This window comes from Xenopus laevis, chromosome 2L (assembly GCF_017654675.1).
Source record: "Xenopus laevis strain J_2021 chromosome 2L, Xenopus_laevis_v10.1, whole genome shotgun sequence".
NCBI classification, from domain to species: domain Eukaryota; kingdom Metazoa; phylum Chordata; class Amphibia; order Anura; family Pipidae; genus Xenopus; species Xenopus laevis.
Window position 1 is genome coordinate 43,148,616 of NC_054373.1, and position 288,358 is coordinate 43,436,973.

The following is a 288,358-nucleotide window of genomic DNA, read 5'->3' on the forward strand; positions in this document are numbered from 1 at the left end:
AGGTAAGTGTTCCTTACAGAGATAAAGCAGCATCAGGGTCCCAGAGTTGGCCCGGCCAGTCATCTCTGCCCAAACCCCACTCAGTGGCAGCGACTGTGGGGGTACAAGTGCCCACACTAGGGGTAGGCATACAGATGAGGTACTTGCCCAGAGCCCAACCCCACTGCACTCTAGACATGTTCTTCTTCTAGCTACCCGTAGTTACCGCCCTGAGAACAGGGAAGCTGATCCAAATAAATTTTTTTAACTCTTTTATTTATTTTTGTTTTTCCAACACAAATTATTTTGTATATAATTTCAACATTAATACGTAAAGTACAATTATCAGGGGAGGGGGTGTTAGTATAGGGAGTACACAATTTACCATTTTGTCTGTGTTCTACCAGTGTTGTTGCCGGTTTTATCTACTCTAATTGCACCACTCTCACATAGTTAAGTATTTTATGATGTCCATATTGCAATACGCTTTTCTATTGCATCAGTTAAAAAAGCTGTTAAAACATATTTTATGTCTGCGTAATTCCTGTAATCCATGTGTGGTAACAGACTGATCCAAAGAATTTATAGGGCTCAGTGGTGTTATAGGCAATTTCTAAAGCATAATATATGATGGGATGGCCTAAGGTGATTTTACTTAGGGCTCTTCTAACACTTACTTATAGTACTGGGTATTAGAGTCCTGTCAAGAGTCACACATAGCTCTGGGGTATTTTTATCAAAAAAAGTGAAGTTAGAGATCGCCACAGTCCGAGTAAAATTCCGCCACTCATTCATTTCTATGGGATTTTTAAAACATACCTCCAAACATTTTGAAAATAAAAAGAGGGACAAAAAAGTTGCCTCGTGTAGCACGGCTAATTACTTTGACTACATCCATTTGTGTGGCCACACCCCCTAATTTCCATTTTCATTTTACAAAATTTGGCAGGTTATGAAAGTTTGAACATATTTCTGTGTTTTTTTTTTCCAGTTATACAGTTTTGCTAATGAAAGTGAATTGCCCTTTAATCTGTGAGTCTAACTCAGGGGTGGCCAAACTTTTTGCAACGAGGGCCAGATTTGGTGAGGTGAAAATGTGTGGGGGCCGACCATTCAGCCTGACACTCTTTGAACCATTAACCATTGAACCATTAACATAATTTAACTCATTTAAACAAGGAATCGTGTAGCCATAGCAGTAATATTTGGGCACAGTGAAATTATCTGCCACTTGGCCACTTGGTCTATAAAACCCAAACTTGCCTCCAAATGAGGAATTCAAAAATAAACTCCTGCTTTGAAGCCACTGGAAGCAACATCCAAGTGGTTGGAGAGCAACATGTTACTCACGAGCTACTGGTTGGGGATCACTGCCTTAGAGTGACAGTTACACTTCTGCACTCATGCAGGCAGGAAATGGCTTCTTTCACAGGGGCATATTTGTCAACGAGTGAAAACAACACTCACCACACAGTTTACCAGAGGGAAATTTCACAGCTCTCTATTCACTTCTATAGGAAATTATGGCTGTATTTATCAAGGGACGCAAATAAAATTAACACCGTAATTGCTGCACCAGTGACCTGACAGCTATAACCCTTCCAACACTGTGGTTAACTACCGCCCAACCCTGCAGAGCAGCAACTAAATTCATTGTGATCACACAGATAATAAAGCTGGGAGTTTGAGTGGGACCTGGAAATAGACAGAACTAACAAGTGGCTTGGGATGAGTTGTTCAAATATTGTCATGGGAGAGGGAACACATTCAGTGTCGGACTGGCCCGGCAGGACACTGGGCCAGACCCCTTCTCACTAAGACCCCTCTCTACGAAAAATTTTCTTTTTCGTCGCCATCAGCGCATGCGTGTGGTAGCGGCTCCTTCATGTGTGCGCTCAGAGAGGCACGTCGGAGTAGGGGGCCCTGGACAGCAGTCCCAGTGGGCCCCAGGCCCCCCAGTCCGACCCTGAACGCATTTAACCCATATATGCTAGTTTTTATTAGAGGTTCTTGATTTATGTAACTTTTTGCACTGCAGCCTTAAAAGAAAGATGCCAAGCTGCCTCCTTGCCAGACTCCCTCTTACTGTGTCAATACAGTAGTCAGAGACTCTGACCTAGTCGGTGTGTCTATTTATCCAAAAACTAATCATAAACAATATTATACCATATGAGCATCTAGGGTTGCCACCTGTTCGGTTTTGACCCAAACAGTTCGGTTTTTGGAAGGCCTGTTTGGGTGTCAACTTTCTGTTCAGTTTTCAGCCTTATGAAACGCGAACAATAATCTGGCCAATACACGAAAGACATTTAAATACGAAGATACTCACCCCAACATGGCTAAGTTACTATCGAGTGCAGTTAATTTCTTATTGTTACAGAAAAAGCAAATCAATCTAAATCTAAATGATCATTGCTGTATTTCAGAGCTTTCTGGATAATTGGTTTCTGTATAATAGATCTCATACCTGTTAACAAAGGATTGGGCTTACTCATCGTGCAGAATAGAGGTAGGGTTGCCACCTGTGTGGTTTTGAACTGGGCATCAACACTTAAGTGATGCTATAACCTCGCCCGGTGTCATAACTCCACCAACATCATTGTGCCCACCTGGCTGGTAAAAATGATGGTTGATCCCAATGTTATTAATAGTGGAAAAAAAGATAAATATGTAGAAAGGCCGGTATTATTTTCCTATGCCCACCTCTGATATCATCTCATCATGCCTGTTGTGTTCCTACATCACAGCTTCGACCCCAATGTGATCTGCCCCGCCCCCGTTTGGGTTTGTTTAGCCATCAGCAAAAGTGGCAACTCTATGAGCAGCTCTACAACTTTGGCGTCGTATAACGAAATAATAACAGGAATACGAGGCGACTGAATTCCTTTCTCTGTTCAAAATCTATTGCCAATGTGTGTCATTACGTTTTAGGAAATTGGAGATGAAGTAAAAAAAAAAAAAACTCGCCTTTTTATTCGAATGGTTAAAAATACACCCACACAGTACGCTATTTTGTACACACCAAGGAGCCGCCAGGTGGCGCAAGAACGCGTACGCCTGTCCAATAAGGTTAGCACTTGCAGCGTATTGTACGTATCAGATACGTCCATATTTTGCTTCCAGTTCTAAAATGCATCTGCTTCCGGTGACGTAGTTCCGGGCCGGCAGAGATGGCGCTGGAGACTGTACCCAAAGACCTGAGGCATCTGAGGGCTTGTTTGTTGTGCTCTTTAGTGAAGGTGAGATTCGTCGGAGAGCTTAGCAATAACCACATGCGATAATATCATAGCGACCAACATCCTGCACTCTCTATCGCCTCTATGCTTAAACTCACGCGAGGGGATTGTAATTCACGAAGTTATCTGCAGTGTAAAATGATCCGCTGTACCCCATGTATGTTCTTCAGTAGGCTAAGGAAATCACACACACATACATTTGTACACATGAGGGCTTTCCTTAGGAGATGTCATCTTTAAAATGGCGCAGTTGTAGCCACGGAGACATGTTAGCAACAGGGTTTCTTTCAGGTCCCTCCTAGCCTAGTGTAAATGCTTAAGTACAGCACAAGAATGGTGTCTGTCAACACATTATCTGTCAACACATTATCTACATTATAGAGTGTGTACATTATTGTCACAGTGGAAGCGTCATCTGGCTTTTAGTTAACTAGCAGAATGGCCTATTCTTAGCACCTTTTCAATTCGTCTTTTTTAAAAAAAGATTTTGAATTATTTGCCTTCTCCTTATGCCTCTTCCCAGCTCTTAAATGGGGGTCACTCACCCCAGCTGCCAAAAAATAACCCACTTTCTGTGTTAAATTACAATCTCAATAATATTACCATTTATTTGCTGCTGCCTGGTTTCTAGGGAAACTGCACCCTAGCAACCAGCAATCTGCTTTAAAGGGGAACTACACAAAAACATAATTTAAGACAGAATTGTCCAAACTTTGGCCCAAGGGCCACATGTGGCCCAGGATTCATATGAATGCGGCCCATCTGGAAATGCTTGGTTCCCGAGGAAATAGTAGGAGGGGGACTCTGCCCATTGCCCAGTTAGTAATAATAATAATATACATATATATATCATATTCCAATTTTTAGCTCCATCTGGTTATCCATCTGGCATTGTAGTACTTTTCTGTGTATTTCCTTTACTTTTACAAATCAAACTTGTTTGTGTATTTCATGTGGTCCCAGACAATTTTTCTTTTTCCATTGTGGCCCTGTGAACCAAAAGTTTGTACACCCCTGACTTAAGCTTTTTGAAAAGTAAACATAATTTCAAGCAATTTTGCAATATACATCAGTTAAAAATATGCTGAATTTTCAAAATTTTTAATGGTTTGGAACAGTTCCCTAAACCTCCTCCTGCTCTCCTGCTGAGCTATCTAACTACTTTGCTGAGCTGGCTGACTACTGTTACTTTGTATCAACAGCCACCTGTCCTCAGCCTGCATCCTACAAACCCCACAATTCTCTGCATATGTGATTTCAATAGGGATGCACCGAATCCACTATTTTGGATTCGGCCGAACCCCGAATACCGAACCCGAATTTGCATATGCAAATTCGGGGTGGGAATGGGAAAACATTTTTTACTTCCTTGTTTTGTGACAAAACGTCACGCGATTTCCCTCCCTGCCCGTAATTTGCATATGCGGGTTCGGCCTGACAGAAGGATTCGGCCGAATCCTGCTGAAAAAGGCCGCATCCTGGATTCGGTGTGCATCCCTAGATTTCAATAAGGAATGGAACATCATAGTGCAATGCATTGTGGGGTATGTAGTTCCTGCATGCTGTCTGTGAGCTGTGGAGAAGTTGTTACAATTTGTAACATCAGTGTTTAGTCCCTCCTTCCCTCCCAGGATTTTAAATGATGCAAAAAAAACTGTTAAACAGCTGGATTTCAGCATAGAAAATGGCATTTATTCATATTTTTTGAAGGAAAAGATAACTGTGATGGGTATATTAGGGGTTTCAGTGTTATGTGGGCCTCTTTATAACAAATTTTGGATGGGAAGCCGGAGTTCCCCTTTAATTTCAAACTGGAGAGCTGCTGAGCAAAAAGCCTAATCATTCTAAAACCAAAAAATTGAAGACTCAGATTATCACTACATAGTAAAATTAAAGGTGAACAACCCATTTTAAGCAAAACCATGTCAATATTGCCCAGATTAGGTTCTTAGAGAGAAGCTAGGCCTTTTGTAATGCACAAGCATCTCTGTGTGCCATGTAGGTCAAATTTCAGTTTGTTATATTTCACATCTTGTGTCAACTTGTGTTTTGTTGCTTTTGCAGACGATTGACCAGTTTGAGTATGATGGCTGTGACAATTGTGATGCCTATCTGCAGATGAAGGGGAATCGGGAGATGGTTTATGATTGCACAAGTTCCTCGTTTGATGGGTACATCCATTTTTTTTTTTCTTGGTTGTTACGAAAAAGTATAAAGTAACTAAATCCCTAACAAAATTTAATCTTATTTGTTCTGAGGCTCAGGGTTGCTTTGCTGTTTCCTGTAAACAGAAGCACTCAGTCCCTATACTTGTAGGTTTGTTCAACTTCAATCACTTTTTTTCACTTTAGAGCGTTTCAGATTAGTTCACCAGAAATAAATACTTTTTTTTAATTACTTTCTATTTAATTGCAAAGGTTTTTCTAATAATAATCACCTTTTATGTCTGGCTCTGTAAACTGTTCTAAATGATACATTAGTTGATAGATTTCACATTAATTGGTATATAACTGTATCTTTGGCCCTGCTGAGCAAAATCCCCACATTTTATTAAAAATGGGTGTTAAAATTGTTACAATAGATGGTAATGTTACACTAAAAATGTAGATGCAGAAATGCATCAACTAACAAATTGCATAATAGCAAATTGCAGCAGTTCATAATGTGCACCTGGATTACTGAGCTGCGGTTGTTCACCTTCCAATCACTTTTGCCTGTTCAATTGTTTTTAGAAAGTTCCCCAGAAATATACTTTTTTCAATTACTTTCAATTATTTATTTTTTAAAAAATTTTCAAAATCTAAGTTTAAAGTTTAATATTCCTGTCTCTGGTGTTTCCACACAATATTAGAGTGCTCACCTAGTGCAAAATCCTTGTGGACCAGGTGCTCAGCAGTAATTAACCCCACCTGCCATGGGTCAGGAGAGTCCAATACAAAGTCCAATGACTGCAGCACACTGTTAGTTGTAGTTCACTTTCAACTTTGTGATTTTATTAGCTCACGTGCAGGTAGACAAAAGGGGGACTGTCTCTGGTGTTTGTCTGGCATCTCAATAATTCAGGTGCAGATTCTGACCTGTTACAATTTTGCAACATTTAGTTATTACATTTCTCAGTGGCATCTCTGGCGTATTAGCAACTATTGTATCAATTCTAACAGCTGCCCGTAATGAAACTCAGGGATTCTACTCAGCAGGGACAAAGATAAGAAATGTATCGACTAAATCTATCAATTTACAACAGTTTACAGGGTTGGCAACCCCCCTCCCCCCAGAGCTGCTTAGTAGGTGAAAAATGACACTTCAATATTAGAAAAACGGTCACATATAGAAAAATAGAAAGTCATTGGGAAAAAGTCTTTATTTCTGGATGAACTGTCGGAAACCAACTGAACTGAAAAAAGTGTTGGAAGATGAACAACCCCGTTGTTCACCTTTAAATTAACTTTTAATATGATGTAGAGCGTGATATTCTTCGACAATTTGCAAATGTTTTTCATTGTTTAGTATTTGGTTTTTTTTTTGTTATTTAGCTTTTTATTCAGCAGCTCTCCAGTTTGCAGTTATAGGATCCAAATAACCATAGCAACCATGCATTGATTTGAATGAGGGATTGGAATATGAATAGGAAAGGGCCCATGTAAAATGATGAGTAATAAAAAGTAGCCATAACAATTTTGTAGCCTCACAGAGCATTATTTTTCAGATGGGGTCAGTGACCCCATTTTGAAAGCTGAAAGAGTCAGAAGACTCTTGCATGTATGTTTGGTAAATATATAGTCATGCTATTTTATATGTACTTGAAGCGATGCATCAACACTGTTCCTAGCTAAAGGTCAACCGTCATAAAACAGAACTAACAGTCGAACATTATTGTCCCATTTGCAGGATTGTGGCCATGATGAGTCCAGATGACAGCTGGGTATCTAAATGGCAGAGAATAAGTAAGTGGGATCTGCATTTTTACAGAGTCAGTGTATAAATGTACAATGTTTGTGTTTATATATTGTACTCTCACTCACTTTCTGTATAAGAAAGAACAGTAATGGTTAGTGTATGAATATTGCATGACAAGTCTATTTTCTAGATATATGGCATGCCCAGTGCAATGCAAAAGCAAAGGTTTAACAGAATTTTGGAGAACTTACAAAAAAAAAAAAAAAAAAAGAACATGGGAACAATCAGTGGTTCCATTTTACCCAACTAAATTAATTTTCATTCCAGGCTAGAACACAACAATAAGATACTTATTCGAGGCACTGTAAATCTTCAAGCACATTTGTGCAATTGTTTCAAATTAGTAGAAAGCTGGTGCAAAACTGCATGCTGCTTACTCTTTATTTAGATGCAAATGCATATACAATCTTCATACTGCACTGCTTTCTAATGGAAATACTGAATAAGCCATTTCTGTTCCACAAGGCAGTGCTCATCAGAGCAATGTCAATCAGCCTGTGAACAACAGAATAAGTAAAGGGTTATCGCAATCCAATATTAGTCCATAAAATAGTAGTTAGAGGAGAGCACTCATGAGTGCTCTCCTCTAACTACTATTTTGTGGGCAATGTCAATCAGCCCTGCAGCATTCTGTATGGACAGTTTGTTTATAGGTTGCATAGATGCTAATAGAAATTACAAAAGTGATAGGCTAATAGCTAACCAGTCCCATTAGGCACCCCTTCTTATGCTTCTCCTGTATATTGTCATCAGGCAACCTGAGTCACATTTATTTTGTAATACAGTATTAAATTGGTGTATTTCATTAGCACTGACACATCCGAGCAGAACCCTTGGGTTTCATTACAGGCAGCTGTTGGAATTGATACAATAGTTGTTAATACTCCAGAGATGCTGCTGAGCAGTATATCCACTAAAATGGTGCAAAATTGTAACAGTTTGCGGTGTGCACCTGAATTACTGAGCTGCTAGACTGAGACAGGAACATTTAACTTTAAACTTAGATTTTAGAAAAACAGTAAAAAATAAATAATGGAAGGTAATTGAAAAAAAGTTTTTATTTCTGGGGAACAATCTGAAAAGAACTGAACTGAAAAAAGTGTTTGAAAGTTGAACAACCCCTTTAACTCCAAAAAATGAAAGTGCTTTAAAGTAATGAAAATATCATGTATTGCTGCCCTGTGTTGGTAAAATGGATTTGTTTGCTTCCGAAACACTACTATGGTTCATATAAACAAGCTACCATGTAGCAATGTAGGAAATTAAAAAAAGGCTATATAGCACAGGTTAAATAGTGGATAACAGATTATGTTCTACAGCGCTTATCTGTTATCTGCTGTGTAACCTGAGTCTTTCTCCTTTCAATGGCTGCCCCATTGCTACACAGCAGCTTATTTATATACAACAATATTTATATACAACAATAGTAGTGTTTCTGAAGCAAACACAGCAGTTTAACCAGTGCAGGGCAACACTGCATTATATTTGTATTACTTTAAAACACTTTAATTTTTTGATGTTACTATTCCTTTAAGGAGTTTGATCAGTTAAGTAGAATGTTTTTTTTCCCGTGGGGGGAAGTTAATTCAGCAGCCTTTTGCTGCTGGATGGTCCATTCAAACTCAAGACAACTGCACCAAAAGTATCTATACAGTTACTGCTTTTTGAGTGTAGGGTTGACGTCTGTACTTGTAGTATGCAGGAACAGGTGAAAAACAGCAATCCTTTTCTGACAATAGCTCCACAGACTTGTATATACTCTTATACATCTATACCTGTTATAAAGGTATATGACTACCCGAGAGATGGGCAAAATTCCAAACTCCAGAAGACTCATTTACTAACATAACTGCTGAATTGCACAAGTATGGTTGATATTGACAACGGCACGTTAGGTGTATGACCTTTTTAATGCGGTTTTAGGGTCTCCTTACACAATTTTATTTTTATTACCTTTTTTTACTTTGGGCTACTGCACTTTATTGGAGGAAAAGTACCTGATCAAGATTGAGGGTTCCACTTGCATGTCCTTTGTTAAGCTCTCAACTTCTAGTTATCACCTTAACATTTGCAATTTGTGGCTGTTCATATTCTCAGGAATCTGCATTTGCAGACTCTTTACAACGCATATCCTTAATATGCCTAGGATGCAATAATAAAGACCGCTACCAAACTGCAGTGTCCTTTTCACCCTTGTGTTACAAGTCATATGCAGAAAAATGTGAATGCACTGGAATCAACTCACTGGAGGCGTTCCACCCAGCATTAAGACCCTTGGTGCATAGTTATTTTAAAAATCTATGCATTGCTATGTGGGTCCTAGGGTAGAACTCCACAGTCGATTTTAAGTGCGTTACCATCCGTTCTGACATGCTGAGAGTAATCGTTGAATGTGCCGAATCTAGGTAAGTAATAGGAATGTCGGACACGGCTGTCGGATGTGAACGCTGCATGTTGCGTCTTCATGCGACAGTCATGTCAGATGCCCGCAGCGACAACGTCCGAAGTTCCTATTACTTACCTTGTATTCGTCGCATCCAACGTGACGCCTGCGATTCATCTAAGCGCGCCGGAACGGACGTTAACGCACTTAAAATCGCCCGTGGAGGTCTCCCTTAGGCAGGTAAAATTGTTCCTGCTTAATCTGCTGCTTTTTTATTCTACTATTAATACATTTCGATTTCCAAATCAGCAAAATTGACTTCTAATTCTAATCTTTGTTTTTGCTATCAGCAAACTTTAAACCAGGTGTGTATGCAGTGTCTGTCACAGGGCGTCTTCCGCAAGGTAAGTCTCAAGGGAACCATTTATTATCACATTTTTTGGGCCTGGGTACATTCATGTATAAACTGGGGATGCACCGAATCCACTAGTTTGGATTCAGCCGAACCCCCGAATCCTTTGCAAAAGATTCGGGTGAATACTGAATCTGAATCCTAATTTGCATATGCAAATTAGGGGTGGGAAGGGGAAAAAATTACTTCCTTGTTTTGTGAGAAAAAGTCAAGTGATTTCCCTCCTACCCCCAATTTGCATATGCAAATTAGGGTTTGGCCAGGCAGAAGGATTTGGCAGAATTCGAATCCTGCTGAAAATGGCAGAATCCTGGATCTGGATCCTAGTATAAACGCCTCTATTTACTGAATCAATTTAATAATTTGGAATCCTTTGATGGAGCACTCCTATTGTGTTTTTGTATTTGCGGTTCTATTACCACTAAAGTCAAATACTGAAAAACACATTAAGCCATATCCTGTCCATGCACCCATTTTTTTGTGGTTAAGATGATAATTTACTCAGAATATTATGAAACGGTTTCTTAAGGGCAAGCAAACTTATCTGAAGCAATAAAGATACCATTAGGGCTCATATGCCCAAGCATTTTCTTATGTGTTTTGCCACTTTAGTGTGTTAATTGGTACCATTGATTCTTGAGAGAGGAGAGACATCAATCCTACATGCAGAAAAAATGTTTTATTTTGTGTTACATTTTGGCCTCTGTCTTTGCAGATCTAGTTCCACAGGGATGAAAACCAGTTAACTCGGTGTTGTGCATTGGTTGACTTGGGATGCACATTTTATACATAAAAAAATCCTTCAATACAAAATACTCCCCCATTTCACTGCAAATGACTGTCCCAAATAATTGCTTATTTGTTTGCCATGTGTTGCCACTCTATAGGAAATTGGTGAAGTCTGCCTAAGGGTTTATTTTAAAGGGCTTATTAAACTTTGTTACACACTGCAATATAACAGTCTTATCATCCATGTTGTGCTTTTAATGATGAATTTTAGGAATGGTTAGGCCGGTCCTAATGGCATCCCTTTCTTGCAGGAATTGTACGAGAGTTAAAGAGCCGTGGCGTGGTATATAAATCCAGAGACACTGCCATCAAGACGTGACTCAGAGGTGCTCTAAAGCAGAGATTGGGTCGAAGTCTACGTCTTGTCTTCCGTTGGTTTTATCTTCCTGTTGTGTTGCTGAAGCTGTGGTTTCACTGTTTCTGGGGGAAGGGCGGTGGCACTCGGCTGCCACCCTTACATATTTGTCCTCTTTTTTTTTTTTTTCTGTCCTTTGCACAGACACCTAACCTTGTGAATTGGTGAGGGTATTAATGTATAAACAAAATAAACCTGTGCTTTTCCAAACTGATCATTAGTTATTTTCTCACACACACCATTAAAGGGGACGCTATCGCAGTTCGGCCATATATATGTTTTTATTGTAAAACCTCCTGCTCAACTCTGCCTTAACGAGCTCTTAACTCCTTGCCTACCGCAGAGACGTCACATGGCCTAGACTATTGGTGTTGTGGAAAGGAAGTGGTTAACAGTTACTGTGAGAGCTAAACTGATGGTAACGGAAAGATGGTGCTGAAAGCTTTAACCCTTTCCCTGTCTAATATGATTCTTAGGAGATTTCAGATCATGTAAAAGTAAATATCTGGGCTTAAAGCTATGATGTAGGCGATTAATTTTTCTGTATTTTAAGGTTTATCACAGTAGTCTTTTTGGTTCCTGCATGTTATTACCAACACAGTTTATGGCTGCTACTTTGATTGTCCTTGTTAGCGCATATGAATGCATACACAAGGTTTCAGAATTGTTCCTTTTTCAAAGAACTTCTGTGGTGGGGTATAACCGCAAAGCTTATTGAGCTTCATAGTATAGCTTATTAACCATAGGTAAAGGTACAGTGGAAAGAAGAGGTTAATATTGCATGCGCCGTACTTTACCATTTATGGGCACAACAAACGCTTTTTAGCTAGCTACTCTAAGGCAGCGAGTCGTAGCAAGCTTTGTCACTTCCTCTGTGGTGAATTCAAGCAGGAGGCAGAAAGAAACAGTTTGGGGGGTGGGAGTGGAAGAGTATCTTAATTAGCCTCTGAAGTCCACACTGTCTTTTTAAAATCCATTTTTTTGCTGACTGTCAGCTCTTCTGGTTTCTCAGGGATGCTCTTGGTAACCTATTTTGGTAAGAGCAGATGAGGTTCCAAAAGAAGCTCCAGGAAAAGAATGATATATATCTTCTTTTTTTTTTTTTCTTTTAATAGATACATACTATATATATATATATATATATGTGATAAAGTGCATGAAAAAAGTTAAAATGTGTTACAAACCTAAGTGCAAGTAAAGGTCACACAAGCAGATTGCTGCTTGTTGTAACAGGCTTTTTTTCTCTGAGGACGTTCTAAAGTACAATTGGCTCGAACCCATAGCAAAAAAATAAAGGTAGCCAGTCACAAGATGCTGTTCTGGTATATAACATGCAAATACTAACGAACTTGCAACAGTGGGCTGCACATCTAAATGTTTCATTTCACTTTTACTGAATCAAATTCCGATCCTTTCACATGCTAGGTCCTTAAATTAGGGTTTTAACTGAACCCGCAATTCTTGACCACCCAAAAATAAATATCGGGTTAGTATAGGATAATTAAAAAGAAATGTTGGCTTGACAAACTTTGTGTTTCATAATTTATATAGCAGGATGCAATGAGGGTGTGATCATGCATTTCATGCTGACATAAAAATAGACCTATGACACTCTCCTATAGCACTATCTTAAAGGACATTACAATTTAGTGGGGGGAAAAAAGCAGAAATAATAAATAACTCAGATTTAATGGAAACTAGGTTAGTTTTTGTGTTTGCAGAGACCATTTTTTACTGCCCTTACCTGTACAGTGTAATCAACCCTTCCTTCACTTTGTTCCATTGTGAAGTGATGGATTTTTTTTTGCTGTCAAAATTTACACATTCTGATTTTAATCCCTCTATTCGAATATAAATTAGAATGTGAGTTTTATCACACCATGTACAAGTCAATGGAAGAGGTCCCTTGAGCCATTTTAAGACGTTAATAGTACATTCAAGTTTTTTTCGGAGGGAAAATTTGAATCAGAAGACATTCAGATCATTCCTATTCTATATATTATTTGTTCAATTTTTCTTCTTAAATAACCTCCCATTCAAGTTGTGAGTATATTTGAATTTATTAGAGTAAAAAAAAAAAAAATTAACATAAATTTGACCTTTGATAAATCTGCCTATAAGAGGATGAAGAAGGGGACAAACAATGCACTCATTTATAGTAGTAAGAGTTAAGAGACACAAGAGTAAAGTCACAAATACACTTCTCTATTGTCCCCATAGGCCTCCTCTGTTAATTTTAATGCTAACCACAGCATGTTGTGAATAGGCTGCATATAAAGATAAGGTGTATCTATATAGTAGTTCCAGCACATAAGTGCCGACAGTCACACCTCCTCCCCCACTGTGTTCTTCGCTGTTCCCAATGTATAAAGCAAGAGCCTTTCGCAAACCTGCAACCCCCTGTCATTGCCTCACTAGTACTTCCCGTCGTGTTTATCTATGGTTACAAAAGCAGTACTCCAGGGATTCCGAAATCCCTAAGAAGGGGACAACTCGAGGAGCCTTCTGTTTTCTATCCCGAGAGTGATTACCTAGCTTGTAATAATGGAGGTAGCCTATCATTGGCCACTTGTAGGGAGTTCTGTCCTGAGACAGAACCAACAATTACATAGATTTTTTTCCCAAGTGAAAATACACTCAATTGGAAATGAATTATTATTAGTTCAAACAAATAGAGAAAACTTTCTCGCTATAGTATCCACAAGTTGGTACCTCTGACTATTGGGCACTAGTTTGCCTTTAGTTCCATTTTAGGTTTTCTAATGGTGACTTATCTATTATAAATACTGGACATTATCTCAATATCTCTATGCTAATTAAGGTTGCTGTTGGCAAAATTTTGTTGCCTATGCATGGGCCATGTCTTTCACTAGATCATCAGTACAGTACAGTACAGGTTCAGATTATGGACGCACAAGAATCATAATCTATCTGTTTAGCCTGTATTTTGTTGTCCATGTGCTCAACATACACCTTTTAATAAGTGCTAAACAGTTACCTTCCCTATTTAGGTACACAGCACATTCTTGGCTTCTTAACATTTTAGAATTAGATATATTCATAATAGGTTTGAATAGGTCTATAATTCAGTTCTAATTCGGCTCTCAAGATGATGGGAGGTCACATTCGGCATATATGCTTTTGCATTTGACTTAATATCAGACATCTCTCTCCCCGGTGATTGGCTGTCTCTTTTTGCAACAAAGCACTTGCAACACACAGAGGACTCACAGTCTGATATCTGGTTTAGGGGTGGGACCCTTTTAGTTCCTCTCTCTGTGGTCAGTCACGTGGTCTAGAAATAGGTTAAAAGGAGAAGCTAGACTAGCTGTTATCCTTTTTACCCATCAGTCCTCCGTGAAGATATAGGGAAAATGGCGCCAAGATGTGAAGAGAAGGCATCACCCGGGAATGGACTTGGAGAATATACAGTAAGTGTTAGCTGCAGAACAATAGCATTTTGTACATAAAGCCATAGAACTTTGCCCCACCAACTTTGTTTTTTTGATTTCTGCAAAGTTACATTTTAGCACAAAACATTTTTTTGAAGTGGAAACCTTCCACTGACTTTATTGTATGATATGCAATATTGAAATATAAATAAAGCAATGCATTTTTACTAATTACTTTTAATGCGCAGTAAGGCATTTGCTTGTTTCTTATCACAGTTGTGTAATGCTCACTCTAGGTCTGCTGCTCTCCATATACATTTGTGTTATCTCATGGGGCTACACAATTACAGCTGTACAGACGCACGTTTCAGACTCTTGCCTTTTTAAAATGAAAGGCAGCTGGACTACATGCATTGTGGGAAGTGTCTGACTGTACCCAAAATTAATGCACTTTTACTGTTTGGTTTGTCATTTCTTTGGGCAAATGAATGTCGGTAAAACTCAGTACTGAAAATAGTGTAAAAATTTGCAGTTTCTGTCTATGTAGTCAGACTGCTTTTTCTATTTCTCCCACCCTAGTATGTGATTTTAGCAAACGTGCTTAGAAAACCATTTCCTGCTAGAGACTGGTTAAATTACACTGAACTATATCAAAACTGTTTGTCATAATGCCCGTTTTGTCCTTTCCAGGCTTATTAATGCTCTCTATTATATAATTTAGCATCATAACATCAGATTATAAGATTATTTTAGAATAGACATTCACTTTAATCCCCATATAATATCCCTTTCTTTGCTCTACAGCACTCATTTTAAGATGGAAGGTTCCGCAAAGTCATGTAACTAACACATACAAAATGTACAAATGCTATATATGCCCAAAATCAGTAGCAGCATTGCATGGCTGTATGTGCAAACAGTGCAATTTTCTGTAGCAAAGTAAACGATTACTAAATTAGAATCGAAACAGCAAAATTTACTACTATTGAGCTTTGTTTATGGATGAAAATTACTCAGAACAAAACATTAAATAATTAGAAATGGTTCATTACTTTATAATCTGTAACGGTTTGTGCAAAAATTCTGACAGACCCATATGCAAATCTACATGAAAACCCCTGTTCACAAAATGTGCATCTTAAATTTTACGCTATTTATACAAAATGAAAAAAAAAAAAAAAAAAGGTTTTGTACTATACAAATTTGCAAATTTGCTGTACAAAAAAAAGAAACCGTGTACGATATGTCATTTTAAAGTTCTTTAGTTCTGTTTTTGGGACTTTCTTTGCTCGGCTGCACCTTGCATGAAAAGTAAAATGGCTGCCATTTCCTGTTGGAAAATGGTTTTGAAAGCACGGCCTGTTCACGCAAGCCATTCGATTATTCCAAAAGCAGAAGTGAAACACCGTTTGGCGGGAGGAGGAGATCATAAAGCTGATAGAAGCCACAGTCTCCTGTACGACTTGAGAGGGTGCGTGTTAACAGACTGGTAAAAAGAAGAGTGTAATGGGGCCTTTTTTTTAAACTATGAGAACTTTGAATTCAGTTGCTCAGGAAGTTGACAACCATGAACGAATGCCACCTGGATTGATGTGGTTCAGAACATTAATGGTACCTTCATCCCTTATCTATACATTGCATCGCTATGCCATTCTCTTTGTGTGTGATAACTCCCTTAATGATTTGCTGCCAATTACAATATTATTCAGTTATTTTCATTTCCATTAATATTATTGCAAAGTTTGTGTTCTAAACTGATGCTGAACTGTTAATAGAATTATAGTTTTACTATTTCATTTTTTACCATACATTTTAACTATTTACTAGATATGCGTGTTGTTGTTTTTCTGTAGAAAAGTAGCTGCAGTTTTACTTCTTCAGACCATTCCGTGGCAAAATACTTTCTCAGAAATACTCAGAAATGAATTACAGTGCAGGTATGGGATCCATTATCCAGTAACTCGTTATCCAGAAAGCTCTGAATTACGAGAAGGCCATCTCCCATAGACTCTATTTATCCAAATCTTTAAAAAAGGATTTGCTTTTTCTCTGTAATAATAAAACAGTCGCTTGCACTTGATCCAAACTAAGATATAATTAATCCTAATTGGAAGCAAAACCTGCCTATTGGGTTTTAATGTTTACATGACTTTTTAGTAGACTTCAGGTATGAAGATCCAAATTACAAAAAAGATCTGTTATCTCCAGGACCCGAGCATTCTGGATAACATTTCCCATACCTGTATTATTATAAATATGTATTTAAAAAGCGCCAACATATGCTGCAGTGCTGTACAAAATTGGTGTATACAGTGAACATGCAGAAATACAACCCACAACCGATACAAAAGGTAAAGAGGGCCCTGTCTCAAAATGAACTAAATCACACACAAGCAATCTGCTAATATATGAGTAGTATTTGGGAAATCCCAGAAGATTTGCCTCGTTGGTCTTTTTATAAATATGTGGTTGAAGGTACAGAACAATGAAAAGCATTAATAATGTTGGTCAAAAATATTTTGTCTGGTGGATTTAATGAACAAGTTGATGATTTTTGTCAGCTTATCACTGATCCAAGTATTCAACAGATTTTTTCCCAGGCATTGAACTCTGAATTGACAGCCAGCTATGTCTGGAGAATGCCTCCAGGCAGGTGATATTGAATATCTTAATCTCCCACTCATATGTACAATGACACATTATGCCCTTCCATTCCCACCTATTAAAGTAAAACAAAGCATTACATTTAAATTACAGTATATTAATTTGTTAGTGTCATTTTAAGACCAGAGCAACCTTTAGTATTCTGTGAGATGGAGGATGAGATGCTAAATCTCCTTGAAGTAGAGAATTTAAAACTCAACCCTTGAAATTTTCATGGCAGGTATGATCAATCCTATATCTTGAAGTGATATAGATAAGTGGGAAGTGATTACATGATATAGTGATAATGACATTAAAGTGGACCTCCACCTCGAAGAACTGCGTGGTACATTTGAAAAACATAAAGGCTTTTTAAGTGTGTCAGTTCTATTTAGTTTAGTGAACATGTGCACATACAGCCCCTCCAGACAGGATTGGCAGCTTATTAGCCAATGTATTATATGAGGCCTCCCAGTGACCTACCTGGCCAATATCTGCTATCCCTTGCTGAGAATCCCCAGTTTAAATTTTGGTGAGCCTGCCCTCAAATTTTCAAACCAAATTACTTCTTATAATATACACTGATGTAGGCCTAAGGGCACAACATGTGAAGGGTTCTGACCACCCTTTTGCATTTACCAAACGTTTTATTATGACATAAGATATTCTTAGACAATTTGCATTTGGCCTTCATTTTTTTTTTTTTTACAATTATTTGCCTTTCTGCACCTTCAGCCACAAATTAGATTCATTCTGATGCTGTATGATGAGTAATATGACTTTAAGTCATATGCAAAGAGTGTGTATAAATAAACTGTTCCCTTTCGTTGCGCTGGAACTGCACAGTCATAACATCTTGTTACTGGCAGTAACCTATGTGCTAGTGGCCACAACTTTATTAAATGTTCTTCATAGGCCCTGTGACTACAATCTGACCAACATATATCACCAGACAACAATTTTTAATGCATCATTACACAAAGGCATTTGATTATGCATCCATTGTAATGGATGTTGTGCCCCTCTATAATGTTCCTCCAAACTGATGATTTATTTGGAGGTGCTTGTTTCCAGACACTGCACATCTGGAAATGCAGTGCTTATTTGGCAAAATCTATAATAAGCCTATATCATAAGGTATGTCCTAGGCGGCCTTCTTTGTAGCTGAACAGACCTCAGCAGATTTTGTTCTAAAATGTGTTCACTACAAGCTTAAAACGTCCTGGAGATAAAATGGGCTGAATGAGTTTAATACATATCTGATCTTCTTTTTCAGAGGCACGCTCTTTTGTATTCACTTTGAAGAAGCCAAACAGATGATCAGTGGGAGATAAAAAGTCCTGCAGAGTAAGGGGAAGTGCGATATCTGCAGCTGTTCTTCAGTTCAGCAAGTGTTGTACTAATCTCCCTCTTCTACACCCATGTAGATTGATCCCTACCATGTAAAATAATATTTTCTTATATAAATAAGTGCAGGCATAAATCACAAAGCCTCTGGTTAGAGTATACAATTGCTGCTAATTGTATATGTATATCACAGTTCCCCTTAAATGAGCATCTGTAGGCTGCCATCAAATCCCTAGTATAGACACCCCTATAGACACATGTGCGCTATGGGTAGCAGATACCGCAGTTAATTTGCCTTTGGCCATTTAATATACCCTTAATGGGTTTCACCTTTGCGATAACTATAGTATAAGTATATAGAGAGTGATATTCTGAGACAATTTGCAATTGGTTTTCATTTTTTATTATTTAAGGTTTTTGAGTTATTTAGCTTTTTATTCAGTAGCTCTTCAATTTGCATTTTACGCAATCTGATAGTTAGGGTCCAAATTACCCTAGCAACCATGCATTGATTTGAATAAGAGACTGGAATATGAATAGGAGAGGCCTGAATATAAGGATGAGTAATAAAAATGAGCAATAACAATACATTTTGTAGCCTTACAGAGCATTTGCTTTTTAGAAGGGGTCAGCAGCACCCATTTGAAAGCTGCAAAGTGTCAGAAGAAGAAGGCAAATGACTACAGAACTATAATATATTATAAATAATGGAAACCAATTGAAAAGTTGCTTAGAATTGGCGATTCTATAACATACTGAAAGTTACCTTAAAGGTGAACCACCCCTTTAATTGTGATCTATTAGGAAATATTCAGCCTGTAAGGCAGCAAGAATTTTAGCAAATCCTCACAAAGGAGCAGAATGCATGTTTCTCTATAAAACAAAGCAGTTTCTTTTATGTATTCTGGGGAATATTTATTATATGGTATAAAAAATGTTGGGATAATACACACACATCACCAGGCTTCGCCGTGTAAAACATTTCTTAGAGTGACTTCTGCTTGAAGCAATATAAAATAATGGCTGCAAAACACACCTTGATAAATTTGACATTTATTTTACACAGCTTTTTACACTGTTTTTTTTTAGCAAATTTCGTTTTATACAGCATAATAAATATGCCTTTATATGTGATACCAGCATGTCTTAGATGAATATCATATACCTACAGGACCACCAACTGGAGAAAACTGGGATATGCAGTGCAGCCACCCATAAAGTAGAAAGCACTACTAGATAGGACTGAACGCTGTAGTGTTTCCTACTTTATGGATGAGTGTACTGGGCGCTACGAGACCTCAAAGAAGAAAGACTGCTTGGACTACAGACTCTCCTTGAGTATATAACCAGTGTGCTCATGTTTATATATCCTACCCTGAACTGCCTAGAGAACACTTGTGAAATGCATTGCTCACCATTTGCACTGTATTCTGTACTTCTGCATTTATATTAACATCAGGTCAAGTTTTATTACAAACTATATATGATATATTCATTAAAATTATGCAAATTAAGTCACCCCCCCCAGATGATTGGTTGAATATACATTTTTATAATTTGTTTCTCCCAAGGTATGTATGCCTTTATGCACTAGGTAAAGGTACTCATTTCTTATAATAAAATGATGTTTATCAATCTGCTGCAATATGGGGCATATTTATAAGAGGGTGAAAATAGATCTCACCACAGATGGCCAGACGAGACGTCTCCACTTTTATGTTGACTATTATTTTTAGGTAAATGTTTAGTAAATGGAAGGGTGCAAATAGAGTTTGCACCTTTCATAATAATAAAGCCCTCAAAAATAGCTAACTGTATAAATTCCCTCTGCAAACTGTGGTGAGCTCTATTTCCAACCCTAAACACGTGCCATGAGTTACTGCAAATTTACACCTTTGTTTGCAAGAGAAAGATATTGATTTGACAGTGCCTGTTCTCCTTTGTATTCTTCCACCTGGGGTTAGCAAGATTTAAAACTCCAAGCTACCTATGACCATTTTACAGTGATCCTAATATCAGAAAAATATGGCAGCTACCCTACGTGAATGTGGGTGCTTGGCGTGTGCTCTTTTATTTTCCAGTAGAGGTTCTTTCTTTTTATTGTTTGTGACCCCACAGGATGCCTCATTCTCACCTAGGAAAAGCCACCTGGATTCCACTATGTGACATGCAGTGCAGCCACCCATAAAGTAGAAAGCACTACTAGACAGGACTGAACGCTGTAGTGTTTCCTACTTTATGGATGAGTGTACTGGGCGCTACAGGACAACTGAAGCTCCTTGATACTGCAACTGAAGATCTTTCCTCTGGAACAAAAAGACACCATATACTCTAACAGGAGTATTTATTAAAAATGAGGACAAACATCACCTGTGACGTTGCCCATAGCAATTAGATTTGAAAACCCTCCAAGTTAGGAAACAAACACAAATATCTAATTGGTTGCTTCAGCAACATCACTGGTGATGTTTGTCTCCAATGCTAATAAATACACCCCCTAAATATCTATATGTACATATCTGCTGTGTAAAACTTCCTCCAGTGACAACCTCCTAATAAATGTTATTTATTGCATTTGCCTGAGTTTATTTCTTTAGCAACTGTGACAATTCTCTTGTGATAACTCAGCCATTCTAATAAACACTACCGCAAACATTTTACCATATGTTCAATAAAGGATCATGGAGAAAAAAATAAAACGTGGAATCATCTGAATATGTTTTTTCCAAGAAAAGGTAGCAACCATACTATTATACTGAATTAACAACAATGCAACACTCAAAAATAAGGGAAGCTTTGTTCAAAGACTACTGCTTAGTAAAGCCAAGCTTACATTCTAATCGTTTATAAAAAAAAAACAAAACTGGCCACTGTTATGGGTGACATTCAAAGGGAAATTATACCACCATATCTTATAGAACAGACCGGATTTGGGTATAAATAAAGCATTTTCATGAAAACTATATATTTTTAAGTATGTACCATAATCTTATAGTGTCCTTTCTTTACTAATGTTCACCTCTCTAGCTTGTACAAGGCACTGTGACTATGAAGATTTTCATTCATCCAGGTCATGGTATATCTAGTATAGGTCAATCTAAAAACAACTGGACTTGCTGAGTAATCAATGAAGACGTTCAACTACTCATCCGAGCAGCTTCTTCAGTTCAACTGAGTGGTGTGGGAAGTTTTCGGCATATAAACTCTTCCACTAATCCATTTACAATGGCACATTGTAACTCTTCAAAGAGGTGACATCTGAAAAAATTCTGAAACGTCTTCATTGATTACTCAGCAAGTCCAGTTGTTTTTAGATTGACCTATACTAGATATACAAGGCACTGTGCTCACACATAAGACAAGGTCCCACATACAGGCTAGTTAAAAAAATGAACAGAGCTGTGTCTTTTACGTCCCCACACCTTCCTATTACAGGTAACACCTACACTATTTCCAGTCAGGTGATCATTTAGTGACACACTGAATATCACAAAATGGAGGCTCAAGGTCAAAGATGTACAAAGGCCATATTTGCTGATATGTGCCAATTTAGTAGGCTTCTAGTAGTAATTATCTGTTCAAAACATAAAGGTTTCCTTTAATTGTACTGGGGATGCACTGAATCCACTATTTTGGATTCGGCCGAACCCCCCGAATCCTTCGTGAAAGATTTGGCTGAATACCGAACAAATCCTAATTTGCATATGCAAATTAGGGGTGGGAAGGGTAAAATATTTTTTACTTCTTGTTTGTGACAAAAAGTCACGCGATTTCCCTCCAGCCAATAATTTGCATATGCAAATTAGGATTTCGGTTCGGCCAGGCAGAAGGATATGGCCGAATCGGAATCCTGCTGAAGAAGGGCAAATCCTGGCCGAATCCCGAACTGAATCCTGGATTCGGTGCATCGTTAATTATACTTCTGCATTATCGAAGCATCTACTCATACTACAATTTAGAAATCAATAAATAAGGCAGAGGAATCCATGCATATATGTTTATGAAATCAAAGCTTTTTCATTATTATTATTATTAATAAATGACTGCTTGAGGAGTAGTCCAGCCACATCTTAAAACAGGGGACATTTAGAGCTGAATCATTAGATAAACAGGTAGAAACATTAGAATTCTACCTTAATCTGACGATGCAGCAGTAAAAACTGGCCGATTATTAGGTGCCTTCTTGATCAAAATTTTCCGACTTAAGTGATCAACAAGCCAACTAATATCCAAATCTTTTGCTGATATTGGTTGGCTTATCTTCTGCCATACACGCAGCGAATATGGTATGAAACAAAATATCTGTGCGTCTATGATCACCTTTATGGCTTCAGTTTAAACAGGGTTATCTGGTTATCTGTTCCATGTAGAACATAAAGGACCTGTATAAAGTATCAGCATTTCCTTTGGGTCCGTCTAATAGAAAATGAAAACACAGTGGCTCGGTGGTTAGCACTTCTCAATTGCAAAGTTGCTATGAGCAACTGTGATGGTGCAATTTATGTCAGTAAAACACAAACCTTCAAATGGGTAATGATAGACTAGGTGAGTTCTAGTATTTTCATGCTAGAAACTCACACGCGTTCAAAGTTGTCTAAGTGCCCAGGTCCTTTCTATTGACAAATGCTATCTCTCAAGAATGAAAAGAACCTATCAATAGGCAGGACCCAGTGCTTGGTAAGGGCATCCATTAACTTCAAATGCTAGGAGAGTGGCAGGTTAGGTGAAAAAACAGGGGAACAATTAATACTGGAGGTCATGAAAGGCTTTGGGATCTGTTTACAAAATCATGAATGCATTCTCACCTAAAATTGGAGGTAGTGCCTCATTTGTCAGTTTCCCATGCAGTTTAACATGAGTAGGTTTAATGTGGTATTGTCTCAAGTCAGATAAAGACATACTGTAAAGAGATATCTTCTCACAGAACCTTGTAATCATTTGTGGCATCACGCTAAAACTAGCAAAATAACAAAAATAATTTTATTCTATCACTATTTTTAAACTGGCAGTAACCTACCTTCTACATACAGAATAGCAATGGTATAAAATATAGCAATTACATGTACAAATACACTGTACTGTTTTAATTTTACAGGGAAAAGGGAAATAATGTTTATTTTTATTTGCTCAAAGGAGAGGTTCACGTTTAAGCTAGCTTTTAGAATGTTATAGAATGGCCTGGTTTTTTTTATAGTTTTTTTAAATATGTGCTTTTTTCTTCTGATTCTTTCCAGCTTTCAAATGGGGGTCACTGACCCCATCTAAAAACCAAAACTCTGTAAGGATACACATTTGGGGGCAGATTTATCAAGGGTTGAATTTCGAATTCGATCGAAATTTATTAAAAAGATTTTTTCAAAAATCGGGTGAATAGGATCAATCTGAAAAAACTCTAATGTCAGGAAGGCTGCAAACAATTCCAAATTGATTCCAGAACGTCTCCCATTGACTAAAACAGCAATTCGGCAGGTTTTAGGTGGTGAATAGTTGATTTGAGTTCTTAAAGGGCCAGGGTATTATAAATCTCAAAAATCAAATGAAAATTTAAAAGAAAAACTCGAATTGGATTTTAACAATTCCCTAGTCAATGTTTACAGTTTTGGCCATAAAAAATCTCACAAAAATCAAATTTGAGTTTTCAGTTTGACCCTTGATAAATATGCCCATTATTGTTAGATGTACTTTTGTTTACTCATTTTTCTATTCAGGCCCTCTCCTATTCATATTCCAGTCCCTTATTAAAATCAATGCATGGTTGCTAAGGTAATTTGTATCCTAGCAACCAGATTGCTGAAACAGCAAACCGGAGAGCTGCTGAATAAAAAGCTAAATAACTCAAAAACACAAATAATAAAAAATGAAAACCATTTGCAACTTGTCTCAGAGTATCTACATCATACTAAAAGTTAACTCAAAGGTGAACAACCCCTTTAAAATGGCCTTCCTGAAATTCAGCGCTTTCTGGATAAGGGATCCTATACCTGTACTCAGAGCGAAGTCAAACCTGCAGGGTACCCTATATATATACATAATTCCCAATTGGATATTTTTACAAATAAGTCCATTACTATATATTTTTAGTTTCTAAATGTTAGAGGGTACCAGTAAAATTTTAAAAGTGGGAGTGTTGCTACCTTTGTGATTTTGAGATACAAGGTATGTGAAGGTGAACAAATTAATTTGCGTGCACCCCTTGAGGAAAGTTTGAAGAAAGTTTGTAATGTGTGCTGGAGGACTGTTGCATTTTTCCACCATGCTTGGCACTAGGGTTGCCACCTTTGCTGATGGCTAAACTCAAACACAGATAACCTTGGGGGTAAAGCAGTGATGTAGGAACAGGCATGATGACATCAGAGGTGGGCACAATGATGTTGTGAAATTATGACACCAGGGCAAGGTTATTGCATCACTTAGGTGCAACTGGCTGGATTTGTATCCAAGGTTATACAGAAATCAGTTATCCAGAAAGCTCTGAAATACAGCAAACATTCTTATTTTTGATTGATTTGCTTTAATTTGTATCTGTAATAATAAGAAAGGTGAGTCTCTTAATATTCAAATGCTTTTCATGCACAGTATTGGCGAGATTAGTGTTCGGGTTTCATAAGGCTAAAAACCCAACAGAAAGTTCAGATCCTTATAAAAACCAAACTGTTCGGGTCAAAACCGAACAGGTGGCACCCATACTTGGCACCCACCCTCCATGCTTGGCACCTGCACTGAACGCCTGCTCTGCTCATCGTAAGGGCACGTGAGGGGAACAAGAGAAGTTTAGGACCTTTTTTAAATCAATATTTGACCCAAAAAGTACAATTTAATGGCAATGTATGGGGTGTGACCCCTTTGAGGCAGATATGTGCAGGCTGGGAATAGACACACAAGGAGGAACTTGGGAGGAGTTTTCCCTGTCACTGCACTGCTTAGCCTGTCAGTCAGTACTATGACCACTTCCTGTGGGAGAATGAAGAAACACTCCCAGCCCTCATTTCAGTCTAGACCCTTAGCAGAAAGGATGTCTCTGCTGCTCTGATGTAATGATATTTTTAAGAGGTAAAATGCTTTTAAAAGTTTCTTTTCTTCTGCATCACTACATATTGTAAGGAAGGAAAAATAATATAGCTGAGAATGAGTATGATATGAAACAAACACTAAAGGCAGGTGTTTGTTTTTTCACTTTTCTCTGGCAGCAATTAACTATGATTTATTTGGGCAAGGGTTGAAGTTGATGGCCTTTTTTCATCCTTATCTACTATGCAATTAAAAGTTAAAATAAACGTATGAAACCTGAACCAAGGTACAGGAATGGGACCTGTTAGCCAGAATGCTCAAGACCTGGGGTTTTCCGTATAACAGATCTTTCCATAATTTGGATCTTCATACCATAAGTCTACTAGAAAATCATGTAAACATTAAATAGACCCAATCGGCTGGTTTTGCTTCCCATAAGGATTAAGTTTATCTTAGTTGGGATCAAGTACAAGTTACTGTTTTATTATTACAGAGAAAATGGAAATCATTTTTAAAAAATTCAATAAAATGGTGTCTACGGGGGATGGACTTTCTGTAATTTGGAGCTTTTTGGATAATGGATCCTATACCTGTACATCACACACACACACACATATATATATATATATATATATATATATATATATATATATATATATATATATATATATATATACATTATTAAATTAAACCACTCAAAACATCATGTTGCCTGAGCATTTTGGGGCACTAGATGTCTAACAAAAGGCAAGACTGGTAAAGTTACCCACCAAAATGTTTATATCCCCTTAACGGTCTGTGGGCTCCATAGACATAAAAGGTTTTGTTTAGGGATGCAGTGCTGTACAATTAGCCACAATGCAGAGAGTTGCACCTGGTGTGTAAGAACAAATGTGCTCATGCTAATTGGGTGCAAGTTGCGCCTACCATTCTTACAGTGAAGCTGATGTGTGGCGTTAAACAGCTTTAGAGTGTGCAACTCTGCTGTACTTATTGACACAACTTAGTGTCAATGCATAGAACGTTTGCAATGATTTGTGGCTGCATCTGTAAATGATCCTTATCGACATAAAGCATCAATCCGCCCTTAAAAATGTGTTATCGCTTTATTGGACATTTTGCCCAGTATTTGAATAAAGTTGGACAGTTACTGCTTTAGGGTATGGTGACCAATACCAAACACTATTTTGTACCTGAGTTTAAACTGAGGCACAGGGATGGTCAATAAAGCAGTAACTTTTATGGGATCTTTTAATATATAATCTGATTAAATAAATTAGATTGAAACAATTGAGTTAATGGATCATACCATTTAAAAAGACAAGAGGCAGTATATCCCCTTTTCAACATGAATTCAATGAATAGGGCTTAAACTAGTGGTGTAATTACCAAGGGGTGCACCCAGGTCCATTTTTCCCTGTTCTTTTAATAATCAAAAATCTATGGTGCTTTTCCTCCTCCTTTAGTGCTTTAGCACTTGTATCTGGGGTCACAGTAAATTACCCCTTGTATTTATCAAAAAAAGCCCAAATCATCTAATTTGATTACATAAGATCCTCACCAATTTTAGACTATCCACCAGGGCCAGATTTGGTGGTTGGGCGCCCCTAGGCCGCCCGCAGCCCCCCCTGCCCCGCAATTGCATGTGCCGGAGCACTGGGGAGCTGCATGTCCCCAGTGCTCCCTAGAAAGTGGCTGGACGCCGTGCCACCCCTAATATTTTGCCACCCTAGGCCCAGGCCTTTGTGTCCTGGCCACAAATCTGGGCCTGCTAACCACTAGTGTTAAAGGGGTTGTTCAAAATAATTGTAGTGTGATATAGACTATGCTATGCAAATTACAGTTTAAATTTGTTTTTTAATTATTTAGCTTTTTGCTCAGCAGCTCTCCGATTTGGAACTTAAGCTGCTATCCGGTTGCTAGAGTTCAAATTACCCTAGCAACCAGGCAGTGGTTTGAGTAAGAAACTCGAACATGAATAGGAGAGTTTAATAATTGTCATCGCTACCTGAAAGTAGGGATGCACCGAATCCAGGATTTGGTTTGGGATTTAACCTTTTTCAGCAGGATTTGGATTCGCCTGGATCCTTCTGGCTGAACCGCATCCTAATTTGCATATGCAAATTAGGGGCGGGAGGGAAATCACGTGGGTTTTTTTGTCACAAAACAAGGAAGTAGAAATGTTTTTACAGAGGAACATGTGCATGCATGCTCAGTACAAATTCACTGATGTGTAGCTACCATTCAGTGCAGCCATTCAATCACAGGATACACAGTAGATAACGGATAGGTTCTGAAGAATCCCATTGTATTCAACAGAGCTTATCTATTATCTGATGAGTATCCTGTGCCTTTTTCTCCTTTTTTGGCTTTGAATGGCTACCCATAGACTCCATTTTCTTCAATAAATACCAATTTTTAAAAATGATTTCTTTTTTTTCTGTAATAATAAAACAGTACCTTGTACTTGGTCCAAAGATATAATTAGTCCTTATTGGAAGCAAAACCAGCCGATTGGGTTTATTTAATGTTTATAAACTTACAGAAGCATACAGTACTTCCCAACTGTCCTGTTTTTAGGGGGACTTTGACAGCTCAACCTGCAGTCCCCCATTTGTACTAAAAAGTCCAGATTTTCTCTGCACTGAACAGCCAGAAAAAGAAACAATGTTTCTAACTTAATTGGCTTTTGGCAGAGAGCCCAGAATGGCCACAGCAGCTGATAAGATACTTTTAACAATTTCAAGATAAGCAAATAAGTAAGTTTAATAATATAAGATAACATGTCCCTTGGGAAATGTTAGACTCACAGCTTAAAGGGCAATTCACCTTCATTAGCAAAACTGTAATAACTGAAAAAAAAAAAACAGAAATATGTTCAAACTTTCATAACTTGCCAATTTTTGTAAAATGAACATGGTAATTAAGGGGTGTGGCCACGCTAAGAGTGCAACTTTTTTGTCCCTCCTTTTTTCCCCAAAACTTTGGGAGGTATGCAGAAGGATCTCTTATCCCGAAAACCGCAGGTCCCAAGCATTCTAGATAACAGGTCCCATTCCTGTGCATGCCACTTGATTTGTTACTTAAATAGCACTATTGTATAGAATTCAAAATGTTTAGTCCAACAGATAATCTTGGATCTTTCATGCTTTTCAGTACAGGAGAATGAAGGAAGAAATGCAGGCCTGTATTTTCTACATTCAAGTCGGACACAGCAGGCTTTTGAAAGGGTACCCTGCTTTTTTTGACGTGCAAGCCAAATGCACATGCAAGAGTTCCTGCTAAGCTGATCTATTGTCACTGTATCTATTATTTTTTGCAAGGTAAAAGGTACATGCATGGTTAGTCCTATCAGATTCACATTCATTCTAAGTCACACACCAGCCACTCATAAACAGGGTCTGGCTGGTTGGTATCTACCACGAAGAAGCCATTTGGTGGGGTCAAATTAGCAGTTGATTTTAAACTAATTGAATATAGATTAAACACATTTGTGTAGCACTTCTAGATGAATTTATAATTGATTTGGCCACTTTACAACAGAAGTCATTACCTAATTCTCTTCAGTCTTGCTGATTAGGCCAAAGCATTTACAGTAGCTGCAATACTTTCTAGATAGCAGCAAAACTTTCTCTGATTATAACAGAGATTGATGGTATTTCTAGCAGGACTCATTGATGCTAATGATGTTAGTAGCTAAAAATCTATGTGCTGGAATAGCAGTATCAGGAATAGCAAATGCATAAAAGAGCATACTTTTAACTTGGGTTTTAAAGGAAAGTGTAGCACAGGGGAACTGCGTGTCTATTTGACTGGCCATTCATGTTATTTTGTTTGTTTGGGCTGACAACCTGAATAAGATTTTTTATTTTTTTTTGGAAATGCAGTCCTTCAGGTAAAACCCCTGTGAATTTAATCTGACCTTGTACTTGTGAAATAGGTTAGAAAAATGCTGTAGTTGTGTGTGTGTCTAGAAAAAAAGTCCTCTTGACTGGGTGAGCCGTTATTCCATATATACCCATGTTTGACCTCCCCTATCTGCTCTAACTAGAGGGGATGGGGCAGGACACATGTGAGTATATAAATGAGAGGCCTGCCCATCACTAATATACGACTATGTAGCATGGACTGCCATTCAAGTTCCAATAAGATTCTAGGCCCCATATTTGTATAGCAGATCTTAATGCTACATCTTTTCTTCTGTTGGAGAAAACGCCAATCGGCTTCACATCGTCACTGCTCACTGACATGAAACACATTTGCATGAGAGGTTGCCCTTGGGTGGATTTTGGGCTAAAATACTTGTACACAGACCACACGGTAGGTAGGAGTGGATTGGCCAATGCTTGGTGTGACATTAGCCATGGGATACAATGGTTTAATACTCAAGTGGAAACTATCTGATGTTAAATAGCACAATGCTCTTTTGTCTAAATGTGGTTAGATTGCAATATGTTGTTCAAGTGAAAGTAAAAAGGAATAATATGAAAGTGAACCATTGAAAGTTGTGATCAAAAATTGGGCAAAAATACACATTTTGTTGATTTCATTTGTTTTCTGTCGCCAGCCAACAGTCTCTTTATTCATGTTTTTCATTTGTCTTGGATCTGATGTATGTTTGTGATCTACCCACAGATTTTAGTCTGGGTTTTTTTTACAAAGCTCTCCTACATTTCCCTTCTCTTTTCTTAGGAAAACATCCACACCCACTGGCAATTTCCAAAAGGCTACCTGAAATAGTTTCTCTTCCCTACTTACCACTTGCTTATAAAGCATTCAAATTATGCTTATATGTGGCATCCAATACTAAGGGTTAGCTTTTCTTCTGATGACTCTCCCACGAAGATCTGTTTTATGTGAGTAATGCTGCATATAATGGATCACTACACTGCTACTGTTGCAGGTCCTTTACATTGACGTGGGGGGTTTGCTTTGCATATCTGACTACTATAGGCAAGGCTGTTGTAGAAAATGATTTGTCTTCTCCGTCATGGCTTTAAAATTTTTCTTGGGTTTAAAGTAGAAATTGTAAGGCGTTAGTTATAATTTATAGCCTTTCCCCGTCTTTTAGGGTAGGACTACACAGCTGGCTTTGATGCGTTTCCGTCGGATCCGACGCTGGGCAACAAAACGCACACGCCAAGTCAGATGCAACAGGAACAAGGTAAGTAATATAAAGTCGGATGGTGTCGCAGCGGTGATCCGACGCGACTGTCGGGTGCAAATGCTACAAGCTGCGTCTGCATCCGATAGTTGTGTCGCGTCGGATCACCGTTGCGAAACCATCCGACTTTATATTGCTTACCTTGTTCCTGTCACATCCAACTTGACGCTGGTGCTTTGTCGCTCATCATCGGATCCGTCGGAAACGCATCGAAGTCGGCCGTGTAGTCCTACCCATAAGAATGTATTGTCTTAATTTTCAGAACATAATTCATCTGTTTAGACAAGCCCATTATCTACTGAGTGTAAGCATAACACCCTAACTGGCTGCAGAATTTGTTAAAACCTGAAACTATCGACGTGCCTAATAAGCGAGCCAACTGGAAGGGTGTCCAAACCTATACATGGGCAAGGTTATTTAGCAACTGAATAGTAATCATGCATTAACATTTTTATTTTTCGCTGTAGAGGTTGTAAATTTGAGGGTTATTTGACCAGGCTACCTAAACAAATGCGCCAAATTGGATAATTTATTCCATACATATATTATATGTATCTTGTACATATAATATATAAATGTTTTTACATCTATAGTGAAATTTGCCCTATATATATATATATATATATATATATATATATATATATATATATATATATATACATATATATATATATACATATATATATATATACATATATATATATATATATACATATATATATATATACATATATATATATATATATACATATATATATATATACATATATATATATATATATATATATATATATATATATATATATATATATATATATATATATATATATATATATATACAACTACTATTTAGTAGTGTTTTTATTCATGTCTTTCTATATTTTGCACAGATTTTGCTATTAAAAAAGCTACCTACTAGTGACTGAATGTACCTTGGAAAGCTTCACGTCACCTTCTCCATTGTGTTCTGCTGCATTTCCTACCTTAAAGTCAATTAAAAATGTTGAAGGAGAGTGTGAATTATTCAAATTGTTCACCCAATAAATCAGATAGCTTACTACTGGAAGAGTGCCATCGAGAACTTGAGCGGTTAAAAAGAGAATTGGAAAATGAAAAATTAAAAACACAGGATGTCCATAAAAAGTGCAGTATGGAATTAAGGAGATACAAAGAAGCATCAGAAAGAGAGAAGAACAAATTGGCAAATGATCTGAAATCAAAGTGGGAACAGCAGAATGCACGTGAACTCCAACAACTAAAAGACTCAATACTGCGAGACAGGGAGCTAGAAATAAAGCAACTATTGCGTAGTAAAGAGGAGCAGCTAAAGGAAATGCATGCATTGCTTCAGAAGGAGCGAGATGTAGCAGTGAGGCAAGCCAGAGAACTCCAAAAGCAGTTAGCTGAAGAGTTGCTCAACAAAGGCTATTCAAGAAAGGCAAGCAATACAAAGAAAAAAGAGGTCAACTCTGAGAGTGTTGAATGTCGATGCAAACTTCAAGATGTCCTATCAAAACTTCGATGGGAATATGATGGAGAACAGGCTGCTAGTATACGACACCTAAAAATGGAGTTACAGCTAGAAAGGCATTTTTTCTTGAAATACATTCTTGAAAATTCCAGAATAAACATCTCTACTTTACCCCAGGTTAGAACAAAGCCCTGTGAGTCTGGTGAGAGAAAATATGGGCGCTATTCTTTAGGTAGCCATTCTGTGAAGCTTCAACATCAAGACCTTATGCCATCCAAGGTAAAGTCTCCTGATAACACATCACCTGTAGTTTTAGGTATAAAGTACTTAGAATGGGCATCCCCAGAAATTGACTCTACATGCAGTTCTTTTAAAGGAAAATGCTGGGACATTAATGCTGGTGATCTAGTAATGCCAAAGACATCTGCAAACTTCAGCGACATTAATGCTGGTGATCTAGTAATGCCAAAGACATCTGCAAACTGCAGCGACGATTTCCCATTAAATAAGCACTTTGCATCAGAAAATGAAATAATTTCGGTGGCTTTTCCATATAGTTATTCAAAACCATCTTTTGAGAACACTGATGAGCAACCTACTGATGTCTCTAGCTGTACATCAGGAATAGAAGCTAATGACTTAAGGCAGTTATTGGATGTGCTGGATCATAGTCTTCCCCATATTGCAACAAAGAAGAGTATTAATACTTTGCAAGAGAGACTGGTAAGATATATCAAATTAATGTTTGTAATTAAATCAGTTGAATTGAATCAGTTTGGAGATTTTGTAGAACTATAACACTATTGAGCTGATTTTCCAAGACAGGTACAGGTAAAGGATCAGTTTCTAGAAAGTACCAAATTAAGCGAAGGCCATCTCCCATCAACTGAGCAAGGCACTAACTTGGTCTGGAGTGGCCAGTGTTGGTTTGTGTGTATGACCAGCTTTACAGTGAAGCCTAAAATTATTTACTTTATTTGGATTACATAAAAGAATTGCATATCCTGCTTATGGGCCCTAGGCACAAGCCTTTGTGGCCTTGCCTTAAATCCAGGCATGTTAAAGAATGTCAATGTTTCAGAACAGACAGAAATTAATGTGTTTTAAAGTAATAAAGATATCATGTAATGTTGCCCTGCCCTGCACTGGTAAAACTAACATGTTTGATTCAGAATCACTATTATAGTTCAAATAAACAAGCTGCTGAGACTGAACCACCCATCCTTACTTAGGGCACTTGGCTTAAGGCCCTTTAAAGCAGTATCTGGATTGTCTCATTGGTGTTTCCTTTAGTACAGCAGTCCCCAACCTTTTTTGGCCCGGGGACAGGTGTAGAGCCAAATCTTTTTTGCAAGGATGGGGTTTGGGGGAGTCGGGAGGGGTTCGGCGTCCAATTCTGGCACGCCGATGTCCAATTCGGGCACACTGACATCCAATTCGTGATAATTGGTCGCTAGGCTCAGCAGCCCAGTTCAAGACTGTCCGCGGCCCGGTTCTGGGCCACAGCCCGGCGGTTGGGGTTCCCTGCTTTAGTAGTCGTGGGACTGCATACCAATTGCAGTACTGTAGGCAGTGAGGTCTGCATTGTTTAGATTTGCTCCATACATAATGCCTGTGGGGTAACTATAGTGAAAGCAGACCCGCTGTTGAAGGGGGGCTCAGACCACAGGGTCTGATTCCTCTACAGTCACGTGGAACCCCCCTCCCCAGCCACTATCTTACCTGGGGATGCAGGATGCTTGGTGCTGGGCAGGGCGGTGCAGACAGGCTGGCCGGTTGGGTGCAGTGGTACTTTAAGAGACGAATTTCCGGTTTTCATCTAGCACATACAGCGCAATTATGCTCTCTGTGCTAGTGTCCTGGCCCTCTCCGCCACCCTCGTGGACCCCCGGGGAGGGGGGGCGGCAGCAACAGCAAGCTGCCTCAGGTGGAGGAATGGCCAGGATCGCCCCTCTCCGGAACAATTGTGTCCAGCACGACTTCGACTTTAAAGGGGTTGTTCACCTTTGTGTTAACTTTTGGTATAATGTAGAGACAATTTGCAATTGGTTTTATTTTTTTGAGGTTTTTGAGTTTAGCTTTTTCTTCAGCAGCTCTCCAACCATGCACTGATTTTAATGAGAATATGGAATATTAATAGGGGAGGGTTGGAACAGAAAGATGAGTAATAAAAAGTAGCAATAACAATGTGTAGCCTTAGAGAGGATTTGTTTTTGGAAGGGGGTCAGTGACCCCCTTTTGAAAGCTAGAAACTAGAACTATAAAAAATAAATAATGAAGACCAATTGAAAATTTGCTTAGAATTGGCCATTCTATAACATACTAAAACTTAACCTGAAGGTGAACCACCCCTTTAACTGCAAAGTCTCTTGTTTCTTTGCCGTAATCCAGAGTGTGTTCTCATCGAGCCAACACAATTATTCTGGATGCAGAAGAAGAAGGAGGCTACTGCCTGCAAAAGGGGCTAGGATTGGCCTGTATTTCAACAGTCTGATTTCTGCTCCATGTGGCCCTATCTTAAATTTGCAGTTGTCCTTTAGATCTATAATCATAATATTCTGTTTGTGTAATTACAGACTTGGCACTTTCAGGGTTTACTGACTTTTTGTTCTGCCGGAATTGCCCACAGTTTACTGGCATTTTATTTCTGCAAACATTTTTCAGGCAATACTTCAATTCAACATTCCCTGATTTTACATTTTCCCTCATTTTACATTGTTTTTTTTTTGTGATCCCACCTATATATTATGCATTATACATTTCTGTGATTTTAAATTTTCCCGAATTATACACCTTTTGTTTTGGTCCTCTGAAAAATGTAAACACCGCACAGTAAAATCCAACAATAAACACTTAATGGTATCCATATTTGTTTGAATTGGGGATGTTTTCCACATGTGATGTGTAAAACAATAGCGGAACAATGGCATACATTTATTCTATTGCAGTTATCTAAACATACAGTATAATTTAAGTGGACAAGTAGTTTTATTGTAGTCTTATGCGACATACACATAAGTATATGGTTTATTTATTTTAATGTGGCGTACAAAGCACCCATATATTATCTGTTGGTGGCCAGATTTATTTAGTTGTTAGTTATAGTGTAGTAGTAGATACCGTTACCAGTCGACCAGAGGTAATGTCAAAAATCCCAGACATGTTTTTTAAGAAATTGGCAACATTTGAAAAAGCAGTTGTAGCATAGTGAACAGGAGGTCCTCTAACAATCTAGGGCATGTGTGTAGCAATATACGGAGTGAAAAATGCATGTGATTTAGTCCTCCCAAAGCAGAAACAAGGTTCCACAAAAAAAAAAATGCCCATAGAATCGAATGTAGTTTGCTACAAAAATGATGAAAAAACAAAACAAACTTTGTGAATTTTTTACCGGTTTCCAATTTTTTGCTTAAACTGGACCAATTCGCTCATCGATATTGACATTCTGTTAATGCTGGCCATAAGAAGGTCTCTGTGCGCACTCTTCTTTTAATTTTGTAGATATTAACTACCTCTTTCAGGCAAAGAAACAAGGCAGCTGTGACTAGGGATTGGATGCGGTGGCTGCAAGTAGCCCCAAGTGCCTAATATATTATATTGTATTGAACAGAGTGACATTTACAGGCATTAATAATGTATTTGCTCTCTGTGTCTGGTAGCCAGAAAAGGTGTGACTATTTTAACTAACCTTATGGATTTTTACATATAAACTATGTGAATTTGAATAATTGATGATATAAATGCTCTCAGTATAAATATTCTGCCAGGCTTGCAGAGAGCTTCCGGGGCTTGTATAGAGGTAGAAAGCCTTTTCCCAACTACCAATGTTTACGAATGCTTTTGAATGGAAACATGCTTGTGATGGTTAATTGTAAGACTTATCTGTGCTGCAGTACCCTAACCTTTCATCATTAGGCAGAAAACACTCCATTCCTGTACAGTTTCCATGGCAACCAGCTGCCTTTCCTTTCATTGGTTGCCTAGTGCTAGCCATACGAATCTGGTAGGTTTTACTCCTCTATTAATATTGATGACTTAAAAGCTAGCAGAGGTAGAATGCTGTTAACTTTAAACAGTGCGTCGTCTCTTCTGCTAATATTGGATAGCAAGGCCTGCAGCCACAACACCATTACGGCACCGTTTGCCACCAAAAGGAATTCCAGAGAATAAACCAGCAGTGAACATGGGGAACGAGACATGTATACGACACTGCTGTTTCTGTATTTCCTATAGAAAGGAGGAGGGAAGCTATGACTGAAATACTGTATGTCCTGCAGACGAGAAAAAGATATGACATTTTCTGCCTGAGCGAAGCATGACAGCCAAGCAATTATTTAGCTCATGAATATGCACCGTTTAACTGCTGTGTGGAAATCAGATGTCTCATCAATCAAGCCTATATGGACTTAATGCCTCTGCTTATTCCTCCTTTTCTTCCTGTTTTCTGGCAGGTTATTTGTGGAAAATTTCATTCCTATTATGCTTTACTCAAAGGCCGACGGGCTGTATATAAAGCCACATAGATCCATTTGGCAGCTTGTAAGGATTCATGATTTTTAGAGACGAGTAATGTGCAGTCTTGTTCACAGTCCTTTCTCTGCTGGTGCTATGCACAGCCATGAGCGTGATATGCCCATTTCCAATAAATTGCCTTATGACCAGGCTCCTTTCTTGATATTTTCATCTGGTGATGTCCCGCCAGCACCTGGGATGGATGACAGAATATCGTGATGCAAGGTCTCCTTTCCACTGGAACAGCTGATGGATGTACAATATATTCGACTGTGGAGGTTATAGGAGCTATGCTTCCTAGCAAAGACTCATTCATGGACTCCTCAATACATTTGTTCGATGGCCATACAAATAAAGTCCGTGCTGAAGATCAGATAGTGAACATGTCTGCTGTTTCTGTCAGCTCGGGGCTCCCGGTCACAAATTTGTCAAGGACTAAGCTTCAGGGTATTACATGTGTTTCCGTGCCAACAGATAATCAGGAAGTGCCAGTCAGCCTGCATAAAAATGGGATTAGGCCTAGCAGCGCTGAATCCTTTTTAAAGCCTCTCAACACCGTGTCTGAGAAGGAGGAATATTCCAATGCAATCAACAAGGTAGGACGTCCGATAATGTGTCCATATAAGAAACATATAGCTAGTTATGCCTCGCAGTCATGTGATAGCAGCTTCTGTTTGACATTGCTGTAACCACCATGGCGAGGTCGAAGTTCATTGCTGAATGTCTCCTATTAGGAATGGAGAGGAGCTTGTCTGTATTCTCACGAGAATCATGTTAAGCTCCACAGCAGCTTATTTTTCTTGTCTGAATACATATTGTTTCTGCCTTGCTTTGTGTTTAGCCTTTAATTGTTTAGCTCTTGGTTAATGCTGTCTGCAGTTGTTTCCGTGACAGTTTAATTACACCTTGAGTTCTGTACACAGTCTGCTACTAACAAGGTACACATATTTTCTTTAGTAATTCATTAAATGGCCATTGCCGTCTTCATATCAAAAAATGCTGTTCAGTTTATTACGGTATAACATGGGATTTAAGAAAATATGTTTGTTTTGACTTTCAATATGTAAGGAATGTTTCTGTATACATAATTGTGTCTAAATAAAACATGTAAATGTTCTTTAGTGGTTAAAGGGGTTCACCTTTAAGTTTACTTTTAGTATGTTATAAAATGTCCCATTGCCAGCAGCTTTGCAACTGGTCTTCTATTTTAGTAGTTTTTGAAATATTTGCCTTCCTCTTCTACATCTTTAAATGCTCCGTGAGCTTAGAATTTTATTATTGCTACTTTTTATTCCTTTTGTTTCTATTTAGTCCCACTCCTATTTATATTCCAGTCTCTCATTCAAACCACTGCCTGGTTGCTAAGGTAAACAAGACCCTAGCAGCCAGGCAGCTGCTAAAGTGCTGAACAAAAAGTGAAAAACCATTAAAAAATTAAACCCAATTGCAAATTGTCTCAAAATATCAATGGCTATTCAACACTAAAAGTAGATTAAAAGGTGTTTCCCTTTAAAGGAAAGTAATCTTTATGCTCTATGCACTGCAGGTCAGCATAGATATTTCCTAGATTTTAATTACCACACTTTTCTTTTGAAGAAAAATATCTAAATCATGTACTGATTGTGCAGGAATGTTTCAATGTCACTGCTATCCCCCCCCCCACCAAACTCCATAAATGACTGCAACTGGACTTAGAAATTGTTCAGTGCAATAGCACTAATTTAGATGCATCAGCCGCAATTGCAAAACTCCCCCTGATGAGTGCAACTCTGGAATTATTATTGAATAAAACATGGCAATTATACTTGTAAATGGCCCATAATAACACTACCATTGACAACATGGGTGTTGCATACAACCACCAATAACGTCACTGATTGTACCCACAGGCTTATATATGTTTTAGAGTTCCCCTCTGTGCTTTTTTTAACCAATAGAGTCTCTTCACCACTGTTTTGTTTTTTAACCATTAGGACCCCTGGGAGCGGGGCCCAGCAAATGTTGTTGAATGTGGCCCTGTGATTTGTGATGGTGGTCCTGAGGGTAGCTAATGCTTTGTCTATCCATGTCTGCATTGATCTTATTGGCATGTCTGGAGTTAATGGAGTTCTTACTGGACATTTTTTAGTGATCTTACTGGCTTGTCTGGGTTAGTGCTAATTGGCTATTTCTACAGTGATTATACTGGCACAGTTGGGGTTAAAATGTTGATTATCCATTTTATGTAGCAATTATGCTGGCACATCTAGGGTTAATATACCAGTTATCCATTTTATTTAGTGATTATACTGGCACATATTAGATTAGTATGCTCTTGATCTATTTTCTATAGTATTTATCCTGCCCATGTCTAGGTTATGTTTGGTAAAATGGGCGTGGTATTTAGGGACATGGGCCACAAAGTGTTAGTGGTCTAAAAATGTTGCCATTCTGTGTGCAGTAGATGTTATTGTCCCTCTTTTTATTTTTGGGTGGTATGGGATTTGTGCTCTTAAATCCAGCATGTGCTGGGTAAGGGATACTACAGTGTCTCTGTACCATTAGAGTTGCCACTATTTCTGGAAAAAAATGTTGGCTTTCTTATCATTTTTAGGCATGCCTCCTTTGTGAAAGATTCTGCTGAACATTGAACCAAATCCAAAACCTAATTTACATATGCAAATCATGGCAAGCAAGGGTTAAAGAGATCCGCACACTACGCTCATGGTTTTACTTCCTTGTTTGTGTGACAAGAAGTTATGTGATTTTAAGGATTCTGTTTAGCCCGGCATGTGCAGTGCATCCCTAACAATTTTGTTCGCAGGGTCGGACTGGACCATTAGGGGCCCACCTGGATCCAAACTTCCGGGGGCCCCGGGGCGCGCATGCTGCCTTACCGGCCTGCATTTTGTTTTTCTTATTGGGCCAGCCAATCAATGTCCAGCCGGCCCAGTCTGACCCTGTTTGTCCGCCTTCCCTATTAATAACATTGGCATCAGGCACCATTAGTAACCCTAAGTACAATAGCAGTTATATTTATTTGCTTGTTTTGGACTAAGCAGAACAATACAGAGCGAACACTGAAGGACAACAGCTGGGGACATGCTAACCATGGAGACTAAAATAGAAAAAAAGTAGAAAAAAAAACCTTTTTATTAATAGTTAAGAATGTTCAAAATCTCCTGTAGTATTACTCACACTGCGCTGTATGTAGTACAGGTATGGGACCTGTTATCCAGAATGCTCGGGACCTGGTGTTTTCTGGATAATGGATCTTTCTGTAATTTGGATCTTCATACCTTAAGTCTACTAGAAAATCATGCAAACATTAAATAAACTCAATAGTCTGATTCTGACTCCAATAAGGATTAATTTTATCTAGGTTTGGATCAAGTACAAGCTACTGTTTTATTATTACAGAGAAAAATAAATCATTATGTCCCATGTCTATGGGAGATGGCCTTTCCGTAATTCTGGGTTTCCAGATAATATATCCCATACATTTACCATCTTGTGGAAGGCTAAAGTACTGTATATTACTATAATTTATATTTGTTATCCAATCAATTGAAGGATAGCACTACCTCCAACCCAGAGCGATGGTGGAAGTTTCCCTGTTTTTCACATTGTGTCCAGGTTTTATGTTCAGATAACATTGGGCTGAAGGATACATTTTTAGCAAAGGATGGTTGCGATGTGGTTTCCTACTAATGCTGACACTTTCCTATTGATTCTGATTGGAACATGTCCCCATCCCTTTAAAAGTACAGTAGAAATAACCTTTGTCTTAAATTGCTCCAGTTTTAACGGACAAGGAATGTTTGAGTTATAGAGCGCTGTTAGTTTGTTAGGTATAGGAATGGGATCCGTTATTGGGAAACCTGTTATCCAGAAAGCTCAGAAAGGCATCTCCCATAGACTCCTTTTTATCCAAATAATCCAAATTTGTAAAAATTATTTAATTTTAAAGATGATTTCCTTTTTCTCTGTAATAATAAAACCGTACCTTGTACTTGATCCAAACATAATTAATACTTATTTGAAGCAAAACCAGCCTATTGGGTTTATTTAATGTTTACATGATTTTCTAGTAGACTTAAGGTAGGAAGATCCAAATTACGGAAATATCAGTTACCTGAAAAACCCCAGGTCCCGAGCATGCTGGATAACAGGTCCCATACCTGTACCCCGCAGTGACAATAATCCCTTACTACTGCTGGAAGCTTGGAATGTTTCTGGGAAGATAATGGCTGCTTGCCCTGGGGAAAAACAGCCCTGGAGCAGTGTTTTATTTATTTATTTTTTTCATTTTAAAAAGCGGGCACAACAGAGTTTTGTTTTTTTGTGTGCATATAGCCGTAGAAGAGTAGAGGAAACATTTGCTGGTCTATGGTAATCGGTGTATGTAAAAGCTTGGTTTCCCCTCAAATGACCTATTTCCTAGTCATTTAAAGGGGACGTGTAAGACAAAAAAACAAAAAAAACAAGAATGTGTCAGTGTATTATAGTCTTTTAAATATAGAAGTAATTGGCTTATAATACACAAAAGCCATGAATATCTTGTAAATTATATCCTTATAAACGGTGAGTAGTGATGTCATCAGTTATAAACGGTGAGTAGTGATGTCATTTCTGTCACATGACTCACTAAAATTTGTGTATTATAATTAATAAAGTACCCCCAGTTGTAAAATATGAGGATATTATAAGTTACCTCGGAGTTCCATGACCTGTATATAAACACTCGGCCTTCGGCCTCGTGTTTTTATATGGTCATGAAACTCCTCGGTAACTTATAATATCCTTATATTTTACAAGAGGGGGTACTTTATTCACTATATAATACACAAAAGGCATGAATATCTTGTAAATTATATCCTTATAAATGGTGAGTTCTGATGTCATTTTTGTCACATGACTCACTGAAACTTGTGTATTATAATAAATAAAGTACCCCCAGTTGCAAAATATGAGGATATTAGAAGTTACCTTTATTCACTATATAAAGGGTGACAAGTGATGTCAACAGTTATAAACGGTGAGTAGTGATGTCATTTTTGTCGCATGACTCACTTAAACTTGTGTATTATAATAAATAAAGTACCCCTTGTTGGAAAATATGAGGATATTAGAAGTCACCTCGGAGTTCCATGACCTGTATAAAAAGCACTTGTATATTTTAAAATATTATTCACTATATAAAATTATATTTAGGGCTGATGTATTGAAAATTTCCCTAAAAACCCATCTGTTCCCTACTACTGTGCTTCTGGCAGGGACCGTTTGAAACACAAACAGGGATAATAGTTGATCTATGGTGAGCTCCTATGAAGGGGCACTTTTAAAGATGATAATTTTAGCCCAGAGTGCAAGCTATTATTCATTATTGCATACAAGATATGGGGAGTTTTCTATTATGCCATGACCATGTAAGAAACAGTAGAAAATCTTAACAGATTCTGCATGTTCTCCTTACCTATTTTATCAGGCATTATCAAGACAAGCATAACCCCTCATCTGTCCTTTCTTGTGTAGCTTATCTACCCATTTTATTGACAATGGTTTTGTTCTAAATATTAAATAAAACACTTTACTCATGAGGCAAATACAAATGAAAACTAATTAATACTACATGGTTTCATTGCTGTAAAAGTGGCTTTTTATGAATTAATATTTAATGAGACAAGCTATACAGTCCCACAGGGGTTTTGCCTATTTGATATTTAAACTGGAATTGTGTCTAGCTGCAATAGCTTTCATAGGTTTGGGCACAACAGGAAAATTAAATATTTTTATTATGTGTGTGTGTGTACACATACCTGTGTTAGTACCTAGCTTTAACTAATGCAGATTTGGGAGCAACCAACACAATGTGGTAGTGCGGGGAGCAGGAGGGGGCTTTGCAGCTGGGGCAGGAGACCTGGAGGGGGGACCCCTGAGGCAGCAGCTCCGGTGGGCCCCCGGGCTCTCATCAGACACTGCAGTAGTTGTGTTCTCTTCTGTTATGTCATGACATCCACTCACCCCAGCCTTTATACATTACGTTTTTGACTAACTATATTAGAAACATTTTTTTATTTTGCACATACTATCTCTTTGCCCAGTTTTTATTTGTACACTGAACTGTTCCTAACAGTGAACTGACCTAACAGGCCCTTAGCAACAATCCGTGGTCAAATCACTTGTATGTTCCTCATAGGCCTGGACCTACTGGTGGTGACATGGAGTAGAAGAGGCCTTACCACTGAATCTGTGAAACATTTGTTTTTTAGGACAAATCCAAGGCAGTAGACTTTGACTGCAATTTTCTTTATTGGGGAGTCTATCCATTACTGTCTTGGATTTGTCCTACACAACAAATTTCTCACAGATTGATCTATTTGGGATATCAGATCAGGATAACCGTGGGACAAGCCACTAAAAACAATTGGTGAGCTACACTTATTTTCAAATATTTTGCCTTACCTCTGAAGACACCAAGGGGTCACAATATAAAAGTGCAGGAGCTAAGGTGCAGGTCTTGCATTATTAGCAGCTTGAACTGCCACTTGATAAACCCTGCCAGCATCCCCATTTGTGACCCAAATTTGCCCTAACACCAAGGGAGAATTCTGCTGGAAATTCATTTTGAAAGCCATTTAGGGGGAGATTTGGGGTAAATACTTATTTGTAGTCGTAGATATTTTTTTAAATGTAGTTGAATGGGAATGGTAACATTCTTCATATATCTGAAACTTTATTTATGGTGCTAATTGGGTGGCCTTGACAAAAACTAAAAAATATTGACTTCTGGGCATTAATGGGGGTAAAATCTGAATGCTGTTTTTTGTATCTGTCATTGGCTTTGTATTGATCAAGGGGCAATTTTATAGGCATTGCAGAGATCATGGCCACTACTCTGACCTCAGGAGGACAAAATAAATTAATACAAGAAAAAGGTGATAGAGTAAGCTACCAATCCACCATCCTCAACTTCCATACTTGTGGGATATAGATGGGTAAAAATTGTGGGATTAAAAAAAACAAAAACTGGTGGTAAGTGGATGGATCAAAGTTTCTGTGGCAAGTAGATGGATAAATGGGCCTCAGGTGGCTCCAGTGTGGATATATGACTACAGTCAGGGACAGATTTTAACCGTACAATCATTAACATAAGCAGTATTCGTGTAATAATTCATTTTTTATGCATTGCACAGATTGACAGAGACTGTTCTCAGTTAAAACAAGAAGACTTGCTCAATGAGCTGAGGGTTTTGGAACAACGCTGTAATGCTTTGAAAGAGGAAAATATAACACTGGTGAGTCTAGATTTTTATCTCCACAATCTTGACTTTTTGGCTTTCTTGTATGAATCACTTGTTGTCTTACTTAGAACAATGAAGAACCCAGAACCATAGAATCTAGAGTGAATGGCAACCGACACTGTATGACATCAGTTGACAGATAAGGGGCAAATACAAACAAGGAATGTCAGCATAAAATCAAGAACTTTGATTTGCTTTGCTTTTCCTAGAAATTAGTATCGCTCACTGAATAGCTGACACATCTTTGTTGTTTTCTTGTGTTGCTCTCTATAACAATTCTGTTTTTAGAAGGAGAGCAGGTCTCTTCAGCTACTTGTCTAAATATAGGAGGTCATTAGATAATCTAATTCTCATGTTGATTACTTTTTCAACTTTGCATACCTTGCCATCCGCTTTCACTGGCTTTCCTTATGTTTTCAGAGGAAGAACTGTTTTCCAGAGACAGAGGAGAAAGTAAAACGACTGAAAAGAAAGAACGCAGAGCTTGCAGTCATTGCCAAACGCTTAGAGGAAAGAGCAAAGAAGCTACAAGAGGCCAATCTGAAAATGGTAATTATTTCATAAAAGAAATAACATGCTACATCTGTAGGCTGGGTAAATGTTCTTATTATTTTTATTAAAGCACACACCAAGCTACTGCCCCATACAAGTAAGACCTGGGGTTTCTATGTATTTATTTATTTTTTGCTTTACTGAGGGTAACATACCATAGAAGACAAGAGATGGAAAACTGCCCTGGTAATATAAAATTTAAAATAGTACATTTTAAGCATTGCTTAGTTTTCAAGTATAATGTAGTTATGGGAGAAATAGCAGCTAACAGCACTTATATGTATTTAATTTACAGTTAAATCTTGATTTTTGCATTTCCAAGATTTCACTTTTAAGATGCAATGGACTTTTTTTCGGTTTCTGCAAATGCAGTGTGCAACTTGCATTGTTTCTCTAAAGGGAGTTATGCATAGAACCACTTCCATTAAAGGTAATGTGTCAAAATGCCCTCCTCACACTTCCGTATAGTTGCATTGGCACCACTCAGTCCTTCCTGCCTTCCATTCTAAATCACTTATTGATGCAGGGGAACCCATCTGACACTTGCGCCTAAAGAATTCAAGTGATTCTCTTAACACAATTGGACTGCACCTGCGTCAACTGCATCTAATTTTCGGTGAAGCACACGCGCTGTTGTGTCCTTTTTGGGAAATTGGATACAGTTGGGTAGGTGCAGCGCAACATGGTCCATTGTGGAAAAAAACATGGTGATTTCACTTGAAATTGGACTTTGCTTACTGAGCCTCAACATGCGACTGTGCCCTAATGTCTTTCAAGTCTGTCATGTACTATCACGGACCTACTATTTCTGATAATACTTCTCTGACCTTGCAGGTTAATACTCCTATGCACCTTAAAGGACCAAGTCTTGAAGTATGTAAAAAAGCTTTTGCACGTCAGCGAGCCAAAGACATGGCTGAGCAGGCTTGTGCTCTGTTGGCAAAGGACAAACAAATTGCATTACTGAAACAAGAATGTCTGGAGTTGCAAGCCAAGCTGACGCTGGGGAAGGTATACAAACTATACAGTTATGTAACCAGTATGTGCTAGGTTTAGATGCGTTGTTTGAGCTTACCACTGTATACGGTGGGCCCGGGTGCACACGCCCCAAACCTTCAGTAAGGGGAGTAAATACCAGGAAACTTCAAAAGAGGCTGGCACAAGCCTGGACCCATGACCCGGAGTCAGATTGTAAAAGGGTTATTTAGTTATTAGTTATTTTCCATAATTAAGCACGTTTCGTATCTACCAGGGACACTGAGGAAGGTAATCCTACATGTTTTCCATCTAAAAAAACACGTGTATGTTTGTTCTATAATTGCCCATGTTTTTCTCTTTGCACCAGTGGTATGCTTTATGATTGTGGCTCCAAATTGTACTTGGGGCTGAAATATCAGTTATTAAATTACCAATGTGAGGATAAAAGGAAAACCTTCCTAGGGTTTTGTTATAAATTGTCATGGCATGTTATATTGTAATCTGAATCATCAGCCATACCCACTTTTTTTTTGAAGGGGAACTCTGCTTTAACAAGGTCTAAGGGATAAGGCATGGTGCTTTACTTATTGCTTTTGAATCTGAACCCACCAGCAATATTGCATAAGGTGGTATGGGAGACTTGCAGAAAGGTCTTAATTTTGTTTAAATTTTTTGTTTGTCGTTCTTATTCTTTTTCTCTCTGTTTGATTTTGTATGGAAGACATGGTGCAAGCTTCATATAGTTTGCTGACCAGCAGTAAAATGTTTCTCAGAATATTATTGGCAGATGTGAAACAGCAAAACCCCTCCATAGGCATCTGAGACTTATAACATAATACAGGTGTTTATAGAAATACAGAGTAGTAGTTTCCACCTACACTGTCCTTGGTACTCAGGGCATTCACATGCACTCTCCTTGGTACTCAGGGCATTCTAATATGTGCAGTCCTTTCAAGGAGAACACTTAATCAAAACACCCTTTCCCAAAGATAGCCACTTCCCATCCAAATGAATGCACTTTTATGGCACACTCTTTTACCAGTAGAGCGGTATTACTTGGGAACAGTTTGGTCAGAGTTCCAGAGTGATACCCTCCTATTAACACAATTGTGTAATATACATTACATCATGTGAAGTGACTGTAAATGGGGATGGGCATTCTGATCAACGTGTTTCTCCCTTGAAGGGCAATGTCGATCAAAATATCCAATGTGCCAGCTCCAGTGGGTAGGATGGCTTGGCAGGTTTAATGAGGTGAGTTTACAGATTCCTCCCAAAACAACAGTGCTAGCAGATACTGCAAGACCAGCTGTTACTGGAAAGCAGAGTAGCACTTATTCTGACTTTCGTTTAACTAACTAACTACTAGTAATATAATCAAACCAAATACCATTCATACATCCATCATTATTAAATAAACGATAACTTATAAAAAGCCTGGCACGCTCATCTACATTATACCCTGCCCATGGGTTCTTAAATCAGTAGGTCTACACTGCAGTACCAAAGGTCTATTGAGTATCTAGGAGATTGTTCTTTCGATAGCAAAAGCACTTCAAATACCCATCTCTCAAGGTCACTGCAAGTAAGTTGGTAGAGACAAGGGGACTCATTTATCAACAATTTGCCCAGGGGCAGTTACCTATTGCAACCAATCAATGATGAGCTTTTTAACGCCAGCTGCAAGTAGAACAATAAAGCAGTAATGTGATTGGTTGCCATGGTTATTGCCCATGGGCAAATTTGATAAATGACCCCCAAGGAGAGAGTCTTGTGCAGTGCAAAGCAGAAAATAGGAGCCATCCACATGTAAAAAGTTAACTGGTGCAACCCTTTATTCATTTTTTCGTTTTTCTACTTTTGTATTGCACATTTGATACCTTTGCTTGGGGCTATTGCACCAGGTATAACTGTAGTTGTTTGTGGGGACATTTTCCTATAATGTATTATTTGGAGAGTACTTACTTTTTTGGTTCAATGAACTTAATTTGCATCTGCTGCTGAAAGGTAGTTGGTTTTGTCAGAGAATAAAGACATAATATGTTTCTATAACCACCTTAAATAACTTTTTTGATTTTGAAAGATTCGCTTATAAAATTAATTTATAATTTAATTACACAGGAGTGCTCAAGTTTGTTCAAGCTGAGTGACTTTGACCGCCTGCTGCGAGAGTCTCAAAAAGAAGTCTTACGGCTACAGAGGCAAATAGCAATCAAATATTTAAAGGAATCTCTTCACGTGTCAAAATCAGATTCCCAGAGTTGCAGTTCTGATGCTGTATCCATTGATTCCTATTTTCAGTCAGATCAAGTCAAAGAGAGTCCTGACAAAACAAAGGTGGCTCCATTAGGCGATGGAATCAAGGTGAGATACAGTTCCTAATATACCTTTTTTCTACTTCACATGCAAACTCACCACTACTCTTTTGCCTTTTTGAATATCCTAAGCTCTCCTTCGAGATCTAGTGTACACCTCACTCACTCACACACACACACACACCTTAGAGACCCATGGAAATTATTAAAAAAACAGTAATATGAAACAATGAAGGTTTTTTAAACTGATATATAATGTACTGTTGCTCTGCTCTGTTTATACTATGTAGTCATTGGGGTAGCCATTCAAGTTGAAATAGGCCTAAATAACACAGCAGATAACCAATAAGCTTTGTTGAATACAATAGTTTTAGTTCTTACACAAGAATCTGAACCTATTGTAGAGCACTAATAAAGGGCTTTCAATATGATTGTTGTCTTGCTGAACACAAAAAAGTGTCTCACTTGTTCTGAAAGGCAAAGGAGAGAAATAAAAAGGAGTAGGAGATTTTTTGCAGAACAGGGCCGGATTTACATAGCGGGCGCCCCTAGGCCTACTGCCGTTTGTCGCCCCTCTCCCCTCCAGGGGGACAGGAGCAATGGGGATTGGCGCATGGGAAATCTAAAAAATCAACCAAACATTACTGCTACGATTACTAGTTTCCTGTAATTTAATGTTAATGGTTCAAAGAATGTCGGGCTGAATGGTCGGCCCCCACACATTTTCACCTCACCAAATTTGGCCCTCGTTGCAAAAAGTTTGGGCACCCCTGCACTAAAACATTTTTTCTTACCATTTAAACCTTTAACCTGCCTTTAACATTTGTTAATATAATCGTGCAAACTTAAAAATTTCATAATTGAAAATATTTTTTACCCGATTTCTTCAAATAGATTGTTCTAATGTTCTGCTATTGGTTTTGTAACATGAAAATGGTTGCCATCTGTGCACAGGCATTAGCAAAGCTGGTAACTTTGTTCAAAGTTGAATTCTTTTTTTGCCCCCTTTTATTGTAAAGTGTTTTAGTTAACATGTACGCGTACTTGTAAGGTTTTGTAATATTTGTTAAACTTTCCATTTTAATAGAATCCAATATTGCACGCACTTTCACTCGCAATATTGGATTCTTATGACGTGTCTCCCAAAGCTGCCGGTTTGGGGCACTGCACCCGGGCCAGGGACTTCAAGCGGGCAGTGACCTGCATATATTGAATGCCTGTGAACATAAATTGAATAAGCGAAAGGTTCAGGGCATTAGCACCTGGGCCCACCCAGTTACAGGGTGAGCGGTGGCAACAATTAGACCGATAAAATTAACTTCACAGAATGGGGAATAGAGTTTGAGCGCAACCAATTTTTTTGTTGTATGGTTTATAAACTTTCCATTTTACCTATTTTTACCTTTTCATCCTTTCACTTGTACCAGTATATGTATTCACACAATTATTTGTGCACGCCACGATTTTTTTTAGTTGTAAAATAAAAAATAATGCATCCTACCACATAGTACTGTCCATTAGCCCAAGGTCTGCCTCCCACTTGCTTCCAGCAGTGGGTAAAAGGCATAGTCCTGAAAATGTGAAAAATTATAAGCCACGCACCAAATGTTGTATAGAAATTATGGAGACAACCAGTTGAAATCCATCTTTAACAGATGGCTTCACAGTTTAGCAAGGTTTAAGTCTTGCCTGTAATCATTGGGCCTGTGTGTGTCAATAGAGCAGCTATGCAGTAAGTATATACATCTGAAAAGTAATCCCCTCTAGATTTTTGGATTCTTTTAGGCTGGTTTCATCAATTAATCTGCCAGATTTAATAGGATTTACTACAAACCGAGTGAGGGTTGCAAACCCTTTCCACTAAGATGATTTATTAACCTCCTCTTTCTGATCATGTTTTTAATGTTGTTTTTTTCGGCTCTTCCTAACTAACTTCCTTGGGCAACTTTTTTTTTTTTTTTTTTTTTTAATGTTAATTAAACTCCTAGCAGGGCAGAAGTTTTAAAAAGAAAAAATGTGACAAAGACAAAAGCTGTTTCTGCTATCTTCCAGCCTATGGGTAAGTGCCCATTTGGCACAAAATGCATTGGGCTATACATATTCTATTAAATAAGTTTAAAATTTTACTACTACCTCGCTACTGCATTTATTTATTGCAATCTCTTCACCTACTTTGAGCTTTTCCAATTTTTGGCAACCCTTGGACTGGGGTTTTTTGTGAAGAGACTGCATGGTGACATATTTTTGGTACACTGCACATGTATACTTATTTTATAGAAGCAGATAATGCATGCCATCCTTGTTTTTGTACATGCTATCTTTTGGGACAAAGGAATCTACCTGTGCTTCACTAGATCTGCAAGTAATTTGAAAGACACAGATGTAGGGAATATCGAGTTTTGGAACCCAGGGTATGTGGCGTCCTGTGAAATCTGCTGTATGGTAACCCCACACTTGGCCTTTTTGATGCATTTATTTTGCTTATATGCTGCGAGAGGAGGAGCTGATGGGGAATCCAGTGAGGAGAGACTGCAGTAGGGTTGCCACCTTTGCCGGAGGCTAAACCCGAACAAAGGGGGTGGGCAGATAGCATCGTGGGTGGCGTGAGATATTGAGGTGGGCATGATGATATCAGAGGCGGGAACAATGATGTCAGAGGAGTTATGACGCCAGGGTGGGGATATTGCATCACTTAAATGCAACGGAGTGGATTTCTGTCTGGTATTCTCAATGTTTTAAACCAGACAGAACGTTTTGGACAGCTCTTTGAAAAACTGAGATGTCATTTATCCAGTTAGTTTAGAAAATCAATTTCTGTTTCTGAAATAATAAGAAATTCACTACACTTGATAATAACTAAGTCATGTTGAGGTGAGTGTTTTTTATTTATTGCCCAGATTATTGTTCGGGTTTCACAAGGTATGAAAACCGAACAGAAAGTTGAAGCCCAAACAAGCCATAGAAAAAAAACTGAACAGGTGGCAACCCTAGACTGCATGCCCCCCCCCGAAGATTTTTTTTTTTGTGGGGATGGCCTTTCTAATGTATTCCACTCCAAGCCTGAATTAAAGCCATGCGCTAAAGAAATAAAAATAGCTGGCACTGGTGAGGGTGTAGAATCACTCTGGGTAGAGATTTCGACTGGGCAAAAGGTATCAAAAAGAATTATCATTGGTGTATGCTATAAACCACCTCGTATAAGTGTCGAGTATGAAGCCGAGCTACTCTTGCAGATACAAGCGGCTTCACAGCTGGGTCAAGTTGTTGCTATGGGTGACTTCAATTATCCAGACATTGACTGGGGTAATGGGGTTGCTAAGACAGAAAAAGCTAGTAGGTTTGTAAATATGCTGAATGACAACTTTTTATTCCAGCTCGTTCAAGAACCTACTAGGAATAACTCTCTTTTGGACCTTGTAATAACTAACAATACTGAACTCATCTCTAACATTTGTGTGGGTGAGCATTTAGGGAATAGTGATCATAACATGGTCTCCTTTGAGATTCTGTTGCAGAAGCAATTCTATAAGGGAGTAACTAAAACACAAAATTTCAGACGTGCAAACTTTGACAGTATAAGGGCATCTCTGCAACATATTAAGTGGGAAATGCTTTTCACAGGGTTAAACACAGAACAAAAATGGGAAGTCTTTAAAATGCTGCTTAATAAATATACTTGTCAGTATATTCCACTTGTAAGCAAGGAACGTCGTTGCAAAGCAAAACCTTTTTGGTTCAATAGAAGCGTTGGTGGTGAGGTGGGTAAGAAAAGACGTGCTTTTAAGGCTTTCAAGTTAGCTGGTACAGCCGAAACATTTATAAGGTACAAGGAGGCCAATAAATCATGCAAAGAAGCTATAAGGCAAGCTAAAATTGCTATAGAAAAGGATATTGCAGCAAGCAGTAAAAAAATCCAAAATTATTTTTTAAATATGTCAATAGTAAAAAAATGAAGCAGGAAGGGGTGGGACCCTTACTATCAGAGGGGGGTCAGCTGGTTGATGAAAACAAAATAAAAGCGCAGATTCTGAACTCGTATTTTTCATCTGTGTACACAAATGAAGAACCAGTAAGTGAAGGTTTCCTTCTTAACACTCCCAATTCTAGTAATACAACTAATGATGCATGGTTCACACATGAAGAAATTCAAAAGAGACTTGAACATGTTAAGATTAACAAAGGTCCAGGTCCAGATGATATTCATCCCAGGGTAATTAGCGAGCTTAGCTCTGTGATTGCCAAACCTCTTTACTTAATTTTTCAGGATTCATTGAGATCTGGCATTGTGCCGAGAGACTGGCGAATTGCTAATGTGGTGCCTCTATTCAAAAAAGGATCCCGTTCTCAGCCTCAAAACTATAGGCCAGTTAGTCTGACGTCAGTATTAGGAAAGCTTTTCGAAGGGTTAATAAAGGATAAGATACTGGACTTCATAGCAAATCATAATACTATGAGTTTGTGCCAGCATGGTTTTATGCGTAATAGATCTTGCCAGACTAACTTAATTTCTTTTTACGAGAATGTAAGTAGAGACCTCGATTCTGGGATGGCAGTGGATGTGATTTACTTAGACTTTGCTAAAGCATTTGATACAGTGCCACACAAAAGGTTACTGGTTAAATTAAGGAATGTTGGCCTGGAACATAGTATTTGTACCTGGATAGAGAACTGGCTAAAAGATAGACTACAAAGAGTGGTGGTAAATGGAACATTTTCTAATTGGACCAGTGTTGTTAGTGGAGTACCGCAGGGCTCTGTACTAGGTCCCTTGCTTTTCAACTTGTTTATTAATGACCTGGAGGTGGGCATTGAAAGTACTGTTTCTATTTTTGCAGATGATACTAAATTGTGCAGAACTATAGGTTCCATGCAGGATGCTGCCACTTTGCAAAGTGATCTGTCTAAACTGGAAAACTGGGCAGCAAACTGGAAAATGAGGTTCAACGTTGATAAATGCAAGGTTATGCACTTTGGCAAAAATAATATAAATGCAAGTTATACACTAAATGGCAGTGTGTTGGGAGTTTCCTTAAATGAAAAGGATCTAGGGGTCTTTGTAGATAACACGTTGTCTAATTCTGGGCAGTGTCATTCTGTGACTACTAAAGCAAATAAAGTTCTGTCTTGCATAAAAAAGGGCATTAACTCAAGGGATGAAAACATAATTATGCCTCTTTATAAGTCCTTGGTGAGGCCTCATCTGGAGTATGCAGTTCAGTTTTGGACTCCAGTCCTTAAGAGGGATATAAATGAGCTGGAGAGAGTGCAGAGACGTGCAACTAAATTGGTTAGAGGGACGGAAGACTTAAATTATGAGGGTAGACTGTCAAGGTTGGGGTTGTTTTCTCTGGAAAAAAGGCGCTTGCGAGGGGACATGATTACACTTTACAAGTACATTAGAGGACATTATAGACAAATGGCAGGGGACCTTTTTACCCATAAAGTGGATCACCGTACCAGAGGCCACCCCTTTAGACTAGAAGAAAAGAACTTTCATTTGAAGCAACGTAGAGGGTTCTTCACAGTCAGGACAGTGAGGTTGTGGAATGCACTGCCGGGTGATGTTGTGATGGCTGATTCAGTTAATGCCTTTAAGAATGGCTTGGATGATTTTTTGGACAGACATAATATCCAAGGCTATTGTGATACTAAACTCTATAGTTAGTATAGGTATGGGTATATAGAATTTTAATTAAAAGTAGGGAGGGGTGTGTGTATGGATGATGGGTTTTCATTTGGAGGGGTTGAACTTGATGGACTTTGTCTTTTTTCAACCCAATTTAACTATGTAACTATGGCATAAATATAGAGGAAGCAGGTCCAAAACAGGGGGGCCTGGATGGCAGGGTTGGTTTCCTCAATAGCATTAAGACCCACTACTCTTCTTCTTTATAATTATGCACAATCGTGCAGCAGGGAAGGGGGATTGGCGAGCATAGGCAGCTATGGTTTTGGGCACCTCAGAAGATTTTTTGGCAAGGGAGCCCAGAGCACGCTCATTACACCACGGATACCACTGGCAGTATGTCTCCACCAGTAGTAGTAAATGTTTCCTATTTTAGCTTCTTCTGTTTAAAAGTCTTAGGTTGGATTATGGGATTAGTAGTCTTCAAACATGGCCAATATGCAAAACGAACATGGGAGCATGGTATTTTCAGTGACCTCAGCATGTAGCAACTGGCATTTTTAAGTGCATCTCTAAAATGTTTTTCTAAACATACTGAGGGAGAAAGTGTACAATACTATGATTGACAAATGATGTGTGACCATTAGATTTACATTTTCTCTATAGTATAGCAGGAATGTAATTGTATTTAATATTTTATGTTGGTGGTTTTGTAATATTCTGTATTGGTATTGTGTAATATGTTTATTGTACAGAATTTATACAGTGTTTTGCTTCTCCAAAGTGGTTTGTTCTAGGATATGTGCATCAGGATTGCAAAGGCAAGGTTTCTATCATATTATTATTCACCCCTCTGTCATTCCCATCCTCCTCACACACTGAACAGTATGTAGAAGAGGATTTTGTGTGTGCTGTCAGTCATGACACCTGCTAAGGACAGCCTTTAGGGATTTAGGCTCCATACTATGCATCTGAATTATTTGCAATCCCTGCAGTATGATTAAGGAAACGCAGTATTGTTTATTCTTTCAAGTTTGCGCACCAACAATAAAATAAATTCACGTCTCGTTCACGGATTATATATTTACATGTAATCATTCTTTCTTGAGTTTAATCTGACCTCCCTCATCTGTCCTCCCCTGCTTGGGTAGTGGTCTGATCCACTTAATCCTTTCGGTTGCTGTGGTAGCCGTGAGGATTGGGCTACTGTAACAGGTAGGACACAATACTATATACACTTCTTGCTAACAGCAGGCATCATGCAGAATAACACAGAAATTAGGTAGGGTCAATTTAATTACACTAGACTGAACTTGAGTGCCTGCGTGAAAAAAGGATTGAAGCACAACACAACTAATGAAGACATTTTATGGAAGATGGAGAACATTTCTTGCAGACTAGCTTTTTTTTATTACGTGGCCTGTTAATGTCTACTCTGACTCCAACAGGTAAAGTAACATATACTCTTATGTAATCTTTGATCAGATGGAAGTAGCACTGTACAATAACCTTAAAGAATCAGAAAACGTTTCTTTAAAACAAATGACCTCTAAACTGAAAGAAAAATTAACGTGTTCTGTCATTCTATTGCTGGACTAATGGAACCATGCTGAAAGCACTTTATTTGCATGGCTATATTGTTCAGATTGGTGCTGGGTAAACATTCAATCCTGGACATTATTTTGCTTTCAGATTTAGAACATGTCCTATTTATTTCAATTACTTAAATGTCCCTTTGAAAGCCACTTGTCAAGGTCAGGACAAAGTCTTTAAACATCTACTACTAATGTACAGCTTCATTATCAGGTTAGGTTATTTCTCTTCATTAGACTTGTTAATTAGATGTGCGTGCTAAATATTTGATGCAGAACATAGATCACTGTTTTTTTGTTAACCGTATCTTTCCCCTTAATTGTTAAGTGATTCTGTTTGTTAAATGTTTCATACAGTACATTTAATGATGTATTGATAAGCCTGACTTTTCTCCCTTACTTGAGAAATGCATCATAGACAGACTGGGGGAACCTAACATAAGATATGTGAATGCATGTGGGCACACTAGCTAGCATGTCAAATGTCGGATGCTTTATCTCGTGTGTTCCTGTCTCTTACACAGGGAGGGTTATGATCCATAGACCATGAAATCACTGGAGTAACTAGATGTATATACTTGCTCCACTGCAAAATCATTTTAGGCCCAATTAATCTTTGAAAAGAAGACATTTTTCATACATGTGTATTGCTTATTTCTTTGGACCACGTATTCTCCCTGGGCAACATAGGAGACACAGGCACTGTTTCTTCTATAGGTATGATTCTGCACAAGATCAATATAAAGTTCAAGAAAACTTGTTGAAAATAATGCAGGGATTTTTGAGTATTTTAATGACGTCACCTAAGGGTAAATTTACAATGCAGGAAACTTCTCCAATCAAAAGTTTTTCTGAATCTAGCCCCAGACCAGTTAAGCCAGAAGAGGCTATACTTAAATAATGCGAGGTCTACTTTTAGTGATGTTATCTCATTAGGATCTACATCCATAAAAGCATTGTTAGCACTCTGTTCCATCCAAAATCCATTCAATTTAACAAAAAAATGTTTTCTTCTGTAACCTTAACATAATAAATATCTGAATGAAAAGCATGAAATAGGAGGGTGGTGTAGACAAGCTATTTGTTGACAGTGTCTTGAGATCTACTGATCACCAGCTAAAGGTCTACTGGTAGATCCCAATCTACCTTTTGGGCACCCCTGGGCTAAGACATCAAATCTTAGTCTGGTCTTATTGGGAAACCATAATGAATCCTATACTCTCACTAAGTTGTATTGTGTAGAAAAATGGCTTAGGCAATACAGGTATAAGATCCGTTATCTGTTATGCTAAAAGTTTTGAATCTTGTAAAGGCCATCTCCCATAGATTCCATTTTAATCAAATAATTCTAATTTTTAAAAATGATTTCATTTTACTCTGTAATAATAAACAGTATCTTGTACTTGATCCCAACTAAGATATACTGTAATTAATCCTTATTGGGGCAAAACAATCCTATTGGGGTTAATTCATTAAAAAAAATGTTCAATGGTAAGGTGATCCCAAATTACATAAAGATCTCTTATCCAGAAAAACCGAGGTCCCAAGCATTCTCGATAATAGTTCCCATACCTGTTCTTAGAAAGTTGGGCTGATGAAACTGTTTAGTAGCAGATGCAATGTACTTGTATCTCTGTTTCTTTTAGGTTACTAAAAGAACGTATTTTGTTATACTCTAACAAATGCAGTGATAAACTATGGATTGTTAACCTATGGGTGGAGAGCCCAAAATTCTGGGTTACAAAGATTTTAAGAATACAGTGACATTTCCTGTTACTACAGTAATACAGAACACTGACATTTTTCTCAGCTCTTGATAGCGATCTTTCTTCATTCACATCAGTCACCCTCCAAGACTACAGTGAAGTTGTCGTTTTTGCATTCACCACATATACAATAATAAAGATACGAATATTGGAAGAACTGATTTCAGAAAATTCAGAAATCTACCGTGCCATTTTTATGTTGCTGCCCTGACAAAATTATTTATATATATATATATATATATATCTTTTTTATCTTTATGAGGCGATGCATGCTTAGATATATACGAAATACTGTTTAACATACTAAAGTGAATTGATCTGTAACACAAGGGAACTGATTTACATAATGATGAGAGGGTGTGTACTACCTATGCTTTAAAATAGGTTGTGATGTCATAGCAATCATTAATGCTTGAGAAAGAAGCGGGAGCTTCGAAACATCGCATGTTTGCTGTTACCTGTTGGTAAAGAACTTTTTTATTTCCACAAAGCTGTCTTGACTTTTTTGTTGGTTATATACAGGGCAGCCATCGGGGGGGACAGGGGGGAGAGTTGTGGGGGGGCCCCGAGGGTAAGGGGGGCCCGACCACGCCAAACTTACTTGATTAGCCGGGCCCCCCATCTTTCTGAGAGCTGCTGACTTCGGGAAGGCATGGACGTTTAAGGGGCCCTGGCCACCAATTTTTTTATAATGTGGGGGGGGCCCTGGCCACCAATTTTTTTTCCTCAAGTGGGGTCCTAGCCACCAATATTTTGTCGTATGGGGCCCTGCGATTTCTGATGGCGGTCCTGGTTATATATATACACTGTGTGTGTCTATATACACATATCTATCAGTAGGCTGGAATATGATTTATATTTGTACTCCAGCCTATAGAAGGGTCTTGCCATCACCTGCTGAGATGGAATTGTCTCTCTGCTCAGCCATGTGGGAGTGGGCTCTCAACGGAGGGGTAGCTTAAAAAGAATACTGCAGTTTCCTTTTTTTCTAGTATTATTGACAAATTCATTTTAATTAAAGGGATGTCGATTTTACTTTAAATACATAAAGTATGCTGCTATTTTTGACAATGATATTTTAACATGTAGTATGTCTGCTTCAATATTTTTTATATATATTTATGGTCATGTCTAACTAGGAGCTGGAATTAAAAAAGAAGAGAAAAGAATGCGAAATTTTAGAGCAAGAAGTGAAGAAAAAGCAAAGGAGATGTGAAGAATTGGTAAGTCAGGTCTCCACTGCATATAAAACACATCTTTCAGTGTCAGTGAGTATGGAATTATAATTCACATTTAAAGTTACTATCTCAATACAGGTATGAGATCTATTATCTGATCTAATTTTTACCTTTTTTGCTATCTGTATGGATTTTGTTAATATCACAGACACATAACACAGAAAAAGCAAAGCAGTCAAAAGTATGGAAGGACACTATTTGTAAACTTTGGATAAGGTGCTTCCAGATAATAGATCCATGTATGTTCCAGTTTGCCATTTAGCTTCTATTTCTGTGATTTTTCCTGCATCTCCCTCATTCTCTGTGCTGCTCCTCATTGACTTGAGCCAGATGGGAGAATTTCAAGCAGCACTTGATTTCCTATGACTGGCATTTGTGTCTCTTCGTAATTGGGGTATACAGCTACCTGGTAACACTACAATCATTTTCTGTTTAGCCTATCACTATGAGGCTATCTGGGACATTGCCAACTGGCACTACTTGCATTTGAAAGGGTTTTGATGGTTTATGTAGTCATCCTTGTGGGCCTAGCCTTTTTGCCCCATCTGATGTTTTACATTGTTCTGTTTGGTTTTTTTCTGTTTCATTGCCCCCTATGATATTTATTTCTTTATTTCTCTTGACTATCATTTAATGTGCCCCAGCAAGTGGATGAACAATTTTCAAGTATAGTAGCTATTTACAGTATAACGTGATGCTTAAGGGTTGAGACAAAGTTATTGTAACTAAAGCTTGTTCTAGAACAGAATACAATTGCACAGTGTGATGAAAACCATTTTTTATAAACATTTTCCAATATGGGCAGCAAGACACAATATAAGCGAAGAGGTAACTGACGACAAAGTTAGTATCAGGGGGGCAGTCAGGAGTTGTTTCAAGGGCCCGATCCCTGTGGGGGTCCCCAGAAATACATCTTCTGATCTGAGGACTTTAAACTTGTCAAAAGTGCTTTGGTAAGTAGCATGTAACCCTGCAGTGTGGGGCCATGTAGTTTTGGCACGCTGCCTCCTGTCCCTCATTTAATGGGACAGTGGGGCTAATTTTAACACTTTTTTTCATGATTTTGAGTTTATTATAGAAAACATGACATTATTATACAGAGCACAAGACAACAATATAAGAATATTGGGTGGTTCACATAGTGGGAGATGGCCAATAAAAGAGTTCTGTAACTATATTTTACAGAGGTAAGGTGATGTGAGTAGAAAGTGGGAGAACTGATAAACTTTTATTACTAGTAGATGAAGGGGAAAAAAATAATTTTTTAAGTTGTTGCTAGAGAAGGGGTGGGTATAGATGCAGTGGTGAGAATGTTTATATGTGGCTATTTCAAGCAGGCAGCATTTGCTAAATGGAGAAAAAATTCAGTAAATATTACCTTGATATGTTTGTATCAAATGTTGTTGTCTTCATTGGCTTTTCTCTTTTCTGCTTTTCTTTTTCTTGTTTTTTTTAACTCTCAGTGTCAATCCCTTTTTACATGTGTTGGAATTTAATATTTTCTTTGTTCTCCTCCCTTTTGCTATTAACTTGTCCCCTGTGTTCCACCTCTTTCTGACTTCTTCTATCCTCTTTTTTTCACACTCTTTATCTCTCCTATTATCCTCCTTTAAACCTTCCTCTCTCATACCTCACAACTCTCCTGTTTTTGGTGGTACAGTCCAAATTTTGAAAGCTCAGCCCACAGTCCTGAATTTTTATCAAAATGTTCCAAGTTTCTCTTTGATCTCCTGCACTGACTCCAGAAAAAGATACAGGTTCGGGACCTGTTATCCAAAATGCTCAGGACCTGGGGTTTTCCGGATAATGGATCTTTCAGTAATTTGTATCTTCATATCTTAAGTCTACTAGAAAATCATTTAAACATTAAATCAACTCAATAGGCTGGTTTTGCTTCCAATAAGGATTAATTATATCTTAATTTGGATCATGTTCAAGTTTCATCCTAAATATCTGCTTTCTCTCTGAACGCACATGACCAGGCAAAATTACCTGAGATGGCTGCCTATACACCAAAATTAAAACAACAACAAAAAAATACACTTGTTGGTTCAGGAATGAAATTATATATTGTAGAGTGAATTATTTGCAGTGTAAACAGTGTAATTGAGAAATAAAAATATCATAAACATCATGACAGAACCCATTTAAAATAATGTTTGACAGGAAACAAAGCTTCAGGAGGTTCAGACAGAGAATGCTCGACTAGTGGAAGAAAACTCACAACTAAGCAGCAGAGTAAAATGGGCAGGAAAGGTAAATGTATTATTTGTGTTTTCTTGTGTTCTTATTTATTTTAAAAGTCAAAAAATGTTACATAGAAGATACAGGTATGACTAATAATCAGTTCTAATGCAGAATGCACTAATTTCTGTTCTGCCAGATAATGTAAATCTGAATTAATTAGTAATCAACCAGTCCCTTAAGCTTGAGTAAATGGCCATACAGCATATGCTGTGAAACAACAGAGAAGGAGGTGGGAGCTACCGGGTAGATATTCTGAGGCACAGATCATAAGTGCTGTAGCTGGGGTAGATTTAGGATAGCACAGACAACCCAAGCCTGAGCTGTAGCATTTCAAGCCTAACTCTTTGTTGATCTTTAATTCTTATTTTAGTAACATTTTCAGTGCCACATAGGTGTCATAGTTTTCAAAAGCAGAGAAAGTTGTTGGAGATTTATTTGTGCAACCAAAGTGTGGGTATGTGTTGTGCAGGTCGAAACAGAGAATGCTGACCTAAAAGGACACTTGACTGAGGTGACTGCACAACGAGATTCTGCTCTTAAAGACAGTCATCAACAGCAAAGCAAACTGGATAACCTAGAGCAAGTGCTGAAGGTTGGTGTAATGCTTTAAGCAGTTAAATTATGGTTGGGAGTTTAAATACTGCTTCAGTATTATTGTATCTTTTCACCTTTTGAGTCCTTGGGATCTGGCACATTTTTGTGCCCTAGAAGCAACTATTGGGCATTTTATAAAGAGTGAAGACATTATTAAAGGAATTGTTCAGGGTACAAATAAAACTGGTTAAATGGATAGTATGTGAAAAATAAAAAATGTTTCTAATATAGTTACCCAAAATGTAATGTATAAAGGCTGGAGTGACTGGATGTCTTAACATAATAGCCAGAACACTACTTCCTGCTTTTCAGCTCTCTTGGTTTCCACTGATTGGTCACCAGGCAGTAACCAATCAATGTCTTGAGGGGGACACATGTGCCATAACTGTTGCTTTTGAATCTGTGCTGAATACTGAGAATCAGTGTCAAACTCACTGAACAGTTATGTCTCATGTGGCCCCCCTTCAAGTCGCTGACTGACTTAGAGTTAGAGAGCTTAGAAACATTTTTTATTTTGCACAGCCTATCTATTTACCCAGTTTTTATTTGTACACTGAACTGTTCCTTTAAAGGGTGGTTCATCTTTCGGTTAACTTTTCATTCTTCATTCTTTATTTTTTTGTAGTTTTTAAAGTATTTGCCTTCTTCTTCTGAGTCTTTCCAGCCTTCATGTGGGGGTCACATCTAAAAAACAAATGCTCTATAAGCCTACACATTTACTGTTTTTGATGCTTTTTATTACTCATCTTTCTATTCACGCCCTCCCCTATTCAGATTCCAGTCTCTTATTTAAATCAGAGCATGGTTGCTAGAGTAATTTGGAACCTAGCAACCAAATTGCAAACTGGAGAGCTGCTGAATAAAATAATAAAAATAGACTTACTCTATTGCAGCACATGCGAGATGTGGCAGAGAGAAGACAACAGCTAGAAAAAGACCATGACGATGCACTGACTGCTCTACAGAAAAGGCAAGAAGAAGTAAAACTTCTCCAGGAGGTACGGAGTTTGCTTCCTTTCAGAAAAAACTTAAACAAAAAGCAACTTCAGCTCTGTTTGAAGGACTGGTGCTTGAGAAATTCAAGCCTGAATTGGCATGCAGTATTTTTTTCTCAGGGATTTACAGTGAAATTGTGTAAAGTTTAAGTGTTTATATTCTGATCACAGGCTCAGGTTGAAGCAAAGAAAGAGCATGAAGAAGCAACCAAGCTTCTTGAGGTATGAAGTGATCCAGTCAAATATTAAATGAATGAAGTATGAATATGAAGTATGTGTGATTAATTTTGTTTTTATTTCCTTTTATTCAAAGCACACTTTGGATAGCCTGCAGGTATTGTCTGACAGCATGATGTGCTTTTTACATGTTCCTACCTTCTGTATTTTCTAAGTGCAAAGACTGATGTTTTGTAGCACATTGGTCATGTTCTCAGTGTTTTGAAATTGTAATACAGAAACAGATGCATTTCAGTGATAACCATTCTAGCCACTTTTGTAAAGCATCAAAAATGTTTACAGCACACTGACTTTTGTTATTCAGTCCAGAGCTGACATCAAACAATATTTATGGTTTAATAGAGATTATATGGCAAAGCCAGTGAAAGTTAGAGTAACAATAAAACAGGATTTTATTAAAATTATACATTTTGATGTTTTTGAAATATATATTCACACAAATACTTTTCACTTAAGTTTTCACGTGATACATAGATTTCGGCACTGAACCCCTTCAAACTATAAATATTGTCTTTTGTAAATATTCTTTATTTAACATTCTATAAATTTTCTAGGCAAAAGTAAAAACTTTAGAAGAAAAGTGTCGTAGCCAGACAGAGCAGTTTAGTCAACTCTCTCAGGAGCTAGAAAGATTCCGCCTACAAACTGGAGATATCGGTCTCCTCACCTCCACTCTGGTGACTTCGGACTTGCCTCCTCCTCAGTGCTGCTCTACACCTGGGGTGCCTCAAGTCAAGCAAGACTTTATAGGTAAATCTCTGGATAGGGCATTTGGCGGCAGATTTATTAAGGTTCTAGTTGTGTTTTCCACTAATTTGAGTTTTAGAGTTGTATTTTTCGGTCAAAACTCACATTTTCGGGTTATAAAAATAAGACTCGAATTGTCCGAGTTTTTATTGTACCCAGTCCCTGGAAATAGCTTCAATCCGAAAATACACCATCTGAAACCTGTGGCGCTAATGTAGGAGTCAGTAGCAAAGGTCCGTTGAACCATTTGAAGATGTTAACAGCCTCCATGATGGTCAAGTTTTTTCTGAGGGTTTTGCCTGAAAACTCAAATGCTTCCAAGTGATTTGCATTTTTCTCCATCAATTCGAATTTTTGGGTTGCGGGACTCAACTTGAAGAAACGGGTTTTTCACATTTGAGTTTTTTCCTTAAACAAGATACCATTTGAGTTGCAAGTTCATTCAAGGTACCCAGCTACTCTGGGTGCTATGTATAGTAAGAGCCCATACAATCTTGGGTTGGTTAGTGACCCATAAATATAGGAAATGGTGTTGTCTTTCATGGCATGGGGTGGAACAGGTAGAACTACCACTAGTGCTTCATAGTCATACACTTTGTGGCCCATTGAATGGAAATCTATGATTTCCCAGTAATAGTTGTCCAAATCATTCCTGCTCTAAGGCAATTAACAGTATTAGTCTGCCCTGGTGAAATATGCAGGCACCTGTGTTTTTCATAGTATAGCCTTTGCGTATGACCATTTGTCATTGTTTGTTATGATGGCAAATATATAGTCTGCACATGTACAAAAAAATTTACTTTTTGGTAATTAACCTTTCCCTAGGAATCCTGCAGAGAACTGGGAATATACTTAAAAGCTATTAGTGCAGTAAGAGAGTAGGGAGTGCAGCAAGGAATGGCTGTTTATGGAAAAAGTGTTAGCAACCAGTTAGAAAAAGATATTCCAGTGTAATAACAGTAAGATATATATGTGTGTGTGTGTGTGTGTGTGTGTGTGTGTATATATATATATATATATAGTGGACACAATTTGTGTCATCATAATTATTAAAACAACATTCCACAAAAATTGAATAGGGACATTAAATTCTAATCTACATATATTGTGCAATATGTAGATTAGAATTTAATGTCCCTCTTCAACACACACACTCACAGTATGAATAATTTGTACTTTATAGACATCATGTCTATAAAGTGTCTTTAAACATAATTACAGAAAAATGTGTTCCAAGCTCAGTTGTTGTTGCTTGATACTTATCCTTACCAATTTTTTTTTCCAGATGAATTTTCGTCATGGGAAATTATAAGTTTAGTAGACTTTAGCATCAGCAGCACCTTCAGTTTTGTATACGTCTCGTTGGAGGGTACTAAAATTACAGTACATGTGTTTTGTCAATGATCACATCGGTGTCTGGTTTTGGGAACTGCACATGGAATGCTTTCTTATATGTCCTGGGCACTGATTAGTATACAGCACAGTGGCAACCATATATAAGTACAGTGAGGGAAATCTAGATTTGTCGGCTACCCACAACCTACATTAATTAAAAAAAAAAAGTAAAGGAGATCTACTCCTAAAAACATAGTTTTTTTTTTTGGCACTATTAAAGCAATGCAGGAATGGGATATCTTATCCAGAAAGCTCTAAAGTATATTGGGTCCATTTTAAATTCTTTTTTTCTCTGTAATAATAAACAGTATTTTGCACTTAATCCTAACTCTGCTATCATAGACCCATATTGGTAGCAAAAGATACCTCTTGGTTTTATGTTAATATGTTTCTAGTAGACTTAGGGGCATATTTATTTTGTGTAAAATGAAATTCACCAAAAAAACGGTGTAAAAAGCTGTGTAAAATAAATGGCGAGTTTATCGAGGTGTTTTTTATTTTATTCCATGCAAACGCCAGATTTGCCTCCATAATTTTACATTGCTTCCGGCAGAAGTCACTAAGAAAAACCGTGTAAAAAATGGCGCCGGTTTTATGACATCAACCCTGGTGATGTGTGGCAAATTATCCCACTGTTTTTTAAAACCACATAATCTGAAAAACAGTTTATCTGGTAAAGCCCAGGTCCCAAGCATTCTGGATAATAGATCCCATACCTGTATTTATTCATTTCTGTTATTTGACTCGGACTCTTGAAACTGTAGCAAAAGTCAGGTCTTTCATTCAGCTGCTTCTGCTACTCTGTTCAATGAGTCAGAACCAGGAGGGCAGCTAATATACAGTTAGGCCAAGACAACTATTTTCTAATTTTGGTTCTGTACATTGGCACAATGAATTTTAAACAACTCCGATGCAGTTGAACTGCAGACTTTCAGCTTTAATTCAGTGGGTTGAACAAAAAATATTGCATAAAAATGTGAGGAACTAAAGCCTTTGTTTAATACAATCACTTCATTTCAGGGGCTCAAAAGTAATTGGACAAATTTAAACAACTGAAAATAAAATGTTTATTTCTAATACTTGGTTGAAAACCTTTGCTGGCAATGACAGCCTGAAGTCTTGAACTCATGGACATCACCAGATTCTGGGTTTCCTCCTTTTTAATGCTCTGCCAGGCCTTTACTGCAGCGTCTGCAGTTCAACTGCATCTGAGTTGTTTCATTTAAAATTCATTGTGGTAATGTAAAGAACCAAAATTAGAAAAAAGTTGTCTCTGTCCAAAGATTTATGGGCCTAATTGTAGAAGCCATACAGATACTGATTTCAATTCCTTAAATATTTTCAATGGTTTTAATATTATTTGGAAGTGCTCCTATGGGCCTTTTGATTGGCTGGCTTGCAGCATGTTTCAGGCTGCGGAGCCAGGTGTGCAGAGACTGTGAACAATGATATATTGCTTTTAGCAAGTACATTTACAAATAGTTTTTTAAACACTGAAAATTCTCACTTTATTCTGGAAAGTTGCTTAGCTTTACATTTTCACTGTGCAAAAACAGGTGCAAGAAACACTTTAATGTATATTTGAAAACTGCTGAAATTACACTAAAACCAGTTTTTTATTTGCACATTGCATCAATATAAGTGATCAGCACAATGTTCACTGTTCTGCCATTTTTTTCAAATACACAGACACCCTTCCTTCCTATATTGGTGGTTATTGAAGCAGTAGCTTCTCTTACACAGAAGAAGCCTTTTCAACTTTGCATTCAAACTGATGTCTAAAAAAAATCGATATGACTTTTTTAACGAGTCTGAGCATTTAACAGCCTTGCTTGAAAATGTTAACAGCTTTTCTAGTAAATATAGTTTGTCAGTATATTGTTTTAACATATACAACTACAGGTATGGGATTTGTTATCTGGTAACCCATAATCCAGAATTCTCGTAAGACTCACTTTTATGCAAATAATCCAAATTTTAAAAAATTACCTTTTTTCTGTAATAATAAAACAGTAGCTTGTACTTGATCTAAACTAAGATATAATTAATCCTTATTGGAGGCAAAACCAGTCTATTGTGTTTATTTAATTTGATTCAATTTAGATCTGTTATCCGTAAAACCCCCGGATCCCAAGCATTCTGGATAACAGGTCCCATATCTGTATATAGCATTTCATTTTTGGTCTGGAAATGTTGCTGCTTCAATAATTTATTATTAATATTGTTTCTGAAAAACCTATTCCACTGCTGAACTTTTCATGTGCATGCTTGTCACTTTATGGCCTCACCTGGTGATCAAAATGTGACCATGGGAACTTGAGTGAACTGCTGTCTGAGTTTCCACAAAATGTCTAACTCTAGATAACACAGAACCAGTGAATGATGGGAAAATTAAGAAGGATGAGTCTGATAAAGAAAGGCCAATACCGCAACTGCTTGACTCAAGCTGTGAAAATAGAATGTCCGAGGTCCACAATAATGCTGTTGCCAAAGAAAAACATAAGCTTGAAGCCCCACAGAGCTCATCTAAGTCTGAATCTGTTCATGAAAGTCCAACATATTGTCCCACACCAGAGGTAAGACACACATTTTCCTATTTTTCTTTTAAACAGATTACATAATAGGTCTTAATGATTATTTAGACACATTGCGGTTGGGTGATATTTCAAAGATTGTTTTCCTTGTCACCTCCTCCCCTCTTCGTCACTCACTTCCCCTCTCCGTCACTCCCTTCCCCTCTCCGTCACTCCCTTCCCCTCTGTCACTCCCTTTTAGAGATGTCGCGAACTGTTCGCCGGCGAACTTGTTCGCGCGAACATCGGGTGTTCGCGCTCGCCGGAAGTTCGCGAACGTCGCGCGACGTTCGCCATTTTGGGTTCGCCATTGTTGGCGCTTTTTTTTGCCCTCTCACCCCAGACCAGCAGGTACATGGCAGCCAATCAGGAAGCTCTCCCCTGGACCACTCCCCTTCCCTATAAAAACCGAAGCCCTGCAGCGTTTTTTCACTCTGCCTGTGTGTGCTGAAGAGATAGTGTAGGGAGAGAGCTGCTGCCTGTTAGTGATTTCAGGGACAGTTGAAAGTTTGCTGGCTAGTAATCGTTTTGATACTGCTCTGTTATTGGAGGGACAGAAGTCTGCAGGGGTTTGAGGGACATTTAAGCTTAGGTAGCTTTGCTGGCTAGTAATCTACCTTCTACTGCAGTGCTCTGTATGTAGCTGCAGTGGGCAGCTGTCCTGCTTCTGATCTCATCTGCTGACTGCTGCAATAACAGTAGTCCTTGTAAGGACTGCTTTTATTTATTTTTTTGTTGTTTTACTACTACTACTACTACTACTACTATAAGAGCCCAGTGCTATTAGTCTAGCAGTGTTGGGGAGTGGGACTGGTGTGCTAATCTGCTGCTCCTAGTAGTTCAGCAGCACCAACTTTAATTTTTTTTTTTAATATTCATTTTTTTTTATTTTACTTTTTTTTATTTTACTACCGCTGTAGTAGTGTATAAGTTGACCTTTTAGGCATTATTTGCCCTGTAGGCATTATTTGCACACTGTTTTCTTCAACCCGCCATCGAGCTGTGTGACCTTGTTCACATTCTGTCTAAATATCCATAATATTACCGTCTCCAGAAAAAACACCGGAGTCACTTTTTTCAAGCAGCCATAATATATTTTACGTAATCCGTATCCACCGCTGTAGTAGTGTATACGTTGGCCTTGTAGGCATTATTTGCACACTGTTTTCTTCAACCCGCCATCGAGCTGTGTGACCTTGTTCCCATTCTGTCTAAATATCCATAATATTACCGTCTCCAGAAAAAACACCGGAGTCACTTTTTTCAAGCAGCATTCATATATTTTACGTAATCCGTATCCACCGCTGTAGTAGTGTATACGTTGGCCTTGTAGGCATTATTTGCACACTGTTTTCTTCAACCCGCCATCGAGCTGTGTGACCTTGTTCCCATTCTGTCTAAATATCCATAATATTACCGTCTCCAGAAAAAACACCGGAGTCACTTTTTTCAAGCAGCATTCATATATTTTACGTAATCCGTATCCACCGCTGTAGTAGTGTATACGTTGGCCTTGTAGGCATTATTTGCACACTGTTTTCTTCAACCCGCCATCGAGCTGTGTGACCTTGTTCCCATTCTGTCTAAATATCCATAATATTACCGTCTCCAGAAAAAACACCGGAGTCACTTTTTCAAGCAGCATTCATATATTTTACGTAATCCGTATCCACCGCTGTAGTAGTGTATACGTTGGCCTTGTAGGCATTATTTGCACAGTGTTTTCTTCAACCCGCCATCGAGCTGTGTGAGCTTGTTCACATTTTGTCTAAATATTGATAATATTATCGTCTCTAGAAAAACCACTTGAGTTACTTTTTTTCAAGCAGCATTCATATATTTTACGTAATCCGTATCCACCGCTGTAGTAGTGTATACGTTGACCTTGTAGGCATTATTTGCACACTGTTTTCTTCAACCCGCCATCGAGCTGTGTGAGCTTGTTCACATTTTGTCTAAATATTGATAATATTATCGTCTCTAGAAAAACCACTTGAGTTACTTTTTTTCAAGCAGCATTCATATATTTTACGTAATCCGTATCCACCGCTGTAGTAGTGTATACGTTGACCTTGTAGGCATTATTTGCACACTGTTTTCTTCAACCCGCCATCGAGCTGTGTGAGCTTGTTCACATTTTGTCTAAATATTGATAATATTATCGTCTCTAGAAAAACCACTTGAGTTACTTTTTTTCAAGCAGCATTCATATATTTTACGTAATCCGTATCCACCGCTGTAGTAGTGTATACGTTGACCTTGTAGGCATTATTTGCACACTGTTTTCTTCAACCCGCCATCGAGCTGTGTGAGCTTGTTCACATTTTGTCTAAATATTGATAATATTATCGTCTCTAGAAAAACCACTTGAGTTACTTTTTTTCAAGCAGCATTCATATATTTTACGTAATCCGTATCCACCGCTGTAGTAGTGTATACGTTGACCTTGTAGGCATTATTTGCACAGTGTTTTCTTCAACCCGCCATCGAGCTGTGTGAGCTTGTTCACATTTTGTCTAAATATTGATAATATTATCGTCTCTAGAAAAACCACTTGAGTTACTTTTTTTCAAGCAGCATTCATATATTTTACGTAATCCGTATCCACCGCTGTAGTAGTGTATACGTTGACCTTGTAGGCATTATTTACACACTGTTTTCTTCAACCCGCCATCGAGCTGTGTGAGCTTGTTCACATTTTGTCTAAATATTGATAATATTATCGTCTCTAGAAAAACCACTTGAGTTACTTTTTTTCAAGCAGCATTCATATATTTTACGTAATCCGTATCCACCGCTGTAGTAGTGTATACGTTGACTTTGTAGGCATTATTTGCACAGTGTTTTCTTCAACCCGCCATCTAGCTGTGTGTATTATCGTTTCCAGAAAAACCAACTGAGTTTTTGTTGTTGTTGTTGTTTTTTTAAAAATAATGCCAGGCAAAGGCAGGCCGCCACGCAGAGGCCGTGCTAGGGGCCGTGCTGCTATGCAATCCTGTGGCCCTAGCAAATTTCCCAGTTTTAAAAAGCCAATGACCCTGAACTCCCAAAATGCTGAAGAGGTAGTTGACTGGCTTACACAGCACACCCCATCCTCTACCGTTTCTAACTTTACCACAACATCCTCCTCATCCTCCACTGCTATGGCCACCCCACGTAACACTTCCTCCACCACCGGTGCCCCTTCTTCACTGGGGTCAGAGGAGTTATTTTCCAATGAGTTTCTTGAACTGAGTAATGCGCAACCATTATTGCCAGAAGAAGATGAAGGAGATGAGGACCTTACACCAGATTTAATTCTGGCAGAGAACACGATAGAGATGGACATAATGAGTGATGAGGAGGAGGTCCCCGCTGCTGCTTCCTTCTGTGATGTGTCAGAAGAAATTGATGCATCTGAGGAGAATGATGATGAGGAGATTGATGTTTTGTGGGTGCCTAGTAGAAGAGAGCAAGAGGAGGGTAGTTCAGATGGAGAGACGGAGAGTCAGAGAGGCAGTAGGAGAATAAGACTTAGAAGAAGCAGGGAGGACAGCCCGCAGGGATCAGCAGGGCAACAACATGTATCGGCACCTGTGTTCAGCCGGCCAACGCACCCGCCATTGCCGCCAATACCGCCAACTCCGCCAACTTCTACTGTTACCGCCAGATCGCACACTTCCAAAAAGTCAGCAGTGTGGGATTTTTTTAATGTGTGTGCCTCTGACAAAAGCATTGTAATTTGCAATGAGTGCAGTCAGAAACTGAGCCTTGGTAAGCCCAACAGCCACATAGGTACAACTTCTATGCGAAGGCACATGAGCGGCAAGCACAAAGCACTTTGGGAGCAACACCTCAAAGGCAACAGGCAAACTAAAAGCCACACTCCTTCTGGTCCAGCATCTTACTGCTCTACCTCTGCTCTCCTTGACCCGTCTGAACCACCCTCCACTCCGCCTTCCACCTTGACCACCTGTTCCCATTCCCAGTCATCTGCCACCAGCCAAGTTTCTGTGAAGGCCATGTTTGAGCGTAAGAAGCCAATGTCTGACTGTCACCCCCTTGCCCGGCGTCTGACAGCTGGCTTGTCTGCACTCTTAGCCCGCCAGCTTTTACCATACCAGCTGGTGGACTCTGAGGCCTTCCGCAAATTTGTAGCAATTGGGACACCGCAGTGGAAGGTACCCAGCCGCAATTTTTTTCTAAAAAGGGAATACCACACCTGTACCAACATGTGCAGAGCCAAGTTACCGCATCTCTGTCACTTAGTGTTGGGCCAAAGGTCCATATGACTACTGACGCATGGTCCTCCAAGCATGGTCAGGGCAGGTATGTCACCTACACTGCCCACTGGGTGAACTTGGTAATGGCTGGGAAGCAGGGAATGGGTAGCTCAACAACAACAGTGGAGTTGGTGTCACCGCCACGGATTGCACGCGGTTCTGCCACCACCTCTACTCCTCCATCGCTCTCTACCTCGTCTTCTTCTTCTTCTTACTCTGCTGCTGGGTCCTCCTTCTCCTCCTCCACACCTGTGCACCCCCAGCTCCCCCTAGGCTATTCGACGTGCCAGGTACGCCGTTGTCACGCTGTCTTGGGGATGACGTGCCTGGAAAGCAAAAACCATACCGGATCTGTACTCCTGTCATCTCTGCAGTCACAGGCCGATCGGTGGCTGACCCCACACCAACTGCAGATCGGAAAAGTGGTGTGTGACAATGGAAGCAATCTGTTGGCAGCGTTGAGACTAGGCAATTTAACACATGTGCCCTGCATGGCACATGTGTTAAATTTAATAGTCCAACGTTTTGTCTCCAAGTACCCAGGATTCCAGGACGTTCTCACCCAGTCCAGAAAGGTGTCGGCCCATTTCAGACGTTCCTACACAGCCATGGCACGCCTTGCTGACATTCAGCAGCGCTACAACATGCCAGTCAGGCGTTTGATTTTCTGACAGCCAGACTCGCTGGAATTCAACGCTCCTTATGTTGGAACGTCTGCTGCAACAACAAAGGGCCGTCAACGAGTACCTTTTTGAACTGGGTGGTAGGACTGGATCTGCACAGCTGGGGATTTTTTTCCCCCGTTACTGGGTGCTTATGCGCGATGCCTGCAGGCTCATGCGACCTTTTGAAGAGGTGACAAATATGGTCAGTCGCACCGAAGGCACCATCAGCGACCTAATACCCTTCGCTTTCTTCCTGGAGCGTGCCGTGCGACGAGTGACAGATGAGGCTGTAGACCAGCGTGACGAGGAGCTGGAAGCGCACGATTTCTGGTCGGAATCACCAGAACGAACCCAGGCACCTGCTGCAACGCAGGGAGAGGTGCCAGAAGTGGAGTCAGAGGAGGAAGGTGGCTTTGTGGAGGAGGAGGAGGAGGACCAACAGGAGCAGGCTTCCCAGGGGGCTAGTGGTGACCTTTTGGGGACCCCTGGTCTTGTACGTGGCTGGGGGGAGGAGACCGTGGATGATGCAGTCCTTGATAATGAGGAAGCGGAGATGGATAGCTCTGCATCCAACCTTGTGAGAATGGGGTCTTTCATGCTGTCATGCCTGTTGAAGGACCCCCGTATCAAGAGGCTTAAGGAGAAGGACCTGTACTGGGTCGCAACGCTACTAGACCCTCGGTACAAGCATAAAGTGTCAGAAATGTTACCAACATACCACAAGTCCGAAAAGATGCGGCATTTACAAACCAGCCTGCAAAACATGTTGTACAATGCTTTTAAGGGTGATGTCACTTCAGGAACTCATCAACATTCCAGGGGCAGAGGTGCCAGTAATCCTGCCACGAGCACACCTGCAAGGACAAAGCCCTTTGGCCAGTCTGTAACGTCAGACATGCAAATGTTTTTCTGTCCAAGGCAGCGCCACAACCCTTCTGGATCCACCCTCAAAGAACGCCTCGACCGGCAGGTAGCGGACTACCTGGCATTAACTGCAGATATCGACACTCTGAGGAGCGATGAACCCCTGGACTACTGGGTGCGCAGGCTTGATCTGTGGCCAGAGCTGTCACAATTTGCCATGAACCTCTTGTCTTGCCCAGCCTCAAGTGTGCTCTCAGAAAGGACCTTCAGTGCAGCAGGAGGGATTGTAACTGAGAAGAGAACTCGCCTAGGTCACAAAAGTGTCGATTACCTGACCTTATTAAAATGAATGAGGGGTGGATCTCGGAGGGTTACTGCACGCCGGAAGACTTGTTCTGACTTCTATGCAGCTGTCCTTCTCTTCAAGCCTCATGACTCCACACACAGCTGTCCTTTAGCGTCCTCCTCCTCCCTCCGCCACCGTTACAAACTAGGGTGCAAACCCTACTGGTTTAATTTTTTCTGGCCTCTGTGCTTCAGTGGCTGCAACCAAAAAAACTGGGCAAACAATGTCTACAAGGTCAACGTATGGCAAAAAATGACTATTTTCAGCATTTATATGGCATATTTTTTCTGGCAACTGTGCTTCAGTGGCTGCGTCCAAAAAAAATGCATATTTTCTGCATTTATATGGCATAATTTTTCTGGCAACTGTGCTTCAGTGGCTGCGACCAAAAAAATGCATATTTTCTGCATTTATATGGCATAATTTTTCTGGCCTCTGTGCTTCAGTGGCTGCAACCAAAAAAATTTATATTTTCAGCATTTATATGGCATAATTTTTCTGGCCTCTGTGCTTCAGTGGCTGCAACCAAAAAAATTTATATTTTCAGCATTTATATGGCATAATTTTTCTGGCAACTGTGCTTCAGTGGCTGCGACCAAAAAAATTACTATTTTCAGCATTTATATGGCATATTTTTTCTGGCCTCTGTGCTTCAGTGGCTGCGGCCAAAAAAACTGGGCAAACAATGCCTACAAGGTCAACGACGTTGACCTTGTAGGCATTGTTTGCCCAGTTTTTTTGGCCGCAGCCACTGAAGCACAGAGGCCAGAAAAAATATGCCATATAAATGCTGAAAATAGTAATTTTTTGCCATACGTTGACTCAACGTATATGGCAAAAAATGACTATTTTCAGCATTTATATGGCATATTTTTTCTGGCAACTGTGCTTCAGTGGCTGCGACCAAAAAAATGCATATTTTCTGCATTTATATGGCATAATTTTTCTGGCCTCTGTGCTTCAGTGGCTGCAACCAAAAAAATTTATATTTTCAGCATTTATATGGCATAATTTTTCTGGCAACTGTGCTTCAGTGGCTGCGACCAAAAAAATGCATATTTTCTGCATTTATATGGCATAATTTTTCTGGCCTCTGTGCTTCAGTGGCTGCAACCAAAAAAATTTATATTTTCAGCATTTATATGGCATAATTTTTCTGGCAACTGTGCTTCAGTGGCTGCGTCCAAAAAAACTGGGCAAACAATGTCTACAAGGTCAACGTATGGCGAAAAATTACTATTTTCAGCATTTATATGGCATATTTTTTCTGGCAACTGTGCTTCAGTGGCTGCGTCCAAAAAAACTGGGCAAACAATGCCTACAAGGTCAACGTATGGCAGTTGTTTAAAGAGAACAGTAGATTACTAGCCAGCAAAGCTACCTAAGCTAAAATGTCCCTCAAATCCCTGCAGACTTCTGTCCCTCCAATACAGAGCAGTATCAAGCAGATTACTAGCCAGCAAGCTTACTATCATCTGTCCCTGAAATCACTAACAGCTCTCCCCCTACACTATCTCTTCCAAGCACACACAGGCAGATTTTTCAGATACATTTTTGCCCTTGATCCCCCTCTGGCATGCCACTGTCCAGGTCGTTGCACCCTTTAAACAACTTTAAAATCATTTTTCTGGCCAGAAATGTCTTTTCTAGATGTTAAAGTTCGCCTTCCCATTGAAGTCTATGGGGTTCGCGAACCGTTCGCGAACCGCTCGCATTTTTGCGCAAGTTCGCGAATATGTTCGCGAACTTTTTTTCCGACGTTCGCTACATCCCTACTCCCTTTCCCTCTGCTTCACTCCCCTCCCTCCTCCCCTCTCCGTCACTCCCTTCCCCTTTCCGTCACTCCCTTCCCCTCTCCTTCACTCCCTTCCCCTCTCCATCACTCCCTTCCCCTCTCCATCACTCCCTTCCCCTCTCAGTCACTCCCTTTCCCTCTCCTTCACTCCCCTCCCTCCTCCCCTCTCCGTCACTCCCTTCCTCTCTACATCACTCCCTTCCCCTTTCCGTCACTCCCTTCCCCTCTCCTTCACTCCCTTCCCCTCTCCGTTATTACCCTACCTACCCTCTGCTACTACGCATGCGCGCATTCATTCGGAGGCGTGTGTGCATGCGTTTGGGCACACAGGGGGTAGCAGGCTCACTGGCTGGGTTGCCTTGGGGGCAGTGTCGGCTTGGCCGGGCCCTGTTTAGAGTTAATGTCACCATGTAAGAAGCACAGGATTGAGCAGCCTTTCATTGGCATGGAGCACTCCAATCCATAAGAACCGATTTAGGAGAGAAGAACAATATTGCATGTGTGCATTAGTGATAAGATTCTAGAAGAAGTGTGGCCAGTGACAGTCCACACAAAGCGCCTTTGTAGCATTTAAAGTGAAGAGAAACTGTATTAAAAACTCATATTAATGTTCTATCCTAAATAGAAGAGAACAGTCACATATAGCATATGAAATGGAGGTAAGTGAGGGACGGTTTTACGGTTGTAACTGGAAAGGGAAGAGGTGACTATGTAACATGTATAATATACCATATTTATAGTTATGTTAACTGCTTATACTGAGTTAATGTAGTTCAGGAATGAATTGAATGCCTAATTTATGCAGTTTTGTCTGTGTAGTTTTGCTTCCTCCCATCTGTGAAGGCTATTTATTACAGCATTACATGCTGCAGCCTTGAAGAGTGCTATATTTTTTCAGTTTAGAATATCTCTGCTTGTTAATCCTCATACTATGCAGTTTACTTATGGGAACCTGTATTCATTAAGGTGGATACCGCAAGTGAAATGGAGGATTTGGATGCTGATAGCATTTCATTAAATCCAGAACCTGAAAGCCGTTTTCCTGCCAAGTTACACGTTTATCTTGCTCGCTACAGGTGAGCTAACCACTGGTTACATTGCTTTTATCAAATAGTTTAAAAAAAATGCACATTCCTTTTTTTCATTACTGACTGGCACTCAAAAGAGAAACAACATATACTTCTGCTATATTTAGAGCTGCAACTGGTAATCCCACCCAGGGCCGCCTTTAGAAATCACCGGGGAACTGTACGGCAACATTTTCTGGGCCCCCTGGTCCCCGCCCGCCCCAAAAATCCCACCCCAAATACCCCACCCCATATCTCGCCCACCCCACCGTAAAAAGGCCACACAGACATCAGAGCTAAAACAGTAAAGCCCCCTAAGTTATAAAAAGCCATTGGTGAAGTAAGTGAAGCATGACCGGACCCCCTAAGACACAAAACCTGCGGGCCCGGGACAACTGTCCCCCCTGATGGCGGACCTGATCCCACCCTCAGGAATCATAGAAGATATGTTCTGAATGGTTCAAGAAAGTTATTAATTTAAAATCCCTTTACCTTCTCCATGAGCAAATCAAAGGGTTGTGAGTGCTGTATAATGAATTTACAATGTCTTTCTCGTTATATTTTTAATTTCAGTAAATCTGAAAATCAGTTTAAAAAAATGGCAAACATTGCACATAAAGATGTAAGGAAAAATAATTTCTGTAAACTACCTATAATATTGGATGTCATAAACCTAGTTTTTAGTGTTTGCTTGTTTATTAAGTTTGAGGTAACTTCTTTTCTAGCTACAATCCATTTGATGGACCTAATGAAAACCCTGAAGCCGAATTGCCTCTTACAGCTGGAGAATACATTTATATCTATGGAGACATGGATGATGATGGATTTTATGAAGGTAGGCAAGCTGAAAATATTTTATATTGACTTTATCGCTGTGAAAAAGTTTCTTTGTCATGGATCTAAATATGATTTATAAAATAATTTCCAATGTGTGTACAAAATACAAGCCTCCTCTCCCACAAGCTGTAAAAACAATGTCTTTCTTTCCCTGGATGTATCTCCCTGTTGGAGTAATCGTTTTCTACGAACTCTGTGCAACCTTTGTTATTCCACAATAAAGGTGGCCATACACGGGCCAATAAAAGCTGCCGACAGACCAAGTCGGCAGCTTATTGGCCCGTGTATGAGGGCCCCCGACGGGCTTCCCCGATCGAGATCTGGCCGAAAGTCGGCCAGATCTCGATCGGATGGGACTAAAAATCCCGTCGGATCGCGGCCGCGTCTGTTCGTTGATGCGGTCCCGCGATCCGACCGCCCGTTCGCGTTCGTTAGGTTCTGATCGTTGGGCCCTAGGGCCCACGATCGGATCAGCCCGATATTGCCCACCTCAAGGCGGGCATATCGGAGGGAGATCCGCTCGTTTGGCGACATCGCCAAACAAGCGGATCTCTCCATGTATGGCCACCTTAACACCCTAACATGTGTCCTGATCTAAAGTCTTAATCTATATGAGATGAATACTCACCACTAGTGATAAAAGCTGGCCATATACAAAAACATCTGCTTGTTTTGCCAAGGTCGCCGAAGGAGTGAATTTTTTCCCCAGTTTAACCATCAACATGGGTCAAATTAGACTGATCTGATCATTTTTTGGCCCTTGTGCTAAAAATCAGATCCTAATGAGGGTTTGTGTTGACCCAAGGAAAACCGCATTAATTCATTGTCGGTTCTCTCCAGACTGAATTTTCACACTTGCCCAATGGCTGTAAGGATAGACAAGCATAACGCACCAATTAACAAGGGTTATTCCGAAGAATAAAACAAAAGGCAAAACAAATACAGTATTTAGCACAAACCCAATACATTGACGTTATGCTGAACAAGGGGAGTATACTTCCCCTTTAAGGTCTTGGAACGTCTCATATTCTTTATTAGATTATGAAGCATCTCTATTTCCCTCCTTTCAACTGTTTCTATTATAATAATATCTTGCAGTGGTCTCGACACCTGAAGCTGATTATAATATTCAAGGGGAATTCTCAAAAATGACCTATAAAGTATCAATATAACTTGCCTCTTTCTATTACTAATAGCTCTTATTCTACAGCCTAGTGTGTGATTTGCTTTCCCAGCTGCTTTACAGCTTACTTCTACATCATCTTTTATTACCCTTTCTACTATTTTCGTTTACAGTAATTTCAGTATTTAGTCTGTATTCAGGCTTTGGGATATCTGCGTCATGTTATAATATAGGTGAACCACAGGGCCTTTTCAAGCCTTTTGATGAAACACTCTCTACCTCTCTAAATAATAATTATGTTGCTGATCTTTTTGTCAGCTGTGCAAATTTTCTAAGGATACAGTATGTATATATATATATATATATATATATATATATATATATATATATATATATATATATACTGTATGTATGTAAACTTTAAAATACATTTTTATTCTAAAAATGACATTATAGAAGAAATGCAGTAACATCTACTTCACTCACGTTTTTACTCTTTTTACATAGGAGAACTGATGGATGGGAGACGTGGACTTGTTCCTTCCAATTTTGTTGAACGCGTGTCAGATGATGATCTGATAGCCTTTCAGCCTGCTGAGATAAATGAACTGTCACAGAGCTCTGGGCAGGACATTAGCTTTTTAAGTGGAAGTAGCAATGAGAGAAGTGAAGATGGAAGCAGCCTTAGCCCACTGCCATGTGAAATGCAAGGAACAAGTGAGAGAGCTCCCGATATCTTAGCCGTGCCTTACCCCCGAAAGCTGGCGATCATCAAACAGCTAGCCCGAAGTATTGTTGTTGGCTGGGAGCCTCCCTTGGTAACAGCAGGTAGCGGAAATATTCAGAGTTATAATATTTACGTGGATAATGAACTTAGACAAAATGTGAGGTGCGGAGGGCAAACGAAAGCCTTGATTGAGAAGCTGGAGCTGAAAACCCGTACTTATCGTATTTCCGTGCAAAGTGTGACAGAGGATGGTTGCTCAGACAGAATGCGTTGCACTCTTCTTGTGGGACATGGGTATTCGCTTGCACCCACTCAGCTGCGTGTTCGCAGCCTGTCAGCCACTTGTGCTGAGATCACCTGGCAGCCATGTAATAGCAACTACTCACATGCCTTGTATATGAATGATGAAGGATGCGGACTGACAAAGGCTGGGACTTACTGGTACAGCTTTAGCAGTCTTAGGCCATCAACTTTGTATAATGTGAAGGTAGAAGCGCAACCTCAGAGAATTCCCTGGGAGCTGCCGCTTGAGAGACGTGAGCAAAAGGCTACAGTCATGCAGTTGACAACTCCTTCAGCAGGTAACTAAAACTGTTCTAAATTGTGAACTGAAGAAGCTGCTCGGATGAGTAGTGAAACGTCTTCATTGATTACTCAGCAAGTCCAGTTGTTTTTAGATTTACCTATACTAGATATACCATGACCTGGATGAATGAAAATCTTCATAGTCATGTTCTAAATTGTCTTTTTATCCTGCGATTGGATGATAATATTTATCTGCTACTTTTTATCTATGATTTGTGATATTAGCTAAATTATGATTCTATATAATTCTTAAGCAAATTGTTAGCTTCCTGTTCAAAAGAGGGGGAGTCAACTTTCCTATCCCAGTTTACAATTTACATTAATTGAGAGGTTTTGGGGGGTGCAGTTTTATGCAAAATATTATTTTATCCTATGTAACCGGAACTCAAAATTTGGGGCGTGACTAAAGAGGGCATAGGAAATTGGATTGCTTCACACTTTCATAGGTGTCAGCGTGCCTAGTGATTTGGGCCCAGGAGCAGTCAGCATTAATGAGATGTGAGGCCCCTAGGCTACAGTTTATCCAATAATGATCAGCACCATAAGGCTGGTGAAGGGCAAATAATAGAAAATAATATATAGTGAACTATTTATGTTTAAATTTAATCACCACTTGTGCTAGAGACCTATGCGGGTCCATTTTGTTATTCCCGGACCCGACCAATACCAGTGACCTGCAAGCCGCAAATTTACCCCACTAATCCGCTACCTGACCCCCAATAGCCCAACTTACCCTCTGACCAGGGTACAAGCGAAACATGAAGTGACGTCACCCAGACGCTGAAACTGCACAAAAAGGGAAGAAAGCTGCTGGAACCACAGGGGAGGGTGAGAGGGATAAAGCCCGCACCTTTGCCAGTTACCCATGTCCGTTACCCACAGACTGCCTGCATTGCCAGGGAATCTGAGCTTTTTGCCCAAAGCTTGAACACATTGTGGGTATTCCGCAGTACCCAACCTGGTGCAGGATTTTAACTTGAACTACTTAAAGTGAAGTGTGTCATCAGACTTTTGGGTATAGTTGCCCTTAAAACACACAGACCATGAACATTGGTGTATAAGGATTAATGAAGTTTTATCTCCACAACAATCCCCTCACTCGCGTCCCAGCTCCCTTGCACCTTGCTTTTTCTGGCTGCCTAATCTCCTCCCAGTAGGAAAAGTGAACCCGTCCCTACTGGAAAATAATAATAATTGAAAAAGCTAATGACCCCTAATCCATAGCCTACGGTAGCCTACTCATAAATCTGTCCCTACCTAGAAGGTTGCTGCTGAAATGGGTGCCACTTCCAACATACCCTAGTGACAGGAGCTAGAAGCTTACTGCAGAGAAAGTTTTTCGGGAAAAAAAGGCATCCAGAGGAAATTAGATCCTGGAGATGCTATAACAGATATTTTTAAAAGTGTCACTAGCAATTTATTGAAATACAATGTTCAATTTTTGCAGCTCCTTTAATTTGCAATAAAGTTTGGAGAGATTTGTAAAACAGCCCTATCACATTCCCCCCCCCTGCATTTTAAAGTAGTTGTTTATAATTGGATTCATTTTATTATGATGTAGAGAGTGATATTCTGTGACAATTTACAAACAGTGTTCATTTTTATTGTTTGTTTTTATTTTTTTAGTCAGCAGCTCTTCTGTTAGCAATTTCAGCATTCTTTATGCTACGGTCCATATTACCCTAGTAACCATGCATTGATTTGAATAAGAGACTGGAATATGAATAGGAGAGGACCTGAATAGAAACATGAGTAAAAAATGTAGCAATTACAATAAATGTGTAGCCTTACAGAGTATTCATTTTTTAGATGGGGTCAGTAACCCTCATTTGAAATCTGGAAAGAGTCAGAAGAAGGCAAATAATTCAAAAACTATACAAAAAATAAAAATGAAGGCCACTTGAAAAATTGCTTAGAATTAGCCATTCTACAGTATAACATACTAAAAGTTAACATAAAGGTCAACCACCCCTTTAAGGTAATAGGCCTTTCTGTATTAGGGAAGAATTGTAAATAATGTATTACATTAGGATACAATAATGTATCCTAATCGTAAACGTCAGAGTTCAGTCATCTACTGCTTCAGGAACTGTAAGAATTGTAGTAGATTGTTGGCTATTTTTTTACAGCTTTGTTTCCCTGTCACTGTAGGTCCTCCTGATGCTCCCCTTGATGTTCAGGTTGAATTAGGTCCAACACCAGGTGTTCTTCTGATAAGTTGGTTGCCAGTGACAATTGATGCTGCAGGTTCATCAAATGGGGTGCGGGTTACTGGCTATGCAGTGTATGCTGATGGGCAGAAGGTAAAAGTGTAACTTTTGAAATGTTTACTCATTTTAAGTAATGATTGACCATGGTAACTCGGAAATCTTGAAAAGCCAGTTTTTAACCACTAAAAAATTCCCACATCTAAGTGTATAAATACTGTCAATATAAAAATTGTTTGCAGTCATTGCTTGTAGATTGTTAGAGAGCCTTCAACAAGTCTCCACTCCTATGAAATGAAACATCAAGAAAATGTGTTGTCTTACTAAAAGTCAGTCAGTTTAATATTGACATGTATATTGCTCAAAACTGTCTGAAAACGGCTTTAGGGACTCGCTATAGTGTTGATTTAGGCTTCCACCAGCTTCCAGCTTGAAAATGGTTGTGTGTTATGCACATATTACTGGATATTTAGTTTATTTATGGTGAACGGGGTATTCTTATTATGTAACAGAAGCCAATTATAATGTTATACAATGTGATATTGAGTAGAGTAATGTAGGCATTTAAGTATCCAGTTTTCTCACATGTTTGTATCTTTTTCATTCAGGTCCTGGAAGTTACCTCTCCAACTGCTGGCAGTGTGTTGGTTGGCATGTCACATCTGCAGCTGCTGCAGGTGTCGAAGGAAATATCTGTTAGAACTATGTCCCCAAGTGGAGAATCTGGAGATTCAGTGCCAGCAAAGATCCCTTCTGCCTTGCTTAATAATCCTGACTGTTCATCCTTGTTAAACCCATTTTCTAATAGCCTTATCAATGAGCCAGCAATGGAGAAGTCCTTAGATGCTTGTTTCGATAAATTTCCCTCAAAGCCTCTTACTTCGTCTTCCCCCTGTTCACTACCCAGTACACTTGACACATGCACCAAAGCCAAATTTTCAATCCATACAAGCTGCAGCAGAGAGAAATCGATGGACTCACTGCCAGTACGGATATCTCCACTTCTTCTGCAATCTCCACTCAGTGCTTCCTCTGGCTCTAGCCAAGGATCTTCCGGATCTGACTGTTTAGAGCCAATGGTTTCACAGGATGGCATACATGAAAATGCACCCCCAGCTTTAGTCCAGACTACATCCGTTCCAGTTAGTGGAAGTGTTCAGCCTTTGGAAAGTGCTCCTGATAGTGTAGAAATATCCAGAATCAATTTACAAGAAAAAGAATCAAAATTCCTTAAAGAAAGTGTGGTGAGTGTAAATTTCAAAGATTGCATGAAAATATAATAAGCATTTTGAACTAATAATGAACACGGAGTGTAGAAAAAGGGAAAATATCCCCTTTTTCACACAAGCTCCATCATTTGGGCTCATGCAGAAAAGGTGCATAAAAAATCTTTGAACTTCCAGAAATAAATGTACCTTTTTTTGTACAGGCATACATTTTTCCACATATTGAAACAAAACCATCATTCTGACTTTTAGGAATCATTTCCCAACCCCCACTTAGGCTTATAGTCATTCAACCCCTTCCTCAGCTTGTTCCATTATAAATTGATAAATTCTGGGATTGAAGTCCCTCTTCTTTCTGCAGTAAGTGGTGCACAGATTCTCTCTCTTTCAAAATGAACATCATTTGTTCATTAAATTAAGAGTCAAAAATAAATGGAAAGCCAATACCTTGTCTGCTACAAATGGGTGAATCCCAAACTTTATTCCATGGTGCTCACAACACTTCAATGTTCAAACGTTTCGGGACCGCATGGCCCTTCTTCCTATCTGGACTTTAATGAGCATTAAATTAAGAGACCAGTCAACTGTTCTGCAAAATGTTTACTACTAAAATTTTACAAGGTATAAATGCTTTTTATATTTGCTAGTGGTGCCATTTCAGAACTTGGACATTTTTACAGTGCACCTTCTTAATTAAAAACAACTGAAGAAGTGTTAAAAAATTTTCAACCCTGGAAACCAATTCATGAAAAGTTTCAGAATACAATATTAGGAAAAGCTTTCATACATGTGGAAATATATGTCCAATGCAAAAATTTCACCAGGAGAAATAGACATTTGATAAATCTGCACCTTTTACATCACACCAACCCAACAGCAAAATTGTCCTAACATTTGTATCACATGTTGCAATCTATGCCTGGGCTGTGTTGGAAATCTCTACAGCCATGGACCATACACGCTTGACTCACATTGACACAATTTTCTTGGCATGTATATATATTCACACTTTTCCAGTTCTTTAGGCCAGTTAACACTTTTTTCAGTTAAGAGATTTGTTCTTAAACTATGTATTGAAATTGTGTTGTACTTTACAGAATAATTCAAATGGGTATGTTTTATTTAGGAACTTTCAGACACCAAACATTCTGATATCAAGGCAGTAACCACCAGTCTGCAGAGCACGATTGAAGTCGGTAAAATGTGGAACAACAACAGTCTGACTGAAAGTAAAACATCTGCCAAAGAAGACTGCTCAAGCCCAGAGATGGAGTATTTGGAAGAAGAAAATAAGAGAAGTGGTAATCGAGAGATCTCCATTGAGGACTTTCTTGCAGAAGGGCAAGAGAAAACAACTACAAATAATTGTACTAATGAAGTCCTGGTTAGTACAACTGTACATATCTCAAAGCTGTCCTGCCCCTTTAAGTATTGTATAGCGTCGGATTGCAGGGGTCTTGGCCCACTGCTGCTGCCCCACCAAGGTCCCCCTTCTCCAGCTGCAAATCCCCAGGGGCCCCCTTCCCCAGCTGCAAATCCCAGGGGCCCCCTGCCCCAGCTGCAAATTCCCAGGGGCCCCCGCCCCAGCTGCAAATCCCCAGGGGCCCCCCACTCCAGCTGAAAATCCCCACGGCCCCCTGCCCCATCTGAAAATCCCCACGGGCCCCCCACCCCCACTGAAAATGTCTTTCACATAACAAACCAGTATTTCTCATAAGACTATTTTTGACCTGCATGTGCATATGATGATATCCACTTGCAAGTGCCAGAAATTGCTTCGCTGTTATTTGCTGTGGCCCTTGTCTGTCTGGCATAGACAGTCATTATCACACCTGCCTCTTGCCATTAGCATGAGTTTTCTTGGTTATTAAAATAACTGTTCTCATGCATCTCTAGGCACACCTCACTGTTGTTCTCTTATTCTGAATCCATCATGGTTAAGTAACCTTCTCTATGAAAGCAGAATACCACAACAGTGGGCAGTCTGAAAGCAAGTCCTGCAGATTATTCTAGTGTTCATATCCACATGGATCTGCTTTTAATGTTCCTAGCTTCCTGCTGCTGCTTACAGGAATTTAACACAATGCCTGCAAATTCCTTGCATTTAGCTACATAGATACTTGTCTACTCTGCATTACAGATTGCTCCATCTATAGCCCTATTTCTGCAAATCATACCTATTTCCGGAATAAATATTCCAGTTCTATTATAATTTTAAGGCCAGTATATATGCACCTGATTGTGTTCATCAGGTGTAACTGGCAGTGTTCTTGGAGACTGAAATATTTAAGTTTGCATCTTTATTTCTGATTAACATAAAAGCATAGCATGTGGAATTAGCAGACTAATGTGTCCCTCTCTTTCTCTTGTATAATTTGTTCAGGAACAGGAGCTATCACTGCCCGAACCAACGCTTTCTCATCTGGAACACAGTCGTAGTTCTACACTTTCTGACATTATGGAGGAAGAAGAAGATGATAATCCTGAGGAAGAAGACAGTCCTAAAATAAAAAAGATGGGCGTGAAGGGTCATTGTGAGACTTCATCAAAGGTATGTATATTAACTTTACTGTAAAATTCACGCTGCACAAGGTTCCCTTGTAATTTTGTCTGAAGTTTTGTTTTACATTATTCTGCTGAGATTCCACTCTGATTAAAGACTATAACTTAATTTTAATGAATAGCTGTAATAGTTTGCACTAACTTGCCTTTCAAGCTATGATTTAAGACAGTTTTCATACTAGTATATGCAATTTCTCACAAGCATAAACTAGACATGAGAATGGACACGCAAAAGTATCTCAGTAGTGTTACTTGACCATGGGTAATTAGATTATTTTAATCATATGAATACTTTATCTATCTGTGTTATTTGAGGTTTGCATATTGAACACGTTTTAACTTTACTCTCTTCTGTTACTTTGAACATTTTTTTTCCTATGAATTCTGATTCCTTTTGCATGCACATGAAGTCGGAGTGTTGTGAGACAGACAGTGATGAGGAAATTCTTGAAAGGATATTAGCTCTCCCCTTACAGAAACACTGCAGCAAGAAACTTTTTAGCATTCCTGAAGTAACTGAGGAAGAAGATGAAGAGGAGGGGGTGTATTGTAAACCACCTCTAGCAAAGACCACAGTGCATGTACATGAAACTTGCCATGATCTGGCTCCTGAGCACTGTGGGAAAGAGAGACTATTAAAAAACAAAGACTGTGCCTTGGAAGATGGTGCATTACTAAATCAGGATTGGGATCTGAAACCAAATCTATTCATATCTCAACATCAGCATGAGAATACGAAGGCCTCTGTCTATGGTAGTCCAACATGTAACACAAAGCGAAGCTACTCTCTGACTGACAGGGCTAACTCTTGCCCTGAATCAAACAGAAAAAAGCAGGGCGATGCTCGGGAACAATGTAGCCGTATGGTTGCAAATTCCAACCAGAATGTATTCAGTCCACGAAGCCACAACCAGAAAGAGCAGGGATTATATAATACTGCTAAACACAATCCCCAAGTTAAACAAAAAAATAGCAAAAGCAATCCCCGAAAATGTTCTCAAAGACCACAGTATTCGGATTATACAGAAGTCAAAATAAAAAGGGCATCCAGTTATGGTAGCCCAAAGGCGTTGGAAATTGACATTGAATATGATACGGAGGATGAGGAGGACTCGTCTGTTTTCCAGTGTTCAAACCAGAGCAGGTCTAACATATGGGAGGACAGTTCCCAAACAGAGAAAGATGGCTGGAGTGACTGTTCTAGCCAATCTGAGCCAATCCTGCATAGTAAAAAAAGAAAGGCATTAAAAAGACAGGTCAAAGTACAAGATAATGGCACAGAGAAAGCTCTTGTCCACAACATTCAGGGAGGGAGGCAAGGCAGCAGGAATGATGATCCGTGTAGCAGACTTGGAAGCAATATGATTGTACATACAGCTGGATGGGACTGTACTGGAAAGGTGAAATCTAATTCTCCAGTACATCCATGTGTTTATTTTGTGATTCAATGCCTTGTGTAGTGGCTACAGCTTTGTTTGTTCCATCTCTTCCTTGCTTGCTTTACCCATGGTTTACCCTTTGTTCCAGTCAACCAGCTAACAATCTAGGCTGACCGTAAACTAACCGCAGCTTTTTTACTGCTTCTGCATTTAGTGTTAATTTACAGCAATTAAGCCTGATGCTTTAAACATACAGTATCTCTCATGGGATAATTTACTGAAAATGGCTATTTATTTGTAATTGCATTTAATAAAATCGCAGCACCTTTATAAATCATTATATGTACATTTATCAGCTTTCCATTCCTTGAATAAGGTGATCTTACAACTTGGCAACATACTTTATGTGACTAAAATATTAGCAAATGATAGAGTTAACCTGTCTGGCCCAATGCTTTATACTGACTTTTAAGGGAATAGTAAGGTCACACTTTGTGACACTGGTGGGTTATTTTGGGCCTTTGTGTACTATAAACGCCAGGGCCTAATTTGAATCCCAGTCCAGAGCCGGTTTGATCTGAGCTGAGATGATATGATGCTCATTTTTTGAGAAATTATATTGCTCTTTCGTTATGTAAGGCATAAAAACATACAAAACATTTAATGGACTTTTGAGGCAGTGTGATGTTTCGGGCTGTCCACACAAATGTTAAATTAAAAAGGGTTTATTTAGTTTATACATACATATTTGTTAGGAATTTTTTTGCCATCTTATATATGAGAAGCTGCTGATATATAGTATCTCTAAGATAAGAGACATACTGTATGCCATTTAGCTCTGCCTTTCTTTCCTTTTACAGTGTGCTGTTGAGTCCCCATTTTCCTTTCCATGTTGCGTCCGTTTCAAAAATAAAATGTAAATGTGACTGATACCCCGTTTTGATTGTTATGTAGGATGGCTGGAACGGAAACAACACTCCATCATCACTCCTGGACTATCAAGAGGCACCATCACAAGACAGGGCAACAGAGACAAGTCAGCTGACAGGCTCTGAATCAGGTTATTCACTCCTTTATTTTAGTAACTTTTCCATACTATTTGCTGTATTTACTATACAACTGCGTTTCTTTTCCATTAACCAAGTTTTTTTCTGCAAAAACTGTATATTATATTTCATCAGAATATCATCAAGAGGGAGTTCCAAATAAAGAGCAAAACCCCTTAAAACCACAAATGCTGGATACGGCAAGGATATTTGTTGCCCTTTTTGACTATGACCCAGTTTTCATGTCACCTAATCCTGATGCATATGAAGAAGAGGTACCATTTAAAGAAGGGCAAATTTTACAGGTAAAGACATTATTTTATATGAAACTAAAACCCCCATTGACCATTGTTATCTTCTCGTCAGTCGGTTTTTTATAACCCTGACCATTGTTAACAAATACAATTTAGATATTCTCGGTCGGTTTTTACATACCATGTCTTAATACAAGTTTTTTTCTACACAAGACCCTTGGTGCTGGCATTTTTTATTCTTTTATTTTTTTATTTATTTATATATATATATATATATATATATATATATATATATATATATATATATATATATATATATATATATATATATATATATATATATATAAATATATATATAATGGGCTCAGGGGGAAAGCAAAAATGCTATATATATATTAAAAAATTTTAACGAAATTGTTACGCCATTTGCATTCAAAAACAGTATTTGTTTATCTTTTTTTGTTAATTTTTGACTCAAGTCCCACACATTCCAGATATTAAATCCTATATCCGTATAGAACAACTAGCTATGGTGAAATAAAATGATCAGTGTGCATGAAAGCTGTACACTTTGCTATACAGTTTACCTACCTGTTAATTACAGCTACTTGTTTTATGCCTTTTACTTAGCCATATCTTATAAGTAAAAGTGAATGTATTTCAAGCAAGTTGCAAAATAACCTCACAGCAACAAATGGCGAAAAGCTAGTTTGTGCATCACAGTAACGATTTAAGGGGGTACATTGTATATCATCCCAGTTTAATGGAGGCCCTTCATTTGCAATACTGTGCTACATGGAAAAAGAGATAATTGAACAATGCCATTATTTTTGGTAGTATTTAAAAACAAGCCTTGTGAAGGTAAACTACCCCTTTAATGTTTACTCATTTACCAGTGCCATTGTGCAACTGAATTATAAACATAAGTTATGTATATTTCTATTATATTTACCGAGAGGTAGGTCTCTGCTTTATAGAATTAAAATCTGAATTATGGCTACACAGTATCATACATAAGAGTACAGCAAAACAGGTAGGTACAAAAAATGCTAATAGTAAAATGCGAGGTGGACACTGGTTTGGATTGGGATAGAGCTTTATGATTTGCTTCTCACAAAATAAGCTTCGGCTCACCCACAGATGGTGTCACTTTCAGTTTGATTTCATAATGTCTGGGTTATAGAACACATTTTGACTAAATGGCACCAACATGGAAGAGAGGGAAAATTTACAGAAAATACATACAACCAACAATATAAAGCTAATACACAATCTCAAGGGAAAGCCAAACATGCTTCAGTTATGCAATAAAACCACCAGATGTCCCTGTAGTGCTTTGGGAAAAGAATATGTTACACAGTCTAAAAAATGTGAAAGAAGTTATTAATTGCTCTCTACTCACCTATAGGATAAAAATGTTTTCAAAATAAATAAATATTGTGGTTGCCAAAATATTTAATTTGCTGATGTTGGGCAGACAGGTGTAAAGTGTTTGTACTTTGTGTTGTTACCAGCCCTTTCAAATGGCAGAACAATAACAAACAACCAAAGTTAGTTGGCATTTAGTAGAGTCTTTCTAAGTAACTGTTAGTTGATATGATTTCTTATTGTACTGATTCTTCTTGCAAATGCTTTGAATGCTTCAGTACTCTGTTCATTTACTCATTTTCTTCTGTGATTGTTCAGATAATTGTCTACTGTCTTTACTTTAAGGCCAGTGATCCCACTCTGCAGGTATTTAACAGAGAGGGACTGTATGGCGTTACAGGCTATATAAAAAGTGATTAAACTTTGAAAACCTTTAGCAGTTTCACCCTGTAAACAAATTAACATCAAGTGGTATGAACTGACTGTTTCTGATAATTCAGATTTTTGGAGATAAGGATGCTGACGGATTTTACTATGGAGAATGTGCTGGTAAAACAGGATACATTCCTTGTAACATGGTTTCAGAGTTGCACATTCAAAGTGAAGACATCCAAGCGCAACTAATGAAACAGGGCTGGGTTACATCGCCCAACTTACTAAACGATTTGGGTAAGTGTTTTTGTATCACTCTCTACTTTAATGCTTTGTATAGTGGAAATCGTTTCCCTGTGCTGTTCAAAATATCTTTGAAGAAGCAGAGGTGTGAAAAAGGTACAATCATTTGAGTTGGTGTAAACACAGGAAATCGATGGGAAGCATAGGGGCAGGAATTTAGTGCAACTAGTGAGTATGGTGCTTGGGTTAGAATTCTGAAGGAAGAGAGCAATTGCTTTGCTAAATCTCTTTAAATCATCAGTGATTTGAATAGCCTGCAATGTAATCCTTTTGTAAGGAAATTCCCGTAATGGACATGGATTGCTCAGAATGCCAGATATAACATAGAATTCATTAGGCTTGCATGCAAACACTGCACTTTAGACCCACGTCATACCTGGAATTAGTTACTTGATGTGAATAATTCGTATCAGTGGAACACAGCTTTCAACAGTATAAGTTGTATACTAGTTGCACGTATTTTATGCTTTTGCTAACATGAAAGCGTGAAGCAATACAATCTTTAAATCCTAGGGGTCCAACATCAGACTTTTTTTCTTTATATGCCACTATTTTGGTGTGACACTGCAATACTTGCTGCTACTGGAATGATTTTTACTGCTTCGAATATACGTGTGTGTGTTCTGCTTACTTTCTGCTGCCTTTTCTCGTCTGTGCTGCTTTTTTTGTCTTGGATGTCTAGAAGAGATCAGAGCTTTCTCTCCTCCACATCCCTCTCCTTCTCTTGCTCCCTCTGGCTGCCTCATCATCCCTCCTCCAAAACCCCGGCGCTCCAAGAAAGGTCTGTCTTTCCTTTGTGCAACGTATTGTCCATCTATGCTTTGCGTGATGCAACAGCATTACTTCATTTGGGTGAGGGGGGGGAGGCTTCCATATTTTGTTCTGTTTTATGGTACAGTAGCTTTAATGCAGTGTTGCTTATGAATGAAAAATAAAATATTGTTAGTATGTTAAAATTAAAATGTTTTGCTAATAGCAGCAACATCAAATTGACATACAGAGTCAACATCCCCGACAGTAGCTTGTACTTCATGATAAATGACCTAGCATAAATCCTTGTTGATGTTAAAACATTCAGATTGTTAAATGTGTTCTAGGAGCATTAAGAAATGGGAATCCATTTTACAGAAATATCCCTTATCCTAATAACTAAAACAGTCAGGATAATTGATCCCATATCTGTTTCTGTATTTTATTGTAACGTATGTAGCATTCCTTGCCATTTCTGATTTAGTATATCCATATGCATATTTAGAGACCTGTTCAAAAGCCTGCCTTTTTATTTCTGCTTATAGCATTACATTTGCAAACATGTTGATTTTGTTTTCTCTCTAGTGGAAATTGCGCCTGTTCCAGATGTGACGAATGTACCAGGTTAATATTTTTTTTTTCCCTGTAAGATTCAGTATAGTGAATATTTATTTAATTTAGTATGAACTTGCATGTAAGCAGGGGTTTCTTAACTTACATTTTCAGTGGTGACCTTGCTATATAGGTTAGTTTAATTAAAGGGAGTTTTTGTGTTAAAAATGATGAGTCGTTTCCAGCTGATAAATGGGTGGAGAGGTATCAATGTCTAAAGAGTTCAAAAGTATCACCCATTTAATAGTTTATTTTCTGGCCTGGAACCTGGTCTGGCATTTGCTAGAACTCACATTTACCAGTCCGGGCCTGCCTGGAACTTTCATCATTACAGTGTAGAAAAGAGTTGTCTGGAAGCTTTATTCCTGCTATCATTCAGATGATGGCTAGTGCACGGAGCAGTAATTAACACAACTATTTGATCTTCAGTTCACACGAGGAAGGGGTCATTCCCCGAAAGCTTGTGCTACATTTCTGTTGTAATGTTTTAAAAGGCAAGAGTAAGAGTATGACGGGGTGCTTTTTTTCCCCTCTTCTGAAACACAGTTGTAATTTTGTACATATTTCCAAAAAATCTTGAAATCGGGTCATTTATAAAAATAGGTTGTCTTTTACCATTATCTTAGCCTTTTCTTTATATTCTGCACATTTTCAAGATAAAAACTTTCAATGTATTCTGGTTGCTCTGGCAGTGATCCTAGCAACCCTAAAGCAATTTGATCTGTTATATTTTATGAGTTTGTGTCAGGTCCACTCAAGATTATCCTCTAGTCTGGTGATGGTCACTGCTAGGTTGCTATTATCAGTGGCTCCTGCTCCAGATAGAAGTCTGGAGATCTGAAGACCAGTTTCAGATAATCTTGAAAGACCTGTCATACTTGCATTTAATTGTAATGTGACCTTCCTTTATAACGAGCCTGTATAGCATCTCAGAATTTTTGTTGTAATCTCACCTGCAGAAAAGAGCAGAAAAACGCACCATGATCTGAGTGTTCCCAAACAAATGGTGGCCATATTTGATTATAACCCCAGAGAAAACTCTCCAAACATGGATGTTGAGGTGAGGTCTTTGGGTTCTTAACATTATTCGTAAAATCTATATAGCATATCTTTATAAATCTTGTTTTGTGATGTCATTGGCTTTAATTGCTTAGTGATATTATGGGACCTATTTATTATGCTGTGTAAAACATTCAGTAACCCCCCCCCCCTCGCACCCAATGAATAAGGGCCATTTTACTTGCGTATTTGATGTAAAGCCCCCTCTAGGTATGTGTTTGATTTTCAGGGTGAAGGCAAAGCCATTTCCTATGCTGGGGAATAAATGAGGATCAAAGTTCTGTTGCAGTTCAGGGGACACCAACTCATGGCAGTGCTGTAGATCAACCCTGAATTGTACTTTTTTAAATCTGCCTTTGGTGGCCCTACTGCAAATATTTGTATTTTAGTGGCCAGGTAAAGACTGGAAAATTGTTTTAGCTAAATGCTGTAATTTTTTTTTCACTGTACCAGGCAGAACTGAGCTTCATTGCAGGTGATCTCATAACTGTGTTTGGACCAATGGATGACGATGGCTTTTATTATGTAAGTAAATATTATACTTTATCAAATTTAATACCAGGCTTATATTGTGTTTCTTCTTAAGGAATACAAATCCTAATTGTACCTTAAAGGAGACTTGTCAACCTAAGAAATAATTCCAAATTATTTTCTATTGTGTTTGTGAAGCAAAATTTATTTTGCTTACACTATATACAATATTTAAATATCATATCCTTCAGTCTTGGCATTCACAGTCACAGCAAGCAGCCAGGTGCAATTATGTGGCCACTGTTATGAAGACATGCTTTTCAATATCCCAAAATCTCATATATGCACCAGAATGGGTAACCTAATGCCCATGTACATGCAACGGCTAAACAATTAGATGGTGAGGAGGGAGGGGGTATGTAAGGAGTGCAGGGACATCTGGGAAGTGCTGTATGGAAAGTGACACTTTTGTTAATAAAGAAAAAACATTTTGGGTGTCATGTTTAATTTTAAAAGGACTTCTGTTATACAGATTTTTATGTCTGGGTGACAAGTCCCCTTTAAGGTAAAGCAGAACTTCTCCCATAATCCTCAGCTTGAAACTGTTTAACCTGGTAGAATGTGGTGACACTCACATCACTTGTCTAACATGTGTCCGTATTGTTTAAAGAAGGTCAACTGCATTTAATGATTATGAATTCCCTCTTGTAATGGAGGATCTTGGCTTGTGACTATAGGCTTGTCAATTTGGGTTTGTTTATATTATAAAAGAGATCCTTATATGTAAAGAAGATCCTTATATGTAAAGATCTGCCCTCTACTTCAGTACATAATCGCCACGGGTGCTGCTCAATTAGTTGCTCGTTATCTAAATTTCTTTCAATGATGAGGGCACTCACTTTTAATTTAAAAATGTAACTTATTGCATTGTGCATAGTTGACGTTTCAGTAAAATCTCAAAACCTTTCTGAAGGTAATCTTTATTCAAAAACTATATACAAAAAAATACCTATGCAAAATGTTTTAAAATTTACATTTTGTGCTTTTTGTTTTTGTCTTGAGAAAGGTTTTGAGACTCTACCGAAACGTTGACCATGCACAATGAAACAAAGTACATTTTTATTAAAAATGTTGTGCGCTCATCATCAAAAGGAATTTATTTATGGATATCTTTGCTTATAATGTACATGTGTACTGCATACATATATTTACATACATTTTGATTGTTGTCTCTACATATATAGTAACTATGACCTTTTTTTAATATTTTTCTCCTGCTAAAAGGGAGAGATAAATGGGCAAAGAGGACTTGTACCTTCCAATTTCTTGGAAAGTGCCCAGCCCCAAGTAGAAGCATCAGAAGCACATGTGGCTCCTCATGAAAGAGATGATACTGAGGTGAGATCCTTGTCCATTTTTTTCACCACTTCTCACATTTGAGAACATTTCTCAAGGTTTTTTGTTCTCTGGTATTTCAATGAGCATGAGGTTTCCATAGACTTTATTGCTCCAGAATGCTAGAGAACTCTTGAGTAAGAGGAGCACCAGAAAGATTTCCTGTACAACACAGGCTGATGAGCCAATTGGTTTGAATAGATGTGAATAGATTGTGAGAAGACACAAGAACAATTTAATAAATATCTAAAAATCTTAATCTGTATGAGAAATGTTTTCCCTTAGGATTGCACTACATGTTTATCTTCAGCTTTAAAAAGCATGTCCTTTAATGTTAAATGTTTTTTGGGAATATAGTACTGTATTTTCTAACCGTAGTTATGTAGATTTTAAGAAATCCCCCAATAATAGAAAAAAAGGTTAGTTAATATTTTGAGAATGTCTTGGTGAATATTTGGATTGGGAGAATGGTATTAGCTCTGTGCCACATGTGAATCCCTGTGTAATTTCCATAGTATTGTATATAATGCATTGCAGTCTACTTCATACAGCTCAGCAATCGGCTGAAACTTAATTGAATTGTATTAATGATATCTATTTACTGAATGTAATGTGGTATTCCCTTCATTAGTTGTAGTTACCCACATACCTCCTTTACAGAATAGTTGATGCACCATATTATTTTTGACATAATATATATTATCTGTTTGTCTGTGCCTGTGTTTCTTTTGCTCTGTGGATCAGCAGAGGTTGAGAAGAAGAATCAAGTGATTTATTTATAAAGAGAAAGGGAGAGCCAGCCATGTACAGTAAGTGAGATCGAATCCCCCGAGCACCAATTAGCCTAGGAATAGAATAGAACCACTCCTTCCCTTTCACAAGCTCAAATATAACTCTTTGCTTAATTGTTACACCTATTGTATGTGTGTGTTTTAAGACTAAAGTGTAGGGAAGTTTTATTTAAAGGAAACTATATCCTGTTTAAAATGTCTTAATTTGAAATAACCACAGCATCCACTACCTCAGCAGCAGAGGTGTGGCTGCTCTTTGTCACCATGGAAGATGGCGCCCCCTAGCTTTTGGAATGAATGAATTTTGTTACAATAGTGCCACCTGCTAGTCATTTTCCGAGCAGTCTGACCACAAAGTAGTCAAGGATGTTCTTAAGGAGAAAGAAAGAGGCTGCTCTGATGTTCTTCTGGTTAGAAAAAGAATTCAAAACCTTTTTCAAATCTTTCCTAACCAGAAAAAAACATAATTTCTTTCTCATGACAACTACCTTCACTACTTGGTGGTCAGAAATGATCAGCAGGGGGCGCTGATGTAACAAATTTCATTCATGTTAACAGTATGAGTCCTTTAACATCTTGGAATTAAAAAAATAATAATAAAAATAAATGTGCTTAGAATAGCACCCTCATCAATTTTACATTCACTTATTTTTAAGGTTTACTTATCCTTTAATGTGGTTGATATTGTGCATAATACATTGGCTTGAAAAAGTGAATTTTGGGGGATAGGGCGAATTGCTTGTTTCTCCTTATAGTAATTCAGTTTATTTTACTAAGGAGCAATTGCCTTGTATTCCTTCATGCAGATTTGTAAATTATACTGGGATGTCCCATTTTGATGTCAGGGCTTCTACAGAATTATTCCATTCCTTGTCAGTCTTGTACTACTATTGCACTTATATATTGCTAATGTGGCAGCTCTACATTTTGGTCTCTGGTAAGTATAAGGGTACAACTACACGGACGATTCCTGTGCGTTTGTGCTGGATCCGACACGCTGCACCAAAACTCAGGCATCAAGTCGGATGCGACGGAAAACAAGGTAAGCAACAGGAACGTCGGATGGTGTTGCAGTGTTCGTCCGACGCGACTGTCGGATGAACTCTGCAACACCATCCGACATTTGTATTTCTTACCTTGTTTTCCATCACATCCAACTTAATGCCTGCGTTTTGGCGCGTCGGATCGAGCACAAACGCTCAGGAATCATCCATGTAGTTGTACCCTAAAGGCCCAAGCAAAAAGATCACTGTATCCTGATTACTGCTCAGCCTCTTTACAAATTTAAGCTGGGTTATGAGACATTTCATTATGAATAGTGTCTTTAAAGATTTGCATGTTTCGCTCTGAAAGTTCAAGTTAAATCTCTGTTTGTCATAATACAAGTACAGGTAAAGGATCCGTTATCCGGAAACCCGCTATCCAGAAAGTTTCGAATTACGGAATGGCCGTCTCCCATAGACTCCATTTTATCCAAATAATCAATTTTTAAAAAGGATTTCCTTTTTCTCTGTAATAACAAATCAGTAGCTTGTACTTGATCTAAACTAAGATATAATTAATCCTTATTGGAGGCAAAACCAGCCTACAGTGTATTTGATGTTTACATGATTTTCTATTAGATTTAAGGTATGAAGAACCAAATTACAGAAAGATCCATTATCCGGAAAGCCCCAGGTCCCGAGCATTCTGGATAATAGGTCCAATACCTGTAGTAGCAAGGGGACTATAGAATGCATGAACTACACATTTTGTGTCCTAGAAAACAAATAACTGCACAGCTCCCTTAATTCAGCACCTGCCCACCATGCAAGTCACAATTGGTTTTATATAGACTAGAGAATACTATATCATTTAACTCATGCAATTGAATGTACATTGATCAAGTGTACCTGAAAGTTAGCCAGGACACTGCTATAAAGGCTGTGGTAAAAAAAAATAATCAAGCACTGTGTGTTTTTTTTTTCTCAGTTTTTCTAGTAGTTGTACCTCTACCTCTGGCTAGTATTGCTTTTTATTAGCGATGCACCAAATCCAGGATTCGGTTCGGGATTTGGCCAGGATTCGGCCTTTTTAATCAGGATTCGGATTGGTTGAATCCTTCTGCCCAGGCGAACCGAATCCTAACTTCCATATGCAAATCAGGGATGGGAGTGAAATCACGTGACTTTGTCAAAAAACAAGTAAAAAAGTTTCCCCCTTCCCATCCATAATTTACATTTGCAAATTATGAGTCGGTTCGGTATTCGGCCAAATCTTTTGCAAAGGATTCAGGGGTTCGGATGAATTCAAAATAGTGGATTCGGTGCATCCCTACTTTTTATCTTAATTGCATATGGCAATTTAGAATAATTAATTTAATTACCCTCTGCACAAGCACTAAGCAATTTTTATAAATTCATAGGTGGGGTTTTGCCTGATTTAAATTTTTGAAGTTAATTTTTATCGCTATGAAATACTCATGGAACAAGATAAATGAATGAATTTAGTATTAATTTATTTAGTGCATACTAATTGATAGTATTGATCATTTTTTTAATTAACTTTATTTCATACAGACAATCAATTCATTGGTTATCTCTTGAAAAACAATGTTAGCACGGGGTATCTTTATTCTTTATAGTCATTATTATTTATTTTTCATAGTTTTTTTAATTATTTGCCTTTTTCTTCTGACTCTTTCCAGCTGAACCCATCACTGAACCAAACAAAAGCTTTGTAAGGCTACACACGTATGGTTATCGCTACTTTTTATGACTCGTCTTTCTGTTTGGGCCTCTTCTATTTATATTCCAGTTAAAATCAGTGCATGGTTATTGGGTAATTTGGACCCGATTGCTAAAATTGCAAACTGGAGAGCTGCTGAATGAAAAGCTAAATAACTCAAAAACCACAAATCATAAAAAATTAAAACCAATTACAAATTGTCTCAGAATTTCACTCTCTCCATCATACTAAAAGTTAACTCAAATGTGAACAACCCCTTTAATACTAGATGCACCACAATAACCTTGCATATGGGGAATGATTACTGGTAGGAGTACAAATGTGTTTTCCGTAATCATTGCAGCTATAATTTTCTTTTTATGTTTTGTTTTTGTCTCAGTTAAGGGTCGAAGCTCCCGTTGATCCTTCAGCTTCTCCTAGTGAAGATGCTGTTTCTGGTGGACAGGCAGCTAATTACAAGCAAATACCTGAGAGACAACACTCATATCAAGGCATTACATCCAACAAAAAGAAGAAAAGTTTATTCTCCAAAGGACGAAAACTCTTTAAAAAGCTAGGATCTTCTGGCAAGAGCTTGTAGATACCCCATCGACATCCATCCAGCAATAACCCCACTTCTGCAGGAGGTCGTTAAAAGCTTCTTTTTTTTTTTCCATTGCAGTCCCTCTGCTGACATCGATAGGTATTGTCACTTGTAAATAGTATTATTTATTGTTTAACAGTTAAAGGTTTCTTGGTGTCTGTGACAGCAAGAGTTAATAAGGAATGTAAAGTATATGGTGGTGTGTGGATATAGAGTGACGACTGAAGTATTAAAAATTATTCCAAGCAATCTGTGGGTTCTGGCAAATGCCAGAGGGGCTACTGCAAGTTCCAATAGACAGTCACTATTTTATGGGCTGGTGGGGGGGGTGTGTGTGTATTTGAAATGCCAGGGCCTATTTTGAATTTCAGTCCAGGCCTGATTCCAAGCACTAAAGAATTATAGGATATACCACAGGGATTTTCAAGCCTGCTTCATGGCTGGGCACTTGTGCACTAGGTATATGACTGCCTTTTACAACAACAACACGGAATGTTTGCACTATATCTTCCCCCTCACTGGACTCCCAGCTTGAGTGTTAAGCATTAAAAAAAGAGGGGAGAAAAAAAAGGCCAAAGTAGCAACCTTGGCAAAAGTATGATAATAGCGCTTATCCCTTCTTAGGAATAATAACAGCAGCTTTTTTTTATGTTGGGTGCATGTTGGTAAAATGTTCATTTGCCTTATTTTTATCTTCTTAAATATTTTAATTGTTTACAATGTTGTAACTGCTGTGGGGAAAAAGTAACCAGGCGTTTGGGGTTGGAGCAATGGAGATCGGCAGAAGGGAAGTCGGGATTGTACTCCTATGTTCGCTGATGCTGACCGTCCCACATCAGAGCCATTATAATGTATACATGTGACCAGCATTTTGTACCACGTGGCCAGCATTCGATGCTTTCTGTGCTCATACTATTTATTTTGCATGTTTCATTAAAAAAAAAACTGAACTTGTTAGAAAGTGTTTGGAAACGCAAAGTGACGCCCGTTGGTGTTGCAACATGCCCATTGTTTACAATTCAAATACATTTTATTATAATAAAGTATATTTTCACAGTTCTGATAGTGTCTGACTTTTCAGTACAGTGAACTTTGACTTTGTGTTATCAGACCTTATGTGTCTATGTCTACTCTACAGAGAAACCTGCTTTTCCTCTTTCCTTCTGCGTTCCTTTATTCGATCACATTCACGTGCTGCCGGGTTTTATGTATTAGAGGGGAACTTCATCCGAAAGGGAACATCAAAAAATTTAATTGTATTAAAGTATTAAAAATATAATGCAGTGTTTCCCTGCACTAGTAAAACTGGTGTATGTGCTTCAGAAACACTACTATTGTTTATATACTGTAAATAAGATGCTGTGTAGCAATGGGGGCAGCCATTCAAAGAACAACAGGTTACACAGCAGACAAGCTCTGTAGAACATAATGGTGTTATCTGTTATCCACTATTTAACCCGTGCCATTTTTTCAATTGCCGCCATTGCTACACAGCAGCTTATTTATATGAACTATAGTAGTGTTTCTGAAGCAAACTGATCAGCTTTACCAGTGCAGGGCAACACTACATGATATTTTCATCACTAAAACTTAAATCTTTTGGGTTTACTGTTCCTTTAAACATTTTCAGCGGTATTAACATTAGGACGCAGTATTTTTCAGGCTGTTTATAGTCTTTGCACTGCATGTTCTGACTTTTGAAACAATGTAGCAGAAGCCAGCTGAATAGAAGACCTCAAGGAGAATGGACTTCTGCTTCATCGTCGCCACCTGAGAACAGAAAGGGATAAAGGATCCACGCTTTTCATTACAGTTACGTTCATACAATTACAAAAGTGAAATTTGGTTTCAGGGTTCAAGTGAAATTTTGGTGTCAGATTCGAACACATTCAAAATCAAAGGGAAGAGGTTTTTTTTACGATTTTGTCTTTTGATAAATCTTGAAAATTCATATTCCAAAGATGTTTATTAGAAAATATTGAACATGCATTTTAGCCACAGATTTTTGAATCTCAGAAATATTTTTTCCTGAATCCTCTGTAAGGAACGCCATATTAGTGCAAGCGCAGTTGGCGCAGTCTTCCAGTTTGTAGCAACCGTGCATGCACCAAAAGTGCAGTGAATTGCCGAAGGCTCCGCTGAGCCTAGTCTGCATCGATATGTGAGCAATGTATTCTGGACACTTTCAGGGGTAATGAACTATATGGGGGACGCAGGGTGGGGGGAATATCTAGTGTAGTAGGTAGGGGCTTTTCTTATTGAGTGGGGTTTAGTTCTCCTTTAAGCCCTGCACCTCCAGTATACTGCAATTGGCTCTTTATCATAGTAACCCAACTAAGATAAAGTAGGAACTGTACTTATATCACAACAGCAGCATATAAAGCACATTCTAAATTGAGTGTGTTCTCACCAGCCAAGTATAAGAGTAAGTGAGGGACCAGTAATGTATAAAGCTGGAGCTGTAATTGCTGTGCCCTGCTGTACTATAAGGTTAGGACTACACAGACGTTTGCGTCGCGATCCGACGCACTGCGACAAAACGCCTGTGACAAATCGCCTGCAATGGAAATAAGGTAAGTGAATGCATTGTCGGCTGAAGTTGCAGCGTGCAGGCGTTTTGTCGCAGCGGGATGGATCGCACCGAAAACATCCGTATAGCCCTAACCTAAGACTTAGAGCAATGCCAAAGCAATAATCGGGGCTTTAGGTTACCTAAACTAATTCTTACTATTAATTTAAAGGCTTTGTTTTTTAGATGGGGTCAGTGACCCGCATTTGAAAGCTGGAAAGAAAAGAAGGCAAGTAATTCAAAAACTATAATAAAAAAAAAAAATAATGAAGTCCACTGGAAAAGTTGCTTCGAATCGGCCATTCTATAACATTAACTTAAAGGTGAACCACCCATTTAAATCCAGAGGCCACTGCACATATTCAGTGAACTAATGTAAATAAAGTTGGGTTATAATCAGTTCAAACATAAGCACATTATACTGACTCTACATTACATTCAAGCCCTTTGATTGGTGCAGACCTGTCAAGTTCCTATTACAATTCTAACATTATGTAAAAACATGACGGCAAAGATAAGTCTGAACATGACATTGCTGCAATGGCCCCAGACACCAATCAATTCAGCCCCTATAGCATTTTGTATCCTGCCCCCCTTCTAGATAACATCAAAACAAATATGTCAGAACAAAAACCCCTAGATATGTCTGTAATTCTGGTAAATAATCATTGCCCCAGAACGACCCTAAAAACTGATATTTGGGCAAAGAAATTAGTAGTATAAGTACCAGGGGAGCAGCAGGTGGGACTGCACGTGGGCCCTCCAGTTAGGCCCAGAGGTAAGAGAGTGTGCGTGGAACGGGAGGTCCATTGTTGAAGAAAAGAAACAAACTGGCACACAAGAAGTATGTGCTCCGCCCCTTTGGTGGGAGGTTGCCGTATCCTCCAAACACTGGGCCCCAAGCTTATTGGCATTATCTGAAGGGTGTGTGTACGTTTATCTGTTACGGGTCCATTCTTGAACCAGGGCCCATGGTCTCCTAGTTACACTATTGAAAATCACTCAGTGGCTGTTACCGACTGCTTTATAATATTAACAACAAACATTATTGACAGGATTTTACATATTCTGTAGCGCAGTATATAACAACTGATAAACAAATGGATTCATTAAGTAATGCCAACCCTGCTCACATGGTTTACAGCCTACACAGGTGGGATAAGTGAGACTGGCTGGTGAGCACATAGTACATTTGTGGTAGTGATTTGCAGGTCATGGTTTTCCTGACCAGCACCCGACCCTAACCAGCCGTGCCCGCCCGCACCCGCGCTTCCGGGGTCCTTTTATAGACCCATGCCAACCTGCCCCGCCGATAACAGCACAATGATGTCACAAAAGGAGCGGGGCGAGCAGACGCGTTTATTACATTATTTTGGTTATTGTACAGACTAAAGGTGGCCATACACTATAAGATCCGCTCGTTTGGCAAGGTCGGCTAACGGCTCGGCGATATCAGGTGAAACGAACGTTCGGCCCATACTATGAATGGGCTCCGACGGGTCACAGGACCTTATCAACTAGCAGATGTGGTCCTGGATCGTACAAAAATCAAACTTGAACGACCAATATCTGGCTGATTTTTGGCCTAATATCGATCGGGAGGACCCGTCGGGAGCCCCCACACATGGGCAGATAAGCTGCTGAATCAGTCTAAAGGACCAATATTAGCATCTTTAATCTGCCCGTGTATGGCCACCTTAAAATGGGCCGATTAATGACATGTGGGAACTAGGCTACCTCATCCATCAGCTACTGGGCCCCAGATTGCATCACTTCAGTCCCTGATTCACTGACCCGTTAGTTTTGCAATGTTTCTTTTCAGCTAGTAGGGTATATTACATCAGTAGGCAGTTAGCCCACACACAGGACTCTGCAAGGGGGGGGGTTGCATGCAGCCACAATTTTAAATGCCACACCCACTTTAAATGCCACACCTATCTTTTAAATTCACAGCCACCCTAAATGAATACTTTATTCAAGTACAAAATCATATCAGTGAATAATTCCAGATGGTAGCTAGTTGTAGTTCAACACATAATCACTTTATAATACATTTTACAGTTACAACAGGGGGTGCTGATATCCCTATCATATTACACAGTGAGGCTACTTATTAATGGAATCCCTAGCATTACTGTGATATAAACTGCTACTTGAATAGCACATTATACAGGGACAGTAATTACATCTGAAGAACCTTAAACAGTGAGCACAATGGGTAATGTTATATTATCCTCAACACATAATACTAGGGATGCACCGAATCCAGGATTCGGTTCAGGATTCGGCCTTTTTCAGCAGGATCTGGATTCGGCCGAATCCTTCTGCCCGGCCGAACCGAATCCGAATTCTAATTTGCATATGCAAATTAGGGTCGGGGAGGGAAATCGCGGGACTTTTTGTCACAAAACAAGGAAGTAAAAACATTTTCCCCTTCCAACCCCTAATTTGCATATGCAAATTAGGATTCGGTTCGGTATTCGCGAAGGATTCGGGGGTTCGGCCGAATCCAAAATAGTGGATTCAGTGCATCCCTACATAATACAACTGCAAGATCAGTTGTATTCAAGGATCGTTGAAGCATCTTCAGATCAAAGCGAGAACAAGTAGATAACAGTGGTCATATTCACCTCAAAGAGAGATTCTTGCACCCTCAACCATATATTAAAGGGGAACTAGGGTGAAGATCAAAATTTAAAATAAGCTTCAGCATATTGAAATAAACTTTGTAAATAAGATCAATTAAAAATTCTGCATTGTTTTTGAAATAATCAAGTTTATCTTCACTATTCCTCTCTCAGCATCTTTCTCTTCATTCTGTCTTTATGCAGCAGTTGGGTGTCGGATAATCATTGACAGATCTAATATATCTTATAGGGGGCTCCCTTTCCTAGCAGATGTATTAGAGCTCACTCAAATGACTGATTCCAGTACAAACTAAATCCAACATAATAACTGCCTTTTGCACAAATTCTGCATGTAGAGAGACATGAGTAAGGAGCCACCTATAAAACATATGGGATTGAATATCTGACACCCAACTCATGAAGACAGAATGAAGAGAAAGTGAAGATAAACTCGATTACTTCATAAATGGTACAGAACTTTTAATTGATTGTATTTAGAAAGTTTCTCATTTCACCATGATGAAGCTCATATTACATTTTCATTTTCGCAATAGTTCCTCGTTAAATTGAGTATAGCCGTTTGTACACAAATAGAATAAGACACTGCTAGTCAGGAGTAGGGTTGCAAATGGCACTAGTTGGGGCAAGCTGATCTTCTCCAGTCACAGGATAGACATAATAATGGAGCTGGAATTCTTGATAGGATCTATGAGCTACCTTCTTTGTTTTCTGAAGTGAGGCAACTTCGGGCGACTTTGGAAAACGAAACACTCCAAGTGCCATCCCCCTGGCAATTTACATTCTAGCCAGGCAGGAAGGCAGTTCGGGGAGATAAGTCGCCCGAAGAAGAGGTGATTTGTCACTGGGCGACTAAATTTCCCCGAATCTCCTAATGTGTCTCTGCTCTTAATTTTCCAGTTGATTTATATGGAACCGACACTCAGGAACATTTAACAAACCAGCCTAACAAAGCAGTTGTGTAACTTTGGAGGCCTGGACCCCACAAAAAAAAAATTCTGAACAACAATAGGTCACCTGCCTGCATCACAGGTCAGTTTTAACCTTTATTATTAATGCATCTTTATTGATCTTTAATTGATATTTTCATTTGCATTGCAAGTACGTTTAAGTAGGCTGCAGGAAATAGTGTTACAAGCCTGCATTTAGTAACCTCTTGCAGAATTTAGTCAAACTGAGCTGAAATGCGGTTCATTGGCTAAATCCATTAAGCAACTGCCTGGTTTGTTTTTTGAAGAAGTAACGCTTGTTTTTACATTGCCTTGAACACAAGCTAAACTAAACCTGAACCATATGGTAGTAACAGAAGTGCCTTTACTAATACTTTTATATTCTTTCACTATATTTTTTAACTTTAATAATGCTAAAATTAAATATAATATAAACTAGGGGGAACATGGATTGTAAATAAGTGAGACCTCAGTCTGGTTCCTGCACTTCTGAATCAGCTGAAACAGAGGGGTGCAATGTGCCTAAAAACACCTGCCGCATGTATTATTAGCAATGCTTTATACAAAGAAAGGAAATAAACATAAAAACAGCTTTAAAAAACAAACTGATTTCTGGTTGCTTCAGTTAGTGACCTTACTGTTGTCCTTGAAAGTTCTTTAAGGCCTGGCCTAGAGCAGCTGATCTTTAGAGGGAAAAGGGGAACAGCCAGTAACTGTGTATGTATATTATATTTAATATTATATACTGTACAATAAAGCTATATATATATATATATATATATACACACATACATACTCACAAACACACACACACAATGGTAGGGTTTCTTTTTGCCTACCTATAAAACAATAATGTTGGGGAAACAAAGAACTGTACAGGTATTGGACCTGTTATCCATAATGCTTGGGAGTTGGGGTTTTCTGGATAACGGATCTTTCTGTATTTTAGATCTTCATACCTTAAGTCTACTAGAAAATCACGTAAACATTAAATAAACCCAATAGGCTGGTTTTGCTTCCAATAAGGATTAATTATCTTATCAAGTACAAGGTACTGTTTTATTATTATTGAGAAAAAGGAAATCATTTTTACAAATCTGGATTATTTGGATAAAATCAAGTCTATGGGAGATGGGTTTTCTGTAATTCAGAGCTTTCTGGATAATGGGTTTCCGGATAACAGACCCCATACCTGTGCTTGATGTAAAGGTGTGTTTTTCCAACCCAGACTGACTATGTAACACTAAGAGGCACATTTACTATGGGTCGAATATCGAGGGTTAATTAACCCTCGATATTCGAGCATCGAAGTTAAATCCTTCTACTTCGAATATCGAAGTCGAAGGATTTACCGTAATTCGTTCGATCGAAGGAAAAATCATTTGATCGAACGATTAAATCCTTCGAATTAAACGATTCGAAGGATTTTAATCCATCGATCGAACGATTTTCCTTCGATCAGAAATTGGTAGGATAGCCTATGGGGACCTTCCCCATAGGCTAACATTGGTGCTCGGTAGGTTTTAGGTGGCGAAGTAGGTGGTTGAAGTTTTTTTTAAAGAGACAGTACATCGACTATCGAATGGTCGAATAGTTGAACGATTTTTAGTTCGAATCGTTCGATTCGAAGTCATAGTCGAAGGTCGAAGTAGCCAATTCGATGGTTGAAGTAGCCAAAAAAATACTTTGAAATTCAAAGTATTTTTCATTCTAATCCTTCACTCGAGCTAAGTAAATGTGCCCCTTAGCTTTACAAAGAATTGTTTAATACCCACATAAAACCTTCAGAAAGAATCTCTCTTCCCTACCAAGTCCTTTATGTTGCCTCCCTACTACCTGAAAGTCACAGGTTCTATTGTCTCTGCCACTTAATAGAAAGAAAATAAACCCCAACTATGGGCTCAGCCACCTGTCCATTTCTCTCTCTGTTCTGCCATTTCATTTACCCCAATCTGCTTCCCTCTGGCCTTCTCATATATTCAGTTCTCTCCCATTTCTTCTTCTCATCCAATCTCTTTCACTTCTTCCCCCTTTTTTGAACACGGGACATGGTGTAATAGACATGGACAGAACATGGGCAGACCTTGTCCAATTCCACATCAGAGGTTCTGAAACTGTTGGGCTGGCTCCTTTGGGTTTCCCAGGCAGTGTGGATGGCTGGATGGGAACAGCTTGAACTATAGAACAGTGACTTTAACAAGAATCCATCCATCTAAATATCTAGACATATGATATAAAATGCTTAGGGGCCCTAAGCAAATGCTGGGACAAAATATGTGTTGGGTAGTTCCCAGAAATCTGAGCTCAAAATATCTGCATCCTCTTAGCTGTAGGATACATTTGTTTTTACATTTTAGAACCTGGAAATAGTCAGAAGAAGAAGGCAAATAATTTAAAAATCTATAAAAAACTAAACAATTAAGACCAATTGAAAAGTTGCTTAAAATAAAAGTTATCTTAAAGGGGAACAACCCTTTTAAGTGCAATCTTCTGCTATAACGATCAAGAGTAACAAATAAACACATAATGTCATATATTCTAAACCAATTCTTTTGCGTTGTGCAGCCAACTCCAAAATGTCATTTGGGCCCACTGAAAAAACGTTTAAGGGGTTGTTCACCTTCCAACACTTTCTTTAGTTCAGTTGGTTTCAAGTAGTTCACCAGAAATACTTTTTTCAATTGCCTTCTATTTTACTTCTAACAGAAGCAGAGCAAAGGTGCAGTGGTCCATGTACTTCTCTGTGGATATGAACAAATAGTCTGAAATCCATTGCCATATACATATAAGCAACTGAAGATGTTCAGTAAACTGCAAACTCATATGACTGAATTCATTACCATCATTTAGGGGCCGATTCATCAAGAGTCGAATATCGAGGGTTAATTAACCCTCGATATTCGACTGGGAACTAAAATCGTTCGACTTCGAATATCGAAGTCGAACGATTTTGCGCAAATCCTGCGATCGATCGATCGAAGGATTTTTCGTTCGATCGAACGATTAAATCCTTCGAATCGAACAATTCGAAGGATTTTAATCCAACGATCGAAGGATAATCCTTTGATCAAAAAATCACAGGCAAGCCTATGGGGACCTTCCCCATAGGCTAACATTGACTTCGGTAGGTTTTATCTACCGAAGTAGGTGGTCGAAGTATTTTTTAAAGAGACAGTACTTCGATTATCGAATGGTCGAATAGTCGAACGATTTTTACTTCGAATCGTTCGAATTCGATCGAATTCGATCGAATTTAACCAATTCGATGGTCGAAGTACCCAAAAAATACTTCGAAATTCGAAGTTTTTTTAATTCGAATCCTTCACTCGAGCTTCATGAATCGGCCCCTACTGTTGCAGAACACAATGGAGTATATCCTTCATAGATGGCCTCTAAATGGTCATGTTATCTTCAATTCACAAAGACCACACACACTAATGGAAATGTATTGATAGCCAGACCTTAGATTTGAGTCATAAATTAAAATTTTCTAAATGCCATATAATAATTTTGCTCTGAAAAATGCAAAAAGGGGGTACTTGGCATTTATGGTACATACTGCCTCTTGAAATTGGGAAATTGGAAGAATGAAAGCTGTCCATTCTTGGAATTCTTGGTCAAAAGTCTAGTGGAAGCACATTGGTGGAACTATCATCCTAAGCAGCCTCTAGATAGCCAGCAATCACTGGGGGAAGCATAAATACCTAATTGTTCACAGGACCAGTTTTAATTTCTTGAACTCATGCAATAAGAATTAAGAGCATGTAGCGCAGAATGCTAATCAACAATGGAATGTCTAAAGCAGAATAAGGGGGTTATTTACTAATCCCCCAAAAATTCATGATTTTTTTTTTTATAAAATCTGACTTTTAGGGGCAGATTTATCAAGGGTCGCATTTCGAAGTGTAAAATACTTCAAATTCGAATATCGAAGTATTTTTCACCGAATTTGGCCATCGAACGATCAAAGTAAAATCGTTCGATCGAACAATTAAATCGTTGGGATTGAACGATTCGAACTATTTTAGCGTACGATTTTAGCGTACGATCAAACGATTTTACTTCGATGTGTAAAGACTTAGAAAATGGTTGTAGAAGGTCCCCATAGGCTAACATAGCACTTCGGCATGTTTAATTTGGAGAACTTTTGAAGTCGAAGAGACAGTACTTCGATTATCGAATATTAGAATATTCGAACTACTTTACTTCAAATCGAATTCGAAGTAAATTCAAAGTCGTAGTATCCTAGTCGATGGTCGAAGTATCCAAAAAATTACTTTGAATTTCGAATTTTTTTACTTCAAAAATTCCCTCGAATTCACTTCGACCCTTGATAAATCTGCCCCTTAAAGTGTAAGCATTTAGTATGTCATTGCTGCACTTCTCTGTATCGATTGTTAGAGCATACAGTACATAGGACATGACATTTAGTACAAATTAAGGCACAATGCAGATTATTCTTGCATTATTAACCTTTACTAAATATGTAAGGATTAGAAACATTTTAGTCGATGATTTATCTCAAAGAAATAAAACGAAACGTAGATGGTCAATTTATATTACATCTCGAGATGAAAACAAAAGGTAATTTATCTGTAAACACTTTATTAGAAGAAGAAGCATTTCACTACAGTGAGACATTGAGTGCCAGCGTTCCTTCCCCTTTCATTAACACAGTTATGTTGCAAGTGTGGTGTTTTCTTTCCTAAAACTCTTGATCTTATCCCCTGCCTCCTTTTTCATTTGTCTCTTCCTCTTCTGGGGTTAAGCTGTGAAATTGTTCCTTAACCGCCATTCCTAATAGGGTTGTTTCCCATCCTGAAGTCTCCTTTCTCTGCAGTTAGAGGCGTATTGTACCTTTGTTTTTAGCAATTTCTCATTGTCATGTATTTGCAAGATAATGTACTGTTGCACAATTACGATTCAGCGTTTTGCAAACTGTACTGTGGTTTTCAGTTGCTGATCTTCCATTAAACTTGTATTCAAGTTATTATACAATTAGTAATGTAAAAGTCAAAACCTAGCATTTCTGGTCTGAATATGCCAATAACTCCCACAGAAAATGGAGAGCAATGCAGCAAGACTAAAACATTTTAAAATAAATTTGAATTCCCATGAGCTGTACCAAAACACTATTATTTGAAAATGCCTGATGCTTTAATATAATTTAATATAAGTGAGAACTATTTTAAATGGAACAAATTCTTATCTGTATAGGCTTACTCGTCTGGTGCCAACTTTTTTAATTGGGTAGTTAAAACAAAGAAATTTATTCGGTTCATGTTAATCTTTATAATGAAATAGTTATACTTTACTTTAACTTTTTAACTTTTCGATGTAACCCCTTTTGGTGGGTGCGTCACAAGAATTCCAAAAAAAAACAAACTATAATAAAGCGCAGATATTACATAACGTGGGGGGCTATTTATCAACTAAGAATGTTGTGAGATTTATTAATAAATCCAAATAAAAAAGTATGAACAGACAATAAAGCTGAACGAAATACAAATACCTTGAAAACCTCTAAAAAGTCAAGTTTTCCTCACAATTCCTAGCCAAAAACCCCCAAAAACCGTTAAAATTCTAAATCGATTTAAAGCAGTTTAATAGGATCAGCACAACTCGACAACTTTTACCCGGCGAAGTTTTGTATTAGAATTCAAACTTTTAGAGTTTTTTTAAAAAAATTAGAAAACAGCAAGTTTTTAGAGATTCGTGGAAAAATAATCAAAATTCAGTTGTTAGTAAATGACCCCATGCCATGGTGTAGTATTCTTACATTTGCTGAAATATCATTGAGTTGGGTAGGATGACATTAGTCTAAGATGAAGATAGGCCTTGACTAAAAGGTGAATTATATAGTGAATAAAGTACCCCCTCTTGTAAAATATAAGGATATTATAAGTTACTGAGGAGTTTCATGTCCATATACAGGTCATAGAACTCCAAGGTAACTTCTAATATCCTCATATTTTGCAACTCGGGGGACTTTATTTATTATAATACACAAGTTTCAGTGAGTCATGTGACAGAAATGACATCAGAACTCACCGTTTATAACTGATGACATCAGAACTCACCGTTTATAAGGAAATAATTTACAATATATTCATGGCTTTTGTGTATTATAAAAATATAAAATATGTGGACTGTATAAGTACCATTGCCATCAATGGAGGATACCAAACGTTTTCGGTAAGCTGGAACTTGGATATTTTATCCAGCACCCATTTGCAAACAGCACAGTAGTCTGGCATTGTTCCCTCTTAAATTTGCCTAAAACAGCATGTCCTTTCTTCCCATATATGAGAGTGGGTTTATGTATGAAACATACAACACATTAACATGCTGCCTTCAAGTACATTGGCTCAGCAATAATCTAGATAAGGTGGAAATCAAATTACTGTGCAAAACGTATACACAAACATTATGCATTTTCAAGAAAACCTTGGAAAATCATTTGTGCAGATATTTTATTGTAATTTTGGAACATACTGGGATCTTCGACCCATGGCTCTCCAGCAATTTGTGAAGTACATCTCCTAACATCAGCAATAGCCACCAGAGGAGGCTGAGAATTGGAATCTAGTTTGACTATAGCTTTGGATCCAAACAAAGAAACGTAAGATGTAGTATCCTGATCCAAGGAAAAAATAAAAATGTATAAACTGAAAGGCCCTTCACTTAAAACTAAGATATTGAGCAATGTAACTAAACACTGTCTCATTAAGTCTATGCATTCAATTATTGTTATTCTTGTCTCTCTGTGTTTCCGATTCTGGTGGATCACATATTGTGGCAGTAGTGTAACTAGCCACGACTGGGCTTGGGTACAGGATGTGCCCCAGGGTCCCCTCATCCAGAATTATGCACCAGTGCATAATCTGAAATCTTTTCCCTGCCCTGCTGCCTACAATAAGCTTTATAGTGGCCCGGCCAGCCACAGACAGGGGGCGCAGGCTCAGGTGCATCCCCTGCACCCCTGGTAGTTACGCCACTGCACTGTGGTACTGACCCAATTCCTCCTCACTGGAGTATGAGGCTGCTCAGATACCATGCCTTAACTATCTGGCACCTGTAGAAATCTAAAGCTCAAGCTGGGTACTCCTCACTTACTGGAAACCCTGCCTATATGTGGTTCTATCTATACTATGCCTTGAAACACTCAGCCTCCACCATGAGAACTCAGCCTGGATTTACCTAGCAGGAGCCCCTAGGCCCCTTTCACCAACTCGTCGTAACGGACCCTCCCCTTTTCACTCTTGTGCAAATTTCCTTTCATTGACAAGGGAGCCGTGGAATTGGCATGCCAGAGATTTTAAAAAACAAATCAAATCTCCTGCATGCCCCCAGAGCTTCGGACAATTTAAATGCAGTAGAGCAGCCTGTGCCTCTAGAATCTTGCCACCCTAGTCCTGGGCCTTTGTGGCCTTTCCTATTAAAAATCCAGGCCTGGGAGAACTGAGATCCATAAAGTGAAATACTCCATCTACAGGGTATAAGAAGGGACATAAAGAGGAAAATAAATGTTGTTATTTAACAGCTGTTTGGATAACCTCCTCATTACCTAAGGAACTATACCAGTATTTTCCAATTAGGTAAATATTCATCCAACACTTTATAAAGTACCTGCCACTATAAATAATTTATAGATTATAGCTTTTCATCCTGAAATCAAATGTAAATCTATGCATGTTTCTATGTTTTCTGCAGTGTGTTGGTACTCAAACTAGTAAGACTACAAACGCCTTTTGTAAAAGTGTTCATGCTAATTTTTTTTTTTACAGAAAAATAGCTGCCTTTGTGAATCTATAGCTCTCTGGGTTAAAGTCATATTCTATATCCTTATCACTGGCAGTGAAAGGTATTATTTTTATTATATCATTATAATTATTTATAAATGGAGAATATTCACTAGTCCCATCTGCCATCACATTCTTAACTGACTGCCTACCTCTGTGTCCCTAATGCCAACAGAGATTCCTATCTAACTAGCCCTTACTGGTGACTTCCCCCAGCTGAAAAACAAACTGCACAATCATTATAACTTCCCAAGTGAAATTGGCCCCATCTGCACAATATCTTCTATAACATAATGTTATCGTTCTATCAGGATGTTAAAAAAAAAGCACATTGTTCCTCTTTTCACACCTTCAATTCCACATCCCCATAGCCCAGTCTAGACATCGGTTTTGAGACAATCACCATATCATAAAGGGATTTGTGCAAAAATATTTGATAATTGTAAGTTTTATTACACTCCATTCGTCGGGCTGTGTTCTTAATGCAGGCCTGATTCGTCATATTCATCCTGTCTTTTGTTTTCAATGGAACTTTAGAAAATACAGAGAGTAGAACCCCAATTATACAAAGTCGATTTCTGAATCAACTTTAAGAACTGTTTTTTTCCCCCAGTCACACACAGGCTAACTGCTTTATGGTATAGAAAGTGTAAAGTCTGGGTTCTACTGTATTATAAAATCCCTTCAAACAGAAAATAAATATTTTTTTTACATTTTGTTTGCATGCTATATAGATGAACATCACTATCAAGTAGTTACTGTATATATGGCTCCAGTTATAAGCTCTTTATATGATTCAGCACATGGAACAATTTCTGGTGTGTTGGTGTCTATAACTTTTTGGCTATAACCCAATAAAGGACAGCAAAGCCCTGGACAATATTTGTTCTAATTTATGTAGGGCACTTATTAATTCCTTCCTGGGGATAAGTTCAATTAAATTATCAGATTTAAAATAGTTTTATGTAGTGTATTTAGAGATTCTGGAGCGTGTAACCTTCTTGCACATAAGAAGTAGTCCGGAAAGCAACCAATCTATAAAGAAGAAAATGCCGTGTAGGGCAAAAAGGGATGTTTTACAATCTGATCATCCCATGCTCTTAATGGTTGGACCTTATACATATGGATGGCCAAACAGCATCTGGGAAATAAAATCAATGGGAGCTGTGTATTGTTCTTACAACTAGAAGCATCAGAAAATGAATATTCCAGTCTTCAGTCAAATGGGTCTTCTTCTTTGACCTTCTTTTTTTTCAGCTTCCCGGTATTGTATGCAGGGGCGTAACTATAGAGGAAGCAGACCCTGCGGCTGCAGGGGGGCCCAGGAGGTATAGGGGCCCCATGAGGCCCTAATTCATATACAATTTCAATAAATATTGGAGAAACAAGTCAACCTCTAAACATTTTGGGGGCCTGAAAAATAATTTGCTGTGGGGCCCAGTAATATCTAGTTACGCCACTGATTGTATGTCCTGATGACAAGAGATGTAGCGAAAAGCAAATGCCAGAAAGTGAAGATGATGTGAAGCAAGAAGCCTCAAGAATGTGACTCCAGGTGATTTCCATTGCTAGTTAGCGATAGGAACGCCAGGGGTGTATCTACAAAGGAAAAAGATCCTATGAGTGGCCCAGGAGTGTAGAGGGCCCAGTGCTTCTCCAATTAATATAAAATTTTAATACATCTTGCTAGAACAAGTGAAAATATTTTTGAGGCCCTAAAATAAATTTTGGGACCAAGTAACATCTGGGGGCAAATTTACCTAGGGTCGAATATCGAGGGTTAATTAACCCTCAATATTCGACTGCTGAATTGAAATCCTTCGACTTCGAATTTCGAAGTCGAAGGATTTAGCGCAATTCGTTCGATCGAACGATTCGAAGGATTTTAATCCATCGATCGAAGGATTATCCTTCGATCAGAAAATTGTTAGGAAGCCTATGGGGACCTTCCCCATAGGTTAACATTGGCCTTGGTAGGTTTTAGGTGGCGAACTAGGGGGTCAAAGTTTTTTTTAAAGAGACAGTACTTCGACTATCGAATGGTCGCCTAGTCGAACGATTATTAGTTTGAATCGTTCGATTCGAAGTCGAAGGTCGAAGTAGCCCATTCGATGGTCGAAGTAGCCAAAAAAAACATTCGAAATTCAAACTATTTTTCCTCTATTCCTTCACTTGAACTAAGTAAATGGGCCCCCTAGTTTTGCCACTGAGGAAAGCTGTCCCTGACCAAGTGACCTAAAAACCCCTGAAGAAGTCCAGGTAGCAAGTATTGGGTTAGCTCTGTATCAGTGCTTCTATCTGAAGGACACTCCCTCTTTCAGGCATTTTAGTAAACAACTATAGAGACCACTGGAAAAGTGATCTCTAGGATGCCCAGATAATCTACACACACATATGTGACAATTTGACAGTCTGCCGTTGAGTGTGTATTAGGCAATACCTCTAACTGAAAATGCAAAAAACAAGGTATTTCTTCATTCAGCACATTACAAGGAATTCTCAAAAAACATCAAGAATCACTGGACAAAAACTTAATGTATAATTGTATAAAACTGGCATCAATTTTACTTAACTAAACTGCATCTGCAAAGAAACCTAGTTTTAAGCAGAAGGAGGAGGAGGGTGACATTTATTTGGGAGAGGCTACAAGTAAAAGGATTTCCAGTGGAGAATTTATCATTCCGAAAATATAGCAGCTGATCTGTTTCCTTTATTATTCTCCCCTTAAGATTTTTGCATAGTGCAAACACGGGACCTGTTATCCAGAATGCTCAAGACCTGGGGTTTTCTGTATCTTTCCGTAATTTGAATCTTCGTACCTTAAGGGTCTGGCCACACAAGCAGATTCGGGGAGATTAGTCGCCCCAGCGACAAATCTCCTCTTCTTCGGGGCAACAATCTCCCTAAACTGCCTTCCCCCTGCCCTACGCTGGGCTCACGAGGAAACTTCGGACGACTTGAAAAATGAAGTGCCGCGTGTGAATTGCCGCAGGCGATTTTCATTTCAGCCGCCGGAGGGCAGGGGGAAGGCAGTTCAGGGAGATTGTCGTCCCAAAGATGAGGAGATTTGTCGCTGGGGGTGACTAATCTCCCCAAATCTGCTCATGTGGCCTGACCCTTAGTTTACTAGAAATTCATGTAAACATGAAATAAACCCAATAGGCTGGTTTTGCTTCCAATAATGATTAATTATATCTTGGTTTGGATCAAGTAAAAGGTACTGTTTTATTATTACAAATAAAAAGTAAATATATTTTTTAAAAAATTTTGGATTATTTGGATTAAATGGAGTCTATGGGAGACGGCCTTTCTGTAATGCAGAGCTTTCGGGATAATGGGTTTCCGGATCCCGTACCTGTATAATTAACAATGGATGTTGTTTACCTACAAATCCAGAATATCACTGAATACACTATGCAGCTACACTACAGAAACAATTGGCACCATCTTTGATTATTCCATAAAGTAAGTAAATACAATTGTTATCATCAGTACAATATACAGAACCCATACAGATCAAAGGAAATCCATAAAAAGGAGTTCACTGAATGAATATCGGACATATTCTAGGTCAAGAACATGGACAGGAAATTTGAAGCCGAATGGAAAAAAATATAAAATTTGAAAATTTTATTTAAAAAAATATATATAACCTTTATGATAGCTTTATTGGTTCCTTCCAGAAATACATCTTGACAATAAACTATTCTTCCTTTTTTCACTGGAACCTTGCTTAATGCCTCGTATAGGTAGGAGAGGAGTCTCAGTGGCAGGTCCCTCCCAGTGGGTGTCTCTCTAATCACATCCCTCTTCAGGTTTTTCTATATAAAGTGGCCTTGTACTGAGCCTTTTAGAGGTGGCAAGGTGAGACCCTTCAATACTCAATATCATTTCGTTCATTGCATTGAATATAGTTGCTAGTGTAATATCTTGCAGCCGTGCCACTATTTTTTGAGACATCTTGTGACCTAGATACTTTATACATTATATTTATTCTTTATTGTAGGAACTCCAAAAGGATGACTTCTCTGTACATCAGTTTTGGGTTCCTACTGATTCTTGGACTGGTGCCTGTCAGTTTATCTTCCTTCTATGGTAAGTCATTTTACTTTCTGCAATAATCCCTTAATGTACTGTATCTCAGAAAGCTCTTTCTAAAGGGGAAGTCTAGGAATATTATCTGCAAAGTACTGAAGATTGCACAATGAAAGATAAAATAAACCCAATGCTGGTGTTAACTTTAGCTTTCCATTCAGTTCAGAGGTTTTGCTGTACAGAAATCCTTATTTATACATATTTCTTGGTTTAGCCCAAGCTGCATATTAATTGCTCTGCATTTTACGGTAACTTAATAAAAGGCACAATAATCTTTATCAACCAGTGAAATGTTTGCTTTCAAAAAGTAACCTACTGATTAATCATTATGGGTTATTAAACCAGCAGCAAACGTTGTGCTTTTTATTACTTTATCCTGAAGCAGTGGTTTCCAAACAGTTTGGATGCCTAAGGCAATGGAATGGGGGGCTCATAAAAGTGAGATTTTAATTCAAGTTTTAGTGTAATGCCATGGATAGCCTTTAACTATTCTGTATATGTTGTCTTTGCTTGTTACGAGCAGGGAAGAGGTGGTGTTGGTGCAACCAAATGTTAAACGGGAAAAGGGGAAGCTTAAACCCCAAAAGTCTGAGAGCCCTTTTTCTAATTCTTGATTTATACCAACTTCTAACAAACATCTCTCAGACATAGGGATTCCCTAATTGTATACCACAAGGAGATATACTGTAGAGTAGCTTCTGTTTTGGCTGGCTGGAAAAGGCACAACAAAAATGCTAATAATTCAAAAACAAACGAAGAGCAATGGGACATTTGCTTAGAATAAATGCGTTTATAATAGGCTAAAAGTTTATTCAAATGTAAACTTTACTTTTAAAGCAGAAGGAAAGTCTTTTTGTGCTTGGGGGTACCAAAAGTTAGGCACCCCCAAGTGATTCTATTTACTTACCTGAAACCCTGGGCCAGTGCTCCTATCAGCAGAAAACTGCACTGGCCCAGGGTTACACCAATGAGCACCACGGAGTGATCAGCTTCCAGCTTCACGTGGCTGCACGTGCACAGTAGCGCGAAAACCCAAACATTAACATTGATGTTCACTAAATAGCATTTTTTGACATTTTAGATGGAGTTGAAGAGCTGGACAATGATATTATTCTCAACTCAGTTCAGGAGGCAAAAAAGCTGGTGGATGCGGCGTATAAACGTACCCGGGATGTGTAAGTTTATTTCTAATGATTTTACAATAGAAATTAAGAGTGTTTTCCTATAGCGATAATGTTAATTAACTCAACCATGATTCTTGATTAAAGAAATGACTTACCTTCTGGAAAGTAAAGCAGACCAAGTCATAAGAATGTGTCAGTTTGTGGCCCCAAACAACTTCCCTTCTGCCTCCAGTGCACTATTGCTCCATAGGAAATCTCTAACGACGGACATAAGCTTAAAGGGAATGTTGTGCCAACCAAGTATGACAATGCTTTTAAGCTTATCTGCATATAGCTGCAAATATATGTATACATTGATTGTATGCAGTATAGGGAAGTAAATGGAGGGGAAAAACTACAATAGTTGAAAAGAATCCCTAGAAATATCGGAAATATCCTCAAGGTAGACACAGTGTTGTTTCTAGTGAAGTCTGAATAAAAATAGTTGGTTCTACATATCTCAAATTTGCTAAAAGTAATGAGGACATTTAAGGGCAGATTTACTAAGCTCAAGTGAATAGTTTGAATCAAAAAATATTCGATTTTCGAATAAATTTTTTGGGTACTTCGACCATCGAATTGGTCAAATTCGATTGAATTAGATCGAATCGAATGATTCGAACGATTCGAAGTAAAAATCGTTCGACCATTCGATAATCAAAGTACTGTCGCTTTAAGAAAAACTTTGACTTCATACTTCGCCAAATTAAAGGGATCCTGTCATCGGAAAACATGTTTTTTTCAAAACGCATCAGTTAATAGTGCTGCACCAGCAGAATTCTGCACTGAAATCCATTTCTCAAAAGAGCAAACAGATTTTTTTTATATTCAATTTTGAAATCTGACATGGGGCTAGACATTTTGTCAATTTCCCAGCTGCCCCCAGTCATGTGACTTGTGCTCTGCTCTTTTGAGAAATGGATTTCAGTGCAGAATTCTGCTGGAGCTGCACTATTAACTGATTCATTTTGAAAAAAAAATTTTTCCAACGACAGTATCCCTTTAATGCTACCGAAGTCCAATGTTAGCCTATGGGGACCTTCCCCAGCACTTTTCTAAGTTTTTTTTGGTTGAATAAAAATCCTTTGATCGATCGCTTAAAATCGTTCAAATCGTTTCGAACTATTTTATTCAATCTAAGCTTTTGCTCTAAAAGCCTTCGAATTCGATATTCGAATACGAAGGATTTTACTTCGAGGGTTGAATTTGAGGGTTTTTTAACCCTCAAAATTCGACCCTTGATAAATCTGCCCCTAAGTGTTTTCACCTCTAAGGCCGACGCTCATCTATACTGGTAATATTTCCATACCTTGCTTTATGGGGTACCCAGATACTGATGCAAGAATTTGAGATATGGAGCTCAGCTAGCCAGCAACTAATGGGTATTTTTTACCTATTAAAAGATGGGGGAGGTTTGATAGGTGAAAGATACCTGGGGCAGCAGCTTGGGTATATTTCATATTTATAATAGTTTGCAGAAGTGTTGAGTTTAAATCAGTGAAAGTATTATTGGATACCACAATAAATATATAGGGGTTTATTTACCAAACTCAGAATGCAAAAAAGCATGAAAAATTTGTGATTTTTTTTTTTTTTTATAAAATCACAAATTTTTCGGAATTTAAAACCCGAGGATGGAAAAGTCTGAATCAGAAAATCCGGCATCTCAGACCTGTCGAGGTTGCATAGAAGTCAACGGGAGAAGTCCCAATGATTTTTTGATGTGCGCTGGGTTTCGTCCAAAACTCAGAGTTTTCGGGTGAAAAATCTGAAAAAACACGAAAATCTGATCAAAAATCCAAAAATATCATAAAAATCAGATTTTTTTCCCACAAAGCAAATTTTGGGAAAATGTAATAATAAATAAGCGAAAAAAACCAGAGCGGATTTGATCGGAGTTTGTAGCAGAAAATATTGAGATAAATTCGGACTTTGATAATGTATATATTTCAGCCTCAAGGCACGCCTAAAACAAAAAGACGTGCGCCCCTCTGATGTCATGGCGTTCTTCAAGCAACCCGTAGCGACCAGCAGGACACACATCCGAGCTGCTGACTATATGGGCACCACCCTAGAACTCCTCTCAGAGAAGGTGCAGAGTGTATACAGTAGACCATTCAACATAACAGGTACATACAAGAGATGACTATAAATATATGTAATATAAATGGCATCACATAAAGACAAGGGCTGTTTATGGAAAGGCTGTTTCGATATGTATTCAGTACTAGCAACATGTACTTTATGCTAGACAAATATAGATACAGGTACAGGACCTGTTATCCAGAATGCTGGGGGCCTTGGGTTTTCTGGATAACAGATCTTTCCATAATTTGGATCTTCATACCTTGTCTAATAGAAAATCATGTAAACATTATGGAGTACATTTATCAAAGAGTGAAGCTCCGCCACTAGAGTGAAATTCCGCAGCTCTCAATTCATTTCTATGGAATTTTGAAAGGCGTATTTATCAATGGGTGAAAGTGAAAGTTCACACTTTGATAAGTACACCTATAAAAATCCCATAGAAATGAATGGAGAGTGGCGGAATTTCACTCTAGTGGCAGAACTTCACTATTAACTTCACTCTTTGATAAATATACCCCTAAATAAACCCAATAGGCTGGCTTTGCTTCCAATAAGGATTAAGGGGCCGATTCATCAAGAGTCGAATATCGAGGGTTAATTAACCCTCGATATTCGACTGGGAACTAAAATCGTTCGACTTCGAATATCGAAGTCGAACGATTTTGCGCAAATCCTGCGATCGATCGATCGAAGGATTTTTCGTTCGATCGAACGATTAAATCCTTCGAATCGAACGATTCGAAGGATTTTAATCCAACGATCGAAGGAAAATCCTTCGATCAAAAAATCACAGGCAAGCCTATGGGGACCTTCCCCATAGGCTAACATTGACTTCGGTAGGTTTTATCTACCGAAGTAGGTGGTCGAAGTATTTTTTAAAGAGACAGTACTTAGATTATCGAATGGTCGAATGGTCGAATGGTCGAATAGTCGAACGATTTTTACTTCGAATCGTTCGAATTCGATCGAATTTAACCAATTCGATGGTCGAAGTACCCAAAAAATACTTAGAAATTCGAAGTTTATAACATTCGAATTCTTCACTCGAATTTTGTAAATCTGCACCTAATTGTATCTTAGTTTGTACCACGTACAATTTAATTGGGATAATGTCTCAAAAAGTCTATAACAATTGCTCTGTAGGAGATAATGGTCCCAAACATTTCTACTTTGGAGGGAATAGGCACTTTTCCTTATTCTGTTTAAGTAATATGCATAATATTCATGTTTCAAAACATCCTGTAAGATATCTTGTGTAACTGCACTATTGAAGCAGGATCAGTTGTTGGTTGTAATTGGGTCATGGCATAGGGTCATAGACTCTAGTAATTGGAGTAATTGGATGTTTTCAACAGATGTACTGACTGCCAACCAGCTAGACACCATATATAAGGTTTCTGGATGTGCATTCTTACATATACAGAGGCCTTGTCCCAACACCCCATATCGCTCCTTCACAGGGGAGTGTAATAACAGGTATGTAGTGGCTCTGTTTAACCCCAGCACTGTTATATTATTATGCTATTCTGCACTCTTGTGTGTTCTGTCATTGGCAAAACTGGTGTCGGGCTGGGGTACCTGGGGCCCACCAGAGGTTCTTGCCTCAAGGGGCCCCTCCCATGTTCCATGTTACCCCCACACACCGCAAGCTGCTACCACTTTCCATAACATACCCCAGCCAATACTCTATGTAGACAGATAAGCACAGATGTACAGAATGGGTTTAGAGGAACTTGACTGGTCTGCACAGAGCCCTGATCTCAACCCAACTGAACACCTGTGGGATGAATTGGAACCCCTAAGCTGGCCAGGTCTGATTGTCCAACATAGAAAGTCTTTCCGAGTAGAGAGAGAGAGATCCATATTCACATTAATGCCATTTGTCTTGGACGAGATGTTGGACAAGCAGGTTTCTGGATTTTTTTGGCCATATAGTGTAGTTTTGTGAGTTGATCCTTTTGTTCTCTCACCTCTCCTGCCTATTACTAGATGGGATTATTAGTGTCCAGGAAACCTAGAACTGCTGCCATGTCCAGGGAGGCAGTAATTTCAGGGTTCCGTTGCATCAATGTGTAAATATTCACAGTTCATCAGAACAGACTGGACAGACGGACTGGCACTCCCTGTAATTACTTACAAGTTCAAGGAGTGTATATGGACACACACACATTTCATGAATTACATTAATGCATATTCAGTTTTTTTGCCTTTTGGTAAGTGGAAAATAACTGAGCCATTGCATTGAAACCTGGTTATATTTGCAGGAGGTTCCCCAACTTTGGAGTCTCCAACAGACCCTACACACGCCTGCTTCCAGCCCAATATGAGGACAGCAGATCCCTTCCCAAAGGATGGACAGAGAATAGAAGAATCAATGGATTTATGTTGCCTCTAGTAATCGAATTCAGTTCTTTTTTTTTAAATATATATTATTTTTTGGCACAAAAATGCAAAACTATTTCAGTTCTTAATCAGACAATACCACAATGTAACCAGTTCTCTTTCTACAAAGCACAATTGTATTTCTACACCACCATGCTACACACATTTGGGGATTGCTAGGAAAAGAAAGAGATAAAGAAGAGAAGGGACAGAAAGATGCAAATAAAACAGAAAGAATGTAACAACAAATAGGGAAAGACAGAGAACAGGGGTGTTGTATTTAAAGGTGCAAAGTTAGCCACAGGTCTAGTAACCCATAGCAACCAATCAGCAAGTAGCATTTATGGGTCTGCTAGCTGAAGGAAAGCATTTCATTGGTTGCTGTGGGTAACCACTCCTGAGCGAAACTTTAAAAAACAGAAAATAAAGAAAGAGACCAAGAGAAGGGAAAAAGTAAAAAGCACATTGAAAAGTGACTTGTAAATGTAAGCGCTTAAAAAGTAGAAGAGATAAGTTTCAATAAAAGTGTAAATGTGACTGTGCTGTGTTTTATTCAGGCTCGGGCTGTATCCAATCAGATTTTGCGATTTCCTGAAAGGGAACAGACTCTGGACAACCAGCGGTCCCTCATGTTTATGCAGTGGGGTCAGTGGATTGATCATGATCTTGACTTGGCTCCGGAGACACCTGCGAGATCAAGCTTCTTGAAGGGGATAGACTGTGATCACAGTTGTGCCCGGGAGCTGCCCTGCTTTCCTTTACGGGTAAATGTCTTTCATTTTAACATTTCCTTTACTAGATCTCTCAGACCGGCCTTTGCAGCAGTTACCTATGACCTGGGTGTCCAAATTCTTTGTGATCCTCCAGCAGATCAGACTGTCAGCTTACAGAAGGCTCTGTTTGGCAGTACACACCAGGAATTCAAAAATAAGCCCCTGCTTTGCGGCCAATGAGAGCAACATCCAAGGGGTTGGTGAGCAGCATGTTGCACATAAGCAACTGGTTGGGGATCACTGCCAGAGAGGTTATTCCAGTGCAGCCCTCCTCTTCTGTTCTCAGGACTATGCACATTTGCAGTGCACCCAGAGAGTGTCACTATGTATAAGCACCCTACGTGGTTTGCTTCCCAGGGGTGGCAATGGAGGTGAAACAGAGGGTTAATGGCATTAGGCAGTTTGAATATAACTAAACCATATAAAAAAACAAAATACCTCAATTTTGTAAAATATGGTCCTCTTGGGGACTTTTTTCGAACCAAAGTTATAAACAGCCCAACATCAGGTACTTACAGTAGATGGAGTCTATCTTTTTATCTTGCCCTTCCCCTCTTTCTTCTCCCACCCACTCCATCTTTTCTCTCACCCCCATTTTCATTAGACTTATTGTGTACAATGTAAAGCATATTAGTTGTCTTCCGAAGAGGAATCTGAAGCAAGTCCAATTATATTACTTCATCCAATGGACAAGTCCACATGCTGTTCTGCATTGTTATCACCTCCACTTTTGTTGACACTTGTCACATTATCTGCACAATTTATCAATGTCCTGTTTGTTTTTTTCCCTTCCAAAAATAAAAAATATAAGTTACAAAAAAAGGGGGTGGCATAAAAGGCTAGGATAGGGCTAACCATGGGAAAGCACTTCTACAATAACCCAGAAGCATTTGAGTACTATGTTTTTATTAATTATTTCATTAAGAATAACTTTGGTTTTGTAGCTTGCTTTGTACTAATGATTGTTGTTTCACAGATTCCACCAAATGATCCAAGGATCCAGAACCGAAGTGACTGTATCCCACTCTTCCGCTCATCTCCAGCTTGTATGCAAGGACCTGTACTTGAACAAATCAACGTTCTCACCTCTTATGTTGATGCCAGCCAGGTGTATGGAAGCACCAATGACTTAGCCAGAATGCTTCGTAACAACACTGCCACACAACTGGGCCTAATGGCTGTTAATACCAGGTTTACTGATGGCGGCCTTCCCTACCTGCCCTTTGGTACAATGAAAGAAGACTTCTGTCTCTTGACAAATATGTCATCAGGTTTACCCTGCTTTTTGGCTGGTGAGTGTACAGTTGTCAATAAATTCAGTTGCTTTTATGAGTTCTTTACATGACTCTAACATTTTTCTCATATACTACCAGTATCCCAGGTATTCTCACATCCTGAAAACACTAACTACTGTATTAATCTGAGGACTGAACTTGGGTATTCAACCCACTTCATTTATTATTTGTATTTGTTTTGGAATAAGAGTATGTTGCTTTGCCTTCTGTTTTGCAGGGGACGCCCGTGTCAGTGAGCAGCCTGGCCTGACTGCATTTCATACCATTTTTGTGAGAGAACACAATCGCATAGCCAGAGAGTTACGCAGGCTGAACCCCACCTGGACAGGGGAAGTCTTATTCCAAGAAGCGAGGAAAATCATTGGAGCAATAGAGCAGGTGAGACATTTCCTATTAATGCATAGACTATGGGGCTGATTTACTAACAATTGAATTTCAATTTTTTTTCCCATTAATCTCTAAGAATTCGTGATTTTCCTATTTTTTTTAAAGCTCTAAAAATTAGACATTTTTTAAATGTAAAAAAATATGAAATCCACTAATACAAAACTTTGCCAGATTAAAGTTGTCGAGGACTTATAGAAGTCAGCGGGAGCTGCACTGATCCTATAGGCTTGATAAAGGGCCCGGAGGGGTCCGAAACGTTGCCTTGTTTGTGAAATGCTAATGGGATAAATAAATCACCTATTTTCACGCAGCAACTATTTTTGGTGTGCTTCTGGATTTTGCTGCACTGATGCTATAGAACTGTTTAAAATCAATTCGGACTTTTGGAGGTTTTTTAAATTTTTTTGTATCCGACTGTCGGATGTGAACGCCGCATGCTGCGTCAGCAGCCCGACAGTCGGATACATGTAGTTTGTACCTGCGATTTCTCAATCAGTCCCATTATATTCTGCACATCCGACATGTCGCATGCGTGTCATCCCCTTGGTCCTCATTGTGCCGCGGAGTTCAGCCCTTCGGCAAGTGAAGGACAGAGAAGAAAGCCAAATAATAAAGATAATACAGACTCACAAATGCAATAGACTAAGGGGCTAATTTAGCAAATATTCAAATGGCTTTCCTATATCAAAATTTCTTTAAATTTGTTTTTCCAAATGGATTTGATGAATATGGACCTTGTCTGAATCCACTTTCCCAAATTCACTGGGCTGGATCATAAATCGCTCATTTACATAGACAGTAGGTTGGTGCATAGTACTTGCGCCTTTAGATTAATCTAAATTGGGCCCACTTACTCCAGGAGTGTTTCCAGGGCATTTTCAAGCCCCATTTGGTGGACCTTTTTTTTTCAGGTCCCCCTTAGCTCACAACAAGGATACAGACATGGGACATTGTGAATGTAATTTGTTCTTATTGATGGTATACTTTCCCTTCCATGGCAACTTTTTAATAAACAATCGAACAGGAATCACTGGCACTCATTTGCACTCAAGCTGACAAAGGGGTTTACCCCGAAACGTTGCATTTTTTCTGCTGAATAAACATGTAAGGGCTTGGCCCTGCTTGCACCTACCTTTGAGTGCCAGTGATTCCTGTTCGATTGTACATTTCGGAGGGTGCCGACCCCTCCATCACCGAGCACCAGGCATCAAGTTGTAGGCCAGGGTGTGCGAGTGGAACATTTGTTTGTAACTTTTTAATAAACCCCATATTTGCTTATTGCTTTGATAGAAAATCAATTACAAGGATTACTTACCTCTGCTACTTGGTTCTACAATGACTCGAGTGCTTCCACGCTACACTTCTTACAATGACTCAGTGAACCCAGGAGCTGCCAATGTTTTTAGCCTGATCTTCCGCATGGGCCACACAATGATCCAGCCCTTTATCTACAGGCTGGTAGATGGTTACAGGACCTCAGCATCGCTGCCCCCGATCCCTATACATCTTACCTTCTTCAATACATGGAGAGTCATTCTTGAAGGTAACGACACCTGAGCAGGATCCTCTAAATGCTATATCTTGATAGGGATGTTTGGGGGATTCCATTGGATCCTGAAATGTATGTGTGAGCATCCTTTCATATGAATATCACTTAAAGGGGATGTAACTTCATATATATATATGTAAAAAATATATATATACATGGGGGTTATTTATTAAAGTCCGAATTTATCTCAATATTTTCTGCTAGAAACTCAGATCTAATCCGCTCGGATTTTTTATGCTTATTTATTATTACATTTTCCGGAAAATTTGCTTTGTGGGAAAAAATCAAATTTTCAATTTTTTTTTTATTTTTCATCCGATTTTCACTATTTTCACAATTTTTCAGATTTTTCGGGGTATTGCACGAAACCCGGTGCACATCAAAAAATCGTTGGGACTTCTCCCATTGACTTATATGCAATCTCGACAGGTCTGATATGTCGGACTTTTCCATCCTCTGGCTTTAATAAATTCTGAAAAATTCGTGATTTGTATAAAATAAATCACAAATTTTTCGCTTTCTGAGTTTAGTAAATAACCCCCATAATGGAGCAGAAGCAGCTAAACAGACCTGGAGAAGACCTGTCTTCTGCTACATTGGGCCAAATTGACCCAATCAGTCAGAACTAGGAGAAAGCGGCAAAAGTTAAAAAGCACAAACAAATACTGTTTCCAGTAACATGAATGTACAGCTAAAAAGTTGTTTTTTCACGTAGTCAGCTTTGATTTTGCTGCATCATTGTGAGTCAGTTATACATACTGGGTAAGCAGGAGCTGCCATATTGTTTGCCTCAGCTGAGATATGTAATGTATAGAACTATAAAACATGTGCCATATTATCATCCTGGGTTGGTGGTGTTTGTGCAATTTATAAAGAGAGAAATTGCTGCGCCCAAGGACATGGATAAATGCCAATTATTTCAAGATTTAATGTTCTGTGCATTCAGCTAGCAATATATTCATGTTCATGGGCTGGATGAATGTACAATTTATATATTATCTTATATATCATTTATCAGAGATACCACAAGACATTGGGGCAAATTCACTAAGATTTGTAGTTGCGCCAGGCGTAACTTCGCTGCACTTCGCCGCACTTCGCCGCACTTCGCCACACTTCACCAGGCGTAGTTTTGCTAGCGCTCCGCAAATCCACTAAAATCCGAAGTTGCGCTCAGGGGGTAGCGTAAGGTTGAGAAGTTGCACTAGCATTGATTTGCTAAGCGAAGCGAAGTTACGCTAGCGATGGTTAATTTGCATACGGCGCCAAATTCAAATTTCAATGGAGGAATATGTAGCAGTACAACAAATGCCTGGGAAACCTTCAAAACATCAAATAAAATTTTTATTTTGCCCTACACATGTGCCCACTGTATAGTTAAGTTGCCATGAGTCAGGAAATGTAGGGGGGAAGGACGGGAGCCCCAAATTCGCCAGACGTAAGGGCGCGAAGTAACACTAGCCAAGTTACGCCAGCGTTCGTTAGTGAATTTGCGAAGTAACGAAAATGCCCAACGCTAGCGAATTGACACTAGCGTTAGGCGATTCGGCGCTTAGTGAATTTGCCCCGTTGTGTTATAATTGATATTACATGAGTTATAGTTTTCATTGGGCAGGTTTTGGATTAGAACCTTAGTGCCCTTTTTTTATTATTAAGTACCTGAGTGACCACCAAATTAGCACACTAAAATGGAAAAGTCAGGCTTCCCCAGCTCTCTGCTTTGCTGCATTGTAGCAAATTACATCTCTCATGGCTGTGCAACCACCCTGTGCTTGTGACACTTATCTAATTACACTTTATGATATCACATAGGATATATGGCAGCAAGGTGGCCTTACAAGCATATTTCTACCCAAGGAGTTATGCCCAGGTAAAGGAATATAATGTAGCACACTGTATATATAACTGACTTACAAATTAAATAGAGGTATAGGATCTTTTATCCAGAATGCTTGGGACCTCGGGTTCTCCAGATAAGGGATCTTTCTAATCCCACGTGATTTTTCAAATCACACAGCCGATTTTTTAAAATAACAGAAAACTGCACAGAACTAATTATGTATGTATAATGAGCTAATTATGGTATTAGTTCAGTAACTATAAGTCAGGATAAGTCATTAGGGATCATTTGTAAACAGTGGGCAGATTTGTACCTGGGCAGTAATCCATGGCAACCAATCAGATAATCGCTTTCAGTGTTTAACCTGCACTGATTGGTTGCTATGGGTTAGTGCCCAGGTGCAAATTTGCCCACGGTTTATCAATGAGCCCCAATTATGTTTGAGTTATCTTAGATATTATGATTAATATAAAGGCAGGGAACAGCCTAAAAGGCACAGGGTAAAGGTGATCAAAGGATCTGTAAAGCAGAAGAGAAAAACAATTTCTAATAATAATAATAATATCAGACATCTATGGGAACATGTTTTGACATCTTTGGGATGTTTCTATCCCATGTACTTGATGTGGCTTTACAGGTGGTGTCGACCCTCTGCTTCGTGGGCTTATGGGCAATCAGGCCAAGCTGAACAGGCAAAACCAGATTTTGGTGGACGAGTTAAGGGAACATCTTTTTGAGCTGTTCAAGCGTCTCGGCCTCGATCTTGGCGCAATCAACATGCAGCGCGGCCGTGATCATGGACTGCCAGGTAAAGAGTGGGACACACCTATTGCCAGAGGTGTAACAACAGTGGAAGCAGACCCTGCCGCTGCATTGGGGACCCAGGAGGTAGAGGGGCCCCATGAGGCCCTAATTCCTATATAGTTTCAATAAATATTGGTAAAACAAGCCAACCTCTAAACATTTTGGTTGCCTGAAAACGAATTTGCTGTGGGGCCCCGTTATATCTAGTTACACCACTGCCTATTGCACAAATATTAGCAAAATACAAGCAAATGTGATGTCTGTCCATCCTGATTATAAGCTATGCAGCTTACTGGTTATTTACACCATGTTACATTCTAAAGCTGTTCATACACCTACTATTAAAATCGTTTTATATAATATTTGGTAGGTGTATGTTGACCAATATTTATGTACTATGGGAAGGCAATAGGAAGGCAGCCATGCTGTGAATTGCCCTGCAGGCCGGTCAGTTGAATAGCTAGTTGGAAGCTACCAGTGCTAGGCAGGCAAAAAAGAGACCTGGGAATAGGAGAGAAACGTTGTAGAGACAGAAGGGAAAATATCTCTGTGTTCCCATGACGATTGCTTCTTTTCACTTTGTCTGATATACCAATTTAGGATACAACGCCTTTAGAAGATTTTGTGGGCTGTCTCAGCCACGCAACGAGACTGAGCTAGCCACTGTGCTGAGAAACAGACAACTGGCCCAGAGACTAACATCTCTTTATGGGACACCTCAAAATATTGACATCTGGTTGGGGGCTGTTGCTGAGCCACTGGTTACCAATGGCAGAGTGGGGGAACTGCTGGCTTGTTTGATTGGAGACCAGTTCCGTAGGAGCCGTGATGGAGACAGGTAACTTTTTATACCTTATAAGTGAAGTGCTGCTAAATTCTTACAGTACTGTACTTTAATGTGTATTGTGTCCATATTATCTGTATAATTTATTGTGTTATCCTTTCCTTACATAGCACTGGCATGCAGCTGTTTGCAGAGATTAGTTATCATTCACAGAAATGTATCCCCGGCTCAGAGGAGCTTACAATCTATTGCGATCAGAGCAGTAATAAACACTCCTCCACTGTGCGAGGCACCCATCTTGACATCCAATAGGGGTTATTTAAAGGGACCTTCCACAGCAGTATTATTCTACCCAAATCATTGCAAGATGGTTCTAGATATCCTTTGGTATATTATTAAGCGTTAAAGGGGTTGTTCCCCTTTAAATTAACTTTTAGTAAGATGTTGAGACTGATACTCTGATTCCTGGTTTTCATATTTGTGGTTTTTGAGTTATTTAGCTTTTTATTCAGCATCTCTCCAGTTTGCAATTTCAGCATATAATAATTTCAAAATGACTCTAGCAACCATACACTGATTTGAGTAAGAAACTAAAATAATTATAAAAAGGTCTGAATAGCAATGTGAATAATAGTAGCAATAACAATAAATTTGTATTCTTGCACAGCATTTGCTTTTTAGACGGGGTCAGTGACTCCCCATTCGAAAGCTAGAAAGAATCAGAAGAAGGCAAATAATTAAAAAAAAACTATAAAAAATAAAAGACCAATTGAAAAGTTGCTTAGAATTAGCCATTTCATAATATACTAAAAGTTAACATAAGGGAAATAACCCATTTACAGCATCATGGGAGCTGTAGTCCAGCCAGGAGGATCCTCCAATGAGAAATATGTTGTATCTTTAACTCTTGGTTTAATATGATTGTTGCTGAAAGAATTGGGGAAAATTTTGAACATGGAATTTTGCATTTCATACATGCTTCTGCTATTTATTTGCTCCTACAGGATTGACATAGAACTGTAACTAGTGATGGGCGAATTTGCGCCGTTTCGCCGAAAAATTCACAAATTTCGCACGAAATTCGCAAAACGGTGAAAAATTCACGAAACGGCGCCGGCGCCCGTTTTTGACGCCGGCGCCCATTTTTTGAAAAAAACATTTTTTGACGCCGGTGAGTTTTAGCCGCAAATTTTAGTGGGCGTTTTGCGAATTTATTTGCTGGCGGCGAATCGCGCAAATTCGCCGCGAATTTGTGCCTGGCGAATAAATTCACCCATCACTAACTGTAACAATTCAATTAACGGATTAATACAAATATGATCGCACATTATATATATATAGTTTTATGTACAAGCCTTATATTAATTGCATTTCTAATTTCTCTATATAGATTCTATTATGAAAGACCCTCTATATTCACACCGGCTCAGCTGAGTTCAATAGAAAGGGTCACCCTTGCACGAATGGTCTGTGACAACACAAGGATCACAGAGGTCCCCCGAGATGTATTTAAGGCTAACCAGTATCCAGCCAATTTTGTGAGATGCGCATCGATCCCAGCTCTGGATCTGACCCCATGGAGGAGGAGGAAGAGCGGAGCAGGTATTGTGATATTGAATATAGTGAATGTACTTCTACTTTGGGTATGACATGCTGAAATATTAGTTCTAATAACTCACACATCACCTATAATTTCCACTTGCAAGAGGACACATTCTTCCCACCAGAACATTTTCCCACTCCAGATGAAGAACATTTAAATGCCTCTGGACTTTGGGGTGCCTTTTTTTTCTCAAAATATTAGTTTAATTGCAGCAGCTTTGCAAAATGTCCCACCTGCTACGAGCCACAAGCTATTCTACAATACAAGTACAACAATCAATAAAGACAACCAATCCCAGCCACCTGCCCACACTCACCTTCCTGCATGTTTGGGAGCACAAATTTCTACAGTCTGGACCCCTCAGTCTCCTGGGCTCTTTTCGAGACCACGGGGTCTGGTTCCTCTATAGTTACTCCACTGAGTTGTGTATTTGCACACTGCACTTGCATCTGTAAGTGACCCCAGTTTCTAGAGTGCACCTCAACTTGAATCTCTATATTGGCATAGCGCCTGTGATTTCAGTAAAAATTCTCACTTCAATGATACAGAGCAGGAGGCAGCATATTTATTTATCTGTACAGAACTTGTTTCTAATGGTATCTTTTTTTTATTTTATTGACAGAATTGGAAGACCCACCCATGTAGGCAGCCTGGGACTATTTACAGCTGGGTGCAATTCTCATTATGTCTCCTCCTCAGTGTACTTTCTGCACATTCAGCTGTACATTTATGCAAGCAAGAATAGTTCTGCAATAGTAATAAACTGTATTATGGTTGTTATTCCAGATTATAATCTTTGTGTTTGCATTTATTAAATTACCCCAAAAGTAAAAACTCTCTGTGTTTCTGTGTGTGTGTCCCATAGCTAAGTAATTAGTAAAATCTTAGGCTGCTCCTAAGACAAAGAGGGGACAGGGTTGGAAAACCAGCGGCTCTGTTGTACCAACCCCAAGATGTAATAGACACAATGCTCTGTTATTAATATTTTCCATGTGGCTTTCACAAGCGAGCAGTTTAAGAGCTGGCAACCTTAGGTAACATGGGTACAGTTGGTCTCGGACAAGTGTTGGGTGAACATGATACTTTTTCAGGAGGGGGTTTCTAGCCTGGAAATACCCTGAAACCCCACAGAGCTCAGTGTTTGGGTAGTGACTTTTCACGCCAACTGGTAGTGCAGAAAACCAATATCAGATTTCACTGGAAAATATTTTTGCAACTTGTGTAATAACAGGTATGGGACCTGTTATCCAGAATGCTTGAGACCTGGGGTTTTCCGGATAAGGGATCTTTCCTTAATTTGGGCAGGCAGGAAAAATTCTGCTAAAAACCCCCAAAAACATTTAAACGTTAAATAAACCTAACAAGATTGTTTTGCCTCCAATTGGGAACAATGATATATTGGTCAGGATCAAGTACACTCGACTGTTTTATTATAGTAATAAAAGGAAATAATTTACCTTAAAGATAACAGGTTTCTGGATAATGGATTCTATACCAGCATGTAATATTTACGCAACTGACAAGCTTTTTGTTGACAAAGGCACATTTATACAGTGCATTAAAGGGCATGTAAAGTCTAAAATAGAATAAGGCTAAAAATATAAACATGTACTTACTGCACCACAAGCCTAATCAAACAAATAATTTATGCTTTCAAAGTTGGCTACAGGGGGTCACCATCTTGTAACTTTGTTAAACATCTTTGCAAGACTAAGACTGTGCACATGCTCAGTGTGGTCTGGGCTGCTTAGGGATCGTCATAAACAAAGCTGCTTGAGTTCTGCATGGCTGGGAAGTAAGGCGGGGGGCTCCCCCTGCTGTTCATAAGTATGATTGTTTCCCTGCTCAGCAGTTAGGGACCATCTGACAATTCCTATCCACAGCAGTAAATTAAGGGAGAATTTCACTGCATACAGTCAGGTTTCTAATAAAAACGGTACACATTTTTTAATTAAAGTGTATTGGAGATAGGTTTCTTGTTCATTAAATAAAGTAAAAATTGGATTTTATTTTTTTGCCTTTGCATGCCCTTTAAGTTCATATTTAAGATGATGTCCCATTTATGCCATGGTCCCATTCTTATTAGGAACTACTTTATAACTGGAAGTCAGTCTTTTATGGTTACTGAAATCTATGGGATCATTAACAAAGCAGAACACAGCGGGCACAGTGTAAAGAATATGATGCAATCACCCATTTGTGATTTATACAGTGTGTTCTGCTGTATAGGAATTGCTGCAGGTCTCTGAGCTCCCGTCAGGCGGGGGAAGCAAGTGGTGTTGCCACCTGTAAAAAAGCTGCTCTGTGCCAATGTTATTAAAAGGGAAGAAAGAAAAAAATATATAGGAAACAGTATTTTCCCCAGAAATGTGGCAACTTTAGAGGCAAGCAGGAGTCCTCTTAACCGTTCTCTAACTTGCTCGTCATTCTGATGCACAAGTCAAGGAGTGGCAGGAGGAGCAAACCACAATGGGACCCTTTACTTAACACCCATCTTAGGAAAGAGCAGGGCTGGCCTGTGCCAAATTTTTCCGGTGTAGAGTGCAGAATTGCTCAGAGTGCAAGTGCTTGTTAAGGGAGCACAACGGTGTATATCCTGCACCCTGGGACTCACTACATGATCACTTTAGTGGCAGGAGAAATAACTGCTGTATTTTTAATTCATACAGTATATGTGTTATGTATAGAATGGCACACACAGGGAGGAACAGCACTTTAATAAAAAGTACGGGTGTTGAGTATTCTGGGCAAAAGCCTCCTAATCTCATTACTTTTGTGAAACTTTGCAACTTTTTCTGTCTGTTCAGTGCAGCTTGTACTGAGATCAAAGAGCAATGCGGGACCCATCAGTAAGATCTGAGATAGTGGGCTGAGAAATTGTGACAATTACCTAAGGGAAAGGTAAATGACCCGTAATGTTTCTAATGTTATCTTGCCTTACTATACTTGCTATCCCATAGCCGCAGTCCCTTCCCAGATACTATTATCCCCACTGTTACTATAGGCACCATCTCTCCCTACTAATACTACTTTTCTGAGATCAATTATGCCCTCGAAGCTGCAAAAAGCCAGGATCTGAAAATACTCCAGCGAAAACCGGTCAAGGTCTTGTAGAAGATTTTCAGGTTTTTTTCGGTGGTTTGCGCTTGAAAACTTGATCAATTCGAGGTAGTCAAGGTGTTTTTGGGCAATAACTTGATCAATTCAAGTATCCCCCCCCCCCGATTATTAATTCGAGTTTTTTGCATTCAAGTTTTTTCATAAATACGCAAACAATCAAGTTGTGGGGTAGAAAAAAAACTTCCCAAACTCGACCATAACCGCCTAAAAGTACACTAGTTATGTTTACAAGCGGTATGTTGTTTTTCTGTGGTTACTATCCCCTCCAAAATGAAAAGAGATTTGTACAGAGAAGGATAAAGCGTTGAGGAAGAAAGGAAAAGAAGGTTGTTCACAAGAAAGACAGGGAAGGACGTAGCAAAGAATTTACAATTAATGAACATTTAAGAAAAACAAGCTTTTATTTATTTTACCCTTTATCTGAAATTAGCAATGTTCAGCACTTTCAGTTTCATTCTAGAATTTCTAAAATGCCCTAAGGATGCAAAAACAAGGGATAATCCCACACTTAAAAAAAACCAAAACCACAAGTTGTATTCATTAAACATTAAAGCCTTGTTTGACAAATCGGCAAATGTCTGTGTTCTGTGCAGATCAATAAATGCCCATAAGTACCTTCATTCACATGCATGATAATTCCAACATAAACATTTTTCATAACCGGTGGAACTGAGGCGAGAGTCTATGGGTTTAAGTAGAAAGGTTAGAGGCTCAGAGTAATACACAGTGTACTACTATAAAGGTCTGGGACTACATGCAGCCCCCAATTTTCTTTCTGGACCAATAGAGTCTTCATGACATATGTGCTTCCAAAGGATCCAGTCTGGATGTGTAAATGATGCTGAACATCTCTAGCTAATAAATGCTCTTATGATTATTAAAGTCAATAATACAGAACTGGTTCACTACAGTCACAAAATACAAATATGCAGATATTTCAGGCTTTCATTTGCTCAGTCATATAGTTATACATGTATTTAATTACAATTATATTGGAAAATCCAATAAATCAGCCAGAATAAATATCTTAAGAATATAAATGCTTTTTGTCACCACATTTCATATTTTGCATAGATATGTTGCCCTTAACCACCCCGACTCCACCCCGTTCTTTTTCTGTATATTATATATTATTATAAAAAAAAAAACACAGAGGCACCTGCCCTGGACTCTAACACCCCAGCTACAGTTCAATAAAGCCATAGCCATGATAAAGCCTTTTCTTCACAAACAGGTTCATGGCTGGATTCATGGGAAAGAGACAGGTGCAAGTGTCTGGGATTGACACCAAGTAAAAGAGACACAATTATGGATATAATCAAAGTCTAACACTACAAAAACCAGATCAAGAAAAATCACCCACACACTCTAAAGGTCAGATCAGGATCCAGGAGGCTTCTCACTATGCTGTGGACATATGAGATATGTATCCTGAAACCCCCGTATTCAGAAAGTCTTGAGTCAAATGCTTTTGATTTCTTCCATTTTCTCATTTGAAGATATTTAAGATGCATAATATCCTATTGGGTTTAACATTTGTTTTATTAAATGTTTTTTAGTATGGAGATTTCAAGTTGTTGAAGGAAGTCTTATTCAGAAAATCCTAGCCCACAAGAATTGTGGATAATATATCACATACCTGTCTCCTAGGATTTCTGCTCATATTTATATTGTTTACGGATATTATTCATTCTACACTCACAAAATCACAAATGCCCTTTAAACTTTTAAAGGAGAATTCAACCCAAACGTAAAAAAAAACCCTACCCTACATAGACCCCCTCTCCCTCCCCCCCACAGACTAGCTGCTACCCCGGGCAAATGCCCCTAATGCGAAGAGGCGCATGCGCAGTTATTGCAATTTTCTGTTTCGCGACAACTGCACGTGCACCAAAACTCACAAAAATTACCGAAGTGCACGTCTCAATCCGAAGCGGCTGAAAATGGCGCCCGTAAACTCCGCTGGACAGAATCTGCACTGAGGGGTAAGTAAAGAGTTAGGGGCATTTGATCAGGATAGCAGCTAGACTGGGGGGGAGGGGGTCTATGTAGGTTAGGGGGGTAGGGTTTTTTTTAACTTTTGGGTTTAGTTCTCATTTAATTACACAGTTCAAAAATACCTTATAATAAATACTTTTTCATCATGATGTTGTAAGGGCCCGAAGGCACAGTTGGAGTGCGGACCTAGGAGGAGACAGTTAGTTAGACCTGGGTTCGAGGTAACAGGAGGGTTAGGCAAGAGAATGGTCAAAGTCCAGGCAATAGTCCAATTCAGGCAGAGAACGGTCAATACGTTTAAACAGGCAGAAGTTGGTACACAAGAATCAATAAGACAAGCTATAATCACACCCAGGAATACACAAAGTGAAACTTATACTTGTACAATGTTTGCAGTGTCCAAGCTCCTTTAAATAGGTACTGGCGCCAAAAGTTTGGACGCGATGACGTCATGACGCTGGTGTTCTGACGCCGACGACCAATCGGCGGTCAAGAAGACGCTGACGTCACAGCGCTGTGACCATCAGGATCCACATGGAGAGGCAGGACGCTGCCATCTTAGACGCCATCAGAAGCATGGTGAGTAACTGTTTCCATTACAGAAGTGGGCAATGGTATTACTTGTTCTACTTATTCTTATTGCTGGAGTCGCTGACAGTCAGGGTTGGGACTGGGCTGGTGGGATATTTGCGTCATCACTATTGTACCGAGAAAGTACACTATGTAAATAGATCCCCTTTCTGCCTAATATATATATATATATATCTGTGTGTGTTGAGAGTTCTAGTTCAGCAGGCTCAATCCCTTCCTACAACCCTCAAGGTCTCCAAAAGGAACATAAAGTAACAATTCTTCTGTTACTGAAGGGAGATCATTCAATTCCCTACCACCCACTTCTACTCGTTACATGATCTGATCATATACATTAAAATGAAGGGAAAATTCACAACTGAAGCAATCATTAAAACAAACATTCGGAACAATTAAATATGTCATACAGTTTCTGTTAGGCTGTGTTCATTGATCATTGTCTCTCAGTCCTTGAATATATCCAGTACTGTGGTTTAGTCCATACTCTCATTACCTATTTAAAATGTAAACTGTATAAGATCCTGTTACATACGTATATGTACAGGTACCTAAGTATTCTCTACTTTATTACACTGCCAAGTGTGAGGTATGAAGATGTACAGTATAGACGGATGATTGGCGCTGCTCATTCCTGGAGGCTGTGACGCATCTCTGAAGTGGTTATTCAACAGGAATGTTTTTTCAAAAACTCTTTGAGTTTGGTGGGATAGTCTGTCATTATGCCGGTAGCACCCAAATCAATCGCTCGTTTGTATTCCCCTTCATTGTTTAATACCCATATGTACACCTGCACAGAAAACAACACTGGTACTCACACATATATATATATTTTAATGTAATGACAGATTTCTATAATAACTACTCACAGAATTGTCTAAAAACATTCTCAGTACCCACTGAATGGTTCTGCAATAATTGAAATTGTTTGGTCTAAGTTTTCGAAACTCTAGTCTAGAAATATGGAGCTAATATTTTTTGATCTAGTTCTTCTGACCCCTCAAAATAAATACAAAATAAATAAAATACAAAATCCTCCCCAGTGTAGAGAAATTATTCTAACCCGGGCTAAACATTAGTTATGGTCATCATGGGTCATTGACCCTTAGTAAATGTGCCCCTAAGGGTTCCCTGGTCTCTCTATTCATTTTCAGTGAAATAATCATACTTTACCTGAATCCCTCTTGCTGTCAGGTGATCAAAAAGTGCCTTTCTCATTATTAATCTGAAAAAGAAAACATATATAGCTTTTATAATACACAAAAGCCATTAATATCTGACAAATGATATCATTATAAATGGTGACTAGTGATGTCATCAATTATAAACAGTGAGTAAATGATATATATATATATATATATATATATATTATATATATATATATATATATATATATCCTTATATTTTACAATGGAGGGTACTTTATTCACTATATTATCTTGTTCTTTGGGATACACACTAACCTAAATGGGAAACTCCTGCATTTACTTAACCCGTAACACTTAAAGAGGTAATCCCTTAGCACAATGTTACACCAAATGGTCCCCAGAAGCATGTTTACTTGGCTTAGTGGAGAATATAGTTCAGGACAAATACCGACGCACCCTCCTGAGACTCCTTTATTACTATGCCAGGAAACTATTATCCTAACTTAGAAGCTGCCTACTCACCCTAAAGAGATGGAAATCTATAATAAACCAAGCACTCCCATACTTCAAACTAACATATATTAGTAGAGGTTGCCCAGAGAAACTTGAGAAAGTTTGGGGCGCATGGGCTGATATACCTGATACGGACACACCCCAGGAATCTATTTAGGATACCCACCTACATATCTGGGAACAGAAGCTAAAGCAAGCCCGCATAGCCTAAAGTCCCCCCCCCCAGTTTGAATGTTTGAGTTATAAACAAAAAAGGTCTGCACTTCAACTGTGGGTATTAACTGTGGGTATATTGTTGCTAAATTATCCTTTATTTCTGTATGCTCAAGTTGCAAACAATAAATAAAAAACTTTTTTAAAAAATGGGAAAGTCCTGCATAAAGGCTGAACCTTGATTATAGAGCCACGCCACAGTTCCAATAGATTAATGACGAATGCAGTGATATTCTGAAACACGTTGTAGTTGGCTTTTAATTTTTTTCAATTCTGTGTGATTTAAATTATTTATCTTATTGTTAAGCAACTATCCAGATTGGAATTTCAGAAGCTGTTGGGTTGCTAGGGCCCAGTTTACCTTAGTAACCAATCAGTGGTTTGAAGGAGAGAGGAGCAAGGCTCACTAGCTCTGCCTGTAGTTTTCCATCTGGTTTGCATTGTAGATGGGACACCAAATATTCTTCTTTTGTAGCTTGTCTTTGTCACTGGCAGACAGTAAATATGCCACAGGGCAGTGCAATGAGAACTTCTCTGTCCAGAGGAACTGGGGCAAAGATCTCATTGGTGGAATCTCCATTTGGTTTTCATTGTAGATGTTTTTTTATTATAATAATGTGACATACAATCATCTGCATAGTGGATAACCTGCACACTACAAGGAAAAGTTAGGCAGCACTGTGCCGGGGTATCAGGAAAAGCTACTTACGCATCTGCAAGCCACACCACAAACTTGTGACCCCGGCTCATTTTGGAGGGATCTTTAAGCCTGAAGAGAAAGCAGAATTTTAACACATTAATGAAAAAAATAATATGCTGGGTTTTCTGTAAACAATTAATTTCAATAAACTTCACCTTAAAAATCTTTGTGGCTGGCCAGCCTGCTAATGAATAACACAAAATATCCTCACTCGGCAATTCATATGGCTTAAAAAGTTAAAAACGTCAATGTATAAAAAGTACAAAAAAAGGGGGAATTTCCTTGGATGTAGTGTTAGTTCATATGTAGAAAAGAATGTTCAAGCTGGAATCAATCACTGAAATAATGATTTCACAAAGCATGTGAGTTCCGCAACAGCCTTTAGCCACTTTGATTAATGAATTGAAAATACGGTAGATAATTGTGCTATACCACTGTAATAATTAGGAATTGCTTACATTCTATCTTTTCCTGTCTGATAATATCTGTCAATTCAGGAATGGGCCACAACTCTTCACCTCTAACAGTAAAATAACGGGGCTCATGGGCTCCTGACCTCTATGAAACCCCCTGATTTGTTCTCACCCCTGAAAGTAATCCCAAAGGAAGCTTCCTGCCATTGTGTCAGCTGATGTGATCATGTGACAGATCTGGTCTGGTCATTCTAATGCCAGGAAATGTGCCATATTTGTATAACACTTGTGTTAAATAAGGATCATAAATTAAAGCTGCCACATATACAAATACACAGTAGTTTGAAAAGAAAACATTTACATTGTATCCTGCTTGGGTTGTACAATAACATCCTCCTTTATGAGATGTGCCATTATTAGCTGAAAAACATCATGGCCACACAAACTCAAGTACAATGCTCTCTTAAACACCTTGGAATCGGCAATAACAGCAGCCACTGAATGCTCATGGACAACCTGGAGATAAATAAACACCTTATTCAGTGTAAAAAATTAAAAAAAATTGCTAGATTTTATTTTTATTTTACAGAGCTGCTTTGCAATCTGGTAGAATCAGAAAATATACACATCAGCGGGTCCCAGGGATATTGTGAAAGTTGGCCACAGCCCACTTAAAAATCAGTTGAACCCCAACAAGGTGTATATATGCCCTTATAATCTTAGTGATACAAGGCCATAATGGATCAGCATAAGAAGGTTGCTGCTGTTCTGCAAACTTCCAAGCCATATTTTCCTGTGTGTCTTACTTACTTCATGATGATGGAAGGCATTGGAATCTCCAGAAATTGTTCTCGAAGAGGAACGAAGGGCAGGAGTCCAGTGTAAAATAAACCAACCAGGAGCAGGACTCGTTGAAAGCAGAAGAGCAGAGGGATGTCACAGTTCTAGAAATAAAACAACATTTTAGACAGTTCTAGAAACACAGTTCCAGAAATAAAACTAAGGGACTTAGTGCTTTGGGTATATTGCTCTTATTGATCCACTAAAAATCTTGCTCTGAGCAATTCAAAGGTTGAACCTGGCTAAAGGTCCATGGCACAAGTTCATTTGGCAGCCTTTTACCAGTACCAGAATCTAAGGTCCAGAATTGAAGAATTCAGTGCATGTGTTCCAGGTTGGCGACAGGCACCAGAGAGCGGAGAAAATTATATCAGGTTTTATGAACTTGATATCTTGTCTACACGCTGATCTGAATTAGTAACCAAAATGTTGGTTTTCCACAATAAGGGGCACATTTACTAAGCTCGAGTGAAGGATTCGAAGTAAAAAAACTTCGACGTTTTTTTTGGGTACTTCGACCATCGAATAGGCTACTTCGACCTTCGAATCGAACTAAAAATCGTTTGACTATTCGACCATTCGATAGTCGAAGTACTGTCTCTTTAAAAAAAACTTTGACTACCTACTTCGGCACTTTAAACCTACCGAGCACCAATGTTAACCTATGGGGACCTTCCCCATAAGCTTTCTAAGCTTTTTTTGAGCGAAGGAAAATCGTTAGATCGATGGATTAAAATCCTTCGAATCGTTCGATCGAAGTATTTGCGGTAAATCCTTCGACTTCGATATTCGAAGGATTTTACCTCGATGGTCGAATATCGAGGGTTATTCGACCCTTAGTAAATGGGTCTCCCCAAGTCCTGCGAGTGCCAAGTCATTGCTGTGGATGTACTTGCCGGACTACCACCCGGACTCAGGCAGTTGGTGGATTTTTTTGTGTGTGCCCTCCATTACTATGAGGTTTTATGAACAGGTATTGGCAAACTGGGCATTACTGGGGAGTGCGGCTGGTTTGGCACAAGAGGGAGGGACCTTTGCAAGGGATATATGATCTATACAAGTGTATAGAGCTTCCCAGTATCTCACACACAGGAAATATATATATTTATATATACCTATATACTCACCTCCCTGTGGCATTTCTGCACAATGTCATAGTCTGCATTGCCCCACACAGTCAGATGTTCTCTTTTATTTTCCCTCACCAGCTCAGAGACCTAGGGAGAGGCAACAACACATTAGTAACATTTCCTCCCACTGATTTCTCTGAAAGGTTTCCTTACATAAAAGCACAACATGGGGTCTGCTCTGCCCTTTATCCTTGTTTCTTAGCTAACAGAGAACGGAGAGAATGTATTTCATGTCTAACACAAGTACCCACAGTCTGTATTCCCTCCCTCACACTCAGCAGTGTTAAGACGCCTGAAGAAACATGAAAGTAAAGATTACAATAACAAAAAAAAAAAAAAAAGTATATAAAAAGCAGAAAATATTTGCAAAGAAAGGATATTTGTTCCAAAAGGCTGCTCAGCTCAGCAGGGGGACTGTAACCCTACGGGAACAGTAATATTTGCAAAACTGCACCATATATAAAACTCAATTATCCACACAAAAAACTAACAGACTTAAAGGGATTGTTCACCTTTTAGTTAACGTTTAGTATGATATAGAGAGTGATATTCTGAGACAATTTGCATTTGGTTTTAATTTTTTATTATTTTGTGCTTTATTTCGTTTTTTATTTAGCAGCTCTCCGTTTTGCAATTTCTGGTTGCTAGGGTTCAAATGACCCTAGCAACCATGCGCTGATTTGAATAAGAGACTGGAATATGAATAGGAGAGGTCTGAATAGAAAGATGAGCTATAAAAAGAGGCAATAAGAATACATTTGTAGCCTTAGGGAGCTGGAAAGAGTCAGAAGACCAATTGAAAAGTAGCTTTGAAATGGCCATTCTATAGCATACTAACTTAAAGGTGAACCACCCCTTTAACATACAGCATAGAGAGCAGAACCTGTGGCCATTCTACTAGAGGGACTCAGCCAAGCCCCCCTCCATGCGCAGCTGGTCCTGTGAACTTCTTTATTTACCATATAGGCACACGATGGCTGCCTCCTAAATCTACCCCCTCCAGGACTGGTCCCTCCGCTGCCTATATAGTAAATATTTGGCTAATTATATACATATAATGAATTCAGACATATACAGGTATAGGATCCGTTATCCGGAAACCCATTAACCAGAAAGTTCTGAATTACGGAAAGGCCGTCTCCCATAGACTCCATTATAATCAAATAATACAATTTTTTAAACATTATTTCCTTTTTCTCTGTAATAATAAAACAGTACTTTGTACTTGATCCCAGCTAAGATATAATTAATCCTTATTAGAAGCAAAACCAGCCTATTGGGTTTATTTAATGTTTACATGATTTTATAGTAGACTTAAGATATGAAGATCTAAATTATGGAAAGACCTGTTATCCGGAAAGCCCCAGGTCCCGAGCATTCTGGATAATAGATCCCATACCTGTATACTGAAATTTTCATTTGAAACCACTGAAAGCAAGATACACATGTAAAAATAATACTGCTATAAAAGTTTAGCTCTCAACTGTTCAGAAGTCAGCTGGTCTGAAACATTTTATTTGTGCTTCACTGGTGGTTACTGGATAGCATATTTTACCTTGAGAAAGTCATTGGGAACCCTTGTGCTCATCATAAACCAGACTTATAATGTAACTTGCTGTATCAATAAACGACTGTCTATACCATTACATATAATAACTACAGTGTATTAACTAAAATAATAGCCTCACAAGAGCAATGTAAGTGTTCTCCCCACTTTTAGAAGCTTGTGTCTAGAATTTACAATTTCTATTGAACCTAATATGAAAATGTTCCCTGTGCAAAAGTGTTAGCAGTGGTTTCTTTGGACACTAATCCAGTAAATCCTTAACCCAAGGATAAACTAAAGACACTGAAATAACTTCATGATCTCTAAGCATCTTACCAGTGATAACATAGAATGCTGCATTTGTTTTATTTGCAGTAAGAGAGAATAGCTAGATAAACATGGCTACACTGATCAAAGCACATGTCACAAAACAATAGCTGGAACACACATTCTACCACGGAAACTTAAAATTGAGATAGGTGCCTCTCCCTTTGACTTATACAGGACCTTGACAGGTCTGAGATGGAGGATTTTCGGATTCTGGCCTTTTTTTTACAGCATAATAAATAAATAAATATAATTTGTTGCCGTATAATAAATCTCTAAAATATTCAAGTTTTCTAGTGGATAAAAACCCTAAAATTTTCAAGATTTTAACATTCGGATTTTTTTTTTATATAATCTTTTTTATTGCTTTTTCAAAACAAAATACAAAGAAAAAAGAAAGGTTGGTGGAGAAACAAGTCACAGTAATTGACATTCAGTGTTGTACATATGCATATCCGTACACATGACCAGGTACACAACTGTGCATTACACCACATACAGCAAACATTCGGATTTTAATAAATTTGCAAAGCTTGTTGCCATCTAGACACTTTGGAGGTTATTTATTGGCTAACTGGGAAATTTGATTGCAAACTCCCCAGGGCAGAACAATCTTTATAAATTTCTGTGAAAGATGTCAACACTATGCTAATTAGGTCTTCACCAAGCTTGTTGCCATCTAGACACTTTGGAGGTTAAGACCTTATTAGCATAGTATTGACATCTTTCACAGAAATTTATAAAGATTGTTCATCACTCATATCAGTCTCTGCCCTGGAGGAGCTTGCAATCAAATTTCCCAGTTACTCAACGCCAGTGCCGGGCCAAGCCGGCCAGGCGCCCTAGGCAACCTCCCCTCCCCCTCCACAATGGTCTCAACGTGAGTGTCTCAACGCAAGTGCCCCGAACATAACCTGCGTGCACAAGTGTAGTAGCATAGGGGAAGTCAGGAAAGGGAGGGAAGAGTGTTGGAGGGGATGGTGGGGAGAATTGTGAGGAGAGTGTCAGGAGAGAGTGTATGCTGGGAGGAGAGAACCACAAAGGGGAGGGAGGAGAGGAGGACAGAGGGCAGCAAACAGGGACTAGAGGTAGGCAGAAGATGGTTTTACAGGTACGTGCCTGGCGCCCCCTGTTGCGTCCTAGGCAGGTGCTTCTGCTGTACACAAATGCCAGGGTCATCATGCACCAGTTACAACTGGTGGAGAGACAGGTTATTGTAGATGGGGAATACTGGTATTGGCACTGGCCAGTTAAGTAATCCAGGAACAAATGAAAAGCCAATACCTTATATGCTGCAAACAGGGTGATCCCTTATTTTTTGCATGGTGCTTCAGACAACCTTACAAACGATTTGATCATTGTCTGAATTATTTATTGCACCATGCAATAAATAAGGTATCACCCCGTTTGCATTACTCAAGGTATCTGCTTTCATTTGTTCCTGAATGTGGAGAGAACATAAAAGCTACTTGCAGAGTAGGGCAGTATCAAGGGGTTGGATTGGGGACCCGTGGGCCGACCGGAGAACCTTAGCTCAAGGGCCCATATGGCCATTAACCAGTCAGCCACATATACCGTTGGCACGCAAACCTTCCCATACACACCCATGCCAACATCTGTCACAGCATGTGACTTCTGTTGTGGGGCCCTTAAAGGAATTCTCCTGATAAGCTGGTAGGCCAGTCCAACCTTGTCAGTATCAAACTCTACATTCCAGTAGTGCAAAAAGCAATGCTAAACACCGAGCCACCATGTTTCCCAGAGGATTATAAAGGACATTCATGTGGAACAGATATTCAAACAGATTCCTCAGAAACAGACACGGCACATGCAGCTGGTTGTAGTGGTACTGCCTAAACTCTAAGAACCTGACAGAACCAATAATTTGCAATAAGCATTCAGCCCACCCAGAGGACAACTACACGGTACCTTTTTAACAAGAATGTTGTTATTAACTTTGATGTCTATGTTGATTGGTATGTTTGGAAATTCTTCAAATACATCTTTCAGCAGAGGTATGCATTTGTCCTCTCCACCATTACAGCAGCAATCTAGAAGAAAAAAAAAAGATTTCAGGTAGTTAATATTAGGCTCATATATTCAACCTCTTCAAGTACAATGTAAACCATGAAAAATGGTTTAAGATCTAAAAAACAGGGGTTGGTTTATCATAGATGCTGTAAGGTCACATTTGCCTCCTTGGAATCACCTTGTGCATCTTAAGCACAGCAACACCAGGTGGTGGGTGAATTCAAATGGGTGAATTACAATTGTTATTATTTTATGTGTTTCTTCTGATCTATTACCCTCTCAAACATGGTTTGGTCAAGTATGGTCAAATGACCACACAGCCTAAAGGTGGCCATAGACAGCCAGATTCACTAGTCTGGCAAGGTTGCATGGATCTGGGACCAATCCTGGGAGGATTGGACTGAGCCCAATCAGGCTGATCTGATCATTGGCCAGAGAGGTTTGTCATTCCATCTTTTCTGATCATTACATTTCATTCGGTTGAGTGGTAGTGTGGTGGTCTGCATATGTGTATGGGCTTGAGTACACTTACCACTTACACAGCAACCTTACACAACAAATGTTTAACCCTACAAAACCTCTTTTGCATCACTTACAGTAGCAGTCACCATATTTTTGCTGTCATGTGTAATGAAGTGCATTTTAGCTTAAAAACAATTATTCTTTAAAAGTCTGCAAGTGACTCAAAAAAGGCAGGATATGTATATCTGTTTTAAACCAGAAAATTACATTTGAGGCAACTTTTTTGCAGTAAGCAAAAAGTTGAAAGACTGTTAGGCCCAAATGACTGAAATAGGCAAAGGTTTAAACATACATAAAAATACCAGAAAACTACCTCTATCTGAAACCAACATGGTTGAGGTTACTACAAATATCGATTTTTTTTATTTAAATAAAAAACGTTGTAATAATGATTTTTTACATATTTTGTTCACATTGAGTATTACAACTCAGTGGTTACTACAATCTTGCTACCTGCCCCCAGCTCAATTACAGCATTAAAACACTTTTTAAATACATTGCAGCCCAAGTACAGGTCTGCTTAGTGTATTACCTTTCTCAAAGGTCACGTCTAGTTGGCAAAGATAGGGAGGCAGGTCCTGCAAAGACAAACATACACTTTATTGCTGTTTTAACAGGACTTCATTTTTTCGCATATGAGTGATAACTCTGCAGTGAGCACCAACCATTGGTTTATTGGTGTGCTACCACCATTAATGTGGATGTGGTCTTGTGGTTACATGGCTGTGGTTTAAAGTGGGTGTGGTTTAAAGTGGATGTGGTTTAAAAACAGTGAGTGGTCAACACTGGCTTCTATTATCAGCCCTCCATCACGTAGGCCAGAAAAAATTTGGCTCTTGCTCTGTACCACTGCTGTAGCATATTTAAAAGTAAGTTTCACTATTTCACATCTAATAAAACAAACTGAACAATAGTAGAAGACATTATAAATTAACACCTATGAAAAAGATGTAGCAAATAAAGCAGACAAGCCCATTTAACATAAAAGAGTGTTGCTGTCTGTCAATTTATGGATTTATGGACTTAATCAGCCTCTTCCTGTCATTTATATCTGATCAATAAGCAGCTTGGATGTGATCTACTTGATACTTAGAGTTCATGACACTAAGGCCAGATGATGTATTACAAAGGCAGAGAATCCACTGCCCTGCTGCACCACTAGCCTTTTGAATTTCGGGTTGATTTTGGCGCGATATGTCTAGTTTCGGAACCGAAATCTGTTGCATCTGCCTGCACCCAAGCGTAAACAATGCTTCTGGGTGTAAGAATACTAGGGAGCAAATTTACTTACCTCCGAAATTGCGCCAGCGACGGCTTCACTGACATCGCAACACTTCGCCAGGACAACGCTAATTCACGAAAACCCGAAGTTGTGCCCAGGGTTCTGAACGCTTGCAAAGTTGCGCTAGCGATAATACGATAAGCAGTTCGAAGTTATGCTAGCAATGCCTAATTAGCATACGGCGTGAAGTTCAAGAACAATGGACGTATATGTTGCAGTAACTACATTACACTACACAAGCCCAGGGAACCTTAATAAAATAAAATAAAGTTGTTATATTGCCCTACACATGTGCCCACTGTATAGTTTAGGTGCCATGTATTAAGAAATGTAGGAGGGAAGGAGGGAACCCAAAAAAAAAATTACGATCTTTTTCAGCCTATCACCCTGTAAAAAGTAAAAGACGCCAGCGTTTTTTGAAAAAATTTTCACTTTTTTTTTTTGAGAAACTCCTATCTACTCTATTGCACTTCGCCGAGTCTGAGGTGTCAAAGGCAAGTCTGTCGCAAGAGGTAACGTTCAGTAAAATCCACATCTTGGTGAATTTGCGTAGTTACGTCCATTCGCCAGAGTGAAAATTCAGCAGGCGTTAGAGTGTGAAGTAGCTCCTTCGCTAGCGAATTAAACCAGCGCCTGTGAGTAAATCGGCGAAGTTCCAAAATGACGTCACACTAGCGAATTTTTGCCAGTGTTAGTCACTTTGCCCTTTAGTAAATTTGCCCCTAGGAGCGAAAGTGCAGCGGAAAATCGTCTTCATCCAGGGTTGCCATCTTTTTGCCCCGTGGAATCCGAGCAGGCAGTGTGGCCGTGAATCAGGGGCGGGGCTATGATGCTACGATTGCTCAGTCACTGCATCAATTATAGGAAATCCTGCCTGTTGACCGGGCAGACGGTTTTAACTCGGGTAGCCCTAAAAAAAACCAGGCTGTCTGGGTCAAAACCGGGCAGGTGGCAACCCTATCTCCATCGTCTGGCCCTAGCCTTAAACTCTAGTCAGTATGGCTATTAGTCATCTGCAGAGACATCTGATCTATCCTTCTACCCAACTATTCTAACAGCTACTCTCTTGCTGTATCCTTCCAGCACTACAGAATCACTGAGTAGTAACCCCATAACGTCACATGTGTCTAAAACACCATGCACAGATGGCCATAAAGACCAGTTAGTAGCTGCTACTAGTAGCTCTGTGTGTCTTCACCCTGGCAATTTGGGGTTTTATATTCTGGAGGCACTGGAAACCAACAGGTGGAATTTTTGCACTGATGGACTAAGACTTTAGTTTCATTTAGATCTTCTGCACTGGCAGTCAAAGGTTTCAGTATACAATCTTTGGAGGGTTAAAACACACAAATCAATATTAGCCTAAGGCAATGTATACATGGAGTGATTTTTTAAAGCCTGGCACAGTTCTGTGTGCTCCCAATACCACACATGCTTTTATGTGTTGCAATAGGTCTGTATCCTATGGACATAGAGATCAATGAAAACTGGAGCACGACCACGGTTTATTGTTTTCAACTTTAATCTCTGTTCCTGAGGGTACATACACATTGGGAAACATGTTATCTTTTAGCTCACGTGTTGTTGTGCAGAGAACATATAGAACTGCACCCTATGTTAAAATTGCTTCCAAAAACAGCTGTGGAACAGTGTGAGTAGATGCCCCGAGTATCAGTATTTATCACTAAATTCTTCTTTACAAACTGAAATGCATAAGTACAATACAATGGACCAGCATACACAACAGTATATTCAGAGAGTGCAAGGATGTTTTGCAGATCACTGTTAAATGATGCTCTCCTGATTCCGGCGAGTGAGTTCTCTTATATTTCTGTTATGGAAAATATTTGTGCTAATTTAGTTGAGTGAGGCCCAATGGCACTGTTCTGAGAGCTATATATGTCATTATACTTATATACTCTTAGACCTTTCCATTTTTAAGCACATTTTTATAAACAGACGCATATTTCTAGTTTATTTATAGACTGACATGTATGCCTAATATGACAGCAATAGATCAAACAAAAAGTCTATATATGGTTCTTAAACAGCCTGTTAGTAGACTGCTATGGCACCTCATACTGGTCGTTTTCAGCTGCTGGAACGGACCTCGAAGCAAAAGTAGCAAAATGGGTAGAAAAAAAACCAAACTGGCAAATATCCTCAAAATTAAATGATTTAAATATCCTACTATTTTACAACAGGTATGAAGCATTGTATATAGTTCAATGAATCCTCTGTTTTCCAAGACCCTTGTAATTTACAATAGGGGGTACACAGTTCACTATACAAATGGTACTTTTCTGGAATCAGAATGTGTTGTTTAGAACTTAAAGAGAAAGCAGTAATAACAGGTGCTGCTATACGCACACTGTGCCAGTAGCATGGATCGCTGCTCTGTATAGGCAAAATATGAATGTGCCTCTCCCCAACTTTCTGCTCCTCTGACTCTTAGTGCATGGTATAAACAGAGGCAGCTCTTCCTTTATATTTGTGTCTGTCAATAACAGTAGCCCTTCCACTTTAGCTATGCCAGGTTGTGGCCCATTAATCTCTCTGTGCATTCATAGAACTGCCTTTGTTATAGAAGCAGCAATAACAAAATAAAATGTTTTAATTTGGGGATGTAGAGCTTGTTTTATTTTGGGAGAAATCAAAAATAAATGTGAATGATATGAAAAGATATTAAATGGATGGGCAACATGAAGATGGAAACCTGTAGAAAGGGAGTCCTGAGTTGGGTAAGAAAACTGTGCATGGAGTAAGTAACGGTACTAGCCAGTCAGATTTCCAGGTTACAGGGGTATTAGAGTGAGCAATGAAACACGTACATAAGCAGCAGAGGAAGCAGTTTGTGCTACGATTTATGTTTGAGAGCAAAGATGCTGGAAGTTGTGAATGGCAAAGAATCAGGTCCGGACTGAGAATTAAAATAGGCCCTGGCATTTCAGGTACACAGAGGCCCAATCAGCCCACATAGAGGCCCAAACAGCCCCCACCAGACCACTAAATACTGACTTTCTATGGCACCTTATAGCAACCCCTCTGGCATTTGCCAGAACCCACAGATTGCCAGTCTGGGCCTGCAAAGGAGGTGCTTGTTTGAATTAGGTGAGAATTATCTGATGTATGAAGTTGGAAAGAAAACATGTGTAGGTTATTAATAATGAGTGTTTCCCTATTAAACTGTAAACAGATTTTATTAAAAATCACCTCTGAGTTCTGTGACATTTAAGCGCTTGGCCTGTGCCTTGTGGGGTTTTTTTTTTTTTGACCTTGTTCTTTTATATAGTAGTATGGAACATAGTTTCTAATATCCTTATAAATTACAGCAGGGGGTATGTTATATTCTATATAAATGGTACAGTATCCTTAGTCAGTGGCAAATATACGCTGCAATCCTATAATAATGTGCAATAGCTCAATAAAGTGGTGGGGCGAACAACGTTATGAACACAACCTGAACAGAAACACAGCAGCCAATCTACCCTTTGCTTGGCTACAAATCCCATAAATGCTAGTTTCCTACTCTACCAGTATCACAATAATGGTTTTTGGAAGCAGTATTCATCCTCATTTGCTGTTCTGATTTTGTTCACTAGCACTTGTACTTGTACTTTGCAGGTTAATGCATCAGTAGCTAATAGAGCCTATTTGAAATTGCACTTATTACTGATCCATTAAAGCCACTTATTAACTGGTTCTACATGGCCTGGGGAAAATCAACATTAAAAATATATAAAATTAATGGCATCAGAGTGTTTGTAACCATTATTTTCAAGGTTGGATTGTACTTTAAAGTTTTCTGCTAACAAGGCATCAGCCCTGTGTATCAGGTAATTTACACTTTCCTTCTCCTTTAACAGCTTCCTAATTAAGTTAAGTTTTCCATTTATTATAGCACAACACAGGTCACTTTTATATAGCCCACCTTTCAAAGACTGATTTAATTACATCCTGTAAGGCTCACAATAAAAGATCTAAAAATTGATATGGAAACTAGAAATGTGTCTGGGGTTCTCTTTACTAGCCCATAAGTACCACAACCTTGACTGTGAAGATCTACAGCTTCATATTTGCACCTTTATTTGACCATCTTTCAGTCATATCAGTACAAAGGTGTGGTGGTGCCTCTTGAAGCAATGTTCCTGTGCCTGATGCTGTATAATTACTACAGGATTATTTTTATTCATTATTTAAATGATCGCAAAACAGATTTGACTTGATCCCTGAGGATCCACTTTTCATCTATTTCTATAAGGACACATTCGCTTCCCCATAAGATCCACAGGATAAATTGGCAACATTGATAGAAAACAAGGGTTGCTCATTGATATTGCCATGAGGAATAAGAAAGTATAAAGTATAACTCACGCAGTAGTTCAGATCTGGTATGTTGACATTGACACCAGTTGACCTCTTCAGGTTCCCATCATGTGACACCACAACCTGTTCATCTTTTGTAAGGTGGCAGTCGAGCTCCAGCATATCTGTCCCCAGGCAGACTGCACTGCAAGGTATAATGAAGAAATGGTGGCTACAGTTCTCCATACAATTTTACATACAATTCTACATACAATTTTACATCAGAGCATCACTTTGGCTTATGCAATCCATTCTGACCTTAATTGTAGAGGTAGTGGTTTAGTTTCTCTTAAGATCTCTTTACCCAGCCTGAGTAGATCTGAATGAACTCAATAATCACTTGGAATACACAAAAGTTCTTTATTCATTGTGCAGGGACAAATATTGTAGGTCAAAAGGAATTTCTGTTCCCAACCTCTGTAGCAGCTCCCCAAACAATCAGAGCAGGAACAAGACAATGGGAGCAATGGACATCACACATAAGAAAGGGGAATAGGAGAGTTTACAGACAAAAGAAAGTAAACACCTTGGTGTAAAAAACAATAATGTATGTAAAAACAAAAAATTAAACATGCATTTTAAAGATATTAAACAACTGCAGGGGCAGTACACACACAGTCATGAGAGTCCTCTGAATGGCAACCCAATGGCATCCACATAAACATTTAATTTGGAGGCATTTAAGTCAAAAATAAACTTAAGGACTAATTTACTAATGCAAGTACAATGTGTATAGTGCAAAAATAAAAACCGTTAACCTGAAAGCAATAATTTAGCATAGTTAAGGTGCCTGAGCTCTTTCACACAGGCATTTATTTATGCATTTACAAATGCATGCCGAGCATTAAAAAACGCACATATCGCATTTGTATTTGTTTTTTTAAAACACCTAAGTGTGTTTTGTAATTTACAAATGCAACCCTCTATTCTCATGACTTCTGGGCATGTGTCAATAACAAGAAAATGCAGCGTGTGGCATCTAAAAATCGTTCGATTCGAAGGATTTTAATCCATCGATCGAACAATTTTTCTTCGACCAAAAAATTGCCAGGAAGCTTATGGGGACCTTCCCTATAGGCTAACATTGCACCTCGGTAGGTTTTAGGTGGCGAAGTAGGGGGTCGAAGTTTTTCTTAAAGAGACAGTATTTCGACTATTCAATTCGATGGTCGAAGTAGCCAAAAAACACATTCGAAATTCGAAGTTTTTTTTATTCTATTCCTTCACTCGAGCTAAGTAAATGGGCCCCCTAAATAAACCGAATAGGATTGTTCTGCCTCCTATAAGGATTAATTATATCTTAGTTTGGATGAAATCCAAGGTACTGTTTTATTATTACAGAGAAAAAAGGAAGTAATTTAAAAAAAAAAAAAATTATTTGATTAAAATGGGGTGTATGGGATATGGCCTTCCTGTAATTCAGAACTTTTCAGATAACCGGTTTGCAGATAACAGATCCCATCCCTGTACAGGCAGAATAAATGGAATCAATAAACTAATCCATTTAAATTAGCTCAAACCGGGTCTTAAATGTACTTTAAAAGAATAAAAATCAGTGTGTTAGAGCACTAACAAATCAGGGGGCTCATTGGCTAACGGACTGCAAGTTATATTCATCGTTTGCTGCACTGTGGGTGTGAATTGTGTCATTTATTTTCCGTGATCATTATCAAGCTGGAAATACAAGTTGAGTGTGTAAGTGCAGCAGTAAAGGGACCCTGAAATTAACATCTTCTCAATGCAGGTATTAATCTCAGGGCTCCCTTACATCTATGTGCCTAGTACTTTGTGTCTTATGCAGCAACTGCGCAAAACTTTCTATATATTTCTGTCAGGTCCTGAATCACTTACTCACTTTTCTTTGGAAAACCTTTTTCTAAGGTAACTAGGAGCAGTGGGAGTCACTTTGTCGATAGGACCTACTAAATTGAAAGTGGACTAAAAGCTGTACAGATATGGGACCTGTTATCCAGAATGCTTGGGGCCTGGGGTTTTCCAGATAATGGATCTATCTGTAATTTGGATCTTCATACATTAAGTCTACGAGAAAATCATGTAAACATTAAATAAACCCAATAAGCTGGTTTTGCTTCCAATAAGGCGTAATTATATCTAAGTTGGGATCAAGTACAAGGGACTGTTTTATTATTACAGAGAAAAAGGAAATCATTTTTAAAACATTGGATTATTTCAATAAAATGGAGTCTATGGGAGACAGCCTTTCCATAATGCTGAGCTTTCTGGATAATGTGATTCCGGATAACAGATCCCATACCTGTATAGGGAAGGAGGGAGCAATGCATGGAGTGTTATGTCATGAAACAACACCCCTATATTGAATTAGTCCTAGGACAGCTAACTTAGCAATCCTGAGAGCAAGTTTTAGTGGTACAAAACTGCTGTCTTTTATAAAGCAAAAAGGGACATTTTTAAAAAGCTAAAAGGAGGGTGTAAAGGCACTTGGACAAAGACTGATAAAATTTGAATAAGATAGATATAATAATTATGGAAAATAATTATTACTGTGAGAAACAACATTACAGCAACACCATTATTTAAGACTTTGCATTACAGACAATGAGACAATAGAAATGCTTTGAAATAATATAGTCACATGGTTTTATAAGGGACCAGCTATGCCCAACCAGAGAGAAACTATGATTTATGGAGGATCAGTTGTAACTAGAGCACAAAAAAGTAATAAACATTGTGCAAAATACATAGTAGTACTTACCTACCATCAATCACAGTAGGAGGTCTCTAAAACACTAAATAGTAACTAAAACACTAAATTTCAGACGTGCAAACTTTGACAGTATAAGGGCATCTCTGCAACATATTAAGTGGGAAATGCTTTTCACAGGGTTAAACACAGAACAAAAATGGGAAGTCTTTAAAATGCTGCTTAATAAATATACTTGTCAGTACCTTTCAGTACCTTTTTGGTTCAATAGAAGCGTTAGTGTTGAGGTGGGTAAGAAAAGATGTGCTTTTAAGCCTTTCAAGTTAGCTGGTACAGCCGAAACATTTATAAGGTACAAGGAGGCCAATAAATCATGCAAAGAAGCTATAAGACAAGCTAAAATTGCTATAGAAAAGGATATTGCAGCAAGCAGTAAAAAAAAATTATTTTTTAAATATGTTAATAGTAAAAAAAATGAAGCAGGAAGGGGTGGGACCCTTACTATCAGAGGGGGGTCAGCTGGTTGATGAAAACAAAATAAAAGCGCAGATTCTGAACTCATATTTTTCATCTGTATACACAAATAAGGAACCAGTAAGTGAAGGTTTCCTTCTTAATAGTCCCAATTCTAGTAATACAACTAATGATGCATGGTTCACACATGAAGAAATTCAAAAGAGACTAGAACATGTTAAGATTAACAAAGGTCCGTGGCCAGATGGTATTCATCCCAGGGTAATTAGCGAGCTTAGCTCTGTGATTGCCAAGCCTCTTAATTTTTCAGGATTCATTGAGATCTGGCATAGTGCCGAGAGACTGGCGAATTGCTAATGTGGTGCCTCTATTCAAAAAAGGATCCCGTTCTCAGCCTCAAAACTATAGGCCAGTTAGTCTGACGTCAATGGTAGGAAAGCTATTCGAAGGGTTAATAAAGGATAAGATACTGGACTTCATAGCAAATCATAATACTATGAGTTTGTGCCAGCATGGTTTTATGCGTAATAGATCTTGCCAGACTAACTTAATTTATTTTTATGAGAAGGTAAGTAGAGACCTTGATTCTGGGATGGCAGTGGATGTGATTTACTTAGACTTTGCTAAAGCATTTGATACAGTGCCACACAAAAGGTTACTGGTTAAATTACGGAATGTTGGCCTGGAACATAGTATTTGTACCTGTATAGAGAACTGGCTAAAAGATAGACTACAAAGAGTGGTGGTAAATGGAACATTTTCTAATTGGACCAGTGTTGTTAGTGGAGTACCGCAGGGCTCTCTACTAGGTCCCTTGCTTTTCAACTTGTTTATTAATGACCTGGAGGTGGGCATTGAAAGTACTGTTTCTATTTTTGCAGATGATACTAAATTGTGCAGAACTATAGGTTCCATGCAGGATGCTGCCACTTTGCAGAGTGATTTGTCTAAACTGGAAAACTGGGCAGCAAACTGGAAAATGAGGTTCAATGTTGATCTAGGGGTCTTTGTAGATAACACGTTGTCTAATTCTGGGCAGTGTCATTCTGTGGCTACTAAAGCAAATAAAGTTCTGTCTTGCATAAAAAAGGGCATTAACTCAAGGGATGAAAACATAATTATGCCTCTTTATAGGTCCCTGGTAAGGCCTCATGTGGAGTATGCAGTTCAGTTTTGGACTCCAGTCCTTAAGAGGGATATAAATGAGCTGGAGAGAGTGAAGAGACGTGCAACTAAATTGGTTAGAGGGATGGAAGACTTAAATTATGAGGGTAGACTGTCAAGGTTGGGGTTGTTTTCTCTGGAAAAAAGGCGCGCTTGCGAGGGGACATGATTACACTTTACAAGTACATTAGAGGACATTATAGACAAATAGCAGGGAACCTTTTTACCCATAAAGTAGATCACCGTACCAGAGACCACCCCTTTAGACTAGAAGAAAAGAACTTTCATTTGAAGCAACGTAGGGGGTTCTTCACAGTCAGGACAGTGAGGTTGTGGAATGCACTGCCGGGTGATGTTGTGATGGCTGATTCAGTTAATGCCTTTAAGAATGGCTTGGATGATTTTTTGGACAGACATAATATCAAAGGCTATTGTGAAACTAAGCTCTATAGTTAGTATGGGTATGGGTATATAGAATTTAATTAAAAGTAGGGAGGGGTGTGTGTATGGATGCTGGGTTTTCATTTGGAGGGGTTGAACTTGATGGAATTTGTCTTTTTTCAACCCAATTTAACTATGTAACTATGTCTCACATAAGCAGTGTGGAACACAATTTTGCTATTGACAACACACTGGTGCTACCACACAACATTATTGGAAATAAAATAATTTATGGAAATCTTTTATGGACATTCACGTAGCACTGCATTCATAAATGTGCCCTGTCATGGATGGAATTCTGAACTTTAGCAGAGTTGTACCATGTTGCTACCTGTATAAACCTCTAACTGTGCATTGTGTACAAATTAATTTTCTGATGATGTTGGGCTAACGGCAGCTTATATCATGTTAAATGGTTTTACTCTTTCTTAAAAGGAAATTAAAAAAGGCTGAATCCTTTGAATACTTTATGGAATTTGTCCATGTGATGTTGAGGCTAAAATACAAGAATCACAATGAATTAAAGAATTAAGAAATAGGCGACTTCAAGGAAGCTGGAAACATTCTTGTTACAGGCAAAGAATGTGATTAGAGCTCAGAAATCCACAAAGCCGATTATACCGGGTCCTGGAGCCTTAATACAAAATACTGTATTAAGAAAAAGGCAGCAGGAATAACCCACAGAAGCATAAGGTGCTAGTGAGAACTTTAGACTGTCTTTTTTTTTTTTTAGTTTTAGTTCTCCTTAAACTGAAGAGGATCTTGGGGGGTGGGGTTAGATAGTTGTCACTATGCTAAAAGACAATGGTGTTCCTGGGCAGTAGTAACCTGTAGTAATCAAGAATGAAACACTTCTTCCTGTTACAGTTAGAGCTGCAGTATTTCTGGTCAGGTGATCTCTGAGGCAGCACACAGACCATCACAAAATGGTGGTTCAAGGCAAGAGATGTAAAAGGGCAATATTTACTTAAATATATAGACCAGTTTGGTAAGATTCTTTAATATGCCAATTAATATGATGTAAACTATCTGTTGCTTAAGTGTTCATTTTGGGGATACAGTTTTCCTTTAATAAAAAGCATTGTACTCACTGTCGGAAAGCTGCCATTGTATTCTCCAAATTTTCTCCTGCACCTGAAGATGAAAAAAAAATCAGTAATTAGTACTTATTCAGATAAAGGACAGCACAACCATCATTTTTTGTACGTTATAGAATGGAGTATTTTAAGCAACTTTTCAATGTATTTGTTATAGTTTCCTAATTATTTGCCTTCTTCTGACTCTTTCCAGCTTTCAAAGGGGGGGGGGGGGCATTGAGCCCATCTAAAAACAAATACTCTGCAAGGCTACATAGTTATTGCTAATGCTACTTTTTATAACTCATCTTTTATCCAGGCCTCTCCTGTTCATATTCTAGTCTCTTATTCAAATCAATGCCTGGTTGATAGGGTAATTTAAACCCTAGCAACCATAATGCCAGCACTGCAAACTGGAGAGCTGCCGAATATAAAGCTAAATAATTCAAAACACACATAAAAAATTAAAACCAAATTGCAAATTGTCTCGGAATATCACTTTCTACATCATACCTAGGGTGGTAGCACATGGGGAGATTAGTCGCCAAGCGGAGATTCACATTCTTGCCGGCAGGAAGGCATTTCGGGGAGATTAGTTGCCCGCAGTAGCAAAGGTTTGTTGATTCACGACTAATGTCCCCATGCGTCAACACAAAAAAAGTTAATTTAAAAAGGTAAAGAAACCCCTTTAAAATCCATTACAATATCCATTTCCGATTAAGTAACATTACATATATAGGTCAATAGGAGTCATTTAGGTGCAAGCAATAGATATTCGAAAGGGAGCAAAATCCCACCCATTACAGCTTTATTCTCTTAGGCAGTGATCCCCAACCAGTGGCTCAGGAGCAACATATTGCTCACCAACCCCTTGGATGTTGCTGCCAGTGGCAGGTGATAATTTTTGAATTTCTAGCTTGAAGGCAAGTTTTGGTTGCATAAACAACTGTTTTACTGCCAATTTTTTTTGCAGCTAGTTGCATCAATGTTCACATCTATCAACAGCGCTGACTCTTGTCCAGTAGGGGGTGCTCCTGCTTGATCATAATGTTCTTACTCACTACAGCTTTGCCACGGTATAATAATGAAGACCAAAAACTGTAATAGGATGTATAATAATGTCACAGGAAGGCAGCAAAGGAAAAGAAAATTCAGCGAAAGGCAGTGTAATGAGAAAGAGTGCTGCTGCAACTGCAGGGAATACTGTACATACCTACAGGGTGGAACAACTGTGCCAGCCTAGCAACCCCCTCCTGAGTGCAGAAAACTGCCTTTGACTAGACTGATCTGATTAAAAGGGAACGATCATGAAAACTAACATTTTATATAAGCTCCCTGTTTTTAAACCACACCCATGTTACCACAAGACCATGTCTACATTAATGTGGTAGAACACCAAAAAATCTAAATGGTTGGTGTTCAATGCAGGGATATCACTTATCACTTATATGTGAAAAAAGTTAAGTCATATTAAGACATACCCTTAAATCCATATACCTACCTCCTCCTTCCCTGTGGATAACACAGCAACCACCCCAGCACATGATTAAACACCTTAGGGGCCCCTAACAATAATTTTCAAATGCTAACAAACCCCCAGAACAAATACCAGGCTTATGTTCCACAAGCAGAGCAAAGCACACACAGGCATATAATGTCACACACAGACAGAGTAGGACAGGCAGAGTATGGCACACACAGAGAACATAGGGAAGGCAGAGTATGGCACACACATGGAGCATAGGGCAGACAGAGTATGGTACACAAAGGGAGCATAGGGCAGGCAAAATATGGCACACACAGGGAGCATAGGACAGGCAGAGTATGGCACACATAGGGAAGGCAGGGTATGGCACACACAGGGAGCATAGGACAGGCAGAGTATAGCACGGGGAGCATAGGGCAGGCAGAGTATGGCACACACAGAGAGCATAGGGCAGACAGATTATGGTACACAAAGGGAGCATAGGGCAGGCAGAATAGAGCAGGAGACAGGGTAACCTATCAGAACCACTCTAAGATGTATTACATACAATGCCACAGTGTTGGTGGCCCTCCAAAATCAGCCTAATGGGTTTATTTAATGTTTACTTGATTTTCTAGTAGCCTTAAGGTATGAAGATTCAAATTTATGGAAAGATCCATTATCCAGAAAACCCCAGGTCCCGGTCATTCTGGATAACAGGTCCCATGCCTGTATTTAGAAAGTTTCTTATTTCAGTATGATGAAGCGTATATAAAATTTTAATTTTCGTGATAGCTCCTCCTTTGTTTAGTAATGTGGGAAATGGCAAGGAGAGTGTCGGCATCGCTTCAGTTCTTACTAATATGAATCAGACAAATTCCAAGACAAACTGTACCATCTTACAATGTATTTCATCATACCAAACGTGTTTACATATAATATTTTTGGAATAAATCACCCCTGAATTTGCAAGGTTTCATTCTCTGTCCTGAAATGTATGTGACCGGTGCCAGTTCTTTGCAAATTCTGTTCCAAATGAAACATGAAATTCAAATTCTTTTTTATTAAAGCATTCATAGCTTTAAGGGTTTAAATGCAAAAGGGTAAATATCCCACATGAAATAAACAGGGGTTTGGATGAAACAGTTTAGAATATAAACAAAGTAAATATTCACGTTAACTTCCTTTTTAATGGCATGACTTGCAAGTGCGTGACTGCAGGTGTTTTGGCCAGAGACTTATTCACAGTGACTAATGCATTTTACGGTTTGTATGACTTTAAGAAATGCTGCTCAGTTTTGCAATTCTACAGCAAATAAGAAAGCTAAAGGTAATTGTGTGAGCAAACTATGGATTCAGTAGTGCTGTGCCCACACTCTTCTCTAAGCTCCTTAAAGGGCAAGTCAACCTCAAAATAAAAATATTTCTAATAAACATTTATATATTTATACATTTATTAGGGCTGGGACACACTGAGCGATTTGGGGAGATTTAGTCGCCTGGCGACTAATCGCCGCGACTTTCCACGACCAATCTTCCCCGAATGCCTCCCCTCGCTCTGCGTCTGGCTAAAATGAAAAATCACCTGCGCTAATCACACGCGGCGATTCGTTTTCCGAAGTCGGCCGAAGTTTCCTCGTGAGGCAACTTCGGAAAACGAATCGCCGCGTGTGATTAGCGCAGGCGATTTTTCATTTTAGCCAGGCGCAGAGCGAGGGGAGGCATTCGGGGAGAAAAGTCGCGGCGATTAGTCGCCAGGCGACTAAATCTCCCCAAATCGCCCAGTGTGTCCCAGCCCTTAAACATTTTCAGTGCTTTTAAAGTCATTTGTAAAGATTGCCATTGAAAGCAGCATTTGCTAAAATTCTGCTTGCTGCTTTTTAAACACACAGAGCCAATTGTAGTGCACAAACAGGATTTTATGTGAAACACAATTTAGGGCTCTTACAATTTAGCCTTTTATTGCATTCCCATGAAGTGGATCTTTCATGGGGAAAACAGAAAGAAATGCAGGCCTGTATTTGTTATTATCAATGCAGAATATGCTGAATAGCTAAACCCCTAGGAAAGCAGATTTACATATTCAGATAGTCTATTGCTGTGTGCGCCAAGTGTCTGGGTATTTGTGTGTGGGTGATAACGGAGATATGGCACAGGAAAGGTTCCTAATTATACATCTGTTTGGCTCCCTCATGTTACCTGAAACCACGTGGTCTTCTCTGAATATACCGTACATTTGTTTAATAACAGAACTGGTATGGGATGTGGAGTCGGTACATAAACCCTCCGACCAGTGCCCCCATGGCTACACAGCAGCTTGTTTATATAAACTATAGTAGCAGGGTAGAACTGGGGCGTGAGAAGCCCACCGGGACTTCTAAACCGGGTCCCCCACATCTCCTGGGGGGCTGCCACCACCCACCTGCTTACCAACTGCCAGCTCCTCCCCATCACCGGCTCCTCCACATCGCCGGCTGTGTGCGCAAACGGAGGAAGGTAGGACGGCAGAGGGCAGGTGAAGGAGCGGGGAAGCAGATCGGCAGGGATCAGTGGGGGTCGGAGGAGCCCCGCGAAGGCCAGGGCCCACTGGATTTTCTTTCGGTGTGCCTGACGGCTCAGTTGGACCGTTTATAGTAGTGTTTCTGAAGCGAACACTCCAGTTATACTAATGCACGCTAACAAGGTATGAAGATTCAAATTTATGGAAAGATCCATTATCCAGAAAACCCCAGGTCCCGGTCATCTTACAATGCATTTCATCATACCAAAAGTGTTTACATATAATATTTTTGGAATAAATCACCCCTGAATTTGCAAGGTTTCATTCTCTGTCCTGAAATGTATGTGACCGGTGCCAGTTCTTTGCAAATTCTGTTCCAAATAAGAGCAATTATTAGGCCTCCAGCTCCCAGCAGCCTCCATAAGAAGGGGAGGATTATTGGAATCCTACACCAACCTAATCTTGAAAGGCTGTCTGTCCCTGTGCCCTTATTTACACAAGGTCAACCTTTGAAATGTGAGTAAAAAGCAAAAAACAGTTCCTTTCAAAAGTGGTGCAATAGGGAATGTGAGTCATCTGAGAAACCGCAGAGTCATAGGAATGTTGTTAATGTGAAGTCTGCACACATCAGCGATACTGCTGCTAGACACAACCCCACACAAATGCTTTGCTAATAGAGTTGCATCATTGCCAAAAATTCCCTGCAGTAAATCATGGAAAGAACTGATAGGAAAGAAGCTGTACCACCCTGCATCAGCACATTGTTACCCTGTGTTAACCTGGCTAATTGGCAACTCCCCTATTCCTCAGTAAATAAAATACATTAATCATTAGCAGCACATTGGCCATAACTGCAGAAAAAAAGTCCTTGAAAGGGTTATAAAGGCGGTTGTGCCAACTCCTTAGACAAATCACTTAAATCTCCCTGCAATACGCACACTTGTACTGTGCCTTAAAATCTCTGTACATCATTGCACACATTTAGCTGCAGTAAATTAAACCAAAAAAAAGTGATTTGATATACCTGAAACTACACAAAAATGGCTGTCACTACAGGTATGGGACCTGTTATCCAAAATACTCAGGACCTGTGATTTTCTGGATAATGGATCTTTCCGTAATTTGGATTTTCATATCTTAAGTCTTAACTAGAAAATCATGGGAACATTAAAGGGGACCGGTCACCCAAAATATTATTCCAACCCCTATTTTATCATGTTAGTTAAGCAAAACAAACACTATACAAATTATTTGAATCTTGATTCCTTCAGTGTGGGAACTCAAAATTATAGCAAGGAGGCAGCTGCCATTTTGTGGACACTGTTATTAATACAAACCTTGCATTATCTCAAAATCTTATTTGTGCACCAGAATGGGGGACCTGATGTCCATCCCCATGCCCTGGCTACACAATTAAATGGTGAAGAGAGTGGAGGAAATTGGGGTAGAGCAGTGACATCTAGGGAGTGCTGAATGGAAAGTAAAAATAATTGATATTTGATTGACAGCCGAGATTTTTAAATTGTTTTCAACAAATATGAACTCTTTACTAAAAAAAAAAAAAAAAAAAAATTTGGATTTCATGTTTCATTTGAAAAGGACTTTTATTATACAGCTTTTTATTTCTGGAGCAACAGGTCCCCTTTATATAAACCCAATAGACTGGTTTTGCTTCCAAAAAAGATTAATTATATCTTAATTTCAATCAAGTACAAGGTACTGTTTTATTATTACAGAGAAAAAGGAAATAATTTTTTTTTAAAAAATGTGGATTATTTTGATTAAAATGGAGTCTATGGGAGACAGCCTTTCTGTAACCTGCAGTTCTCTGGATAACATGTTTCTGGATAATGGATCCTATACCTGTACTAAGTTTTACTAATGTCTGAAGCTTTCACCCAGTCCATGAATAGTGTACCATTTAGAATTTTGCCTGGCAGGTAGTCTCATTTGTGGTGATTTAATAGAAGTGGCTACAGCAGCCAGTCAGTGGGAAGCATTTACTGGTTACCTCTTACAGCTAACATCTGATTGGTAACTATGGGTTACTATAATTAGTGCCAACTAGCAACCACTTAAAGTGGACTGGTCACCCAGACATAAAAAGCTGTATTAACCCTTTGCCTGCCAAGCACGTACGGCGTACGTGCTGGCAGGCAAATGCTCAGGCTGCCAAGAACGTACATTGTACGTTCTTTGGCAGCTGAGCGCTCTCTCTGCTTCGGCGGCTTTTGCCGCCTCCGCAGAGAGTGGGGAGAGAAGACAGCCCCCTAGGCAACGAGGCTGGGGGGCTGTCAAGTCGGATCTGCGACTCGATTGTCGCAGATCCGACTTCAAAGTAGCAGACGCATCGCATGGAGCGTCTGCTACTACACTCACCTTCTTCCTGCCTGCAGAGCCGCCCACGCACTTCCTGCTGCGCAGCAACTCTGCAGACACGCTGCCAGGACTCCTCCAAAGAAGACAGCGATTCTCCTGCTCCAAAAACGGTAAGTGCACGTTTTTTTTCACACTTACCTGCACCTACACATACTTACAGTACATTTATGCATTTTAGTAAAGATTGGAATTTTTTTAAATTTTTTTTTTTAATTTTAGCACACTTGGTCCCTTTTGTACAGTTATTTACACTTATTTACACTTATTTACATGTATTTGCACACTCAGATAACTTTTATTAGTGCACAAATATGTATACACAAACAGGTGTTTTTTTTTTTTTTTACGAATTCATTATACTGTTATCTTTTGTTTTTTTTGCCTAAAAACGTGTTATTTTGGCAGCGTGACTATTGGATAATCGATTTCGGCCACTAATTACGCTGTCAGAACAATTATTTTGTTATTTCATTGATTTACGCTATTTTTGTGGTTTTATTGCAATTTTAGCCCTGCATTATTGTTATTGTTATTGTTTGGTGCTTTGGTATAGAAAGATAGATTTTACTTAGTTTGATCCGCCAAAATATGTGCTTTCCAAAAATATATGGGTTTCTGGGGGTCTTTTTACAGTTTGGGGGTCTTACGGCACATAACGTACAGTTAGGGTTCTCTTTTCTGCAGCTTAGTTGGCTAGCGTGAAAATTCATAGGCACGTTTTTCATTTGGGGTCCATACACAACACATACTTTGGTAAATCTATACATATTGGGCATCAAACTATTTATTAGACCTCTGACGTCCATATTTAGAGAGATTTTTCTTTGTACGTAAAACATTGTGTCCGATAAATGCGGCAAACTGCAACATTTTTAGGCGATTTTCAGAAATGTTGTAAAAACCTATATGTTTAGAAAAGCTTTGCAGTTTGGTAGTTTCGTGTAGAAAGACGTCGTTATCTTTGTTGGAATCGGCAGAATGTGTACTTTCCAAAAATGTATGGTTTTGGGGGGTCATTGCTGTTAGGAGGGTCTTGAGGCAAATAATATGAAGTCAAGGGTCTATGTTCACAGAAGGCGAATCGGCAGCGGAGAAAACTCATATTCACTATTTTTATTTGGGGTCCGCACATGCCAGCTGCCTTGGTATATATATGCATATTGGGCATCAAACTGTTCAGTAGACCCTTGGCATCAATATTTATGGTGTTTTACAATTGTATGTAAGAAATTGGGTGAGATAAATGCGGCCAATTGCAATATTTTTAGGCGATTTTCAGAAATGTAAAAACAGTTGCTTTTATCGCCAAATTTAGGAAAGGCTTGCGACTTGGTACTTTGGAGTACAAAGACATGCATACCCAATTTGGATTCGCAGGAATGTGTACTTTCCAAAAATATATGGTTTTATGGGGTGAACGCACTTTTTTCTACCTTTGCCCCCCCCAAAACAATGTAAATGTGTTGATTTTGCAGTACCTGAAATGACAGACCATATGGGGGTCTTTGTTTTGGGGCCCCTATACGCCACGTGCTTGGGTACACCTATACATATTGGGCATCAAACTGTTCAGAGGACCCCAGGCTTTCATATTTGGGGTGATTTGTCTTGATACCTAAAAGTATGTGGGTAATACAATGCTGCAGGGTCGAAATTTTGAAGTCATTTTTGGAAATGTCCCCAAAATCACCAAATTTAGGAATGGTTTGCGGCTTGGTACTTTGGAGTACAAAGACATGCATACCCAATTTAGATCCGTGGGAATGTGTACTTTCCGAAAATATATGGTTTTCTGGGGTGAACTTACTTTTTTCTACATTTGCCCCCCTCAAAACAATGTAAATGTGTTGATTTTGCAGTACCTGAAATGACAGACCATATGGGGGTCTTCGTTTTGGGGCCCCTATACGCCACGTGCTTGGGTACACCTATACATATTGGGCATCAAACTGTTCAGAGGACCCCAGGCTTTCATATTTGGGGTGATTTGTCTTGATACCTAAAAGTATGTGGGTAATACGATGCTGCAGGGTCGAAATTTTGAAGTCATTTTTGGAAATGTCCCCAAAATCACCAAATTTAGGAATGGTTTGCGGCTTGGTACTTTGGAGTACAAAGACATGCATACCCAATTTAGATCCGTGGGAATGTGTACTTTCCGAAAATATATGGTTTTCTGGGGTGAACTTACTTTTTTCTACATTTGCCCCCCTCAAAACAATGTAAATGTGTTGATTTTGCAGTACCTGAAATGACAGACCATATGGGGGTCTTCGTTTTGGGGCCCCTATACGCCACGTGCTTGGGTACACCTATACATATTGGGCATCAAACTGTTCAGAGGACCCCAGGCTTTCATATTTGGGGTGATTTGTCTTGATACCTAAAAGAATGTGGGTAATACGATGCTGCAGGGTCGAAATTTTGAAGTCATTTTTGGAAATGTCCCCAAAATCACCAAATTTAGGAATGGTTTGCGGCTTGGTACTTTGTAGTAGAAAGACATGCATACCCAATTTAGATTCGTGGGAATGTGTACTTTCCGAAAATATATGGTTTTCTGGGGTGAACTTACTTATTTCTACCTTTGCCCCCCCCAAAACGATGTAAATGTGTTGATTTTGCAGTACCTGAAATGACAGAACATACAAGGGGGGGTCTTCATTTTAGGGCCCCTATATGCCACGTGCTTGGGTACACCTATACATATTGGGCATCAAACTGTTCAGAGGACCCTAGGCTTTCATATTTGGGATGATTTCTCTTGATACCTAAAAGTATGTGGGTAATACGATGCTGCAGAGTAGATATTTTGAGGTGATTTTTGGAGATGTCACCTAAATCACCAAATTTAGGAATGATTTGCGGCTTGGTACTTTGGCGTAGAAAGACATGCATACCCAATTTGGATTCGTTGGAATGTGTACTTTCCGAAAATATATGGTTTTCTGGGGTGAACTTACTGTTTTCTACTTTTGCCCCCCCCAAATCGATGTAAATGTGTTGATTTTGCAGTACCTGAAATGACAGACTATATGGGGGTCTTCATTTTAGGGCCCCTATATGCCACATGCTTGGGTACACCTATACATATTGGGCATCAAACTGTTCAGAGGACCCTAGGCTTTCATATTTGGGGTGATTTGTCTTGATACCTAAAAGTATGTGTGTAATACGATGCTGCAGGGTAGATATTTTGAGGTGATTTTTGGAAATGTCACCTAAATCACCAAATTTAGGAATGATTTGCGGCTTGGTACTTTGGCGTAGAAAGACATGCATACCCAATTTGGATTCGTTGGAATGTGTACTTTCCGAAAATATATGGTTTTCTGGGGTGAACTTACTGTTTTCTACTTTTGCCCCCCCCAAATCGATGTAAATGTGTTGATTTTGCAGTACCTGAAATGACAGACTATATGGGGGTCTTCCTTTTGGGGCCCCTGTATGCCACCTGCTTGGGTACACCTATACATATTGGGCATCAAACTGTTCAGAGGACCCTAGGCTTTCATATTTGGGGTGATTTGTCTTGATACCTAAAAGTATGTGGGTAATACGATGCTGCAGGGTAGATATTTTGAGGTGATTTTTGGAAATGTCACCTAAAGCACCAAATTTAGGAATGGTTTGCGGCTTGGTACTTTGGCGTAGAAAGACATGCATACCCAATTTGGATTCGTTGGAATGTGTACTTTCCGAAAATATATGGTTTTCTGGGGTGAACTTACTGTTTTCTACTTTTGCCCCCCCCAAATCGATGTAAATGTGTTGATTTTGCAGTACCTGAAATGACAGACTATATGGGGGTCTTCATTTTAGGGCCCCTATATGCCACATGCTTGGGTACACCTATACATATTGGGCATCAAACTGTTCAGAGGACCCTAGGCTTTCATATTTGGGGTGATTTGTCTTGATACCTAAAAGTATGTGTGTAATACGATGCTGCAGGGTAGATATTTTGAGGTGATTTTTGGAAATGTCACCTAAATCACCAAATTTAGGAATGATTTGCGGCTTGGTACTTTGGCGTAGAAAGACATGCATACCCAATTTGGATTCATTGGAATGTGTACTTTCCGAGAATATATGGTTTTCTGGGGTGAACTTACTGTTTTCTACTTTTGCCCCCCCCAAATCGATGTAAATGTGTTGATTTTGCAGTACCTGAAATGACAGACTATATGGGGGTCTTCCTTTTGGGGCCCCTGTATGCCACGTGCTTGGGTACACCTATACATATCGGGCATCAAACTGTTCAGAGGACCCTAGGCTTTCATATTTGGGGTGATTTGTCTTGATACCTAAAAGTATGTGGGTAATACGATGCTGCAGGGTAGATATTTTGAGGTGATTTTTGGAAATGTCACCTAAAGCACCAAATTTAGGAATGGTTTGCGGCTTGGTACTTTGGCGTAGAAAGACATGCATACCCAATTTGGATTCGTTGGAATGTGTACTTTCCGAAAATATATGGTTTTCTGGGGTGAACTTACTGTTTTCTACTTTTGCCCCCCCCCCTAACGATGTAAATGTGTTGATTTTGCAGCACCTGAAATGACAGACTATATGGGGGTCTTCCTTTTGGGGCCCCTGTATGCCACGTGCTTGGGTACACCTATACATATTGGGCATCAAACTGTTCAGAGGACCCTAGGCTTTCATATTTGGGGTGATTTCTCTTGATACCTAAAAGTATGTGGGTAATACGATGCTGCAGAGTAGATATTTTGAGGTGATTTTTGGAAATGTCACCTAAATCACCAAATTTAGGAATGATTTGCGGCTTGGTACTTTGGCGTAGAAAGACATGCATACCCAATTTGAATTCGTGGGAATGTGTACTTTCCGAAAATATATGGTTTTCTGGGGTGAACTTACTGTTTTCTACTTTTGCCCCCCCAAAACAATGTAAATGTGTTGATTTTGCAGTACCTGAAATGTCAGACTATATGGGGGTCTTCCTTTTAGGGCCCCTATATGCCACATGCTTGGGTACACCTATACATATTGGGCATCAAACTGTTCAGAGGACCCTAGGCTTTCATATTTGGGGTGATTTGTCTTAATACCTAAAAGTATGTGGGTAATACGATGCTGCAGAGTAGATATTTTGAGGTGATTTTTGGAAATGTCACCTAAATCACCAAATTTAGGAATGATTTGCGGCTTGGTACTTTGGAGTACAAAGACATGCATACCCAATTTAGATTCAGGGGAATGTGTACTTTCCGAAAATATATGGTTTTCTGGGGTGAACGTACTGTTTTCTACCTTTGCCGCCCCCCAAAACGATGTAAATGTGTTGATTTTGCAGTATCTGAAATTACAGAACAAACGGGGGGTGTTCCTTTTGGGGCCTCCTATGCCACGTGCTTGGGTACATCTATTCATATTGGGCATCAAACTGTTCAGTGGACCCAGGATTTTATATTTGGGGTGTTTTACATTGATACCTAATGATGTGTGGGAGATATGTTGCTGTAGAGTGGAAGCTTTGAGGTCATTTTTCAAAAAATTCACCAATTTCTATAAAACACTATAACTTTAGGAAACAATTGCAACTTGGTGGTTTGGAGTACAAAGATATTTCTACCCATTTTTGATTCACCAGAATCTGTTCTTTCTAGTAATGGGTAGTTTTCTTGGGTAAACCTACTGTTAGTGGAATGTTTGGCCTTGAAATCAAAAGTATGCCGTTTGGGGAGTGTTGCTTTGGAAATTTGGTTGTGTACTGCTTGTAGATTTTGAGCTATACAAGTGAGAAATCTCCATAAAACTATATATATTTGGTATTGTCGCGTTCAGGAGACATAGACCTTTCTAAATCAGCTGTGTTCTCGTACGTAAAATGAATGATGTTTCTGATATATGTGATTGTTCTTCGTGCAACATGATTTTTTTCATTTTAGTTGACACTTAGAATCCAATATTTTTTTAGAGAAGTAGAATTACACCAAAATTCTTGCATATTGTGAAAGTTCAGGTTGTCCTGAAAAAAACAATATATTGTTTTCCTGGGTTAACTAAAAGACCACCCCAGGAAAGGCCCTTAAAGTGAAAGAGTGCAAAATATCTAAAAACTGCTTGGCAGTAGATGTTCGCATCTAGGACAAAACGGCTGGCAGGGAAAGGGTTAAAAAAGTCCTTTTCAAATGAAACATGAAATTCAAATTCTTTTTTATTAAAGCATTCATAGCTTTAAGGGTTTAAATGAAAAAAGGTAAATATCCTACATGAAATAAACAGGGGTTTGGATAAAACAGTTTAGAATAGTTTAGAATATAAACAAAGTAAATATTCACGTTAACTTCCTTTTTAATGGCATGACTTGCAAGTGCATGACTGCAGGTGTTTTGGCCAGAGACTTATTCACAGTGACTAATGCATTTTACGGTTTGTATGACTAAGAAATGCTGCTCAGTTTTGCAATTCTACGGCAAATAAGAAAGCTAAAGGTAATTGTGTGAGCAAACTATGGATTCAGTAGTGCTGTGCCCACACTCTTCTCTAAGCTCCTTAAAGGGCAAGTCAACCTCAAAATAAAAATATTTCTAATAAAAGAACACATTAATTCTAAGCCACTTTCCAATATACATTTATTAAAAATTTTCTATGCTTTTAAAGTCATTTGTAAAAATGATTGCCATTGAAAGCAGCATTTGCTAAAATTCTGCTTGCTGCTTTTTAAACACACAGAGCCAATTGTAGTGCACAAACAGGATTTTATGTGAAACACAATTTAGGGCTCTTACAATTTAGCCTTTTATTGCATTTCCATGAAGTGGATCTTTCATGGGGAAAGCAGAAAGAAATGCAGGCCTGTATTTGTTATTATCAATGCAGAATATGCTGAATAGCTAAACCCCTAGGAAAGCAGATTTACATATTCAGATAGTCTATTGCTGTGTGTGCGCCAAGTGTCTGGGTATTTGTGTGTGGGTGATAACGGAGATATGGCACAGGAAAGGTTCCTAATTATACATCGGTTTGGCTCCCTCGTGTTACCTGAAACCACGTGGTCTTCTCTAAATGTCCTATGAATGAGTCATTAATAAAGACGAGAACTTTTTTTTTTTATCTTGTTTTAAAGGAAATGTTTTTCCAAGCAATTTTCCAATATACCGTACATTTGTTTAATAACAGAACTGGTATGGGGCCTGTTATTCAGAAAGCTCAGGACCTGGGGTTTTCCACTGGGATGTGGAGTCGGTACATAAAGCCTCCGACCAGTGCCCCCATGGCTACACAGCAGCTTGTTTATATAAACTATAGTAGCAGGGTAGAACTGGGGCGTGAGAAGCCCACCGGGGCTTCTAAACCGGGTCCCCCACATCTCCTGTGGGGCTGCCACCACCCACCCGCTTACCTACTGCCAGCTCCTCCCCATCACCGGGTCCTCCACATCGCCGGCTGTGTGCGCAAACGGAGGAAGGTAGGGCGGCAGAGGGCAGGTGAAGGAGCGGGGAAGCAGATAGGCAGGGATCAGTCTGGGTCGGAGGAGCCCCGCGAAGGCCAGGGCCCACTGGATTTTCTTTCGGTGTGCCTGACGGCTCAGTTGGACCGTTTATAGTAGTGTTTCTGAAGCGAACACTCCAGTTATACTAATGCACGCTAACAGTATATAATTGCTTCTGCCATATCCTCCTTCATAGAAGCTCTTAAAGGAGAAGGAAAGGCGCTATTTACTTGGGGGTGCCAAAAGTTAGGCACCCCTAAGTGATTGTATTTACTTATCTGACACCCTATTGCTCCTATCAGCAGAAAACCAGCCCTGAGTTATTCCAGTGAGCACCATGAGTGATCGGCTTTGTGGTGTTTATACAAATGGCCTGTAGGTGTCACTGTGCACATGTGCTTTGCATGCACAGTACTTTCTACACAGCTTGGGGTGTAAGAGTAAAGCTACTGTTAATGTGTAATGGCTGCATGAACCTGCTAATAAAGCACTGTTATACTCTACTCATCCTTGGCTACCAAAACACAACAGGCTTCCTTCTTCTTTTTCTTTTCTTGCGCGGGTGCACATGCGCATTCGTGCAAAAAGCCGAACTTTAACTAAGAAGTCGCCCAATTTGTTCTACTGCGCATGTGTCTTCCCAAGTATATTTGGAGAAAGAAGATCGCTCCGTGGTTCTCGCTGAAAGAACCCACCCGGACCAGTGCGGTTTTCTACTGATAGGAGGTGTGAGGTAAGTATATATAATCACTTGGGGTGCATAACATTTGGCACTCCCAATTAAATATGCCTTTCCTTTAAATCTGATTTGATATTTTATTATTTTTTGATTATTTTTAGTGCTTGTATTTAAAGGTATTAGGAGTCAGGAGTAAGTCGGAGTGACTCCAGATACCCAAAATTGCTCCCGACTCCATCTCCACAGCTCTGTTTTTTCCGGATAACACATCTTTCTGTAATTTGGATCTTCATAACTTAAGTCTACTAGTAAATCCTGCAAACATTAAATAAACTCAATAGTCTGATTCTGACTCCAGTAAGGATTAATTATATCTAGGTTTGGATCAAGTACAAGCTACGGTTTTATTATTACAGAGAAAAAGGGAATCGTGTTTAAAAATTTGGATTATTTGGATAAATTGGAGTCTATGGGAGACAGTCATTTCTTATTTGGAGCTTTCTGGATAACAGGTTTCTGGATAACAGATCCCATACCTGTGTATAGTGTTCATTAAACTTTTATTTGCTTTTATTAAATTGTATATTTGTGTTTAATGCCAAAGTCATCAGGGTGCTACAGATGTATTGTATTGTACAATTGCACACGTAGGTGAACCTTCTCACTGCTGGACTGTTCAGTTTGTACTTTAACATCATATTATATGTTGTGCACATGGACTGACTTACTCTCCATTCATACTTAAGGGCCCATTTACCAACAATCAAATTTAGTTTTTTTCCCACAAATTTCTAAAAACTCCTATTTAAAAATAAATAAATAAATAAAAAAAGCTCAAAAAGTTCGAGTATTAAATGTAAAAACCTGCGCTGATCCTATTGGACCTTTTTACATCAATTTGGACTTTTAGAAGTTTTTGGATTTTTTCCCACTAAAAATTGTCAGAAAAACTTGCATTTTTAGAAGTTTTGGAGGTATTTGTATTTTTTAGCGCATTATTTTCTGTTTGTACATTTTTTTTCAGTTCTTTTAATAAATATCATGATATTCATAGTTTTAGAGAATGTGAGTTTAGTTGTGGCTTTCAAAAACCTCTAAAACCACGAAAATTTTACCTTTTATAAATAGGCCCGAACTGTTTTACCACTAAAATACACGCCTAGGTCCTGGTATGTGTGCTCCTAAAGCACAAATATCTAATACTGCATTAAACACAAGTGTTGTCTGGTCCTAAAACCTAGAAGCCGGGTGCCTACTTAAAAGATGCCGTATTGAGGTTTTGCATGATATCTTGTGAAAGCACTTATTTATGTTACACCACACACAAATTGTGTACTGCTCATAACTGAGTTCCTCTATTTTAATACAGTCAGTCAGCTGAGTGGAGAAGTCTATATACATCTGATCTGTCAAAGATATAAATACAAGTATCTGAGCAGTATCACTTTCGGCATAAAAAACAAACAGTACAGAGGAAACACATCCTTTGTAATGAGCTGCTCGATCGTGTCGCAAGCCAGAAATATGTTGCTCCACTTCTTACAGCTCAAAGCCATCACCAGTTCTGCACATGCTTGCCCGCTTGGATGTTGTCCTTTTAACAGTCAGCTGACACCTGCTTCAAAACAGGATTTAACATTTCATAGAGATACTTCGGGCCAAATCTGCTTTTGACAATGAAAGAAACAGCAAACCTAAGCAGCTTTCCAAAATACATTCACTGAAGGGGTTTAATGGTAGGGATCCCCAAACTTTTTACTTGTTATTACTCGTCTTTCTATTCAGGCCTCGCCTAATCATATTCCAGTCTCTTGTTCAATTCAGTGCATGGTCGCTAGGGTAATCTTTCCCTAGCAACCAGATTGCTGAAACTGCAAACTGGAGAGCTGCTCAATAAAAAGCTAAATAACTTAAAAAACACGAATAATAAAAAATGAAAACCGATTGCAAATTGTGTCAAAGTGCCACTCCCTACATCATACTAAAAGTTAATCAAAAGGTAGACAACGCCTTTAATAGGTCTGGAGGGTCTAAATTCTGCTACATTGTTTCCAGAGTCAGAATCAGGGAACAGAAAGGGATTCATAAATACTGCTTTCAAGTACACTTAAAGTTAAAAATAAGAACAATACCCACTTACATATTTATGTAGAAGGGCCCCCTTACCCTTCCTGCACTCCACCAAGCACTCCCCCATCTACTGTCCCCTTTCCCAGTTGCAGAAGTGATGGAGAGGGTGCCCTTTGCGAGTGGTAAAAAAAACAAACAGATGCGCAGGTGCAATTTTGGCCATGCATTGAATTTAGTTGCGTTTAGTATTATTGGGGCCCAATTGTGATTGGTAAAACCGTATGGAGCATAGACTATAATTTCTAACCGTGGCCCTTAGCAGGAGGGGAGCAGGAAAGGAAGAGGTAGAGCTGGTTAAATAAAAAGCCGAATGTTGAGCCAGAACCAACAGACAAGTAATTCAACCCACTTCCCATCTGCTTCACATTGATTACCTGCTCTGTGGTTGTCCTGCTGCAGAATTGGAACTAGAACTAAAGTAAGATTTACACCTGTTATTAGATTATCATTGACAAACATTCTGTGAAACCATAAATATCTTCTGCCACATTCACAGTGAATATCCCTGTGCCTGAACCGAAAGGCTTACTATTTGTACACTACTCCCCTTGTGTCTCAAAACAGCTGAAATTACAGGTAAGTGAGCTGCACAGAGCCCTGCTCTTGCTCGGGACCTGGAGTATTCCGGTAATGGATCTTTCTATAATTTTGATCTTCACACACTAAGTCTACTAGAAAATCATCTAAACATGAAATAAAGGACAAATGATATCTTCGTTTGGATCATGTACAAGGTACAGTTTTATTCTTACAGTGAAAAAAGGAAATACATTTTAAAAAATTGCGTTATTTGGATCAAATGGAGTCTATGGGAGATGGCCTTTCCGTAATCCGGAGCTTTCTGGATAATGAGTTTCCGGATGCCATACCTGTATATGTAGTGTATAGGTCACTATGAGTAACCTACTGCCTTACAAAAGGCTGTCTCCAGGTAATAAGAGTTGTAATTCAAAAACAAGAGGATCACGAAAAAAAAGAGGTAGCAGGAAGGTGAATTAATACAACACAGCATCTGATTTGCTTACCAAGCGTAAATAGAGAAAGAGCTGCAACCTGCAATGCAGTCCTTTGGTTTTTGGCAAATGTTGTGTCTTTAAAGAGAATATTAATCAACTGAACTTAAACACTGCCAAAACCATCTCCCAGCTCCTCACTTACATTGAGAGGCAACACAAACACAATTCTTTACACACTTATGGTGGCCATACACGGGTCGATAAAAGCCAAAAGTCGGCCAGATCTCGATCGGATGGGACAGAAAATCCCGTCGGATCGCGGCCGCATCTGTTCGTTGATGCGGTCCCGCGATCCGACTGCCCGTTTGCCGAATGCTAGGATCCGATCGTTGGGCCCTAGGGCCCACGATCGGATCTGCCCGATATTGCCCACCTCAAGGTGGGCATATCGGAGGGAGATCCGCTCGTTTGGCGACATCGCCAAACGAGCGGATCTATCCATGTATGGCCACCTTTAGAGAACACTGGGGAAAGTGTGGATGATATTCATAGGTACATTATTTATCAAAACATCTGCAGTTGCTCAATGAACAGAGGTGAAAGGTGGGGTAATAAAGTGGTTACAACTCAGACATGTCAATATAAGGCCTAATGCAATTACAGAGGAGCTGGGATTCAGGGACTAAATCTGCCATTCCTTAGCTCAGTGTGGTTGGTAGGATATTTATTGTGTGCTCCGATGCAGAAATCTCTCATCCCATTAGTTTCTTATTGCCTGCCTTCTTTGTCGGACATTCCATGGTTGTAAATAATCGGTGGTCTGTCTGTCTGTCTATGGCAGAGCAGCAAAAGGGCAAATGAAGTTTTCAGTAAACAATTGCTGAGCATACATTATACTGCTTCACCTGTCGATTATTGTTAATATTAACCCATATTTATTTATGGTATAACATATAAATATATAACCATAACACCCATAGTAGAAGGGTGTATATATCAAACATACAAAATAAATATACAAATACGGACTGATATAGCAGCTACAGAAGAGTACAATAGAAAAGTTACTACTTCGATGTAGGGATCTGTTATCTGGAAATTATCCAAATGAATTAAGTTATCCATGATCCAAATTATGGAAAGTGAATTTCCATAGACTTGATTGTAATCAAAAAATTCCTTTTTCTTTGTAATAATAAAATATTACATTAGACTTCATCCCAAGATATAAAGATATAATTAATATTTATTGGAGGCAAAGCAATCCTATTTGGTTTATTTAAAGGGCTTGTTCACATTTAAATTAACTCTAGGGTCTAAATTAACCATGCACTGCTTTGAATAAGAGAATGGAATATGAATAGGAGAGGCCCTGAATAGAAAGGTGAGTGATAAAAAGTAGCAATAACAATTCATTTGTAGCCTTACAGAGCATTTGTTTTTTAGATGGGGTCAGTGATCCCTATTAGAAAGCTGGAAAGAGTCAGGAGTAGTGATGGGCGAATTCATTCACCAGGCACAAATTTGCGGTGAATTTCCACGTTTTGCTGTCGGGGAATAAATTTGCCACGAAAATTAGCTGGTGTCAAAGTTTTTTTTCGATGCCGGCGACAATTTAGACGCTGGCGCGATTAAAGGAGGGCCATTGACGTCCAGTGTCGGACTGGGGGGCCAGGGGCGCGCATGCGCAGATGGCGCTCCGGCTTTTTTTTTATTAAATACCATGATTGGGGGTCTGGCCCAGTGGAGGTCCATGAAAGGATACTGTCATGGGATTTCTTTTTTTTTTAAGATGCCCCCAGTCATGTGACTTGTGCTTTGATAAACTTCAGTCACTCTTTACTGCTGCACTGCAAGTTGGTGTGATATCACCCCCCTCCCCCCCCAGCAGCCTAACAACAGAAAAATGGGGAGGTAATGAAATCTTGGTCTAGGCAAAGTGGGTTGTGAGACATCTAAGATATAATTAATCCTTATTGGAGGTAAAATAATCCTATTGGGTTTAAAATTATTTTCAAGTAGACTTAAGGATGGAGATCCTAATTACAGAAAGACCCCTTATCCAGAAAAACCAGGTCCTGGGCATTCTGGATAACAGACCCATACATGTACTTATATTTTAATTTCTATCCAAACAAAGAATTTTAATACGCCACTGTAACTGGCTCGGCAGAGGATAACACATATTTTCCTGCTGCCAGCCCTGCATATTGCCTTAAAGTAGCCCAGCAGGAAACAGCTGTTCATCAGAATCCACAGATGCAGGGAATGAGATAGGGCACGAAGACAGCTGTATCCAGGGCTTATGGACATGGTAAATTCCATCATACACTCATCATATATATACAAATTAGACTCCAGCATGTTGTAGAAACCTGGTATTTGAGCCATGAATATTAATTCAATTAACTTTTCTTTAAAAAGTCATAATAATACTGCAGTATTTTGTCCTTATATACTGGTAGATCCCAATCTACCTTTTGGGCACCCCTGGTTTAAAGCATGCTTTGTCGTCTGATTCAGACTTGATGAACACAGATGCACCTGTCTCGCATCACACGGATACACACAAAGATGCCCTATTGGATATAAATAATCATAACAAAGTTGTGTTTTTCAGTTTCTTTACCATAACACAAAAACTGTACAGTGACACAGAGCAACACTCCTGGGCAGCAAGGGGAAACACTTCAGAGAATTAAGACAAATTCTAGAGATTTATTGCACCAACATGCTACCGTCTAAAACAGTGATCCCCAACCAGTAGTTCGTGAGCAACATGTTGCTCTTCAACCCCTTGGATGTTGCTCTCAGAGTCCTCAAAGCAGGTGCTATTTTTGAAATCCAAGCTTGAAAGCAAGTTTTAATTGTACAAAAACGAAGTAAACTGCCAAGTAGATCCTCCTGTAGGCTGCCAGTCCATATATGGGTTACCAAATAGCCAATCACAGCCCTTATTTGGCATCCCAAGGGACTTTTTCATGTTTGTGTTGCTCCCCAACCATTTGAATGTTGCTCACAGGTAAAAAAGGTTGGGGACCCCTGGTCTAAAAGAACAACCAAGATGACAAGCATGTAGAGGGAGGATTATATCTGCTCACTGTGCACTGCAGCTTTTCCCCATAGAAATGCTGCACTACATTTGCATTGACAATATTGAGCAGACTGCAATTGCTTCCCTTTGAATGGCATATCGGGTTTGGATTTGGTGCAAAGAGCCAAGAAACTCATTCAGTGCATCTCAGACAAAGCAGGCCTTCAGATCTGGGGAGAAATAACTTTAATGCTCCCTCCAGTTTAGTACACAGCTATTCCATATATACAGGTAATCTCCAATAACAAAAAGTCAAGGTTATTCTATGACTAAGTCTATGGTGTAACATCATATTTTGGGTTCCTGTAACAGAACTGCAGGAACAGTAAGATGATCTTGTATTAGCAATGCAGTGCCCTAAACTTACACAGCTCATTTCTCTGTTCTGGCTCATTCCAATAAATAAAAGATAAAGTGTGTTACAGTGTTCTAAAGCTCCTCTTCCCCTGCAGGTAGAAGTATGAAATAAATGACCGAGCAATGTTATCACTTTGATGGGCTGGTAGACCATTTCTGGAATAAATTTTTCTTCTACATAACATCATTGAATGTATGCAAGCTGTGGTACGTCATGCTGCTAAGAGTTGTGGTTTAGCAACAGTTAAAGAGCAGCAGGATGAATATCACTAAAGATCCCTAGTGTACTGCATACATACGCCAAGTGCCATTATTAAAACCTAGGAAATGTACTCATTGTACAGGGGACAAAAAGGATGTGAATGCTGTGCCACAATCAAGATCACATTGTTGAGCTTATCATTTGTTTAAGCAACGTGGCCATAGAGACATAAGTAATTCACTCAAGGTCACAAGAATCAAACGGAAGCCTTGAAAGGAGGGTAATACAAGAAGGAAAAAAGCAAAAAAAAAAAAAAAAACGATCAAAACATAATGCAATAGCCTAACATCCTTCCTGGCATTATATATTTTCTCAAATGTGCCCTCAAAAAAAACCCATCTTGTTCAAAAAGCTCTGTGAATCAGATCCCAAATATTGGCATCTTAGGGATGGAAAACTTCACATTAGGACAGTGTTGGACAGGCCCACAGGGATAACAGGAAAACTCCCGGTGGGCCCAGGTGTCAGTGGCCCTCTTGCTGCTAAATATTTGGCCTATTTCATGGTCATTCCCTATTTCTAGGAGAAAGAATAGGCTTAATAGATGGAATGATAGATTATAGTATTTAAAGAAAAGAAACTACGAAAGAGACTATGGAGAATAGAGGCTGAGTGAGCAGAGGAAGAAAATAGTACTGAGAGTGGCCCCTATCCTGAAGTTTTTTGGTGGGCCCCTGGTCAAAGGTTTTTTTGGTGGGCCCCTGGTGTCCCAGTCCGACGCTGCATTAGGACACAGCAGGGGATCTCTATCCAAAACCTGTTTTTTTTTTTAAAGATGAAAGAAAATGTAATTAAACAGTCAGAACCAAAGTACCGAAAAGGATACACAAAAAACAATTAGCTTATGTTTAATCAATGTCCTTTGGAAAGAGGCTTAGAATGGCATTCACTTTCAACATACAAAAGGCTTTTGGGTGGGAATCCCTCTAAGCAAAAGGAGCAGAGAGTAGGAAAGGTGGGAAGCGAATGCTGCCTCCTGGTCTGGGGGCAAATGGTAAGAGTAAGTAATTCAACCGGCACACAGGTCTTAGTTGCATGCAGGGACAACCCTTGCTGTATTTTATTTGCGTGATGCAACGTTTCGGGGTGATCCCCTTTGTCAAGCATCACCCCGAAACATTGCATCACGCAAACAAAATACAGCAAGGGTTGTCCCTGGTTGCAACTAAGACCCGTGTGCCGGTTGAATTACTTACTCTGTAGTTTGTGGGTTTCCGAAGCCTTCTCGGCCGGGCACCGGGCAATATACGATTTGAAAAGCCAGGGTGTGCAAGTTGGTAACTATACCTGTTACTATAACTTCTTTTCAGCAAATGGTAAGTACAAGATCAGAGTGTGTGACTGCAGCCACTCAAGCACTTCATGCAATCAGGACTGCAAATATGAATGGGTGTAGGATTTAGTCATTTAGGGTCAGGCCACATTGGGCGTTTTGGGGAGATTTGGTCGCCTGGTGACTAATCGCCTCGTCTTTGCAGCGACCAATCTCCCCAAACGCCTTCCTCTCACTCTGCGCCGGCTAAAATGAAAAACCGCCGGCGCTAATCACACGCGCCAGTTTGTTTTCCGAAGTCGCCCGAAGTTGCCTCACGAGGATGATTACTGACCCGGGTGCAGGTAGAGGAGCTTAGTAAAGTGGGCAGTGAGTGCTGCAAGATGGTTTGGGGCAAATGGTAAGTAGAAGATCAGAGTGTGTGACTGCTGCCTCTCCATCACTTCATGCAATCAGGACTGCAGATATAAATGGGTGTAGGATTTAGTCATTTAGGGATCATTGCTGGCCCTGGTGTGGAGCAGTTAGGGAGCCTAAAGTAAAGGTGTCTCCAGTATATTATCCACAGAGAACAGACGCAAGGCTAGTAATTAGGCTAGTAATTAGGCTAGTAATTAGCCAAGCACTTACCCCCTCGGTGAGATATGTGCCTACAGCGGAACTTCTGTTGCTTCTTCTTGTGCAGGAGGCCGGGGAACTTGAGCAGCAGAGCCGAGGTGAGCACATAGCCCCCCAGGGAGGTGAGGAGGTAGAAAGCAGTAGACATGGCGACGCTTCAGCACCCGCTGATGGACAGATCCTCTGCACGGACACGCCGGGCTGCTCAGGCTGCTGGACAGGACAGACGGCGCCTAAGAGCCGGTCGGACTGATGGATAAAGCTCTCCGTGGATTGTCCGGGACACTAAGGAGCAGCGAGTGAGCGCGTTATTATCTCAATCCCATCAGTAACAATAACGCGCATTACTGCGAGGCCACACGGGCTCACTCAGGGGCAATGTCACCGCAACGCTGTCACTTCCTCTTCCCAGTGACGAAGAGCAGAGAGCGCTCTCTCCCAGCTGACAATATACAGCGCAGCGTGCGACTGACTCCCAGCCCGATGCCACAATTAAGTCCTTGGAGGCAGGCGCTGTTTCTTAGGGAGGCGACAAAGATTCGGCTTTTCTCCTCCTCGGCTATTTCAGACACTCTGGTTACACAGAACTACTCTGCAGGCGGCGAGACGCGGGGGGATACTACAGTGGCCGTTTTAGGACATCCTTAGTCGAACTCAATTATGCGATCTCCCAAGCACATGGAATGTACCTTTGCCTCGTATGTCCCTCACTCGTTGGATAAAAGTGTAACCAAACCTCCATCCCAATAATTCCATCTCGCTCCTCCTACTGGCCCCTCATAGCTCCACCCTCTGTAGTTGCACCTGTGATCTGCCCTTATCCCCGAGCTGCTGCCATATACTGCCTCGGGCGGACGACTGAAGTGTAGGGAAGATGAGGCGGAGGGAGGAGATAGTTATTGGAGGAGAGGTGAGGGGTTAAGGATGAGGGAGGGGAGAGCTGAGACGTGAGATTTGTGGCCAGGACGGAGGAGTGAATAGAGCCTGCTCGGACTGGCGAGGAACATACAGAGAGAAGCTACTTTCCGTGTGCTTAGGAGATCATATAGTTCAGACAGACTTTGGCTTATAATGTCCTAAATGGCCACCGTATGTTTTATTTTGGGCCCAGTAGGGGCGGGGGGCAATGAGAAAGCTCATAATTATAATTAGCAATTTCTATTGCAAGAACACTCCCAACACTGGGGTTTTGGGGCCCTAAATTTAAGTGAGTGAGGTGGCCAGTAGCAGCTAGAACTTACAGCACTCTGCTGGGCAGCCCTCTTCTCAGGGAGTCTCCTTACTTTCCTAAAATACACCTTGACCCAATTCCACAGAGTGTTATTTCAATATATTAGTCACGAGGGAGTTGCGTGGCCGAATAAACCCACAAGGCTGAAAGTCGTCATGCTGCCTCTCAGTGACTTATCCTTATATTTTATAAGAAGTTGTCCATTATTCTCTGTATAATCCACAAAAGGCACCAATTTTCAGTAAATGATATCCTTAAACGGTGCTCAGTCTTCAGCTATAATTGGTGCAAATGGGTGGAATTTGTGTCAGGGCTCTGCTGCCTTCAGTTACAGAACAGTAGAACAGGTCCATCACATTATTGAATGGCAGTTTCCTGCTCACACTTGTTAGGTGAGAAGACTAATGAGATATTACATAAGCCAAGTAAAAGCTTGTCACCCAAAGCCCCCCATGTGCCATTACCCTTAAGGAAAACAATGACAGAACAATGGCAATAGATATAAGGCAGGGCCGCCATAAAGGGGGTACACACTCAGGGCCCCCATGGGCAGCGTTTGGGTGAATCATGGACAGGGTTTTGGCATAATCATGCTTGATATATACTTATCAGAGAAGTGGCCATTGGTCTCAGAACCAGTGGGGATATGGAATTTTCCATTCCAGTTCTGATTATTGATTTGTAGGGGCAGTTGTGAGACACGTATAGTGCTATTTTTTGCCATTGGGCCCCATTCTGCTTGTTTGTAGGGCCCACCACCCATGGAGCCTAGTTAACCAGTGGGTAATAATTCGGGCCCAGTGATTACTAATGGTCCTTTAAGAAAGTATCTTGCATCCAACCTGAACACACCCAACCCACAGGTTAACCTGCGTTTCCTGGTTTTCGGGTCAACCCGTACATCACTAGTGAACATATTTCTGCATATGGCTATAACTAGCTGCACATTAATCAATCTGCTTGGTAGGTGAGCTCATCAAAGAAGCAGATCTTTTACCAGCCCGGGGCCAAATCAGGCTGATCTGAGCACTTGGTCCCCTCGGTTGTTTATCTGGTTCTGATTAAGTCAGTCTGAATAAGTTTAGCTTTGTCCTTATCAGCCCCTTCCCTGGATTTTATGTTTGTTTCCTCGCTTGCTCATCTCAGTTGGAGCCTGTGAATTGTTGTGCAGTGAGATCTGAAGGACAGACCCAAAGTAATTGTGGCATGTGATGTCTAGACCAGAGTCCAGTACTTGCCTGGGAATTTAGATTGCCTTCTTTGAAAATATGAGTTTTGATCTGATATACATTAAGTTGGATAGACTGTCTAAAGGGAACAACTTTAGAGAAAAATGAGGGACATATTCTTGACTTTGGGAGCTGTGTAGTTATTTGCAGTCAGGGCTGTCCAGTTGGAGGCCCCTGAACCCTATGTACTTCATGCATTTTTTTGTGGCCCCGAGGATTCAAAGCTTTGACATCATCATACCAATTAGTTATGTGTGGGCCGACCTGATACCCGCAGGTTCTGGCAACCTTGCACGTTTTTTCTGGGTCGCGGACAGGTGTGGGTTGAGCTCTTCTTACTATTCTTCCCGCCCGCAACCTTCCAAATGCCAGCTTCCGACTTCCGGGTTGAGTTTCTATAGACGTGCGCTCTCGCCCCTCTCCTTTTGTGAAGTCATCCGTGAGGTGGGTCGGCACGGGTCTATAAAAGAGACCAGGAAGTCGGGCTCGGCCAGGCGTGGGTGGTAGGGGGTCGGGAAAAGCTTGACCCGCACATCACTAATACCAATATAGTTCAGCCAGTGAATATGCTATATACTAGGTAACTGGCTGCTGCAGTTGTAGAGCTGCTGTGGTTCCTACTGAATGTTGAGGAGTTGAATAAAATGTTAATAGGTGAAGATAGGTAGACATGATGTGCCACTGCAATAAAAAAACTCACCCTGTTTAGCATAAAAAGGAAACAATAGGCTTTATTTAACCTAGAATATGTACACAAAACCATTAAAAACTGTATTTTTGCACATTTTTTCTTGACAGGTATGGACATGTTGTTTCCATCATCTGTATTCTTCTGCTTTCAGTGATTCTCTGCAGCAACACCACCTAGTGGCAGAATGCACACATCAATCAGTGAGTATTAAAGGAAAACTATACCCCCCAAACAATGTAGGTCTCTATAAAAAGATATTGCATAAAACAGCTCATATGTAAAACCCTGCTTCATGTAAATAAACCATTTTCATAATAATATACTTTTCTAGTAGTATGTGCCATTGGGTAATCATAAATAGAAAATTGCCATTTTAAAAAATAAGGGCCGCCCCCTGGGATCGTAGGATTCACTGTATTCACAAACATACCAACAAACCATACATGTTAGGTCACATGAGCCAATTAACAGACAGAGTTCTATCTTTTGCTTCCACACTTCTTCCTGTTACAGTTAGAGTTGAAGTATTTCTGGTCAGGTGATCTCTGAGACAGCACAGAGACCATCACGAAATGGTGGCTCAAGGCAAGAGATGTAAAAGGGCAATATTTACTTAAATATATATTCCGGTTTGGTGAGATTCTTTAATATGCCACTTAATATGAAATGAACTATCTGTTGCTTAAGTGTACATTTTGGGGGTATAGTTTTCCTTTAAAGGAAACATGGTTTAAAAAACAAGCGTCAGCCAGAACATTATACTCCTTTAAATAAAGGAGGAATCTGCTTATGTGTGTTTTGGACAGATTTATTTAAAAAATTCTTCCAAAACCCCTACTAGTCATGCCCATCTGTTCCACTTCCTGTTGCCTTCTTTCCCCAGCCATTCTGGGGTGCCAGCAGCATTTAGCAGACTGCAGCTAGGCCTGATAGGGAACCGATGCATGCCTTCACTTGTGTGACTGCAGGGCTGTGATTGGCTGCCCCCCCCTCTTACTGTGGCAGGGACCTTTAGAATACTGCATAATGTTCCAAATCCTATAAGGGTCAGAGCTAAAAAAGCTCAGGGGAAAATAGTATAATGGAAAAGGGAGAAAAAGAAAAATTTTATAGTGTAGTATTATTTGTAATGTTGTAGTTCCACAACTTCATATATTCCCAAAAATCACCTTAGGTTCAGTTACCCTTTAACAATCACCACATGTGAGTGTTGGATGGGTACTTACAGATTTTTAATTTTAAAACACGCTCATCAAAGAGTACTGAAGTGGAGCTTTTGTAAGGAATACTCACCGGCAAGATGGCTGTTCCGGTTCTCTTCGGCAAGATGTAGGCCTCCAGGACTCCCTCGTGGCACATTCTGACACCTGTGCGTCAAACGTGCGCAACATATTGATGCCGTAAAGCAATAAGCGCATCAGAATGGACGTAGCGTCAGGACCCAAAGTCAAGAATATGTCAAGCCCCATTTCAGATTTCAAAATTAAATATAAAAAAATTTGTTTGCTCTTTTGAGAAATGGATTTCAGTGCAGAATTCTGCTGGAGCAGCACTATTAACTGATTCATTTTGAAAAAAAAAAAAATTTCCCATGACAGTATGACAGTATCCCTTTAAGGTACCGCAGGTGTTTGCAGGTAACCCGCGAGTACCCGACCCGCTGCAGGACTCTAAGCCAGGGCAAGTGACAGAAAGGTCCTGGAGAGAAAGTGAGTTCCTACTTCTAAACGGATCAATGCAACTTCCTAGGGTTTTGGAATAATCGCTGCCTCATGGAGGAGAACTTTATGCGTGGAAAACGATCTTCAGCCAAGGTTTTTTAGCATCTGCAACAAATGAATGGCAAGAGATACAATTCTGTCTGACCATAGACGGCATAATATCAGCTCCACTTCAGCAATTTTTGATGAGTGTGTATTAAAGTTAAACGTCTGTAAGTGGGGGCGGAGCCAAGATGGTGGCGTGAGCAGATGCACTAATCTGTAGCTCCCTTAAAAATTTATTGTGTACTTTAACTTTGTGCCACTCAATATACAATATACCACCTGAAGCACACAACTTCAACATATAGATGCAAAGGTAAGTATGTGTATAAAGCCACATCACACAGTCATATCTTGGTTCCTTTCCTTTGAGAAAATGGCTGAATGGAAGTCACCAATTGACACACTAGCATAAAAGGGTGATGAAAAGCACTGCACACTTGAAAGACACACCAACTGACATTAGTAAAAGGTTTTCAACCGTGCCGCTATACATCCCTTAGCTATCCATAAACTGCTCATTACAACTTAACATCCAAGTAGTTGGTGAGGAACATGTTGCTCATGAGCCACTGATTGGGGATCACTGGTCTAAGGAAATAACTTGCTCAGACAGTTGTTATGAATTGTCTGAACTTGTACTTGTGGACAAATGTGCCAAGAGACTTATGAGCACTGCATATAATATGTCTTATATGGGTTGATTTTGCTTCTTCTGTCAAATTAGCAGCCGTCTATTAAATGTGTTTTTGTAGCTTTGCTGCAATGGCAATGAAAATCCAGACATGGAAAGGAAGCCTATTTCTCTGTATTGTAACTTCTCCTTCTTCCAGCTTTTCCTCTCCGATTCTTATACCTGGTTTCTCCTGATTTCATTGCAGGTCCTGGCTTTGTGGCAGTCATCTGGGTACTAGCAGTCTGCATTTTATACACGTTTGTGGTTTTGGTTGAAGAAAATATACACATTCAAAAAAAGTGAGCTATTTAAAGGGATTCTGTAACGGGAAAACATTGTTTTTGTTTGTTTGTTTTTTTTTAAACACATCTGTTAGTAGTGCATTTAGTCCATTTAAAAGACAAGCAGATTTTTTTATATTTCTTTTGAAATCTGGCATGGGGCTAGACACATTGTCAGTTTCCCAGTTGTCTTGGTCATGTGACTTGTGCTCTGATAAACTTTAGTCACTCTTTACTGCTGCTCTGCAAATTGGAGTGATATCACCCCCTCTCTTCCCTCACCCCCCCCCCCAGCAGCCCATCAGCAGAACCAGGGTCGGGCTGGGCTGGCGGAAAACCGGGAAAAAAATCCGCTCCTGCACTTCCTCTCTTTTTTGACCATAAAACCACATGCACGCACGGGGGGGGGGTGCAGGCAGCACAGAGGAGTTTGTGGCTGGGGGGCCCAGGGGAATGTGTGTGGGTCTCTGGGCCCCGGGTTCCCAGTCCGACACTGAGCAGAACAATAGGAAGGTAACCAGATAACCGCTTCCTGACACAAGATAACATTTCCCTATAGATATGAAAATTGCATTCAATAGTAAAAATCCGAGTCCCACTGTGATTCCCTCAGTTAGATTGAGTAGTAGAAACAATAAGAGCTCTTTCTGAAATCACATGACCAGGCAAAATGACCTGAGATGGCTGCCTACACACCAATATTACAACTAATAAAAATACAGTTGCTGGTTCAGGAATTACATTTTATATTGTAGAATGAATTATTTGCTGTGTAAACAGTGTAACTGTTACTGAATTGGCGATGTCCCTGCAAATTGGATTTCTGGCGAATTATCGCTAGCGACGGCCACTTCGCCCTTTAGTGAATCTGCCCCACTGTTTTTATTGACTCCTTTGATAAGGGAGTTTAGTTTTATGTTACTTATGATACCCAGCAAGTCAGTGAATGATTTCTCAGTTAGTTAGTGAGTGATACTTTGACCAAAAAGTAGATCGAGCTAGCACTCAATTTATTGCTTTGTTGCACTGCAGCTGTTGATCTATTTTTTTATTCCGATTACTACCTATTGTTGAAGTTTACATGGACCCAGCCTGCTTCCTGGTGACCATTTACTGATCTGATAGCAATATATCTTCTATAGTAATCTATTCAGTGTTATACCCACCTCCCAGCAAAAGTGGGTGACACAGACAGGGAGATCTTCATTCAAGTAATTGGGAAGCAGCTTTAGCAGAGAAGCATTTTGATTGCAAGTATAATTCCAACCACTAGTGCTTTCAGCTTCATTTTCAAGAAATATTTGCTAATATATATCTCTAAAAACAGCACATACCTTTAACCAATGGCTTTAGGTAATATGTTAGCTAAGTCTCTGCTGCCCATATACTAAATATTCATCTACAACAGCCATCATATTGCTCACCTACAACTCCTAGAGTCCCATGTCAACCTAGGACTAGGGAAATTGTGAATTGTAAATCAACATTCGTTACACAGACTGCAGAGGAGATACTCCATCTAACCTGATACCCATTCAGTTGTAACCACCAGTCATAGGTGTCACCCTAGGCCTCAGGCCCAGCAGTATCCATTCATCTCCTATTGCAGGCAGACAACCATTATCTAGTCCAGTAATACAGCAACCCAGATGATATTAAACTACAATTTACATTCTTCTAAAGGTTAAAGTTGTGTTGGAAGCCATAATTTAGTTTCTGCTGGAAGAGTATAGTTGCTACCTACTAAGGGTAGCAAGCATTTAAATGACAAGCAATAATGTTACAAGCTTTACCCAACTTGCTTAATAAAACCAACATCATCTTTCCATTATTTTATTTTTAGTTCTAACTGATTTCAGTTTGGACATCATAATATCATCACTCTGTGTTGGACGTTAACATTACAAGAATGGGACCATGTAAAGACGACAATCAAACTATCACAACTAAGAGAAGGCAAAATATGTTTGAATTATATGAAGAAATGCAGTGTCATAAACAGTGACATCTGCTCAAAATCAGGAACGTCATTCAAGGAAAAGGAAAAACATTATTATGAATGAAACGGATGGGAAAAAAAGACAAAAAAATCAGTAGTGATCTCAGCTCTAACAATGGTACTGCTACTGCGGAGTCTGCATTGTACTTGCGATCAAACATTTCTTTGGATCCCTGAACTGGGCCTAAAACTAAAGGATTCTGCAACCCTGAAAATTTCCTTTAGTGGTTTGTCTCCCAGAGTAGTCGACGCTGCACAAATCCTTCTAAAACGGCAGTTTACAGTTGAGGGGCTCCACTCTGCACCCACACCTTGGTCTGAAATATGCCCTGTGTCTGGACCAGCTGTACAAATTCATGTCGATATAGATTGGAGTCACTGCTTTACATCTTGTTACAGAAGTGGGAGAGTAGAGCTTGTATATTCTTTCCCACGTGAAGTTTCACAGTCAATTTTATAGCAAATTGAAGCCATTTATCAAAACATGGTTCCTGATCCTCTGAAACTATTTATTGCTGATAGCACAAGCTAAGGGTTCTAAAAACTGTGTCCTATATGCAATTGCTTTGGCTTAGGAGATACTAAATAATGGAAATCCCAGCTGCACGTTTGACATTTCAAAAATGAGGAAGCACCTTGTTAAGTGCTTTATGGCCCAAGAGATTATGGAATTTCCTAAAATATCTTAATCGGTAATGCCACAAGTGCAGCAAAAAGGTATTTTTCAACAAGCGCAAATATTGCTCTCTCTCTCTCTTTGAGAACCTAAAGGAAGGAGGAAAAGGAGAACTAAATCCCCCCAGTAACTAAATACTAAAAACTAATACACAGTGGGGATGGGGGGGGCTTTAATGAATGGTGGGTTAGTTCTCCTTTAAAAAAATAGAATCAGAAGGAGAGATGCTGGAAACAATACCTGTATAAAAAAGGAAGGATACGACCTAGAAAACTCATAAGCTAGCTGGCTCATTTATCAAATATCAAACCAAGAATTAAAGTATAAAATAAATTATATTATTTTGTGTAAGATACTTTTGTCATTTATATTACATTTTCCCAGAGCAGATACAGCCACTAGTTGATGTTTTGTGTCCATTATTACATATTTAGAAAGAGGAAGACATTATTTTTCATTTAGGGGATTGCAAAGGAGACTAATATGTAGGGATGCACCGAATCCGCTATTTTGGATTCGGCCGAACTCCCATATCCTTTGCTAAAGATTCGTCCGAATACCGAACCGAATCCGAACCCTAATTTGCATATGCAAATTAGGGGTGGGAAGGTGAAACCATTTTTTACTTTCTTGTTTTCTGACAAAAATTCACACAATTTCCCTCCCCGCCCCTTATTTGCATACGCAAATTCGGTTCGGCTGGGCAGAAGGATTCGGCTGAATGCGAATCCTGCTGAAAAAGGCCGAATCCCGAACCGAATCCTGGATTCGGTGCATCCCTACTAATATGTATATTTATATAGCACTACTTGGGTATGCAGCGCTGTACAATCTATCCATCTGACTAATAATTTAATTCATATCAATATTTATCACTGTCAAAGCCTTTAGGGATCCACAAAATGGATCATCAAATAGTCAGATGAATGACTGGTCTAGGACATGGAATGCTACTGAAGATTGTGGGAGTTTTCTTGGTCTAATTATAAATTTCCAAGGTATTCAATTCAAATAGATTCAGAACAATTCCTTCAATGTAATTTAATAGGATTTTTTTGTTTACATTTATACATTCCCAAATGACTATAGATCAACTAGAAGCTCATTCTGCCACTGATCACCAGTAAATCCTACTCAACATTAGAAGTTAAGGATAAAGCATGGGTTCATTTACAGGTGCTAAACAGAAGTTATGTTGCCAATAGAAACCAATCAGCAATTAGCTACTACAAGTTAGGAAATGAAAGCGAAAACCTGATTGGTAGTAACTATAGCAGCTGCAGTTGTGCAATTTGCTCATAAATCAGCTGTAAAGGTTTAGGTGTAAAGCACAAAAATTTTACAGCCACTTCTGTCAATACACAAGCCCCTACATTTACCACCTGCAACAAAAAGCCTGTTAGTTGCATTTGGTTCAGTAAGGGGCAGAGTACTGGGCATTGGAGTGCATGGGAGCCCCAGAGATCAACAACTGCCTTGAGGAAATGTTGCTGTACATAGTGACTTCTACTGATTTATCAACTGGGATGTTAATTTGTAAATCTTGCAAAAAATTATTTGTGCAGTGTTTTGTGGGTGCCTACAATTCTGTCAGAATTCTGGTAAAACATTGCATAGTTTCACAGCTGCATAATGTCTCATGAATTCATATTAGAATTTCTATTTTTAATGTCTATTGTGCCAAAAAAAACACAGAAAAATGCTCTAATTTTGGTGAATCAGACACAATTGAGTCAAATGCAATCCCCCTTTGCTACCGTACTGGAATTCTGGGGAAAAGTGTATTGTTTGGAAAAAAAACATCAAGCTTGTGCTCGAAATTGTACTTTGCTCAGTGCACTTGTATAAGTAATTAACCCCTATGGTGATCCAAATTCTAGAAAGATTCCTTATCCAGAAAACCCCGGGTCCAAACCACTCTTGATATTAGCTTGCACACCTGTACCATATTGATCACGTGAGACTGTGACAAATTTCTTTCTCTTCTCTTCATATTGCTCCATTTATAACAAAAAGATTATCAGTAAAAGACAGTGTAGGTTACACATGAATTTAATGGCTGTAATAATCAGGATTTTGGTCAGAGTAAAACTCTAGGCTTGATGGACAACTTAATTTGGGATGCCGGATCTCAGAAATAGAAACTGCCTTTGTTTGGGTACTCAACTGAAGTAGCAGGTTGTAAATGAGCCCTCATGTCTTGGTGGGGTTGTTATGAAAAAAGGGGGTTGATTCAATGCTACGAAATAGAACTAATACATGAGACTACTGTGTCTGCTGTCTGAAAGATGATTTATTACAATAAATAATTTGAGTTCTTGCAAAATGTATGTAGTACAGTTGTTATCCTTACAGAGTTGGATGGGAACGTCTGGGCCCCCCCCAGGGCTGTAACTTTGAGGGCCCTCCTTGCAGCTCAAGGGCCCCCCTCCTCATGTGCCTTATTACATGCAGATTACCACTTTTCTCATTAACTGCGGCCGTGATCAGGGGAGAGGATGATCCGTATTGGTGAGGATGGTCTGACACTGTACCCTTAAGCCATACATAATATCTACAATACATGGGTTTTGGTCAGGTTCATTGTAGGTACATGTATAGTGGGCCGACAGTCCAGACTGGCACGTAATATGGATATCAATATATCTATTAGATCATTAGAAATCACGTGGCCCTGCACGCTGCGTCTGCATCACACAGTCGTGTCGCGTCGCATCAACAATGCGACATGATACAACACTGGCATTACTTACCTCATTTCCGTCGCATCCGACGTGACGCCTGCGATTTTGCGCAGCACGTCGGATGGCGGCGGAATCGCCCGTGTAGTCCTGCCCTAAAAGAAAAAACAAAACAATAGGCATTTATACCTATGTATTCAGTGGCTTGGGAATCAGCTGGTTTAAATGTAGGTATCATACAATTGAGTCCTCATTGCACAAACACTGGGTAAAGGGAAACCTAGTATCACTGATGACTTGTGTAATGCAGACGTATTATAATATCAGTGTTATTATGCCAGAGGCAAGGTATACTGTACTACAAGTGTACAACAGGAGTAAACCAAGCAGAATTAACTGTGATGGAAATGTTCTTGACAAGTAATTCCAATTATACCACACTTACTCTATTTGCCTGAAATACACTTGGGTGCAAGTCCTTAAGCCTGTTCACAAGTTACAAATGTGTCCATATAACTTCCGGAGGTAATTATCTTCAAAGTGTATCCATACATTATCATAAAGTAACTTATCTGAATATCGATATGTCCAATTCAGGTTACAAACCGCTCCCAGGAAGAAAATACAAAATGTTCGTATGACAACCTATAAGAAAAGATCAAATCACTATTAAAAAAGTTTTCAATCCTGCTCAAGATGATATTCCTGCCTAAGTTCCTATATAAACTACATAATGCCCCAACATATATACCCCAAAGCTTTTTTAAACAACTGGACATCACCTGTGCCTTTCTTTGGGCAAATTGGGCCCCCCGCATTAGTCTTGCGAGTTGTGACCCTCCAGTCACCTATATCAGGGGAGGTCTGGCAGTGCCAAATTTTTTACTTTATTACCATGCCTCACAATTGGTTTATGCTCATTGGTGGCCGACACTGGATATTGAATAATCAAGCCCTTTTGGTGGAAGCGGCATGCGCCACCTCACTAGAAGCATTGGCAAATCACTTATACAAAGGAGAACACTCTGCTTTTCCCCACACCACGTCTATGATCCCAGTGCTGAGAATTTTTAATCAATATTTCAGGCGCATGTACCCCCGACAAGACACCTGGTCGCCTGGTACCCCCTTATGGGAGAATTTCAAAAGGCTTCCTGATTCTGGACTTTGGGCCTCTATGGGAATCAAATACTTCGCTCAAATCGTAGAGAGAGGGCAGCTTAAACCCTGCCAGACCTTAAGAGCAGAGCACCAGCTACCAACTAATATGATATCTCTCTATTTACAACTGAGTCATGCTTTCCAGGCACAGTTTCAGGTCTGCCCATTAGACTCGCTTGAATGCTTCCTTCGGCAGCCGGGGCTGCAAAAGGCCATCTCATGGATATATGCTATTCTACAGAAATCCTCAGGCGAGGAGAGATTGCGCCTAAAGTGGGAGGTAGATATCCCAGCAATGGACGAGGAGGCTTGGAAAGGTGTCATAGAGCAAATTCCAGAACTCACCATATCAAATAGGGATAGATTAATGCAGATAAACATTTTTAATAGAGTGTATCTTACCCTCCAACGACTTGTCAAGATCTACCCGTGTACTCCAGACACCTGCTACAAATGGAAGTTGGAACTCTCTTCCATGTGTTCTGGGAATGCCACTTTATGCAACGCTATTGGGGTAAAATACTAGACTTTATTCAAACTAGGTTTGATTTACCGAATATTCGCTCCCGAGAGCTGTTTAATGGGCCACACTGAAGCACTTACCTTCCCCCAATGTCAGAGATTATTTATTTGCAATTGTTGTATTATGCAAAGAAAACCGTTTTACTGACTTGGAAGAATACTAGCCCCCCTACTATGAGCCGATGGAAGAGATTGATAAACTGCAGAAGGCAGTGTATTTAACTAGAGGGTCCTGGGAAAAATTCCAAAAGATATGGGGTCCTTGGCTTGAGCTGCCTGAAACTGCGGTTCACACGTTACAAGCAATGGCCTAGGTCTGGTTGAGATGTTCCCTGCAAAGTAAATGTATGTATATTGCTTTGTTGTACCTGATCGTAACCCTTTGATTATTCTAGGTAGACAATGGTAAGACATTCTTTTTTTTTTTTGTATTACAAGAAAACTTTATTCACAGAAAATAAACAAGTTTACAGTATACATGTGAGGAGGTGTTATTTCCAAATGTCTCAAAAAATTGTAAACTTTTGCAGATCACGATCAAGTACATTAGAATACATATCTAACAATAGAATCAGATAGAGAAAAAGAAAGCAGGGTGTGAAAAGGGAGGGGTGAGAGAGGGGGGGGAGCTTGAAGGTATATATCCTGCATGACCGTTTGAAGTTACAGTTTCTTATGTATATGCAAGTAGGAGATCCAGGGCTGCCAGGTCAAGATAAAATTATCTTTTTTCCCAGCTAGGTAAGAGGTCAGTTCCTCCATAAGGTAGATATCCTTAACATTTGTGATCCATTCCTCTAATGTCGGCGGAGTGGTTTCTCTCCAATGTCTTGGTATAAGTATTTTTGCTGCTAGCAGCAGATGACCTAGTAGGCTATGTTTAAATGTATGCTCCGGAGTCTCAGTATGGAACAACAATAATAGTTGGGGTGTGAGATCGACCCGGCAGCCTAGAATCTCCTGACATGCCCCTTGAATATCATTCCAAAATACCTTGAGGTGTTCACATAAAAACCAGATATGAGACACATTTCCCCCTGCTTTATGACATCTCCAACACTTGTTGTCTGGCATTAAGTGCATTTGAAATAATTTGGCAGGTGTTCTATACCATTGTGACACTGTCTTATACGAGTTCTCTTGGAACCTGTTATTTATAGAGCATTTTGCTAAAAGCCTGAAATTTTTTTCCCATTCAGTCTCCGATATGGTAAGACATTCTTATGTTTCTTTCTGTACTTTTGTATGTCTTTTCTGAAAATGTTAATAAAAACAAACTTTAAAAAAACAAAAAACGTTTTCAATAAAAACAGGTTTAAGTCATAGTCATGATTCAGTCCATGACATAGTTCCTAGTCTCCTTATCCATTGTGCCTCTTTACATAATAACTCCTTATCATGTTCTCCTTAACAATTTGTGTTTATCTAAATCAGTACTGCCCAACTTCTATGTTACGAGGGCCGGAATTTTTCTGGCCCACATGGGAGGGAAGATAATGGAAGCCAGTGTTGACCACTCCCTGTTTTTAAACCACACCCATGTTACTATAAAACCATGTCCACATTGTGCTAGAACACCAAAAAACCAAATGGTTGGTGCTCACTGCAGGGATATCACTTATCACTCATATGTGAAAAAAGTTAAGTCATATTAAGACATACCCTTAAATCCATATGCCTCCTCCTTCCCTGTGGATAATACAGCAACCCCCAGCACATGATTAAACACCTTAGGGGCCCCTAACAATAATTTGTTAAAATCAAATGCTAACAAACCCCCCAGAACAAATACCAGGCTTATGTTCCACAGGCAGAGCAGGGCACACACAGGGAACATAGGGCAGGCATAGTATGGCACACACAGGGAGCATAGGGCATAAAGTGTATGGCACACACAGGCAGAGTAAAGCACATTCAGGGAGCATAGGGCAGGCAGAGCATGGCACACACAGGGAGAAGGCAGAACAGAGCAGGAAAACCTATGAGGCCACTCTAATATGTACTACATACAGTGACACAGTGCTGGTGTCCCATTAGCATTTTGAATAAGGTGTGAACAGGTGAACAATGTGGCAGTTTCAGTCTGGGTCTCAGGTGTGAACAGTACAGGCCTTTAGGGTGTGACCAATAGAGGAGTCACAGGTGTGAACAACGCAGGGGATTACAGTGTGAATTTGAGGTTTAAACAATGCAGGGGCCAATTAATCTCTGTAGCGATACCTTTTAAATGTTACACATGGAACGCAAACACAGCAGGCAGAACAACCAAAAGGTTGTCGAAAGAAATCCACCAGCTCTGAAAGAGGTTCGCTCCAAAGAGTTAATCCCTGCAATAATGGGTCTTCCCAGGGGAGGTTGTTCAGGTTTATGTACTTTGGGTAAAGGTGGCCATAGACGCAACGATCCACATGTTTGGCGACGTTGCCATACAAGCGGATCTTTCCCCGATATGCCAATAACGAGCATGGCTATATTGGGGGTAATCTGAACCGATTACGATGCGCAATGGGCTCCGGCGGAATCGGTCGGGTCAAAATCAAACCTGTCTGATCGACCAAACGACTGATCTCTGCCGGACGAAAGATGTCAGCACTCTCCACACACGATCCGAAAATCGTACGAATCCTCGATTCATATACCTGTAATAGGATCTGTGCGTCTATGGCCAGCTTTAGTGATAGAAAATAGGGCAGACGGAATTGAACTTTAAAAAAATCTGCATTTTCATCAGGTATAAGGGATTTGTTTCTTGCAGTATCTAGTAGTTGAAAAAGTTTGTTGATATTGTTTAGTAGGATTGGCACTAAGCAAGATATAAATGTTCTGATCACCTAGTTAACGGTAGGCTTCATTCATATAATCGGCTCGGTTCAGTATAACTATAGAGTCACACTTCTCTGCACAGCGAATGACTATTTCATCACCTTGTAAATTTATTAGGGCAGTTCTTTCAGATGGTGTTAAATTGTGTCTAAACAGAAGGATTCACTTGGAGAGTTGAAGATTAGTTAGTTCTTTCTCAATTTGTTTTTGAAATAGTTTAATAGTGTCATCTCTCAGATGGACTGCATAAAAACTGGACTTGGGTTTAAAGGGGACCCTTCGCCCAAAAAAATTATTCAAAATCCTATTTTATCACATTAGTCAAGCAAAATGAACTTTAATTACACTATATGTTATTTGAATCTTGCTTCCTTCAGTCTGGGATTTCAAAATTATAACAAGCAGGCAGGAGCCATTTTGTGGACACTGTTATTAAGACAAGCCTTCCATCAGCTCAGAATCTTGTTTGTGCACCAGAATAGGGGACCCGATGTCCATCCCCATGCCCTGGCTACACAATTAAATGGTAAAGAGAACAGGAGAATATGTGGAGGGCAGTGACATCTAGGAAGTGCTGAATGGAAAGTGAAAGTAATTGTCTGCCCCGCCTCTATGCCTAAGGCATAGAGGAGTGGCAGACAATATTTGATTGACAGCTGAGATTTTTAAATGAGCTTACAGCAGCTATGAATGCTTTAATAAAAAAAATAGAAATTGGATTTCATGTTTAGTTTGAAAAGGACTTTTATTATACAGATTTTTGTGTCTGGGTGACAGGTCCACTTTAAATGTTTTCTCATTGATTCCCATTCTACCCACACCTGGGTCATTTTCTTTTTGTAAATCTGTAAAGTGTATAACAGTGCATAGTTCTTGGAAATTATTTAACTCGATTGCAGAAAAATTAGGTTCTATGTGCTCATATGAGTGAATATCAACTGACGTCATAGAAGGTTGTGAGAAGAAATGTTTTTTTAATAGTAATTTTTTAATAAATAAATAAAAATAGTGTGTTGGGCAAAAGGAAAGTCCTAACTTCAAAAGTCTCTTTTCAGTTTCCGTCAGTGTATGTGTAGGCCGTATTTCCAGTACAGTAACTAGAGGGGGACGGGCCCTCCTCCGTACATCTCACATAGATTAAAATGTAATGTTTTTTCAAAACGCATCAGTTAAAAGAGCAAATAGATTTTTAATTTTGAAATTTGACATGGGGCTAAACATATTGTCAGTTTCCCAGATGCCCTCGGGTCATTTGACTTGTGCTCCCTTACCTCCCCAGCCGCCTGTCAACAGCCTATCAACAGAACAATGGGTAGCTAACCAGATAGCAGCTCCCAGACAGCTCTGCTGAAGGATTTGTTTGCATTGCTATAGGTGCTCCCTAGCCCCACCTTTCAGCATTGCAAACAAGACCTAGGGTTGTGATATAATACAATTGGAATGGGGAGGAAACAATAGCCGTCTCAAAGTAGTTCCATCCTGAAGTGCTGGCTCCTTCTCAAAGCTCAGAATCAGACACAATGACTGAGATGGCTGCCTCCACACCAATATTATAGCTAAAAAAATACATTTGTTGGTTCAAGAATCATTTTTTAAATGGTGAATTATTTGCAAATTAAACAGTGTAATTTAGACATAAAAAATAAACCATAAAAATCAAGACAGAACCCCTTTAATTCACATCTTTGTAGAGAAGAATCCCATACCTGTATTAATTCACTGAAATGGATTGGAAAACAAGCTGCATTTTCACTAACAGGAAAATATTCGGATCTTTATTTTTGCACGTTGTCAAATACACAGTTACAATGTCATCTTACATCCCTATATTGATTCTGCTTTTTGTACACATTTTTTTTTTTCCAGAGAATTGAAGAATACAATATGTTACAGGGTGGGCCTAATGGATCATGTACATTATATCCTCATGTTAAAAAAAAAAAAAGTACCTCTTAAAAACATTCAAATGAAACATTGAAATTGTATAGCGCTCGTCCAGTCGACTTCATTAAAATTCAATGGTGACTACAGAACTTACAAGAACAATAGCTACAGTCTCTGTATACAGATGTGTATTATACAAAATCCACTTTAGCCAATCCATGTTAAGGACAAGGATTTCATTTTGTGCTTAAAAAAATAATAATGTACATGTATATATACAGTCCGACTCTTCAAATAAAACACTCTACATACTTTAAACATCTTACTAAGAAGACAAATCGCAGGGAAACAGCCTTCTCCGTGCCTGAATTCTTTATACATATTTTACTTTTAAGATCTGTCTTATTTTAATCCTGCTCTGCAGGTATTTTACTTTTACCCTAGAGAAAAAACCCACTGGAACAAAGATAATCAGGAAGCCCACTATATTCCCTCCAAGGATAGACATCATCAGCATTAAAATGAAAGCTTCCTCCTGTTAATATGGGTGCAGAGAATGCCAAACCTTAAATATTAAAGGAAAAAATAATGGTATAGGACACCAAGTGGTACATCAGCCATTTTAGTTTTGCTACATGAGAAGCTGAAGTTATGGTTACTGCTGTACTTTTACCTTATAGAAATAACTAAATGATGTGCCTGTAGGTGGATTAAATCTTAGACCCTTGTATAAAGCATTTTGCAAGAAACAGGATATTGAAAATATGGAACCCTATAACAAAAAAAAAAAAAGATGTTAATGTTTAATAAAGTACAGCAAAAGAAAGCTAGTGTGGGTTCAAATAGCTGGAAGAGAAAGATCAAAGGATAGTTGGGAACATTAAGAGGCAGATTGATCAAAATCTGAGTTTAGAGTATAAAAATAAAAACTCATCCACGTTCTATTCATTCCTATGGGATTTTTAGAATTGAACTTATCAATGGGTGAAAGTTAGAACTCGCCATTTGATGAATACGGTTCCAAAAATCCCATAGGAATGAATAGAACGTGGGTGAGTTTTTATAAGCTCTGCCCCTAAATATGTCAAATAGTAAAGTAACAAGTGCCATTAGTTAAAAGAACAGGTGCGATATTGCAAAAGGAAAAATAATATATATATATATATATATATATATATATATATATATATATATATATATATATATATATATATATATATATATATATGTGTGCTGCAGTATATGGCTCCACGGTATAACTCACACTAAGGGGCAGATTAGATTTTAAAAAATAAAAAAATCACCAATGGTTCTTAAAATTCCATAGGAATCAATCTGCCCCTAAGTATATAGAGAATAACTAAACAGCCATTTTGGCAAACACAACTTCTGTTTCAAAGGACACAAACAAAACAGGACAGTCCATGAGAATCGTGGAGATGAACACGGATACTTAAAAGATGCGAAAGCGACAGACTAACAATACAAAATATGAAATCGAACAGGCTGAGAAAAAAAGTGCTTAGGAATTAAAGGAACACTAAACCTGGAACACAAATGGCTTCCACATAGACGGGTCAACAGTAACAAATACAGTAACAAAGGTTTCAGATGCACATTAAAAATAAATATAGCAAGACAAGGTTCTGATAATGGATCCTTTTACACCATACTCCCCAGCCTCGTGCTAATGCCACAGCAGGAGACTTGCATTTTGCTGCCGCTACTGTTCCTGGAGAAAACAACAGAGGGAAATACACATGTGGGGTTATGTAATAAAAGACACTGGGGCTGGGCAAATTTGCACCTGGGCAGTAACCCATAGCAACCAGAGGTTTGCTTTCATTGCTCAACCTGCAGGTGGCTGAAAAATGCCACTCACTGATCGGTTGCTATGGGTTACTGCCCAGGTACAAATTTGCCCAATGTTTATAAATGAGCCTCACTAAGTTTGCCCAGGAGCAGTAACCCAGGTAGCATTTACTGGTCACCTGTTTAAAAACATACATCTTATTGGCTGCTATGGATTACTGCTCATGGGCAAACTTATTGCCTTTTATTACATATGGGGGTTAGTGTTTTGACTTAATGGCTGACAATCTTCTGCTGTGACATAAGCATACTTTAAGGCCATAACAGTGCAACTGTGTCTGAATATAAGACAATAAATGGCAGCTCAATGGCTCGCCATACACAGCAATTCAATAGCTGGAAGGAGAAATTGTTTTTGTCCACAAATTCTACTATCCGGCTCTTAAAATAAACAAGCAAAACGTCCAGACACTTTCAGGATGAGCAGGGCCCCCACAAATGAAATGAAATCTGGGGCAAATGAGGGGCTAGCCAATAGGGTTTGGAAAATATTAACTGGGGACACTTCTCCCTATTTCAGAGTATATGATTCTTAAGTGGATAACAAGGTTGAATTCAATTCAAGATTTGAGGCATTTTGGTTTTTTAGAGTATCACAAAACAAATTTTCAAAAACCTTAAAAGTGAACACATCTTTTGCTAGAACAAAAACTGGACAAAAGCTGACATGGCAATGAGCAATACTGATAAATGAATTACCAAAAAGGGCTATTTCTATGACTATACTGGTTCCAGAGCTTTCCATGTCTGTTACATATCAGGGTTGCAATAATTAAAACTTTTTAATGATTAAGATTCCAATATTTCAGTGGTTGATTTAAAAAATGTGGCGAGATCTTAACTAAATATGACTTTTGTCCCTCAGAAAGATAAATATCCAATATCATGAATCAAGAACAAATGAGAAAGTTTTTCGGATTTTGATAAATGAGCCTCAAAGGTTTAAAAGGGATGACTGCAACTGTACAGATTTACTATGATGTGATTATTGGCACAAAGCTTTACAAAATTCCAGCAAAACAGCTCCTAGGCCTTTGTTCTTCAGCCGATTCTGATTCAGAAAGTGATTTTTGCTGTGGTGGAAGCTCAAGAGTTTGGCTCAAAATAAAGTGTTCTGTCCCCACCTGCTTATGTATTCTACAGACGATCCTTTTTAATACGACGGACTCGCACGCGTCGTAACTGGCCCTGTGGCATGCAGACAGTTGAAAAACGCTGCTGTACTAGTTACTGTTTATTGTAAAATAAGGGCCAATAACACAGCACAAGTCTGTTTGTAAAGTACAATAAATAAACAAGATTCATTTAAAGCAGTCTGTCTATCAGTATGAGAGGGTTACATGTAAACGAATACTTTTCTAATGTGATCGCAGATGATATTCTCGCTATTGACAATACTGCATTCAAGCATAGAACAGGTTTTGTAGAATTCATATTTAATATCACTTAAAAAAAACATACAAACACTGTTTTAACTTAAATAAAAACAAGTGACTTACATAAGAGTAAGTCACTCACCAATAATTACCCACCCCCCAAATTTATTATCTCCCGCTGTGTTTCATGATGAAATAAATCAGCTTCTACACACACAGTCTGAATGTATGCCAGTCCCTGAATGTCTATATACTAGTGACAAATATTTGAATGATGCTGCTATCTCCCATCACACTGAAACATTCCTGCTACAGACAATGAAGCAAACTTAATTTTTTTCCTAGGAAGACTTGCCAGTGAATATGGGTGGCACCGATTGGCTGCAACAATGAGTGTATAGGATCCAAACCAAAGGCTAACCCAATAGAGGCAGCAAATTGTGATGATACATCTGACATGGGGCTAGACATAGGGGCAAACTCACTAACCGGCGAAAACTCGCCAACGCTGGCTTTTCGCACATCGCAAAACACTTCGCCAGGTGTAAATTCATCTGGACAACGCTAATTCACGAAGATCTAAAGTTGCGCACAGGGTACCGAACGCTGGCGAAATTACGCTCAGCAGTTCGAAGTTATGCTAGCGTTGGCCAATTAGCATACGGCATACAGTTAAATTTCAATGGCCGTATATGCTGCAGCAAATACATTACACTACACAAGGCCAGGAAACCTTAATACAAATTATATAAAGTTGTTATAATGCCCTACACATGCGCCCACAGTATAGTTTAGGTGCCATATGTTAGCAAATGTAGGGGGGGAAGGAGGGTACCCCAAAAAAAAATTTACGATCTTTTTAAGTCTATAACCCTTTAAATAGGAAAAAACGCCAGCGTTTTTTGGTACTTAGAAACTTTTTCAACTTTTTTTGAGGAACTCCTATTTACTCTATTGCACTTCACCTAGTCTGAGGTGGCGAAGGCAAGTCTGGCGATAGAGGTAACTGTCAGTAAAATCAAAAACGAGTGAATTTGCGTAGTAACTCTCTTTCGCCAGACGGAAAATTCACCTGGCGTTAGAGTGGGAAGTCTATCTCCTTGGCGAAATGACGTCAGCGAATTTACGCCAGCTACCGTAAATCGGCCAAATGTAGTCACGCTGTCTAATTTTCGCCAGCGTTAGCCACTTCGCCCTTTAGTAAATTTCCCCCATATTGTCAGTTTCCCAGCTGTCCCAGTCATGTGACTTATGCTCTGATAAACTTCAATCACTCTTTACTGCTGTGCTGCAAGTTGGAGTGTTATCACCCTCTCACTTTCCCCTCAGCAGCCTAACAGAACAATGGGAAGGTAACCAGATAGCATCTCCCTAATACAAAATAACAGCTGCCTCGTAGATCTAAGAACATCACTCAATAGTAAAATCCAGGTCCCACTGCGACACATTCAGTTACATTGAGAAGGAGAAAAACAGCCTGCCAGAAAGCAGTTCCATCCTAAAGTGCTGGCTCTTTCTGAGAGCACATGACCAGGCAAAATGACCTGAGATGGCTGCCTACACACCAATATTACAACAAAAAGAAAGTACACTTGCTAGTTCAGGAATGGCATTTTACTTTGTAGAGCGAATTATTTGCTGTGTAAACAGTGTAATTTAGAAATAAAAACTACACCATAAAAATCATGACAGAATCCCTTTAAATACATCTGGCTCCTTTACAGAACAGACTCCCAAAACAGGGATTCTGATTTGAAGATCAAAGGTGATAGGTTTTCTCTATCCAGTCCAGCAACTGCGGAAAGTTTTCGATTTCTCTTTTCTTCTAATATATATATATATATATCTTCTAATATATATATATATATATATCTTCTAATATATATATATATATATATATCTTCTAATATATATATATATATATATATCTTCTAATATATATATATATATATATATATATATATATATATATATATATATATATATATATATATATATATATACATTCTGTTTCAGTCTGCCATCATTCAATCTCACGTTTGCCTTGGCTATTGCTGCCTTTTGTACCCTATTAGTAGGATAAACAGGACACTAGAAACATGCACATTTCAATAGAATAACCTGCAAACAAATGCCGGGGCACAACTAATGCTTACGTATAAAAAAATAGATCTGGCTGATGTGTATCAGTGCATTTCTCTTAGAAATTTAACATTAAAATATTTATGAGAACACATAGCTACTCCCACTGTGCAGTATAGTTTTAATAATATACATGTTGTCTGATAACAAATGCAGAGTGCTCAGCAGTTATATGGATAAATAATATTGCCTGAAAATATGGTGCAAATTATTTTTGTGAAAGACTGCACATTTTGGTATGTGATATTAACTGGGTGGCAATCAGTGCAACGTGAAATTGCTTTGCTAAAATTAGTTGGACAATATTTCTCTATCTGGGCACAAGTATGTTTTTCTGTCGAAAAGCCCATAACATGCAGTGTAACTACATTCCTTGCGGAGCTGACAAGGATTCTGTTATTGAGGAATACTATATAAATATATAAAATAAGGGCTCTGCAGTATTCTTGTGGTCCTTCAGCAGCAAGCAGACCCAGTTTCCACTTTAAAGCATCAAGTAAGAGATTAAAATGTATATTGTATTTTAAGTGATCATAGCAGCTTTATTTAAGATGAACTGCTCTTAAAAAGAAAGCAAAATAAACAAAAATTCAGGCTTAAATACTTAGGGAGAGGAAGAAAAATAAAAAGATACATCTACAGCATCTTCCTCAGCTTGCAACTTTGTTAAACAAAGAGCAGAGGTGGAGTATAAAATAATATTAGTTTAACAAGAGGCATGTAAACTATTTAAAAAAAATTAAAGCAAAGACGAACGGCAAAAACGGACAGTACATTTTACAATTTTACGGGTCTAGGTATGTGGTTTTTAGGTTGGGAAAAAGTCCTGTGCAAGGTCACATTAAGCTAGCCTCTTTGTGATGTTTCAAGGTATGCTGGTTCTTTTCAGATGGCCGCCGAAAGCCTTTCTTGCAGTAGTCACAACGATGAGGGTAGTCTTTGGTGTGGATGGAAATGACATGTCGTTTAAAGCCAGAAGCATCAGTGGTGTTGTACTCACAGTACTCACATTGGTACACTTTTTTACCACTATGAGTCTTCATGTGCTTTTTCAGTTCCATTTGCTGCCTAAAGCCTTTCTTACATCGTTTGCATCTAAATGGCAACTCCTTAGTATGCACAGATAATATATGCCGGCTCAGCACAAACGGATCTGCAATTTGGAACTCACAGTGCCTGCACTGATGCATCTTTTTACCCTTGTGTGCTGCCTCATGCTTTTTAAGTTCCGAGGGCCTGTGAAAGCCCTTCTCACAAACCTCACACTTGTGGGGATAGTCCTTGGTATGTACAGAAATAATGTGTCGCTTCAGATCACTGGAGTTAGAGCTCTTGTGATCACAGTGCAGGCATTGGTGGCTCTTGCTTTCCTGATGTAGAATGGCGTGTGCCTGCAAGTCTTTAGAATCTGCAAAAGTCTGCAGGCAAATATCACACTTAAAGGGCATCTCTTTACTGTGCTTGGTCTTGACATGGGTCTTCAAGTTGGATGAATCAGCAGACCTATAATCACAATACTGGCACAAATAGGGTTTCTCTCCTGTGTGTGTTCTCATGTGTTTCTTAAGCTCAGACGGGTGACGGAAGCCCTTCCCACACTCCACGCAAATGTGAGGGAAACTCTTGCTATGCACAGCTAACAAATGCCGGTTCAGCAACCCCTGCTCCGCTGTCTCATAGTCACAGAATTTACATCTGTGCATCTTGTTGCCAGCTTTTTCTTTGTGTGTTAACTTATGGACAAACAAAGCATTTGCATGTAGGAATATTTTCCCACACTCCTCACACTCCAGATCCTTCTCTGTCTTGATGACAGTGGCTGTTAATTTGTGGCTTTCTAGATGGTTGTGTAGGCTCACCTTCTTGTTGGTGGTGTAGTCGCAGTCTGTGCAGCGATACTTCTTGCGGGCCAGGTGCTCAGGGTGATTTTTCATGTGCCTTTTCAGGAAGCCTCGAGACTTGAACTTCTTGCCACAAATCATGCAAGGGTAAACAGTAAGTGGGTGGCCGTCTGGGCCAATAATGATGGCTAGAAGAGATTAAAAAAATTAAATCAGTAAAAAGAACACAAATCTAGGAAGAACACATTTATGAACACAAAAATGTTATCTATAGTCATGTAACACATAAATTACAGTCTCAGCAAACCTGTAGTGAATAAAGCAAGCAGCGTTTTAAGGTGGACAAGTCTAGAGCTGAATTGTCAGATATACAGGTGGAAAAAAATAGAATTCTACCTGTATCGGACTATTCAGCACTAACAATGGCCGATGTCAAGGATGTCTTCAAAGGCACCCGTTCAAAATTTTCCATCCAGTCTGATCGACAAGCCCACCGATATCCAAGTCTTCTGACGATATCAGTCAGCTAATTTCCCACCATACACGCACCGAATATCGTAGGAAAATTAGTTTTGTACGATATTATCTGTGCGTCTATGGCCACCTTTAGATTGTTTCTCTTGAAACAAAGAATTCCACATTTTATGAAGCCCTCACACACTGGAATGTCATAGGAAATACATATGTTTCAATAGGAGTTTACACAACCAGGCTATTAACAGTTACAATTTCATAACCTTTAGGGTAATGGCAATGAATGTAAGATGATCTCACTTTCATCTCCTTAAAGAAAACCAGAGGGTAGGACATTAGAAATGTCCTAATGAACAGATGAAAAATATAAAATTGTTAACTTTTAAGTATGTTGACTCATTTCTGTGGTCTTAATCTAAACAAATACTTGTTTTCACATTTTTTTTAGGTCACAACCCTACAGGCATTTTGACTGTTCGTAAACTAGCCATATAATATGTAACGCTTTCTTTGGTATGTTGCAAATGTCATACAAGAAAGTTTAAAAAAAAAAAAAAAAAACACAAAAAACAAAACAGGCTGAATCCTCCAAAAGTGCCCCTGTGCAATCATAGACAGACCTGTTTGGTATTGCCTGTTTTCTCCTCTCCTTTTTTTCTTTGGTTTTTGTTTCGTTAGCCTGTCCAAGCCATCGGATTCATCTATGTGCAAAAGAGCGCTGGCTGTTCCATTTCTGTGCTCTGTTCCATCAGTACTATTACCTACATTAAAAAGTTAAAACAAAAAGGAATCTGAAGTATTTTGCAAATACTTTAACCAGATGCTAGTACATACTGCACACAGATGCAGTTTAAATGGATCATACTAATATCTATTAAAAAAAAAACTGAAAAAAATGTATATAGTTTTAAGTGCAAGAAAACCATGTGTCTAAGTAAGTGATCTTGGCAACCACTCGGTAACTAGTGAAAACCGATGTTATATGTCAGAGAAGGTTCTTCTCTGACATCATTTAAGCATCTTAGCCATTTAATATTCCTAAACAATCTACAAGTTTAACATTAATGTCCATTTTATTTATTAAAATAACTGACTTTTCTGACAAGTTATTTTATAAAACTTATTGAAATTTTTTTTTTGAAAAACACTATATGGAATTTACTGTTTAAGCCACATGAGTTGCTGACCTAGGTGTATTATTAAGAACACAGTCAGGTAACCTCAATGAGATCTACTGCAGAGACCTTTCCAATAACTCCGTTTTAAACAGGGTGTAGCCAAACTTAATTACCATAAGCAGCAGCCCAGGCAACTGGCATGAAAGTCTTGCTCAGTTCAGCGTCCTCCAGCTGATGTTCATGTGCTACTGCCGCATCCTCCTCTCCAACAATCACCTCCATGTACACTTCATCTGCAATCTCAGAAACATCTAGAAAAAAAAAAAATTAAAAGAACTCATGCACTTGATGTTAATCTTGATCATTTGTTCCATAAACTTACATTTATGAAATAACAGAATCGTAACACAGATCTGGAAAAGACAGTACACAATATAGAGAATAAAGTACCCCCTCTTGTAAAATATAAGGATATTATAAGTTACCGAGGAGTTTCATGACCATATAAAAACACGAGGCCGAAGGCCGAGTGTTTTTATACAGGTCATGGAACTCCGAGGTAACTTATAATATCCTCATATTTTACAACTGGGGGTACTTTATTAATTATAATACACTAATTTTAGTGAGTCATGTGACAGAAATTACATCACTACTCACCGTTTATAACTGATGACATCACTACTCACCGTTTATAAGGATATAATTTACAAGATATTCATGGCTTTTGTGTATTATAAAGTAGAGAGGGTACACTTGGTCACACAGCAGCCTGCAAAAATCTAGCACGTCAAAAATGCTCCAATTTCATTAAAAGATAATTGTCTTAATTGAAGGACACAGACAACTATATCCAACAATGTTACAGAAAAAATTCAATCTATAATATATAATATAAATCTATCTATTAGCTGCATTCAAGAACCCACACATTCAATGCATTCAAGCATCCACGGAATAGTGTAAAACAAATAATTTAATAAATGTGGAAAGGTACAAAAGTGGAAATAACAAATGCAAAGCACCATTTTTCTTGACCCCAATGCAACTTGCTCACTGATATTTAAGGCCATCACAAATCCCAATTTTAGAGTCACAAAGATATGCAGCTCTGACAAAGAACAGGGTGCAACTTTCACCAATCAGGAGTGGCACAGAATGTTCATGCAGGGCACCAGGAGAATAGGTGCACGTTTTGAATCTACTACCCCTTCAAAAATGATCCTTTTAATGCCTCCAAGGGGCAGATAGGAGTGCGTGTAAAATAAATTCCATGAAAATTAATTTCTTAGAAACCTGTTAAACAGACAATGTGAGGAAATTGCAGTTCAAAATAGTACCAAGATGTTAAGCCCAAACGGGCTTTACAAAAACAATGATTATTAACTAAGGATAATGTATGAGGCATTGAGGCCTTTAAACAGGTTAAAACTCTAGAAATGTATTCTGTGTCATCTAATGTTTATCTGACCACAAGATGGCAGTATGTGACAGGCTATAAATATGACTACAATGTAAGCATTGGTAGTGTAATAACCTTTAAAGGCTTGTACTGTGATTTGTCTTTTCCCTTGATTATTATAGAAGCATTTCATGCAGATAACTTATGGAGGACCAACAAAGTCTGTGTAATTAAGGAAAGAACAATAGGCTAAGAAAGAAAGAAAGAAAACCACAAGGATAGATCATTCAAAATGTATTATTATAAAAACAGGTTAAAAAAACATTAAAACAGAATAATGCTAGAAAAGCTGTATTTTGTATACTAAACGTAAACATGAACTTACTGCACCAGAAGCCTAATTAAAGGGGACCCATCAACCAAAAAAAGTACTCCAAATCCTATTTTATCATGTTAGTTAAACCAAATGAACTTTAATTACACTGTATAAATTATTTGAAACTTGTTTCCATCAGTCTGGGAATTCATAATTATAGCAAGCAGGCAGGAGCCATTTTGTGGACACTGTTATTAAGGCAAGCCTTGCATCATCTCAGAATCTTGTTTGTGCACCAGAATGGGGGACCTGATGTCCATCCCCATGCCTTGGCTACACAATTAAAGGGTTAAAAGAATGGGGGGGGATGTGGGGAGAGCAGTGACATCTAGGAAGTGCTAAATGGAAAGTGAAAGTAATTGCACTAATGCATAGAGGAGGGGCAGGCAATATTTGATTGAAAGCTGAGATTTTTAAACGAGTTTACAAAAGCTATGAACACTTTAATAAAATTAAAAAAAAGAATTTGGATTTTAATTTGAAAAGGACTTTTATTATACAGCTTTTTATGTCTGGGTGACAGGTCCACTTTAAACAAATGATTTATGTTTTCAAAGTTGGCCAGCAGGGGGCCACCATCTTGTTACTTTGTTAAACATCTTTGCAAGACCATGCACATGCTCAGTGTGGTCTGGGCTGCTGTTGGTAGGTTAAGCTTAGGGATCGTCATAAATTTTCAAAACAAGTCATATAATCTTCCGACATAGATGCTGATACAGCAAGACTGATTAAAAATCAGAATATGCAGACTGCACTGGGTCTACGCATACGAATCTCTACACTGTCGCAGGCTGCTCTACAGTGAAACAAACAAAGCTGCTTGAGGTCAGGGAAGTAACTGCAGAGCAGTTAGGGATCGTAACTGCAGCTAGTAAAACGAAGGGGGAATTTCACTGCACACAGTCAGGTTTCTTATGAAAACGGTACACATTTTTTAATTAAAGTATATTGGAGATAGATTTGTTTTTCATTAAAGAAAGTAAAAATGGGGTTTTTATATTTTTGCCCTTACATCCCCTTTAAGTGCAGTGGCACTTTTTCACTAGATGCATTAGTGCAAAAAATTTAATCCCTTCCATTTCCTTATTTTTTTGCTGAAGTCAGAAGGGGAAATGTTCTAACACTGGAAGTGGGAACCACCCAAAGCCAATTATGAAAAAGACTGGGAACCCCCTTGAAATGAAAATAATAAAAATTAAACCCTCTACTAAACAAAACTGAGCAAGGCCATTTGTGTCCCCTGAAGGAAAACACTACATTGACTGATAAAGCCTTTTTTTTTTTTGCACATCTAAATTTGCATGGGTTTTGCACTAAAGTTAAAAAGCTTATTTTTTTTACTGACCCAAATCATCGTCGTTCTGAGAGTCATTCACAGCCATGTACACCATCTTTTCTCTTGGCATGCGTCCTCCATTGTGAGATTCAAGAAATCCATCTCCATGATCAATTTCAGACTCGCTTTCCACAATATCTACAGTGCCTCCTGTGGTTTAAGAGAAAATAATACATTTATAGAAACAGAGCCCCAACCAAGAGTGTATTTACTGTAGACCTCAACCATAAATGTAGAAGTAAATGAAATGGCAGAAAAGCATGCAGCTAAAGAAAAAGACTTGCTAAATAAGCATGATTTATATAAGCTGTTAGGAGCATAGAAGCTGAAACAGCTTCCATTTTGGTAATAACTTATGGTGATAAATAGGCATTCTGAAACATAATACCTACAGGGGGCACAGCAGATAAGCACTGTGGGGGAGTATAGAAGAAGCCATAATTCCAGAATCAACCAAAAAAAATCCTGGACTGGTACTAAAACACAACGAACCAGTAAAATTACAAACAGCAAAAAACACGATTATTTAGCCCAGTGTGATTCTTATGGGTCAGTGCCCAAAATTGCGTTCCCGTGTTGTCTAGGCTGAGTTCATATGATCCCTTTTAATATAGTCAAAATTCCCCCTACAATAGATAGTTATTACAGGTACAAAGAAAAATGTGGATGACTGAAAGCAAACTTACAGTAGAGAAGCAATGGTACATGAACTAAAAGGAGGGTGCAAGCAATGCATTTTTCCCTTTAGAAACCTTGAACCTATTTCAAGTCAGCTACAAATAGTTGTTGTTAAACCCCCCTACATGCCATAAGCCCTAACTCAGGGCTCCCCAACCTTTTTTACCTGTGAGCCACATTTAAATGTAAAAAAAGAGTTGGGGAGCAACACAAGCATGAAAAAGTCCTTTGGGGTGCCAAATAAGGGCTGTGATTGGCTATTTGGTAGCCCCAATGTGGACTGGCAGCCTAAAAGAGGCTCTACTTGGCACTATACTTAGGTTTTTTGCAATTAAAACTTGATTTCAAGCTTGGAATTCAAAAATAAGCACCTGCTTTGAGGATCCTGAGAGCAACATCCAAGGGGTTGGAGAGCAACACATTGCTCACGAGCTACTGGTTGGGGATCACTGCTCTAACTAAATAGGCAAAATTTTAATTTTCAGCTTTAGATATACCCTCACATAATCGGGTGAGCGCTAAAAGATTTGTATGCATGTTTGCAACAGTATATTACATTTTTTAAATACTTTTGGCAAAGAAGTGCAATCCGGCACATTGGCTCAGTGGGTAGCACTTCTGCCATTCAGTGCAGATTTCCTTCCTCTAACTTCCTCGAAATTTGCACCTTCTGTATAACATACCTCACCTATTGTTGCATTGTTCCTGGAGCTCCTCACAATTTAAGCAACAACAGGAACTTTACCAAATCATCTTAACTATATCATTTGTTTCCTTAAAGGAACAATTCAGTGTAAAAATAAAAACTGTGTAAGTAGATAGGCTGTACTTAATAAAAAATGTTTCTAATATAGTTAGTTAGCAAAAAAAAATAATGTATAAAGGCTGAAGTGACTGGATGTGTAACATAACAAAAGAACAGAAATTCCTGCTTTACAGCTCTGAGTTAGTCAGCGACTTGAAGGGGGGGGGGGGCACCAATCAGTGGAAACCAATATCAGAGCATGTCCTGTTAATTGCTAAAAACCATAAAGAGATACACTGCACATTATAGCAATAACACATTCATGTACTGCAAGCGGAAAGCAAAAGCATTTCTATACAAAACTTGTGGATCCATGTCAGTTTAAAATCCAGACGTATCATTTCCTTACTACAATGGTTATAATAAGTGTTGGTTCCTCTTGTGTTTAAACACTGATCCATTTACTTGGGACTAATTTTGCCACAAGGAGGCTCCCAGTGTCACCAGTCTGTGTCCACTACAGTGAGCTTTTGCTCCACAAGCAGTATTTGTAACTAGGGATGGGCGAATTTGAACTGTTTCGCTTCGCGCAAAAATTCGCCGCCGGCGAAATGTCACAGACGCCCATTAAAGTCTATGGGCGTCAAAAAATTTTGTTGCGCGGCGAAATAGTTTTGACGCGCATCTTTTTTTTTTGACGCACGCCGCCATACAAGTCTATAGGCGTAATTTTTTCGGCGAAACGAGGCGAAAAAATTCGCCCATCCCTATTTGTAACACCAAATACAGTGAGAAAAAACTCCTCGGGTGGTTGAGAGTTTAAAATGGTATGATGTTAAAACTATACATTCCTCATATTTTTTCCTAATTTTTATGTTGAATTGAGAAGTCAGTAAGATAATATTCTTTTCGTTTTAATCAAATGGCAACTATCGATGACCCTGTAATGATCTGAAGCACACACCAAATGCTGGTTCATCACACAAGTACTGTATTATTTCCTTCTTAGACACTGCTTGGCAACAACTAACATTGTGCTTTATTCAAAACAGTTTCACTTACCCAAGTCTTCTTCACCAGGGTCTGCTTTAAAAATATACACCTTGATGACTTCTGGACACGACCCATCCAACTTGCTGGAGTCACCTTCTACTGCACCCCCCATGGTTATTTCCTCGGCACAATCTTCATCAATCTTTTCCGCATCATCCACTAAAAATTAATTATGCAAAAAGATTCAGGATACGGGTTCAGAAGACACGTATGAAAGTCTGACAAATGCATTACAATATATACAAAAGCCAACTGTCTATGCTTTGGAGAAGTTAAAGTATCAGTAACATCATTTTTTTCTATTACAAATAATCGTTAGCATAGAATGCACGATGGATTGCCTTTTCTGAAGATTGCCCAAGCGGGGTTTCAGTAAGTTATTTCTTAATAAAAATTGAGTGATTTAAAAGTTTAATTTGTCTGTGTTTTTATTTCATTCTACACTAAAGAATTTTTTAATAAAAAAAAAATATATATGTTACTGGTCCTTTAAATTATTCATTTTAAATGGGATGAAAAGACTCTATACAAATAATTTAGATCACAATGACATTTTTTTCTCTACAAAAAAAAAAAAGGGGGGCAATTACATAAGTTTCTAAGGATTTCTAAGGATGATCTGGACTCTATTATTGGACCACTGTAAAACCATGCATTTAAGGAGAAGGAAAGGCTAAAATTAAGTAAGCTTTATCAGAAAGGTCTATATAAATACACCAGTAAACCCTCAAAGTACTGCTGCTCAGAGTCCTCTGTCAAAAGAAACACAGCATTTCTTTCCTTCTATTGTGTACACATGGACTTCTGTATCAGACTTCCTGTTTTCAGTATAAACCTCCAGGGCTAGGGCTTGAGCATGCTCAGTTTGCTGCTCTATCCCTCCTGTTCCACCGTCCTCCCCTCCCTGCTGTAATCTGAGCCCAGCGCTACGAGTGAGCAGGGAGAGACTTAAGGTGGCCATAGACTCAAAGATCCGCTCGTTTGGCGACATCGCCAAACGAGCGGATCTTTCCCCGATATGCCACTAACGGCATGGCTATATCGGGGGTAATTCGAACGTCCGGCCGTATGGCTGAACGATCGAATTACGATGCGCCAAGGGGCTCCGACGGGTCGGTCGGTTAAAAATCAAACCTTCCCGATCGATATCTTGGCCAGATATCGATCGGGAAGACCCGTCGGAAGCCCCCATACATGAGCAAATAAGCTGTCAAATCGGTCCAAACAACCGATATCGGCAGCTTTATCTGCCGTGTATGGCCACCTTAAGGCAGGAAGTGATGTCACAGCAAGCTAATATGGCAGCTGCTATCCTAAACAAACAGAAAGCTTCTAGAGCTGTTTACTCAGGTATGGTAAAGCATTCTGCAGAATAAATATAGTGTTATAGCTTGCACTATTGTGGCTAACCTATTGTCAATAAACTGCTTTGGTAGCTTTCCTTCTCCTTTAAAGGGTGATGTGACAAGTGAGATGCAGGGAAGGTTGATGGGAAGAAACAATGAATTTTACAAGTTAAGGGGAGGTAGGACGTGAAAGAGGACGGCAGACCGTGATTCCAGCCTCTAACATATCTCATATGCTGCACAGATATGTATGTTTGAAACAACAGTGCAATCTTCATACCCTTTTGCATACTCTGTGCTTGCTGTGTTACTTATGTGTTAGATATATATAGCCTGTTACTGTATTCTGCTGATGGAGCGCTCCGTGCACGTGCATGGACTATTTCTGTGCGAGACTTACCCAGGAAATCACTAGCTAGAAATATGAAGTTTGTTCCTTCATTCTAACTTCCAGTCCACAAAACCCCAGGTGCCTAGAAAGAGTTTTTGTAAAGGTTTGGTGTTTCAACCTTGGGACTGCCCTGTCCTCTCCCTTGTATTACTTTGTGGATAGTTATCCACAACGGAGCAGATTCACTTTGTTTAAAGATCATATGAGATATACTGCCCACTCCAATATGCCACTTATCTGGGAATTTTATTTATTTTGGCATATAATACAGACATAGTTATGGCTACCGAGAAGCCTAGATGGGAGGTGGCGTAAACGAACCTAATCAGTGCCAATATACTGGCGAGTAATTGGTGTGACTTGATTATAACACAAAATCCAGCAGCACTCCGATAAGTGAATCAAATATTTATTCGTGCCACTAGCCAAACGACGTTTCGGGCTATTCCAGCCCTTTATCAAGCCGTGTGTCTTGAGTGAGACTTGAGTTTCCCAAACAGCCAATGGATTGCACGGTATCCCCTTCCTCTTTGTATAAATAAATATAACATGAATGTGTTAACTGTCCTTTGAATCTAAAGCAAAAAAAAACATTTTTAGAACAGATAACATTAAAGTAGTACAGGTATCGGATCCGGTATCCGGAAACCCATTATCCAGAAAACTGTAAATTACGAAAAGGCCATCTCCCATAGACTTCATTTTATTCAAATATAATAAAACAGTACCTTGTACTTGATCCAAATTAATATATAATTAATCCTTATTGGAAGCAAAACCAGCCTATTGGGTTTATTTAATGTACATGCTTTTTTTAGTAGACAAAGGGGAACTCCACAAAAACATAACTTAAGCTTTTTGAAAAGTTAACATAATTTCAAGCAACTTTTCAATATACATCATTTAAAAAATATACGGACTTTTCATGATTTTTAATGGTTTCTGGCAGTTCCCTTAGCCTAACCCCCTCCTCTCCTGTTGATCTGTCTGACTACTTTGCTGAGCTGGCTGACTAATGTTACTTTGTATGAACAGCCAGTAGTGATGTGCGGCCCGACCCGATACCCGCGGGTTTACCAACGGGTTTGGGTCGACCTCGCACTGCTCCTTGCGGGTGGGTGCGGGTTGAGCTCTTCTGCTCTCCCCGCCCGCCACCTTCAAATGCCGGCATCCAACTTCCAATTTTATAGTCTCGTGTCTGCTCGCCCGCCCCTTTTGTGGCGTCATTGGTGGGGCAGGTCTATAAAAGGACCCCGAAGCGCGGGTGGGCGCGGGCCAGGAAAACCCTGACCTGCACATCACTAACAGCCAGCTGTTTTCAGCCTGCATCCTCCAAATCCCTGCACAAATGATTTCAATAAGGAAAGGAACATCACAGTGCAATGCATTGTGGGTTATGTAGTTCCTGTATGATGTGGAGAAGTTGTTACAATTTGTAACATCAGTGTTTAGTCCCTCCTTCCCTGCCAGGATTTGAAATGATGCAGAAAGAGAACTGTTAAACAGCTGGATTTCAGCATAGAAAATAGCATTTATTCATACTTTTTGAAGAAACCGGTAACGTTGATGGGTATATTAGGGGTTTCTGTGGTATGTGGGCCTCTTTATCAAATTTTGGTTTGGAAGCAGGAGTTCCCCTTTAAGATATGAAGATTATGAAATTATGGAAAGATCCATTATCCTGGAAAGCCCCAGGTCCCGAGCATTCTGGATAACAGGTACCATACCTGTAGTCATGTCTTTATTACAAAAGCTAGATCAACTCACAGTCTGTGTGCCACATATTCATTGATTCAAGATAAGTGACCTTTTGTCAGCATAAAACAAGTTAAAAAAAATTAATCAGCCATTTTTATTGTGCCCAGACACCCAAGCTTGTCAGTGCTGCTGGAGACCATAACCTAGCAAAGGTTGAGAACTACACTATAACTTATAAAAAAATTGATTTTCTAAATGCATAAATGCTGTCTTCAAAGGTGGCGATATCAAAAAGAAACGATACTCCTGAACATTGCAAGTTTCTATTGGTTACAATACACAATCTAAACCGGTCAGTTGACTGAGAAGGCCTTTATAGAATAAGCTGCAATTTATGACAAAGCTTAACAAATGATTTAGCAGGTGGAAGGGAACAGTTTATTTATACAGTGCTTACTCTGCTAGGATTGTGATTTGTTACCAATCCACTCCTAATAAGAACCAGAAGTAGAATGGAATGTTACCTTCAGTGTAGAATGTCAGGATATATATATATATATATATATATATATATATATATATATATATATATATATATGATATATGATAATGTAAGTAAGGTTACATGATCAACAGACACTTTTATGCCCCCTGCTCAGATCCTATTGAGAGCAAAGCAAGTTTTTTGACAGATTTATATAAAGCAAGTAATGGCATTTACTAAACCTGAACAGCAAACAAATAAGTATTGCCTGATTGCAAGAGATAAATGCACACAGAAACAGGATATTACCTGTAAAAGAATACTTATTAGACCTGCTGAGTGTTTATATGTGAAGATACTTGCACATATGAACCAAAACAAAAATATAGAATAGGTTACTTACATGAGATCATAAGGTAATCATCACAATTCACCTCCTCGCTGTCATTTTCATGCACTGGGATCCCATTAGCATCAATCACTGCTTCTGACACACAGTCTGCTACTAAGACCTCCTCTGAAATCATGTCCTCCTCCAGTGCATCATCCGTTATTTCCTCTCCTACAACATGTCCTGAAACAGAATGCACGCCAGTTTCTGGGTCAGGAAGAGTCAATTCACCATCAACAAGTTCATGATCTAAGACATTGTCTGGTACATCGCAGGAGGTTAATGAATCCTCTTCCAGCACTTGTTCTTCCTCCCCAGTGCCCACCTCATCTTCCAGAACATGTTCAGGAATAATAACAGCCTCAGATACTCTGGCTCCATCCAAGATATCAGAGCACTGGACATCCTCAATTACAACATCCTCAATGACATCCTGAATTACAACAGAGTCGCCCTCATCTGGTCCAAAACCCTGCACCGCCATGTTTCCATCTCCATCAGCCACAAAGACAGTTTCTTGTATTTCCACAATTATTTCATTCCCATTAAGATGTCGCTGTCCAGCACCTATGAAAGAAGAGAATGTTGAAGACAGTAGTTTAAAAGCCTGTTATCTATGCTACTGGAATACTAATATTAAAAGAGAAATATCAGGTACAAGTGTGGCAGCCATTAACAAGATTGGGACCTTGGGTTGGCATGACTTAAGGAAATATGGCATTGTCACCTAATATTTTTAAAATGTATTAAAAATTCTATTTCAGTTTCATGTATAGGTCAGTGAGGGAAGTATCCTATTATTTAACTGTATCTACTTCTTTAGTGGATAGGTTTTGCTCTGCATACTACACACAAAAGCAGATGGCAGATGAACAACACGCCAGTGTGAAGATTTTAAAAAGCTTTGAACAAAATATATTGAAGTGTACAAATACAGTTACCTGAAGCATGAAAAAATGCATGCGGCTCTGTTGTCTGAAGTTCAAGTTCTGCTACATCTTCCATGACTCTGAACAAACATTAGCCAGCACACTGCAAAAAGATGTATAAATATAGCTTGAGATTTTACCTCTTTAAACTTAACTAGCATTTCAAATGAAACAAGAGTAAAATAATGAATGGGTTACAAATCAATACAGGCTCTTCCCCTACCCCATTTATTTTAGTAGCCTATGCAAAAGTAGCCCATCACATAGCCTACAGATGGGATAAGGAAGTTTTTTTTTGTATACAGAGAGTTTCTCATTGGACTGCTGAGTTGTTCTGATTGTGTTTGTATGCAAAAGAAAGTAAAATATGACATTTACTTTCCATTTCCGTTTTCAGAATAGGCAAAAAGTATGTTCAGTACAAGCTCCAGTAATTGAACGAATGCTAAAAAATGTATTCCTACATCTTAACATCTACACTTACAGGGTTATGTAATAAAAGGCAATAGGTTTGTACAGGTGCAGTAACCGATAGCAACCAATCAGCAAGTAGCATTTACTGGTCACCTGTTTAAAATCACATTTTATTGGTTGATATGAGTTAAGCTAGCCATAGATGTCGAGATTTTTAAACGATCAGATCCTGATCGTGAGACCACGATCTTCTTAGAACGATTGTACAATCGTATGAATTTACCATCAACTAAAAAGGCCAATTTGCCAGGAAAACAAAGGGGAGCTGCCTGCTTGGCCCTGCAAACATAGATAGATTGCACTGGGACCGACAAAGATTTTTTGACCTGGCCGACCAATTTCCTGACAGATTTCGGCCGAAAAATCGTAAGATTGTACGATCGTTCGAATCCCACTAACTGCACGATAATTTCGAAGGATTGGTCGGGCTTCCCTAAAATCGGTCGTTCGGCAAAAAGAATCGTCGCGTCTATGGGGAGCTTTACTGCTACTGTGCAAACTTTGTGCTTGTTATTGCATATGGAGGGGTTAAATATATCCCCTTTTTTGACGAGCTCATTCAGTTGTTAAATTATGGATTCTGAGGTCCCTCTGCTTTCCAATTAATCTGTGCACCAGGATTGTTTCTGCAAAAATACTCTTCCAGTCAAAAGTAATGAACGGGGCTGGTAAAACTTGTGTCTGATGGGTGCTTGGTTTTGGGGGCAAAAATGAGATACAGGGATCCATTAACTAGAAACCGGTTATCCAGAAAGCTCCAAATTACAGAAAGGCTGTCTCCCATAGATTCGATTTTATCCAAATAATTCAAATTTTTATAAACGATTTCCTTTTTCTCTGTAAAAATAAAAAAGTACCTTGTACTTGATCCAAACTAAGTTATAATTAATCCTTATTGGAAGCAAAACCAGCCTATTGGGTTTATTTATTGTTTAAAAGATTTTCTAGTAGACTTAAGATATGAAGATCCAAATTACAGAAAGATCTGTTATCTATAAAACACCAGGCCCCGAGCATTCTGGATAACACGTCTCATACCTGTATAGAGTTGTATACAAATGCAGTGCTATGTAAATAAAAGAATACATACATACATATAAATCAGGTATCATGATTGTGGTTAGGGAAGATGAATGACTATGATGATTTTCATTTATCCAGGTCATGGTATATCTAGTATAGGTAAATCTAAAAACAACTGGACTTGCTGAGTAATCATTGAAGAAGATGGAAGATGAATGGTTAGCAGAATTGATTGTAGCTTGTAAGGGTTGTTAAATGGACCAACAATGACTTAAGAACAGGTTTGAACAACCTGTTCAAACAAAGGTAGCAACAAAAACAGCAACTGTCTGTCCCTTACAATTCTCTGCACTGCCTGTTATCACTACATAAACAACTAAAACTTTGTTGCAGTAGTCCACCAGCCAAGAACCCAATACCAATAAAACCTTGCACACTCTGTAAAGAGCATGAAAATGTGCAAACATTGCAGGCAAAGGTAGTTTTTGGCTAGACAGAGAGAAATAATTCAACATTGTTTCAAAGGTACATGTAGTCAGAACGAGCCTTGTAGTTTTGGCAGGAGGGCAGTGGAATACCACAATATTCAAATAGGTACATGTAGTCAGAACTAGGGATGCACCGAATCCAGGATTAGGTTCGGGATTTGGCCAGGATTCTGCCTTTTTCAGAAGGATTTGGCCGAATCCTTCTGCCCAGCCGAACCAAATCCTAATTTGCATATGCAAATTAGGGGCATGGAGGGAAATTGCATGATTTTTTTGTCACAAAACAAGGAAGTAAAAATAGTTTTCCCATTCCCACCCCTAATTAGCATATGCTAATTAGGGTTCGATTCGGGTCAGCCGAATCTTTTGCAGAGGATTCAGAGGTTCGGCCGAATCCAAAATAGTGGATTCGGTGCATCTCTAGTCAGAACCAGCATTGTAGTTTTGGCAAGAGGGCAGTGGAACACTGCAATATTTCAAAGGTACATGTAGTCAGAAGCAGCCGTATAGTTTTGGCTGGAGGACAGGGGAATACCACAATATTCCAAGGTACATGTAGTCAGAACCAGCTGTGTAGTTTTGGCAGGATTGTAGTTGAACACTGCAATATTTCAAAGGTACATGTAGTCAGAACCAGCCGTGTAGCAAATAGCAGAGGACAAATACTGCTTTCATTAGAAATTATTAAATTGACTTCAAAATAACAAAACTTAGGGGGCAATATTTGACAAAGCTGAGTAACATTCTACTAACCCTTTTTTTAACAATTTATTTTGTTTGATTGGTAGGTAGGTAGAATGCTCTCACACCAAAAGCACAATATGCAAGGATTCGGGCAGAAAGATGATAGAACTTTGCAATAGGGATGCACCGAATCCAGGATTTGGTTTGGGATTCGCCTTTTTCAGCAGGATTTGGATTCGCCGAATCCTTCTGCCTGGCTGAACTGAATCCTAATTTGCATATGTAAATTAGGGACGGGGAGGGAAATTGCATAACATTTCGTCACAAAACAAGGAAGTAAAAAATGGTTTCCCCTTCCCACCCCTAATTTGCATATGCAAATTATGATTCGGTTCGGTATTCGGCGAATCTTTCAAGAAGGATGAATCCAAAATAGTGGATTCGGTGCATCCGTACTTTGCAATACTGCTGAACAGCATGAAAAAGTACAACAGGAAAGTTTTGATAATTTGGGATAATATGGAACTGCTGGGAACCCTTCAATTAGGCTCTTGTCATGAATGCATATTAAAAGTTGCTTAAAGGGGTTGTGCACGTTTGAGTTAACTTTTAATACGATGTAGATAGTGATATTCTGAGACAATTTGCAATTGGTTCGCATTTTTTTTATTACGTGTGTTTTTTTTAGCTTTTTATTGAGCAGCTCTGCAGTTTACAATTTCAACAGTTGGTTTGCTAGGGTCCAAATTACCCTAGCAACCATGCATTGATACCACAGACTAGAACATGAATAGGAGAGGACATGAATAAAGAGATAAGTAATAAAAAGTAGATAACAATTACAATACACTTGGAGCTTTACTTTTGTTTGGAGTCTGGAGTCAGGAGTGCACCTAAACAAGCAGGTAGATGTATGTATAAGGAAACAAAGAAATGGTGTGTTGTTGTGTAGTGAGCAGACTTTGATGTCAGGCTTCTCTCTCAGTCTCAGTGGGTTTGCTATGTATAAAATGGTGTCTGCATGAGGACAGCACTGACATTGCACATCAAGCAGAGAGAATTGCCATTATTGCCGAGGTGACTACCCTGCAGCACACTGACAAGCAAACACCGCCTTATTCTTCCTCATACGCCCTTACAGTTTAGTCCCACTGAGGCAGATTCAAGATGGCAGCCAAATCCCCTCCTCCTCCCTCCCGGGCAGCGTGTGAGGCAGCGCCATCTTGTTCTACACCGCGACTTATAATATTGCCACAAATATATACGGGCACTGCATGGTTTTGTTGTACACGTAGAGCGGGGTAATATCAGGGGACTATAGTTTCATTTCCAGTCAGGGGGTTGAGAGTTTATTAATGAGGAAGAGACGCGGAGAGACTACCGCGTGCGGCAACACCCCCTTCCTTCCCCCATTCTGTGGCCTAGTTGCGGCCTCCTCTGAGGCCTGGAAGGGCAAGAGGACGAGTGAAGGCCTAGAGATGGGGCGAGCAAGGCCGCTGCCCACTTTCTCCGGTTACTAAGAGGCGCTTGCGTGCAAAGTGTTGGATTTGCGCGCGGAGCTGCCCCGCTTCTCATCCGCCTCTCCCGGTATTTGCCGCCGGCCTGGCTACGATTCAGGCGCCTGATACACGCGTGCAAGTATTCGGCCTCCCCACACCCCAGCCTACGCGCGCTTTACCAAACGGGGCCCAGCTGTATGTGGCGGCGCTGAAGGCCTTACCTGCACAGCGTTGGCGGGGATTTCCCGCACGGTTTACTATTCCGCCTTGCTCGTCTGTTTAGGCCTGAACGCGATGGCTGATTCGAAGGGAGGGAGGAGGGGGGGAAGGTATAGAGCGAGTGCGAGAGGCAGAAAGGGAGGGGCCGAGCTCGATTGCTGTGAGGGGGAAGGAGGGAGAGTGGCAAAAAAAGAGCGGCCAGCTCTCCTGGTTGAGCAGCCGTCAGCAGTAAACGTCACTGGCGCAGAGCCTCAGGAAAATGCGGAAGGGGGAGGCCGCGCTCGAAGCTCATTGTGTGTTACACGGCGGAGCCAAGGCCGGGCCAGGGCCCAACACGCTCCATGGGTTACCAGCCGAGGGGGCCGGACGGGGAGCTGCGCCTGGTTGTTGGCATTGCGCGAAATCGACACACGTCCCAAATAATCGCGTGTCATGTCATTAATAGCACAATGCCGGGTTCTTCCTGTCAACCCTGCTGTATCTGCGGCTGCATGAGAAGAAATAAAGTGCATTTAAACATCTGCTATAACCGGCCTCTCATTCTTGCTCACATGATTTGGGATCCACTCTGTGGAAATGGATCTACACATAAAGGTCCAGAACGGGGGAGTCTGAATCTGAACACAAATAGTGTGAGGCTGACACAATCATGGGAATAATAAAAGAGGAAAGATAATTTGTGTTTGGACAAAATATTCGGCATTTCTATTGATAAGTGCCTTGGTCATTTTTTAAGTGTTGTTTTCTATAGGGTTGCAACCTGGCTAGTGTTTTACCGGCCTGGCGGGTAAAAATTATGGCTGATGCCAATGTTATTAATAGGGAAAAAAGATAAATATATAGGAAAGCCGGTCATTTTTTTCAGAAAAGGTGACAACCCTAACCCCATACAAGTATTAGTTGTCATATTTGAGCCCCAAAAACACATTTCAGTGTAAGGTGTAGATATGGTTGCCTCCTTTTCTGGAAAAAAATACCGGCCTTCATATATATTTAACTTTTTCCCCTATTAAAAACATTGGGATCAGCCATCATTTTTACCGTCCAGGCCAGTAAAATACCAGCCAGGTGGCAACCCTAGGTGTAGACAATAACGCCCTTGCCAAATGTAAATTATAACTATACAAATAAATTAACAGCAGATCATGTGCAAAAAGATGTATGTGTGCCACAAACATGCATCATTTCAGTTTTACCTTAATCCTTTATCAAACTTGAGGTGTTATTGCTGATTATTACGTGTGAAGAAACACGTTAGGACATAACATGTTTGTGTAAATAAAAGCAATTTTGATTTTACCGCTGCCTGGAGTCCCGTAGAATGAGTGCCATTCGTCTGGTGTTGAAGTATTATTATTATTAATAACATATTTATATAGCGCCAGCATATTTCACAACGCTGTAAAGTAAATGTGTTTATACAACTAAATCACATTAATTACATACATAGAACATATGGAGTTACATACATCACAACCGAGGTAAGCCCAAAATATCGCCTGTTTGCAGCCCAAATTAAAATCATTTTGGACATTTTTTATAATAATATTCCCACAGATATATATATATATATATATATACAGGCAATGCATCATTTTGTTCCACAGCTGGGTATTATTGGGGAGCTTCTGGTGCCTTTCTAGTCAGGGAATTAAGAGTTTATAACAAGCAAAGCTGCCAAAATGCTATAACTGCCCCACTCTTGGGCACAATGGGAATAGACTGGGGTTGCAATTTGGGTACATAATATCCACAGTTCTGCTAGAAATGGCTATGTGAAAGATCTTCAGTTATGGAGAACCGAACAGATAAAGGTCCAGAAATGGGGGGTTCTGAATCTGAGCATCTTGGTGCAAGGGTGACCATATCATGGCATTAATAAGGGGAATTATCATTTCTGTTTGGGGCAATTTATTTGCTTGTGTATTGCTATATGTAATTCTCTTGGGATGGCCACCTAAAAATGTATTAAATTATTTTTTTTACCTGATATAGGGCATTTACTATGTTTCCTACCCCATTCAAGCCTTTATTGTCATCTTGTAGTAAGGGGCCTATCTGAGCCCCCAAAACACTTATTACAGTGTTGGGTGCAGACTTTAAACCCCTTGCCAAGGGAGGATTATAACTGTTCGGATATGTAAACAACAATTGTGAAAGCGTTGAATTTGTGCCACAAGCAGGCGACATTTCAGTTTTACCCTTGTCCTTTATGAAGCATGAGGTAAGCCCAAAACATTGCCTGTTCTCAGACCAAATGAATATCTTTTTGGACATTTTTCAGAGATCAGCTATCTATATATCTGTAACAGTTACTTTGGAGCCACAAGTGAGGCAGCTGAAAATATAATGCGCATGGGGAAGCTCAGTAAGACATATTTCACTTCAGACTATATGGGCAACAACAGTGATGGTGTCTGCTAGGGATAAAAGGCAACACCAGGTCTGTTTATTAACGTTCACCAATCAGCATGTCTACAGTCAAAAAGCTATTGTGGTGATGGCAATAAATCCAATTTTTGCCTAATAAAAGCAATTGTATACAGTAATATAAATGACTAATTATTATTTCATATAATTACTGTTGAACAGTATTTCTCTATTTTTTTTTCAACATTTAAAAATAAGTTCAGCTTGCCTAGTGTGTATTCATCACTACAAGTGATCTAAAATAGCTTTAAATAAATAAAATCCCCAAATAAACAAAGGTATCTTTGCATTATCCGGGTTTCCGGAGAATGAATCCCATACCACGTAGTTCCAAGGAATATCTAGCACAGCAATAAATAAGACATCCTACCTAAATCTCCCCTCACCGGTCTCCAGGCTGAGCTCCAGGTCCCCCGGAGGAGCTAGTTCCACAGTCTGGATCTAAACTGTTAATGTGTTGTGCAAAGTTGACCATTCATGAAGTGGTAAAAGCTGTCAACTCAGACCTCTTCCAACATAATTGTATTGGTGTGCAGTGTGATAAACCCAATTTAGCCCAGTGTGGAGTTAGAAAAATTGAGCAAAGATCCACTGTTTTGGTGACCTTGCTAATTAAGTGTACCCTGCCATGTATTTCCAACTTAAAGGAGACATATTCGGTGAAAAACACAGTGCCTGTGCATTATACTCTTAATCATATAAGGAAAGTGTTCAAAATAGTAATGTTTCAGGCTGATTTATTGAACATTTCTGTAAAAACCCTACTAGTCTCACCCATCTGTTCTACTTCCTGCTGCCTCCTTTTCCAGGCTGTGCAGGAAGCAGATGGTGTTGTGCATACTGCACTATAGGATATGCAACAATCAGCAGTGTCTGACCTGATAGGGAACTGAAGCCTGTATTTGATTGTGTGCCTGCAGGGCTGTGATTGGCTGTCCTCCTGCTGTGCTTATGGCAGGGACTGTTAGGACATCCACCCCTCATTTGAATTTGAACAGGGGCCATATCAGATCTATAGGGTACCAAAAAAAGGGGCCATTTTTAAACATAATATAAATTTTTAGCCCAAACTGATACCAACTCCATATATGATTCATTATTGCCTACACGATTAGGAGGGGTTGTTAGTTAAGTTATTTGTCTCCTTTAAGGCATATTACTCCTGTGTGATGTTGTTGAGGTAGCAGCCATGGGGGGGGGGGGGCTATAAATTTGGTGTGCTTAATTGTGAAGGGCTCTACTGCATATGTTTCTGTTATGAAAACTGATAAAATTTATTTTCCAATTTATTAGAAATCATTCTAATTATTAGCTGTATTTTCCTATTCCATATTACCAGTAGAAGACTCTAAGATTGGGCCTATGGTACAAGAAGTACAAGGGCCATGGTTCATAAGCAGAAATTAGCTATGTTAAAAGACAAGATACATTTTCAGAATCACTCCCCGCTTTTCTGAAACATGGTCACCTGTCACCACCCGCAGCCAATGGATGATACATAGATAAGTGTGGAAGTATATGGCCAGTGGCAAGAATTTATTTTTGTTCGATATAGTTACTAAACAACTGTTTACAGATGATACATCACTTGACTTTCACTTGAAGTTTAGTTCTTCAAGTGTAAAGGGGTGGACTCTGGTTCTTTCTTATTCTGTGTGTGTGTGAAACCCTTTCCTCTGCTCTCTCTCTCTCTCTCTCTCTCTCTCTCTCTATCGTTCTGCCTTATGTTCTTTAATGTACTTATAAAGAGTAATCATGTCCCCTTACAAGTGCCTTTTCTCCAGAAAAAAAAAAAAAAAAATACCAACCGTGACAATCTGCCCTCATTGTTTAAATCCTCCATCCCTTTTTCCAGTTTAGCTGCACATCTCTGCACTCTCTCCAGCTCATTATATCCTCAGTTAAGCTGGCCATAGACTTCAAAGATTCGCTCATTTGGCAACTTCGCCAAACGGATCTCTTTCCCCGATATGCCACTAACGGCATGGCTATATTGGGGGTAATCCGAAAGTTCTGCTGTATGGTCGAGCGATTGGATTACGATACGCCAAGGGTCAGCCGGGTAAAAATCAAACCTTCCCGATCGATATCGTGGCCAGATATGGATCTGGGAAGGCCCGTCAGAAGCACCACACACGGGCAGATGAGCGGTCAAATTGATCAAAACGACCGATATCGGCAGCTTTATCTGCCCGTGTATGGGCCACCTTTACACAGCTCATTTTCCTCAAGACTTCCCAAATCCTTCTGAATTAAAGAGGCCCCTCCAATACACTACCATTTAGGAGCCTATTTATCATGCTACGTAAAAAGTGGAGTGAAGCAATACCAGTTCCCAGAGCAACCAATCAGCAATTAAATTTTAACTGTTAGAAAACAAAAGCAAAGATCTGATTAGTTGCTATGAGCAACATCACCAGTGATGTTTCACTCCACTTTTTACACAGCATGATAAATAGACCCATAAATAATACATTAATGTTATTTCTACCAACGAGTATAACCTTACACTTATCAACACTGAACCTCATTTTACAGTTTGCTGCCCAGTTTTCCAATATAGTCAAATTCCTATGCTTAGTGCTGACATTGCTTCCGGAGACACTTTGGAAATCAGCACTACATGTTCTGCTAATTTTTTTAAGATGGAGTGTCCGCCTAAGGCATAGATGCAGGCCAGGCAGTTACTTGTACTGCCCTCCCCACATTCCTTCTCTCTCTTTACCATTTAATTATGTAACCAGGGCATGGGGATGAACATCAGGTCCCCCATTCTGGTGCACAAACAAGATTCTGAGATGATACAAGGCTTTCTTTAATAACAGTGTCCACAAAATGGCTCCTGCCTGCTTGCTATAATTATGAATTCCCAGATGGAAGGAAACACGATTCAAATAATTTATATAGTGTAATTAAAGTTCCTTTTGTTTGACTAACATGATAAAATAAGAATCATTTTTTGGGTGATAGTTCCCCTTTAACCTGCTTACATTTATATACTTTAGTCCAAACTGGATAAAAAATTAAAAAAAAAAAACATGGAGAATGGTTTGGTCTTTTAAAGTTTATTTTAATGACATTTATTTATGGGTGAGGTCCTGAAGTCGATGGGCACTTCAGGGAGAAGGTTACTCTTTAACAAAAACATACTAATTGAGGAGTTACATGCCAAAAGGCATTTGTAGAAAGCGAAGAGCAATTCTCAGGCTGAGAACAACTCGATTATAAATTAGAAAATGGGACCATGAATGTAAATGTCTTGCTGCAGTGATTTCGTTAATCCAATTCCTGAATACGTATAGGGCATGTTTCTTCTAAAAACGTTTGACAATGCTGGTGTCTGCTGACGTCTAGTCATCATCTATTGTTGGCTTGATTGTCACACCTCGTCTAATCTGGCCCCATCCAATCAAACTGGAAAAAAAATAAAATAAATAAAGGAACATTACTAAAATGATTACGATACAGTTTAGATACACAAAACAGAAATACAATCAGGAAAATACATTTGCAGATTTTGAAGTTTTTTTTTTTTTTAAAGAGCATCTAAGCATTTTTTTTAACCCTTTGGTTAAAGCGGTCTCAAAGCAGGTGTTTATTTTTGAATTTCTGGCTTGAAGGAAAGCTTTAGTTGCATATAAAGCATGCGTTCCACCAAACAATGCCTTCTGTAGGCTCGAATTTGTAATTTGATATTTGACTTTTTCTCCTTTGAAATCCCTGGATTTGAATTTGTAATTTGATATTTGACCTTTTCTCCTTCTGTAGGCTGCCAGTCCACGTAGGGGCTACCAATAGCCAATTACAGCCTGTATTTTTGCAACCCTGGGACCTTTTTGCGTGCTTATGATGCTCACCAACTTTTTTTACATTTGAATGTGGCTCATGGGTAAAAAAAAGTTGGGGATCCCTGATTTAAAGGGACCACAAAGGGATTGATGCAAGAGTTAGATAGATGTGCCATTAAGCCTGTCTAAAGAATCCAACAGATGGACTCTGTTCTGCCCTAACCATCAATCAGGACTAGAGTTCAGCTGTAGAAGCAGATAGATAAAACACCATTGTATCGGACGCAGCTTATCTATTATGTGCAATGTAAACTGCCCTTTCTCCTTTTTTTCCCAGCAGCTTCAATGACTGCCCCCATGGCTACACAGTAGCTTGTTTATATAAACTATATTTGTCTTTCTGAAGCAAACATACAGCTTTTACCAGTGCATGCTAACAGTTTATTATATAGTGAATAAAATACCCCCTATTGTAAAATATAAGGATATTAGAAGCCACTGAGGAGTTCCATGACCATATAAAAGCACGAGGCCAAAGGCTTTTATACAGGTTATGGAACTCCAAGGTGACTTCCAATATCCTCATATTTTACAACAAAGGGTACTTAATTGCTCCCCATTCTGACTCCACAGCTCTGATAAAAATCACAAGTACTTAAAATGTGGAATGTTTAAAAACAAGTCTTACCGCCAGTGTTTTTCCACTCTTCGGCTAAGGGCAATTTTCTCTCCTACTTCTGTGCACACTGGATTTGTCAGAACAATTTTTGCCAAGTCAGCTTTGACTGCATTAACACGACCACCAGTGGACAAAGAACCAATGTTGACCATCAGAACCTCATTCTTAGATAGCTTTTGTACCTAAAATACAATATAAATGCATTCCATAAAACAGCAGCATCTTAAGCAATTCAAAAAGAAGCATCAAAACCCATCGTATACCTTCTGGCAAAAAGTAAAAGTAAATTTAGTCCTTTACCACAGAGGAAGGAGATAAAGTGTTCATTATACAAATTGGAATAAAGCGGTGGTTGCCCATCTATGACTATACACAGTTAGGGCCCTTACTCACGGGCATTTGAAGCTGCGTTCCGGTTCTATGCGTTCAGCCGCAGGAGTAGACGCACCGAATTCTTTTCAATGCGGCTGTACTCACACAGACGCATGTAAGCGCCAAACGCACGTTCGCCACTTACATGCGTCTGTGTAAGTACAGCCGCATTGAAAAGTATTCAGAACGCATAAAACCGGAACACATGGGACCGCAGCTTCAAACACCCGTGAGTAAGGGCCCTTAAGTATGCAGTCAGTAGGGTCTTAACTATTCACACACAAGTTGTTTATTGGTCTTGTGTGGAACAAAGCTGTACTGCCCCATAATCCATGCAATTACTATCATTATTTTTGTATTTCACAGAAAAATAAGTAGCCATCACATGGCATAGAGTACTTCTGCACTCCTAAAGTTTCTACAAGCTTAAACAAACAGTTTAGGGGGCACCAAACAGTAAGGAACAAAAGAAAAAAAAGATTAATGTGGGATTTGGTTGCTGACCTTTGCAGCCTTCTTATCCCCCTCAATGCGCACACCAAGAAGTCGCCGCAAAAGGAAGTAGGAGATTTCCAGCTCTGTGAAAATTTCAGGAAGAGCACCAACTGCTCCTAAAACCTGACCCACCATACGATCAGCACGGCACAAAGTTGGATCAATCTTGGTACCAACACCTTATTCCAAATGAAAGCAAGAGAGAAGAAAAGTAAGGGGGTGCTCAATTTGCACCAGTGTGACATACAGTACTATTCATCCAGGGAAATGAAAATTGTAAATGTAACGCATGCAATGTCCGATACAACTAATAGTATTATTAGTATGCATTTAACACAGTTGGGCATAATGATTAGTGCCAGTTTTACAGAAAAAAAATGCCCATAGACTCCAATGTATTGTGTGCCAAAATAAAGTTGCGCGTCACCGCGAAACAACAGCCATTGAGTTAAACGTGTTCTCTGAATCTTCTCCATTAAGCAAATTTTTTAGCAAAGTCAAACGACACAGATTTGCTCATCACTAATACGGACGCAGAAATAATTTTCTTTAAGAATACAGGTATGGGATCCCTTATCTGGCAACCCATTATGCAGAAAGCTCCCAATTACGGAAAGGCTATTTCCCATGGAGTGCATTATAATAATTTAATCAAAATTTTTTAAAATAATTTCCTTCTTCTCTGTAATAATAAAACAGTACCATGTACTTGATCCAAACTAAGATATAATTAATCCTTATTGAAAGCTAAATCAGCCTATTGGGTTTATTTAATGTTTACATAATTTTCTAGTAGACTTAAAGGTATGAAGATCCAACTTACGAAAAGATACACTATCCGGAAAACCCCAGGTCCTGAGCATTCTGGATAACAGGTCCCATACCTGTACCATATATTTTATAGCTGGTAGCGTGAGCCATACCCAGATGGCTTGCTCAAAGCCCCATTGTGCTCAGTCCCGGGCTTTCAAATGCAATGTATTTCCCTTTCTATATACAACTGGCATTTTCGTATGTAGGAATTTGCAACAGTTTAAAAAATTTTTAAGGGACTGATGAAGGCCTATAGTAAACAAAACATTTTGGTAGAGATTTTCTCCCACTGAAAAGAATTAGGAATAGTGACCCAATGACAATATTTTAACATATATAAGGCATAGGCAACAATATGTCTTACCTATAAGGCCCCCAGGAGCAGCATATTGTAGATCATTGTGTTCTGCAAACAAAGACACAATTTTGGAAAAAATTGGCTTGCACATGAGTTTTCCTTCACTGTCTTTTGAGACAATACCAGGCCGAACTTCGATTTCCTGACCCACCTGTGTAGAAGTGAACAGATGTCAACTCATTGAGAAGATAAAAAGAAAGATTAGTTCAAACCATACATAACTATGGTTTCCTGCCAACAATTAAGAGGCCATTTATTTCTCTTTATTGAATTTAAAAATGCATATTGCTGGGTTTTACTTATTTTATTTTTCTAATATGTCTTTATTACAATTGAGTTTACAAAGGAAAAGTGTTGTCAATAAAGAAGTCTCTATTGCCTTTAATACATCCAACAGAGCAGAGATTTGCAAACTGTAGAGCTAGCTCTCATAGGGAAGCCAAAAAGGATGAAAAGGCACAGGTTACACAGCAGATAAACTCTACACTGGTAGATAAACAGGGGGTCACATGGCATTCTCTACAGGACTGTATAAAACGTTATTTGACATTATTGGTCCTTTAAGCAAATCAGATGTATTATACCCATACCCTCCCATTCAAAAGGCCATCATAAAACAACAAAATTGCTAGGACTTACCATTGCTGCAGGATTGCACATACTATGCCATTATTGTGTTTAAATGTACGATTAATTGCATTTATCAATGAATCTACCTTAGATCTGCCTTTTTAAAAAACTTTTCTATAATGGGGAGAATGTCAAATATCAAATTAGAAAAAAAACTATAAGCCTCTGGTTTCTGTGCAGATTAGTAAAAAAAAATAGTAGCAAGATGGCAACAGCAGCACTGATGCAAAATGTCCTTACCTTTAATACCCCTTTAAGAATACTGCCACCAGCCACACCACCTTTAAGGTCATCAACTTCACATCCTGGTTTGTTGACATCAAAAGATCTAATGACTTGAAAAAAAATGATATATCAACCATTGGCAATAAGAATCATGTTAGAAGTAGACCCACAAATGGAGAAGTCGGCCCGACTATGAGCCTAAAGGTCCATAGCACATAGGGGTAATGTTTAATGGGCAGGCATTATGGAACAATTGTAGATATATAATTAAGTATTGTGGTAGAGTGACTAGGAAAAGGAGGAAAAAGGTCACTCTAGCCTTTAATTTCGCCCAAGGTACTGAGTTAGGCTCCAGGAAGGGAGTTATGAAACAGAATAAGCGCTCTGCTTAAAGACTTTAGTAACCAGGGACTCCATTCCGCAGATCCAGTCCAGAGATTGGAGTTCACCTTCCCCAGGAAAGCTGTCCTGTGGAAAGGCTATTTAAAGTTAATTAGAATGGGAGAGTGTGTCTCTCATCAGGGCACAGCAGGTAGGAGACCTGGCTGTGTTAGGAACTCCCAGAGGAGCTGGGAGTGCCGCCTGATCCTGCATGAAGCAGAGGGACCCCGTGGCTGTGACTAAGAGCCAGATTTGTTGTCTGTGTGGGATATTGAAGAAAAGCCAGGAGGCTTAAGAGTTCACTCCAAGACTGTGAGTACAGGGGTGAGCCACAACAATTGTTTTGTTTGCTGGTTGTCCACAAGGGGCCCAGCCTAGTCAGGGACTGCTTCAAGGTGTGAAGGTAGTGCCCAATGGGCTAGGTTTTTATTTTATTATTTGTTTGAATGATAAAATGGTCACCCCTGTGTCTGTTGACAATACACTGTGTTGGTGCAAAGTGGGAAAATAAACGTGTGTTTTCCTTGAAGAAGCTACGTGTCCCTGTCTTTATGCTCCTTTTTCCTATGCTGCCTGCTCACCATTGACCAATTCCCCCTAAAAGTTACGTGTTCAAGCTGCCAGCTTGCCACTGTATGTGTGCATGTTCATAGTTCCTGTTACACCTAATAGGCACAGACTGGGTGTAAGTATATTAAGCAGAGCTAGTGACTGTTAAAAGTTGCCAAAATTCTTGTATCACAGTATGTGCCTACATCACAAAGACATTTGTCCTATTCATGGACTTTGATGGTAAACCCTTTAAAGGGCGCCTGTCAACCTAAAATATTTTCCCTCACCAAAGGTGCAGGCTAAAAGAACAGTAGTATTTAAAAAAAAAAAAAATTGACCCCCACCAGCACTAGGACAGCCGCACTGGTGGGGCCAATTTATTATTATTTTTTTTTTTTTTTTTTTTTTTAAGAGACTAGTGTTAGCCCCAACCAGAGTGCAAGCTCTGGTAGCCCGCACCATCGATTGGGAAAATATTTTAGGACAACATTTATCCTTTAACTATCGGTGCACTAATTAGTCAGGTGATTACCAAATGGAAATTCGTTACGTAGCATTTCCAATCTCCAGACTGGCCGGTGCTTCTAAATATATGAAATTTAGATCTCTAATATAAGAGAAACATAATCAAAGGGAGTAATTATGTGATAAACATGTGCTTTTAATAAGGGTATTTATGCTCTGCGTTGTTTAAAATAAAAATATATAAATATAGCCAGAACATTTTAGAAGGCTACATCTAAAATGTAACCAATTAACTGCTGACTGAATATACCATAAGCTATACAGTGGGAGACACTGAGAATGGTCCTTACATTTTTATGTATTTTGATGGTTTGCATTTCCCCTTTCTATATTTCCTTTATTGTTTTAGTGTGTTCAAGGGGAACAAACAGTTTACTACATAATATTGGATACAATTTAGTATAAAATGTTATTGAGGCTACTTACCAATGAGCCTCGGCTCAGAAATGAAGTCTCGTGGAGGCACAGGGATTTTCTTTACTATGTATTCGCAAACTACTTCAATATTGTACTTTAGCTGAGCAGAGATTGGAATGATAGGTGCTCCTTCTGCCACTGTGCCTGTTACAATGCAAAGTTGATTTAGAGGAGTTGAGTTAGATATATTTTAAAGGGCTAGTTGCTCTACCTAGAAAGAACATATTTGCAGATTGTGAGAAATGGATAATTGTACAAATTTTAAAAAGTGGTAGACATGTTAAATTATTGGATTTAAAAAATAAAATGGTAGAACTCGTAATGCAATAGAGAGTGATTTGGGTTGGCAAGGCAATGGAGTTGGAACAGTCAAATAGGTGATGGAAAAACCTTGGCAGCTCTCCCAAACTCCACCTCTGGGGACCCCCCTCAACGTGCATGTTTGCTGTTCCATGCTCTAAAAAGCAGAGTAGTGCAGTGGGGTGGGAGGGCACCATCTCCCATCACTTCAGGTTCCCTTCTCTGTGATTTATACAGATGAAGCCGCTCAAGACTTGACTTCAACTGCACAATCTGCTTTTAAGAACAAAGTACAGCAAACAGGACATTTAGGGGGACTGCAACGGTGCAGTTTAGGGAATTTCCCATTTTACATCTCCTAATTGGAGTTAAGTAAGAATTGTGAAGTATTTGTAGAGCCATTTCTTGATATCTACTGACTGGAAGTAGCTTCATAATTTTCGTGTGTTGTTTTAAGATTTCAGAGGTTGTGGCGTTTGGGATGTCTGTAGTCCATGCAAAGCCCAGCCTTTGTTCGTTGTCTATGTCAATTAATGTTCTAATTGTTTGATATATTTGTGAAGTGGTTTGTTTTGTTTGTTTGTTTTTCCAGATTTGGTTAAGTGGGCTGGCTTTATCGTTGTCAGGCATTTTTTTGATTGCACTTGTTACAAAGTGGGGAAGTTGTAAAGTTAGAAATACATGTTGTGTCATGAATGGGAATTTGCCGGTCAATTTCGCCTGGGTTTATTTAAAGAATAAATGATTTTTTAGCAGATTTCAAGGTAGAGTGATCCCAATTACAGAAAGATGCCACATCCAGAAACCCCAGGTCCCAAGCATCCCATAAAAAAGATCCTATACCCTAATAAAAGGAAATATGAAAGATTTAGTCTTACCTTGTACAAACGCAAGTATCTGCTCATATTGTTCTTTTGCTTGACTTTCTTTTACCAAATCAATCTTGTTTTGTAAAATTAGAATGTGTTTTAATTTCATGATTTCTATAGCAGCCAGATGTTCTGATGTCTGAGGCTGTGGACAGGACTCATTGCCAGCTATAGAGAAAGACATTTAGTAAAGTAATATCTCAGGGTAAATAATAAAAATAAAGCAGAATGTTTGAAAGAGTATTTGCAGCAATATAATAAGAATTAACTATTGCATCTAGTCAGTCTAAATAATTATTTTATCTTTAGAATCCTTAAGGTATTTGGACAGTACCACTTAAAATCTTCACTGGATCTCAGAAGTACAGCGCTTTTACAACATTCATTATATACTGTAAGCAGCAGCTGTGGAGTCAGAAGCAATTTTGGGTATCTGGAGTCAGTCGCCAAAAATGTACCAACTCCCAATAACTTTATATACAAGCAGTGAAAAGAATCAAATCAGATTTAAGAGCTTCTATGAAGGAGAATATGGCAGAAGCAATTCTGTTTCTAAGAACAACACTTTAGTTAAGTTTGAATTGTATTTAACATCTATTCTACAGCTTTATGACAGGTTTAATTAATATATAAGTTGTTTTAGGTTTTCCATTTGTGTTTGGTTTATGTAGTTTTACTTTCAGTTTGGTTTAGAATTACCACAAGATGTGGTTTATATTTTTGATAAAATGCCTTGTATGTTATGTACTCAACTTCTTTCAATCAACATGGAAATTACATTAGTATATTAAAAGAGCAGTAACACCAAAAAATGAAAGCATTTTTAAAGTAATTAACATATACAATACTGTTAGCATGCACTGAGAAAAACTGTGTGTTTGCTTTAGAAAGACTACTATAAATGAGCTGCTGTGTAACCATGGGGGCAGCCAATGAAGCCAGAAAAAAGGAGAAAAGGCACAGGTTATATTGCACAGAGCAGATAAGCCCTGTCCAATACACTGGCGTTTTATTGGTTATGTGCTATGTAACCTGTGGTTTTTCTTTTTTCTAGCTTGAATGGCTGCCCCTATGGCTACACAGCAGTTTGTTAATATAAACTATAGTATATTTTTGAAGCAAACCCACAGCTTTTACCAGTGCAGGTAACACTATGTTATATTTTAATTACTTTGATACAATTTCAATTTTTGGTGTTACTTTTCCTTTAAAATCAGAGGAAACCAAGTCTAGGGTACCATATACTTAGGAGTCGGAGTCAAAGGATTTATGTACCAGCTCAAAACCCTGGTAAACTGTAGGGATGCACCGAATCCACGATTCGGCCTTTTTCAGCAGGATTCAGATTTGGCCGAATCCTTCTGCCCGGCCGAACCAAATCCTAATTTGCATATGCAAATTAGGGGCGGGGAGGGAAATCGTGTGACTTTTTGTCACAAAACAAGGAATTAAAAAATGTTTTCCCCTTCCCACCCCATATTTTGCATATGCAAATTAGGATTCGGTTTGGTATTCGGGCCGAATCTTAAGTGAAGGATTCAGGGGTTCGGCCGAATCCAAAATAGTGGATTCGGTGCATCCCTAGTAAACAGTGACTGGGTGCAAAGCAAAACAAGAAAACTTAACTAATTCTAGGATCAGAGGTAAATAACAAAAAAAAAAAATATAAACAAAACTACAAAGGAAATTCCAAAGGGTCAATACAAATTTTGGGCAATTTAGCGATAAATTGGGCATTACACCAGCAATTTCAGTTATTGGCAATGGAGAGTTATTTTCAAGAGATTTGTTGCCCGCAGCCAGGAAAAAATGGCAGGCGACATATCTTCCCGAAAAGACACTGCCCTGAATGCTGCCACTGTCTCTCATGCTGGCTACAAAATTCTTTACTACCTCCCACAGCCCTTCTATAATCCCTAATTGGAAAAAAAAATAAAAAAATGAAACAGCCCAGCAGTCCAGAGTGGTGTGGACAGCTGAACTAAGCTGTAAATCAAATTCATATATACAGGTAACAAATACTATAAGCATTCAATCAGTGGTGTAACTAAGGTGGTCTGTGCCCCCTACAAATTTTTTTGGCGAGGCTCCCACCCCCCAGTGTAAAATGTTGGTGACTCGCAATTCTATAAATCGTGGTTCTTCTGCAGAGTGCATATGTGATACAAATGTGACATGGCAGGCCATGTATGGAAGTGCATTCAATATGGCTCCTTAGTTGTAAAATGGATGTACTGATATTAGCAGGAGACCAAGGAACAGCCGGAGTAGTATTAATAGGAGACCAGGGAACAACTGGAGTTAAGTTATTCAGTCATTAGCAGGAGAACAGGGAATAGTAGGAGTTAAGGTAATAGACTCATAAACATATAAATATGTTTATTAAGGAGGAAGCTCATATCTTATTCACATAGTTATAATCAAAATACACAGCAATTATACACAGCATTATTTTCATTCACATGTTTTTTTCCATTTCATATGTCTATGTGTAATGATCTATTACTTTGTTATTGTACCAATATAAAAAGGAGCTCAGCTGGGGGGGCTTCGGGACTTCATCTACAAGCAGACGTGTTGTGTAGAATAATTGGTCTTGTAAGGACCATTGGCCGATTGATGTGCTCTGGGAGTCGCTGTATTTGATTTGGGCCCGGGGTCCCCCAGCTGATGTTCCTCTCAGAAGTCTGCCAAGGGAAGCTCGGCTAGACGTTGCGTTGTCTTCAATCGGTATTGTACTACTTTTCTTACAATATATTATTCTGGTTTAATGATGATCAATGTGTGTGTGTTTTATTTCAACCCCTATATTTGATAAGTCTACTGGGGGGAAGTGCTCAGTTAGACATTTAGTTTGTGAGTCTGCCAGGGGAACTTGTAGCAAGATAGCATTAGATATGGGTGACCCACAATTTCATGTGCATCGCAGGCCCCCCAACAGAAGAAGACGACACAGGCCCACCCCGAGACCACAAGGTCTGCTTCTTCTGTAGATACGCCCCTGCATTTAATTGTATTTGAATATATAGTGGTCTTTTAAGCTCACCACACATGGCAAGTGCCAAAATTAGAAAATTGCCTAAAACTGAAATCTGTCTGTTTTCCCAGAACAGGATGCAACTTGTCTGGTTATCCATCCAAAAGCTTGGCCAGACCACACACTATCCAATGCCGATGCCAATTACTCCATGTCAACTGTGTATTTGTACTTACACAGATCAAATTTTCAAATCAGATCACTCTAAAGTATTAATTACTTACCTATTAACAACAAAGCTGCATCCATGACAGCTGCACCGTTTAACATAGTAGCCATCAAAATATCATGGCCTGGGCAATCGACAAATGAAACATGTCTGTCATGCAAGAAAAAAAAAAAGTGTGCATATCAGCTAAACATCCCCATACTTATAAAATGCATTTTATATACTACACAACTGAAGTTGGGCCCAGTTTCACATTCTAATGATGACATTTTAGTCTGTCTGATCCCGAACGGCCATCATATCTAAAGTTGGTCTGGTCTAAGAATAGACTGGGACAAGTCATGCATCTTCCAGGTAGACCAACCTCTTAGTTGTGGTTAAATAGGTTGTTCACCTTTAAATTAATGTTGAGTATGATGTAGAGCAGTGATCCCCAACCAGTGGATTGTGAGCAACATGTTGCTCTCAGTGGCCTCAAAGCAGGTGCTTATTTTTGAACTCCAGGCTTGGAGGCAAGTTTTGGTTGCATAAAAACCAGGTGTCCTACCAGTCTCCTGTAGGTTGCCAGTCCACATAGGGGCTATCAATAGCCAATCACAACCCTTATTTGGCACCACCCAGGAACATGTTTCGTGCTTGTGTTGCTCCCCAACTCTTTTTACATCTGAATGTTGCTCACAGGTGAAAAATGTTGGGGATCCCTGATGTAGAGTGTGATATTCTGAGACAATCTGCAACTGGTTGCAGAAAGATATGTTAATATGGGCAGCAGTATAGTAGTACCAGCATAAAAATATGCTACAATCATATACACAGATAAGCAGCAGATTAAATATGCATCCCATACCGAGTTTACGTTTTTCAGAAATTGCACTGGACATTCCAGTAGCATTAAAGGAACAGTAACATCAAAAAATTAAAGTGTTTTAAAATAATTCAAATATAATGCAGTGTTGCCCTGCACTGGTAAAACTACTTGTGTTTGTTCAGAAACACTACTATTGTTTATATAAATAAGCGGCTGTGTAGCAAAAGAAAAGATCTGTTTCTTATTACCTGACCAATTTAAAGTTGCCCTTGGTGTTGGGTATATCGGTTGGAAACTCATCTGGAGTGCTGCTCCCACACGATCGATAGCATTCAGGTCGAGAACAGCTAGGATCATCAAGTTGGTAAATCTAAAATGGTATTCATCATTAGTTAAACAGTAACATGGGTCCACTTCTAGAATTTTACATCACATTGTTCCAGTCCTCCAAGACAAAAAATGCTGCAGACAAACCAGCATTTCCTATAGATAACATGCATCTGTATCTGGATGCAGTAGAGTAGATACTGGGACTCTGAGATTAGCAACATTAAAAAGCAAAAAGACTTCATATACATTGTAAAGTCATAATATGCTATTCCTAATTTGCAAACGAAAATCTCTTTGTATCAACAGTAAATGTCTTTTAACCAACTTCTCTACCTGCAAAGGTTGCTTTACATATTAAGGGGTTATTTATCAAAGTCTGAATCCAAAAAAACTTGAATTCTTTGAGAATTATTATAACCCGAGCATGGAAAATGTCTGAATTCGAAAATCCGGCATCTCAGACCTATCAAGGTCGTATATAAGTCAATGAGAGAGGTCCCTATCCTATTTGGACTTTTCTGTGGTCTGCACTGGCATTAGCCCGAAAATCGGACTATTTTGGACTTTTCTGACAAAAATCCTAAAATTTGGGGTTTTAGAGGGGGAAAAGAACCCTCAAAAGAACAGAGCATTTCTGGAAAAATATACGGATAAAAATCGGACGGCTTGGATTTTCCGGCAATTTTTCAAAGTTTGTCCCCATTCTGATTAAAATCGAGCTTTTTTAATAATACATATGGTACAATTGTGGATTCTAGTTTGGTCAGACTTCTTTAAAAAAAGAAGAAAAAAAACCAAAAAACGGATATTGATAAAGTAAAGCTATCATCCTGCCAGACCGTCAGCTTATCTAGAGGGAAACAATGAAGGGCAGTTTTGAGAAATTTGCCGTTATTTAATAGTCAATGGTTCTTTTGACTATTGTAGGTTAGGAATATCCATCAGCCCACAAAAGTGATGTCTACTGTTTAAAAAAGGACCACTGCTTAGAAAAAGTTGGAAAATGCTGTTCTTGTACTCTTTTTATGTCACTTCAAGCTAGATTGATTTGAAATTATTTAGTATAGAATATGTAGACTTATATAAGCTACTGAAATCAATGCTGTAGCACAAAATTAATGATGTTGGCATTAAAGAAACTGTTCAGTATAAAAACAAAAACTGGGTAAATAGATAGGCTGTGCAAAACGTAATCTATAAAGACTGGAGTGACGAGATGTCTTAACACAAAAGTCAGAACACTACTTCCTGCTTTGCAGCTCTCTTAGCTTCCACTGATTGGTTACCAGGCAGTAACCAATCAGTGATTTGAGGGGGGGCATATGTCATAACTGTTTGCTTTTGAATCTGAGCTGCATGCTAAGAATCAATTGCAATCTCGCTGAACAGTTATGTCCCATGTGGCCCCCCTTATAGTCACTGACTAACTCAGAGTTAGAGAGCTGAAAAGCAGGAAGTAGTGTTCTGGCTATTATGTTAAACATCCAGTCACTGCAGCCTTTATACTTTACAATTTTGTCTACCGTAACTATATTAAAAAAATGTTTTATACTGCACAGCCTATTTAGCTACTTTTTCTTTTTACACTGAACAATTCCTTTAAACTCACCTTGGCATTGGCATATCCCAGCTTGATGGTAATATTTCTCTCCAGCTCATTTTTAAACCGGACAGTGTGAACCCCAGATATTGCTTTGACTACAGTTGATTTCCCATGGGCTACATGACCTATGGTGCCTAAAAACAGAAATAAAACAAGCTTAAAGTGATTATTTCCTTTTAGGTGCACAAAACTAAAGTATTGTGGTGCGCACAAAGAATTGCGTGTGAAAACATAAAATTCTGTATTAATTCAGACTTGCACACACATGTTTAAAATGTGCGCACAAAAGAATATTTTTGCATACATAGCTGAGAAGGAATTAGAACACTGCAAAGTTGGCCTGTACTCTTCATTAAAGGAACAGTATACTGCTATAATAATAGCTAAGGCTTACTTCCCCACTTGGATTTTTTCAAATCTTTAGCTTGAATTTGACTTTCAATGTGCCCCATAGGAGAAATGTGACAGCAGCTTTTCACCGATACAGCTTAAATATATGCTCACATCATTACCCCCAAAGCTGTCCGAAGGAATAGAAACATGAATTTAAGCTGCAGACACTGGAAAAAAGCTTAGGTTATCGGTACGAAGCTGACTTCCGGTTCAGCGCACGGAGGAGTTCAAGCTGCCGTCGCCTTTTCGCCTTTCTCCTATGGGGCATTTTGCACGTCAAATTCAAGCCTTATATTGTGACATTTCTATTCTATGTGTACTGTATATGGTGAGTGGGTCCCTAACCTCAGTAAGTGACAGCAGCACAGAGCATGTGCAGCGAATCAGCAGAAAAGAAGATGAGGAGCTACTGGGGCATCTTTGGAGACACAGATCTTTATTTTTAAATGGCTGTGGTTTTAGATTGTCAGCTCATTCGGGCAGGGCCTTCTTTAGCCCTTGTATTAATTATTGTTTTCTTGTATGCAAATCTGCATTTTCAGTGTCTTGGCACTTTATTAATATAAATACAGGTTAAATATAGTAATATTGTGCGTTGTTTTCCTTTAAATGAAGTAAGCCAGAAACTTGGCATCACAAATATGGATTCCAAAGGCTGTTCATTTTAATGCTTTCATGCAAATGTTTTAAATGTTACAGCAAATGTATTAGGGAAAATGTAAATATGGTATTCTTTCAGTGAAATGAATACATAATGCAGCTTTACCTATATTAATTGTGGCTTGCCGGCTGATGATTTCTGGCGAGAGCGGTGTCAGTTTAGAAACATTCTAGAAAAAGAGAGAGAAATGATTTATCAAAGTGAGGATTTCTTATCTACATGCAAAGGAACAATTTCCAAACAGTATAACCTTTAAAACAAAGGCACATTGGGCGCTATAAAATTTTTTGGGGAGACCTAAATTTTTTGGGCGCTCTGCTTCCCACAGACATCTAAACTAGTGATGTGGGCGCTGGCACTAAACCGGCGGGACCCGCAGGGTCGGTCGGGTTCGGGCCAACCTCGCACCCCCATTTGCGGGTGGCATACAAGTCCGGGTTGAGCTCTTCTTCCTGCTCTCCCCACCCACCACCTTAGACTGCCGACTTCCGGTTTTATAGCTGCGCACCTGCTAGCCCCACCCATTTTGTTATGTCATGGGCGGGTCTATAAAAGGAACCTGGATGCCGGCTCGGGCAGGCGCGGGTGGAGAGAGGGTTCGGGTGCGGGTTTTACCCGACCCGCACATCACTAATCTAAATCCATCATATAGTTTGTAAGGAATATTACCATTATAGTTTGCACTACTTCAGTAAAAAAAAAAAAACTTAAATAACAACTATTCAACACACTTACACTCTATCATATGTACCAAAACAGTGTTACAGCGTTTTACTTACAGGATAAACATCTTCTTTAACAGTCCCTTTAAAATAATTGATTTTTTAACAAGAAAATTTAATAGCATGAACATGTGTGTACAATATGTTTCATTCAGACAAGTCATCTGGCCAATGAATGCTATCTGTGCTTATCTGCTGACTGCAGAGTACTCAGTACTAACTTGAGGACTTATGTCAAACAAACGATCGATCTAGTTTTGCTCAAGTGAAACAGGTTCATGCGTTGTGCTGAACCTAAATTCCAGTCTGCATAAAAATATGCCCAATATTTACTGGTGATTTAGTTTTGTTGTTAAGTGGTATATAAACTATGTGGAAAAAAAAAAGTAAATTAAGTAAATCTTGCCCAAAAGGTAGTTCTTACAGTATTTTTAGGCTTAGCTAGAGACAGTGGTAGTAAAGAAAGTTTATTTTTTTTCTCCTCAGTGGTCACACCGAGAAGCAAAATTGATGACATCACAGTTCTAGAAACATTGCTTTTGTCAGTTTACTGGATGACCTCACCTTGACATGTGTCAAGCTAAAATACAACCTTCTCCGAAATAAAAAAAAAAAAAAAAAATTTGTGTACCCACACACGTTTGAATATAAGAGTAAAGCTGCTTGGTGTCTTTGGCCACCCTCCTGTGGGATTTTGAAATTGGCCAGCTATCGATCAGACAGGCATTCCCAAGTGCCCCATACACAGGCCAATAAGCTGCTGGCCTGCTTTAAAAAATGCAGGGTTGGAAGGCACAATCTAGTTCTGCTTTGGGTTCTCCACTGTGTGAGTTCACTACCAGTCGCTCTTGCAGTTGAATAGATAGGGACATAGTTTCAGATGCACATATTCCATGTTGAGGACAGCACAGATGATGAGATGAAGCAGCGCTAGATGGCCTGCCAGTCGTGCAGTTTTTACAGCAGGTACACAGACAGGGACATTAATGAGAGTAATGAGGGGTGTGGGGTGTGCTTTCTCCTTTAATTTACATATTAGCTACAAAGAATACAGATGCATAGGAATTCTCAAATACATCCTCCAATAGTCTCTCCTCTGAGTCCTTGTATTAAAAAAAAAAACCCAGTGGGATCAAGTCCTCGTGCATTTAACTGGTCATGGAATACATTAGTAACACCTAATACCCTTATATTTTACAATAGATCTAAGTAATGTCAAAAGAACCAGAGCACTCACAGGACATACATAAACAAGTTGATTAAAAACAAGTTCCAGTCTTATTCCCAGTTACAGTAATTAATGTATCCAAAATTTGAGAAAACATTACTAATTCTCATAGAAGTAAACTGCAGAGTGACAACAAATGGTTTTATATATACAGTGACCCAAGTCAACAGTGTGCGTAAGAGTAAAGCACAAGGAGCGGACTATTAAGCAAATGTATATATTGCACCTCAAATTCCTGCCCCATCCTTGCTACCACAATGGAACCTACCTAAAAGAGTCCCACTGGCTGTTGTCAAAAGTGAGGCAAGTGTACATCCCGACATCTTACAGAAGAAAAAAACAGTTGGATGACAACCGAATAAATGTGGCCGGGAGAACACTGAACACCCGAATTCTGAAAAATGCAACTGAGCAGTAAAGGGGCAGCTCACTTTTAATACAGGTATGGGATATGTTATCTGGAAACCAGTTATTCAGAAAGTTTACGGAAAGGCCATCTAAATTTTTTCCAAATAATCCAATTTTTTTTTTTTTTAAAGGATTTCCTTTTTGTCTTTAATAATAAAGCAGTACCTTGTGTTTGATCCAAACTTAGATATAATGAATCCTTATTGGCAGCACAGCCAGGAGAATGGGTTTATTTAATGTTTACTTGATATTCTAGTAGAGTTAAGGTATGAAGATCCAAATTACAAAAGAGGCGTTGTCCAGAAAACTTCAGGTCCTGAGCATTCTGGATAACAGGTACTATACCTGTATAACCTTATGTATATAATTTAATGTCTACTTTTACGCCACTTTTTAATTGGTCTTTTTATAGTTTTATAGTTTCCCTTTAGATTTCTTAGCTTACAATTTAAAATGTTATCTGGTTGTTAGGGGTCACTGCACCTGGCAGCCAACAAAACTATTGCCAGAGAGGGTATAATGTTATTGTTACTTTTCATTATGTAATTTTCTATTCAGACCATATTAAAGGGGTTGTTCACCTTTAATTTAACATTTAGCATGATGTAGAGAATTTGCAATTTGTTTTCATTTTCGAATATCTGTGGTTTTTGAATTATTTAGCTTTTTCTTCAGCGGCTCTCCAGTTTGCTATTTGGTTGCTAGGGTCCAAAGTACCCTAACAACAATGCACTGGTTTGAATAGGAGACTGGAATAGGAGAGGTGAGTAATAAAAAGTAGTAATAACAATAAAGGTGTAGCTTTACAGAGCATTTGTTTTTCAGATGGGGTCAGTGACCCCCATTTGAAAGCTGGAAAGAGTCAGAAGGCGGCAAATAGTTCACAAACTATAAAAACGAAAGCCAATTGAAAAGTTTTTTAGAATTAGCCATTCAATAACATACTAAAGTTAGCTTACAGGTGAACCACCTCTTTAAACATGTTTCAGCCTCTCATTCAACCTACTGTCAGGTTGCTAGGGTAAACTGGTTGCCAGCAACCAGATCGTGGCTAAAACTCCAAACTGGACAGCTGCTAAACAAAATGGTAAATAATTGAGACCAACTGCAATTTATGCCACTGATGGCAAGCACCTCTCACTTTGCACAAACAGTGGATTTCAGCCCAAAACTATACATTTAAACGCAGATATCTGAACCCTTTCAAAGACAAAGTAAACTTTATTGTCATCTCAGCAGTATACGAATACACAGTGAGACGAGACGACGTGGCTCCAGCTAGTACACATCACAAAAAGTAGATATCTAGGAAGTTGCCATTAAGATTTCTGGCAGGTTTGCAGTGGTATTGGCACTATATTCTGCTGGTGACAAGAATTCAACTTGCCATTATCCTCAGAATAGCATCACTGAACAAAATGCTACATTTAAAGGAGAACTAACCCTTTTCCATCGACTTAAACAAGTGAACTGCCTGATGCTTAATTGCAGTATTCCTTAGCAACCCCTATATCACAAAGCTTTTAGGAAGTTGGGGTAGCACTTGGGAATAAAGATCACATCAGCAAGGAAGCAGCAGGAACTATTTACAAGCAAAAACACTGTATATAAAAGCTTTGTGTACTGTATAGTGAACTGGCTGGTGACAGACAAAATAGGAAGCCACACTAGGAGTTTGGGCTACAGCTGTAGGGTGTTACACAGCATCTGGACAAGGGGACAAGTCTGCCGTAAGAAAAGCCACAAGTCGCATGCGATAAGCAGCTGCTCGGACAAGTAGCACACGGGTAAGATGGTTCCAATACTGGAATGCGGGGCAATTCCCACCACCAAGTATCCAGCGACTGCTTGTAAAGCTCATGGCCAGGACATAAGGCAAGAAGCCATGGAGTTTGGCGCAGTCACTTAGTCCACCTCATCCTCACACACAGCCTCAAACTCGCGAATGAGGCATTCAAAAATCGGCGACCACAATAGCAACGTCTTGACTGATACTAAAAAAACATAAACCTCACCAAGGTGGCCAAGTCCTGTCTGGATAAATGGGGCTGTCCCAGAGTCACTCCCGGCTCGTCGCCCGCCATCTTGGTGAAGAGGAAGTTGAAGGCCGTCAGCAGGTAATCCCCGCAATGTTCAGCAGGCCCGCTTCCGACACACGCTGCGTTCCACGCCTCGAATTGGCTCCGCTTTTTTTACGAACCTGGACTTGCGATTGGCTGGAATTCAGATGCGTCGTTTTTCGTGTAAATACCTATGAGAAAACGCGCTAAGAGAGGCTTGGCTAGTGATGGCTGATTGGTGTTCATTCATTCGTCTCTGCTGTTACTGGTCTGGCTCTACCGACTTCCCGGAAGTATTACCTATATAGTGTGAAGCCCATGCTGGCAGGACCGCCTAAGTACCCTGTCTGATGCAATACATGTATTACAGTGTAGAGGCTAGGGAGACAATTTGTTTTGTTTTCAGTGTGGTGGTGGAGGAGGAGGATCTCCACCCAAAGATCTAATGAATAATATAGACATTAATAAAGATATATACATTCATGTAACAGTTCAAATATTAGCAGTACTTGTTTATCCTTTCAGTTCTCTGCTTCAAACTCTTGAAACAGTGCAGTAGCTCAGCCCCCCTCCCCCCAACCAAGTCTTTTATTCAGTCGCTTCTGCTACATTGTTTCAGAAGACAGAACCAGTAGTGCAGAGAATATAAACAGCCTCACACTGCTTTGAATGGGGATTGCATTTTTTTAAACTATTTTACAACCATTGACACTAGTATATACTAGGAAGTTGCTTAAAATAACATTATACATAAAACTATTCCAGGGGCAGGTTTCTGTGTATGGAGTGCAGAGACCTGAAGCAGTTCAGAATTGGGAGAAGTCAAAGTGTAATAAAAAAAAGTGTGGACATTTTATGCAGTGTACACACTGACATACCCTTAATATACCTACCAACATCTAGAAATCATAAAGACTGAGAGAGAAAAGGGAATTTGGGGCCACCCCCATTGTGTGATCACTTTGATTTAACAAAAGCCCACTTGTTTTCCATGACAGACACAGTGGCTCCCACTATTTGCTTATAAATGATGGCTCTAAGCATTCCATGACACACTGTAGCACCTGCATTTCATGTCAGCCACATTGAGAATCCCCTAGCATTTCATGACAGACTCTGTGTGGCACAAGCATTTCATGCTACATTTTGTCCCTCAGAGCTTAATGGCACAGTGTGCCAAACCGTTTTCATTCACGACAAGCCATTTTTGTTATAGTGTGGTGTCATGTAAGGCCTTTATCATAGCTAATTTCATTTGAGCCCTGAAGCAGGCACTAGCCCTTGGAAGTTATACATCCGATACAAGTTAGAACCCTTACAACACCCATTATAATACTGCCAACTAACTCATTTTCCAAAGCATACCTGCAAGTTTTGAGATGTCTGCTCCTGTCCCTCCATTGTGTTAATTAAAAGCATTTTGTGTGAATGATCTTCTGTTTGAGCCTGGTAACCCCATCCTTTTCCTCTCTCCTTCCTTAGGCCTTCTCAATCTGTCCTCAGTTTTCTCATGCATGCTTCTAGAGCCATCCCCGAGTAACCCTCAGCCCTCCATGATTCATCTTGGTCCCCTCCATGATATGCTCTTAACCCAGCAATATCTCAGCCCCCTCCTCCCTTAACCCACCACAATCTATTCTTGATCTTCACTCAGCTTACTTCTTCATTCTCCCTTTAATTGGCCCCTAACATTTGGGCTAACTAACTAGATCAATTGAAATTGTTTCCATCAAACACACAATTATTTGTAAATGAAATATTTTTAATATATATATAATTCATAATGTACAGGACTCTCATTGCATAGAGTTAGTGTGTTCTTACACACTAACATAACACACACCCATATTTAAAACATGGTTTGCAGCCAAAACCAAAATATCTCTAAGGCCATTGGCACATGGGGCATTAGACTGCTTCTGCCCTGAGACGGAGAACACAGAATGACAAACACGAGTGTGGAGTGCTGGCAGTTGGTCTTTGGCAGCAAAATAATAGCTTGAATATTTGTAGAGTGTAGTTCAGTTTTTATGGACCACATTGAGCAAGCTACAAGAAAATAATTTTTCTTTTAGTAGCTATACCTGTGCAAAACCATTAATGGCTGTTTCAGGCAAACATCCAAACAAAATTCCCTTCCTCCTAGAGTGATAGGTCCCTCACCCAGCGGCATTCTTCTGTTGTAATTATAACATACTAGGGAGGTTGTGAATCAATAGCCTGCTTGCAAGTGATTAAATGCAGACACATGAAGCCTGACCTTGGTGTTTTTAGGATTGATGACTATTTAGACTGATCTGTTTATTTCCTTTCTTATATAGTACTGGAAACTCATCCAAAATTCTGATCTGGGACTGCATTTCACATCTATTGTTTCTTATAGGTCCAAATCTAGAAGAATGAAATTGTTTGTAAACAAGCAGCAGATATGAAATCTGTCACTATTGCACAGAACCACAGTCATTTATTACTGATGCCACTGACAGGATCCAAGGATTTAAAAAAACTTACAAATAGTTAAAATGTATTTGTTATAAAGTTTATGAAAAAGCAGCAAGCATCTACGGCCTATTGCACAATGAAACGTAATTGTTTGTTATGTTGAGTAAAGTAATGTCTGATATGCTTTTCCTTTATAAGCTGCTGTTCTATCCATTTCTGCTTTTGATGGTTGCATCAAAATGACGTTTTCCATCCAAATATAGCTTTGATTCTGTACAAAGATAAAAAAATGTGAATAAAAACTTTGATTAATAAAATATACCAGTCTAATAATTCAGTCATGCAACTGAAGAAGTTTTATTAGGATGTGTATTTCACCGGTAAATTTGTAATACACCTAAAAAAAGCCCGTGGCCTGCCCCCAGCCTGCTCCAAACTTACCTGTTTCCTTGGCTTCTTGCCAAATTTGTGCATATGGCTCCGCCCCCTTTGACATCACAACCCGGCCAGCCAATAGCGGGTCATGGTCCCGTCCCCTTTATCATCACGGCCTCGCCTTTTTAACACCGCCCCCTCCACCTGCCGGTATATATTATTTTAAAAGGTGGCAACCCTAATTGTGTTATAAGCTGACTTGGATCTGCACAGGTCCTGTGCTGCAATGGAGTGATCCAACCGTTTCCTTGTAAGATCAGAGTGGTGGTACCCTCCCTTTGTGTGGCCAAGTAGCACAAATATCTCGCAGATCATTCTGTAAACCAGATTTCCTGTTACTTTAAATAAACAATTGTGGTATAATATATAAAATGACTCCAATTAGATTTGATTGGCTACCTGGAAAGATAATTGCAAACCCTGATGTTCATTCATCTAGCTTGGTAGCTTAAATGGGTGGTTCACCTTTAATGTAACTTTAAGGGCTCTTACTCACGAGCGGTTGTAGCTGCGCTCCCCTGCGTTCCGTTTTTCTGCGTTCAGCCACAGGGGAGCACAGGAATAGACGCATTAAGTTCTTTTCAATGGGGCTGAACTCACACAGGCGCGTGTAGGCACCAAACGCAGGTTGAGACGCAACATGCTGCATTTTTCCTGCGTTCGACGCCTACACGCGCCTGTGTGAGTACAGCCCCATTGGAAAAAATGTAATGCGTCTATTCCTGCACTCCCCTGCTGAACACAGAAAACGGAACACAGGGGAGCGCAGCTACAACCGCTCGTGAGTAAGAGCCCTAAGTATGTTATAAAATGGCTAATTCTAAGTTCTAACTTTTCAATTGGACTATTATTTATAGTTTTTGAATTATTTGTCTTCTTCTTCTGACTTTGTCCAGCTTTCAAATGGGGGTCACTGACCCCATCTAAAAAACAAATGCCCTGCAAAGCTACAAATGTATTGTTATTCATCTTTCTATTCAGACCCTCTCCTATTCATGTTTCCATCTCTTATTCTAATCAGTGCATGGTTGCTATTATAAATTGGACCCTAGCAACCAGATTGCTAAAACTGCAAACGGTAGAGCTGCAAAATAAAAAGCTAAATAACTCAAAAACGGCAAATAATAAAAAATTTAAAATAAAAGCATTTTGTTTCGGAATATCACTCCATACATTATACTATAAGTTAATTTATAGGTGAACAACCCTATTAAGAATAATCTCATAAATGGCACTTGCTCAGCTGTTAATATCAGGAATACAGTGAGTAACCGCAGAATAAGTGAACAGCTGATAAACGGTCAAATTTTAGAGAAACACCATAAAATAACAAGCCAATTGTTTTCTTATGTTGTACCCTCATTACATTTCCACCTTACAGATAAAATTGTTTGAAGCACAACTTTCTTATTTTATACTATGGAGTTAACCTTAAAGGGACTCTTCTAGCCTCACATTTTCCTAAGGAACTGTACAAACTACAATAAAATACCTATGGTTTAGTTGTTGGTGTGTATCAGTACAGTCTATAAAAAAACCTGTGGTGTTGTACCTGGTATTAGGAGTCTGTGGGGCCAGCCATACTCACTCCTTGTAAAAGGGTTATAAAAGAATAGGTGACTTTGTGAGACTGATAAGGAGGTTTTTGGCCAGTAACGAATAGGGATGCACCGAATCCACTATTTTGGGTTCGGCCAAACCCCCGAATCCTTTACGACAGATTCAGCCGAATACCGAAAACATTTTTTACTTCCTTGTTTTGTGACAAAAAGTCACACGATTCCCATCCCTCCCCTGATTTGCATATTCAAATTAGGATTCGGTTCGGCCGAGCAGAAGGATCCTGGCCGAATCCCGAACCGAATCCTGGATTCGGCGCATCTCTAGTAAGCAAACTGGAAGCTCAGCAATATTTTCAAAGATGGTTGGGAAAAAAAGTAACAGAACATTCAGCTAATATTATTTCCCTGAGACAAATTCAAGCAAAAAATAAAGTAGAATGTAGAAGGGCTCATTTATTAATGGAAGTATAATGTTTAACATGCAATTTCAGATGCAATGCAGCGTGGGTTTTCTCGATTTCTCCTCCCTGTCTTCCTTATAGGAGATAGCCAGGGAGGACAAATCGAGTGTCAAACGATAGATTGTTGCCCTGTCGCCTTTTCTGAAGAGGACTGAAAGTGGAGTTTTGGTAAGTTATTTCTTAATAAAGGCTTTGCGATTTTAAAGTTTAATTTGTCTTAGTGTTTTTTTTTCAATGTATACTAACACATTTTTTTTAAAAATGTTTTTGACGTTACTGGTCCTTTAATGAGAGAACACAAATTGGATGGCATCACATAGTCTATGCAAACAATATATCTTTTCCAGAAGGGGAAAGATGTTGCTGTTTCTGAAATGTAATGAGAACCTTGCCATCGGTAGCAATTAACCAGGGGTGGCCAAAAGGTACAAATACAGACAGATATAAATGCATGTCTTAATGTACATAACAAGCGGAATGGTCAGCTGAGCAGGGTGACCACAATAATATCTATGTGGGGTGTATAAGGATGCAAAAGGGTAAGAAAGAGGAGGGGGCACAATAGTGATGTGTGGGTCGGGTTTTTCTTGACCTGGCCCAATCTCCCCAAATGCCTTCCCTCACTCTGCGCCGGCTAAAATGAAAAAACGCCAGCGATAATCACACGCGGCCATTCATTTTTCGGAGTCGCCCGAAGTTTAGGTTCCTTTAAGCTACCTATGGAGGTGCCGGTAGCTTCACTGTTGCCTAAGTGCAACTCTACAGAACTGCCAGGGGTGCCTTTTAATTTAAAGTATATCTTTATAGTACACAAAAGCCATGAATACTCTATAAATTATATATTTAAAAACTTTGCTTAGTGATGTAGTGACTTAAAATCAGGAATCAGTGATGTCATTTGTGTCACTCCCTGAAACTTGTGTAGTATAAAAAATAATGTACCCCCATGTAAAATATGATGACATTAGACGCCAACTTGGTGTTTCGTGACCTGTATTCAGCCTCATGCCTTTACATGGTCATGGCACTTTTTGGTGACTTTTTATTTTACAGTAGTCCATACCTCCCAACTGTCCCATTTTCAGCTGGACAGTCCTGCTTTTGACAGCTCAACCCACAGTCCCGCGTTTGTACAGGAAAGTCCCGACCTTCTCTGCACTGAACAACCAGAAAAAGAAACAAAGTTTGTAACTTAATTGGCTTTTGGCAGAGAGCCCAGAACAGCTAGCAGGTGCAAATAAGATACTTTGTAAAAATTTTGAGATAAGCAAATAAGTAATTGTAACAATTTAGATAAGGAGGTCTCTTGGAAGAAGTTAGAATCACAGCTTAAAGGGCAAATTAGGGGTAGCACGCCGCCCAACCACATTATAGGGACCTGTGTGTCGTCCGGCTGGGTGATCTGACTGCGCGGCCTAGGGGTGCCCGTCTGAGGAATCTGGCCCTGGCCACACCTAATTACCATGTTCAATTTGCAAAATTTGGCGAGGCGAGACGCCTTTGTTGCCAGAGGAACCAATTTCTTCATCAAATACAAATCAGCTAACTAAACCTCGTCACTGTTGTTAGTTAGGTTCAGTCCATTTTAATGGGTACTGGCATTCTTCACAGAGAACTATTGCTCCAGAAGACCCTGAGCTAAGCTCCTCTTCGGTGGTTTTCCCTAGATTCTAGTTGTGGAAATGTCCACCTTCTTCAGATGAAATGTTATATAGTCATAGGATATTTTTTAAAGTCTACTAATTATAACGCGCAATTAATATATTAAATCATTGATTACCCATCTCTGCCTTAAAGTGACCCTGATTTCACAGTGAACCACCCCTTAACACCTAGAGGGCACCATAAAGTGGTTTAAATATTAATGTTAAATGGGATCTATTAAGTAATAAGCACTTGACATCTCAGCCATAGTGCCTATATATATATTAAATATATACCCATGGGTGCCTATATATACTAAATTGTTCTGGACTTAAAGGGGTCCCTGTACAGTCACCAGGGGTGGCTAAAGTGTCGCCTGCATCAATGTTCTTACTGTGCCTCATGGCAAAAACCCATTGGAATCTTCTATACCATGTCCTATTCTAATGCCTCCCACTGGTTTCATCCCATGTAACAAAGGAAGCTGGAACCAAGCAAGATAACTGGTTGTGTGGAAAAAAGCATCGGTGCAGTTATTCTGCTTGATTCCAGCTTCCTTTGTTATATATGATTTAACCATGCCAATATTATTCTCTATTATATACTACTGGCGTATTCACTATAAAGAGAATTGTAAATACCATTACTTACATTATACACAACCATGGTGAATTCATAGTGCCCACAATTATCAGTTTTATGGAAATATAATATTTTGAAGATAGTATTGCAAGTGAGATTTTACTCTGTTTATACATATTGACATGTAACACTGGCTTCAGTTATTAGAACCTTTCTACCCTGCTGTTCTGTACCAGGCTTCAATATGGGCCTATGGTGTTATACTGTAAATGGCACAGAACTGCGGTACTTGTTGACTGCAGGCAGGTGCACATGCCACTTTGGCAGTTGGTTACTGAGGTCAGCTGATCACATCACTGTGGCAGTTATTCAGTTGGGATTGGTTCTCAGACCAGAGCAGAGCGACTTTTACCTGGGATATTTTTCAGAGTGAAAATGGCGAATATTTCATCCGTGGAGTACAAAATTCTTTTAGATTCCGTTCCTCCAGCCAGGAGTATGAAGAAGACCCCATTCCAGCCCCTTAGCTGTGACATTATGTCTGAAGAAAGGGTGAAGAAAGTGGCAAATGGGAAGATCAACAGCAACATCGAGATGAAGAGAAAGAGAGACGTTGAGGAGCAAGGACATCAGCGCAAAAAAGTCCACTTTCAGAACATCATGACAAGAGAAGAAGAAGAGAAGAAGAAAGAAGAGAAGAAGAAAAAGAAGAAAGAAGAGAGGAAGAAAAAGAAGAAAGAGAAGAAGAAAAAGATGAGAGAAGAGAAGAAGAAAAAGAAGATAGAAGAAAAGAAAGAGAAGGAGAAAAAGAAGAAAGCAGAAAAGAAGAAAAAGAAGAAGGCAAGGAAGAGACCCCTAAGCATGGAGGGCTACACTAAATCAGAAGGTAAGATAACGTTTAGTACAGAAAAATACTTCAATAATTCATTGAATTATTTGCATTTATTGTGCAGTATATGAATATCTTCTGAATACAGCTATTTTGGCATAATAGTGGAGGGGGGTTGTAGAGACGTGATAGCTGTAAATGTTTACAGGTAGTGGGGAAACCATAAACTGTCTTGGAGAAAAAAAAAGTGGATTCCATAGGTAAATAGACCTGTAACAAACATTGTTATTGTCCCATTTGTTTGAGCAATCATATTGCTGCTCTGAAATACCTCCCCAATGGTACAGTCTGCAGACATTTGATTGCTTACCACTAGATATTTTCCACAGATTTCCTTTGCTCATTTCCAACCCTTATAAAACCTGGGAGTAATGATAAGGTAAAGAGAGTCATGTAGCCAATTTGTGCAATATGTCTGCAGGTGCCAGTGTCTAACAGAAATAACGGACAAGTGTCTCAGTAGCAGTTTATTTAGATAGGAGAGGAGGGATGATGATGTCATTGGCAGCCATGTTTGTACTCCAATCAGGAGCTACCAGGCACTTATTCTGAAGGGAAAAATAACAGAGAAGATTTGATTTTTTTTGTGGTCACAGAATGTATATACTCTGCACATACTGTGCACATAACATGGGGTAATGATAAGGAAAAGAGACACAGCTAATATTTGCCATGTAGGCAATTTGTACAAAATGGCTGCAGGTGCCAGTGTGTAACGGAAATAACGGACAAGTGTATCTGTGTCTCAGTAGCAGCTTCTATAGAGAGGAGGGGAGGGTTGTTGATGTCATTGGCAGCCATATTTGTACTCCAGTCAGGAGCTCTCAGGCACATATTCTGAAGAATAAAATGACAGCAGAGATTTGATTTTTCTGTGGTCAAAGAATGTATATACTCTGCACATAACATGGGGTCATTTGTAATGTAATTCAGTGAGAGCTGAAAACACCCATCTGCATGGCACATGGAACAGACAAAACATCCCTGCAGGACAGTCCTGAATGTCATTAGAGAAGTCCAGGCTTTGCAGTTTAAATGTACCTCTCGGCTCCCACTTGCTGCCTGCCACTGCTTTGTAACTCGCTAATCACTGCCGGACAAGGTTTTCTTCATTTGAAGGAGAGAGGGAAAATCAGATGGCCATGCATTCCACTGTGCCATCATTGATTTATTTTTTACAGGAAAATGGAGGCAGAGAGATAAGCTGTGTGGGATCACTTTTTTTTAAATGATTTCTGGTTTTGTTTTGTATGGTCAATGTATTTGGGGCATGGCAATAATTTGCCATAATATGTGCAGCAGTTAACTGTTTCCCTCTCTCTGATATTTAAATGTTAGGCAGTCGTCTAACTGGATATTACTGGGCTCACAGAAAATTATTTTTCAGCCCCCCAAAATGTCTAGAGGTTGACTTATTTTACTAATATTTATTGAAACTGTATATGAATTAGGGCCTCATGGGCCCACTATACTGTACCTCCTGGGCCCCCTGCAGCCACAGGGTGAACAACCCTTTTAAACACTATACTACAATAGCACAAGCTGACAACTGATGTCTATTTGCAATTTCTTTTTTCCAGAAGGAGGAAACATCCAAAAAAGACCTTGCCTTGAAGAGAAAAGGCCCCTTCAACTGATGGTCACGAGCTACAGTACCCATGCCGTGCTGGGTCATGGCGGTTTTGGCACGGTAAGTGATTGCATTCCCAACAAGGTTATCTGTTTTTATCTGGAATTGAACTTAGAGGTAAACGTGAGATGCAATGCATGATCCTATATTGATTTGTACAGGCTAAATGTAAAGGTTATAGAGTCACATGTAAGCCCAAGTGCAAAGTCATGTACTAGTTTGTGTGTCCTTTAGCACTATTAGTAATAATATCTGTGCCTATACACAGTCTTTAACATTGGCACATCAGTGCACTGGTTCAAGCCGCTACTCTCAGGCCTCCCTTGCAAAACTGCACATTGTACTTGTACTTGAGTCTTTATAACAGGACACTGTCAAAGATTTACTATTACTTTTGCCTCACTAATTCTCAATTTATTAATGACCTTTCAAGCCCTTCAGTTCTGACAGAATTATTTGGCTGCTAGAAAAGACACCTTAATTCAATCATTTCCAAATTGTATGGGCTAAAGACAGGAAGGGGAGAATTTTAAAGGGGGTTGGTCAATATGTGTTTACTTTTAGTATAATGTAGAGAGAGATATTTTGCAATAGGTTTCATTTTTTTATTACTTACTTCAGTTTTTGAGTTATTTAGCTTTGTACTCACCATCTCTCCAGTTTACAATTTTAACAATCTAGTTGCTAGGTTCCACATCACCCTAGCAACCATGCACTGAATTGAATAAGTGATATAAATAGGAGAGGGCCTGAATAGAAAGATGTGTAATTAAAAGTAGCTATACCAATACACTTGTAGCCTTACAGAGAATCTGTTTTTTAGATGGGATCAGCTTGAAAGAAAAAGGCAAATAATGAAAAAACTATAAAAAATAAATAATGAAGTTGCTTAGAATTGGCCATTCTATAACATACTTAAAAGGTGAAGCACCCCTTTAAGGTTGAATGCTTATTTACTCCTTGGATATATCTTGAGCAATAGAAGAGTGAGTTTTGTTTATCTGTAACAGGGCACTAGCAAATGTTAAACCAAAAAGGCTGTAAATCTTCACTCTAAACATTCAATCCAATATTCTCTCACCCAGCAGTTTCTTTAAATCGGCCCTAATAATATGGCCAATCCTAACAGACTTTATTTGCCATAATAGTCAGGGGCAGGCCAATTCAACCAGATGCCCTAGGCAACCTTGGCCGGTCATACTGGGGGTGTGGTGACAAGAGGAGAGAGTACCGGTGCCTTCCACTAGTTCCAGGCCTGATAGTAGTAGTAATATTTGCCACTAATTTACAAGGTATTAGTTTTGCAGCCTATAAAATAACAGATTGGAATTTATATTGCCACAGAAGCAAACATATTAATCGTCCCAGAATCATTTAGTTGTTGTGTCCCTAGAAGGGACCCTCTAATCATTTATCTTTTCTTCTTCCTTTGCCAGGTAATGTTGGCAACTTGTTCCAACAAGAGCCAACCTGTAGCAATGAAGGTGATACACAAAGCAGAGAATAGACAATCGATTGCCAAGGAGGTGCGAATACTGAAGATGGCTTCTGGATGCCCATTCCTCTGTCACGCGCATGCAGCTTTCCAAACAAAGGTAAAGAATAGCGCCAAGAAAATTGTGCAAAAAAAAAAAAAATAACCCCATGGTTTATCCAAATGATCTGTGTTTCACTTTCTTCCTCTTTGTCTCCGTTACCAGCTGGCTGCATGCATTGTGATGGAGTATGCCAGTGGAAACAGCTTGGAGAAATTCATTAAGCGCACTGGGAAACTGAAGATGGACGCTATAACGTAAGTGACTCACTGTATGTACAGGAATGTGGGGACAATGGTACCTGAGAGAGATTCCATAATTATCTTTAGTTTCATACAGAAAGATTAAAATGGGTCAGGATTCTATTTGCAAAAAAAATGTGCCAACATAGCAAAATACTTTTCCTTTCTCCTGTGGTTCCTTCTTATAAGTTGATCTAAGACCATGTTTCCAGATTATAGTCATTTATTGCACTTTGCACTGCATAGGGCATTGAGAATGACCCCTAATAAATTGTATTAGGACCCTAACTAGCAAAACACATTTTTGGGGTTTTATGCTTGGAAGGAGCATGTGAGGCCTTGGTGGGTAAACCACAAGCTAGCACACCTGAAACTTTCCCTCAAGCCACAGTTTTATGATTATATTTTATTATGAGTCTGACTAATAGAAACTCACATGGGGCTATTCTTGGTCAGTGCTGCTTCTGAGACCCACTGGTCAGTAACTAGTGTACTGGATGTTATAGTACAGTGTAAGCACACTTATGGTGGTGACGAAAGAATGTTACAAAGAGTATATCAGGAAATGTATTTATTCAGTATGAGAATGCCAACTGGCTGACTTTTTGTTTGATTTTTTTTTTTGCAAAGATTCTACACAGCAGAGATCATATGCGGCCTGCAGTTCCTCCACGCCAACGGGATTGTCCATCGGTAAGTAAAATGTATCCAATACTCTGCTATTATTTTTCTGTAACATTTATTTCTTCTTCTACATGTTCAGCTTTGAGGACTTTATAGACTGGCAGTAAAGACAAAATTAGGGAAAAAATCAGTCAGTGTTGTATTCATTTTAGAATGAAAGGGCCAAGGAGTTTAAACCTAGATATAATTAATCATGTGTGATACTATTATTATTATTATATATATTCACAGCATAGTCACAACACTGTAGAATAGACATACAAATATTGACCAATAAAAGAGGTAATGAGGATTCTGCTGTTTGAGCTTACAATCTGTATCTGGGCATATATTAACCTATCCACTGGGCATCAGCAATATTTCTTGTTAACATTAAAAATATATATATCCATATCCATCTCTTCTATCCACTCCTCTCTACCATTAAAAGGGAATTTGTGTCCTCTGCTCTATAATTTTTTGATTTTTAGCATTCATGGAAGAGGTGTTATAATGAGGGTCACTGATTTTTTATAGTCAGGAGTTAATAGGCTTCAAGGATGGGGATCAACTTCTACCACCTGTGTTTGTTCCCTAAAACCCCATTAGCATTTCCTAAAACTTAATGTCTTCCTTGCAGGGACATCAAACTGGATAACATCCTGTTGACTGGCGAGGGACACATAAAGATCGCTGACTTTGGTGTGGCTGTAGAGGGAGTGTTTGGCCAGAAGAAAGTTGGAGGCAAGGCTGGAACAGTGCAATACATGGCCCCAGAGGTGAGTTGCTCTGAATAAAATTATATAGCTCAGAGGAATTAGAAAACCTGATCTCTTTGCTATTTTACATTGATTTTATCATCACTTCAACTGCTTAGTATTTAGAGTTTGTAGCATGTTCTTTAGTTTTAGGGTCAGGCCACACTGGGCGTTTTAGGGAGATTTGGTCACCAGGCGACTAATCACCTCGTTTTTGCAGCCACCAATCTCCCCAAACGCCTTCCCTGACTCTGCGCCGGCTAAAATGAAAAACACGCGGTGGTTCGTTTTCCAAAGTAGCCGACTTTGGAAAACAAATCGCCACGTGATTAGCGCCAGCGTTTTTTCATTTTAGGCGGCGCAAATCTCCCCAAAACACCCTGTGTGGACTTACCAGTACAAATGATCATGTGATAAGTGACAGAATCATTGTATAAAGGTTTAGTTAATTACCCATTAAGGTTTTAGCAGTAATAATCCAGAAAATTCTTAAGAGTGTGGTGAAAAATAATCTGCTCTGTCTTCCCAAGGTTTTACAACGGAGAGGCTACGATGCCGGAGCAGACTGGTGGTCGCTAGGAATTGTCATCTGTAAAATGGCCACCGGCATGACACCATTCACTTCATCAGTTATCCATGATGAGCCCCTTTTCCCGAAATGTCTTGGTGCTGAAATAAAAGATCTTCTGCACAAGGTGGGTATGAGAACAAGAGTATGTTCCTAGTGCTGCTATAATAAATCTATTTCCCGGTACATAATGGCGCTCCTATTGTTCTAGTAGCAGCTCTAATCCTCACATTCATGGCTGTGGGATACCCTGCAGTCTGACTGGCTCATTACAATGAGGGGATACTACTGGCAGGGCCATATTTATATTTAAGCATCCGTGGGCCTGTGCCCAAAGCAGAAGCTTTAAGGGGGGGACCCTTGGGTGCATATATGCAGTGTCGGACTGGCCCACAGGGTTACCAGGAAAAGTCCCAGTGGGCCCAGGTGTCAGTGGGCCCTCATGCTGCTAAACATTTGACTTATTTCATGGCCATTCCCTATTTCTATGAGAACAAAGAGGCTAAATAGATGGAATAATAGATTATAGTATGTATAACTAAAGAGACTAGGAGAATTGAGGTTGAGCGAGAAGAGGAAGAATAATAGTACTAAGAGTGGACCCCTGGTCTAAATTTTCTTGGTGGGCCCCTGGTCTATGCTTTTTGGGTGGGCCCTTGGTGTCCCAGTCCAACACTGCATATATGGTAAAAAAATTAATTTTGAAACAGTTTTCCCGCTGCCACAAGACCACAAGGGGGGACCTAGAGGGCTGCAGAGCCCATGCATGGTGGAAAGTGACATAACGTGCATGCCTATGACATCACTTCCTTCCACGTACACTATGTCACACTTCCTGCGCATGTGCATTGAGGCCAGTGGGTGGGATGAGGTCCTGTGCACTGGACAAAAATACTGTATGTCACTGAGTAATAGCAAGTACAGAGCTTCACTTCAGTAGAAATGAGTAAATATATAAATATTCTTTTTCTTCAGCTCCTAGAGAAGGACCCAGAGAAGCGTCTTGGCTTTATTGGAAACATTCGAGCACATCCAGTTTTTAATTCCATCAACTGGGAGCAGCTGGAACGCCAGGAAGTACCACCACCTCTCTATCCTGCAGAAGTAAGTACCTGACTGCAATATGCAAAGACAATGCATGTACTGTGTAAAAGTAATCTTGGGTAAAGTATCAGTAAATTTTGCTGTGAATCTTTTTTCAGAAAATAATGAAACATTTTTGGAGTTAAAAATAAGAATATAATTCCCCTAAGTAATTTGCTCTAAATATTTGTCAAAACTGGGCTCAATAAATTGAAGATTGGTAGCAAGAGATAAACACCAACAACTCCCCAATTTGTATTATATATATATGTGTGTGTGTGTGGCAAGGCAGCAATCTCTTTGCCCAGGTACAGACTGTGTTCCTCCCGGCATATAAAGTGAAGAATAAACTGGACTACAATATTACTGGTTCCCCAAAACTTTTCAAAACCAAAAATATATAGTAATGGAATTAGAACTAATAAAATCCATTTGGCAGTAATATCTATATATGATATTTGAGTGTAATACTCAGCAATATGAAATCATGTGAATTGAATCTAATGTGATAAAATCTTTAAACTGATCTTTAATATAAAAATGTGCATAAAATAATAACAGATAAATGTTTTCTTTACTACAGTTAACACTAGACAAGAAATATTTCAAGCAGCCGAGGATGCTCATGGAAGAGGCGGGCAGCGATTCTTCATATGAGAAAAGCATGGAGTTATCATATCTGAATGACAGTTGGAAGAGCTGAGCCACTTCAAGAAAGTCAGGTTTCTTTAGCTATATTTACCAACCATTAACATCATTTAACCCTGTCATTTTATTCTATCCAGTCTCCATTGAAGAACAGTGAAGATGAAAACATCTGAGCATTTGAAAAATCCGGCACCGAGGACCACCTGTCACGGCTTCGTATGGGTACATTTCTACAGACAGCCATTTTTACCTCTTAGAGCCAGCCACCATCATTGCCCCTACCTCTAGCCCTTGCCCATCATCTTTTGGTCTCCATTTCATGTCCATAACATCAGTCCCTATGATTGCCCCATCTCTGGTTTTCTCCATCGGCACCCATCTTTGGCCCTGTCTATTAGACCTAGATCTGGTCCTTATCACCACGCCTCCATCTTTGGCCCTTGTCCATCTCTGACTCTTACCAACAGTCTCCATTTCTTGCCCTAGTTTTGAGTGAGCCCAGAGTTCAATTGAGATCAGTTAAGTTTCTTAAGTTCTTAGACCCCCCTTCCCCTGCTCTTTGTGCACCGCCTCTGTTTACTCCTCCCTGCCGCCACTCTCCACTTGCTGGCAATCCTGAGTGCTCTCAGCAGACAATCAGCTCCTCTACTAGCCTCCATCTTTAGCACTCATGACTTGCCCTATCTTATATATTATATATATATATTTTTGGCCTAAAACATTGGCCCTTATCTGTTGCCTCTCAGTGTGCACCACTGCTGCTCACTTTCACCTGCTACAACTCTTACCACTTGTTGGCAGTTCTCTCTGCAAGTAATCTGCTCCCTCTTCAGTCTCACGTCCAACTGCGGCACCTGAGGCACTTGCTTCTGCCTACCCCTAGATCCAGTGTGGCCCTCACCTTCAGCCACACATCTCATACATCCCACTGTCACAATTAAAAAAGAACCAAACCAGTGCTAATAAAAAACCCTACCCCCTACCCTACATAGACCCCTCTCCCTGCTCCCCCGGCCTAGATGTTACCTTTGGTAAATGCCCCTCACTCTTTACTTACCCCTAGGTGCAGATTTAGGGCATGAGAGTTCACAGGTGCCATCTTCTTCTCTTCAGTAATATTTGGATCTTATTCTGGCGCTACGGTAAATTCTGTGACTTTCGTCGCATGCGCAGTTGTCGCGAAACAGCAGATTGCTCCAACTGCGAATGCACCATTATGACGCTCTATTCCCATAGTTTACCGAAGAGAAGAAGATGACGCCTGTGAACTCTGATGCCCTGAATCTGCACCAAGGGGTAAGTAAAGAGTTAGGGGCATTTACCAAAGGTGCCACCTAGGCTGGGGGGAGCAGGGAGGGGGTCTATGTGGGGTAAGGGGGTAGGGGTTTTTATTAGCATGGATTTGGTTCTCCTTTAATATCAATATTTCAGGACACAACATTGAGCAACTCCTGCTTTCTTTTAGTCCATAACAGGTTCTACATCTCACCTCTCCTTGGATCCAACTCAATTTCCATCAGGTACATCTAATATGTTTGGCCAAGGGATATAACTAAAGGGCTCTCACTTAATAACATGAATACAATCAGATTATATTTTCAAAGAATAGTTGCAGGCAATATCAACAGACACTGACACATAAAACTGATGACAAGGGGATATGATGCCAGACTGAAAATAGGTTTTCTACATTTTTCATCTATGGGCAATACCAGTTGCCATATTGGAGCCAGGAAGGATTTTCCCCATCTGAGCCATATTGGAGGTAGATGGCTTTTGCCTTCCTCTGTTTATAATACTTGTACGAGGGAAGGGTTGAACTTTTTCAACCTTATCATCTGTGGTAATAAATCAAAATGGGAGGAAAGATTTATAAACAGAATAAGATGGCAGGATGTAGGAGTCATAATAGCACAAGTCACGTCAATAACAACAGAGTTAAAATGTAAGAGCAGTATAGGAGAAACAGCATAAAACAAGTATAGACAGACAGACGGAAGGATGGACAGAGAGACATACTGACAGACTGATGGACAGACACATAGACAGATAAATAGGATAGAAAGAGAATATTAAACCTGGGACTATCCTGTGAGGATTAGTCCCTGAGTGAGGAAGGATTTTTTTTCCCAATCTGATCCATGTTGGACACAGATGGGTTTTTTTTTTTGCCTTCCTCTAATATTTAATTGTTTGGGGATTTGTTTGTGTAGGTCAGTGTAGAACTGACAGAGTTAAATAGAATATTATCTAATAATTAGGATAGAGTAGGTTAGGGTCCTGCTCAGAGAGTCTACCTTGACGTGGTGGCAGGCTTGATATCTTTTGGCCAAACATACTGTATATATATATATATTGTCACTACATTAACAGAATAAATATGCAAAGCCATTCAGATTGTACACAATTTCTGATTTTTTTGTGATTAATACAATAGACATAAAGTATGTTCAGCACAAGCCTAATTCACTGAAGAAGAAGGTATTCTGTTCCTTTAAATAAAGGTTTATTGCTCCTGCTTTGTTATATGGGATACTGACTATAAGTCTGAATGTGAAATTCCTGCCATAAAGCAAGTTCAATTATGGGTCAGAAGAGATATGAAAATATATGAGAACCTTGAAATGGATTTCTTTGTGTGTAATGATTTAGTACACATGCTGTCCAGTCGGCCTCATTTCTGGTGTTTGGCATAATAATCACGCATGCAACTAGTTATTTAGAATGTTCAATTCTAAGCAACTTTTCCTATTCATATTCCAGTCTCTTATTCAAAGCAATGCATGGTTGCTAGGGTACTTTGGAGCGTAGCAACTGGATCTGAACATGCAAACTGGAAATCTGCTAAATAACCCAAGACCCACAAATAATAAAAAATGAAATCAAGTTCCAAATTGTCTCAGAATATCACTCAACCCCTTTAATAAACTATAGAACTGTCTGTTACTGTCTGTCAGTGCCATACTGTGTGTATATATACTGTGTATATGTATATATATATACAGGGTCGGACTGGGGGGCCCGGGGCCCACCGGGACTAATGTCCAGGGCCCCCTCCGACCCCCCCTGCCTCCCTACTATGACGCGCCGAGCACAATTGCACGAAGGCGCTGCTCGGCGCGCCTGCGTGTAGGCGCCGTTCCTCAGTAAAAGGTGCCGCGCGCAATGGCGCTGCACGTAAAAAAAACTTTTTTCTTTTAAGGACGATCGGGACGGGGGACTGGCCCGGCGGGGGCCCATTAGGGGTCGGGGCCCACCGGGTTTTTTCCCGGTATCCCGCCGGGCCAGTCCGACACTGTATATATTATATATATATATATATATACATATATATATATATATATATATACATATATATATATATATATATATATATATATATATATATATATATATATATATAGGCTGCTGAAGAGAATTGGAAAGTAAACGTGTTTAAGCTTAGAAACAAATGACGTTTCAATGTTAATATGTAGAGTGTAAGAGGAATAACATATATATATATATATATATATATTATGGTTAATTTCAAAGCAATTTATATGTGAGTTTGTTAATTAACATGATTGTCATTTTTTAACTTCTCTGAGTCCTGTAACAGTATCTGGCAGAAATCATATGAAGCTTTAGTTATAGAGAGCTTATTTCTAGCACCCCCTGGCAGATTGTTAGAAGCGGCCATGTACATTTCCAGAATGAATTAGGTTACTCAAATGGAATCTGCATCGTTCAAGGTAAGTAGCAAAAATAGCAAAACAGAAAAATCAGTTAGAAGAAGATTGCGTGGAAGATGTCGTCTGTGAACTCCCTGGACTGGACCTGCGCAGAAGGGTAAGTAACAAGGTAGGGGCATTTGCCCAGCGGGACGGGTAGGCCAGGGGGGAGGAGGGAGGGTCGGGCACACATGGGAGGGGGGGAGGGTTTTTGCGCCAACTAGGTTTCCCCTTTAAAGTAGAATGGACGTATATGTTGCACCAAATACATTACACTACACAAGCCCAGGGAACCTTAATAAAATAAAATAGAGTTATTATATTGTCCTACACATGAGCCCAGTGTATAGTTTATGTGCCATATGTTAGCAAATGTATGGGGAAGCCCGGCCTATAACCCTGAAAAACTAAAAGACACCAGTGTTTTAAGAAGCCCTATACATTCCATTTCACTTCGTCTGGTCTGAGCTGGCGAAGGCAAGTCTGGCGGAACAGGTAACGTTCAGTAAAATGCGCATCTTAGTGAATTTGCAAAGTAACGCTCTTTCGTCTCCTGGCGTAAGAGTGTGAAGTAGCGCTAGAGTCTATCTCCTCCGCTAGTGAAGTTACGCCAGCGCCTGTTAAATCGGTGAAGTAACGAAATGACCTCACGCTGGCGAATTATCGCTTATGTCACCTCGCCCTTTAGTAAATTTGCCCCTAGGTTGGGTCACATGGCATGTTCTAATTGGCTGTTGTAAGCTAACAGGTATGTGCAGTACAGACTGGTTTGAACCTGTTTACCTCTGGGAGGTCAAGTAATTGCAACTCCCGTCCACTCACCTTTTGTTCTATTTGTATCTTTGTTGTATTTCATTTGTTCTATATTCCTGTATTATAGGCTTGATTTTATTGGCACAGCTTTACTTTGGGTTTTTGAACATGTCCAGCTCTTTATATGGTAGATCCACAATCTGGTGAGTTTGGTTACTGGGCCGCCAGTAGCCTATGGCTTCAGTGAAACTCCCGGCAGCTTATGACTCCTGCTTCAAGTTATGTTTTCCTGCCTGTTGCTCCTTTTAACAAAAGTTGGCATATTGTGTAACGTTATTGGCTTTTAATAAAGCAAATTGTGGTCATTTTTCTTTCAAATGTGTGTCTGTATTTATTCTTGGTATGGGGGGGGGGGATGGCCACTGAGGCTCCTGTTTGGTTTTTGGCAACCATGCTGCTGACCAAAGATTTACATATAGATGCAAAAGAATTAACCAATGAGAATGCTTCTGACCAAAAATTTCAATTCAGTATTCACCAATGAGAAAGCTGCGACCAAAGATTTCAATTCAGATGCAAAAGAATTAACCAATGAGAATGCTTCAGAACAAGAAATTCAGAATTCACCGATAACAGCTCCCAGAACCCCCAAAACCTTTAGAAGAAACACAAGAAGAGCGGCAGCATTGTGGGTTGCAAGCCACAAGTTTATAATGAATTATTTTAAAGAGATTGGAAATGAAAACTAAGCATTAGTACATGAATAATCCGTGGAATTGTGTATCAGGACTGCGCTTACAGCTGTGCAATACATTGATGAAAAGAAAACTTTGGCAAAGAGAACTTTAAAAACATCTACACATATAAAGACTTTCACAGAAAAGAGATTCTATACAGAGATGTACAAAAGTTAAATAATTTAAAAGTTGGAATGTTTCTTTCTCGTGAAACCTTTCACATTCACGGCGAGTCGATGCATTTGGTTTCATTAATTGTTGACGCCGGCTTGATTGTTACCTTTCCTGTGTTTGGTTACGGCTTCAGGGCCGGATTTACATAGTGGGTGCCCCTAGGCCCACTACAATTCATCGCCCCTGTCCCCTCCAGGGGGACAGGAGCAATGGGGATTGGTGCATGGGAAATTATTGTATCTCCAGCGCATCCCCAGTGTTTTTGAACCAATATGGGTGTGGTTGGGCAGCATGCCGCCCCCCTAAAATCCTGCCGCCCTAGGCCCGGGCCTAGGTGGTCTTTCCACAAATCCGGGCCTGTACGGCTTTCCAGATCCGACAGAGCTCTCCTCCCCTGAAGTGCAAAGAATAGCAAGGAAGGGGTTAAGGAGCACATCACACAATGGGATTATTATTATTAACATGTATTTATATAGCGCCAACATATTGCGTAGCACTGTAAAGTAAATGTGATTATACAACTAAATCACATGAATTATATACATAGAAAATATGCAGTTACATACATCACAATCAATACAGGTACAAAAGGTGAGGAAAGGCCCTATGCATAGGCATACACTCTAAAGGGAAGGGAGTAATACACAAGGTGTGGGAGTGGGCAAGATCGAATTAAGTGGGTGAGAAATGTGGTACTGTATGTGGTGTTGCGTTTGGTAGTTAAGCAGAGTGAGGGTAGGCTTCTCGGAAGAAGTGCGTTTTAAGAGATTTCTTGAAAGCAGGAAGTTTGGGAGAAAGTCAGACAGACCGTGGGAGAGAGTTCCAGAGGAGGGGTGCAACCCTTGCAAAGTCTTGAATGCGGGCATGTGAGGAGGTAATGAGAGAAGAGTTGAGAAGCAGGTCAGTAGAGGAGCGTGGTAAGCGGTTGGGTGAGTATATAGAGATGAGTTCAGAGATGTAGGGTGGGGCAGAGTTATGAAGTGCTTTGAAAGTCAGTGTCATTAATTTGAATTTGATTCTGAATGTCAAATCTTTTTCTTGGAAGGGGCTAAACAATTCTACACAGACTTGAAAAGTCTCATATCCTTTAAAGGAGAAAGAAAGTCCTATTTAATTGGGGGTGCCAAAAGTTGTGCACCCCCAAGTGCTTATATATACTTACCTGACACCCAAGGCTGGTGCTCCTATCAGGAGAAAACTGCACCGATCCGGAGGTTCTTACAGCGAGCACCACAGATCGATCATCTTCCTTCTTCTTTCTTCAAATTTCCCAGGGCAGACACATTCCCAGTAGAAGCAAATAGCCGACTTCTTCATTAAAGTTCGGCTTTTCCCGCTACTGCACATGCTCAGCCGCACAGAGAAAGCTGAAAGCGGATCACTCCGTGGTGCTCACTGGAAGAATTCCCGGCCTGGTGCAGTTTTCTGCTGATAGGAGCACCGGCCTGGGGTGTAAGTAAAGTCACATTTCCAGATTTTTCTCTATTGTGCAGCACAAGGGACTCCTAGAAATGAAATGAAAATGATGGAGTGGCACAGTTAGCTTTGAAAGGTGTGAAAGGATTCAGTGACCCCCCAACCACCAGTGGAAACGACCGTGACTGTTATTTGTGTACAAAACAAGCACATGTCTGTGTGGTATAGGTGCCCTCTGGGAGGCCATTAGGGTGTCAATGAAAATAGTAAGAAACAGAATATAAAAGAGCCACGTTGTTATGTGAATGAATTGTCTAATAAAGAATATTACATTGCAAGATGCACATCTGTTTATTTGTTTGTGAGGGTTTTGTAAGATATTGCACATCCCTCCTACACTGACACATATTAATAGTTCAGTTGCTCTTTCCTGTTAGGAACAAGCTGTGGGCATGAAGCACAACACAAACGTTGCCACATATAATTTCTTCAACGACTTGATTCTCAGTTCTCTTCCGTTATCCAGAAAACTCAGAATTACAGAAAGGTCGTCTCCCATAGACTCCATAATAATCAAATAATCCAAATTTTTTTTCCCCATTTTCTCTGTAATAATAAAACAGTAACTTGTACTTGATACTAAGATATAATTAATCCTTATTGGAAGCAAAACCAGCCTATTGGGTTTAGTTAATGTTTACATGATTTTCTAGTAGACTTAAAGTATGAAGATCAAAATTATGGAAAGATCACTTATCTGGAAAACCCCAGGTCCCGAGCATTCTGGATAATAGGTCCCATACCTGTACAAATACCTGTGGACATTAATAGGCTCCAATACCCTACAAGAGCCGCACCTAAATACTGTGGTGTCATACAGACAAAGAAGCCATAAGTCAGGCAGGAGTAAATATAGGGTAGTCTTCTCATACTTTCAGACTATGTGCCTATAATTAATGGCCCATATATATTTGAAAGAGTGGAGTCACATTTGGCTTTACTGGTAATTTTAATGGGGCCCCAGCACAGTCACCCCTCCTCTAAACTGCACCAAAGAGACACCCTAGAACTGTTCTGCTCCCCCTACTTCAATTGAAAAGGCAGAGCTGGGCAGCAGGGTTGGTGGCTGCTTCGTTTTATGTCACTGGTTCTCTAACTGCAATTTCTGACCAGGAACCCTTGTACTGGGACTGGAAGCAAAGAATAGACTGGTTCCAAGTGCTCAAGCTCTTGTTTGTTGATCAGCACCAGGATCAGAAAGTGAAATGACCAGACGAGGTGTCTAACAACACTCCACCTTTTCAGCTGAGATTTAGGGGATTGTGAGGAATGTTTAGTGCAGATGGGGAGAGGTTACTGTGCAGGAGCCCCAAATAAATGAGCACATGGAGTCTGAAACAGCACAAAATCTTCTGTTATATGTGCCCTTAGGATTATCTTATAATATTATAACATAATGAGACAGAATGTATAAAAGGGTGATTATAGCCAAGGTTTGTGCTTGTCCTATTCACTGAGTGAATCATGTTTCATATTTGGCTTTAACACCTTGTCCCGCAGTCTTGAATTAGACTTTTCTTTCAGCCACTGTCCTTTGATTTCTGTCAGCCCCTGTTATTATTAGTGGAATTCTGTGGTTCTTTGGAGAACATAGGCCTGCGGCACAAATAAAGTGAGATGAACTGCTGTACACTCATTTTGCTGTATAATGTAAACTAGTAAGTAAATATTAGTCAGTGTCTGTATAGTTTAGCCACACACAATTCAGCCATAGGCACAAGCTGTACTTTGGGAAGCAAAGGGCAAGAAGTAACCAAACTATATAGTGTTTGGTCTAAAGGAATTCACTTGTCATCATCCTACATACCTGAGTCTGAGTGATTTCAGATCATCTTTGGTGATATCATGCAGTACATTATACAGGGTGTATTCTTCTTCCACAAACTGGGGATTTAGAATTGGTTAGAGAAATAATTAAATATCATTAAAGACTTCATTTCATCCTTTAATATGAACTACACACTGTACTTCATACACATCTTAGAGTATATACATAAACAAGTTTCTAGATGACAGCTAGAGGCACATTTATCAAGGGTCAAATTTCTAATTCATGTGTTTGATTTTACTCGGAATTCGATTGTGAGTTTATTTGTTAAAAAAAAATTGAATATGTAAATTCGGACGACTTTTATCCACCCAAAAACTCGAATTGAATTCGATTTGAATCTGACCAAACTCAAATCACGTTTTTTCTCTGGAAGGCTGCAAACATCATCAAATTGGTCTCTGGATCTCTCCCATTGACTTATACATGAACTTGGCAGGTTTTAGGTGGCGAATAGTCTAAATCTAATTCTTAATGGGCCAGATCTCGAAAATCAAATTTGAGTTTTTTTAAAAAATTCTATTCAAGTTTGAATAATTCACTTGACAATTTAGACAATAAGAAAATTAGAAAATTAAAATTTTCAATTTGACCCTTAATAAATCTGCCCCCTAGTCTTATCCAGCTGTTCCATGGATACCTTTATTTGTTATGCATGGTAACAAGAAATAAGAGAGCTGCTTGCCAATAAGACTGAACTTGGGAAAATCACACACGTCGTTTTTACCTGGTTTACTGCATCGTCAGTAGCTCCAAGTTCCCTCAGCCAATTAACAAGTTCTTGGTCTGTGGGGTTGTCGTGTGACACATAAGGGACAGGTGTCTGTGGAATATCTGAGGAAAGAATTACAGAAAGGTCAGGACAGACTTATACAGGAACAGTATAAAGTGACATTATCCTCCCCTTCTGTAACGTCTGCTGAGAGCAGCACAAACTTCATATAAAGACAGAATGCACAGTCTGAGCAATTTGTTTTCTCTTAGCGGAGAGTTGTTGTGTGTAATAAATCAATGCAGAATACATTGGATTTATTCCTCTGAAATCTCTGGATCAGATTTGATCTGACCAACCATTATTATTATGGTGAGATATAATTTGGCAGCTCCCAATAGGCAATACACAAGGATAGATAAATACTGGGCAGAAAAACCAGTGTCTGGATGTTTTACTGAACATTTATAGACAGAAGAGATACTGTATATGTCCAACATATAAATATTCCTGAAGGCTACGATCACTTACTTTCTCATGACTCTTAGCCAGTGTACGACTCTAGGGCCACCATACACAGGCAAGTGTCACATGAGCAACTTCTTTATAGATATAACTTACATGTATATTGTCAATTTTTATATACAGTGTAAATAAAAGAAAGTTACCTGTCCCTGTGCAAGATAAATATTCGTACTTCAACTGTGCTAAGCAATTAGCCTGACTGGTCTGATTTGTATTTATATTTGTGTTTACTTTCACAATGTATAAGTACCTTGTACTTTCTCTTTAATTTCTTATAGTATTAAACCTATAGGCACGGGCCATTCTGCACAGGAGTGGGATTTGCAATACCAGTTGCTCTAGTCCTCTAGTCCCTTGGGCCACTCCCTACAGGTCAGTTGGGTTTCATTGTTTCATACGCGCTGCTCGATAATAGACTAGACACCAATGCATAACAGGCTTACATGCTTGTGAAACAAATACAAAACATACTATACGTCAGTGTAATGGTATTTGTGAGCTGTGATCATTCTGGTGTTGTTTGCAAAGCAAATCTTCCATCTGACAGTTGTGGTCCTTACAACTTACAGTGAAGTGGAAGGGGTTTGGGGTGTATATGGACATGGTTTGGTACATCAGGCCGTCAACATTCTTATTAGTCTATATCATAATATTTGAACAAAATGTAGGTGTATTTTAACTATATTTATATGGTGCTCCACTATTCAAAACATTTAAACAGATTGATGGATTCAAGTACCCATTCACATACCCCAAATCTGTCTCATCTGTATTTTCCTCTGCCAGTAGGACAATCCCCACAGTTTGGTTTGCAGTTGAAAATATCTGCAGATCCTGCGTTTCCTTTATTTTCCATGTTTTTATTTGTTTCATGCTGTTCTCTCTGTGTCTCTTTAGAGTGCCATGACTGATGTACCTTATTAAGTGACACTTTTCTATTCATTTTCCCATCAAGCTCTCCTCAATTAAATCTCTTAACCATGGGTAACTACTCTTCTTCACTTGATGAGGGTAAGGCTTCTCTGCTCCAGCCTTAGGTCTTGAATGCATGTAAATAATGGCAACTCTCCATCCCCACACTCAGTGTTTGTACTGCTGCGTGTTCCCTTGGGCACTGCACTCGGCATCACATGTACTAATCAGAGTGGCAGCACCTATGTGTGCACCTATGCATTGAAGCGTGCATCAATTAGCCAGGAAAGGACATGTTAGGCTAACAGCAGTAACTATTAAGACAAGATCGTACAATCATTCCAATAAGTAGTGGTTTAACTCAATCAATAGCATAGTGAAAATAAACAATGTTTTAGGGTTGGATTTCAGCCATGCTTCATGAGACACTTGACGTCCATCCATAACGCGAGGCTTGGGGTAGTACTGCATAGTCTACACCAGGGGTCCCCAAAGATTTTTACCCATGAGTCAAATTCAAAAGTAAAAAAAAGTTGGGGAGCAACATGATCATGCAAAAAGTTCCTGGGGATGCCAAATTAGACCTGTGATTGGCTATTGGTTAGCCCCTATATGGACTGGCTGCCTACAGTAGGCTCTTTTTGGCAGTACACAAGGTTTTGATGCCACAAAATTCTAAAATAATCACCTGCTTCAAGGCCACTAGAATCAACATCAAAGCGGTTGGTGAGCAACATGGTGCTCGCCAGGTCCGGACTGAGAATTAAAATAGGCCCTGGCATTTCAGGTACACGGAGGCCCAATCAGCCCACATAGAGGCCCAAACAGCCCCCACCAGCCCACTAAATACTGACTTTCTATGGGACCTTACAGCAGCCCCTCTGGCATTTGCCAGAACCCACAGATTGCCAGTCCGGGCCTGGTGCTCGCGAGCCACTGGTTGGGGATCACTGTCCTACACATATTGTATTACCAGGCCTTTCAGATTCAGAACATATCAAAGCAGCACTCTTGCGACCAATAGGTGCCCCAGATGATCAGTAATATATATTTAAATCTCACAATACCAATTAGGAGACGTGGAAGGAATAGTACTGCACTAAGTGGGCGGATTTCTGGCTTTATTGTGACTTGTAGAGATTAGTGTTCTGGAGCATGACAATATCATTAACAATATTACGGTAACTAATAATCTAAGGCCAAGGTTACACTAAATGGATTGTCTGTTTTCTTCCGCAGGCATTTATTCTAGAGGTGGAAGAAAGTGGATCCACTCTTATGCACACACCTCATAGCTCCAATGGTAGGCCGTTGTCTGCCTGTGTGGAGTTACATGGAGTGCATATCAGAGCAAAAACGCAAATGCATACATTTTAGTGCTAATATCCACTACATGTAGCTCCACACCAGTCCAACTCTGGGCCTGTTATTTGAGCTATGGAGGTGTTCACATAATAGTAGATCTGCTTTCCTCCGTCTCCAGAAAAAAGGCCTGTGGAGGATTTTGGACAACACACTTAGGGGCCGATTCATCAAGAGTCGAATATCGAGGGTTAATTAACCCTCGATATTCGACTGGGAACTAAAATCATTCGACTTCGAATATCGAAGTCGAACGATTTTGCGCAAATCCTGCGATCGATCGATCAAAGGATTATTCGTTCGATCGAACGATTAAATCCTTCGAATCGAACGATTCGAAGGATTTTAATCCAACGATCGAAGGAAAATCCTTCGATCAAAAAATCACAGGCAAAGGCAAGCCTATGGGGACCTTCCCCATAGGCTAACATTGACTTCGGTAGGTTTTATCTGCCGAAGTAGGGGGTCGAAGTTTTTTTTAAATGGAAAGTACTTCGACTATCGAATGGTCGAATAGTCGAACGATTTTTACTTCGAATCGTGTGATTTCATTCGAATTCGAACGAATTTAACCAATTCGATGGTCGAAGTACCCAAAAAATACTTCGAAATTCGAATTTTTTTCATTCGAATCCTTCACTCGAGCTTAGTGAATCTGCCCCTTAGTGTGCCCCGGGCCCTTATGCATTTAATCCATTGTTGTGTTGTTTTCTAACTCAATTGGAGTGTGCATGCAGTGATGCTAAAATGAATAAAAGCACTCCCTTAGTCTGCCCCTTTCTGCAGACTTTGCCCACTAGACTACTTGTACACTACTAATATACTTCGATATTCGAAGTCGAAGGATTTTACTTCGACAGTCGAATATCGAGGGTTAATTAACCCTCGATATTCGACCCTAGGTAAATGTGCCCCCTAGTGTGTGAATGTGATAGGGAGCTTTGATTGTAAGCTCCACTGGGGCAGGGACTGATGTGGATCATAAGCTCTGCAGAATATGTCAGAGCTATATAAATAAAGGGCAATAATGATCATGTACAAAGTATCTCCTAGTGCTTCTATTGTATACTGATACACAAACAGGCATTTTACATAATGAAAATAATTTATACTATACTGTACTGGTACTATAGCTTGTGTTTACAGTAAAGATCCAAAACATATATTAGCCTTTTCCCTGGGCCGGTGCTCCTTTTAGGAAGAACATGCACTGGTCTAGGGAAGAAAGAGGGCAGCACCCAGGGCCGTATTTTATATAGACCCCCAAGGGCCTGTGCCTCCCCACCCTCCACCATGGATTTTCATAGGAAATCTGGTGAGGGGTAGGGGGTCTGAGGAAGACTACGGAAGTGACGACGCGCTGATGTCGGTGCGCAACATCAGTGCATGACGTAGGGGTGCACACTGGTGCCTAGGGCGGCATCGGACCTAAATACAACCCTGGCAGCACCACCATTTTACCAATCTTTCCCACGCACTCCTAGAGCAGACTGGAAGGCCCATAATTAGGACTGTTTCCATGGTCAAGTTGTGATAAATCTCACATTCGAATTTACATTTGAATAGGGGGATTAAAATTCGAATGTGTGAATCGAAAATTCGAATTCGATTTGACTATTCGACCCTTGATAAATCAAAAAGACCAACCAAAATTAAGTTGAAGTTTATTTTTCAGTGTAATAGGTCCATTTTCAATCGAATAGGTCAGTTTTCAGCTGAATTCGGATTGTTCAAATCGAAGGATTAGCGCATTAGATCGAATTCAATTCAAAGTTTTTACCACCAATTGACTCCAAATGGGTTCTAGGAGGTCCCCCATAGGCTAAAACGGCAATTCGGCAGATTTTAGATGGCGAATGGTCGACGTCGAATTTTTAAAGAGACAGTACATGATAAATTTCAATTTTGAATTTTTTAATTTTTTTCAAATTCGAATCGAATTTGGACTATTCCCTAGTCGAAGTACAATGAAAATAGCTTGAAACTTGGATTTTTTTGTAGACTTAAGGTATGAAGATCCAAATGACAGAAAGATCCATTATCCGGATCAGGTCTCCAGCATTCTGGATAACAGGTCCCATACCTGTATTCCCTGACATTTTCCATTTTTCTCTGGTGTCCCATAATTACAGCGCTAGGAGGATCAGATCAGCAATGAAGGATAAAGTATGCAGATGGCAAGAAGGGAAAGTGTAGCTAAATGCTGAGAACATGCCCCATATTACCACACACCGTCATTAACATGGATAAATGTATTCCCTGTAAAGGAAAGGAGAATTGAAATAAATGTGGTTCAAGTCATAAACTGAAGCTCAGTGCAATATCACAAAGCACTAGTGAAACATTATTAACTGACTGCAATTACCAATACTCACCCAAAAACCAATTTATGATTTATTTTTAAACAATTATACAGCAATTTATTGACCACAGCAGAACCAGTCTTATGAGAAGACTTATTTAGGAAGCCAAGCGCAATTCGCAAAGTGCTACATTGTACGCAGGAAATCCTTTTTTTTAACCCATAATGCATTATATTAGCTGCTATTAGCTAGGTTCAAATCAATTGTGTATGTGGGTGCAAAGTGATAACAGGACCCAGGAAGTACAACAGGCGTTTCCTCTCCTGGGATCAGTGCCGGGCCAGGTCTGTCAGTTGCCCCAGGCAACAAAGCTGGCCGTTGGCAACTTCGTGAACTTGTGTGCGTAACCAAGGACGCACGTGCGTAATCGAGGGCGCGTGCGTAATTGCGTAAATGAGGACGCGCATGCGTAATTGTGTGTAACCGCGCGCAACAGAGGGCACGCGCACGTAACTGTGCGTAACCGTGCGCAACGTCGTGCGCGCATGGTCGTGCGCAAAGCACTTCGACGTCACAGAGCGCACCCAATTTTAAATGTGGTAACACTTGCCGGACTAGGGGTAGGGCTGCATATAAGGTAAGTTCCTGGCGCCCCCAAGCTTTGTGCCCTAGGCACGTGCCTCTTGTGCCGACCCCTAGTTCCGGCCCTGCCTGGGAACCCTACCTGAGTGCAGTGATGCTGCTCAATGCCAGTCTCCAGGCTTAGTGGACATGGGACTACTGACTACTGTTTTCTACTGAAAATGCAACTTTTTTCACAGCATAGTAAAAGTTTTCCCCAAATAATGCAGACGAACCCTTTGCTTCCATGGCATTATACTGGCTGAAAATTGAGTACATATGGGTGCACCAAGGGGTCCCTTTACTTACTGCTCAGCTAAGTCAGGTCTTTCTAAAAGGTATTTCTTCACACCTAAGCACATTGCACCTTCATCTCATGCACAATAGAAGGTAAAGCCATTGTACTGGTGCACAGCCCATGAACAAATAAGCATAATCAGGTGTAGGTGCCTTGTGTAGGGAATCTAATGAACATGTTTGTGCACCCATGTTAGCACCCAAAAACTGCTCCTTGAAATAGAAAATGAGCCCTGTAATACCAGCATATTTTATTCTAACTGGCCATCTCTCTATGGGGTGTATTTATCAGAAAGTGAAGTTAGAGATCACCACAGTCCGCTAGAGAGAAATACCGCCTCTCTCCATTAATTTCTATGGTATTTTTAAAGGCTTATTTATCAAAGGGTGAACTTTCACCGTTTGATAAATATGTCTTTAAAAATCCCATAGAAATGAATGGAGAGAGGCGGTATTTCACTCTAGCGGACTGTAATGATTTCTAACTTCACTCTTTGATAAATCTACCCCTGTGTGTGTGTCGCATCCTTATGTCAGCCAGCAAGTAAAACAATGGAATTTGTCCAAACTAGAGGTTTCTGTGGCAAACTGGTAACCTCCATTAAACTTGCACTGGCCCTGTAGCAATGTTTAATGTTCTTCCCATGTATTATCTATGTATAGTACATTTACTGTACTGCACATGATGCACCCAGCTTAATTTGGTGCTGGGGGATACTTGAAAAAAGATAAAACCTGGGCAGGCAGTGCTGTAGAAGAAAGTGTTAGGGCTGGTGGCAAGGTTATGAAAAAAGGGGGGGGCAAGAAATCTGAAACCTCAGGGTTTTAACAATTCATTCTCTTTTATGGGTTCTGATTCAGTCAGCTGAAGATTTTGGTGAATCCCACAAAGAGAGCTGAGATTTGTTAAACTCTCGGATTCAGTGTATTTGAAATTTTTACCCTGCTTAAAAAAACATCTATTTATGACAAAGTTATATTTGAAATTTGAGGGTACCTTCATTCATATCAGCTAGACGGCCCTTAGAATGAGATGCACCTGTTGTCCTAAAGGATCTGCTGATAAACTGAGTTGTGTGACATGCCACACGGATCCTGCAAAATAAATGTAACGCTTAAATCCCAGAGCGAATGTTTAGACGCCAGTAGCTTTTCCCTGGGCCGGTGCTCCTTTTAGGAAGAACATGCACTGGTCTAGGGAAGAAAGAGAAAGTATGGCAAACTCGCACACCCAGGCCTTCTAAAGATCCGCCAGGTGCTCAATTGCTTGGAAGGATCGGCACCCTCCTCATACAACGAAAGAAGAAAGCAAATGGCACTCACAGCATGTTCAAGCAGGGAAACCCTTGCGTATATTTATTTGCACACGATGCAACGTTTCGGGGAAGGTCCCCTTTGTCAAGCATATTCCAGTGAAACAGTGAAAAGCTTTTAACACCACACGATCACAGTGATTGGTCAGTTACAAAATTGAATAATTAATCATGTGACATCACAATTGAAAAAGCAAAACAAGTTTAAAAAGTCACAAAAAAATTCAAAACAGGACGCATAAATACAGCGTGTAATGCATGAATACAAGTAAAGGTGAAGTGAGATCAGAAATTCACATAATACATAGGGGCAGATTCATTAAGGGTCGAATTTCGAAGTTAAAAATACTTCGAAATTCGACCCTCGAATTGAAATCCTTCGACTTCGAATATCGAAGTCGAAGGATTTAGCGCTAATCCTGCGATCGATCGATCGAAGGATTTTTCGTTCGATCGAACGATTAAATCCTTCGAATCGAACGATTCGAAGGATTTTAATCCAACGATCGAAGGAAAATCCTTCGATCAAAAAATCACAGGCAAGCCTATGGGGACCTTCCCCATAGGCTAACATTGACTTCGGTAGGTTTTACCTGCCGAAGTAAAGGGTCGAAGTTTTTTTTAAAGGGGAAGTACTTCGACTATCGAATGGTCGAATAGTCGAACGATTTTTCGTTCGATTCGTTCGATTTCGTTCGAATTCGAACGAATTTAACCAATTCGATGGTCGAAGTACCAAAAAAATACTTCGAAATTCGAATTTTTTTCATTCGAATCCTTCACTCGAGCTTCATGAATCGGCCCCCTGGAATCATTTCAGCAATCTCATAAAAAATCCAAAACAAGACCAAAATGTATCTATTCCACTAGTTTCTTAAACAATCTTACAAGTACAGGATTATTACGAGATAGTAGCAAAGCAATCAGCCACAATGTCAAATATTAATTATAACTGACAATACTTTGTTGCTTTTTCATTTTTCTCTTACCCTACAGGAAGGGAATGCAAAAAGGAAAATCTGACCCTGCAGGGGATTCATGGGACAGCTTGTCTTGATTATCTGGAAAGATAAAACATACATGTAAAATCATAAGTAGCAGGACATACTAAAGTCCTCATTTAACCCTTTAGGGTACCTCGTCTGCAGTAGCCAAATCCAATAACATTCGCGTTGTAATAAACATTTCTTAATATCACATCCTGGTTTACGTATTACTTTCTCCAGTATCTGCCATCGAACCTGTGAGGTCCTGTGGCCGTGACTAAAAAAATGTTTTGCTAACAAAGTTTCTTTCTTAAATTTATCACCTAGTCTGTTCTTTTGCTGCCCATCTGTTATAGCATCAAGAGGCAGGGGCTGGTAAGTACGTATATTAGACTTGTGTTCGTTAAGCCGTACCTTAATTGATCTAGGGAAGAAAGAGGGCAGCACCCAGGGCCTTATTTATATATAGGCCCCTGCGGGCCTGTGCCTCCCCACCCTCCGCCATGGATTTCCATAGGAAATCCGGTGAGAGGTAGGTGATCCGAGGAAGACTACGGAAGTGACGGCACGCTGACGTAGGGGTGTGTTTAGGTCTGATGCTTAGAGACCTAAATACAACCCTGGCAGCACCACCATTTTACTTATCTTTCAAGGTGTGATAAATCTCACATTCGAATTTACATTTGAATAGGGGGATTAAAATTAGAATGTGTGAATTTTTAAACTCGAAAATTCGAATTCGATTTGACTATTCGACCCTTGATAAATCTGCCCCTACGACTAATGCATGAGATGTGGAGAAGATTTTGAAAATTTCATTTAATAAATTGTCCAGAGTGGACATGATGGGCTGGAAAAACAGCAGCCATGTATTTGCAATGCACACCTGCCAAGTCTAATTTACAAAAAGCCATTTCAAATACAGCCCAATTTGCATGGTGATAGATAGTGGGTGTGACTGCACCCGGGGCCGCAATATTTGGGAATAGGAAAAACTCGGTTGCACAGTAGAAGCTGGTCGGTAGGTGTGGCCAGTGCTCTGCAATGGGAATCGAAGGGAAGGCTGTGCAACAGGGCTCGGTAGACAGGTGGCGCTAGCGTGCATTAATTATGGGTTGGTGGGTACAAGGTTGAAGAGAAGCCCCGCGAGTCTCCAGCACAAGGGCAACATGGCAGCTCCACCCTGGAAGTTGGCTGTTACTTGGCTTTAACCCGTGCTGCCCAGGATGGAATTAGCACCTTGCTGTCCTGTCTTGCGTCTCAGGCGCATCTGCTGCAGGACCTCTTGGGGCAAAACTGCATGAGACTCCATGAGCCTGTAACCGCGTCATGTGCAGTCAAGTGCCACCGTGTCGCCTTCTCCTCTCGGCTGTGCGGTTAACCCCTTGTGTGCCAGACTGCCCATTAATACATGGCATGAAGCAAAGTGAATTGGTGCTGGTGAGTCTGTGTCCAGATAGTTGTAAATTCCCTAGCCAGTAAAGGGTTAATGGGCCTGGGGGAATGTATAGTGCTGTGTATTAAGTGGTACTATCAGAAAAACAGTAACCAAGACAACAACACTTTTCTGATGCAACATGTGTATACATCATATGTTGCTATGGCCACTGACCATAGCAACAAGGGTGTAGTTTACATTCCAAGATCTTCTGCAGCAGTGGGCGCCGGGGCACAGCGGGGCAGCACACCAGCAGCACTTCGGCATGCGATTCATAGGGAAGGCCCGACAGGGGGGCCCAAATGATTATCCTGTACCAGGGCCCGCCGGTGACTAGTTACGCCACTGGTGATAGAATTATCATAGCAATAATGAAAATACACTCTCTCATACCTGGGATCACATAATGCACCCAGCACCCACCCTCCAGTGAAGCCCAATCAGTGTTCTCCCCAGGACTTGAAATATTGGGCCAGGAAAACAGAATATCTGCTATGAACATTTGGATGGTTTTTATAGTCCCAACTAGTAGAAAGTTGGACAACTAGTCCAAATCCAGTTCAGGTGGGACAGAAGCACACTTTCCCCCACAATAAGGTGTCATTGCTTCCCCTTCAATCCACCCAGTAATGAAGGTTACTATTCAAGCCTGAAAAAGAAGGTATGATCTGCTAGCTTTGCTTGACAGGCTTCTGGGCCAGCTCCCATGAACCCTACATATAGCTCACAACGTGTCCTAGTCAGTGGGAAATGAAACAATATATTTTCTCTGCACATATTCCAGAGGCAGCACTAATGGACATCCACATCCACTGGCGCCATCAGTGAATCACAGGGCCCCATACTACTAAGTTAGCAGGGCCCTCCCGCCCTATTTATCAACTGATGTTACTTGGACCCCTGCCAAGGTATGGGCACCTTTATCCTCCATGATTGTGCAATGCAGTAGGCTGCTCTGTGAATGCACCGATTGTAGGCTGTTGGGTGGGTGTGAGGATTGGAGCCGGATTTTAATACAGCTCTACCAAGAGATGTTACTGTTTGGCATACAAATCATATAGGTATGGGATCCGTTTTTTCAAAACCCGTTATCCAGAAAGCTCCAAATTACAGGAAGGCCATCTCCCATGGACTCCATTTTATCCAAGTATTTAAAAATGATTTCACTTTTTCTCTGTAATAATAAAACAGTATCTTTTACTTGATCCAAACTAAGATAGAATAATCCTTATTGGAAGCAAAACCAGCCTATTGGGGTTATTAAGGGGCATATTTATCAACTATATAACAGTGCTACGCAATATGTTGGCGCTATATAAATACATGTTAATAATAATAATAATAATAACTTCACATCAACTTCAAAATTTCGAATTCAAAAAGACCAACCGAAATTAAGTTGAAGTTTTTTTTTGGTGGAATAGGTCCATTTTCAATCGAATAGGTCTGTCTGTATTCAGCTGAATTCGAATCATACGAATCGAAGGAATATCGCATTCGATCTAATACTATTCAAAGTTCTTCCCAAAAAAACCTTCTATTTTTCAAAGTCCACCAATTGACTCCAGATCTGGGAGGTCCCCCATAGGCTAAAACAGCAATTCGGCAGGTTTTAGATGGCGAATGGCCGACGTCGATTTTTTAAAGAGACAGTACACGATAAATTTCAATATTCAAATTTTTTAATTTTTTTTTTTTTAATTTTTTTCAAATGCGAATCGAATTTGGACTATTCCCTAGTCAAAGTACACAAAAAATAGCTCGATATTCGAATTTTGTTTGATTCGAAGCTCGATATTCGAATTTTGTTTGATTCGAAACGTCACCTCAACCTTTGATAAATCTGCCCCTTAGGGGCAGATTTATCAAGGGTCTAATTTCAAATTGAAAAAACGTAGAAATTCGAATTAAAAAAGACAAACCGAAATTAAGTAGAAGTTTTTTTTGGTCGAATAGGTCAGTTTTCGATCAAATAGGTTCATATTCGGCCGAATTTGAATTGTTCAAATCGAAGGAATAGCACATTAGATGGAATTCAATTCAAAGTTTATAACCCAAAAAAAACTCATCTAATTGACTCCAAATAGGTTCTAGGAGGTCCCCCGTTGGCTAAAACAGCAATTTGGCAGGTTTAATTTTTAAAGAGACAGTACATGATAAATTTCAATATTAGAATTTTTAAGTTTTTTTTTACATTCGAATCGAATTTGGACTAAGTACACAGAAAATGGCTTGAAACTCGACCTTAAATCTGCCCCTTAATGTTTACATGATTTTTTTTGTAGATTTAAGGTATGAAGATCCAAATGACAGAAAGATCCATTATCCGGATCAGGTCTCCAGCATTCTGGATAACAGGTCCCATACCTGTATTCCCTGACATTTTCCATTTTTCTCTGGTGTCCCATAATTACAGCGCTAGGAGGATCAGATCAGCAATGAAGAATAAAGTATGCAGATGGCAAGAAGGGAAAGCGTAGCTAAATGCTGGGATCCCTACCTGAGTGCAGTGATGCTGCTCAATGCCAGTCTCCAGGCTTAATGGACATGGGACTCATGAAACATGTTTTCTACTGAAAATTTAACTTTTTTCACAGCATAGTAAAAGTTTTCCCCAAATCATGCAGACAAACCCTTTGCTTCCATGGCATTATACTGGCTCAAAATTAACTACATATGGGTGCACCAAGGGGTCCCTTTACTTACTGCTCAGCTAAGTCAGGTCTTTCTAAAAGGTATTTCTTCACACCTAAGCACATTGCACCTTCATCTCATGCACAATAGAAGGTAAAGCCATTGTACTGGTGCACAGCCCATGAACAAATAAGCATAATCAGGTGTAGGTGCCTTGTGTAGGGAATCTAATGAACATGTTTGTGCACCCATGTTAGCACCCAAAAACTGCTCCTTGAAATAGAAAATGAGCCCTGTAATACCAGCATATTTTATTCTAACTGGCCATCTCTCTATGGGGTGTATTTATCAGAAAGTGAAGTTAGAGATCACCAAAGTCCGCTAGAGAGAAATATCGCCTCTCTCCATTCATTTCTATGGTATTTTTAAAGGCTTATTTATCAAAGGGTGAACTTTCACCGTTTGATAAATATGTCTTTAAAAATCCCATAGAAATGAATGGAGAGAGGTGGTATTTCACTCTAGCGGACTGTAATGATTTCTAACTACACTCTTTGATAAATCTACCCCTGTGTGTGTGTCGGCATCTTTATGTCAGCCAGCAAAACAATGGAATTTGTCCAAACTAGAGGTTTCTGTGGCAAACTGGTAACCTCCATTAAACTTGCACTGGCCTTGTAGCAATGTTTAATGTTCTTCCCATGTATTATCTATGTATAGTACATTTAGGGGCACATTTACAAAGCTCGAGTGAAGGATTCGAATTAAAAAAACTTCGAATTTCGAAGTGTTTTTTGGGCTACTTCGACCATCGAATGGGCTACTTCGACCTTCGACTACGAATCGAACGATTCGAACTAAAAATCGTTCGACTATTCGACCATTCGATAGTCGAAGTACTGTCTCTTTAAGAAAAACTTCGACCCCCTAGTTCGGCAGCTAAAAGCTACCGAAGTCAATGTTAGCCTATGGGGAAGGTCCCCATAGGCTTGCCTGTGTTTTTTTGATTGAAGGATATTCCTTCGATCGTTGTATTAAAATCCTTCGAATCGTTCGATTCGAAGGATTTAATCGTTCGATCGAACGAATAATCCTTCGATCGTTCGATCGTAGGATTAGCGCTAAATCGTTCGACTTCGATATTCGAAGTCGAACGATTTTAGTTCCTAGTCGAATATTGAGGGTTAATTAACCCTCGATATTCGACCCTTAGTAAATCTGCCCCTTACTGTACTGCACATGATACACCCAGCTTAATTTGGTGCTGGGGGATACTTGAAAAAAGATAAAACCTGGGCAGGCAGTGCTGTAGAAGAAAGTGTTAGGGCTGGTGGCAAGGTTATGAAAAAGCCTTACTGGGGGGGGAGCCAAGAAATCTGAAACCCCAGGGTTTTAACAATTCATTCTCTTTTATGCGTTCTGATTCAGTCAGCTGAAGATTTTGGTGAATCCCACAAAGAGAGCTGAGATTTGTTAAACTCTGGGATTCAGTGTATTTGAAATGTCTACCCTGCTAAAAAAACCATCTATTTATTTGAGTTGACATTTGAGGGTACCTTCATTCATATCAGGTAGATGAACCTTAGAATGAGATGCACCTGTTGTCCTCAAGGATCTGCTGATAAACTGAGTTGTGTGACATGCCACACGGATCCTGCAAAATAAATGTAACGCTTAAAACACAGAGCGAATGTTTAGAAGCCAGTAGCTTATGCTGCACATGAACATCAGCTCCTGCCCCCTATCTCCTCCCCCCCCCTCTGGGCAACATACACACACAGCTTTACCAGGGGAGCAGGAATATTAAACCAGACAAAAGTGGTGACATGGGTGTAATCAGGGAGTGTTGGGAAATATTTATTAATTGCACAGGATGCGTTGCACAAGACTGCAGGTAAATAGCAAAGCAAACATATCCATTAAACAGTAAAAAGGCAAAACTCATTCAGTTATTTTACTTTTTATTTCTCTCAATGGAGAAAGAAAAAATGGAAAATATTCATAAGTTTCATAAGTTTTATTCTAATTTAAAAACATCAATAGAACTACAGAAGCTTCCCATTCTCCCAGATTCGGAGGAATGAAAACACACGCAAAGGCATTTTTGCCAGATACTAGATAACCCCCCCCCCTCATATTAATAATTTCATGTTAGAGTGGGGGGCTGTTAGAGCAACAGAGAAAAAAAAAAGCATTATGTTTATCTCCAGTCTGGCTCTGAATTTCCATCATCCCACAGCTTTAATGAAACACAGACATCCTGGTACCCTTCATTCTTAAAAATGACATAATACTTTTATTTGTGATAAATCCAAATATTTACATTGATCTACAGTGTCTTTGTAAAAGTATTCTCACCTGACCTATTCTCTCATTTTACTAAATAAAAATCCTGTGTTCAATGAAATTCAAACTAGAAATAAATACATGAGCCTTGAGGCACATATGAAAAAAAAGTATCTGGTTCTATCAGGCTGGTACTCTCAGTCCAGTGCCTTCAGCTACATATCTAATCACATGAAATGTTGATTCAAAACCAGTATAACCTCTCGTTTAGGATAAAAAGAGCATATTATAAACATACATATGTCTATTGCTTTTATTAAGAAATTAGCTTTTTTTATTTTCCTTCCGACGTCTCCAAATGAGCGAATCTCTCCCCAATATACCCATGTTGAGGTGAGCGATATTCAGCATTAACGAACCAATGCAGTCCTCAATACGTCAGGATTTTTAAACCATGATAGACATGTCTGGATATCAATCGGGGAAGCAGTTTTATATCTGCTTGTGTATGTGGGCCTTAATTGTGGGAAGAGGAGCAGTGTAAAGCTTTCCCATTAAATCCCCTAGCCTAGAGAATGAACTCCTCCTTCTCTGTAAGCCTGAGACACAGACTGCAGTTGCAGGAAGGCAGCAATTTGTTTGTGAAGGCTCTCATAAATCCAAGTCATGTTATATCTACAGCAATGTCAAATCAACTGGACTTGCTGTATTTTTTCTCTTGAAGTCATTTCACTAGTCATCCAACTGACTTTCTCAACAAATCAACTGGACTGTCTGCATTTTCTCTCTTGAAGATGTTTCGCCGGTCATCCAACTGCTTTCTCGATTCTGAATTGAGAGATCCAATCGGAAGCTTCAACAGGAAAAAATACAGCAAGTCCCGTTGATACGGCAGCATTTTGTTTATACAGAGCTCATTTTCTGCATTTAAATGCTCTCCTGATACAGGGGGGAGAAACAGGAAGATAATAAGGGTAAAAACAAAACAATGGTGCTTTAGATACTTATTATACAATATATAGAACATTTGGATTTTTTAATGAAAGAATACGCAGAATACAATTAAAAGATGTATTATTTGTTTTGCTCGAGCTGAAGCAAAGTGTATTTACTGACCCTTTACTATAGTGGGAGCAGATCAGAGTAAAAATAAGCAAGTAAATGAAATACAGGGTGCTACAGAGATGGTATGTTCCAGACACATCCAGCAACTCCTTACGTGCTGAGAGTAACCAGCTCCCACCTCACCTCATCCTTCTAAAATGCTTCCAACTAACACTGGCAGTGACCCTCTGAACAGCGACCCCATTAGTAACAGCCGCATACTGACACAGAGAACAAGTCGCTGCAACAGAGATTCCCAGCACTCTCTGCCTTTGCTTTATTTATTTTTTCTTGTCAAAGTAGAAATGGGCACGTCTCACTTATGCCTGTCAGTGGGCTCCAGTCCTCCCGCAGCATAAAAGATAGGGAATAGAGCGTCTCACAGGCAGCCATAGAGAGCAAAATCGAATGCGGAAGTGAGTAGTGCTTCTATTTACGGAAACCATTCCTCCTGTATGCGCACTCCTAAGGAAGCAGAATGCAGCCACAGCTCCGTCCTGGCCACATATCATGTTCCAATCTCCCCCCTTGTGTCTAATTTCTCGATCCTTAGCCCTCCCTCCTCGGTCTTAGCTCTCAGCCTGGCTTACGAGCTGACGTCTGAGGGCTGAGGAGGGAGGGCTAAGAGCTGAGGAGAGAGAGAGCTTGAGCACTTAAACATGACTAAAAATATAATGTATGAGTACAGAATATGAACCAAAATAGTATGTAAAGTGGGTAACAGCTCCTAGTATGAGCACCGTGTAGGCCATTGATGTAAGGGTAGCCATGGCACACACTGGTATATAAACCAATTGAATTACTACAGCTCATGTCCTGGGAATGGGAATGGCTGTGTTCTTCAATACTGTTCCTGGGCCAATACATTTTGGTCCAGCAACAGAGCACACAAATTGTGAATAACAATACTATTTATATTTTCAATATGTTGACGTATATATTCAACAATTTTTCAACAAAGGACACTGAATGGCATATGAATTTTCATATTTGGACACAATATATGGAATAAGGACTATGGACAGAGTTTAAGAAGGACAGTCCAATATATAAATTGAGAAGATTACGGATTTCACATCATAATATTGACACTACTTATTTAATATTCATTTCACAGGGTTATTGGGATGAGTCACTGATTGGGAGCTTGGTTTGAGTTGTGTTCCCCTCCCCTTATAGACCTTTTTAAGGCTTGTATGTTTCACATGTATAGACTTAGAGGGCTGGTTAAGCCCGAAATGTCACCTGTTTTGTGGCACAAATAAAGCACATTTATTCACAATATCGGAGTGCTGCTGGAATATATTTCTTGGAGTGAATACTTAACCTGGGCAGACAAAATCACAGTCGGCACCCGACACTACAAAAAGTGATGAGTGGTTGTGTAGCACTTCTCCATATGTTCATGGCACACTCAAATGAGATGAATGAAGGCAAACTTATTAAACCGCTTCTCACAGGTTTACATGGGCAGATTGGAGCTAACAGACCAG

General features: G+C 39.4%; 8 protein-coding genes and 1 long non-coding RNA gene across 27 annotated transcripts; 5 read left to right on the top strand and 4 right to left on the bottom strand.

Moving 5' to 3' along the window:
• The first annotated feature begins 3,089 nt into the window (after nt 1–3,089).
• Nucleotides 3,090–11,316, top strand: supt4h1.L (SPT4 homolog, DSIF elongation factor subunit L homeolog). Its single transcript, NM_001095737.1, is given in 5 exon segments — nt 3,090–3,218; nt 5,280–5,386; nt 7,104–7,159; nt 9,906–9,959; nt 11,008–11,316. Coding segments are annotated over 5 exon segments (354 nt in total). The 5' UTR covers nt 3,090–3,149; the 3' UTR covers nt 11,076–11,316.
• A 14,083-nt stretch (nt 11,317–25,399) lies between these two features.
• On the top strand, nt 25,400–99,221 carry tspoap1.L (TSPO associated protein 1 L homeolog). 12 transcript variants are annotated; one of them, XM_041581775.1, is made up of 35 exons: nt 25,400–25,543; nt 28,658–28,824; nt 30,194–30,357; nt 31,556–32,859; nt 43,824–43,925; nt 44,352–44,480; nt 45,318–45,494; nt 47,583–47,825; nt 57,900–57,983; nt 60,165–60,254; nt 60,715–60,837; nt 61,733–61,837; nt 62,006–62,056; nt 62,148–62,168; nt 62,626–62,821; nt 64,104–64,187; nt 66,575–66,789; nt 75,685–75,794; nt 76,511–76,620; nt 78,253–79,053; nt 81,209–81,360; nt 81,873–82,508; nt 83,617–83,874; nt 84,874–85,041; nt 85,463–86,452; nt 87,386–87,491; nt 87,613–87,782; nt 89,600–89,768; nt 90,457–90,555; nt 91,110–91,148; nt 92,096–92,196; nt 92,649–92,720; nt 93,951–94,064; nt 94,806–94,870; nt 97,959–98,098. In XM_041581775.1, the coding sequence occupies exons 4-34, from the start codon at nt 31,666–31,668 to the stop codon at nt 94,830–94,832; spliced, it is 6,936 nt and encodes a 2,311-aa protein (XP_041437709.1). In that variant the 5' UTR covers nt 25,400–25,543; nt 28,658–28,824; nt 30,194–30,357; nt 31,556–31,665; the 3' UTR covers nt 94,833–94,870; nt 97,959–98,098. The 12 variants fall into 12 exon arrangements, with proteins under 12 accessions (XP_041437709.1, XP_041437710.1, XP_018101714.2 ...); XM_041581776.1 differs by having other exon boundaries at nt 94,809–94,870; XM_018246225.2 differs by lacking the exon at nt 94,806–94,870 and having other exon boundaries at nt 28,658–28,842; nt 97,959–99,221.
• A 16,771-nt stretch (nt 99,222–115,992) lies between these two features.
• On the top strand, nt 115,993–131,725 carry mpo.L (myeloperoxidase L homeolog). The gene is given in 13 exon segments (NM_001087639.1): nt 115,993–116,223; nt 117,305–117,398; nt 119,340–119,515; nt 120,830–120,950; nt 121,739–121,868; nt 122,414–122,620; nt 123,606–123,921; nt 124,142–124,302; nt 125,602–125,854; nt 128,338–128,508; nt 129,105–129,342; nt 130,679–130,890; nt 131,514–131,725. Coding segments are annotated over 13 exon segments (2,178 nt in total). The 5' UTR covers nt 115,993–116,147; the 3' UTR covers nt 131,537–131,725.
• A 2,668-nt stretch (nt 131,726–134,393) lies between these two features.
• Nucleotides 134,394–181,443, bottom strand: LOC108708001 (lysophospholipase D GDPD1). 2 transcript variants are annotated; one of them, XM_018246235.2, is made up of 10 exons: nt 180,653–181,439; nt 157,481–157,523; nt 151,637–151,772; nt 146,513–146,558; nt 145,357–145,478; nt 141,552–141,641; nt 140,395–140,528; nt 139,181–139,240; nt 137,771–137,822; nt 134,394–137,387 (listed from the first exon to the last, which is right to left on the bottom strand). In XM_018246235.2, exons 1-10 carry the CDS (start codon nt 180,786–180,788, stop codon nt 137,265–137,267), a joined length of 942 nt encoding a protein of 313 aa, XP_018101724.1. In that variant the 5' UTR covers nt 180,789–181,439; the 3' UTR covers nt 134,394–137,264. The 2 variants fall into 2 exon arrangements, with proteins under 2 accessions (XP_018101724.1, XP_018101726.1); XM_018246237.2 differs by lacking the exons at nt 134,394–137,387; nt 137,771–137,822; nt 139,181–139,240 and adding an exon at nt 139,248–140,100 and having other exon boundaries at nt 180,653–181,443.
• An 18-nt stretch (nt 181,444–181,461) lies between these two features.
• On the top strand, nt 181,462–189,537 carry LOC108708002. Of its 2 annotated transcripts, none has more exons than XR_001934358.2 (4): nt 181,462–181,550; nt 183,899–183,991; nt 186,436–186,529; nt 188,355–189,537. It is a non-coding gene; the product is annotated as an uncharacterized LOC108708002 (long non-coding RNA). The 2 variants fall into 2 exon arrangements; XR_005965306.1 differs by lacking the exon at nt 181,462–181,550 and adding an exon at nt 181,557–181,729.
• A 14,629-nt stretch (nt 189,538–204,166) lies between these two features.
• zfx.L (zinc finger protein X-linked L homeolog) lies at nt 204,167–222,786 on the bottom strand. 3 transcript variants are annotated; one of them, XM_018246238.2, is made up of 8 exons: nt 222,299–222,783; nt 217,922–218,012; nt 216,993–217,547; nt 212,680–212,829; nt 210,204–210,344; nt 207,254–207,391; nt 206,583–206,723; nt 204,167–205,676 (listed from the first exon to the last, which is right to left on the bottom strand). In XM_018246238.2, exons 2-8 carry the CDS (start codon nt 217,983–217,985, stop codon nt 204,484–204,486), a joined length of 2,382 nt encoding a protein of 793 aa, XP_018101727.1. In that variant the 5' UTR covers nt 217,986–218,012; nt 222,299–222,783; the 3' UTR covers nt 204,167–204,483. The 3 variants fall into 3 exon arrangements, with proteins under 3 accessions (XP_018101727.1, XP_041437712.1, XP_018101729.1); XM_041581778.1 differs by lacking the exon at nt 206,583–206,723 and having other exon boundaries at nt 222,299–222,786; XM_018246240.2 differs by lacking the exons at nt 216,993–217,547; nt 217,922–218,012; nt 222,299–222,783 and adding an exon at nt 214,729–214,935.
• Nucleotides 222,787–227,775: 4,989 nt separating this feature from the next.
• Nucleotides 227,776–246,809, bottom strand: eif2s3.L (eukaryotic translation initiation factor 2 subunit gamma L homeolog). Its single transcript, XM_018246241.1, has 12 exons — nt 246,505–246,809; nt 242,237–242,300; nt 241,084–241,211; nt 239,393–239,514; nt 238,392–238,486; nt 235,140–235,298; nt 233,971–234,105; nt 232,102–232,196; nt 231,238–231,382; nt 230,070–230,239; nt 229,203–229,375; nt 227,776–228,140 (listed from the first exon to the last, which is right to left on the bottom strand). The coding sequence occupies exons 1-12, from the start codon at nt 246,571–246,573 to the stop codon at nt 228,077–228,079; spliced, it is 1,419 nt and encodes a 472-aa protein (XP_018101730.1). The 5' UTR covers nt 246,574–246,809; the 3' UTR covers nt 227,776–228,076.
• Nucleotides 246,810–254,483: 7,674 nt separating this feature from the next.
• Nucleotides 254,484–262,680, top strand: LOC121399877 (protein kinase C theta type-like). 2 transcript variants are annotated; one of them, XM_041581780.1, is made up of 9 exons: nt 254,484–254,561; nt 256,145–256,254; nt 257,631–257,789; nt 257,895–257,986; nt 258,602–258,664; nt 259,275–259,413; nt 259,923–260,087; nt 260,936–261,064; nt 261,627–262,680. In XM_041581780.1, exons 1-9 carry the CDS (start codon nt 254,537–254,539, stop codon nt 261,744–261,746), a joined length of 1,002 nt encoding a protein of 333 aa, XP_041437714.1. In that variant the 5' UTR covers nt 254,484–254,536; the 3' UTR covers nt 261,747–262,680. The 2 variants fall into 2 exon arrangements, with proteins under 2 accessions (XP_041437714.1, XP_041437713.1); XM_041581779.1 differs by lacking the exon at nt 254,484–254,561 and having other exon boundaries at nt 256,015–256,254.
• Nucleotides 262,681–266,846: 4,166 nt separating this feature from the next.
• On the bottom strand, nt 266,847–278,681 carry LOC121399878 (mitogen-activated protein kinase kinase kinase 5-like). Of its 3 annotated transcripts, none has more exons than XM_041581781.1 (5): nt 278,102–278,681; nt 275,967–276,142; nt 271,100–271,206; nt 270,352–270,428; nt 266,847–267,462 (listed from the first exon to the last, which is right to left on the bottom strand). In XM_041581781.1, the coding sequence occupies exons 2-5, from the start codon at nt 275,980–275,982 to the stop codon at nt 267,399–267,401; spliced, it is 264 nt and encodes an 87-aa protein (XP_041437715.1). In that variant the 5' UTR covers nt 275,983–276,142; nt 278,102–278,681; the 3' UTR covers nt 266,847–267,398. The 3 variants fall into 3 exon arrangements, with proteins under 3 accessions (XP_041437715.1, XP_041437716.1, XP_041437717.1); XM_041581783.1 differs by lacking the exon at nt 266,847–267,462 and adding an exon at nt 269,175–270,140 and having other exon boundaries at nt 278,102–278,675; XM_041581782.1 differs by lacking the exon at nt 278,102–278,681 and having other exon boundaries at nt 275,967–276,334.
• Between the last annotated feature and the right edge of the window lie 9,677 nt (nt 278,682–288,358).

What these genes read in the sequence shown, in the direction of transcription:
- eif2s3.L (XM_018246241.1), bottom strand. Translation starts at nt 246,573, where the DNA reads ATGGCGGGCGACGAGCCGGGAGTGACTCTGGGACAGCCCCATTTATCC. An exon ending in GCAAGCCACAATTAATATAG is followed by an intron (nt 241,212 to 242,236) that starts GTAAAGCTGCAT and finishes TTCTGTTTTTAG; the next exon opens with GCACCATAGGTCATGTAGCC. An exon ending in TTCTGAGCCGAGGCTCATTG is followed by an intron (nt 232,197 to 233,970) that starts GTAAGTAGCCTC and finishes TTTTTTTTCAAG; the next exon opens with TCATTAGATCTTTTGATGTC.
- LOC108708001 (XM_018246235.2), bottom strand. Translation starts at nt 180,788, where the DNA reads ATGTCTACTGCTTTCTACCTCCTCACCTCCCTGGGGGGCTATGTGCTC. An exon ending in AGACGTGACCTTTGAGAAAG is followed by an intron (nt 145,479 to 146,512) that starts GTAATACACTAA and finishes TTTTTCTTCTAG; the next exon opens with ATTGCTGCTGTAATGGTGGA. An exon ending in TGACAGCAAGAGGGATTCAG is followed by an intron (nt 137,388 to 137,770) that starts GTAAAGTATGAT and finishes TTTTCTGTGCAG; the next exon opens with GTGTACATATGGGTATTAAA.
- zfx.L (XM_018246238.2), bottom strand. Translation starts at nt 217,985, where the DNA reads ATGGAAGATGTAGCAGAACTTGAACTTCAGACAACAGAGCCGCATGCA. An exon ending in CCCTGGTGAAGAAGACTTGG is followed by an intron (nt 210,345 to 212,679) that starts GTAAGTGAAACT and finishes CTTAAACCACAG; the next exon opens with GAGGCACTGTAGATATTGTG. An exon ending in AAACAGGCAATACCAAACAG is followed by an intron (nt 205,677 to 206,582) that starts GTCTGTCTATGA and finishes AATCTCTTCTAG; the next exon opens with CCATCATTATTGGCCCAGAC.
- tspoap1.L (XM_018246225.2), top strand. Translation starts at nt 31,666, where the DNA reads ATGTTGAAGGAGAGTGTGAATTATTCAAATTGTTCACCCAATAAATCA. An exon ending in AAGAGGCCAATCTGAAAATG is followed by an intron (nt 44,481 to 45,317) that starts GTAATTATTTCA and finishes CTGACCTTGCAG; the next exon opens with GTTAATACTCCTATGCACCT. An exon ending in AAAGGAGATGTGAAGAATTG is followed by an intron (nt 57,984 to 60,164) that starts GTAAGTCAGGTC and finishes AATGTTTGACAG; the next exon opens with GAAACAAAGCTTCAGGAGGT.
- LOC121399877 (XM_041581779.1), top strand. Translation starts at nt 256,117, where the DNA reads ATGTCTATTTGCAATTTCTTTTTTCCAGAAGGAGGAAACATCCAAAAA. An exon ending in ATGCAGCTTTCCAAACAAAG is followed by an intron (nt 257,790 to 257,894) that starts GTAAAGAATAGC and finishes CTCCGTTACCAG; the next exon opens with CTGGCTGCATGCATTGTGAT. An exon ending in TAAAAGATCTTCTGCACAAG is followed by an intron (nt 260,088 to 260,935) that starts GTGGGTATGAGA and finishes CTTTTTCTTCAG; the next exon opens with CTCCTAGAGAAGGACCCAGA.
- LOC121399878 (XM_041581781.1), bottom strand. An exon ending in CTGACGATGCAGTAAACCAG is followed by an intron (nt 270,429 to 271,099) that starts GTAAAAACGACG and finishes CTAAATCCCCAG; the next exon opens with TTTGTGGAAGAAGAATACAC. An exon ending in CTGAAATCACTCAGACTCAG is followed by an intron (nt 267,463 to 270,351) that starts GTATGTAGGATG and finishes TTTGCACTTCAG; the next exon opens with GGGAGGAGAGCTCTGTCGGA.